The sequence below is a fragment of the Pipra filicauda genome, unplaced genomic scaffold (genome assembly GCF_003945595.2).
Source record: "Pipra filicauda isolate LSUMZ 115617 unplaced genomic scaffold, ASM394559v2 scaffold115_size4368891_pilon, whole genome shotgun sequence".
Classification (NCBI taxonomy): Eukaryota; Metazoa; Chordata; class Aves; order Passeriformes; family Pipridae; genus Pipra; species Pipra filicauda.
Window position 1 is genome coordinate 2,531,902 of NW_024103607.1, and position 244,895 is coordinate 2,776,796.

Consider the following 244,895-nt stretch of genomic DNA (forward strand, 5'->3'; position numbering starts at 1 on the left):
AAGGCTTTGCTCGGACAGGACTCTACGAGCAATCAGTATTTTTCTGTTAAGACCTGACATGGGCTCCCCAGGGCCCCTCTGTTGCCATTAGCCTGGAGACGTGATGTCACCACAGCCCATGCTCTACCCCCTTCCCCTCAAACTCCACCTGACCCCATCAAGGGACAAAACCGCCTTCAAGGCAGTGTTAGAAGGGACATTGCCAACCCCAAACTAATCTCTGTGGTTCTGTTTCCATCCTGGCTTGCCACATTTGCCACCATCACAGCCCCTGAGCAGCATCTCTGGTAAGTTTTTCTGACCTGAAGCCTCTTCCCAAATCACAGACCAGCCCAGAAAAACAGAAGTGCATTTGGACTGGAGACAAGATAATCTAATTCCAACATTGTCTCCTTCTAATCCATAATAGGTGCAGATTTTCTTAAACTCTGACGCCTGAGGTGTGATACCTCTTCCAAAATTTGTCTTTCCTTCTGCCCCTTGTTTAGTCCAGGTGACAGCACCAGAATGGCCTCCACCAGTGTTGATGCCCACCCAAACTCGAGCAGGGTTGGATACCACAAGCTCAGCGCACACAGCAATGGTCAGAAAGCATTTATTACCTCAGAATCCCCAGTGGGGGTTCCCCAATAGTTTTCTGAGAGAGGTAAGCAGCAAGTGGGGAGATCTCTGGCACCACTGTGCCACCACTGGCACCATGGCCCACAACAGAGAAAAATGGACATGAGTTTATGAAGCTTTTTATGTGAGAGACCACATGAGCAGTAATTGTGATGTAGTCATCACATGAATAATGTGAAAAGCACACAGCTAATTACAGTAGAGAACATGATACATGACACATTCTGGGAAAATTCAGCCAAAGGAAGCAACATAAGTAACAATATATTACAAGGCAGAATAGTGATTTTAACAAAGCATAAAGGATTTCATTATAAGCAATATCTGAGTTATTGCTGTATTGACCTTCATCACTTATCTCCTCACCATTCTTCTGCACTTAACCATACACCTTTCCATATATATTTTGAGCAAAAGCTTCCTACCCAATAGTTGGCTAGCTATGAAGAACATGAACATGGCAATTCTTTGCCATCAGAAAGCTGTGTGGATGGCCTGCCTGAAGACCTTTGAAAGAAGCTTACCACAGGTAGGGGAACCATTTCCAAATATTTAAAGGAAAAAAATGGAAGTGCATAAAGGCTTTAGGAGCATGCCACTCCCTTCCTAGCTTTCTTCCTTGTCAGACCTTCCCCTGCAAGGTATTTACTGCAAACCACCGGAACTCTCTGCATAGCTCCCTTGTTTTATTGTTTCCTCTTGTGTGCCCCAGTACTGTCCATTTATTCATATTGCAAGCTTATAGGACAGACAGATACTTTGCATCTGCACCATCCATCAAGTGGAACCCACACCATGGTGGAAGTTCTGAAGTAGCATAAACAATGAAACATATAGTTATTGCCAATCTGCACTCCTTCTTCTTCTTTGTTTCACAATTAAAGATGTTCTGATTCTCTTCTGTCCTGACCTTGGTCCCACTTTTGCTTCTAAATCATAAACCGGTGACATCTTTATTCAAGCATTCATTTTGACAGCATTTAAATAATCTGAACTCTTTCTGAAGGCATCAAGAGGGATGATTTTAACCTCCTTTTTCTGCAAAATATTTTAAATATATGCAAAGCTGAAAAAGAAATTTTGGTAATGACGCTCATAAACAAAGGATAGATATGGAGCATGCATGTAGGTTCAGGTAACTTCCAGGTTTTAAATCTCTTTACACAGGCAATGAGATTTTTACATTTCGAGGTGGGGTTTTTTGGTTTAATAATATCTGGATCCTTTTTTGAACAAGAGAGAAAGCAATATTCTGTGAAATACATCAGCCAGCTTTGGCAGAGATCTAGTAGATTTAACAGCACAAGATTTTCTGTAAATAAAGATTAAACAGTTGACAATTTATTTGCGCTTTTGCAAGCGCTTGTCATATTCTTATGAGAAGTTACTAAGGAAACCAGGTAGGCACAAGGTAGAAGATAAATTTCTGCCGTGGATTAGCAAGTGTTGAAAGACAAAGCAGCAAAAGACAAAGCAGCTAGAATAAATTGCCAGTTTTCAATTTGACCAAAAAGTTACCAGTAGAGATATGTCCTCTATTCTGCACTGTGAATTAACTGAAAGTCTTACAAAGACAATTATACTTCTCTGCGTATTACTTAGTCTTGTAGCCTGAGCAACAGGTTTTGAAGGAGGGAGAGCAGGAGAGGAAGGAAAGAACAGGTAGAGAAAGCTGCTGCTTCTTTTGGACTTTCATTTGCCATTTTTCATTTTCAGCTGTTAATACCTTGTCTGCCTGCCCCCAGGGCAGCAATGAGATGCTTTGGCCAGATGCACAACTCTCTGTTTTCCCTGTGCCAAACCAAAGTCAGGATTTCAATGGGAGTCAACCAATTAACTATCAGTCCAGCTTGAACAGAAATTGCCTTGACAGTCTGTAATTAGCTATATAAGGGTCATACTGGATCAATTGCTGTGATGGGGTTCCTATGTTATATGTAATTATCTCTGTAGTTTTAGCCTAGGGAGGTTTACATCTCTCTATAGTAAAAATCTCACCCCAACAAAGCACGCTTCTGTGCTAAACTCAGAGATGTATTTCCATGTCTAGTTAAATGACTTCGAGGGGAGCTGGTCTTCTGCAGTTCCTGAAACCAGCTATCACAAGTTCAGTATCACCAGCTCTCTTTGCGAAAACCCATATACCAAAGATTGTGTTTGCAAACTCAGGAAAGCAGATCAACAGTACTGGCACAGGTGTCAATGGAGAGAAAAAACACAAGAGAGAACAAACTATTTCATTATCTTCCAAGCTGCAAAGTATTTTAGTAGGCCGATGCCAAGTTTCTGATCCTGAGAGGCCTGTCAATCAAGCATAAATAAATGCATACCATACAGAGTGCAGCTAAAGTGCTGACACAGAAACACAAACATGGGACTCTCAGAGCAGGTGTTCGACCAAGGGTGACAGCAGCATGATGCTCAGGGCTGCAGTGCTTGACTCCAGGGCAGTGTGATGGGTGGCCAAGCAGGCTTGGCCTCTCAAACAGGGATCAGAGTATTCGGTGTGCTGAATGCACCAATGTCCAAGCCATCCCTAAAAAGAAAAAAAGCAAAGAAAAAGGTGCTTCTAAACCTCCTTCTTTCGTGGAGGCTGCGTGCACCTGTTGCGGGATCTAAGGGAAAAAGCTTTTAGCTGGGGGAGAGATGCTCCAGAGCTCAGCTCCCTGATCTATTTCCCCTGATCACAGATCTCAAATCTCTCAAGCCTCTAGTTCACTTGCTCTACTGCCTCCTTTGCAAGTGCCTTCAAGGTCTATTCAAAAGCAGAAATACTGTCACCACGTCTATTTTAAATCAATGCAGCCTATTGACACCACACTCTGATTGAGCTCAGAGTCCAGGCTGCTGCTATCTGAGTCGTAGCAGTCAAAATTTTTGTTAATGTCTGCTTGATTTGATAAGGCAACTAAGACAATTCTGTGTTACAAGCTTTATTGCAGTCACCGGTGCTTTTGTAGGTTTTGCCCTGACTATGATCTTTAGATAGAAATATACAGAGAGTCCTCTGGCAAATCTGCAGTAGCCCAAAATGTAGCTCTGCTTCTGTCCTCCCAAGAGCATCAACTCAAGAGCTGTGCTGCCTTTGTCTTCTAAGTGCAGTTTAGGATAATGGCATTGATCCGCTACATTCTTTATACTTTCACAAACCAATAATAAGTGTCTCTGCTCTAGGCAGAGATGAATATAATACAAAAATCCTTGCCACAAAGGGCTTAGTCTAGATCACAGATGAGAGAAGATGAAGGATAGACCTGAGAAAAGAAGAAATGAAGCAGGACAATAGGCAGCAGCACAGTCACACATAGGCTCTCTTAACAGAAAGACATCTATTTTAATTGCTATTTCAAAAGTTTTATTCACACTTAACGAGGAATGAGAAAGAAATGAAAGACAAGAATTGAATGGCAAGAAACCAAAATGGACAAAATGGATGAAAATGTTTTGAATTTAAACAAACAAAAAAAAGGAGCTGAGATTTTCACATTTTTTTTAAACACATGCATACTGAATGAACAGTATTTGCCAAATTTTGCCCTATATTTTCTTAGCATAAGATGGAGTAAGTGCTTTTTTAACATTGCAGGCTGGACAGAAGCAAATCAGTGGTTCCCCTGAGGAAGGTCTTGGGGGAGGGGAGTTGGCAGTGAGCTCAACCATTTCAGGCCAGACGCAGAGAAAGCTGTGTCCTGCAAGCTGAATTATCAGATGCAGATCCCCAGCTGGTGGAAGCTGTCAATGCTCCCTTAAAGTTGATGAATCTATGACATTTTTAAACAGTGAGCTCTAAAATTTGCAAAGAGCTCTTATCACAGAGAACTGACATGACCATCCACAGAAAAGGCAAATTGGATTCTAAGATGTATCTGATGAAGAATTTTGGGCAAAGTGAAGGTAAGAAAGAGTGTTACAGAGTCCGTAGTAAAAGTTTATTTGGAATATAACGCAGAGACTTGGACACTCGTGTTCAGGAAAAATTAAATCACACTGAAACGGAGTTGTTAGAAGACTGACAGTGATCTTATGGGAGCTCAGCTTGTTTGCCCTGGTGAAACAAAGCTTGAGAAAGGGTACAGGAGGTCTGTCTATAAATACATCAGTGGGTAAATATCACAGATTGGCATGCAGCTACTTAAGCTTCAGGACAATGCTAGCACAAGAGCAAATGGATATAAACAGGTCCTGAATAAATTTATGTTGAAAAGCAGAAAAAGATATTTGATTCTTCTAGCCATAAAATTCTTCGCTGTTCGTAAGAAATAGTGGGGCAAATAATCCAACTGTTTTTAGAGGGGAGTATAATGAGTGGGTTAAAGTAATTCTATGACTTGACTGCAGTAGCAGGGACTGGACATCACCCAGGCTCCGTTCCTCAGCAGACTGTGCGTTGTGCCTACCAGAATCAAAGTGGGCCAAGCATTCATCATGATGGATAAGGTTTAGAGAGAGAAGTCAAATAAGCAGAACCACAGTCAAAGCCATTCTCTCACTCCGAGTGAATGCTAATGACACTCGTTCACTGCCGCTTGGAAAATACACTTAGTAAACTAGGTTAATTGAAGAAAATCCTCTTCTCTCAGATATAGGCTCATAGGGTTGGAAGCTGCACATAGTGACCCTTGGGTATATTTTGTAGAGTCCTCTTCTATTCAAATTTTTCCATCCTATAAAAGTTTGCTATAGATCTATGCCTCTTTTGTTTTTAAACAAAACTTCACCAGAGTGAAGTAGTGTTCTGCTAGTGGTATCAATAGGCCACTTTACTCCAAAGTGCTTGGCAGTAGACAGACAGTTTTCAAGACATTTCTGAAGCACAGGAGGATGGAAGGGCACCACAGGCAATGAGAGAAGGGAAGAGACCACAGAGATGATAGAAGCTCTTGGTCAATGCACTGAGCAGGAGCAACAAAATGTACCGCTCTCCCATCTGTGTATTTATTATAAAATTTCCACACTTTCCTCAAGTAAAGAGGAAGATGATTGAATCTGATGGGATTGGTTAGTTGGTGAGGTTTGCAAGAGGATTCTTATTCACAGTTGTATGAATGATTGACATTCTGAGTATGTTTAATAAAACTGTAAAAGTGGATTAATCACCATCTGCTGGGTCACTCTCACTATTTTTTGGATGTGGGGGTTGCACTCACTGGCATTGGCATGCTCAGGGGAGAGTTTTGGGAACCTGCTCCCCTTGGCACCCAGCCAGAGCCCCAGACTGGCACACAGCAAGGCTCAGTGTAACATCTATCGGCCCCATCAGGCTTTAAGTGCTCTCCAGACTATTTTTGCAGCAGACCACGTGAGCTAATGGAGCTTTTATTTTTAGTCCTACCGTATAATTTGTTGACTATGGCTGTTTCCTATGCAGCAGGTACTGAAGTGCCAAGGCACTGGAAGCCTTCTAATGATCCATCAATAAGTGTTACAGTCAATAAATGTTACAGTCAATAAATGTCACCATCAGCCTTACAGTTAGCATCTGCACCCTTCCAGCCCCTATTTCTATTACATTATATTCATTTAGGTTATAGACCTTTGTATCATCACAGTTCACTTCAGATTTATTTCTGACACACTCAATCAACAGTAGGACGTTCTCCTAGTGCTCTTTTTGAAAGAAACCAAATACTAAATAAACTCTTCTGGTACAAGCCTTGCTGAAGGCTTACCTAGCTTATTGGACCCTCATCTCCCTACACTATAGGGTTTGCAGGGGTGCTGTCACCAGATACCAAGATGAAGGTAGAGGGCCAGTTGTGGAAGATGCTCCCTGTCCTCTCAGACAGAACATACAGAAATGACAACAGCTAAAATCTTATGCTTCACTCCAGAATCTCTGGGCATCTCTGGCTACTTTCTTTTTTGCTGATTAAAACTACAGCTACCCAACAGAGATGGATTATGGTGATGGTTATCTGGCTCAGCCCTCAGCTTTTTCTCTTTAAGCTCCCAGTGTTTAAGGACACCAATCTTGTGGTTTTTTCCTTGGTTTTTATAGTGCTGCTGGCAGTGATTATAACTTTCAGTGCTCTTACTTTTAGCCAAATAAAACTAATAAATATGCTCTGATAAATCAGTATCACTTGACAAGGAGCTTACCAAACAAAATCTTCCAGAGGCCTTGAATCCTAAAGATCTACAACATTATAAAAGCCAAGGTGCACATACAGAGTCACACCAGAGCTGATTACAAAGGATAAATAAGCATCACTGACATGCTGGATTTCTCAGAGTTCTCAAGCTCAGATGACATCATCATTTAGCAAACAAACTCTCTGTAAGATCTGCCTTCATAGGCCATATTCTCCCATGCCATATTCTCCTAGCAATCTTTCATATTTGAATTGGAACAGGCTCCCCAGGGAAGTGATGAAGTCACCATCCCTAGAATTGTTCCAAAAAGAAGACATGGCACTTCGTGATATGGTTTAGTGGCCATGGTGGTATACAACCCAAGGTTGGACTGGATGAGCTTGAAGGTCTTTTCCAATCTTAATGATTCCATGATTCTAGGATTCTAGGTGTAATCCCACTAAAGTTATTGCCCCATGTAAAAATGCCCCTTATAAGGAGAGTGTCAGGCTTTTATTACTCCGTGGCCTTGCATTAAACTTCATGTTTCTAACAAAGTAATGGGATATTCCTACTTTTAAACACAGGAACTGGACTATAAACCATTGAAAGAACCTGAAGGTTGTCTGAAATTTTTGTCTCCCTTTTCTTTGCCCATGTTTTCTATGCTCCCAGTAGAGAGTTTCTGTGTTCATGTAAAATATATTTTGAAGACAACTCTGCAGCCATTGCTGCCACATCTTCCAGCCAGTTTCCAGAAGGCATATTCCACCTGCTTGTCAGACATAGCTACAGAAAGGAGCAACATTGCACAGGTAAGACAAAAATTTTTTTTAATTAAGCAAAATAAGCTTTTCAGTATTTACCTTGGATTTTCTAAGGCACCTTCCAAGCACTGCAGATCTCTATATTTTTAGCATGTTACATGTGATGATTGATGTGATGATATTTATAAGCCTATATGATATTAACCAGTAATCAATATAATGGATTGACTCTATACCTAGTTATCTTTTAACATGGAGAGCATTCAGTCCCATCTCTATTAAGAATCTCTATCTGATCAGTGAAACAGACCATGATAAAAGCTGTGTAAGAAAGCTTCCTTCTTTACTAATTGGACTGGACTTGGAAACCAGAGGCTTTCCGGGGAGCATTGCCTATTTTCCTCATAATTATCTGTATATTCAGTTCAACAACAAAACAAGTCTATAATTGTTCAGTTCAGAAATTAAAAGCTTCTTATCAGGTGTGCTGGTCAAAAGAAAATGTGCAATCACTGCATCAATGCCAAATAGTACTAAATCTGCATTACCTGAACTAATTTAGGATTAGGAAGTGTATTAAACAATAACTTAAGAAGCAAAGGATGTTAAGGGAAGGAAATTTGCTGGAGACATTATTTAATGTATCCTTGTTAGTACAAGGAAGAATTTTTCCACTGCTCAACATGTAAATTACATTCACTGTCTAATTGCACCAATTGAGGCAATCTTAGGCAGTTTAACATTCAGATATGTTTTGTAACCAATTTATATTTGATGTGTAACTCACAACAGTATTGAAATCATCTTAAAATTTAATAATACGGGTGGGGTCAGACCTAAATGTGAGCCGCCAGCTTTGATTTCTGACATAACTGATGTACACAGAGATGCTCAAATGCTGCTTGGCTGTGCTGCTGTGGCTTGAATGTCACAGCTTTCCACTGGGAAGAAATAGCACCACTAAAGTAACTTGATTCAGCTATTTAACCTTCTAAATATAGACTAGGAAATGAGACAAATCCTGCAAAAAAAAAAAAAAAAAAGTTGGGGTGGTGGTAAAAGAAAAAAAAAGCCTGAAATAGAGTATAGTCCTTGCGATTCAAACCCACATTATTTTCTCATCATTTGTTCCACCCAAACTCACAGGACTGTCTGGACCAGTAACGATTAGTTTGACACCACTACATTACATTATAAGCACTCGTGTATAGTGGTCAAGTCCTTCTTGAAAATAGGATTATTTAATTAATTAACACAGAAGTCAAAACACCAAAGTTCACTCACAAACAAATTTGCATAAGTAACTAGGAGTTTTACACAAGAAAGGAGTGACAAAAAAAAGCTCACTTCTGGCTTTTTTTGTACCCTAAATTCCAGTACAAAACAAAGGAAAAGTACTGTTCTAAACACGAAGTATAAAAGCTCATTTTATCATTTATTGAAAAGGCATCACTTCAGTAGATGAATTTCATCTGTAGCAATTTATGCCTGCAACTTCTGTGGATGATAATAAACTGTTCTGTCAAACTTGTAGCTGAATAACACTTAAAAAGTAAGATCCTATTTTCTTGGGTGCAGTTTCCCAAGCTGAGGAGTTGATCATGGAAATGTGTAAGGAATGAGCAGGTACATGGGAGACAAGCTTTCACCAGTAATGCTCCACCTTTGATTTCAAGCTCAGACAATTCAACCAATATGGCACAGATGAGGCTGAGCCACCAGAAAGCAGATCTTTCACAAATGGGCTCCACTGTGCCAGTTTCAACAACTTGTTCTTGCCACGAGAGCTGTTCAGAAGTTAACTTCCAAGCTTGGGTTGTTTTCTAAACCAGCAGGGAGAAAAATGCCATTGGCCACTGTCATGCCTGTGAAACTGTACTACTTTTGCTCAAGCAAACATAAAAATAGTCTTTTGAACACAACTTCCATACATACATGAAATATTTCAAAGGAAAAGGCAAACACTGCTGTTTCCTGTCATTCATAATGTTCTGAAATGGCAAATGAAAAGTTAGAGACACCATCCACTGCTGTTATTGCCTTAAAAGAGGAACTGGACTGTTTATCAGCTTCGGTAAGGAAACACCCCTCTGAATCTGCACTTAACATCTTTCCAGGAAGGATGCTTCTCTGTTGCTATAGAAGACTGATCATATATCACCATACACCATTGCACTATCCTGCGGTGTAGAGGAAGTGCACAATACTGAGAGAAGCACTGATACAGGAAACTGTATGTTTTCCAGGCTTCATAGCTCGTTATATTGAATACAAAGTTTAATTTTGGCCAAATTAAAAGGCAAGGAGAGAAGTCTGATGGGATCTTTATTTTTTATTTTACTTTATTTTCCTTCCTCACTCTCTCCTGTTGTTTTTAATGCATGAAGAAATAATTCATGACCAGGGAAAATTGTTTTGAATTTCTCTGGCTTTTGAATATTGATGTAAACAAAGGTTGATCTTTATATAGAAGTTGCAACAAATTTTTAATTTAATAAATGCAATATTGTCTTTGGACCATAGCTAAAAATTTTGCGTGTGTAAAAAATAGTGAAAATAATGAAGTGATGAATTCTGCAGTTACTTGAGATGAGGTCTTTTTCTGTGCTCTTCCAGCTACTATCAAAGTTTCTTCAAAGGAAAGGTCTTCAAAAGCCTTTGAAGACTCCAACTGGTGAGAATTATGAAGCCAGTAGTTCAACACCATATGTACTTATTTAAGCATTACACAAAAACAGACTGTAATGCATTTGACTTAAACAATAGCAGCTACAGTGACCCCACAATCTTTATTCAGTCTCCGATAAACATACTGAGATCTTTGCCTAAACAACTATAAGACAACTATAAGGGCAGATCTTTTGTATTTAAATATTCAGTGACAAGGTTGGGATAATCTTATTCACATGGAAATGGGCTTTACTTCTTGAAGCGATACAGCAGAACTGTTTGAGGAGCATCTGCTATTTCATACAAGAAGGAGATCAAAATTTGAGCCCAAGACACTTTGTACCTTTTAATGTGCAAAGCACAAGATAGATTATTTGCTTTATTTTAAAGTACATTTTAGAGGTGTATTTATTAAACAGTATAGGTTTATCTGAAATACACATATATATTATTTACAGCCAAACAACATAATGAAATGAGAAACAATGGCACGTCATGCCTGCAGGACTACAAAACTGGATATAATTTAGCTTCCTCTTCCAAAAGGAAAATAAAAACAAAGTAAACAAACTTTGAAACGTTTCCACTTTTTGTAGTCAAATATTGTTCTCTTACTAGGTTTGTAAACACTAGAATCTCACAGAAGTAAATTTAGCATCAACAAAGACATTTAATTGTTTATTGCAAATTACAGATGTGTATATTTTGATCACCACTTCAAGTCAAGACAAATCCTGTTTCAAGTTAAAGGACCTAAAAATAAGATGACTGTCAAGAAATACTCATTTTTAGACCACAAACTTTGACATTGCTCTTTAGTCATAAGTCCAAGAATAAATTAAAAACCCCGTATGTGCTACAATTATATTTCCTGTAACATATGTTCATGATCAAGTTATTTCACTAGCACAGGATGTGCTCAGATGAAGTGGAAACTGCCCCTCTGTAACAGGCAGTTAGGCTCCCAAAATACAGATGAGTTTGCTGATCATAGTGCAGTTAAACCTCAGCTTTCTACTCAGGCAGGGAGGTATAAATACACTGACAGCAGGAATGCTGCAAATAATCTGAAGAGTCAGTTAATAATATTGAAACTTATTCTAGAAGAAAATGAGATCTACAGACAACTTTTCCTTTAAAGGCTTTAGATGATGCAAGCCTGCAAATGGATCCACATCCCACATGGTCATTAGTTAGCATTATCTGTTTAAAGACACAGGAAGTGTGTGGCACTGGTAGCATGAAGAAGTGAAAAAGGCTGAAAGAGGCATTCGAAATAATAAAACTTAAATCCATACAGAAATTTTATCTCAGCTACATCAACCCCCTGGTGTCTCGAGCACTCAGAGTGTGGCCAGTCAGCCAAGAGAAGTGGTTTTTTCCTCTCTTTTTCCTCTGAGGCCATTTAAGGGGCTACATCTGAAAGGGTGCATCCTGTTCTGGGCACCCCAGTACTGGAGACTTGCCAACTATCTGGAGCCAGTCCAGAGCAGGGCCACAAAGATGGTCTGGGGGCTGAAGCACACCACCTAAAAGAAGAGGCTGAGAAAGCTGGGCTTGCTCCTCCTGGGAAACAGCTGGCTCCATGTTATCTTACGTAGAGGAGACCAGACCAAATGCTAGTAGTTACTCAAAACCCAACTAGACATAGTACTATATAAGCCTTGCTTTAAGCCAGAGGCTGAACTAGAGTTCTCCAGAGGTTCCTTCTGACTCAAGTTATTCCATGATGCTGCTTCAGGATTGTGTGAGGTGAAATGCTCCAGGTTCATCTTGAAGGGAGCACAGAGGTTTCACTGTTGGAAGCTGGGCATGGAAAGCAAGTACCATTGCACAACAAGAGCTATCTTCTAGGGGCAGACTACTCAAACTCTTTACCAGCTAGTAGCACAGTGAAGCTAATTCAAAGCTAAATCTTTCTAAGGGGCAAGATACATAGCCCTGCTTCCCAAGCTGTTTCCCTGAAAGGAACATCACCTGCACAAAATCGTCCAATCTGACATCCTGAAAACAGAGGCATATGCAAGGGATACCTATACTTCCCTGTTTTTCATTCTAGAGAGCTGAAAATGGAAATCAGTATTAAAAAAACACCAAAATAGAACATCTGAATTAGCAAAAATTCTTCTTGTACTGACTTTAGAAATCTTTTACCTTTACCAGTATGGCTAAAATAATTTAGATAAAATATAAAAGCAAGATTTGATGTTTTACTATCAAGAAATTACTTACTGTGAACATTCTAACTCTAAGTACCTGAGGCAAAAATGAAAGAACAATAAGAATAACAGTAGATATGTGTGCTAATGAAGCTACTGATAATAGCAAGGGGAAAATGAGAATGCAAGGCAGGAACAACAGCACAGTACACAAAATATATGACCTATGCAAAAAGATGGAGTGTATCTTCAAATACATAGAATGGCTATTGAAAACCATATGGAAATAATGTGGGTTTCATATCTGTGGTGCATGCAATGGAAAAGAACAGGTTTAAACTGCAGCAAGGCGAACTCAGATTGGACATGGGGAAACGTTTTTACAGCTTTTCTGGGGAGGTGCCATAACCTTAGCACTGTTAGAAACCTTTAAGAAAACACTAGGCAAGTATCTGTCAGAAGGGATATATCTACATGTGTTCCTGCCTGGCGACAGAAAGATGCACTAGATGAACTTTGATGTCCTTTCAAGCCCAATGATTTCATACAGAAGCTTCTATATATCAAACAATAAAAATAAATAGATTAATTAATAAATAAAAAACCCCCAAAGAAACCCTAAGTCTAAATTACAATCTAAAATACCATCTGAACTAGAATTACAGCTATAAATAACAGACCAGTAATTGATGAATTTTAGATAAAAATAGCCAGTCTTTCCTTGTGATAGTACTTGCTAATGGAAATTCATAGTAATCACCTTGATATAAAAAACCCCACCATATAGGAATAAGCTCAAGGCATTTTATTACTCAGTATTGAATAAGCAGATGAGACAGCAGCCACTTATCTAATGGATCCTCTGTGACTATGACTTAAGATGTGACCTGTGTTACGGAGAATGTCAGGCTAAATAATCATCATTCACACTTCCCGTCTTAAAATGCAAGCATAAAAAAGGATTTCTCTTTCATCACCAAAGACCAGAAAGACCGAAACAATTATGGCGATGGCGTATGATTTGCCAGGACAAGAAGTTGCATTCACGGGAACGGCTCTGATCTACTCTTCAAGAATATTCAGGGAAAGAAAACAAAACAAAAAAAATCCCTAACGGTTAGCATATCCTTTAATATAAAAAAAGCAAGCAACTCAAAATGAACCTCTTCATGTTAGCAAGAGGTTATGCAATTTCTTTAGCAGGATGATGTTAGGCAGCCGGCATCTTTTCTCCTTTCTCTTCCTCTCAGCTATTTCAAGAGGTGACCTCATCCAGAAACCTAATAAAATCACAAAAGCTGAAAAGCATAGTATGCTGAGCTCACTGATGTTCTTAGCTCTGTCTCTTACTAGTTACTTTTACAGTGCTTCCCCTTACCAGTAAGATGAGTTCAATGAATGGGAATTAATTTCATCATGTGTCTTTGCCAGAAGTGGCTTCTCCTTCCTGTCACGTTTTGGCAATGAAAGGCTCTCCCCAACTGCAGAGTTCAGACCGCTGAGTACATACAAATTTTGTTCAGGCAGTATGATTTTTGTCAGTTCACACAGACTGATTTTACACATGCATGCAACGTAACAGTAGCACAAAACAGTGAAGCCACTTTATAATTTTCTTAGTTCTATTGTAGTATAATTCTCCTCCTGAATTTTAGCAGTGGACAAAGGTATCTGTGCAAGCAGTTAAAAATAAGTGTATTTGAAGGCTAACCTGTAGTAATTAAATAGTGAGAAATCAAAACCTGTTTATATAAAGGCCTTAGAAAATATCCAAGTGTAACTAATAATTAAACACGTTAATTTTGTAATTGTTAAAATAAGGTTAAAAAAAAGAAGATTTTTTCTCAAGATTTATAGTCAGTGATCTATGAATAAATATTGTTTTAAAATTCCAGATAAGAAACAAACACTCCACACTGACTTTTCCCTAGCCTTTAGCTCTATCTTTAGCTGTAACTATGGCAGTGCTGTTTGCATACATAAAGGCTATAGTGCAGGCAGAAATCATTCTGTGCCTTTATTTGCATTTGCACAATCAGGAACAATTTTTGAAAATATAAAAGCCATGGAGTTGTAACAAACTCTGAAAGAATGTGTATGACTGATGTCTTTCCTAAGAATGTCCTGTCTTATATATAGCTATTAATTACTTTTATTTAAAATATCTTAGATGTCTTACCCAGCATCAGTGCTAGACACAAAAATCAGTAAACAAAGAGAAGGCTCAGGATCAAACCCCAAGAATGATCTTTCCTGCTCTGACTCCAGTCACATGGCACATTGTTTCCTACCCTCTTTCTTACTGTTCCCTCCCTCTTTATATTTACCTTACTTTTGCTTTGTGGGTCTTCTCTGCTTTTTCCTTTGTCATTACTGGTAGCTACTATTGAAACATAAGCTTTCCTGCCCAGAGGAATTTCACTACATGAACACAGAAATCAGTCGTTAATACTGCCAAAACCCTTTCTGTAACCAGAGTTTGGAAAAATTCCAAATTTTAAGGGATACAGAATGCCAAAAAGGATCAAATGCCAATGGACAGCTTGGCCACTTTTTAAAAAGAATTAAAAATTCCTTTAAAAAAGAATTTAGATATTTTGGTTGGCATAAAAACTTTGTATTTGGTCTGCTTTTGAAAACTGTCCAGTGAGATTGGTAAAACTATTTTCTGATGGGAAAGTGTGACATTGACAAAGTACAAATTTGCCTTGAAATCTTTTTTTTAACAAAAAATATTAAAAGTTTTTAAAATTTTCCTTGAGTTTCTAAATGAAAATACTTTGTCTATCTCCACTTACAAGCCAGAATCCAGGGACATTTTTGAATCAAAAATTTTACCTTTATATAGTGATCCATACCTTTCAGGAAAAAGATCTGCTCAGATGCATTGTCCATTTTACCCCTGTTCTTTTATCCTTGACTTCCACCTGTGGGGTTTCTGCCAGGGATTGGTAACTACAATCACAGCAGTTCATGACCTGAACAGACATTCAGATAATTTCCAAAATGCAAAGGCTCTCTACCAACTAAAGAAAAAAACTCCAGCCACCTGTTCCAAATGTAAATGTTAGCACACAGGTTACAGTTTGGAAATCCATGCTTCAGCATGGACATGCTGGATCAGCACATCCCTCAGTTGCCTTGGCCACATCCTTGGGTCTTGAGCACTTGCAGAGTCTTGATAACAAGAGTGTGCCAAGCGGCTCCATGCCAGGCCAACTGCTCTGCAGACAGGCTGCACATCCCTGGAACCTGTAACCAGGAGGGCTGCTCCTGGCTATGCCTGATTCTGCCCCAAATTCTTCAAATAAGCAGCATAGCCAATGTAGGACAGATGACTGGAGGGCACATTTTTTGTGTAATGAACAAACGACCAGCCAGAGAAGTGAGAACAGAGACAGCAAGTGCAGTTTAAAAAAAGAAACATCTTGTGATCACTGAATGTGGACTCCACACCCAGACAGGGATGCCTGAGTTTGATTCATCTTTGAGGCTCCAAAGTGTCAGCATAAAATAATACATGATCAACAGAATCCAAGCAGGCAACATGTATGCTTAACAAATAGTTGAAAATAATAACAAAAATTTAACAGTGTTGATAGTTGCCTATTTGGCAGCTTAGAAGCATTGTGAATGATTTCACAAGTTGCTGCTTAGATGCAGTGACTGCATTCAGCTGTCTATGTCACTCAACTGGACATTTAGCCCAGTTTGCACCATCCTTCAAGAGAGTAACATGAACTCACTACTAAACTTGATCCTAAAGTGTCAGCAGTCCAAAACATGCACTAATCCTTTTGCTACACTTCACAGAATCACAGAATCACAGAATATTCTGAGTTGGAAGGCACTCACAACGATCACTGAGTCCAACTCTTAACTAAATAGTGCATACAGGGATCAAACCCACAATCTTGGTGTTATTAGCACTATGCTGTAACCTTCAAAAGCTTCACATTTGATTGGAAATATTATGCAGATTAAAAAATATCTGCAAAACGGAGATTGATAGACACATGGTCAAACTCAAATTATTTGAAGGAACTTATGAATTGAGATTTTTGTCAATCTTGCTCTTCCTCTTCTTCATGCAAGGTTCCTAGTCATGTAACATGATGTAAAATAGCAGAGAACACATAGTCTCTATGTAGGGTAGTGACCCTTTTTAAGTGGCATAATAAATTCTATACAATCTTATTACATCCACAGACCTGTTTAGAGTTTTTTAATTTATCTATACTTGTGTCTCAGTCTTTCAAACAAATCTATGAAGTGCAGCATTTGTCCTTTTCAGGACACAATCCTTTTATAAAATCTAGCAAGATAAATTTTCCTAGTTTGCAGAACACTAGAGAAATAATATCAGCACCTTTATGAACTGGCAGAACATCATCCATCTTTGACCTAGATATAAGACTTAGCAGAACATACAAAACCCAGCTCCTTGTCAGTAGATTAAGAATAATACAAGATAGTTCTCTAGAGGAATGCCAGATGAGACTATAGTATTCAGAAACCTTGCTTCAAATCTTCAGTAGAAATGAAAAGAAAAGCTTAAAAAAATAACAAAATTGGCTTTAAAATCATGAGATTTGATATATGAATAAATTTGGGGTAATTTATCTGCCATTGAAATTTTGAGCCTCTAGAGTGTGCTCCAGTCATATTTTCAAGCATTTCCTTAGCAACTGAAATGTGTAGATACTTTATTTCCAATGAAAGCTGAGATGCATTCATGAAAATCTAAAAATTCTTAAAAATATTTTTTAAAAATCCTAATATTACATGATTAGCAATACAGTGGAATATTAGAAATATGAGGAGGAAATAATCAAACTTACAGCAGAAGGCCTGAAAAAAATGAAGAAAAATTTCTTATGGTGCCAAAGAATATAAACTCCAGAATTTATGGGGTAATTTAGCAAGCCACTTGGGGTTCCTTTATCCTCTCAATAAGCAGAATTCTATGCAGAATTCATGTAAATCTGAATCTTCACAACCAGCTGTAGCAAAGAGAGACTTTTTACAATACTGAACGCTCTACGCCTCTACAAGTTCTGAACTGATTCCTCAAACATAAAGAGGTTTGGTTTGCAAAAAGTTTCAGATTTGCTTTCCAAGAATTCATTCTCATCCCATAATTCATTCTCAGCTCCTTTTGTTTGCCCGCCAAGGCTCTTCTCACATTATTTTTAACATTTCAAGACACTACATCTAGGGCTAAAAAGCTTACTTTTATTTAAAAGAAAACAGGCTTTTAAATAATAATAGAATTACAAAACAGCCCACATTAGAAATTACCTCAAAATATTACTTGGCCCCTTTTGTGCAGACAGGAAGCCTAGATGAGATTATCAGCACCTTAGTGATCTAATCGCTTCTTGAACACCTCTAGTGACCGGGGTTCCAACACTGGGAAAGTTATTTCGGTGAATGATTGTTCTCACAGTAAAAAATTTCTTTCTTATATGGAGATGAAACCTCTCCTGGTGCAAATTTTACCCATTGCCCCTTGTCCTCTTCAGGCAGCTCCTTGTGAAGAGGGAGCCTCTGTCCTCTTTGTAGCTACCCTTTAAGTAGCAGCTGCAATACTGCAATGAGGTGCCCCCTGACTCATCTCCAGGGGGAAGAGTACTGATTCCTTCAGCCTTTCTTCACTGGGCAGATTCTCCAGCCCTTGGATCACCTTCACAGTTCTCCTTTGGACTCTCTCCAGTCTGTCTTGAATTGTGGGTACCACAACTGGACACTCCAGGGGTAGCTGGACAAGTGCTGAGTAGAGTGCAATGATCACATCTCTGTCTCTGCCAGTCACAGCCCTGCGGATGCAGCCTGGGATCCGATTTGCCGTGTCTGCCACAGTGGCACACTGCTGACTCCTGCTCAGCTTGTTGTCCACCAGCAGCCCCAGGTCCCCAGGAGCAAGGCTGCTCCCCAACCACACTTTGTAAACTTCATACTGTTCTTGCTTGCCCACTCTTCCAGCCTGGTCAGGCACCTTTGTAAGGTGGTTCTCACTTCTGATGTGCCCACCTCAACCACCCATTTTGGTGTCATCGGCAAACTTGGTGAGGATGCTTTCAATCTCATCATTCAGATCATTTACAAAGATGTTCAGTAGCACAGTGCCAGTATTGATCCCTGGGGAATCCTACTCATAACTGTTAGCCGATTTCCTGCCTATCTCTCAGAACACCCATCTAGTCCCCTGTCACTTTGTGCAGGAGAAGGCTGAAGGAAACCATACTGAATGCTTTATTGAAGCCCAACAAGAGGCTGACGTTTTAAGAAAAATGTCACATGTTGCAATAGAACCATGAACGTTAGCAACCCTGCATCTTCTAACCCAGGCATTTACTTGAGACCAAACTGACAAGAGATGGCAGTGCCTGTCGGCTCTCTCAAGTCCACCTGGAGTCCCAACTGTTTAGTTCACAAATAAGAAAGCAAAATTCTGTATTATGCATTAGACGCGGAATACGAATCAACCATGCCAATAATCTCCTCATTTTTCCAGCAGTTCTGTGATAAGTATGTAGAATTAACCATGGTAACAGGCATAAGTACATTCAATTAATATTTGTTCACTGACACAACACATTTGCTCACCGAATGTCTGCATGATAATTTGATAAGCTAGAAGCTTCTAAGTGGGGAAAACAGGCAGGCTCCTGTGACTGCTGCTCTTACATATTCAGACTTAGATGGCCAGTTTATTTCCTATGCAGAATTCATGTAAATCTGAATCTTCACATTTTAAATATGGCCATTGTTCCTACTGTCTCCAAGATGAAGGTATAGCACTTCAGATTCTCCTCAAGCTTTCCATGTCACACCCTGGCCAAGCTTCAGTGAGAGTGATGACCGCTTTTGCCTTCAACTTGTCCTATAGCCCAGTAGCTAAAGCACTTCTATGGGAAGTAGATGGACATCAGGCTTCTCAGTGTGCACCTGCATCTGCAGCTTGTGATGTGTGTGCTGTAACTACCAAAAATCAATATAGTGAGATTTCTTTTATTGATCTGCCAATAGTATGAATAGCTATTAGATTAATTTTTCTGTAACTTAAACCTATGAATTTCTCTGTTAATGATGGTAGCATTTACATTAGATCAGTAAATGAGGACAAAAAGCTCTTCCTTTCTGGCATAAATGAAAGAATAAAAATTTAACACCCCTTAAAAACTGTTTAGATTTAGATCTGGTAGCAGGTAATTGCTGAATTGCGAAATATGACTCCCCAGTCGTCTGATTTAAGTCACTCAGCCTTGACCCAGGTAACATTCATATAGATTTGTTCTGTAGATTTACTTAAGCGCTCACTCGGGTATTCATGTGTACACACTTTACCGTGCAAAGCCATGCTTTCAAGCAGGTTGGCACACAGCCAGATCTCTTCATACAGTATGGAGAGACAGATTTGTCAAGGAAGAAAAACTACTGTCCAAAGTCTGACAAAGAGTTCCAGATGCGTAAAGGAGTTTTAAAGCACACAGGTGCAGCAGACAGCCCGGGAGAGAATAATGAACAAAGGATGGTGAAAATAATTTGGCAGAGACACAGTCAGGAAACAAGCCCATGTGACAGTAGGACTTCAGGGTGCGTGGCAAAGCGCTAACAGACTCTTGTACAGAAAAAAAATGACAGGAACTGGCATTGGCTTCCATTTTCCTATTCATACCCTGTGCAGGGCTCCATCAGAATAGCAAACACAATGCCTCAGCTATAAAACAGTACACAATAGCCCCATACCAGGCCTGTTGATCGCAGAGAGGCTTTAGCTTCTGCAGTCTCTTGATTAGGTCCTTGATTGGGCCTTTTTCACAGTGCTAACACAAAGATGTACTTTTCTACTCAGAGAGTTAGGCTGTGTCCTTCTCTTTCTTACACCCGCAGTATGTGCTTTAAATATTAGAAAGGCAAAGAGCTTGAAAACATTTCTGAAGCAAGCACCATAATTCAACTCCATTGTGGATTTCATTATTTAAATAAAATGCTGTTACTAAGCACATTTCACGTTGCTCATGAGATTGTGCATTAGCTAGTATTTAGTCAAAGTAATTTTTAGCTGAGCTAAAAGAATAGAAAACAGGCTGGTAAATAGCAGAAGGCTGGTATTGAGTTCATGGGGCACTTCATACTGGTACAATGTACAAAGAATTGAAAAGAAAACCATGCTTTTATGAAACAACTAATGAGGACTGCTACTGAATGCACATTGCTAGTGAGCTCACTTGGTGATTGACCTTATAATCATCAACTATAGAAACACGTGTATGAAGTCAAATAACACATCCGTAGAGAATCAAGTTTTAAAAGAAAAAACAAGGCATGTGATTTTGGCCACTCTAAAAATGACAGGATTTAAAACATCAGGAATTACAGCAAAATGTGTAAGGGGGAACAGATGCAAAAGCAGGATGCAATTGAATCCAAAAAGTATAGGTGAGTGGCTGCAATACATTATTTCCTATCCCTTAGTCACCCAAAACAGTCTTGATAGTAAGTGAAAATAATTATTACCTGGTAGCTGTTTATTATGGCTTTTAAGTGAACCATCCCAATAGTCTCTAGCCAAGCCTCCATGGGAAGGTACACATGCTACAAAATTCTTGTTGCATTTGGTCTCAGTTCTGCATGAAATTCCTAAAGATGAACTTTCCCTTTTGCCACAACAAAGGCAATCTTTGGAATGCACCTGGATGCACTGATGGTGAGGAGTGAAGACTGACTTGCCTCTGTTTTGTACTGGTTCATGCTCCAGGGCATGCAAGCACCTGTAACATTCTTCTCAGGGCACAGCAAACAAGAAGCCAGCTCGTTCATCCTCTCATCTGTCCCCCCCTCAGTTCTTTAAGACCTGCCTCCATTTTCCTTCAAAGCTTAAGTCCATTTCCCCTTTCACTCATGCAAGAAACAAACAAATTCTGTAGCTGAGTTCCCTTGACTTGAGTAAATCTCTACCACTTTCTCAATACTATCCAGTAAATTTCTTGTTAGTATTTATCACAGTTTGCTATGCCTTCATCTAACACACCACTCAGCTGATTTAAACCTGCTTGATTTTTGGGTTCAGATGGGTAAGAGCTCTACACATACAGGTAAAGACAGATCATGTGTAAAGTACAGTCTGCATATTAGCAAGAGTTTCTAGCTGCAGAAAAATGTAGGGCAAAAGTCTTGACCTAATTATGTATATTTATACTTGGTGCAATACACTTTTCCTGGCTCAGCTACAGTAGCATAGGTCACTGCCTTTCCCCTAAAAAACTAAGACCCAGTCAGGTTCCTAAACACAACTATAAGAAGCCACACAAACTTCTCACTGATCCATCTAATAACTTCTATATTTTATGAGATGGTTTTGTGACAACAAAAGCACCCCTGATTCCCAGATTTGTTGGCAAATGTGACAAAGTCATAAGAAAAGAAGTTAGATTTTCTATTAAAACACCTATGAAATTCTGTTCTAAGGCTACAGAAGTTTATTTGAGCAACTGTACTGCAGATTTTCCCAACTTCCTGAGCTAATTCTGTAAAACTTAGCTGAACCTTAAGCACTGTGTTTTGGTGTTTTGGTCTCTTACTAAGTATTTCCTGTAGAAAGAAACTGAAAATTGAGTGACTCTTCTAACATGCTGATGACTTCATGATCTCCCTCTCCCCAGTCCTCCCATAACAACCAGCCACCCTAAACACTGATGCAGCCATATGTTGATGCAGAATGTTCCTTTATTAAAAAGCTGTCCTTCCCTCTAGATTGACTGCAGGCACAGAAGTTCAGACTAAAAAGCTCATTCAACGTTTGTGTCTAGACATACACTCTTCAACATATTCTGTGTCAATGGATGGGCTTTTGGCTCTCCACACTTCTGACCATCTGTTGGAGAGCAGGATGCCCACTGAGAAGTTGGCCAGAATCTGTGCCAGTTGCCAAAAGAAGGAGATATATAGTCTTGCAAGTGACATCTGTTTCACCAGAAGCCCTTTTCTCCCTGAACAATGTTTCTCTTTAACCTCAGGCACACTTATTAAGAACAGTGTTAGAAAGACAAACTAATGAAAACCCTGGGAAGTATTGGAAGGGAAGGGAAACATAATGATGGTCAGCATAAGGGTACGTTTCACAGACTATGAAGAATTCTTGTAGTATTAAAGTGATGGGAATATTGGAAGAAAATTGTGGGTGCTCTGGCTATATGGACAATCTCATGGCAGATGAAGACACCAAGCGATAAAATTAACCACAAAGGACTTGGTGTAACTTAGCCTAAGACAACAGCTGTGCTCTTAAAGAGAACACTGGAGGGAAAGGCTCAACTAAATCTAATAAGATAATGCCTTTTCATGTGTTTGAAAGACAGAAAAAAGAGCAAGTCATTACATACTCTTAACCAAACCTTACACATTCAGTGAGACACTTGATGTTTGTGTGGGGGAGGAGGGACACCAACGATGCAGGTTGCCTGTCTCCTGCTTATAGCCTCATAGGCACATCTAGAAGTTGAGTCCATAACACAGAGCAAATACTACTGTTAGCTACTAACATTCATATTTCTGCAAGGGAACACACTGTTTCTGACAGTTACGTCCCAAACAGACTTGAGAAGTCTTACCAACAAATGGAAAAGAAGAACAATGACAAAGGAAGAAAAGAGGGAGAGATCATTGAATTGTCATTAGTACTTACAGAAATAGAGAGATGATCATGATTCATTGACTGTTATTCCAGGAATGGTCAATGAAAGGAGAGAATATAATCCAACAAGATACAACACTGGTCTCAGAGCACATTTGCTGAATCTCTTGTGCATTAAGCACATACCTCATATGTAGAAATCTACATTGTAGACATCTAAACTTAGCTCTGAATCTGGAGCTGATTCCCACTCCAAGAGTTTTGATTCAAGATCAGCATGTCCTGAATGTGTGTTTCATCCAAATCTGTAGCTGGGTTAAGGCTGAGGCATGTACTCACACCGAAGAGCCTGGAAATGCTCCTGAGCTTTTCAGCACAGAATACAATATTACCTTTTTCCCCATTCAACACCTTGAGTCCATTGAGGCCACTGATAAAAGTCCTGTCTCCAATTTCCCTGAGATTTTTGTTCTATTGCAACTGCGTCTCAGTTGAAGAACCACTGCTGAAATACTACTGTTGGCAGAACAGTTTAAGTTAGTTTAGTTTTAAGGTAAGGCAAAAATTATTTGGGGTTACCTTAATAGGCTTGGCTGCAAATTATAGAAATTCAGCAGCTGCTATGTGAGCAGCTGAACCAACTTTGCACTGAGGGTGTAAAACTGCATGTCATGGGATGGAAAGGACAGCTGGGAGCAGGAAGTGTCACAGCCATCACTAGGTGAGCCTCACCACTTGTGAGTCAGCACCCTCATTGCTCCTATTCTTGACACACTGCTCTTACTTCTGAGCGATAGGGTTTCCTGCTTACATTTCCAGCAGTACGTCATCTGTATAGTAGTAACTGTAGAGTCTGGGTAACACTATAACACGTATATTGTGCAAGAATTACATCAGTATTGGGAAAAAAATCATAAAGCATCGTATGAACTCCTGGCAGTTATGGATTCTTTCCCATAACATAAGACACAGGGGAAAACTGAGTTACTTTCAGTTAAATTGCCTGGCAGTAAAACCATGGAAAACCTGAATAAAACTGTGCTAATACTTCTAGGAAATAGCTAAGTATGTCCCAAATCTAGACTGCTGAATTAAACTCGAATAATATAACTTATTATGCAAGATCTGTCCTGGCATGGCTTTTTAGCATTCAGTCAGAACAGTCCAAATAGGTGGTTAGAGGTGAGAAACACAAAGTTAGGCTGAAACAATCATTAGCATTTTCCTTCCTAATTCTCATTTTTCAGGAGACGTCCTATATGTTTGAGGCTCCATCACTGTGCCCATTCCCGAATTCACTTGAGAGGCTCTATTCCTAAATTAGGCCTGATTCCTGACTATCCTTACAATTCCCTGATGAATTTATGGACTCATATTCCTGTTTTAGTTAGGCTTTTTCTCCAAACTGGTAAGTTTGAATATTCTCTTTTCATCCCAAGCCCTATACATTTTGGAAAGCACGCAGATTTCCAGATAAGGTTCCAAACACACACGGTACATGGTAACTTTAACTTCTGAGGGCACACACCTCAAAACATTTAGTCTAGAATATTTAAAAGCATAAACAGTGGCATGCATCCTCTTTTTTTCCTGACCCTTTTAGTGAAAACCGAAGGTGAAACAGACATTGACAACAAGCCGTAAAGATTTTGGCCTTTGGTCAAGGCTGAGGCAGACTGGCAGGGCATGATTCTCAGTGATGTGGTCCTGCCACTGCCTTTGCCACTTCTCTTGCTATACAAGGGATGAAGTTGGTTCCTCAGTCTAGTACAAAAAACTTATACAACTGTTATACAAACTGATTCAGATGGAAAACTATAGCATCTAACCTTGGCTGTTTTTATGCCCAAATAGTTGCCTTGGCTCCTATGTAGCACAGTTTGGAATGGAGGGGGCAAGCCCAAGTCAGAGTGAGCAGTTCAAAATGGCAGATTTTTTCCTTGCCTTCCCCCAAGAGTGGATCTGGATCCAGTATACTGAATTTGGACTGCCTGAACTAGCCAGAGGTGATGCTGGGGAAAAGAGTATCACGTACATCTTATGCTATACATACCTCTCACATTGACAGGCCTTACCCTAAGCTCCACTGAGGTGAGTGCTAGCAATTAGTCACCTACATTGTTCCCTTCCTTTAATCCACAAGTTCAAGGTCATGCATTAAAAAAAAAAAATCAGAAATGTGATTTTTATAAGTGAAAAATACTCCTGCTTGATTTTGACATACAGATGAACAAGTAATTGTATAGGTTGTGATTTATGTAACTTGCATACAAACCATCCATATTATTAAGATAAGAAATCACATTAATAAATGTGTGAAATATGTAAATTTCACATGATGATACACAAATGGAAAGCAAAGAACTATTGTTTTGTCTAACTATGTATCACAACTGCCTGGAATTCTTTCAATACTAATTTGCTAATAGCACCAAATTTTGGAGTTCACTGAGCCAAATGGACACACAGGGCTTTATTTCCCTACCATTTCATTGAGGGAAAATAAAAGCCAAAGCATTTCACAAACATACAACGGTTTTATAGCTTGTACTTTTGGGGTTTTGTTTGGCTTTTTTTTTTTTTTTTCAGTGGTAATAATGCCATATTATATGAATATATTAAAACCTTAGTATCAAAGATTTTTTTCATGGTTGATCTATTAGAGAAACTTGAAAGCTTTCATTTATGTATTTCTATTTCCCTGTCCTTTGTAGTAGTTCAGCACTTCACATAAATTATACTTAGCCTCACAAACCTTGGGGAATGATGGAGTCCCACCAGTCCTCTCAGACTTTATTTTCCCAATGAATAGGACCTAGGCACAGACCCACGGAAGGTAACTGCTGTTTGAAGTGGGTTTCAGCTGCTATTGATAGGAACAAGAAGCCTTTGTGGATCTGGACCAGTATGTCTTATCTGGGACAACATAAGAAATCTCTAATAGGGCATGAATCAAACCTGTTCTACTATAATGCAGGCTGGTATCCTAACTAGTTGGATACCTCTCAGCTTCTCAAATGCTTGAGAGTCTAGGGGGATTTGAAAGTCTGGTCTTCCATTTCATTACTGTGATTAGCAGACAATTATTCCACAAGCAGGAAGAAAATTATGCGTGTTTCAAAAAAGGTAAGACATTTTAGACACGGTACTATCTGTCATTTCAAAACTTGGCATGGCTAAAGATCTTCAACATTATGCCAACCTGTGGTATCACACAGTCTCTCATGTCCTGTCTGATTCTTAAAATAACACATTTCCATTCCTTTGGGATTACACCATTACTTTATGTTGATATGAATAATGGTTGTAGTTTAAGCTTCCTTGTAAGATGCTCCATAAAACTTGCTAGGTCTAATTTCAGAAACTTCTTTAAGTTTCTGAAAATGACAACACCATGACTAAACAAAACACATCTTTTCTCCCTGAAATGCCTGTATCTGTCAGAGAGTCTGATCAATAAAAAGAATATCTGCATGTTAGGCTATTAGATTTTGATACAAGAGTGTTGCTACTACAGCTGGAGAGAAAACATCTGCTAGAAAAAAAAATACTACATGGAAAGGCTTCCAGACTAACATGCTGGTTTGCACTGTCTAAAGCTTTTGCTTTCAGGGCAGCATTTACTCTTGGTACTTTCTGCTCAGAACTGTTATTTCAGACAGTATTCTGATATGCCTAGCAGACGGAAAAATATACTGAAGTTGCACATAAGGTAAGGTCTTTCAACATAGCTGCACTTAGGCTGTAACCATTTCTTCAGTCCAAACAAAAAGTTATCACTGGTACAGATTGATATAGTAATTGTCCAATGTAATTAACAAAGTCAATATTTTAGTTTAAAGCTGTTCTGTTATTTTGGTAAGGTCAGTGAAAATTAACCTTATTCCAACCTGGATTTTGATATTGCAGAAGAGATGGCACTGGGGAAGAACAGGCTGGTGTCTGCAAGAACCAAGGGTGTTCAATAGGCTTTCAGCAGCATTTATCTGCACATGGTAAAAAATATGCTATGCTTCTCAGGATTAAATTTAAGGTCTTATAAAAAGGAACAAATATTCACTTGTTATAATACCAAAGTAAATAACAAAAGGAGACAACCCTCATCTGAAGGTGAATTCCCAGGAAATATCACTGATTAACTTCCATCAGACTCTCACACTGTATATTCAGTACCATGTATACAACATCTGAAAACTTTTCAAATCACAAATAGAGCTCATTTTCCACCATAGATGGATGAAATGTCTTTCTGTACTAAAAATATTCTATTTTTAGATTTAATATTCTATTAAATCAGAAGTTTACTATTGAAGCAAGAGGTTTTAGTCAAGTAAACTAGACTTCATTCAATATGCCAAAGTGGAAAAAGAAGCAGAGAGACAAACAGGTTTTTTTTTTGGATGAATTTCCAGATCATGGCATTACAACATTCCCTTCCAGATTCTGCCACTTAATTATTTCACAATACAGTTTAAAAAAGCTTTCCTTACTGTTTTGAATAACACAGTTTCTGATTGCAAATTCAGCATAGTCCTAGTTAATAGACAAAAATATGGACAAAGGTACCTTTAAGACTGATCTGCTACAAGCTCCCATAAACAGTGGATGGCAGTGATTTATTCCTAGGGAAAATCTTACTCTACTTCTTGTTTATTAATATGGAAGTGCTGACCTAGGTAAAAAAAGGTATCTATGACTACAAATTCAGTTAGCAACAAGAAATTTCTGGAAACTGAATCCTGGTAATTCTAATCAACTCTGTTCATTTCTGTAAAGTGAAGGTACACTGATACTTTTCAACAGCTTTTGTAGAGTTCAGACATTAGAAGGAATGTAATACTTTAAAAATATACTTTTTTCCAAGCAGTCTACTCTCACATTTGATTCTCTTTTAACTTCATTACATTCCACATTTCTTAGAATGCGTGTTTATTCTCCTCCGAATGTCACAATTGCCAGAATTCTGGACTTTTATATGTCTTTACATAAAAAAAGTTGCACAATTACATCTGTCTGGGACCTATGATTTCAGTTTCACCGAAGTAAATCCATGTCTTCGTGGAAACATATAAAAAATAAGGAGACTTTTTGCATTCTAAGAGGTACAGAAAAAAGGCTGCAGACTATTTGTGTGAAAAATAATCTTACATATATGTTGTCTTACTCCAACACTCAATCATCACTGTGATACCAGTGACACTTTCAGAGGGAAGATATTTTAATTCACTTGCTTTTAGCATATTTCCCAGGCAAGAATCCTCTCATACTTCATTCATTACAGAGACTGTGTCTCCTTTACTAATGCAAGATAGAGAATAGTAATTAAAATAGAAAGTAAAGATCAATGATTTTGCCTGAAAATTATTGTTGTTTACATCAGATCAAACATAATCTTACTGAAAGATTATGTCAAAATCTTACATGGCATGATACCTTTGATTTCCCTACTTATCTTCTCTACAACCATAGTGCTTTGTTCAATGAAGTAATTTTCTCAAATAGTGAGATGTCATCTGACTTTTTGATCTTATTTAAAGTGACATTGGCAATAGTTTTCATTTTTACGTCTTCTCTTTAATTGAGGAGAAAAAGTAAAAATATCAGTAAAACATTAAAAAAATAAAAGCAACTTAAGCATTTTATTTAAAAATTTAAAACCATTTCATTTTTAATCTAAAGTTTTGAACTATTTTAATCATTTTAAAGAAATCAGATTTTCATCAAAAATTATTGTACTTCTGGTTTTAAAGCAAAGAAAACATATTCTGAAGGAGTCCACACACATTTTCAGTCAAAAAATAAGTGGTATTCTCTGATCGAAAATTTTATCAGGTCTAATTTTAGTCCAGTGGCTCAAATACTTTTCCAAAATATATTTTTTACGTCTTCCCAGACCAGCTGTAGTAAAAACTATTACTAATCCTGTCTCTCCTTTTCTCAAAGTCTACCTCTCATTCCAGCAGGAAGAAGTATTAGTCTCACTTCAAACCTCAATTCCAGGTTTGCATTTTCTTAGAACAGCCTTTTCTTCAACTCTGGGGAATACAATAAATATCAAATGGCACATTCTAAAGTAAGATTTTGCTTATCTGTCAGTTTTCATATGTGCACGAATTTACCAGAAACTATGGATTCCACAAGTTTTTGCCCTCGAATCAATATTGCAGACAAATAGCAATCAAATCAAACTTGTAACATTTTTCTATACTTCCAGCAAATGATGGTGATCCTTGTCCTGGATGTTACATTTAATTACTAACGACTGCAGCAGGCAGACAACTACCCAAGTTGAATCACACACAACCTTACTCAATATTATTAGGGAAATTAGCTCTAAACATTATGACTGAAACTTGTGTTTATATGGTTTAACTAGGGTTATTTGGTGGGGGTATTTTTAATATACTTAATTAAATTGATACAAGCATCAGTGAGCTAATCTACATAAAATAAATTTGCTGACATCTACTCAGGATTGTGTGGATTTATGAAACTCTAAAACTGGTAAGTGCCATTGTGTATCAGCAAAGAGGTGAAGAAATTAGACTGATGTGTCATCTAAATGTTGTCTCCCCAAGACAAGTTTGAAATCCAGGAGCAAAAGATGGTGATACTATGTGCCTGGAATGCATGGAGTTCCCAGGGAACACATTTTAATGAAGATTATATTTTAAAAAATCACTTAACACCACAAGCAGTTCTATTAAGAAACATATTTCAGAGGATATGCTGTTATCATAGTTTAAAGCAAAACTTAGAGTGAGGATTAGAGCTCTGAGCAAGAGCTCAGAGGACTGGCAAATACTGGGGTGGACACAGACTTTAAACATGAAGTTTAATCCTTTATTAATAGATAGATGTGCTATTTTAATCCTGAAGATTTAGTAGAATTGGAATCTGATAGAATGAAATAATTTCTCTGAGTAAAGTCAAGTGTTGCTCAGAAGGTAACATTTCTAAACAACCAGAAGATCATCACAGAGGTATAGACACGTCTTCAGCTTTTCAAGGCAATCGTACAGCAACATTTTATTTGCAGAAGAGACAACCACAAGATGGCTCCTTTCATATGATGCTAGCTAAAATAGAAACCTGTTCTGATAACATAGGCTGTTTAGTCTTTTTCAATCCCCTTCACAAACAACTGAAACACCAGGCACCATCCTCCGACAAAAAGATGGTGCTACAATTGCTTTATTAAATCACAGTTTAAGGAGGAGCATGCTTCTTCTTGAATGAGTAAAGACTAAAACGCTCAAATACAAGTACCTAATCTGATTGAACAGTGTGTAGGTTTCAAGAACACTTGCCAGGCTCAGACACAGATATTTCACACTCTTCACCTTCCTCCAGATTTTTGTTTGCTCTCTGTGTAAGTGGACATGGCATTTTCCCCTTTATTAAATAGTTTTTCATGTGATAATCTAATTCCTAGATTATTGAACTGTAAAATTATTACACGATTCATTAACTCCACATCCATGTAGATGCAATCAAGCTACGGTCTTGGTTGTTGTTTCATTTAACATTTGAATTAATATTACATAAATGTACCACTTCAAGCATCCATCCAAGTGCAAAACAAAACAGTACACACAGTAATTATGGGTAATACGGTTCTTAACATCAGAATGTCTGTTTTGGTGTGAAAGGCTTGTTATGATCCATTACATAGATTTCATTCCAGCAGCCATGAATTCCCGGAGTCTCAATGTGCAGCGCCCCATGGTGGCGCTCCTTAGGGTGTGAGCGTGGACGTTGTCATGGTATCCTTTGCATTCCTCGCATCTCAAAACACCTCAGAGCACAACACAGACGACATGAACGTGTCACTTCCCCTGTCACTGAACAGCGGGCTACAGTGTGGCAACTCCTTACAGCATGACAGTGGAGTACGACAGCATCTCTAATGAAATATCAGGAGGAATTCAAGGAGTCACCATCTGAATTATCTAAACAGGAACTTGAGCAAAACTCCTCTGCACATCCATGTGCTTTTTCAGATAGGAGTTACTGAATGCAAGTACTCAGCAAGTCAGATTTATATTCAGCTTAAATGTCTACTTTTTTTCTTATCTCCTTTTTTTTTGTTTTTACAATCAGGACACAATTCGAAGATAATGACATTGAAGGACCTTTTCGTTACTGTGGTTCAGACTTAACGCAAATGGAAAACAGAGATGGTTTGGTATTGATTCCTTACAGAACTGTTTTTTACCACAAAGTTGGTATTTTGCCTCCCAGGAAATGTTAATTTTCAGTTAAAACTAGTAAGGAATGTGGGAAAAAGAAGGGTAGTTTGTCAAAAAGCCAACAACTATAATTAACTCCCTTATCTTTTAGGGACTAGACCTCTCAGCTGAACATGGCCCAGATGGTTCACATGTACGAAGAAGAGAATAGTTACACGGAGGCAGAATTGACAAAGCCTTATGATGAAAAAGGCCACTCTTCCCAGGCTCATAAAAGATGGCAGCTTTACAACTGTAGTGCGACAAATCTGTTTTTATTTATTACCCACGAAATCACATCGTTTCCTAAGTAGCAAAGCTTTTAAAAAGGGCTTCTTTACGCATGAGTAAATATTTTTCCTATGAACTCTTGGTTTGTCTTGCAACCCAACCCTAGTTTATTTAACAGTGAGATTGCTTTCTCCAGGGAAGGCAGTCAGAAATGGGGGATGGGAAAGGGAGAAGTTAGCTCTGTCTACAGGGCACAGCTGCTCTTTGCTGCTAGACTCCAGTGGAGTAATACATCAGTAATTATTTGAAAGTCAGACAGATTCCTTGCTTTCCTTGCCAGACAAAACTCTGAGAATTGAGGACTGGAAAGGAGGATAAAGGACTTTCAGTTTACTGTTTTTCCACTCATGGCTTTTTTTTTCCATGTTAGCAGCTACTGCTGCTATTAATTTTCTGATCTTTGCCTCCAGAGGCCTCACATACCACGCAAACTCAGTTTTAGCACTTGAACACTAATGCTTCTAAGTTTATGAAATTAATTTTTACAGAATGTTTCAGCTGTTTTCCCTAATAACTTCCATCTGAAAAAAAATGTGTTTATTTCATATTCTGTTTTAGCAGTGATTTCAACAGAACACTTTGCTGAAGAAAGGTGAAGACAGCAAAAAATCCAGATAAGAAGAACATACTTCCAGCAGCACACCACTAAGCTATAGTTTAATTTAACCAAAAATAGGAAGTAAACTTAATCTTCAAACTAGTCCCTGAAAATTATGAGTCAGCCTCTATTTACACTAGGAAAATGTTCAAAAGTTCACACCATTGCTAAAAAAAAATCATGGCACCTAAAGAAATGTTATATTTTCACAACGGTTCACTGAGAGTTTCAGAGAAAAAAAAAAGAAAAAAAGGAGAAAAAAAAAAGAAGATGAATAACATTTGAATAATTTTGTCCTTTTGGAAAATCACCCTCAAAATTAGGAACACAAGTAGCTATTATAATGACCCACAGACTCAGAACTAGATTCAGGTATAAGGTAGGAAGCAGCCAGTGACTCTGTGACAACCTCCTCCAAAGAAAAGAAGTTTCACGGGATTGAGGACCAGACAAAATGTGAGGAACTCCTTATGTGACTGGGCGCATCAATGTAAGTGACATTTATGGAGGATTCATGTGTCAGCCTAAGAATCCTTCAGACTCCCAAGATATCTGTTGGCTCTGTGCAGGCACGGCAGACAACCTGTGTAAACTGATCCCGTTCCACAGCAGCAGCTGACAACAGGGATGAATACTCTTGGGCATCTCAAATGGCACTAGAAATGTATGTATGGGCAACTAAATAAAGCCCTAAGTGTTAATCAGTGCAAGGTTGCTACAGCAAGAATGGAAGGATTTGAATGAACTGAGTATTTGATGAAATTGTACAGTACTTTTTTAAAAAAAAACAACCCACATGACTTTGTTCTGTACAAGTTATTACAAAAATGCTCCATATTCAACCTGTCTGTAAGGAAAAATGGGCAAATATAATTTATTTGTATCAGGATGGCACAGATGAGTATGTTACAGTTATGTAACCCAGCAAATCCTTTTTCACAAAACATGGGTTTAAAATAATGTATTTACTTCTTAAATTTATACTTGTTAGACTACTGAATATTCAAGAAGTCCTCATTTATAGACCATTTTCTTTCTCAGCCTTTAGCCAAAAGAGAACATAAAAGCAAACTTAGCTAAAATAAAACCAATCTCTTCTTCCACTCTGCTTTGCCTATTAGCTCTTCTGTGCCTTTCTCTATTTCTCTCTTAGAAGAAATTTAGTTCTGTTAAAATTAAACGCCCCAACAAAGAATGAAGTCTACCTTCTTGATCAGACAGAAACAGAAAGCAAGCTTCTCACTTCCCTTAAAAGACTAGGAATAGAACTGAGGATGAAATTAATGCAAATAGACCTAAAAATAACTAATTTTTTCTCAAATATACAAGAACGTGTTCTAGTAAGTTTAGTAGGTGAACTTTCTGAGTCATAAAAAAATTGAGAATGTATTTTTTGTATAAATAACACTGTAAACATACTATTTCTTGCATTCCATTAGAGTTCAGTTTATAAAACATATTAAATGCTAAAAATGTCTTTTTATAAAACAGAAAATGCGAAGAACCTGAAATGTTATGTATTACTGTGCTGCTTTTTTCATTTAAGTTTGTAAATCACAGTTTAACCTATGACTGACAATTTCTTGATTTAAGCTATGTGCAAACAGACCATAATAGCAGGTCGGGGAAACCAAATCTGTCCTCTAGAAGGAAGTTAGAATCACAAAACAGATTTGTATTTTCTGTATCTGATCTTTTGCATAGAAAGATTGTTGAAAATATCTTCAAGATTTGTATTGTTTTGTACAGAATCTAATGACAGTAATGATAGGAAAGTACAAAAGAATGAATTATAATATAATTGAAATAAAATGTTAAAAGTTAAAACCACAATTTCCATGTCCTCAGTTTCACAAGATATGACAGTAGAGATTTTATTTCTATTAAATTTAATTAACTTAAAAAGCCTATTGCCAAAATATTTTAAGGAAGTCGATGGAAATGCAGAATATCAAAACATACATATTTTCACATTTATTTGGATAATGAATCACAATTCAAAAAATAGAGAGACAAATGTGACTTCGCAAGTCATATGCCAACTACAGGCTGATTAAGGAATCAGTCTCATATAGAAAGCACTGTGCTTGTCTATTTTGGAACTTTTGCCGTAGATCATTAGTATGGAAATAAAAGAGGTTGACCTCATAACGAGGAATTTAGTCACGAAAGAAGATATACCAGAGTTCAGTTCCACATGCAGAATTCCTGCACAGCATTATTAAAGCCTCTTCCCTTCTCTGCATTCTGCTTCCCCCTTGCCAAAGGGAATGCAATGGTAGTTGCCTACCTTGTAGGGATTACTAGAAAGTAAATGCAGCCAGTGTCCATAAGAAAACTAGTCAGACCACTACCTTTATTTGGTGTAGTGGTTTCTATATCCCAGTACAAGATAAAAAACACCTGCAAATCTTCAATATTAATCTTCTCAAGTTCAGAAATCCTTAATTCTTGTTCATCTTCACTATAAGCCACGTTTTTGATATTTATTGCTTTTTATAATAGTTATAAGCAATATGTGAACAACTATGTCAATGCTTATACACAACACTGTGAGAAACAGTTCACCATTTTTCAACCTAAGAAATTGTGTTCTTTAATACCAGACATTCTGGCAATGACCATTTTTATAACATAAGTTGGAGTTTGGGGGTTTTTGTTTGTTTGGGTTGGGTTTTTTTCCTTTCTTTTTTCTTTCAAGTGTTCTGCCATATGGGATCTGTGTTATTTAATCCTCAAATCAGGCACACTGAAAATATTCCCTCCCCTGGCCAAAGCATTTAGCTTACCCGTGCTTCTGTGTCACTGTCTATACATAATTCATCCTCCTTTGCACACCATTTTGAGATCTATAACTTGGCAGCATTCTGGAAACCAAAGCAATATTTTATTTTGGTGCAGATATAAAAATATATAGGAGATACAAATATTAGCTGCAGTAACGCCTAATATTGAAATGCCTCATCTGTATATTCATATCACAGTGTTACATTTTTAGGTCAAAGCACTTTGATTGAGTTTCTTACCACCACTCAGGACATGATTTTACTATTCCCATTTCACAGATAAAAAAATAATGAAATAAGCCTCTACAGTTTCAATAAGAAGACAGCTAAGCTTAAAACAAAGGTTTCTCAAAGCAAGCTTTCCATCCTCATATTCTGTCTTAATACTGCTGTAAAAATATAATCATATTTTAAGTTAATAATTTTTATGGTTTTATAGCTAAATATCTTGATACCAGATTTGTGCTGCTTGTCCTAAGTACAGAGAGCCATATGTTATTACTTGACTGGGCAGATCAAAACAAAACTTTGAGAACACAAGTGAGGTGTTTCATTTTGCCATGTTTTTACAGTCTAAATCCACTGTTTCTGGCTTATGCCATGATTGCGATATTTTAAGGAAAACCTTAAGCCAAATCTCCAGTTTGCTGTTGCAACAGCATTCTGGAAAGCATCTTCTCTACATGAGATCAGTACAATTCAACCAAGCACCCACCCTGTATCAGTACCTTTCCGCAGTGAATGAACCCCTTAATCACTTTCTCGAAGACTAAAAAATTACCCCGTATGCTGAACGGCCAATTCTTTTTCTAACATCTTCCATATGTATAAAAAATAGTATTTGCTATGGGAAGCATATGTCAGAGGGGCGTTTCATGTTGGGCTGTAAGCCAGGGTGCAGTTCTTTCTGCTTGCAGATGTTTTCCTTTGTGTTAGAATCTTATTTCAGAGCGTTGGATATTGTGCGTACACAGCTTTATCTATGACAAAATCCAAAGAAACTAAATAAATGGGAGGAATGTCTATGGAATCACAATTTCTGAGAAGCCAGAACTCCTATATTAAGAAAAAGATATTTCACAATACCTTAAAGATCAATTCAAACCGATGTTAAGGAAAAGCTTTTTAAATGTTTGGGTATCTAGGTACTTTTAACAGAAATTACTTAGTACCTTCTTTGCCCCAGAACGTAATTCCTGGCTTGCGTTCCTTAATGGTGTATACTGAAAAAGGAATATCCCTTAATGCCCCATCCGTGGAATTGTTCAAGGCCAGGCTGGATGGAGCTCTGAGTAATCTCCTGGAAGGTGTCCCTGCCCACGGCAGGGGGGTTGGAACTAAATGGTCTTTAAGGTCCCTTCCAACACAAACCGTTCTATGATTCTGTGATTCTACGATTTTCAGGGGCAGATGAATTTTCATACAATTAAACAACTAAATTTTAGTATTAATTACCATGAATTACCATCAACTAAGTTTTACTATTGTCAGAAAAAGTGGTTCACAAAAAATTTGGGCAGAGACCAATTAGGAGCAACCAACAGAAGTTTCCTAAATTTCTGTGGGGCCATTATTCAAGGACCAATTTCTGATTGCAATTCAAAATCCGGCATTGCCATTTTTATCAGATACTGACAGCCAAGTTATCCTTTGTTTTGCAGTCCATCGTGCAGCACAAACCCAGAGCGATCTGCCAGTGCCTGGAAGCACTTCCATGGTGTGTGGGAACACCGCGACCGTCGGTGCTCCACAGCACAGTCCTCTCGCCGGCAGATTTTCCCTGCGGAAACACGGACCGTCCTCCTCACCCGCGGCGCTGGGGCAGCACAAAGCCTTCCCGTCCCGCTCAGGGGCGCTGTCCCTGCCCGCTGCGCCAGAGGGGCCGCGCTCGCCCTGCCCGGGGCGGCGGCCACACCGGCGGGAGCGGCTCTGCCGCCTCGGGAACGGGATAGCCGGGAGATGCCGGGCAGCGGGGAGAGAGGGGGGACAGGGAGAGAGGGGCGGGAGAAGGAGGGAGAGGGGGAGCGAGGGGGAAAGGGAGGGAAGGAGCGAGGGGCAGAGGGAGAAAGGAAAAGGGAGAGGGAAGGAGAGACGGGGGGCGAGGAGAAGAGAGAGAGGGAGGGAGGCCAAGAAGGGAAGAAGGGGGAACAGAGAGAGAGAGACGGAGAGAGCGGAGAGAGAAGGAGAGGGAGCGAGAGAAAAGGAGAGGGAGGGACGGAAGAGACGGAGACAGAAAGGAGACGCAACACGCACTCTCCGCCTCGCACCGCCCCCCGTTCCCGCCTGGGCGCCCCGAGGCCGCCCGGCCCCGCCCGCAGGGGGGCGGAGCGTCGAGCGCGGCCCCGCCCCGCTCCCTTTGTGCCGGGGCCGCGCGCGCGAGCCGCAGTCGCCGCCGCTTCCCGCCCGGGCAGCGCGCGCCCGCCCGCTCGCTCCTTCTCCCCTGCCCCCCCCTCCTTCCCATTCCTTCTCGCCGCTCTCCCGCTCGCCATGTCTCTGGGAGCCGGCCCCGAAGCGGGCTTCTCCAGTGAGGAGCTACTGACCCTGCGCTTCCCCCTGCACCGCGCCTGCCGCGATGGGGATCTGCCCGCCCTGTGCGCGCTGCTCCAGAGCTCGCCCCGCTCCGACCTGGCGGCCGAGGATTCCTTCTACGGCTGGACGCCCATCCACTGGGCCGCGCACTTCGGCAAGGTGGGGCCTGGCCGGGCTCGGCCGGCGGCGGGAGCGGGGGTGGGTATGGGAACGGGAAGGAGAAGGGGAAGGAGAAGGAGGGCGCGATTCCCGCTCGCGCGCAACGCGGCGCCATCTTTGCCCCTTGCGGGCGCCGCCGCCCCCCCATTCCCTCACCGCCTCCTGCCGCTACTCAGGGAATCGGGCGGGACGGCAGCGGACAGCCGCGGCGCTTGGCCCCGTTCCTGCCTCCGCGGTCAGCGAGGCGGGGGTGGGCAGGTCACGGGGCTGGCGGCACCTGCCGTCTCCGCATCTTTCATCCCTTCTCCGCTGCCGGCGGCAGCCGCCCCCCTCCCTTCCCGGGTGACAGTGGGGGCCTCGGAGCCGGGCTTCCAGACGGTCCCCGGGCACTGGCACCGGGAGCCATTGGCGCGGAGCAGGGCAGGGGGCTCCTCCCACGCTGGTCCCCTCCGGATATCCCCGGCGGGCGCCGGCCATCCGGGCGGGAGGCACCGCCGAGGCGCGACCCCTTCCACGCCCCCTCGGATAATCTCCCGTGCCCTGTTTGACCCTCCACGGTTGACCCCCCCCTTGCCGGCTCGCTTGTTGCTTTGTCTGCAGGGTCTGGTCGTGATCCGTGTCGTCTTCGGGCTCCGCACCTGGAGACTGCTTTGTTGTGGTGCCCGTGTTATGACGACCGGCTCGTTGGGAGTGTGGGGAGAAGGCGCTTGTGCCTGTGAGGCGCTCCTCCCTTGCCTTCAGGACGAAAAATAAATTGTAGTTTTCTGTGTTGGCATCCTCGCAATGCAGAAAAGGGTGAAACGCGGGAAGTAGGTCTGCTAACTTCACGTCTTAAAATGAATTAAATCTTAATTTCTTGATTCTTTCCTGTTTCTGATGCAGTGAGTGTCCCAGCCTATGCAAAATTCCAGAGCGGAGGGTTGGGGTTTGGTGCTTTTTCCTCGTTGATTTGTCTAGATTTGGAATTCGAGGGGCTTTTGTTCTTGTTCTCCCTCCCATTTCCAATATACTTCTATTTGTTTATTGGTTGTGTGCCAGAGGAAAAGATTGATATACTTAGGCAGTTGTCATGGGTTATAAAAGTACATTAAGAGATGGTTTCTATATATTGCATGATCTTATCTGCAGTGCTTCTTAGAGAAACGTTTTAGAAGCATGGCTAAGTAGTCCTTCAGTCCTAAAATAAAGTGAAACAAAAACCCTTAACCCACAAAATCCAAAATGTAAACCAGCGTTTTATGTACTCAAAAAGAAGCAAATAATCTACACTCTGGAAAAACTGGAGTGCCTTAAATTTTATTGGGAAGTACACTCATATAAAATGTGAAGATAGTAATCCATGTTAAGGTCTTCTGTTTCCTTTTTCCATCTCATAAGAATTTCTTTTTGGTACTAGCTTGTGGCAGCCTTGCTTTTGCCTTGAACAGTGTACATGTTACATTGTTTTTTTTTTTCTTTAAGCATCTTCAGCTCTCTGCCAACCATCTTAGGTTGTGTGAGTTTTTGCGTGCATTCCAGTTTCTGTTGAAGAGACACTTGCAGAAACAGCAAACAAAGGGAACAAGTCAATCTGCAATATGTCTTGCTTTTATTTGCCATACTCAGTCTTAGGTATGGGCAAAATTTGATTGATGGTGTTGTTACTTATTGGGGGAAAAATCTGACAAATGAATGAGACTTGGAAAGATGACCTAGGCTATAAATGGGTTTTATACAATTTTGCATATATGTACTTTCCTAAAAGCCTTCAGATCTAGGCAGTTTCAATTTATGGAAGTTATCTGTATTTTTTATAGTCTTGTTAGGTAGTGTTCCTTTCCCAGAGTCAAAGATTGTACAAAACATTGAAAAAGTTACAGTAGTGTAATTGGGTCCCAAATCAGGCTTTGTGTTTCTGTGGCATAGTTACACTTTTTTTACCTTTCACCAGTTAATAGACTGTTGCTAGCAGTGACACAATAGCTGCTTTTAGTGGACAGTGAGGTGCATGTTTTATGTTCTTATTTATGTTTTTTTTTTTCCAAATTCACTTTCATCAAAGCCAAATGGAGAGTTCTTCTGTTTATCAAAGTACCATAGATATCAAAATTAATTTGTGAAGTGTTCATTAATAGTTACTGAACAGGAATCTTCCTCTTCACTTCTTTGTTTCTTTAGATTTCATGGGATTTTCACTTGTTTGGTTTTTTTCTTTTTTCTGAAAGAAATTAAATGGTGACAGAACTTATTGTCTGTCTGTCTGATATAGGGCCATTTAGCAACATGGTCCACCAGACATGTATTGGTTCTAACTGCAGCTCTGTAGCATGATGAAATGACAAAACTGATGTAGTTCCTTTCTGGAAGAGTCCTTCTGGAACGACTCGTAAGCAGTGACATCTCTAAACCAGTCCATACATGTACACATGTGTACGTGAACAAACAGCAAGAGTCTGGGTTTGGTGAACTTTACGAGCATTGAGATGTTTCTGTCCCTTTACCTGTTGTACAGGTTGAACATGAAAGATGGCCCTAGCTGTATCAAAAGACAGTACAAAATAATTTTACAGTTAAGCTGTGTACAACTACATTCTTGCACAAAGGTGTAGATGTACTTTAGTAAGGAAGTAGCAGCAATAGTCAAGTTGGTTATAAATGAATATGCAAAAGAGGAAAGGTAGGGGGGAACACTCATGTAGCACTAGGACCAGTAAAAATGAAGTCTCAAGACTAGAAATGAAAACAGTATTCTTGAATGACTTACTCTGAAACATACTTTTACAGCTTGCAAGTAATAAATAAAATACCAGCAAATTCAACTGGACATGATAGATATTGCAAGTAATGTTTCTGGTGGTAATATCTGGGGTTTTAATGACAAAATGGGCCTCCTTTTAGAGTTAGTAGCAAGTCCAAATTTACTTGCTGTGTGGAGTACCTGTGGTAGAGTTTGCATTTTCAGGACATTCCCTGACTGCAGAGAACTGCTTGTCTCCTGAGATGTGAATTAATTCCCATTAGAGTTGCTGTATTCTAATTAGAGTTAATTATGTAGTGTCCTGAATTATCCTGGCATTCTGTAGGTTTCTGAGACGATGGGTCAGAATGTAGAATTGTTAACAGTCTAAAAAAGCTACTAGAGAGGTAGAAAATGAAGGGCTTGCATAAAAATCACTGTTCATTCACTTTGTTTTGGACTAACCTTAATTCAATTTTTAATCACTTGCATGTGAATTTTTATTTTCTCTGACCACATCTATTTGCTTGTGCTCTTCTGCTTTTTTTTTTTTTTTTTTTTTTTTTTTTTTTTTTTTTTTTTTTTTTTTTTTTCCATTTGACTCTTTACATTATAGGAAGCACAGTAGTGTTGCTTTTGGAACAAAAGTAGTACAGATAAAAATGACCATCTTTTCCTTGGCCAGTGTTGTGGCCTATGCAGGGACCTGTCTTTATTCTTGACCAAACCAATTTAACCTCTGCTTTAAGTTATACAGTGGAAAATATCTGCTATATTAAATTTAGGTTATTTAATGAAAGTGGACTTGTGTATCCTGATATCAAGCATAAATTATCAAGTGAGGTATTGTTTTTTGTCATATTGACTTTTCCTGTCTGTGGATGTAATTACATTTATACCTCATTCTTCCATAATGTTGGAAGAAGCATGTTTTAGTGACAGCCATGTTACAGGAGAGCCACACTTCAGCTTTTAATGAGTTGAAATGTCTTCATTGTTAAAGCACTGTCAGAGAATGTAAAAAAAAAAACAAAACAAGGCAAGCAAACCCAACATTTAAAGACGAAGTTGTACAGATAATCATGACGTGTAGCCATCTTATAGAAGAGATTTAAACAGCACAGGATAGCGCTAGTGAATGAGTTTCTGGTTTTCCCTTTTCAGTTGATGGGCTGTAATGCCTACCTAATTATGTAATTCTTTTAGACCGGTGCCTGTGCAGGAAATATTATTCTTTCCTGAATTTGTAATGCTTGTCTAAAGTGTTTTCAAATTAACTCCATTCAAAGTCTTTTTTTTTTTTTTTAAAAAAAACTGGCTGAAATTTATTTTTGTTTGCAATTGCAGTAGATGCTCTTGGGTGTAGCAGGAGGTTTTTTCCCATCACATGACAATAACTAGTGTTACAATTTAATTAATAATTACTAAGGGTTAACAGCAACATTAGGGGTACTAACATGTGAACATCAAGGAAAGTCTAAGATTGGCAAACAGAAAGTGTATTTGAGTAGTCTAGCATTAGAATTATATGTTTGCTTACACCAGTTCTTTGATGTAATTTTTTTTCCAGAAAACGTGCTTGTTTTCTTTTGGAAAGGTACTTTGTCTTTGGTAATGTTAAGGTTTATTCATTAATATGGCAGTATTCTAGTTACCCTCACCCTTACTTCATGCACTTAGTGAGTTAATGGTACATCTGTGTCCAGCCTTAACTTCATTACAGTCCAAAAAAAGTACTTTTGTATATCCTGAAGGATAAGGTTCATATGTGTTTGTTTGGACTTTATAAGGGAAGAAAACAATTAAAGTTCACAATGTATTTGCAAAACTAATATAAAATGATTAATTACAGTGGGTTGGTAGTTACCTCATATGTTTAATTCAGCAAGATCAGGAATTCACAGGTTAAAAGAGGGAGAAAGAAAGGCTCACATACAGAAATGGAAGAATGTTGTAATCCTGCTGTTGATGTTTCTATCTGAATCAAGCTGCAAGCCCACATTTGGGCGCTTTTTAATTGTTCGTTTATGGACAGACTACTCCACAGCTGTGATGTGGCTGATGTTTCCTTTAACTGTGAGAGACAGAGAGACCCATAGATTTTTGGTTTATGTGAACCAATGCCTTGAGCCAGCGTGGGATTATTATGTGTGTGTGCAGTGGTGTTTGTTTTCTAACCGCAGTTAATGGATGCCTAGACTAAACCGTTTATTTCAGCATAGTGCGTTCCTTTTCCTTTCAACAAGAAGACAATGTTACTGTGTGACAGGAAAGGAGCGTTGTTTTGACTGCTTTTGCAAGTTGAGGTCATTGTGGCTGTGGTTTGCCTAGTTTCTACAAATGAGATGTTATGAACATTTTAAAATAGTATCTGGTTATCTGACCCTTCTGGTTAGTGTGTTGGGAAAATAAAAGTCAGAATATAATGGAACAAAATACTGCAATTTTTTAAAACAAAGAATTACTTTTTTTTGTATTGCCACAAACATACAACCTGTTTTTTTTTTTTTAACGGCTCCTCATCTATAATAACAGGAAATGGTGGGAGAAATGTATTCCTTTTATTGATTTAGCATACTAGATATTATTAAGAATTAGTTTTCATTACTAATCTTCTGTCACTTCAGGAAAACATTAAAGAAATGAAAAATCTTATGTTTTTCTGATTTACCTTTCTCTAAACTCTTCTGAGAGTACATCTGTGTATCTCCTGACAACGCTCTTGTTTTGGCAAATGTCTGGTTAGTATCATTTTTTTTTCCTCCTTAACAAAAGTGAGCCAAATGGCTCTTGTAGTTCGATCTGAAGTATTTATGTCCTCTTTTCCCTTTTCCTGAAAAGAAATGTGGAATTCAGTTTTGTAGGTGACAAGTATTTTTGAGATATAGTCTATAGCCAAAGGAGGGAGGAGTCAAGGAGGAGGGGGATATCCTAAATCTCATATTCTCTCTTGTTTTGCATTCATGTAGTCTTACTAGGAAGTTTAGCTTTTCTTGGATTTATGTATTTATTTAGCACTTGCTAATTGTCATAGCACATCTGTGTAACATTTTTGGTTTTATTCCCTCATGTCTTTAAAGCTGGAGTGCCTAATGCAGTTAGTAAGAGCTGGAGCTTCTGTAAATGCCAGTACAACCCGTTTTGCTCAAACACCAGCCCACATTGCTGCTTTTGGAGGACATCCTCAGTGCCTGAATTGGTTGATCCAAGTGGGGGCCAACATAAACAAACAGGTATGGATTCATGTGTACTTCACCTATGCATATAGTTTTAGAAGAAGTGTCTTGATCCCTTTCTATGACATATCTGATCCTTACATTAACATACAGATACTTTATTTTTAACATCGGCTGAAGTCAAATGACTTAATTATTAGTTATAGACCTTTTACATTAGAGTAGAGCTAGGACTAATAAATGTCCTTTAAACTTCTAGGGGTTTGGAGGACATTTGTTTTAGGAATTGACATCTTGCTACTTCTTGAACAAAATGGTAATGCTGCTTTGGTATTGGCAGCATTAGCAAATATTCTGATATTGTAGTGCTGCTTTAGGGGCAAGAAGGAAGACTAGTAAGGAACATAATACGTACTAAATATGCTAAGAATTGGAAAATTCACCATTACCTACAGAACCATGAGACCCTTACGGTGCTTCATGATTTAGTCACACATCTAACTAGTAAGGTCTGCTGTGGTTTATTTTAAGGTGCACATGGTTTTATGTTTTCTTTTCTTTTTAGATTATTTCCAAAGCTTTTCTAGTAACTTCTTGGAAATAGATCAGAAGCATGTACTTTACTAACAAAGAATGAATGGATGACTTAAATTTTTTTTTTTTACTATAATTTTTCATTACTTTTACTGGGAGTATGTAATTTATTTGGTAGCAGAGAGTGCATAAATATAGCAAAATACCTGTAAAGAACTGTTTTACTCTGGTGAAGTAACAGAATTGGATGCTTAAAATCTATCATATTTTTGAAGAAAATGTTTGAAGTTCTGAATGAATCTATTATGTATGCTGGACATACATAACATATACCTTTTTAATGGTAATAAAAAGTATTTTTAGTAATATTCTATGAGAGTAATTGATACTACAGCATATGCTGTTATTGAAAGCTGTGGTATAGCACAGCATCTGTAAAATGTCTGGCCTATTAAAAGTTGTATCATACTTTTCTTAAAATATTTAATGGCCAGACTTTGTTTTACATGCAGTAGAGTTAAGCTAAGTCTGCTGAAGAACTTAAACACTTGCATTTCTAGAGTTTGGTTCTTTTTTTTTTTAAGCTATGCAAAAATAAGAAATGGGGAAGTTTGTGTTGAGTTTTCAGAAAAGAAGGCTGGTGCATTGAGAACAGCTGTGAGACACCAGGAGAATTGTAGAAACAATGAAGGTGACTGGATGCAGAGGCTATAGATCGCATCTTCTCCTTGATACCTGACAAAAGTAACTTATGCAATAAGTTATTGCTGCATAGTGGTAGAATCTTCAGAAGAGAAAATACAAGAACTATAAATGCATCTGGAGACCAGGTAAGAATGTAAAGAAACGGTGATTAGAGAGGAAACATGGCATGCACAGAATAAAGATGTACAAATAACTGCTAAATGAGAAGAGAAGAATGAATGAAAATGAATGAATGAGAAGAATGAAAGTTTCCAGCTATGAGGATAAAGAGAAGAACTGACCAGTGAGGTTGAAATGGAGTTGAAGAACAAGCTTGCTGTCCCGGAACATGATGGGGGGAAAAAAAAAATCACATGTAGTGAGTGAGGTTGTAGCAAAGAAGAAAGTAGCAGCTAGCCTCCAGAAGAAGAGAAGAGAGTGGAGAGATCTCTCCATGGGCTGAGGGCAACATGCAGATGACTGTAAAAAAAAGCAGAAGGCAGTATAATATGCAGTTAAAGTGGGCAGGAAACTCATTCCAGCTTAAAGAAGTCACCAAGGCAAGCCAGTGACTCGGGAGTCTATATATTAGTGGTTTGTCAGCGGAGCAAATGGTCCTCCACAGGAGGAAGAGTAGTTTAGTTCTTGAGTTCAGATAGTGATGATAGTATCTTATAGGCTTCTAAGGGCAGACTTAGGTACTGACAGGCCAAGGACACAACAGAGATGGGTACTGAGAGCTGACATTGTGAGCACCTTGTGTGTTGTTAATGGTAGGCTCAAGTTGCACTTGAATGTAGTAGCTTTTTTTTTTTTTTGCCCCCACAAAATACTAACTGAACATACGATTAGAGGCATTTCAGACTCAATTTGATGATAAAGTAAGATACCTGTGGTTAATTTTAAATAGTAGTAGAAACAAGAGTGTCTCTCAAGTTGTTTGTTAGGATGCAACTGGTCAGTCACACTGGTTTCGCATGCGCAAGCACTGAAAGCTAGGCAGTGTGCCTTCATGATACCTAAAGCAGAAAACTCATCCCACAGATAGTTGGATACGTGGCTATGTAAAGCACCGTGCATGCTTTGCTCTCCCCAGTTCCTTCAGCTGTTTATTAAATTGCAGTCAAATTCTACTACTCTTGTTTGATTTCAATTCCTTAAATGATCTTGGTTCCTTATTTAACTTGCAAGCACCTTCAGGTGATCATCTAGGGCTTCCACCCACACTTTTGAGCTGTTGGAGCACTATTTCCTGATGTGTATTTTGTTTATTCCTTCCAGCTCGCTGACTGATGCTGTACTCCAAACAGACATAGTCACTGGCTAATGCTTGTGTGAGGACAAGTGTTCCATGGACACTGGATACAAAACACATGCTGAGAAAGATCTGGGAATACTTGATATTTAAAATAGTAAACTTTCCTTCCAAACTGACTCCTGGTCATTGGCTACAGACTAACCCATCACTTCTGGAAAAAGAAAAGGATAGCTTCTGAAAAGGAATCCACTCAAGTCTCTCAGTTTTAACGTAAACCTCCGGTACTCAGTAGAATTTGCATGCATGCTTTCTCATATCTGCCCTGAGGTATTGTATTGTAGCCCATGCTGCCTGCCCTAAAGTTTAGGAAAACTTAAAAATGTCTTATCTCCTTGCTGGTGACAACTGCCTAGGACACTTCTGAGGCAGCAGCAGTGAAGGACAAGTGCTGAAAAGTGCTTGTCCCAATTGTCCTTTGCTCCCTAGATAAGTTTTCTGAGTATATCCTGTGATGCCTAGCCCTCTTATATAACTGTGTGTGCTGGCTAGAACCATCTCTATGATCAGTGGGCAGTTCTTCCCCACCCACCCTCCCCCGCTCACCATAAAAAAGATGCACAGGAGGAAAGCCGAAGTGACAAGCAGTGGCCTGACTGTTTTTACCCAGCAGTGAACTCAAAAGAATGTCCTGCTGTTTGGGTTTGGTTTTTTTTCAGTGGGCAGCGCCTGCTAATAGTTCTTAGTAATGTGACTCAGGACCTGCACTTGGCTGCCTGCCTGCTCTAGTTCACTGTAATACTGCAAAGCAATTATGTTGCTACTTTTCCTGAGGATTTTTTCTGTTTTATCCTTGTCACAACGCAGATTGATTCTGGGCTGTTGTACATATTAACACCAGATAATCATGAGTACTGTTTGATTTAGAAGACTGTTAGCTTTCATTTAAATACTTTTTTCCCCTCTAGCCGCAGCCTATTAAATATGTCTGTTGTATGTTGCCTGTGTTGATTGGCCAAAAAGTTTTGTGTGGCCTGTCCTAAAGAGAAGGGAAAAGAAATACTGCATCCTTACAGGTGATGCAACTTAATTTTCATGCAGTCAGTTATCATCACATAGCAGTGATGGCAGATTTAGGAGGGTTAGATTACCCATACTAGCAAGAACTGTAAACATGCTGATATCCTTGGTGGGGAGGAAAAAAACCACTCATTATTTTGGTTTGTTATAGTTTTGTATTTTAAACAACAATTTGGACTAAATCCAGATAGGAATATCCCATCAGTTCTCATTTGCACTCAAAATTCAGAAGGAGAAACAATCACAAATTCAAAGCATTTTTAGCGAAGAATGAGGAAAAGTACTCAGTGTTCTTTAGTTTCTGCTTCCTAGCTTCAGAAAGGGTGCTGAGTCTAAGACATCTGAATAGCTTCTGGAAATGTGATCATCTGATAGAACTTGAAATTCAGTCAGTTGAGTTAAGGGATTGGGTTAGTTTGTTTCTTATCAGGTAAAATAGTGCTTCTCTATCTTAGTGAGATATCATTGGAAGTGTTTTACAAGTGCTTGCAGAGTGTTGAGGTTTAACTTCAGTAGATGCCTAAGCACCACACAGCCACCTCCTTGTTCCCCCCCACTCAGCGAGTTGAGGGGACAATCAGAAGAGAAATGTGAGAGAAAACTCATAGGTTGAGATAAAGGCGATTTAACAGGTAAAAAAAGGAAGAAAAGAAAAACAAATCCAAGAAAAATCAAGTGATGATAAAAGCCTCACACAACAACCAGAAAAGCTTAGTTGCTCACCAATAGCTGACTGATGCCCAGCCAGTGCCCAAGCAATGACAGCCCTGGCAAACTTTTCCCCCCACCTGCCACAGCTTCTTTTGCTGAGCGTGATGTTATATGGGACAGGATAATCCTCTGGTCAGTTTGGATCAGTGGTCCCAGCTCTGCCATGTCCCAGCCCACTCCTAGCTAAGACTTTGGATTTGTGCCCAAAGCCGTGTTTTTAGTACACCAAAAAACCTTACTAGCTGCTCTGAAGAAAATTAACTCTGTGCCAGCTAAAACAGTACAAATAGTTGAAAGTTTTCAGTGTAAATGTGTATTGGAGCTTTTTATTTTAAAAACAAATATTTGCAGGTAAGTTGGTTTTGGATTTTGGGGGGGGGGGGGTTGGGTTGGGTGGGTTTTTTTTGTTTGTTTTTTTTTAATAAATGGAAGGGGACTAAAGGTACCAGTGAGCGAAATTACCTGAATCATATCCAGGGACTTGGAACTTGGAGAACAAACTGGAAAATGTCCTCTGAATTCATCAGGAAGATCCTCAAGCCAACAGAAGTTTGGGTCCCAAAAAGACAGAGGGAAAGTGGAGTGAAAAATGGCTTTGGAATGAACTGAAAAAATACCCACATCTAAAAGAGACCTGGGAATAAGCAGCAAGTTTGAGAAAAGTATTTAATCAGTAGAGGAAATGTCTTTTGAGGTTAAGCAGCATAGTGAGGAATTGCAAACTGATTAGTCAAGCTGAGATAGGTTTACTGATTAAAGCAAAAAAAGCAAAAGACTCTTCAGCCACATAAATAAAAATACAATAAGGAAGGAAACCAAATACTTATTCAGTAAAATGAAAGAAGTCAAAGGTAATCTAGACATGACCCCAAGGTAGAGAAGACTGCCCCTGTCTTTGTGAAAGGATAGCCATGCTTCTCCAGGGGAAAGGAAGAAGGTGTTCATCAGAGAGTTGCAAAAAATGTGTGTCTAATGCTTCATGACTTTTTGTCATTTCTTCAGGAGTACCGTATACAAAATACTTAGTTTCCACAGAAACAAATGTGTTATCTTGAATGCTAAATTAATGAAACTTAATTGGCATTTCTGCTTATTTATTTATAATGCGACTTCTAGATAGTGAGACAAGTGTTAGAAGAGAAGGGTAAATGGGACCTTGACAAGTTCTGCTCTTGGTATGAAAGACCAATACAAGTTATTGATGCTTCCCTTCCTGCAATATTACTACAAAAGGGATTATATCAGAGTGAAGCACATATGGGAAGTGTGAACAATTTAAAGGATTATGAGGTATTGACAAGGATAATTAGGACTTTGTAGAGCCCCTCAAAATAACTTCTTTTGCTCTGCATAGCCAAAAAAATATGAAAATGTGCCAGCAAGCTAGACCCTGAACTGTTCTCAGAAGCTTCTTGGAAAAAGCTGTTACTTTGTTTTTTATTTGGTCACATGGATTCCAGTTGTTGAATCAAAACAGAATTGTTCTGATGCTCATACAGAGCACTTTAGTTTCCTTTTTGGATGTGTTGAAAAATAAGTAAATTTAAAAGCCATTTTTTAGTGGCCTATAATTTTTTCCTTTCAGTCTAGCTCATAATCCAGAGATAATTTCTTAGCAGAGCTAGGAGAGTAGTTCAGAAACTGTTTCAGTACCCCTTAGGAGAATGTCAAAGGAAGATAATAGTAGTGATGGCTGAAATTTAGGTGCTGTAATTAAAAGGAATGCTATAAAAATCTAAATATGTGTATTCTGTCATTTTCTAAGTATTTTCTCAAATCCTTAGCTTTAGACACACATGCTTTTCTGGGCCAGTGATTGAAAGCAGTCCTTCTCAAGACATATATTCTCTTCTGTGATACTAATGTTCTTCCACTTGGCAATGGAATCTTTAGCTGCTACAAGCTTAGCTCATGCTAATACAGTGGTGAAGAGTCCTTTTGCAAAGGTCTTTGCTTATCTTTTCTGTCTTTCTCCGCAGCAAGACTTCATAATGCAGTTCTCTAGGTCTTATGCTAGTTTTATGGGGCTAGTAGAGATTTTTGTCATCTTTATCACATGCATGGCTAGTTGAGCTGACTTTCCCTAAACTGAACCTCTTTTAACTGAGGATTGGTTTTGTAAATACTAATGCTGAGCACAAGAGGCAAATTACTTCTTTTCTACACTTTTACCTCTTTAACAAAAAGGGGGGGAAGGGGCAGATTGGGGGGAGAAAACAATAACAGAATGATGAATGAAAGACCGCTTCCATGATTGGAAAATTTATTACACTAGGAAGAAAAATTTTCAAGGTAAATTAGTGTCAAATGAATTTGCATGTATGATAGTTAATGTAATTGTATCCTCTTTTAAACTTCTCTGTCTTCCTGTTACTTCAGGAAAACTTATAAATAGGAGAAATTGCATAAACTTCATTGGAAAGCAGTCTTCTATCCATCAGCTATAGACAGCCATTTTGGAAGGAGGGCTGTATGGCTCTTTTATAATCTCTGAGGAATTTTCTGTTCTTTTCTGTCTCCAAGCTTTGTCAGCCTCAGCAATTTTCCTTAGTTTATAAGAAAGTAAACTTTATTAGGTACCATTATTGTTCCTTGCTGGGTGTGCTAGGTAGTTCATTGTTTGGCTGAATATCTATCTTAAGCACTGGTAAACTGGCTTACTCAGTGAATTTGTAACTCATTATAAAAATATTTTACCATGAAATAAAATTGGCAAATTGAAAATTGAGAGTACATAACACATAATCCAAAATTCACGTTCAAGTTATATTTACATGGTCTAAAAGATGTGATTAAACTTCTCAAAAACTTGGCAAAGAATTTAAAACTTTGGTACTTTCTATCTATTAAGGTGGTAGTATGATTATATTTTGAATATAATCACGTTTCAAATAGGGCTTAAGTATAACCAGTACTGTAGAGCTAGACATGAACACTGTTGTGTGTAAAGACTGGTGAGTCAGTAAGGTGCTGTGTTAATTTAATATAGCTAGTGTTGATATTTTAATAAAAGAAACAGGGAAGCAGAACTGAGGCACATACAGTTAGAACATGTTTAATATTAGTCAAACAGACCAGTAAAGTCCATCAGAAGTTTGGAGAGGAAGAGGATGGGAAAGAAAACAAAAAAAATCTTTGCTATCCACTGGAAGTGTTAAGGATTGTGATTATTAAATCATGTTAACAAACCAATAACATTTACTTGCTACTTCAAGGCAATGTTTCATTACAGATTCTTCTCTATTGTTCTTAATACTGGTGGTTAATTGCAAGTACTGCGTTTCCTCTGCAGCCTGTAGATCACAATGCATGGAATTTACTTGCTGCTTGCTTGGATTTGTAAAATTGCTGTAGATTCTCCCTGTTATGAAGACAGTTGGTAGGGAGCAGTTGCCTGAAAAGCCTCCCAGTATGTTTACACATAATGCAAAAAGACTAAATGATTGGATGTGCTGGTTAATACTAATAGAATGTAAATGCAAAAGGAAATCAGAAAAGACAAGTATGTAGGATGTGGGTCAATAGTTATGTCTTGGGAGAGATCTGGCCTGTCCCATGAATGCTGGGCATACTTCTGTTACAGTAGAGTTCTGCATAGGTACTCCTCTCCTCCTGAGTACTGAGGGAGCAACACAGGACTGTGTAAGTGTATCAACCGTGTCTGAAAGCAGTACAGTCCCACAAGCTCAGCCTTGCTGCTTCTGAGTTCAGGATGGCTTGCTCAGTCCAACAGTATTGGGACACAAAAGTGCTAGGAGATAAAGGGGTTAGAATAACTTGTTGCAGTGCTATATGTTGGGGGGGTTTAACAAGTTTTGCTGAATATGATTGCTGATTGCCTAGTTAGGCTTATCTTGTGAGTTAAATGCCCTTTGTGTTATTTCTTGCTAAATATCTAATGTATATGGCAGCCTACTGCAAACTTTAAAGTAATGATAAAGTACCTGATGTATTTGCTAGCTTATGTGTTGCTTTTATGTATCTGCTTTCTTAATTAAAGTGAGTAATGTAACAATAAGATTTTAATTTTTAGAAAGATAATGCTTGACAAAATGTAGTTTATCTTTACAGGATTATGTTGGTGAAACTCCTATTCATAAAGCAGCTCGATCTGGTAGTATGGATTCCATAAGTGCCCTTGTGGCTCATGGTGCGCAAATAGAGTAAGTGAGGTTTGGTTTTTTTGTTGTTGTTGATTGTTGTGTGTGTAGCTAACTAACTTAGACCAGTAAACGTAGATACTAATTTCAGAAAGAAAAGTCAAAAGAGCAGACACCTGATTAAAAGACAGCTAGACATGTTCAACTGTAATGAAGCCCAGGATGTTTTGCATGTCTAGTAGTAAAGATTATTTTATTTAAATTATAGCAGTATACTAAAGTATTACAGCATTTATATCTGATACGTTATAATATTTATCACTCTTCTGTCAGATGACCCCAAATTGTACACTTTATTCAGCATGTAGTTATTTTTGCAACAAATCTACACCTTGCACTGGTGAATAAATATAGAAAACAATGCAAAAGCAAAATTATGCGCAAAACAGCAATTCACACACTCTTTGCAGTTAGTTTAATACTGTTTGTTAGTGTATTGTGTATTTGCCCTGTTAACTTTTTTCTTTAAAGGTTTATGTACTGCAAAAACATTCAGAAAGCTCACAAACTTTTGCAACTTACAGCATGGACAAAATGGATGCAGTTTTCACCTAGAAATGTTGAGTATAAGCTCTATGGCTTATAATAATGTCAATACTTAAGCAATTTGTTTTAATTAGAACTAGCTTTATTATCTGAAATGGTAACTAGTTATTGTATTTTAACCTGCAATATGAAACTGAAGTTGTGAGTGAAATAAGAACCATTTAGTTAATTTCCTGTTTTACCCTTTGGTTTCCATCTTACTGTTTTTGTAATGCTGCACTGATAAATATACCATAAAATATAACTCTTTTCAGTGGTGTCATAGCATATTCAGGAAATACACTACCTTTTAAGTGAATAGTAGTGAACAAATTGCTTTATATGAAGGGATTGCTTCACAGAAAAATTAAATAAGCCATCTCAGTTATTGACAAGATCATGAAATCAGTCTTAAATTTATAAATTCCCATTTTGCTCTCACTTTCAGATATTTTAAAGATAAACTTGGATTTACATTTTACTGTGGAATTGAGCAAACCTTAATTATCATCATCAATTAGTATATAATCTTGTGGTTTTTATAAAGTAACCAACCAAAAGAGAAGTTGTGGAACTGCATAAACCATGTGAAGTGAGTGATGTCTGCCTTTGACCAAAGCTATTTACAGCAGAAGTAGTGTAGGTTTATAGCAGTTTTAGTGAACAGGAAATAATTTGAATTCTCAGTTTTTTTAACTTTTGAATTCCATCTATGTTTCAGTAGACTAGGTTTGTCACAAGTTTTATACATTATTAAACATCAGATCCTATCCAGGAAATGGTAAAATCAGTGATGCAAATGCAATAGGCTTGTGGAGCAACCCATGTTTAGTCATTTAGAGGGTAAGGACTTGGCCTTGTCACCTGAGAGAAGTAGCTATTGGCTGATAGGAGTGAGGATTCTTTTTCCATAGAATCCAGTTTCCAGGCTCAGTATGTTAAATTAGGCCAAATCAATGTATGTGCTTTTGACACTGGTTTATTTTGGGTCATCTGAGTTTGAAAACTGACCCCATATTAATGGTTATGTTGATTTTCCGATTTTTGTAAAAACTTAAAAATGTAGATGCTCTGAAAGTTTTGACTCCTTTATTTTATGGCTCCAGTTAGAAGAAAAGGAGAGGGATTTTAGCCATAAAATTGAGTTCTAATTTGTGTATTTTAACTGAAATGATAATTAACTGTATAAGACCAAGTCAAGACTTTTATTCAATACAGACCTAAGCACTATTGCTGATCTGTAGTGATGACGAATAAGACCTTTTTATTTTTACTGGGATAATCCAGTTTTAATCCAGTTTTTTCTTTATTTCTTCATATAGTTGTGGTATCGAAATCTAGTTTTGTGAAGATGCAGAGAAATGTCCCTTATGTCTGCAAATAGTCAAATATACTATTTTTACATGATATTTATAGTATACATCCAGAATTCACCATCCCTAGTTTTTCTAGCCAGTAGAACAGGGATGCTATTACACAAACACTAGTAATGAGTAGGGTTACGTTGCAAGAAATGTATTCTTATTAATGACTGATTATTGAAATACTGCTGTTAAAATGAAGCAACTTGGACTAGTGTAATCTTGTTACCAGTTTCTATTTTATTCACTCCTTTGGTTATATTGGAAGCCAAAGAATATTGACAATAGTCCAGTTAAGGATAAAAGTAAGAATTTTAGTTTTAATGAAATGGCCTCACTTGAATTGTTCTGGTTTACTTTATGTCAGGCTTGTTAGTGTATTGCTTTTACAGAGAAAGATAGTATGTTGCAGCCTCTAAATTTCATTAAGCTGTTGCATTGTTTTCCTAATTGATGAGAGAGAATTTGGGTCTCTATTCCTGTGTAAATTTTTAATAATATTAAAAAATAATAATTGTACCCTAGTGAAAATATTTTGATTTTTTTTGTGGTATTTACCTTTTCATTTTAGCTGAAGCATATTCTGTGCACAGTATGTCCTACAGCCATAAAAATGGTTGCTCCACTAACTATGATATTCATGGACCCTTGAAGAGGGGGAAGCAGGTGGTCACAATGTCCTCATATGAGTGAAAAGGTTTGCTGTGTAACTGACTTTTTAATGTGGATAGTACCTTTTAAAGTATCCATAACTGCTGGATTTTCACTAAAAAGCATATTTATGCAATTTATGTATGGTTAATTGTGTATTATTTATTATGATGGTGACAGACAAGCGTCCACAGCTTTTTATGGAGGAAAAGCCTTCTTGGTGCCATGTTTTGTTTTGCTCTGTTACACTATTTTTTAAATGCTGTGTATTAATATAGTTATATAGATTGCATCACAGCATATATAAAAATATAAAATTCAGCTGTAAATACAGGACAGTGTTGAATCAAAAAAAGAATAAGCAGATGCAGGTGTTAATTATCCTGACTTGAACTTCCTTCATTTCACGTCCATTTGCATTCAGTGCACTTGAGCATTTTGTCCACTTATTTCTGAATAAAAATTCTTCTGCAATTCTCAGTTAAGCAGTTGTGTACTCCTTAGTGTCTTGTTTTAGAGCTACGAGGGAAGTTTCAAACACTGTATTATCCTGGGATAGAGAGGTGTAACTTGTGGAATGGCATGTGGTTTGGTATGCAGCCATCTAATTGCACACAAGTATTTGCCTGCTTTATTGATCAAGATTCTTGAATAGTGTCATAGGAAAGCTTTTTATTTGTCTGCCAGAAATCTTAAGGTTTCGGGGGAAATTGGTTTGTATACCATGATGGGATGTTACAAGACCCCAAAGAGATACTTTCTTTCCAGTTTCTTATACTCTGGTCTCCAGGTTTGAGGAGAAGAACTGACATCACTGGGATAAATATACCAGTACCTCTGTTTGTATCTTGGTGTTGATCTGGTTTAGGCAGACGCTTCAGCCATGTTCTCATTAAAGCTGTCTGGCATTCATTTGAATGTGTAAATTCACTCTTCCTATAATGCCAGAAATGTCCTATCACTGGTATTGAGTTTTTCAGCAAAAATTTTATTCTCATTCTTTGACAGTGGATTAGTTTTATTTCTGTGTTGCAAATTCATTTGTCACAAACTGCATGGTGTTGTTTAAAAAGGCATCATTAATTTCTTTTTTCTTCTTCACAACTGCTCTCCAAACTTCATAACAGAAATCTATCTATTGTGAGTTTTTTAGTGGATTAGCCCTTTGTGAAATTCTTGTTTCTGTGTAAAGTGAAGTCTGTTTCATGTTTTAGTTGTGATCACTTTTCTGATATCTCAGCTTTTGTTCTCCTCATTTGTACTTTTGAGATTTCTTAACTTTCTGAAAACCAGTCATCTCTAGTGAAGAGAGAATAGTAGTGATCTGTAGATTTCATGATGACAACACAGAAATCGGCCACTCCCTTGTGATGTAAACCCTCAATTCCTTTTCAGTCTGGAGGGGAAGCTTACATGGCCTGTTGTCTTGAAGGGTCTCAAGGTTCAGAGATCTGCATCAGTTTCCAGATTTCTACTTGATTTCTTAAAATCTTAGCAGCTACTTGCAGGTTTTTGATGTGTGCTTGTTTTTCTTGCCTGGCTAATTTAACTACTGAACTTCTAATATTGAAGTGCAGTCCCTTTCTGGTGTCAGCGTACTTGTGAAGTGCCATGACTGTGTCATCTTTGGCTTCAGAAGCTGCACTGCTACATGGGTTCAGTGTAGAAGAGCCAATGTCCTGCTTTCTTATGGTCATTAGCCTCATCTTGAGAACAGTGCTTTAGGTTCTTACTGATCATTTGTCTGAGAATAGGACTTAGGTGCTTTTTCAACAGAGAGGTTCTTATCTGTTAATTAGTATATTAATGCTTATATAATATGTTTGGTACTTTTCAAACTTGGACCACTTCATACAAAATTCTTATTGTTAAACTGATTGCCTGCTGTCCAGATAGCAGTTAAACTGCTGGATTAATTACCATTGTTGCATTATTAGTCTGTGCTGTATAGTTGAGGAAACAAATGTGGCAGTTCTTGTTTAATTGTACATAACAAGCATTTTAAGGGCCATCACTGTGGTATTCTTGTAGTGACCATTCTGCAATACAGGGTTATACACGTTAGAATTTGTTCTGCCTTTCCCACTTTATAAAAATTTTTACAGAAAGGCAAATTCAAAGTGACATGTACATTTCAGTAGTGAAACACTAACTCTGCAAAAAAATTGCAAGGAAAGCTTGATAGTTTCTTACGTTTGGTTTCTTGCTTGATTTGCTGTGATTGTAGAAGAACTTAAGGTGGCTTGTAGGAGCTTGTGACCATGAGGTAAGGTAGTAATTTGGGGTTAGTCTCAAGAAAAGATTTTGAAATACAGAAGTAGAATGTATATGCCTGGGTAACTGATAAAAAATGAGAGAGACTCAGTCTTAGAATAAAACCAGCGTGGAAACCAGTAGTCTTCACAGTTACAACTTTTTCAAATAATTGCAGGAAGCTGAGGAAAACTCTTACCACTGAATTTGTGTTCAATTTGAATGCAGATTATTCTTCGTGGGTGTGGAATAACAACAGTGGTTACTGACATCAGCTCTGAAATAGTGCAGAATTATGAGAGGCTGCGCTTCTTATGAATAAAGTCCATCATTACTTTATGACCTTTCTGGAACATACAGAGGAAGGTCACAAAATACGTGTGAGCTTGATGGGGTAGCTTATTCTTCAGTGAAAAGCCTCATAGGACTGGTTTCTTGGCTTTTCTTCAGTCAAAAGAAGCTGGATAAAGAACACTGAAGTGTTACCAAGACTTTTTTATGAGGATATCTCAGATTTCTGACAGGAATGTTTGGGGTTTTTTGTTGGCAGTGGTCTGCCTTCACTAAGATACTGTGCTGATGTTCACTTTTTCTGTAAGATAAGCTATTCTGTTGCTATTCTGGCAACAGATATCTGGGTGCAGTTAAGTCAGGGGGAGAAACCAAAGCGTTATGAAGTGGAACTTGGCCAGAGTTACAGTGAAAGAAACAAATGTGCAGTATATTCCCAAATATAATAGTCTGTATAGTTCTGATGGTTAGTCCAGATGTTGGTGGTGGTCATGTACGGGTGCTGTGCTTGATCTGTACAGGTGCTGTGCTTGATTTGCCAATACACTTTGACTAGATATGTGATGAGAGAATAGTTGATTGCAACATTTGCTTTAACCTGCTGTGTTGATTGGGTTTTGTTTGCTGATCTAGTTTGTCTTCTTAGTAAAGTTGTTCACAGATCAACTAGTACCTCTGTACTAGTTGTACAGTTAGTTGTGTAGCTAACCAGCAGTTAGTTGTGACGTGGCCCAGAACATGTTCAAGTTGGTCAGAAAAGTTTTCTAATGTGTGTCACGTGTCACCTGTTACAACCGGTAGCATGTGCTTAACAACCCTAAAGAGCTTTGGCAGCTGTAATTAAGGGAAAATGTTACTCTGCAGTTTCATTCTCTTTTCTTGAGGTGGCTTGCCCATGATAGATAAGTTTTCTTTTAAATGGAGGAAAATCTAAGTTTGAAAAACTTTCTTGTGAAGCTTGTTTCAAGTGGTTTTATGTACTTCAGCAGTTTCTTAATCCAAAAGGTCTTTTGTCTACTTGAATGAGAGCGTCAAGTTATTTTTGTCACAAAAAAAAAAATCATGTAGTTCAGTAATCTCCCTCTATTATGGGAAAATAATTAATCCATCTAATACTTATCGTCCTTTCATTCTTGATTTTTTTTTTCCCCCCCTTTTGGCACAAAAATACCTTAAAATTAATTTACCTCTTTTCTTCAGTTTTATTCACAGGCTTTCACTGTCCATGCTTTTTGTACTGAATCACTTGAACTTTATTCCAAGTTTAACACATTTGAGAGAAGCTTGCTTTCTTCATTTTTCTTATTCTAAGCTATCATTGCTTTTCAGTTGCTATGTTGAGGAGAAATAACGTCATTTTATTTGCTGCTAGAGGCATCTTGACCAAATCTGTATTGCAAGATTGTTTATCTTTTCAAGTCAGAGTTTGCAATGAACCTTTTCTTCATAGTTTTCCATAACATTTTATTCATTGTAAGCAACTTTGTCTGCAGCTCCTTCTTGGTTTCTAGAAACATCAAAGCAGCAGCAATGATAATTCTCATTGTCATAAGGTTGGCTGAGTAACTCTTATATTCTCTTTAAAGTGGCTGCAGTACTATAACGATGCTTATTTGGAATTCATTTTTGCCAGTGATCTAGGAAATATTTTCATTTTAATAGGAAAGGTCTTCTATGCTGTATTGCAATCAGACTGTTGTTTCAAGAGCTACCATAGTCTTTCATACTTTCCCTTTGTCAGTTGTATTCAGGAGTCACTTCTTACATAAATAAATAGGAATTTAAAAATATTTTTGCTTGCTGGTATCAGGCCAAGTCAGACAGGCCTATATTATTGAGGCAGAAGTTTACTTGGAAATGTGAATATTTTTTACAAAAGATACTGTAGATCAAAGTCTTCATTAAAGCATATAAATGGGAATACAGATACAGCATAAATCGCCACCTGATGGTGATGCTTGTGGTAATTCTAACGTTGCCTACCACAGTTAATGAATTCTTTCTTCTGCCAACGTTTGTTTAGTCATGAATTAAAGTATCTAGGAGCTAATTATGGCTGCAGAATTTATAGTTCACCTTGATTTTTATGTGGAAAAAGTGGCTTCACGTAGAAGAGTCCTCTCCAGTATATTCATGTTGTTACGATTTTGGAGGATGTTCATAGAAACTCTACCACTGTTATTAAAAGTCTAAAACAGTTTCAACTGCCAAATGCTTTGTTGTGAAATAAAAACTTGGCACCAACTTGTGCTTTTGTAGAAGCCCAGTGTGTAATTCTAGCATGAAGTTTTATAGCTGTCCCCAGCAGTGACACACATCTGTTTAGTTAAGAGTATTTTTCTCTTGGTATCTGGGAAGAAAAAAAAAGTTTGAAGCTATTTCATAATTTCTGTATTTGGACACCAAAGGGTTAAAACACTGAAAGTTTAGTATTTTAAAATCATTTTGCTTTAGAAATTTTAGACTAGTATACTGCTGTTTATATAGGAAACGTTTTTTTCTCATTGTGGGCGTTTTAGTATTCTGATCTTATTTTTTTCTCTTTCTTCTTTTGTTTTGTTTTAATCCTTGTATCTGCTAATTTTTGTATAGGAATAGCTACTAATTCTTTTGAGATACAGCCTACTAAATTTACGTAATTGAAGCCATGAATTGACCGGTAATTTTAATCCATTCTGTATAAATTTCAGTGAAGAACTGACAAATTGGTTTCAGGATGAAAGTAATAATGCTTTAAAAGGCATAAAAGACTTAGTATCTTGTTGTTAAGGTGGTCACATGGTAATGGCTTACATATTGAATAATGTGCTACAGCACTTTATGTATGTTAATGTACTTTTAATCTTAATGTTGCCTGCAAATATGTGATCCCTTATGATATAAGTTTCCTGTTTATGCACCATTGCCCGTTTAAATCAAACAGAAGATTCTGAAACTGTAAAAACTACACATGTCAATGTTTTACAGCTACGTAATTCGAATTGACTTGATTTTTTCAAGTAATCCTAGAAAGGGGGAGCATTCCATATAGAAACTGCTGAAACTGCCACAGGTGCTTCTCCGAAAACCTTACAGTTGTGGCATTGAATGTTCAGTATCGCTTCCTTTCTGCACACAAGGCATACTGTTGAGGTATTTGTTGCGGTGATTGGTTTTAATGCTAATCTAGGAATTCAGATATAGAATCTATAGATTTGCATGCTTTGCTTACCCTAATTTACAATTATCTACATTTTTATTTGTAAACTAACAATAGATAAGTTGAGATCAGTAATTTTTAACAGATATTACATTGATATACGAAAACTGTGGTTTATTTTCTTAGATTGTCGCATGGCATTAACAAAAACACAGTGAGCTGTAGGCACTGTAATCACTATTTCAAATTAAACATTTAGGAGATTTTTTTTTACGTATATGAATGTTTTTTCAAAAAGATTTATTGTTGACTTTTTGTAGCAAATGTTTGTTTTGTTTTTCAAGGTATGTGACATTATAAGTGGAAGATACTGTATTTCAAATGTTAAAAACACAGCTTTTTTTCCACCAATGAGTATGAAAAAGGAACAACTGAAGCAACTTAGAAGCAATTTTTTTAAAAATAAAAAGCACAAGTCTTTGTTTTCTTTGTACAGATCTTTTGAAGAGTAAATTTTGTAAGTTATCCTGAAGCAAATCTTTCTTGCATATAGATATTTAAACAATTCTAAGTTTTTAGTTGTTGGGGTTTTTTTTAATTATTCCTGACTTAACCATAGTGGAAGTGTCTTGATTATGTTTTGAGAACTTGCATCAGATTTTTTCCTTCCTTTAGTGAACTTCTGAAAACAACAAATTGTGGTTAGATTGAAATAATAGAAACATCCTGCTAAATAAATCTAAAATGGAAGTAAATTTCATGTTTCTGTTCACCAGTCCTGTTTGGTCAGATAATACATTTGTCTCTTTTGGTTTTGAGCAACAGTTGAGTTGCACTGCCACCCAACATTTTTGAAAATGCTTTTCAGAAGAAGGAAATACCTAAACATATGCTTCATCAGTGTCCTCTTTGTAGCTGCTTTAATTTGATTACCACGACTCTCAGATGAACTCAGCCTTTAGAATGGGAGTTCAGATGATGTCAACCAGAGGAAGAAAAATGGGTATTAAAAAAAAAAAAGTCTTCTTCATAACAAGATTAGTCCGTTTTGAAGACTTCCTGTGGACATCACTTGATGGAAGAAGAAAAATTTGTTATAAGAGTGTTGTTTTAAGCACTGTTAGGTGTGTGAATAAATGTATATGCAAAAGTCAGAGCTTTAATTCAATATATCAGTGCACGTGTTGAGTTTATTTATAAAACACCTGTCACTACACAACAATTCAAGTCTCATCTGTCAAGGAACTTCAAGATCACCTACTCATCCATATTCAGACTTCTGTCAACTTTTCTCATGGATTTTTTTCCATTTAGAATAACTTTATAATACGAAAATGTATCCTTCCAGTTACATTTGTCTTTCTTCTTTTGCTTTGGAGTTAGCATCTTATACTTCTGTACTTTGAAGAAAACAAAATGTCTTTATTTCCAGCTCCTGGATTTTAGCCTACAAGAAGGCTGAGGGTAAATAATATCATGCTTCATGATTCTAATTTGTTTCTATTAATAAGAATTACATGGAAACAGTGAGTAAACTGTAAAGCAAAAAAGTGCTGCCATGTGAAAGAACCTTAACAGGACTCAGTCATTTTTCAAGTACTTGAATTGCTTTGGAAAGGATGCAAGGTATGTGTTTTCTAAACATGGAGTGGATTGACTTTCTGACAACTTACCAAAACTGTGTTTAGCCCTGGGCAATGTTAAGTAAGGAATTTTTCTCCTGTTTGTCAGTTCAAGCCTTCACGTGTGTTCCTGTCTGGAGTAGGTGCCAAAAAGGGAATGATATTTTCAGAGCTTTACTCTTCTTTCTTCAGTTTTTCCACTTATTCCTGAACTGGACTGACCTTCAGTCAGAAGGTTTTTGACCTTTTTTCTTTTTTTACTAAAGGGAAAGGGAATTAAGTTTTTGGAGCGCAGCTGTCCAATTTGACAGTAACTAGGCCAGCCTAGTCAATGAATATACTGCACCAAGTCAATGAATGCTGTTTAATAAAGGCTGACTAATCGTAAAACACGTGTAACTTTTCAAGGCTTATTCTGATTTTATTATTTACGACTTTATTGCATCCTTCTGTACCCTCCATGCTGGTAGGTTCTTCCTTCATAAGATCATCTTTGAAAAACGCAGTGTGTGTAGCTTGCTATTTGTCTTGTTACAGCTAGATAGCCCCTACCTTAGAGAAAAACCTCCAAAAGCAACATAAGCTTGTCCTCAAGTTTGGCATATTTTTCAGGGGGAAAAAAGGTTAAAAAAGCCAACAACAAACCCTACATAACAAAAAACCTGCAAGAAATTTCTGCGCTCATTTTTGAATTCTGAATAACGGAGTTACAGAAATAGAGCTGTTGTATCTGCTGTATGATTAGCAGTAACAAAAGGACAGCTTACCTGAAGGTTTATGTCAAATGTGTGTTCCAAGCTTCTTTGGAGTTTCCACTATTTCAAGGTGTTTAGGGTAAAAGATGAATGCTAGTACTGAAGGGACTCTTAACTTATTAAAAAAATGGAGGATGGGTGGAAAAGAATTTTTTTCAAGAAACAACAGTTGAGATAGTTCTGTCCATGTTGTCCAGTGGTTTACATTTTTTCCCTGCTGTTTTTCTTTCACAGCCCAGGTCTTGAAGTTACTTTCAGTTATAATATCCTTTACCTATTCTTTTTCTTTATGTCAGCATCTATAAGAAATGAAGTACCTTTCAAGCAAGGGACACCTAATAACTGAAGTAGTTGAAAATTTACTTGAATATAGTGATTATCTCTTTGAGTTTTCTGCTTGTTGATTTTTAATTTATTTATTTTTTAACCACACAGACTGTGTCACGTACAGTCTACTTTAGTAGCCAAATAAATCTTCAGTTACTATTTCTCCTTTTCACTTGACAGTCAGTTTACATATAATTGTGGTTCGTAACCAAGGGCTGACATAGGAATTGCACATAAGAGTTTGAACTCCTCTTAGCTGTTTCTATTTTTGTCCTTATAATCTATACTGTACTGTGTACAGTAAGGACATTTACATTCTTAGCTCTTGGGCTAAGTTCAGGTAGCTGCTTCCTTTTCAGCCGTTGGCAACATTTGAGACAGACCATGCACTGCTGGAACAGGGTGGTGCTCCAAGTCCAGGTTGGTGCTTTTAAAGAATGGCCTAATAGATGTCTGAGCTTTTTAGTTCATTCAGGTACTCCACAGTTTCTGGGAGGATTGTATTACACTATATTTTTCTGTATCACACTCAGAATCTTTAGAGTGATGACAATATTTCTAAATTATTTTGGAAATGCATAAAGCTATTCTAATCTGGTAAAATCCTGTGATATCTTTTAAGAGTGTTTTCTCTCCTATTTTGTTCCTAGTTGAGTTAGGTTTTTCTCTTGGATTACTTGCATTTTGTTATGATATATATAACATATATAATATAGCATAGCTAGCCCTTGCTGCCTTTTGTGTTCCCACTGACAGATTTTTCCTCCTAGAGAAGACTAAAAAAGTCAGCTAAGGAAATAGGTCTTTTTTATCTTTCTAGCCTGGTTTTGAGGAAGTGACAGAAAGTTTCTTCAGAATTTGTCAGCTTTTCATCTTCTCCTTCACATTATTATTGAAATGCAAGCCAGTTTAGCTGAAATTTGAAAGTAATCAAGCTTTGATTAAAATAATTAACAGCGACAAGTGGATATATAGAGAAGATACTCAAATTAGTGTTCTAACTGTGAGGGAGCAAAGGGAATTTGACAGTTGTGTTCTCTTTCTTAGCATTTGACCTAAAGGTTTCTGGAGTCATCCAGAATCCGTAATCTCCTTTTATTTGATTGAACTTTTTTCTGTTTTTCCACTACTAACTTCTGAACACAGAACTTTCTCTTGAAATTGATAAGCTAAATTCAGGCTAGCACTTATAAGAAAGGTTTCTAAACTCTTAGAAGCAAGAATGTTATATCCAGTGGGCTTGAATCCACTAAAAACCTATGCAGTGCTTTCAAACTACTTCTGTAGAACAAGTACATCTTTGTCTCCTTGTTAAGAGTCATCTCTTCAAGATGGGACAGATCTTAAAATATCAAAGGTCATTACATTTTAAAATATGACAAAATCTTTTAAGTTCATTTATTTTGTGTCTGGGAAACGTAATTACTCTTTCCTAGAGTTTGGTCATGTAGCCTTACATACTTGGATCTTTGTACATCTCTAAATGCCTCTGGCATCTCATATTGATGTTCCTTTGAGGAATAGTTACTGAACCGTAGTCTGCCTTACAGTCAACTTTTCAAAGCAGAGTTATTTTTCAATAATATTTGCTAAGTAATAGAATTACTGACTCCTTGAAGTTTTATTAAATTAGGTGGTCATTCAATACCATATTGTTTGTGTCATTTTTATTTTCGTGTATCTTTAATTTGCTCTTGCTTAGATCTCCTTTATTATTCTTTGGAGGCTTGCAAATTTAAAACAGATTTCAGAGAACTGAGCTATTTTTTTTTTGACCAAAACAGATCTGTTGAAATTTCTGTTTCTCCAGCTGTAGTTTCATTGCATTACATCTGTATGCTGCACAAGTAAATCAGAATTACTAAAAGCATTGAATGTTAGCTGAGACCTCAACAAACCACCTGATTCAGCATCAGAAAGGATTGACTGTATTTTGCAGAATTTCTGAAATCATAGGCTGCTCTTAAAATGAGGAGAGAAAGAGACCCCTCTCAAGATCCAGCAACATTTATACTCTAGAACTTTCTCCTGATGCCTCTCTTTAATTATCCTTTGTTTGTGTTAATCCCATTCTTATACGGCCTGCACTGGATGGACAGAAGATCCTCTTTTGCAGCTGTCTTCTGGGTATTCAAAAGTAATACCTCCACCTTGAAGTTTCATTTCTTTTGCATAACTAGATTTTTCAGTCTTCCAGAGTCTTACTTTTTAGACCACTCTTGACAGCTGTTCTCTGGATTCTCATTAGTAGTCCAAGTTAGTGGTGACTTAGAATAGTGTAGTATGGAATGAAATTAACCCTGGTCTAGCCTAATAGGTTTTGTGATTTTGTAGTATTTTGATTTATCCATTTATGGAAATAGTCTTGCTACAGCAGGCAACTTCTAAAGTCTCGTTTTTATAGCAAATAAGTTACAATTATCTAGGAAGCAAATCTGGGTTTTGTTCTTTGATTTCTTCGTATGAGCTGGATTGAGTTCTTTTCTATTTCATATGAGTTTCAAGAGGATCGGGTCTGTTAATCTCCTGAATTCTTATTCTGTTGGCTGGTCTGTTTCTGGATTTTTAAGTAATGGACTTGTCTAAACTATTGAAGCCAAGAAACAACAATTCAGTTTTTCTGACTAGTTACATCTGTCTAGAAAGGCAGAAAAATATTATGAAAGATTGATTAGCATCTGTTGCTTCGCCATCTAGTTTTGTCATTTCTGGCCCTCTTATCTCCACTTTTATGTTCTTCCTTATGAAGTTAGCCTAAATTTATAAGCACAAAATGTACTGTATGTTTGTGTAAATGTATGTGACATAGAGCACTTCTTCAAATTAAACTTCTACCTCTCTACATGTCCTCCATGATTTCATTTATAATCTCCTTGTGTTAGAATATTCAAAATCAATGCCATTCTCTCATGCACAGAAAAGTCTTGATTCAAATTAACAAAGCAAGTCCCAGTACTTATGATGTCACACACTTTGAAATGAGAAACAAACCAGAAACAAAAGTATAAGCAAAGCATAACTAAGTATAGCATCTTTATCTATCTATCTCTTTCTATATATGTATATATTTTGTTGTTAGGAAGAATAGTGATGTTGTTGTTACCTTAGAAACCAGAATGCCATGGACAATTGCCAAGTCATTTTAAGTTTGTTTGAGTATTTGATCTTTTACTCACGTTAAAGCAATAGATTGCAGAATAAAATGCAGAAGATGGTAAAATTCAACACTTAATTAGTCTGAAGTTTATGTAAAGATCAGATACTTCAGACTATTTTAGAATAAAGCATTTTGAGAAGTTTAAATAGGAAGATGGTTTAAGGCACATAGTATATTGATTTTATTTAACAGTGTATTGTCTCCCAAATTTTGCTTAGAAGCCAGATATATGTGCAAAAAGTAAAGTTAGTTATAAAACTAAGATTAATAACTAATTTCTTAATGGAAATTTGCTAAGTGTATGTTTTCTCTCATCACCTGCAGATAGATAGTAAGGGCAGCAGCAGCAGCAAGCTAGCGTGATGAATGAGTGTAATTCAGTTTCTTTGTATTGTACAGCTTGAGAAATGCCAGTGGCCTGACAGCAGCAGACCTTGCACATACCCAGGGCTTCCAAGAATGTGCCCAGTTTCTCTTGAACCTCCAGAACAGTCACCTGAATCGTTTCTATAGCAATGGCACCTTAAATGGGGTTCATCAGAATGCAGGTCCCAATCCATTCAGTGGTGGGACTAGTCGAAAGAGGTCCTTTGAAGATACGGAGTCTGCTGGAGCAAAGAAGGCTAGAACAGAAGGTGAGACCCCAGAGGTAAAAGGGATGGGTTGATACTGTTGCTGAGAAAGGAAAATAAACATTTTAAAGCCTTTTGGAGTGGATGTTGAGTATTATTGACAAACTCACATATCTAAATTACATATTAATCCAAGAAGATGAATATAATTCCATGCCACAAGATCCCAGTTCTCCCTGTCATCATCTTGGCGTGTTCAGAAATTTCTATTTCCAGAGAGTGCTATAGCTGCACGATGCCAAGAATAATTATGCAGAGGAGTAAGAGCTAAAATTAGTTTCTACTCCTTCCTCAGTTTCTTCACCTTCATGAGAGCCAAATAACATTGCGTTGATTCACATAGATACCCGGACGTTCTGATGGTAATTTTCCACTTGGGGATTAATTCACAATTCAGAAACTGTGCTAGGTAAGATGAATGAAATTTAAGGCAGAAAGGTTTCTCAAATCAAGAGGGATTATGTCTGTAAGGTAACATACCTGAAGTTTCCAGGATCATGCTCCAAGGGGAACTGCTGTCTTAGCAGAGGGTGTAAGACTAAAATGAATCTTAAGGACTCTTGTTCAACCTTGTGCATTGAGGATACTGCTGCTTTCTCTGCCAGCAATGACACAATAGTACAACCTAAATATATTTTTTGGTAGCTCTATGAAGAAGTTTTTTACATCTTATACACACCTTGAGTAACATGATAGAAAATATCTTCCTTTCTTTTGCCTATTCCATTAAATTCTTACTAAAAATAAAGCAGCAATTCTGCACTCCAACTCCTTTTTTCCTGTGGTTAACATCAGGAAAGGGACTTCATGAGTTTTTGTTGAAGGGTCTTCTTTCAGTTAAAATTGATGTTATTCTAACATACTTGACTTTCAGCAAGCCAAATAGAATGGGCTTAAACAGTGCTTAATTCCAGATAATAAGAGGGAAATTGAGGCCTAAACCATGTTTCTAAATATGACATGGGCAACATAATTACATCAAGATTGACACTGTAGTATTTTCAGTACTTGCTATCTGGCCCTGACTTCTAACTATAGCAGGATCAGAGGCCTTAACTGGGTACTTCATAGCCAGTCATGAACAGGATATGTTGCTTCATGTAGCTGGTTTAAATGATAAATTTCATGCTGGAGATGAGTCCCTGTGCAATAAAATGCAAGACTTAGGGAATAATGTCCTAAGTAGATATACAGAATAAGAAAATTTGCCCAGTATTCAGGTGCCCGTAACAGTTTCAGAAAGATGTCTTCAGTGCATTGATGTTCTGCTACTGGGAGGCACTGCTTGCAGTAAAATTTATCTTTCATTTTGAAGAGCCACTCCTGAATGTTCCTAACCAGCCATCCCTTTCAGCTTCAGGATGTGGCTTCAGGCTGGTCCGTAGGCAGTGTTTCCCCAAAGTCTGTGGGGGTGGCACTGGGCTAGCTGTGTGTATTCTCTGTGTTTCCATGAAATAGCAGCATCTGCATCACCTTTCACTATAAACAGTTGGTCCAGTGCATAAGTTAGATCAAGCAAAAAAAAAGACAATGCAGTGAACAGGAGCTCCCAAGTAATTACAAAGATGTTGGAAAAGCAATTGAGTAGATAATTTTTTGAAATCGTTACCAGTTTGACTTTTTAGGACTTCTGCAAACAAATGCAAAAGCTTTACTGCATTTGCTTGAAGGTTTTTGGAGTAACTAAGAGATGCATCTCAGCTGTGAAAGCTGCGGTTTCTAATCTGAGGTGTCTGCCCTCAGAGACATCAGCATCAGTAATAGCTATGTATTGATGTAAAAAGTCTGTTGCAGTGAGAATGAGTCACTGTTCCTGAGGCATTTTTGTAAACAACAGAGCTGAGTAATGAGGAGTCATCAGTACATCTTTGTGCCTAGCTGGCCTTTTTACAAAACAAGCCCAATTTTGTGTTAATTTTGCCCTTACTAAAACCACAGTGGTCTATTGTGCTTTAAAGACTATTTACACAGGAGACTCCAGATGTTCAAAGAGTGCAAGCAACCTGTATTTGCAGGTGTTGATGGCCATGCCCCAATTCAGAATAACCACTGCTTTGAAAAAAATTACTTTTTGTGACAATATATGTCCCATACAAGAACCTCTAACAGTACAGTAGGAAGAAGATAAATGCTTAAGCTGTACTTTGCTCTGGAATAGCTAAACTGGGCATTGGATGGGGATTACTTGTAATTCTCTTTAAATGCATACACATGGATCTGCTATCAGGTGCATAGTATTGAATCTTTGACCTCCAAATTAAGTGCCACTGATACACGATATGCCATGATTCAAAGTAAAAGCTCTCTCAAAGGTAGTGCAAAAATGAGTTCTGAAGGCTGAAGCCGAACTTGAAGTAAGTTGGTGGCCGCTCTCAGAACATACACCAGGTAGTTTTTCGTTTTGACTTAAAAACATGAGCTGGATTTTATGTCTGTTTTTCTGAAATCAGTTCCAGAAATTTCACTGTTCTGCCTGGGCAGGTCAGCAGAGTATGGTGCTCAGGGTCAGAGATGATGATGATGATGGTGATGATGATGCACACCAGGCCATCTGGTCACACAACTGTTCATGGAACACTTTAGCTATTGCTTAAAGTTCTTTAAAACTGAACAGTTTATGAGAATTTTGATTGTACCCAAGATAATGAAAACTGACTTGCAGTCTACCAAAGCAGCCCTTTATAACATGAGTGTGTGCAGTGTAAATAGCAAGATGTGTTAATGCCAGTGTGAGAGCAAGGCAGGGCCTGCTGGGATAGAACTGGAGCAGCGCTCTGGGTAGTAGGTATAAGAAGTAGTAGTGAAGTTGAGCCCATCTTGCTTATTAAAGCGTTCCCCACAGCAGTCTCACCACTTGCCAGCGTGTCTCAGAACTGTGTGTTCAGCTCTCGAAGGGATCCGTGAAGCAGTCTGTTATGCAAATGGATGAATTACTGGGACCTGGCCCTTGGGAGTGAAAGAGGGAATAGTCCAGACTGACAGTAGACAATTGTGAGGTAGAGACTACTTTTTATCTGTTGGGGACACTAGCTGTAAAGCCTAAACATGAGTAACTTAAATTGCTCTCTATTCAAATGCTTAGCTCTCACCAAGCTAGTAAGCTTGATGTGTAGGTGCAGAGTCTCGTAGGTGCTCTGATAGTTCTCCATTTTGAGGAATTGAGATGAATGAGCAAGTACTTAGCAGTTACTTACTCTGCATTTTGAATCTCGAACATCAGAAGCTCTCAGATGTGTAAAATTTACATTTCTTTGTAAAGTTTTTGCTTTAATAATCGAAGTACTCATCTGTTTGTTGTCTGAGTTTTGAAATGGGCACCAGTGACTAAACGTGACTCCTTTTTTTATCAGCTTACAGCTTTGATGGCTTAATACCAGTGATGAATGGAGGAGCTGAGGACGATGCTGACAATATGCACGTTGATAGAGAGTTTGCTGTTGTATCAGGTGGGAGTGGACAGTTTCCTGTTAACTACAACAACATTCAAATGGTTGAAGACACCAAACAACAGGAGAGTACTTCTGTTGGACCAAAAGAAATTGAAATATACACTGTTTCTGCAATGCAAACTCCTTGTCGTTGCAAGAATCAATATGCATTTTATTTTTAATTTAAGTATAAAATTTAGTCCTTCATTTTTGCACATTGTTGTCTAGAGTCTTGGAAACTATTGTATTGCTGTAACACCCATTATACTGGGGGTTTAATAGGCATCAAAAATTAGCTGTTTCATACAATGTATTGTAATCGTGAAAGAGAAGATTTATTAGTTGTTTTTTAGTATTTCAGATAAACAGAAATCCACGATGACTGTTTCACTTTTAACCTGAGGCTTGTATTACGTTGTGCCTTGCTTTTTGTTGCTATACTTTCAGGTTAAAGGAAATACAGAAATAATTTAAATTATTTAATTTTGATTAAATAGATTTAATTGCTAATAACAAGTCTTGATACAGAAATATATCTTAGCTTTGAAAATAACATGTTATGACAAAGCTATAGTCAAAATTTTACAACAAATACTATAAAGAATAATCTAGACATACATCATATCTTCAGAATTTGTTCAGACACAATGGCGTAAGTGCAGGATCCTACTATGGGGTTTCTTATGTAAATAAAAGACTGGACATCACAGGTCTTAAACTACTATTTGGAACAAGTGCACCTTGGAAAACAGTTTTTGTGTTTTGTACCAATCTTCATGAGACAATCAAAATGTTACTAGTATTAGTGAATATTAATGCGCTAGGTTTTTTAAGGGCTGCTTAATTAAGATGCATTTGGAAACCCCAGGATATGTATAGAGTTTGATTAAAACTCAGCTTTTTCCTTGCTCTTTGTAGGTTAAGACATGGAGTTACTATGATAGTGCAGTATTACATTCAGAAATTAATTTCTTATTATTTATTGATTTGTTCCGCCATAAATTTGTTTGTGCTTTGTACCACAGATCAGATTCGCCAAAGGGAATGATAATTAATAGGTATTTTAATATATTAGGAATAAACATATATACATATATATAGTCAACACTTTAAAAGTAGACTATGATATTTTCCAGTGATAATTACTAAGTGTTCTTATTTAGGGAAAAATGATTGTCTTTCATAAATATACTCTATTACTATAGGTACTCATTTTTAACAAATAATAACATTCTATAATTATCACTAGAACTATTCATTACCTACTTTTTGCATATTAACTAACAGAAGTGCCAATTTTATTAGATTTGATTTGGCAAAGCCAGCCTATAATGGTTGATTTTTAAAAGTTAAAACTTCGCACTTTTCAGTTAATAAACACTATATGAAATTCCTTCTGTGCGTTTTCATCACTGAAATATTAGATCTTTGATGTCTTGATGAGTTTGTGGGGGTTTTTTCCACTTTCAACAAGAATTCGTGGTTAGTGAGTTCAGCTGATGTGGTTATTTTAACTTATGTAGGGACTAAACAGGAAACTCCAGTTAGTAAATCCAGTGAGTTACAAACTTTGAACACATTTCTTGGCATTATGTATTGTTGTCTGTGGAGTATCAGTATTGTAATACATATTTCAAGTAATAGCCATGCAAAAGACTAATAGAGAACCAAAACTTCATATTCTTCCTTGTCAAACAGTGGTACTCATTATGTGTCACTTAAATTGGAGCCCAGTGTTAATGCAAATGTGGAAAGTTACCAACAGACTTACTGGCTTGATTTGGATCCATGCAGTAAATGCAATCCTGTTCTGCACATGGGTTTATGTGTTCAATGTGGACATAAACATATGTGCATGTATCCAAGGATAACCACAAAATGTAAAATCTGTAAATGTCACCACATAGGTCTGTAGTTTCCATGCTTGCCTTGCTCATCTTCACCAATATAGATAGACATAAATTTTATTTTTGAGGCAGAATATATCATGCATTTTTTGTGCTAGTACTTTTGAGTACCACTGCAAAAACATGCATTTCAGACAGACTGATGAAATCTGTTCATGGAAACAAAACCTATTGTACTAATTTCTAACTTCAAAGGAGAAATTGCTTCAAAACAGTTGTCAGTGGTTTTTGCATGCACATTTTTAGAATTTTGTTTCCTGCTAATAACATTTTTTAGTCTTCTGTGCACTCTGCTCTTGCTGTTGTATGGCATTTTGCATGTGGTTTGTACAGATGCTATTATAAACTTATTAAATACAAACCTGCCCAGTATGTTATCTGGGAAGCTGCTAGGTAAATTGAAGTGCTTTTTGAATAAAGGAACTTGGAAACATTTTATAGTAGCACCCCAACATAGCATTTCTTTATTTGACTTATTTCAGTGCATATTGTACTGTATGAGTTACCACTAAAACGAAAAAAAAAAGAGCCATGGTTAAATTATAGCTGAAAAATGAAAAAACCCAACCTTTCACCCTCTCTCTCACAGATACTCAGTTCTTTTATGTACATAATCTTTCATCCCAACAGGGCATTACAGTTAAGGTGGAAAAGATGCCTTTTATTCCACCTTTGAAAACACTGCCCAGAATGTTGTGTGCTGCACTTATTTCATACAGTTAAATGAAAAAAAATCTGAGTTCACATTGTCTTTGCAAAGAATAATACAGGCATATTTACAAGTTGAATGTAGATAGATAGTTGCATTTTCAACATGAGAATCCATGTTACAAGCTTACTGGTCAGCTCTCATTACTTTGAACTGCCTACATTGTTATAAAGAAAGGGTAGATTTATTTTCAAAGCTGTGTATGGAAACATTTTTTAAATAAGTGAAGTACAGTGGAGACATTTTTATGTATTTCCATTTATTCTTAATTGTTGGTGACAGGTGTATTTCTTAATGCAGATATGAATAGCAGTAGCTCCATATTGAATGCACTGACAAATGGATGTGCCATCAATGGACATTTGGATTTCACCACCGCACAACAGCTCAGTGGGATGGATGCCAGGCGTGAGGAGTGCTTAGCATTAACACCTAACGGAGTAATTCCTGGAATAACTTCCCCCAGTAGGCACCGAGTTCATACCAGTAATGGCACTGAGGAACCAGAAAAAACCATGAGTAATTCCACCGATATGTGTGGATCTCTCCATCTGAATGGAAGCCCGAGTAGCTGTGTTTCTAACCGGCCCTCATGGGTTGAAGACCCTGGAGATACTTTGCACTATGGACACTACCATGGTTTTGGGGATACTGCTGAAAGCATCCCTGAACTTAGTAGTGTTGTTGAGCATTCCAACTCTGTCAAGGTCGAACAGAGATACGACAATACTGTCCTAGGCACAATGTATTTGTATCACGGTTCCTAGATGAATGATCTCTATGTCAAATGCATATTGAAATTGCTACCAAATGAAACTGAGGAGACAAAATCCTCACATAGCATTAAATTTGAAGATCGCAACTTGTTGCTATTTTTACACTTTGTTTATATGAAAAGTAAACCCTTAATTTGACAGCCTTATACAATAGTTGTAGTTTGTTGCATGTATGGGGCTTATTTAGTGATAATAGGTGCTGTCATGATGGAATGTTTATTGTTTTCATTTTTTTGTTACGGAATGTTCTGGTTTTGTATTTTTTTTCTAAGCTTGTGAACACTATCTTTCCCTTTTTAGAGGTGTTTTCCCTTTTATTAAAACAACGTTTAACTGAATTTTGTGAAGAAAATGTTACGTATGTGCATCACTTAGAGGTAAAGATTTTTCTTTTCCGTATCTTCTGCTGAAGCTATGGTAGCAATATCAATGCCATCTCTCACTATGCAAGGTTGAAAGTGGCAATCTTCTGGAGCTTCTCTGACTTTATAGTTTGTACATTTGTTTGGTATAGTTAGATGTTCATCTTTAAATTTTTTGAACAAGTTGTTTAGAAATATGGAGACAAATTTGGAAGAATTTACTGTTTCACTTTCTGTAGCGTAGAAGTGCTTTTTGTTGTTGTTGAGCTCTTTGCATTACAGAGTGGGAAAGTTCGGTCGCAGTTGGGTGTGCCTCAGGTTTGCTCTGTGGTGGGTTTCTTTGGCTTCTCTCCTTTTGTGTGTGCTTGATATTTTACCATAGCTCACAGACCGGAGGCATGTTGGCACTGTTCTGCTTTGTACACAGTTTAAAATTGCTGTTACTTGTTATAGAATTTGCCAAGTCAAAATATTTGAGTTTGACTGTCTTGGATATACATTTATTGTCTTTTTTTTAACATACGCTTTGAAAATGTAATGTTGTGTACTCTTTGGGCTATGCTCACGGAAAATACATTGTATTTAATGCTTAATACACAAATCAAAATTCATATAAGTGCACTATATGAGCACTAATAATATAAGTTGCTGCTTGTGTTATAAGTGAAGAGTGGAGAAGAATATGGTAAATGAGATAAGCCCTCTGAATTGTGTTGATTTTTTTGTTCTTGTTTTGTTTTCAAAAGGGACCTTTACAAATTGGATTAAAAAATAAACATATTACATTGTATCTGAATATTTTGTTTAGATGTTATTATTTTTGTAGCAGTTTGAGGAAGCCTTAAGTAGTTTATAACTCACAATTCTCCATAATCTTGCTCGGTGCTGCTGTGGAATGTCTTCATTTTGTCAATATATGGAAGCAAATGGGAACAGCCCAATAAGGTGTTCTTGATTAAATTACAGAAACCACATACTGGATATTCTGTTTATGATGCATGTATGTGTATCAGCCTTCAACTCCAGAAATGGGTTAAAATACTGCCTGTCTGATTTTTATAAAAACTGTAGTCTCCTTCAAACATTTTCAAGCAAAATGCTACTAACTACAGAGAAATCAGCATTTTAAATAACCTTTACACTTTTACATGGTTTACTACACACAAGGGACTCGCAGCGTATTCAGATTGAGAGTAGCACTGATAGGACAATTGACCAGTTCTTTTGCACGTAGTTGGCCAGACCAGCCAGTTCTTAGACAGTTTGATTTGCTGATGTAGAGTCCAGAGGAACATGTGCTATTGCCATCATACTGCCACAACATAGTAACTGCAATTTGCAGTAGCATTTGGTTCTGGGGATCGTCTTAGTATTTGCTGAGTTTGCTACACATGCTTGCTTGTGCTTCTTCAAATAAATCAAAGCAACTCATAATGAGCACTGCCATCCTACCTCCATGGCTGTAAACTGATCCCTCAAGGGCTTTCTTTGGGTACAAGTGAATTACTATGCGATGGTGGAATTTTAGGTACATAATTTTAGCATGGTAAGATTTATACTGTGTTCATAAGGCAAGATTTTTAAAATTTGTGTCCACTTGGTTTTCATTCACTTCCTCTCCAACATCTTGTCACTTAAAAATACCTTGGGAGATACTGTATTTCAAATTCAAAAGAGAGAACTTACAGTTTTGTTTTAAAAAGCACTTCTATGCCTGTGTGTTCAGCCACATGCTAACAGAGACACAGCTTTCAACATCTGTATCTGTTATCAGGCCTCGTCAAAACCAGTTGTCAATTATGATTAAATGTAGAAGACCAGTGAGGGCCATATGAGGTAGACACACTGTGTGGATTTGTTGGGTGTCTTTGTTTACGGTTTATGTTGCAAAAGGCAGAAGCCTGTGACAGAGTATGCCTCAGCCAAGAGCCGAGATATATAATTTTTAAAACATCAAATAAGGATAAGAATTCCAAGACTGCTTTTTTACGGGTGCTCTTTGAGACAATACTTACAGCGAAGGCCATCTAAAGTATTGATTTTAAATTATTCCATAAATGTTCAACAGAACATGAAATAAGGATTCATGGAATCCCAGCATGGTTGAAGTTGGTGGATACATACCCAAGCATATGGTGCTGTTGTGAACCCATACCACTCTCACAGGAAGAAAAGTTTTATCATGTTTAATTGGAATTTCCTGTTTTTTGGTTTGTTTTGTAATTGTAGACACGTGTAAGCAATAAAACTATAAAAGTAATGAGCTTAATAGATCCAACTGCACTTCTGGTAAATGAGTTGGTATATGAAGAACTTAACGTTGTCAAGTATGGAATGAGTTCTGCCAGGTGTAGCTGAGTCTTTCCGTATCATAGAGTCATAGAATGGGCTGGGTTGGAAGATCATCTAGTTCCAAACCCCTGTCGTGTGCAGGGACATGTAACTATTGATGATGCAGAAGCTTTGTTTTTAAATACCTTGCTGTTAAAATACAGAAGACTCTTCTGGTTTTGCTGTGCTAAACCAACAGGTAGTTGTAGAAGCCTGGCAAAGCTCACAAGCCCTCCTCAGGCCTGAGTTATCAAGTCTCGGATTCTGCTGACAGCAGTGCTGAGCCATTTGGATTATGCTGTGCTCTGCAGTTCCTGAAAAGACTGCTGGGTTTTAAACACCTGAAGTTTAAGTCTCACAAGCTTGTTGCCTGGCAAGGGCAATAGTATTGTAGGATTGTTCATACTTAGGCCTTTTGTCCAAGTGTAGAATTATCAAGACTCGTATCAAGCAAATGTTTTTTTAGGTGTTGCTATGTCTTACTATTATGTTGGTTCTGGGAATAGTTGTCCAAAACCAAAGTTTTCTGTCCATCTACCTGTATTTAACTTGATAGCACCACTGTGAATGTCATATGGAATGCACTGAACAGTCATTCTTACAATCCTCCATGTTATCTCTTTGTTTGAGACTCAATTTTGTGTGAAATTTCAGTTTATTTTTTTCTGGCTTGTGCAGATGTTTTTGCCCTAATTCCCCACAAATGTAGCTTCTTTCCTATTTTGTTTTTCAAATTTGCAGAGTTTTGTCAGAAATACAAATAAGTACAGATTCAGGCAGAATTTTAATATGGAATATTTATGACTGATTAGTTAAGTTTGGCAATGTTGGAAGAGGGAAAAGGGAACTGGTATTCCACTTCATACGTGGTTACAGTCTTTAATATATTTAACAATCCCCTGATTCCAGATAAAATACTAGTCTTCAATTGTGAAGACTTCTAACAATTGTGAAAGAAGGCTTTCATTTGAGATGTGTTTTGGATTAAGATGAGATGCTGCTTGGTGTTAAGACCCATTGCAAATGCTTTCACACCCTGTGAACTTTTCTAAAAGTTTCTCTTGCACCTGACTGTGATCAAATCCTGATCCTTGTTCAGACTTGCATTCCGTAAGCAAGCAAAAGACACTCTGTTATACAGTGTATTTCACTGCTTTAACAACCATCTTTCTGCAGCCTGCAATTGACCCCCAGCTTAGTATTTATATCCACATTATAAATCTCTAAGGAGCATCTGCTGTTCCGATTACAGACGTAACACATAACAGATCCAAAAGAGCTGTCTCGCAAAACACGTAAATAAGTCCTGAGCACAAAACATGCCTAGATGGAGAAGGATCCCTTGCCGTCCCATACACTAGAGCCAGCCTGCAGTACAAGCAGTTACCAGTAACACACACCCTCTGAACTATGGCCTTGAACGCTTCTCCACTTACTTTGCATTCCACCAGTTTCTCCCAGTCAGTGAGAAACTTCACATTCCCCCAGCAGTGCCCCAGCCTGTGTTTCCACTCAGGCACAGCCAGTGCAGTACGTCCTTGACATCCCCTGATCTGGGCACGTGGGGCAGCAGCAGCAGAAGGTGCGGTGGCTGGACCACCTTACTGGTGCCATTCCATGTGACACATGCTGCAGCATCACACTGGCACCTTCAAATCCTGGTACATTTTCTCCAGGCTGGTTACTACCCTGGTGAAATTCCTTTTTAGTTGTGCTTTCTAGGGACCTTTCTGACAAAAAAAAAAAAAACAACACCTTCTCTGACATTCTAATAAGTAATTTTGTTGTTGTTGTTGTTATTTGCCTCTATCTCTAAAGTATGGCTTTGTGTCAAGGATCAGCTAAAATTAATTTCTTGATGTTCCAAGGAGGAAGTCCTGGATGCCTTGGTTTTGGGTCAGGTGAACTGGGGATGGAGCACTGTTGTGGAAGTCCTACAGAGATAAAAAGAAAGGAAGGGCAGGGGAAGCCTCCCGTGCTGGACAGTGCTGAGAGCTGCAGCAATTGTGCTGCAGCAGAAGAGGCAGGAGTGGAGGGTGATGAAGATGAAGAGTGAAGATGGTACCCTAGGAGGATCCCATTTCCCTGCTGGTGCTGGACTAGGAACTGCAGATCCACAGGGCAGGAAATCCTTGAGACCCATCTGAATCAAGAAAAAAGAAAAAAAAGAGCCTTGTGTAAACAGGATTTACTATTCCTGGCAACTGGTAACTAAATTTCTGCTACACTGCTTAATAATTCCCAGATATTTCACACCTCTCCTTCGTTGCCCAAAGTTTCCTGTCTCAAATGGATGCCTGGTTGTTCACAGGCAATGATCAAAAGAACTCTGGTTTACTGCAGATGGTTTATTTTTAAAGCATATTGGCTGTAATATCTTTTTAAATACACTGCCATATACTTGGCTCTGTTATGAACATTTATTAATATTCAGTTTAAAAACTTTGCTACACTCAAAATCATACCCCCCAACAAAAACCATAACGTATGTTACCTGTGGTACGAGAATGAAAACTGGGCATCACCTCTCCCTCCAAAAAGCATGTTTTTAATTAATAACTTCACTTCTGTGTTACTGAGCTGCACGCACAGGACTCAATAACCATTTCCAAATCAGTAGGAATTAGCCTCAACTGACTGAAGTGCAGTCAGGGGAGACACACTTCTGACATTGAAGTGTGATTGAGCCCAGGCTCAATCACTAATCTGAGTAGTGTTCTGCAAGGGAAATGACCAAATACTTAAAGCTGAACACAACACTGAGTTGCCTAGTATTAATTACATTTCTTCTTGCCAGGCTAAAACTGTAAGTTAAAGGGGAAAACCAAGTTTATCTGAGTTTCTTTTTCTGCAAAGGCAAGATGGAATCTTACTACAGAGGAAATACCACGTATTAATAGAGCTCTTCTTTTGATGTCACTGAAAAGTCAAGTGCTGTTTGTTAGTGCCAGCTGGCAGCTCGATCTCACCAAAGACACGTGCTTTCCTGTGGCAACCACAAACTTCACAGTGCCTGCAGTTTTTGCCGGATTTTGGTTTGGGGAGAAGAAGTTGGGGTTTGTTTGCTTTTATTATCACTGTTTTTTTAAAAGGTGTTGTGAGTTGGATCAAGACTTCATATGTTATGTGTGTAGCTTGGAATCTCAGTTTATTCTATTTTATATTTGACACATTGTATAATATGAATATTTTATAAAAATCAGTACCAAAAAGACAACTTATGAAAATCAAGTAGGTACACAGTGTAAGAAGAATAAAGCAAAAAGTATATGCACGATGTAGAGAATCACTTACTTAAATTGTAGTTCCTGGGATCAAGCAATTCTTGTGACTATAAGAGGTACAACCAGAAAATTTTGTAAGTTCTAGGAAGTATAAAATCCTCAGGATTTTTTTATATACAGCACAGCTGATAAAATGCCTAGAGATTTATTTATTGGACTATGTTCATAATTAATGTTTCTTGACTTCATTTTCAGCTGTAATTCTAGTATTGATAAATCACAGACGTCTTTCATTAGCTGATGTGTTGGACATTGTTATACTAGAAACTACCACCATTCACCAGATAAATTTTTCAGTCTTCATCTTGGAACATCGTCCCTCAGGTACAGGTTGGCATTGCTGACAGTAACCAAGTACAGCATAGGTATAGAGACATGATTGTCACATGGGCAGAGGGGATCACTGTTTTTATGAATGCACAACATTTCTGTTGTGGTGTACGCAAGCAGTGCTGGGTCCATCATTGGAGGTAGTTTTCCTGTGGCCTCTGGTGGATGTCAAGTTTTACAGGAGGCAGGAATACTCCAACCACTGTATTGGAGCTCAAGAATCACCATCATCCATACTGATACCAAAAGAACTGCAGTTCCACTGCAGTGGCAGCACCTGCTTTTATATTTTCACAGGGTCTGCAAAGCCAGCTTCTCCTGGCGTGTGCAACGCCTGCCCCTCAGCAGGGCAGAGTTAGTGGGCCACATCTGCTGAGTGGTCTGCAGGGGCAAGGGGATGGAGGAGTTTGTGTGATCATTGATAAAGGGCTTATCTGTTAAGTATTTGCAGAACTTTGGGAAGTTTAGGAGCAAAACAAATCTTGTCACCCTTGCTGGAAAGCAGCCTTTGGTATGTGACCTGAGGGAAACTAATAGCGGGGATCTGTCCGAACAGTATGTCAAACGGGTATCCTTGTGATTCCCACAGCTGCAGAGCAGGACAGGTGACCTCTGTGCACATGTGGGTGCACAGCATTCTCTGATGGAGCTCCTTACCTTGCTTCAAATACTGTACACAATTCTGTATACCTGCATCTACGAAATGGCCACTACAGCACTGAGCAGGAGTAGGTCTTTTCACTTCATGGATGACACATGCTCCCTGTTTCAGCCATCAGTCCTGGTTTCCCGGCCTCTTAGCCAGGGTCTTGCTGAGACATTGTGGCTCTGGTCCAGCCTGCACACCCATGCTGCCTTCCCAGGGACAGCAAGGGCGAAGGGGAACTGATGGGCAGCTGGGCACTGCTCATGATCCACAGTCAGGACACTATCATGATACATGCTGAGCAAGGAGCTGAGAAACACTCCTGGAAGCCACTGTGCAGGATAAGCTTTGCTCTGAAAGACTAATTTCAAACAAGAGGTCACATCCTGTGCTGTTCAGTGCCATATGCAAGGAAGGGGGCAGTGGCACAATGGCCATCACCTCTGGCAGATCCCTCTCTGCACTGGGACCAGCAGCCGTCACTGGTGCCCTGGTGCTTCTGTTGCTGGGAATGACACAGGCTTGGTGGGCACATTGGCTGCAACAGCCCCATATTCCTCGAGTTGTTGATGAGCTGCCCAGAACAGCACTGCACAGCCCCAGCCAGACATGTGCCAGCGGGATGCTCTGTAACCAGGTTAGCGTGGCACCAAGCCCAAAATAACAATCATTAGGTCTTTGGTACTCTGCTTGAGGTTAAGCCTGCCGTGACCCCAGTAGTAACAGGCAGAACGGCTGAGGGAATAATCCTGCTGAATCCAAAGACAGAAGAATAAGATCATGTCTTGGACTCTATTTGCAGGGTGAAAGAACAGAGTTATACACAGGTGACCTCTTGGACCAGATAGTTGGGTAGTTTGAGACTGAAGACAGCAAACAGGAACAAGACTGCCTGTCCTGAAAGGAATTCAGAAAATGACAAATGAACTATCCACACAGTGAGGAGAAAGGGGCAGAAAGGTGGAATTCTTGGTATGGATGACCCTTTGAGACAGACATTCTCAAGGATTCACCAGAGGTTTTCCAGTATAGAAAGATAAATCCAAAAATCCAGTGATGAGACAAGATGAGTTCCAGTGATGAGAAATCCAGAGATTTCAGGATAGATGTGCTCCCAAGCTGTGTAAACTCAGATGCTGGACTCCAAATCAGTTTGTACTGAATTTGAGGAATTTATCTAGGCACTGAATAAATTCTGACTTATTATGTCATCACCCTGGTTCTGACAGGGAAACCACTGAAAGGCTGAAATATGCATAAAGTAAAATTGTTTTTAAATGAAGGGAAATACCCTAAAACTGAAAGTGCAGAGGCCCTGGCAAAGAGAAGAGAGAGAGAGAGAAACCAAAACTGATTATTCTGAATCTGTTTAAAAAAAGAATCCAAACCAAAACAAGGAAAAACAATACTTGGGAAATGAAACTGCAGCTACGGAGGTGCAGGGCTCACAGGAGAAAGGAGGATGGGAAGGAGGTCTCAGTCCCAGAGAGGGCTTCACTACTTTGTGGCAGCCTAAATTCTGCAGGAAGACTCTGGAGTGAGAAGCAGACTCCATATCCAATTTCCCACCTGAAAAGAATTATCTGGATTAAACAGGACAGAAATAGAGGATAACCAGTTAAGAGATTGAAAGAACCCTCCTAGCAGCTACTTTGGCCCTCTGTCCCTTCCCAGCGTCTGAGCTCAAAGGTGAGCAGACCCACATGGCTCTTCCTAGCAAGATGTAGCACAGCTCCTTCCCCACTGCCTGCAGCAAACAGATGTTCCCCAGCCCTACCTTGGGCTGCTGACAAGGTGCAGTTCCCCTACTCAGCAGAAGCCAGGGACTGCCAAGAGGGAGTAGGTGGTTTTTTGTGGCAGGTCAGAAGCAAGCTCTAGTCCCTCCCACAATTTCATTACTGAGATTTTCAAGGAGCTATGCTGGTAAAGTGAAAACAAAGTCCCTTCTCAAATCGTGAGGGGAGTAAATTGGGAGATGGTTGTGAGAACAAATGTGTGACACAGACAAAGAAATGGGAAAGGACAAAACCAAAGTGGGGAAGGCATTTAATGAAGCCTTAGCAAGCACTTTGTGTGCTCCCACACAATCTGTTTTCTGCTCCAAATGGCTAGAGGTGGGTTTCTGTGTAGTTAGGAATCTCTGAAGGATTTTAATCATTGCATATTGCAGAAAAGGGGAGTTCAGCATGTGTCTTGTGTAGTATTTAACACGTGGGAGGTTTTTATCTTGCAGAATACTACATGTTGAGTGTACTGGTTGAGGTGGTCTTTGCTTGCACCTGTATTTTTGATGTGCACATGAGCCCCGGTGCCCTCTTGAGATCCTTCTCCCTGAGATTATTTTGTAGTGTAAATGGGAATGGTGTCATGCCAAGGAGTGCATTTTGGCTTGCACAGGGGACTGCAAAGCACTTTTTTAAGTAATAATTTGCTATGGTTTAGTGCATATGGGCTATGGGAACATATGGGCCTCTCTGCACAATTTAGATATTAGGAAAACAAGTCTTTGAAAGGAAAGAAATGATGTTGTATAGGCAAAGAGGGGGATTGAGTATGGTGCCAGATCCTGAGACAGAGCTATTGAATTAGGGAGCTACTGAATTAACTGCAACTACAGTGAAATGGGGAGAGAAAAAAAATCAATCAAACAAATAAAAACAAAGAAACAAAGACCAAAAAAAAAAAAAAAAGAAAGAAAGAAAAGGCAGAATCTCACCAATTACTTAATAAATAAAACCAATGGGTATCAGTCAGAGTGCACATAAAAGCCAAATCCAAAGAGAAATAAACCACAATTAGCTGAGGAGACTGAAGATAGAAACGTGCTTTCTATTTTGATGTCCACAATGAGAGCAAGTGTGAACACCTGTTTCCCATGGCCATCAGGAATTGGTAGTGGCTCTCCATCACAGGCACTGAGGTCAATCTGCCCAGCACCATCCGAGAGGAGCGAGCCTTGCCCGCTCAGTGATCTGTCAGGGCCATGGCGCCTGCCAGGAAGGACAAACACTCCACAGCACCTCTGTCCCCATGTACAAGCTGTAGAGATCAGATCATACAAGCTCAGGACAGCTGACTCAGGAGAGCTCTCTCTCACTTTCATAACACTTATACAGCTCTCATGAAAGCCTGAATCATCTTTACTCACTGCCGTGATTAAATGAACAAAGGCAGCAGAAAGTTTCTTGGGGATCTATGTGGATTGCTAACTGCTCTACCCAGCCTCTGACAGGTGGCTGTAGTAAAACATCAGAGAAATATTTTTGCCTATTCAGTAAGCTACTGACTCAACGGGCTGAATGAAACATATCTCAGAGTCCAATCACGTTTCTCTGCTACTCTAAGTAAGGGCCACGCACCACCTCACTGCCTGACACCCGTATTGTTATGTGGGCAGTTTAGGTCAGTGCTAGTTGTAATGAATTGGTGTGTGTTTTTCTCCACCGTTCCCTTTTTGAATATGTAGTATTGCACATGTGGAAGGTAACCAAACTGTCACCTCAGTCCCAGAAGGGATAGCCTAAATGTACTGGCAAATTGCATTGTCCTCCAGTCTTTCATGACACACCTCTGATGGGTCCTAGAGCAATCAGAGGCTGTTCTGAGGAAGTCCTCAACTCTAAGGAAGTCCTTGAACTCCAGTTCCTTCATCCCTCCATTCATACTGCATGTGCATCTAAAGCCCTATCCTTCTGCATCTCTATTCCTCGGCGAAGAGGAGAGGGTGATAAGTATCAGCCTACAGCAGCTAATGATGAAGCCTTCTTGGGTTTCACTGTCACACCAGCTAATGTTGCAAACTAAAATTAATACATTTCTATCAAAATAAGGCTGGAACTCTGACATTCAGCACTCCTATCACTCCTGTGGCTGGATTAGGGCAGCCGCTGTAACCAAAGGAGATGACCCAAACAAAAGCCCACTTGCACAGTTTACATGTGTTATATGATCTGTGTACCTTTTCCTGAACTGTTTTAGTCAGTTCAGAGGTAATGAAGACAAAACACACGTTTTAAAGCCTCCATAGAAAGGTAGGGCCTAGGATGCATTTCTGTTACCTGGCATATACATTTGTTGGAGAGAAACTTGGATGTGAATTGAAGACTTGAAAGAAATCAAACTACTTGAGAAGGTACTGTAATTGAAAATAAGAGAAATGTGTCAAGTGAAGCATTTGGAACTGACTTGAGAGGGAAAAAAATACAGGACTCTTGCACTCTGAAGTTAATGTCTTGCTTGATTTGTAGTATCAAACTTCAGAAACATCTATATCAATTAACTTGAAAGTGTGAGTCGGGCGTTGCCATTTAGGGATAGAAAGATGCGATTCTTTAAACTTGTTCCTCAGCTCTTACACAAAATGGAACAAGGCACTGATTAAGATATAACCGATAGTGTCCAGTTCTGGGGTCCTCAGTACAAAAGAGATGTAGAGTTCTTGGAGGTCCGGCAGAGGACAATGAAGATTATTAGGGATCATCTCTCTTACAAGGAAAGGTTGAGGGAGTTGGACCTGTTCAGTGTTGAGAAGAGACAACTGAGAGGGGACCTGATCAGTGTCTATAAGTATCTGAAGGGAGGGTGTCCAGGGGATGGAGCCGGACTCTTCTCAGCAGTGCCAAGCAATAGAATGAGAGGCAAGGGGCAGAACCTGGAACACAGGAATTTCCTGTGATAGTTTTAGACCTTCCTGGAAACCAGCTTGTAGGTAGGGAAGTGGTCATATCTAGGTATTCTATCCCATTTTTCCATGTAAGCCAGGGTATAAATAAGAAAGGAAGAGAAGCCTTCGATCTCTTCTCTTCCGGTGAGGTTTGAGAACAGTAGATCCCTGCGTTGATCTTTCTTATCTGGAAGCTGAGGTAGTGACTGCTGTTGTCTGCCACATGGGAGGTGGAGAGATTTGGCCGTGTCTGGTGACCTTGCTTTCCTTGAGGGAAGTGGTGAGATTTCATTTTGCTAGTTCTTTATTTTGTTAGTTCCTGGGTTTTGATTGTGCATATCTGTTTTGGTTTTGTCCATTTTTGTCCCTTTTCCCTTTCTTTTTTTTTGGGGGGGTGTTGTACAAAGTATTCTCACTGTATATAACTGTGATATATGTAAAATGTATATATATATTATTTTTTGTATAATTTGCTTGGGTTTGGTTTCTTTCAGTTTCTACAGTTTTTCTTTCCTTTGCCCAAAAGGTGATGGGAGGGAAAAGGCGTTCGCTAAGTTTCAGAGACTTGGCGGGAAGCCAGCTCCAAACTTGGTCATTCCACCTGAACATGAGGAAGAACTTTACTGTGCAGGTGACCGAGAACTGGAACAGGCTATCCAGAGAAGCTGTGTAGTCTCCCTCACTGGAGATATTCAAGAACTGTCTGGATGCAATCCTGTGCCATGTGCTCCAGGATGACCCTGATTGAGCAGGGAAGTTGGACCAGATGTCTCTTCCATCCTTACCCATTCTGCAGTTCTAGGATTGTCTGATGGCAGAGCTAAGTCTAGATTTCAGGTGCAATGTCACCAAGGTTTTCTTCTTTGCCTGTGAAAACCTGGTTGTACCTAAAACCTACCTGAGGGTAAAACTGAATATGCATCATCCAAAAACGACTCATGAAAACAGAACTATCTCAGAGAGTCCAATTGCATGAGCAAAACAACACAGTTTGCCAGCATCTGGCTAATACTTGATGGAGGAGCTGGTTTGTCCTTCTTATGAAAGGATGGATATTGCTGAACCAGCTACAAACCCTACAAACTCAGCCTAGGAACATGTCTGAATGCACCAAGTGCATTCAGAACTGTGCAGGGCACTGAAGGCTTTCATTGACACCTCTGCAGCCACAGGGCAGGAGTGATTGATCGGCTGTGTAATAGGAATTTGGAAAAGGAATCAGCTGAGGATGCACAAGACAGAGTGGATGCCTTAAACTACTTTCTCTTCCTTGCAGTAGCTCCGTAGGGTAGACATGAATCGACTGCCGTTACAGATTCATATTGTCATAAGGCTCAGGTCACTCTCACGCTCCAGGGTTTCTTCTTATGGAATTGTTCTCTGGTATCTTCAGAACTGTGCTCCATTTTTCATCAAATTCACTTTTTTTTTTACTATCTACATTTATTTCTTTGTAAGAACACATTAAAATGAACAGATGCATTGAGTTCGACACAGGGACAATATTCGCTGATATCATATTTCTCCCTAAAGGAACTAGGATTAGAGGATCAGAGGATAGGATCACTGTGAAATTCAGGCTGGAAGGGACCTCAGGAGGTCCCTTGTGCACCTCTGCTCCAAGCAGGACCAGCTGTGAGGTTAGACCAGGTCACTCAGAGCTTTCCCCTACCAGGTCTCATAATCCCCAGGATGGAACCTGCCCAACTTCCCTGTGCAGCCTTTCTGTGTACCTGCCCCTGCCCTGCCTGTCGTCATGGGAAAGGTTTCAGTACCCACACTGAACCCCTCTCATTTCAGTTCCTGCCTGCTGTACCTTGCTGCCCTGCCATGCATGGCTGTGAAGGGCCCGGCTGCCTCCTCTCCATCCCCTCCTCACAAGCACTGGGGTGTCTGTGAGGTGCCCCTGGAGCTGTCTCTGCCCCCGGGCTGGACAAGACCCCTGCCTCAGTCTCTACTAATGGGGCCAAGCTCCAGCCCTGAGCATGGCAGGGGTGAACTCACTCCAGATTATCAGTGTTTTTCTGCATTTGAGGGCACCAAAATGGTGGTATCCAGATGTGCTCTAACAAGGAGTGCTGGGCAGAGGGGACAATCCCTGCCCCAAGCTCCTGGTGGTGCTCGTGCTGTTGCAGTCCCAGATGCTGCTGGCTGTCTCTGCTGGAGGGCTCACTGCTGGCTTCTGCCCAACTCACTGTTCCAGCCAGTGTGTATCTGCACACCAGTTTTCTGTAGCCCTTGACCTCCTTCCCTTATCACTTTATCTCATTATTTTTGAAACTGTTCATAGTTCTAACTTCTACAACATCCTTTGCCAATGAGCAGAAAAAAAAAAAAAAGTGTTATGTGAAAATTCAATTTTCATGAAAAACTGCTCCTTTTTATTCGCTTCTCTGACATTTCATTTGGTGACCCTCAGTTCTGGGAGAAGCAGAATTTTCTTATGCAGCATACAATTTTATAGAGCTACATCATATTTCTCCTCAATCATCTATTTCCCAAGCAGAAGAATCATATTCTGTTCAGTACTTTTTTGAAGTAGGTCTATACAGCAAATTCTAGTTATTCCCTCTGCCTCTTTTTCATTTCCATGATAGCATTTTGAGATGAGATGGCAGTATACAAAAAGAGGACGCATCATAAATTCATAGTATAATAATGCACCCTGCTTTGTGCTTCCTTTCCTAGAGATTACCAAGAGTCTCTTTACTATTTAACACTGAACTGATGTTCTCAAAGCACTTCCAGACCTTTCTTAAGTGGTTAGAGGAAATAGAGAGCCCACCATTAGGCATATGTATGTAGTTTAGATTGTTTTCCCTGAGTGGATTATCGTGAATGTAATAACACCAGCTTTTCATCTCTGCCTTCATTTCCAGTTAATCAGTACCATGAGATCCTTCTGCAACTGTCTGCAGCTGGCTGCAGTTCAGATATTTTGGGATAGTTTTACAGATGTGGCACTTAGGGACATAGTTTAGTGGTGGACTTGGCAGTGCTGGGTTAACCGTTGGACTCAATAATCTTAGAGGTACTTTCCAACCTAAGGAATTCTAGATTCTATGACCAACAAACCCTCTCATCTCATGATGGATGCTTTTCTTCCTACATCACTTGCAAGTATTTTGAATAATGTAGGTCGCAACATAAATTTCTCTCAGACTTCACCCATATCCTCTTTTCAGCTGCTTATTTATCTCTACATTTATATCCCTACTTCTAAAGCTACCACTAAAGCTTTGCTGTATCCTTTTTTCTTCAAAGATCTTGGATAAAGGGACCTAGAGGAATAACTGAAGGGCAGCACTGTGTCCACTGGCCTGCACTGACCTTTCAGAAGCTGGTCAGTCTGCACCATAGCATGCCCACAAACTAAAACTTCCATCAGTTATTAGGAAACTACATGGTACCAGCCTTTCTCAAATGAAGAAGGCTCTGGCTAAATATTTAGTACAAGGTTGCTTTCACTGGGATAGATGAGAAGTGGCATTACATCAGTGCAACCCTGGCAGGAGGAGAGCTGGTCATTTCCCTTTGGGCAGGACAAAGCCTCCTTTAAGAAAGCTTTACTTCATGTACTTCAGACTGTGCTGTCATGTTGTTATGCAACAGAGAAAGTGAAGGTTCCTGCTCACTGGGTCTGCAAGGAAAAAGAGCCTCATCCTCTGAGAGAGGAGCACCATTCATACTGCTTTGTGGAGACTCCAGGCTGCCCAGTTCTGTACAGGGAAGCACCACAGCAAGTCTCACCATGTGCTCTTTGCAGTCAAATAAAGTGTTATCAGCTTTGTCAGGGAAGAGAAAGGGTAGCCTCTGCTTGGAACAAACCTAGCATTTCTCTGGAAATCCCCCATCATCCCCACATCACCGTTGGCCAATCAGAACTCAAATCAGTCCAACAGTTTAATTACCTAGGCAGCCTCATCTCCTCGGATGGTAAGATTGACGGAGAGATAGACAACAGATTAGCAAAGGCATATAGTGCTTTTGGAAAACTTCACAAAAGAGTATGGCGTAATAAACACTTGAAGAAAAGCACCAAGATCGGTGTTTACAGAGCCATAGTGCTGTCTACTCTCTTGTATGGTTCTGAATCATGGGTCATCTACCGCCACCACCTGCGTCTCCTAGAGCGCTTCCATCAACGCTGTCTCTGTACAATCCTAAACATCCACTGCTCAGATTATGTGACCAACACGTCTGTTCTAGAACAAGCAGCAGTCACAAGTATTGAGGCCATGTTGATGAGAACACAGCTGCGATGGGCAGGGCACGTCTCCAGGATGAAGGACCACCGCCTCCCTAAGATCTTGCTCTATGGTGAACTTGCCACCGGCTGCCACAAGAGAGGAGCCCCGAGGAAAAGATACAAGGACTCCCTGAAACAACATCTCAGCCTTGGCCATATTGATCACCATAACTGGTCTACTCTGGCCTCCAATCGGGAGGCCTGGAGACACACCATCTATAACGCAGCTGTCTCCTTTGATAACACACGCAGGATCACTCTTGAGGAGAAAAGGCAACGCAGAAAGAATCGTGTTCTGCAGAATACACCATCTAAAGAGTCTTTCTGCTGTGCCTTTTGCAATCGGATATGTCTATCTCATATTGGCCTCATAAGTCACCAACGTGCCTGTAACAAATGTGGTTAGAGCCTTCCCAAATCTTCGTTCGCGAAGCCCAGCCATGATGATGATGATCAGCTTTGTCAGGGAAGAGGAAGGGTAGCCTCTGCTTGGAACAAACCTAGCATTTCTCCATAATGTTCTTGAAATAAAAGTGGACCCAGTGTAATGTGTCACCTGTGTGCCTTTTACCGTAACATTTGAGGAATGCTTTTACATCTGAGGAGGGATGTTGCCTTAGCAGGGAGAAGCTGCACATTTTAATAGAAAACCATCCAGAAAACTCACCCAGAAAAGCTCTGAAAGCCCAAAGCTGACAACAGCTCATTGACACTGACATTGACCAACCTTGTGGGTCGCCAGCCTGTCAGGTAATTCCTCTTCATGAGCAGAGCAGAGCAGGAGGACTGGGGAAGTCAAGAGAGAGGGAAAATTGGAAATGCAGGTGCTGAGGCCACCCCTGTTAGAGCCACAAGACCTCTACGCTGTTAGCCCAAATAACCCTAATCAGTGGTGGTCCTAACATTCTTCTGCCTAGAAACCCTCGCTCCAGCAGTGGCCCAAGAAAGGCGTGTGAGAGAGTTGAGATAGGGACCTGAGAGAAGATTCCTCAGAAATCTCTGCCACAGCTTCACAGTGTCATTAGTCCAAGGGCAGCTTGGTCTAAGATGGGATGAAATACGGAGAAGGACATTATCCACTAACTGGACTCTCCTGCAAGCCCAAGGACCTCCCTCATATGTCCCCTGGACAGTCATGAAGGACCACTTGCTTCTTCATGTAGGACATGTGCTGCTCCTCCAGCTCTTCACTCAGCACAGGGCATGGAGACGAGCTCTTCATAAGGCAGGGCCTCCAAATGTTTCCAGCCCAGACCAAATACAGCATCCCCATCCCATACACATCACACACTGTTTGCTCCTAGACCTGACTGTTGTGCAGCAGTGAGCCAGAAAATGTGTCTGTGGTCCAACCCTGGTCTCACATGCTCAGTGTCAGAGGGAACACTTGAAGTATGAGGGATTTCTTGTGCTACTCTCCACTTGGATGAAGCTACCAAGTGAATAAGGAAACTGTTTTTGTCTCTGTGTCTGTCACAGCACAGATAAAGCAACTCATCCTCTCCTTGGTTTTTTTTTGCCTAATTCTTCTCCTACAGCCTAATCAAAGGCTGCAGAGCTCCTTCAATTTTTATTACTTTAGTGGGAATGATTACTGTCTAAGAGGGACAAAAATCCCTTTAAATAAAAAATAGGGGTTTTTTTGTTCACATCCTCAGATCATGTTAGCATTGAATTTTAAAGGTCGAGGCTGGAGTAATACAGCTCACCAGTTAGGTCTTTGCTAGCTTATTATTGCATTCAGAAGGAGAAATCTGAAAAAATTGCCAAGAATGATTGAGACCAGGCTGATGACAAAAAAGTTGAAATGAAACAGTGATGCTCACTGTGATGGTGACTTTATTAGTTTTTCCACTTCCTCCTAAAGAATGTTTCTCCCACAAAACTTAAACACCAATGCTCTGCAAGAGAATACCCTGGCACTTGGTCTGCCAGGTCAGACATCTGTGATACCTCAGTCATGTGCAGCCCCTGAAAGAACACTGAGGGCACCATATGAACTGCACAAATAAAAGTGTGTCAAAAGTCAGGTATTTTACAGTGTGTAAGTTGCAAATTTTCATGCAGCTCCTGAAAAGGTTCCTATCATCTCTGAGAAGCCAAAAAAGTGCTGTCCCAGGGGGCTCCTTCTATATGAGTGGTTTGTAAAATGTTAGGAAGTCAGCTCATGGTTGCAAATTGCTTGACTCTCAAGAGAAGGGGTAAATATATGAAGAAAAACTGGGAGATCAAGGACTCTGTACTCAAACAGCTCACATTTAAAAGATAGTTCATTGGTATCAGCACAGCATGACGGTACTTACATTTGTAAAGTGACATGATTTGGCACTTCAAGAGCAACCGTAAAACATCCACGTGCAAACAGGAATTAAAAAGTTGAGAACTTGATTTCTTGCTAAAAATATTTTTTTTGAAGTTAAGCAGTGTCAAGCAGGGAGAACAGCTAGAGAGAACAGCTAAAACACAGGATGGACGGTGGGTACAGTCTTTTGTAAGCAGGATAGCATTTTACACTTGCTTAACATTTTATTTTGATCAAATAAACCTGGTTTATTTCCATTTTGGGTCTAGTAATAGAGTGATCTCATAGTAAGCCAGGAGGTGGTGATGTTCCTCACAGAAACAGCAAACTGCCTTGGGACAAACTAACAGTACGTACAATTCAGCATGTGTGTTGGAGGACATCAAGCACAGGGGTGTGTGCTGTCATAAGTCATCTGGCAAGTGTAGGAGCTAGCAACATCAAGTGATAGCCAAAGGAGAAATATTTCCTCTAACAACCTCTTTGGCAAAAATCTGCAGCTTTTCCACAGCTGAGAAGAATATGTTCAATGCTCAATGAAAAAAATAAATAAGCAAAGAACCCACAAAAAGAGAGTCCTGATGCACATGGAAAACTTCAATGCCTGAATCTGTGTCTGTGTGGTGCCTTCATCCACAAGTTCTATTCACCCTCTGCTCTGGCTTTGATTAGCAAAGAAGTCCTGACAGCCAGTCCATGGCCCTTGCTAACATCTCTGATGGAGAGTGACTTGCCAGGGAGGGGTCTGTGATTTAAGCAAATCATTTGTTACCTCCTTGACTCTAATCAGGTTGATTTATACCACTTAAGGATTTGGACCATGTACATGACTGAAAAGTATTTGCAATACCTCTGATTTCATGCTGGATAATAGCTTGACCTTGCTGATCTTGATATTCACACTATGGACTGTAATATTTTCAAAGTGCTCAAGAACTTTCCTTCTGTTTGGGGGATTTTTGGTAGTTATTTTTGAAGCCCTGATAGATGGCTGAAATATCACAGCTTTGGATTTTCCTGCCTTATGTTAGAAATTACTGTGCCATCACTTCTGAACCTCAGCTTTACAAGTCCAATATATTAAACAAAATCAGAACTGTGCAATATCTCCTGAAGGTGGGTTCATGTTACGATATTAGTGTCACGTAATTCTTTATAGGTCAACTTTGAATGGCATTTGTGCATTTGTAATGTAGGAACAGCTGCCCAAAAATGAAGTCCCGGACTCTTAAATGACTTGGCATAGCCTTCTGGGCCTGAATGTCAAGTCTAGCTAAATATGTCTTCAGGGGTCAGATTTGAGTTTTCAGTCTTCAGAAATATGTTCTAGTATCAATATCCCTTGCGTTTTTGTTTCCTGGGTAATTTGGAATGATCATGATATGCCACTGTGATATTTTGCCTCCTAAAAGTTTTTTCTAAGAAGTTATTCCATGAAAAGCAACATTGTTATTGTTCGGGGGGTTCAATTTTTTTATTTGATTACCTCTGAGCCTTACACTGTATTTGTTCACTGTGTGTGGACCACTCTGCAAAGTGCCACTTAATATTTAGTTCAAATTCTAACACTGAAACTTCATCCAATCTCTCCAGACTCAAAAATCTTATTAATTCTCATTAATTTTCAAATCCTAAATACAAATGTGTGTATTATAGCAGAGCACATATTTGCTGACATTGAGATGAATGAAATTATCTGATTTACTGTTTGGGAATTGTGAACATACTGTGTGACATCTCTGAATGCCACCATTCCTTTTGAAATGCCCTGAACTAGTGGCACTGTGAAGACTAATTACTGTGCTGTGATTTTAGGTGTGTTACATCAGTCTTAATAATTATATGCTTGATTTAAGATTAACATATTGTGAAACAGGCTTGTATTAAGATATTGTTTGTGGCAAATGAGGCATCCACCATAACAACAGTTCTCTCCACAGTGTTAAAAGAATCCTTTCTCTTTTTCCTACAGGATATATTAAATCATCCTCTTCCTCACTTCAGTGCTGAAGTTTTCTGACATTATTGGGAAGTCAGAGGGCAGCAGGGTTGCGTGAGGAAAGGCGTAGATTGAAGGGAATTGTATGAGTTAATTCAGTGAGGATGACTCTTCGTATGAGAAAGGATGTGCCAGTGCCTGTATAGGTTTAGCCTGGATCAAAAAGAAAATAGCTGGGTTGGTCTCTCTTTTTGGTGGGATCCCTGAAGAGGAAGTTATTTTGCTTACAAGAATTAAAATGGACCATACGTCAGAGTCTGAGCATGACATAAATACTTTTCAAAGCTGCACTACTCTTCTTATGTGTCTGTTTTATCTGAAGAAGCATTCTTCTTTTTGCGAGACTGAGTTTGTAATAGCAAATAGCACCCTCTTGCCAAAAGGGAGAGCTTGAAATTCCCCCTTGAATTTCTCCTGTAAGCATGGGCACCTGGCACCCAGCCACAGCACACAGCATGTGTCTGCCACCCCGAAGGCTCTTCTCTTCTGCGTGGAGAGCAGTGGCAACTGGGAAGCACTTGCAGAAAGCTGAGCTGGCAGAGCTGCCCACGGCTGAGAAAAGGGAGCTGGTCTCACTTCAGCTGCTGCTGGCCACACTATCCCACCACCTCCCTTGCATGGCTAGCACCTTCTTAGACCCGTTCCTGCACCCATTTACACACAACAATGGCAAAACTTGGCCACTGTTTTTGCTCAAAGAGGAGCCCAGTACATGGCATCTCCAGCAGAGGTGGTCGTAGGAACTTCGGCCAGGGGCTGGGGTGGGACCACCCCCTTTTGGCAGCAGAGAGCTGTTACATTGGCTCATGCTGTCTTCTGAAACCTTACCCCAAGACAGCTGCAAAAGAAGGAATATGATGAACAGGAACTTGGAAAGAAGGCAAAGCAGCTTCTTTAAGCTGACTTAGCCCTTGGAAAAGTGGCGGCCGGCTTTAAGAAGCTGATGAGGGAACAGCAATGGACACAGGTTCCCGATCAAGGTGTAGCACAAAGGCAAAAAGCAGATTGACGTCCCATGGGCCATCTCCAGTGGTGTGTCTTTCTAGAAAGAAGCCATTCAGATCCAGGAGTAAATTATAATTTTCCATATGGAGAGGGAAGTGCAAAGATGAGTCACCAAGAGCTTGTATGACTACCCAGAACAGCATCCCTGTTGGAAGGGCTGTGTGTGGATGCATGGACATCGCCTTCCCACTGCATAATCTGCAGACTTTTACTGTCCCAGTAAACAGCCCTTGGGACATCCATGACTGTAAGGGCAGTGGTGTGTGCAGGCCTGGGACCAGTTCCCAAACTGCTCCATAGCACTTAAAGGACAAAACCTCAGTCAGATTTAGAAATCCCTTAAGATGGGAGGGATACTGACAGTAGCTTTACTCCTCCTTTGCTCTCACTCTCTATCCCCCTGATATTTCTTCAGTTGATATTGATCCATTTAAGATGTATAAAGCAAATAACTGTATTTAACAGCCCTAGTTGCAAGCAATCAAAGAGCTCTTAAAAAATCTCAGAATGTGAATCTAGAATGTTTACCCTCAGGCAGGAATTCCATTAATAATTTAAGATGCCTGTGTGCAATTGAACAGTAATGGTAATTTTCAGCTACAAGGAATCAATCTAACAGCATATTCCAGATGTCTGTATGCTGTGGAAACAGCGTTTCTCTGGGTAAATGCCATCTTTATATACAGTGAGCTCTGAAAAATTACAGCCACTTTTCTCTATGGTTCATTTATAAAGCTTTCTTGAATCCCAGGAAAAGCCCTTATAACGTGACCCGCAGCTTACATGCGTATCATTCCTTGCACAGTCAGCAGAGCTGCTGCTGCCTTACCCTATAAGTCCAACACTTCTTAAGTGTCCAAAGCCTCAGAAGTGAATCGTGGAATATCCTGAGTTGGAAGGGACCCACAAGGGTCAAGTTCAAATCCTGGCCCTGCACAGAACAGCCCAAGGAATCACATCATGTGCCTGAGAGCATAAAGTGGGGGACACTGGTTTCAACATGCCTTCCAGAAGAGCAGCGCTAGATCCACCTGAAGCTGGATCATCTCTCGGGTCAAGCCAGGGCACAGTTACACGTCACACATAGAAGGCCAAAGGGTGCAGTTACATATCGGACAATGTGCTGTTTCTGCAAGAAAACATATTTCAGCAGTTTGGCTATCAGCCTGGTTTCACAGTGAGATCCAAGGTAACAAATCCATGGTGGGCCTGCCCGTGGGGTCAGCAGCTCGGTGCCAGTCTGGTATGGGCTCCTCCCTCATGTGCAGGACAGGTTGTGCAGATGTGGAAAAGGCTCTATCAAGCCCAGGGTGTAAACCTCTGCAAAAGGTATTTTCAGGACAGGCAAGAATCAAGAAATCAAGTAGGGAATATATGAGTGCAAATAAATTCCTCAAGAAAGTAATAGCTGTAAGAACACCCAGCCCGGGCAGCGATAGCTGAAGCAGGTAGAGCAGGCTGTGCCACTGCAGGGTACTGGTGGCAGCTCTCCTCATGCAGAGCAAAACAAGGCACTGCTTTGTCCAGAGGCTCCTGAAACCTCTGGTGACATGTCTTCCCACAGGTGGGCAGTCCAACCCTTGAGATATTGTAAATAAAATGCCACAACACCCCCTCCGGAAGGAGTGCACTATAAACTTAGCTTTGGTCTGATGTCTCTGCTGGCTGCCTCCAGCTGGAGGGTGGCATCCATCCCTGCCTCCATCCTCCTTCACACACTGCCAAACGTTTTCCATGTTGGCTGTCCCTACTGATGGCCTTTGAGCTGTGGAAATTTTACTAGCTGTGGTTGGGGCTGTAATAACAAAAACCAGCCTGACAGACAAGGCTAATGGTGAGGGAGGGGGGAAAATAATCAGTTTTTACTGGATTTTTCTGAATTCAACCTCCCTCAACAAGGATGATTATAACTAATTAGGCAGAGCATGGTAACAACACTCACATTTGGAAGTGTGGTGTCTCAATGGAAGAGGAAATTAAATAGGATGTGATCAGAGAGCTGCAGATAAAGAGAAAATAAGGCCAGTCCAAACCAGTAGCTTTTCATCAGGGAATAGATGAATAGGTTAGTCAAGTCGTTTTATTGTACCTAGAACACTGGTGTTATGTAGTACTGTAATTTGCATTTCAAGAAAAGCATCTGACATACCATCCTTGAGGACTTTGTTTCCCTCCTGCCTCGACCTCTCTCTTTCCTTGGAGTGCAAGGGTGCACAACTCACTTAAACCATTCCACAGGCAGAGCTTCTTCAGGTGACACCAATATGCCTAAAATATTCCTTGAAGTGAGAGAAGGGTGGGAAGGACAGCGAGGAAAGGGATGTGGGTGTCTGGTAGCTGGAGTCTCTGTGGGAACTGGAAGTCTGGCTGAGGTGCCAGACACTGTCAGGTCATCAGGGCTCAAGGTTTCATCCTTGAGGGGCTGGTGCCTGTGCATGCACACACACAAACACACACACACACACACAAACCTGCAACCCAGCCATCAGAGCTGCTCCCCCTTCAGGGAGAGACCCCCTTCACCAAGAGTCCAAAGCAAATACAAGTGTTAAGTGCCCAGGGTGGTAAGGTTGGAAGGATGCCAGGGCTCAGTAAACTGAGGAGCAAAATAAGGATCATAAAATCATTGAGACTAGAAAAGACCCTTAAAACCATCAAGTCCACTGAGGATGTGCAAGGTGGACCAGGTAACTTGGCACAGTGAAGGTACTGGCAGCTTTGGTACAACTGAGAGACACTTGGCAAAATTTTTGGAAGACTTTTGATAAAGTAAAGCAGCTTTAAATGTGAGCAGATACTTGTGCTGCTTGGTTGCTAGCAGGTGTGATCCCAGCTCTGACATGCACAGCTCTGGTCTGAACATCCTGCAAAACTACAACCCCAAGTTTGTAACTGCCTGGGGAATGTAGTTCTCCAGGCAAAGGTCTTTTTTACATCACTGTATCATATAAAAACTGACACTCATATATACCTTGAACTCAGGAACTCAAAGAGGGCCATCAATAAAACTTCTACCCTGGACTTCCAGGGGGCAGATTTCGGCCTTCTCAGAAGACTGGTTCAGAGACTACCTTGGGAAATAGCCCCTGAAAACAAAGGGGTCCAGGAGGGATGGACATAATTCAAGAAGCAAGTCTTGAATGCACAGGAGCAGACTGTCCCAGTGTGCTGAAAGGCAAGCTGGTGGAGAAGACTGGCTGAAGATTTTGAAAGAAGTTAGGGGAAAAAATAGAGCTTACTGACTATGGAAAAAAGGGCTGGCTATTCATGAAGAGTCTAAGAATATAGTTAGGTCATGTAGAAAGAAAATTAGAGAGACAAGGCATAATTTGAACTCAATCTAGCCACTTCTGCTAGGGATAACAAGAAGTGCTTCCACAAATACATCAATAGCAAAAGGAGGGGCAAGGAAAACCTCCATTCTTTGTCAGACATGGGGGGGAACATAGTCACCAAAGATGAGGAAAAGGCTGAGGTACGTAATGCCTTCTTTGCTTTAGTTTTCAACAGTAAGACAGGTTGTCCTCAGGACAACTGGACTCTGGAGCTGGTAGACAGAGACAGGAAGCTAAATAGCTGCCCTGTAATCCAGGAGGAAACAGTGAGCGACCTGCTGAGCCACTTGGATCCTCACAAGTCTATGGACCAAATGGGATCCATCCTAGGGTGATGAGGGAGCTCTCCAAGCCGCTCTCCATCATTTACCAACAGTCCTGGATCACTGGGGAGGTCCCAGATGATGGGAAGTTGGCAAATGTCACGCCAATCCACAACAAAGGCTGCAAGGAGGACCCGGGAAACTACAGGCCCATCAGCCTGACCTCAGTGCCTGGCAAGGTTATGGAGCAGATCATCCTAAGTGAAATCATACAACCACTACAGGATGGACAAGGGATCAGACCCAGCCAGCACAGGTTTAAGAAGGGCAGGCCCTGTCTGAGCAACCTGATCTCCTTTTATGATCAGGTGACCTGCCTGGTAGATGAAGGGAAGGCTGTGGATGTGGTCTATCTGGGCTTCAGCAAAGCCTTTGACACCATCTCCCACAGCATTCTCCTGAAAAAGCTGTCAGCCCATGGCTTGGAGAGGGGCACTCTCTGCTGGGTTAGGAACTGGCTGGAGGGCCGGGCCCAGAGAGTGGTGGTGAACGGAGCTGCATCCAGTTGATGGCCGGTCACTAGTGGTGTCCCCCAGGAATCAGTGTTGGGTCCAGTTCTGTTTAATGTCTTTACTGATGATCTGGATGAGGGGATTGAGTATACCATTAGCAAATTTGCAGATGACACCAAGCTGGGAGGGAGTGTTGATCTGCTGAAAGGCAGGAGGGCTCTGCAGAGGGACCTGGACAGACTGGAGAGTTGGGCTGATTCCAATGGGATGAGGTTCAACAAGTGCCAGGTCCTGCACTTTGGCCACAACAACCCACTGCATTGCTACAGGCTGGGGACAGAGTGGATGGAGAGCAGTCAGACAGAGAGGGACCTGGGAGTTTAGATTGACAGGAAGCTGAACATGAGCCAGCAGTGTGCCCAGGTGGCCAAGAGGGCCAATGACATCCTGGCCTGGATCAGGAACAGTGTGGCCAACAGGACCAGGGAAGTGATCCCTGTACTCAGCACTGGTGAGGTCACACCTGGAGTACTGTGTCCAGTTCTGGACCCCTCAGTTCAGGAAGGATATTGAGGTGCTGGAGTAGGTCCAGAGAAGAGCAACAAGGCTGGCGAAGGGACTCGAACACAAGTCCTATGAGGAGAGGCTGAGGGAGCTGGGGTTGTTCAGCCTGGAGAAGAGGAGGCTCAGGGGAGACCTCATCACTCTCTACAACTCCCTGAAAGGAGGTTGTAGCCAGGTGGGGGTTGGTCTCTTCTCCCAGGCAGCTATCAGTAAGACAAGAGCGCATGGTCTTAAGCTGTGTCAGGGGAGGTTTAGGTTGGATATTAGGAAGAAATTCTTTATGGAAAGGGTAATCAGGCATTGGAATGGGCTGCCCAGGGAAGTGGTGGATTCTCCATCCCTGGAGGTTTTTAAGATGAGACTGGATGTGGCACTTAGTGCCATGGTCTAGTAACCACAGCAATGTTGGATCAAGGGTTGGACTTGATGATCTGAGAGGTCTTTTCCAACCCAGTTGATTCTATGATTCTATGAACTGACAGTACCTTTTTCTTGTCTACTGTTGGCAGGGCCCCCAGTGTAGTCAGAGACATGAAGCAAGCTGCCAGAGAAGCAGGAGTCAGGCTCTTTTTCTTCCCTTCTAAGCATGAGTGAACAGCAAGACTGTACCTAGTAGTCACCGTTTGCAGTCCTGGTCAAACATCAAACACCTGTCCTTGTGCTGCTAATGCAGAAAGTAAGGTATTGAAAAAAATGCCACTGATTAAAAGTAATGTGGGGGAAATCCCTCAGGCTATAAATTCTGCACAGCACAAGTGGGCAAATTTCATCCAGCAATTCTTGCTTCACACTCTCCCTATACCAAAATTGCATCTCACTTTCAAGCTGGGCACCTGGCTTTGAACACCCTTTTTGGACAATGATTTTTCCTCTCCTATGAGCTGAAAGAACAAAAACATAAACAAGTACATGAGAAAATTATTGCCTCAGCAATAACCTCTCTATAACCTAGTGGGAAGGCACTGTGTACAAAAAAAGAATCTGCAGTTAGATATAACAGTTGCCAATAAAAGCTTCAGGCTGTGTCACTGAAGCTGTATATTATCCATGGAATTTGTGGAATCTATTTTAATTTATCCACTTCCCCAAGAATATGAATGAGGCAAATAAAAAGCTTCATAGGAGCAGAAACAACGGCACAGCTACGGAGGTTTCCAGGTAGAGACTGGCAGCTCAAGCTTCAGGCAAGATGACAAATAATGAAAGACTGGAGCCCAGCAGCATGTGGTTTCTCCCAGGTGCCTCATGCTGCAGCACCATTCCTTACAGGAGAGCCTGGCCAGTGCCACACAAGGAGGACAGGTGATGGCTGCCTGTACAGGGAAGGTTGGGCAGTGTTCATGGAGAAACTGTCCCCAGACTGAGGGACAGGGCATCACTCCCTGGGGGTGCCGGCCAACCCTTTCCATAAGTGTTCTGCTTGCTAAACAGTGTAAATAAAAATAAAAAATAAAATGTTTAGCCAAACCTTAAGATAAAGGGAAAAAGTAACAACTGCCCCATTTAAAAATACATATGCCTGCCAAAATGTGTCACCTTCTGCTCTTCCCTTCTCTGAATGTGCTACAAGTTCCCAGCTTGCCCATCCACAGCTTCCATTCAGTTTGTTACGCCACCCTGAACATATGGATATCTCCTGTGTCCTTCAGCTATCACTTTTACATAGGGGTGGGGTGATAAACATATTTTTGCAGACCACATAGAAATTCCCCAGTAACAAGTTGTTAATCTTTAAAAATAAGTATTGATATTTTTCAACTCTTCTAAAAATAGTGGATTTCATTTGTTGTAACACTGCTGCTCCTTCCTAAATTTTATTTCCCTAGCACTTTGCAGAGGAAGAGCTAGAGATGTGTAAGAAGCTACTTGAGCAGAGCTGGACCAAGAACATCAATATCCAATATTTGACCTGGCTGTTCAAATGTCAACCTGTCCACATTCCATTAAAGCACCCCTTCTAATACTGCGTGTTTGCTGATATACTTGTTTCTAAGAGAGGCAAAACTTACATGATACCTAGTTCCGACAAAAAAAAACCTTTATGAAAAATTTAAGGGTTTACGACAGTAGCCAAAACTACACCATGGAAAGCTGACTTGCAATTAAACATCTTACCAGTCGCAATACCCAGCTGAACGAGCTGAGAACATGGACTCATCTGGATTAGTGGTTATCCTATGTTGCAGAGATCCCATGTGACACCAGCATCCCAGTGGAGCTACAGCTATTGGCCTTCCCCTCCTTATTTTGTGCCTCATGTATCATAGCTCAGGTGAAGGCCAGTAGGTCTTGTGCTTTGCCTGCAGAGTGCCTGGCATTGAGCACAGAAAAGAGGCCGGGAATCTGCTCCAGCAGGCTGTTTAAATGATTTTTTTTTCCTGCTGATGCCTCACTCCACAGCTTCTGCATCCATATGAAGACAGTGTGGACAAAACATGTGGTTCACTAGGGCAACCGAACTGCAGGGAGTGATGGTAGTGGCAGCAGGTAACAGTCTCTGGAGCTTGTGAGCCTGGAAAAGAGCCAAGTGAGCTCCCAGAAACAGTATACTCTCTAGAGCTCTACAATGCCTTTCGAAATCAGGATAGAGGCAAACTCCAAGGAAAAAAGGGAAGGATAATCCTCAGGGAAGGATAATCCTCGGGGCTGCGTGCACTGTAGTACAGCTGGAGCCTCTCACCATTCTGAGGGTGCTTCTCCGTTGCAATTAAAGAATATAAGGACTGCTCATTAGCCGATATGAAGGAGCTTCTCCTGTGCGGCAGAGATGTTTTGGATACCATGGGGTTTTGGATAAAGGCTGAAACTGAGAGGGTTTGCTCTGACAGCCCTGCTGCAGCATCCTCCTACAACTTTCCACTCGTAGAGGTCTTTTTTTTTAATCTCCCTTTCTTTCCTTTTCTTTCTCTGCCACTAGCTGCCAACTGTCTCTTATTTCATATCTTCCCTAAGGCTGAGCAAGACATAACCCTTGTAGATCTCACTCCTGCACAATGGGGAAGCAACACAGTCCTGGTGCTGCTACCCTAGCTACTAATGCCATTCCTTTTCTCTCCTGCTAAAAGGATCAGCTCATCATCTGCAAAAGAAGCACAAGGTCTGCTGGGGAACTAACAAGCAAATGTGTAATAGGACTTGTACTCACTGCACCTCATCTACGCTTACTCATCTGGCTCCTGCAAAGGAGAGTGTGGGTGGCCCCATGGGAAAGGAGTGGGGGCAGCCAAAAGCTTTTCCTTTCGTGTGTCTCCAGACTCTCTCCTAACTTTGCGTGTGAATAGAGACTTCCATGGGCCCAGTACAGACTGGAAGCAAGTCTGTTTTGAGCAGAGATCTATTCTTGAGCTGCAAAGTAGAGTAAGAACTCAGCAGAGGGTGGCTGTCGTCCCATGGACAGCACCATGGGAAAAAGAGTGAGATTGCCTGAGCACAGTGTCTGGTCTTTCATGGTGGAATTTTAGGTCTTGGATCGCAACACAGAGGTGGAGAGATGTTGATTATGATACTGGAAATTAATCTGATGTAAGGCAGGTGGACGCAAACAGATCTTTGCTTTCATGGGTAGCGGGACACAGGAGCAAAGATAAATTTTTTGATACGAATATCTCAAGGTATCTCTCTGCCTTGCCTTCGATCTTTGCTTCTGTCCTCTTGTAAATACTCACAATTTAAAAGTGTTACCTCCTGTTATACTAATATTTTCAAAAGTTTAACTAGCAATTCCAATGTAAAGACACCAATTTGTTTTCCTTGTTGGTATATTTAGCAAATTTCTTATACTTTCTCCACTGTATGATTGGCAAATCTGCACTTACCCAGGTACTGTGAGCAAGATATTTCATGATGACAGAGAGAAATATAAGGAGCAATTTAATGTGTCCAATCTCATAAAAGCCTGGCAACATTTGTATCATGCAAAAAATCAAGACCTGCTAATACAACAAAATGAACCCCCAGTTGTACTGAAGCTTATGAAAACATGAGTTACTACTTTAAATATGTTGTAAAACATTTGAAATTCCAATTTGCTTTGGTAAAAGCTTTAGTAGTTCATTTGACAGCAGAATTGGGCACAGAAGATGAGAAAGACAGCAAGGACGTGGTGATAAGACACTGTGCATATAGATAGTCAGAGATGTGAGATAGGAAATCAGTAGAAATTGTGCTTATGCACGTGAATGATAGTTTAATCCCAATTCCCAGTCTTTCATGGCAGTACCTTGGGTTCATTTATGTTCGTCTTCACTCTTGATTCTTACAGTGGGCTTCCAGAGAACTGGTTGGTCTTGCTTTGGGCTAAATAAGTTCAAAGTTGCAAAAACAATTCTCTATTAGCATGAAGCAGACAATTTGCAGCAAACTAATAAACTGTGGCTTCACAGGAACACTACCACAATCAAGAAAAACACCCATTGATGGTCTGCATGTTCTCTGGGGCTGGATGTGCCTCCATGGCCCTCTGGAGCACTCTGCCCCATGACCTTTCAGGGCACACACGGGGACAGGGACTTGCTCATTCCATCCTTGGCTCATGCCAACCCTCCACAAGGCTCACAGCTGCTATTTTTGCAACGTGATGAAAGTGTCCTTCTCCTGCTCCATGACTTTGCCAGTCGCTTGTACCTCTCCTCTGGCATCTTGAAGCAAAAGTGAGACATAATGTCCAGCAAGAGCCTGCTGCAGAGGACTACTTCCTGAAAAAGTCCCAAACTTGACTGTGTTGTTGGACTCCCTCCCCAGCTTCTCAGATACACATTGGCATACAAAAGTGGGTATACGTGGCCAGTGCTTGAGTCTTTCATGTCCAGGTCCCAGGACATGAAGTCTGTGCACTGAAGCAGATGACATCCCATAGATGACCAGGTTCAGCTCTGTTAGAAGAATTTCATTTCTCCCCAGAGCCTATAACATCACTGTAGTTTGGGTAGGTGTGGTACTGCTGCTGTGCCCAGCCACACACCTCCAGGCATCACATCAGCTGCAAACACAGCCATTCCAGTTTGGGAGTCCACACCTTGCACAGAGGACAAGGTGGCGCAATTCTGTTTTCTCTCATCCTTTTCATCAGAAATTTCACCTTCCTTTTGAGAAATATGGTATCTTCACTGCAAATCTCCTGTTTCCTGAGTTACAGGATTTATAGAAAGCAAATTTCAATAATGAAAACACCACTCCAAAACCAGAGAAGTTCCACATTGCTCCAGTTGCATGGATGGCTAAGCTCAGAAAATCCCATTGCTCCAGAAGTTTATTTAAGAAACTCAGGAGTGTTTCAACATTAAACTCCTTCCTACCACTGTGAGTTTCAAACAGCTCTGTTCATATCCAGGTGCTAAAATAGTAATAAAAAAACTGCAGCCAAAAATAGTTGTCAGGTTTTGAATTTGCCTAAAATTTATCAGAAATAAGATGTGAGGAGCTGGGAACTTACCTGAAGCACTGCAAAACCAAAACATGAATCTTGAGATAAATTATGTAATCCAGGGATTCCCTTCTCCTGCACCCCAATTAAGGAAAAGGCTTAGAAAAGGTGGTGATATATTTTCATCCATTTGTATTTGACAGAAGTCACCATGGAATACCTTTTTTCGAGAAAAAACACCAATAAAACACCTTGCAGAGCTGTAAACTTGTGTCAGGATCAGTTAAGAAGGGGCTAATAGGGTTACTCTGCTTATTAGCTTTTTCTTTATGGTGGTGATCCCTATGGATCAAACAACAAGCTTGTCTCCAACTCTTATCTCTGAAATATGAGTTAGCGGGTGTTTCCCTGTGGACTTCTGGAGAGTCGCATGAATTCAGCTCTTCTTGCTGAATTGCACAAGGTTCCTGCCAGATGCCCATGTCGGCCTGTCCAGGTCCCTCTGGATGGCAGCATTGAGCCTATGGACTGGTACTACCATCCCAGCTCCGTGTCACTGGCAACTGTGACAAGGTGAAGGGCTCTTCATCACTTCCTCCAGGTCACTGCTAATGGTGTCACACAGGACAGGTCACGGGACAGACCTGCAGTATTCCACTCGTTACCAGCTCTCAGGAAGAAGGTATATGACCCACTAACCATGATCCGTGGAGCCCGGCCATCCAAACAGCTGCTTACCCGTCTAGGTTTCCATCAAGTCAGACTTCAATTTCATGATTTAGATGCATGAATATTATGGCAGACAACACTGAAAGCCTTGCCAGAGTTTACATGAACTGCACCACATTATTAAAGCTGAAGTAAGTGAGATCCAGTGCTCTCTCTACATTGACAGTTGTGGTCATTTTATCACAGAAGACGAACAGGCTGGTCAGGTGTGATTTGCCTGTGTAAAGCTGTGCTGAGGGCTCTCATTCATCTTCATGAGCCCAGAAATGGGCTCTGTGATTTTCCCAGGGCTAAAACAAGGATGATTTGCCCATCATTCCCAAAATTTTCCTTTTGACTTTTTTAAGACAATCATATGTAACAACCTTTTCCACAGTGTTACATACAAGCAGTCATCTGCACACCTGGTATAATTTTTGTACTTTCTTTTTTGTCCTTTCTTTCTGTTCTGTGGTCATCTTTTTGATCATCCCAGTTTACCTAAAATTATTGGGGGGGGGGGATTGGAATGAGAAACTCAACCCTGTCCCCTAAAGTCTGTCCAAGTTCCAGCAGTGCTGGATAGAGAAGTGGCTCTGTTGATACTACTGTCACCTCGCCCCGCAAGCATGTACAGAATTTGCAAATCCACAGTATGCATACACTGCCACAGACTGTCCACCAGAAGCAACTGACAGTTAAGGAGATAAATAAGCTTTCAAAGGTTCTGTCAGTATATTGCAGAAAATGAAGCACATACACTCATGTCTACTACGCCCCTCTGAAGCACTCTACCCCCAAAAAAAAACTAAGAGTGAAAAGAAAAAGAGTGTGTGTGAGATCCTTGTCTACCTACCAGGAGGATGTATCCTAAGTGGTTTCCACAAAAGTACAGAGATACCAGAGACAGAAAGCTTTGTTGACCAGTGTTTTCAAGTTGTTAATAAAACAGACTCCAGAAGGTGCTTGATACAGAGTAGAGATACCTTACTTGTATTTTCACTGGAGGGAATCTCTGTTGTCCAGAAAGACACAGGTGAAGGTCCAGCATACAAAGGAGCCACTCGCACTGATGGCATATCTGAGTCTTTGGCTCTAGTTTTTACTTCAAGTAGGAAATTGATCTAAAAAGTCCATGATGGATGAGAATGAGGCAATGAACCCTCCTTAAGTTAAATGAAACTATTAAAATAAGATTTGCATCAGTTTTACAAATAAAAATACACCTGTTCTTCCTGAGCTTTGGTCCAGGCCTTTTCAACTAGTCCTCCAGAAGTTCCTTTGTTTTCACCTTCTATACACTAATAGCACTAGATAACAGATCTCTTCACTGAACGCCTGAAATATTTCCTAAAATACAAGCATCTGACATTTGCCTCAGTCACCCAGGAAAAATACTAACAATTTACTCAAGTTAATATTTGTGCTTTTTGAGAACCTTGATTAGCTATGGTTTGACAGTGAGTTGAGGTCAAATATAATTTTGGCCATTTCTGCTCTGTCAGTCACAACAAAACAACTCTTGGCCTCTGACTGGCACAGAGAAGATTCTTAGGCTTCTCTTGAATTCTCCATGGACATGAGTGCTACCTTCTGGCCAGTGGTGCCTTCCATAAAATAACAACTACAGATGACAGGACACCTTGGAAAGCACTTCTAACAATTCTTCAGTATTCTCTCGTGCAGCATGACACAATTCTTGCTTTGCAAAATGTCACTGCTGCTCCAGCACATGACAGCCTCAGGTCCTTTCGTCAAAGCTAGCAGGAGTGTCACATAACTTGTGTTTAACTTTTAGGGAAATCTCATGCTCTATTTCCCTTGAAGCTATTTAGACAGAATTCCTTTAAATCTATTATGGCCCAAGAAGGGTTACTTGTGATACCAAAATCCAGCTGTTTACCTTGATATTGTAACCTTATTTCCACTCTTTACAAGTCTCTCTCTCCCTTTTGTAAGGGTTCCTTTGTGTTGATTCTAAGGGCTCAGCATAAAGGAGCTCTCACAACACCTTCTACATTCCCAGAAAAAAAAATATTAGTGTGGATAACAAAGGTTGAGAGCACTATTGGTAATTTTAATTTAAAAATATTACTTTTGTCTTCTTGAAGCTGTCTCCGATCCAAGCAGAATAGGGTCAGCAGATAAAAAACTGAGAAAAAACATAAAATAAATAAAATCCCGATAAAGCATGGAAATGCAAAATCAGGGCATCTCAACAATCATATTTCTCTTCTGCGGTGACACTACCGAAATGATATGATCATGATCAAAGTTTTAAAGTAACTGTGACCATAGATTAGACTTGATTAAAGTTTTAGACATGTTACATTCATTTCTTTCTACTTCCAATGTCCTCCAGAGACACGTACAAACTAAAGCATTCAAACTCAGGGGACTTTCCTGAAAGAATTGCCCTTAATATTTTAGTTGTTGAATAAAATCACTGTGTGGAACACGAATCTAACAATTCATCTTTTACTGATAGGACTCTTGGTAAATTGTCTGTTCCTCAAGTTATAAGACTGGAGAAGCTATTATGAGAACAGGGCATTTTATTTCAGATGCAACCACGCAAATCTCAAGGAGAGAGGAGGTTGGCAGAAAGAAAAGTCCCCTGATGTATATCTTTTAATTAACATTATGAAACATTCCTTTCTGTATGCAGGTAAATCATTTATGCACAGTTCACTCGTATTTCTAATCCTTATCACTAAAACCCTATTTTTTCCCCAAGTTTGATTTATTTTGAAAAAAAAATTGAACTAGCAAGTTGTATTGTACGATGAGGGAGTTCAGGATGTAAAGCACTGAGGGGACAACAGCCATTTAAATTGCATTAATTTTTCCACAAACTGAGAGCATAAAGGTGACTCAATCTGTCTTACCCAAGTTTTATAATATTCACTTAATGTATCCAGGTTTATTTTAAGGTGGTTTTTTTGAGGTGGTTTTTTTGGTTTGGGGTTTTTTTGTCTTTTTGGGGGTTTGTTTGGTTGGTTTTATTTTATATTGCTGAGCTATGAGCCCAGGATATGTTAATCTTTTAGGGCCTTACTTGACTTGTCAGCAAGCCAAATACAAGACACAACTCCATTGTCTTTGCATCAGGATCCTTTACCCAAAGCAAGAAGCACAAGCAGAAGTTCAGACCCAGTTCAGCCAGTGTCTGTATGGACAACCGACGTACTACCGGCATGAACTCACCCACTGCCTACATCTTCTGCAGATCCCATGGAGCCTCTTCCAGCCCTCAGTCTCAGCTGACAGCTGTAGAGGAAGGCTGACTTATTAAGGTAAGCTATTGAAAATAAAAACAACTACTTAGACCAGATTAAAAAATTAACATTCCTGTCACTATGCATAAGACTACATTTGATAAGTAATCGGAAGAATTGTCTTGAAACTTTTTTTGAGGGGGACAGACTCTGTGCACAGGCACATAGTGCTTACAGCACAGTCACATATAAACTCAAGTTACTGTACTGCAAGGAATTCTTCCCTTTCAGACACCTTTTTTTCTCCCTGCTTCACTAGTTTCCTGAAATTTGGATAGAGGTTAGATTTGCACCCCAACAGTTGAAAGGAACTTTGACTTCTACAACTTGTCCATCCACCAAAATGGGATTAATTTCACACTCTTTGTTCCTCCAGCACCTGTAGTAGTCATCTACTATGACTAGATGCACAATATGCAAGGTCTTTAAAAATGGTTAGCTGAACTACTAAGGTATTGACGAGAACAGCAAAGAAACCAGTCCCTCTCAAGAATGTGTGGTGGGTTACCCTGGCTGGATGTCAAGTGCCCACCAAGCCACTCTATCAACCCCCTACTCAGCTGGACAGAAGAGAGAAAATAAGACGTAAAACAACTCATAGGTTAGGATAAGGCAGTTTACTAAAGCAAAATGAAAGGTTGTGTGTGCACAAGCAAAGGAAACAAACATCAAAGCCTTTATTCTCTACTTCCCATCAACAACTGATGTCTGGCCACTTCCCGGGACAGGGCTTCAGCACGAGTAGCAGTTTTTCCGGAAGGTGAATATTGTAAATAATGAATGCCCCCTGCTTCCTCCTCCTTTTCTTGTCTTTTATATCCAAGCAGACATCATATGCTATGGAATAGCCCTTTGGTCAGTTTGGGTCAGCTGTCCTAGTTGTGTCCCCTCCCAAGATCTTGCACGCCCCCAGACTGCTGATGGGGGGCAGAACGTTGGAGAGAGAGTGCCGATGCTGTGCCAGCACTGCTCAGCAGTAGCCAAGACACTGGCGTGTTATCAGTTTCTTTCTAGCTAACAATGCCATGGAGAAAATGAACTCCCTCTCAGCTAGACCAAATACAATCTCCACTGCTTATTCCATACCATTTGTGTCATACTCAGAACCCACAAAATTTAATCTTCTAACTACTCCACTGTATTTACTTCTCATTATTGAAAGCTCTTCTTACCAACACTTACACCTTTAACTACATCCTTAAACCATATTTATACCCAGCATACAGATTGATACTTTTTCATTAACTATTATCCCCAGTCCTTTCATAGATAGACATTATTTTTCCATTCCATGGGCTTCCTCCAACTCTCCAGATGTAGAGAAACAGACTTGGACTCCATCCCACCAAGACGGGTGCTCAGGGCAGGAGAAGCAGCACACTCGATTGTTGGGCACCAACAGCGGCTCAGCCTGGGTTGCCATTGCACTCGCCTTGCTCCTTGCAAAATTCACTCTTCGTCAGTTCATGTCCTTCCTGCTACTTTACTTCCTGCAACATACAACTTACACCACAGATTATTTTCCCCCCAAGGTTAAATCTCCTTGAGGCACACGCCGTGTCTCCCCATCCTTCTGCATTACCCACCAAGTATACCCAGGTCCTCGAGAAAAGACAATCCCACGGATGGGTTTGCCTTTTCCCATGTGAGGAGAAATCCACACTGACTTCCCCAGCCACTTCCCCATGCGTAATATGGGTACCTTGTCTCCTCCCGCAGTATGCAGGGATTTTGTTTGGGCAGGACTAGGGCGGTTAGCAGATTCTCTGGTGTTAACCAGCCAAATGGCTTCTGCTAAATTTCCATCCCAATGCTTCCATGACCCATTGCCTAATGCTCTTAACACAGTCCTCAGCAACCCGTTATACCCTCTCAATCTTTCCAGAGGCTTGTGAGGGATAGGGGATGTCATACACCCACTCAATGCCATGTTTCTTTGCTCAAGAGTTTTTGAAGTTACTCTGAAAATAAGTCCCATTGTCTAATTCAATTCTTTCCAGGGTACCACGTTGACACAAAATGTACATTTTCTTGACCAAGACTGTCTTTTGAGCAGTGGCACGGTTTACAGGATATGCTTCTAGACAACCAGTAGTTGCCTCCACCATGGTCAGTATGTAGCGGTTGCCTTGGCATGTTTGTGGCAGTGGTCCAATACAGTCAGTTTGCCAGGCCTCACCATAAGGAAAACCCAGCCACCGCCCTCTCTTCCAGGGAGATTTTACTCACGTGGCTCACTTGATTGCAGCACATAATGACTTGCTGTTGCTCAGGGCCCCATTCAAGATAGTTCTTTTGGGTCACTCAGTAGAGGGGACTCACAAGCTGACTGTAATCTGGAACACACATTCTCCAGAACCCCACAAGGCCTAGGGAAGCTTGTATTTCCTGCTTGTCAGATGGTGGAGACATAGCTGTTATCTTGTTTACTGCATCCATGGGCACATGATGGCATCCCTCCTGCCATTTTATTCCCAAGGAATGAATATCCTGTGCAGGTCCCTTGACCTTGCTTTTCTTTACAGCAAACCCAGCTTTCAGAAGAATCTGAATTACTCTTTTTCCCTTCTCAAACACTTCTGCCTTGTTGTTCCACACCATGATGTAGTCAATGTAGATGCTCAGGAGCATCACCCATTTCCAGTACAGTTTGGATTAGTCCATGACATATGGTAGGGCTCTGTTTCCACTACGGGGGCAGTTGATTCCAGGTTTAACCCCCTCATGTGAAAAGCACACTGTGATCTGCAATCTGCTGCCAAAGGAATTGAGAAAAATGCATTGGCGGTGTCACCTGTAGAATACCACTTGGCTGCCTTAGACTCATATTGGAGCTCTAACATGTCTGATGTGGCAACACTCAGTGGTTCAGGGTTCAGTTCACTCAGCTTCATTCAGGCCATGACAGTCTTCACCCTCCATCAGACTTTTTCACTGACCATGTGGGACTATTTAAAGGTCTTGCTGATGACTGCAGTTTATGAATCAGCTCAGGAGCCAGGGAGCCAGGAGCCAGGAAGTCTCTGTGTGGTATTGCCACCAGTGCACTGTTCTGGTAGCAATTCGCACCTGCTGTTCTTCAGTTTGCAGCAACCCCACGATGCAGGGATCTTCTGAGAGGCCAGGAGAGGAAACAACTGCTGGGTCTTCTCTGTATTCACAGTGGCTACACCAAAAATGCATTGGTACCCCTTTGGGTCCTTGAAGTACCTCTCTTGAGGTACTCAGTTCCAAGGATACAAAGGGCCTCTGGGCCAGTCATAAAAGGGTGCTTTTCCCACTCGTCCCTTGTTAAGCTCTCTTCAGCCTCCAATACAGACAATTTTTGGCATCCACTTGTCACTCCAGAGATCAAGATGGGTTCTGTGCCCCTGTACCCCAATGGCACCAGCGTACACTATGCACCAGTATCTACCAAAGCCTTATATATTTCTGTGGGTCTGATGTGCCAGGCCATAAAATCCAATATACCCAGTCATCCCTTTCCTCCTCCTGGCCAAAGGCAGGGACCCTCTATTCCTGCTCCTGGTCAGAGTATTTGCTGTCTGACCCTTGCAGTGCCAGACCAGAAGTCCCCCCACCAGGATCAGGAGAGGTAATTTCAGTTCTTCTATGTCTGGGAGATTGCTGATTGCCTTTGTGTGTCTACAGAAACTATGTTGACAGTCTTCTTGGGTGGTCCCTTCTTAACAGCTCTCTTCTCTTTCAGTTCACGTACACGGGCTTCCAGCTTAAAGGTGGGTTCACCGTCCCACTTCCTCATATCTTCCCCCTGGTCACACAGAAAGAACCAGAGTGCACCACGTGTCATCTGTCTGGGACTCTCTTTCCCTCTGATCAGGGCAGGAGAAGACTGATTTCTTGGGCTGCCCTTGACAGCTGAGGTGCTGGTCTGTAGGGATGAGGAGGTACAGAGGGTTTCTTCTAAGTTTTTGAGCCAGAAAGATGCTCTCTCTACAGTTGGTGTATCCATTTCTGGGTAATACAGTGCTGCCAAGCTGTTAGAATAAGAAGCAGGGGCACTTTGAATCACCTTCCTCCACATGGCCATTGTGCAGGGGACATCCTCTGGATCTTTAGAGACACTATCATTATTTAAATCACTATAGATGACTTCCACCACTGCTAATTCTCTCAAGTACTGGATACCTTCATCTGCAGTAGTCCACTTTCCTGGGGAGTTCACAAGATCTTCCTTAAATGGATATCTTGCCCTCACACTTGAGAGGAGCCGTCTCCAGAGACTGTGAATAGCTGCCTCTTTTCCAATTCCTCTTTCAATTCCTCGATCTCTAGCAAGGGATCCCAGCTGTTGGGCTTCTCTACCTTCCAGTAGCTGACTGTCGGCCCCATAATCCCAGCATCGAAGCAGCCAGGCAGAAATCCGCTCACCTGGCTGGCGGCTGTAATCTTCCCGCAAGTCTCGAAGTTCTGATGAGGTCGGGGACAGGTTGACTTCCATTTCCTGTTTGAATTCTCTCACTCCTTTCTCCGATTTATTTGTTGAAGGACTGGCTTCTTGATCAGATCGTTCCTTTCCCAATGATTCATCTTCTTCTTTTTCGCCTTCTTCTTCCTCTCCTTCTTCTTCTTCTTGTTCTTTTTCTTCGGCTTCTTCTTCCTCTCTCTCTAACTGACAACATGGACCTGTAGTTCTCCTTGTCCCCCTTTTCTTTTCCACCACAGGAACAGCTACAGTAGTTGTGGTTTGAGTCCCTTTCTCAACCATGGTGTCCTCAAATGCAGTTTGGGTCCCTGCCTCCACTACAGTCCTCTGAGAGTACTGAACTGTGGCTCGATAGGCACAGGCCAGGCCCCAGTATAGGGCAAAAAGCCTCTGGTTTTCATTGGGTTGGGCAAGGCACCCTTCTATCAGGTGATGCGTTAGCTTGCCAGGGTTGAATACCTGTTCAGGTGTAAAGTCCCAGGCAATGGGAGGTGATAACCGCCCTAGGAACCTGCCCAAATCCTTCCACACCCCCTGCCACCCAGGCACTGGTCTCTTCAGGGCACATTTCGACATCACCTCATTCAAAATTTGTTTTCTCTTATACCAGGATGACACCAGATTCCACAAACACCATAATATGCTTACAGTACTAATTAGTATTAAACAGATCATGTAAGGATGAACAAGGACTGCGGGAGCCTGCATAATAAGAGTATCCACATCAGTTCCGGGTAGGGAGATGTATTCCCTCATTGTCTCCACAAGATAGGTCCCCCAGCACAGCAAGGCCATCAATGCCAGGGAAAAGCACAGAGCCATTGTTTGTATTAACATGTTCCCAAGCTCAGCAAAATAAAGCGATAAGCAGTGCAGCTGACAAACTCCGTGCCCTGCACAGTAGCTTGCTACTCAATGACTACTATAGCATGCAATACATATATATAATGTCGTTGTCTCACCCCACATTAGGTACCAAAAAGGATTGTGGTGGGTTGACCCTGGCTGGATGCCAAGTGCCCACCAAGCCACTCTATCACCCCCCTTCTCAGCCAGGCAGGGGAAAGAAAAAAAAGATGGAAAGCAACTTGTAGGTTGAGATAAGGCAGTTTAGCAAAGCAAAAGCGAAAGGTTGTGCATACACAAGCAAAGAGAAGAACACCAAAGACTTTATTCTCTACTTCCCCTCAACAAGTGATGTCCGGCCACTTCCCGGGACAGGGCTTCAGCATGGGTAGCATTTGCTCTGGAAGGCAAGTGCAGTAAATAATGAATGTCCCCTCCTTCCTCCTCCTTTTCTTATCTTTTATATCCGAGCAGACGTCATATGCTGTGGAATAGCCCTTTGGTCAGTTTGGGTCAGCTGTCCTAGTTGTGTCCCCTCCCAAGATCTTGCACGCCCCCAGTCTACTGATGGGGGGCAGAACATTGGAGAGACAGTGCTGATGCTGTGCCAGCACTGCTCAGCAGTAGCCAAAACACTGGCGTGTTATCAGCTCCTTTCTAGCTAACAATGCAAAGCACAGCACTGTGAGGGCTGAACTCCATCTCGAACCAGATCCAATAGGGGACATTAAGCCACAATGTTTCCCTACACTTTTTGAGTATGAGCTGGAAATTTAAATGCTGGGATCTGTTTTTAAAAGTTTGGTATCAACCACCTTTCTTCTTCTTCCACCCTTGGCAAATATGTTTATAAAGTGAACTGAAGGATTAATTCAACCTGGGAATAAGGCTCTGCACAGAGACAACAAGAAGCCTGCAACTGAGGAACATCACCAGCCCCCCCACAGCTGCCCTGGCCACTAGCACAGCTCTCCTGCTGTGAGATGGGACAGGGATACCTCAGCTTTTTTTGACTACCAACAACAAATGCTTACTGGGAAAAGTAATCTTGGAAATGTAATCTTAAACTCAGGAGAAAACCTTAATACTGTTTACAGCATTTCCTATACATACTGCATTTGCTCCAGTGCTCTTCCTTACTTCATCATTCCTCCTGCTTGTTGTATTTGGGACTTCAGTAACACCTGGGAAGATGGGAAATTGCACAGAGCATTATTAGCTTGATCATTTTTTGACATTACACTACTCTTACTACTCTTGATACACACACTGCTTTTGCTCACACTACTTTTGCTACTCAGAAATTATTAGCTGTTTTGAACTATTCCTGCAAAAGGGTGGGTTGGGTTTTTTTATGGACATAGAGCAAATAGGCCATGAGAATGATAAATCTAACTAAAGCAACAGAATGCACTCCAAAGATATTCAAACTTCTTTTGAAGCATTTCTATTACAGAAATTTTTTTATTATATTCTGTGAAACAATTTACAATACCTTTCTCTCTCTCTTTCATTGTTATTACAATTTAAAAGATTAACTAAAAATACCCTACCAAAAAATGAAACTAGTGGAGCAGTCCAATTCAATTGTACTTATTCTGCATGCTCCAAGAAATTAGGACACAGTTTATCAGCAACTGTGCATAATTAGTAAGAAACCTATTTAAACCTAATGATACGCATGGCTAGGGTTGCTGCTTCTCAATGGAGACAGTAGTTCTGCTTAATTGGGATGCTTTCAGATGGCATAATTGTTGAAACTGATGCTCTGCTCTGCTGGTTCAGGCTTCTGGTAGGTCTCTCTCCCCATCCTGCTGGGAACATTTTGCAAGTGGAGCTCCATAGCACCCACAGGGCTCCCTCACTGATGGTTTTTACCGCCCAGCTTGTGTCTCCAGCACCAGCTCTGCACTGCCAGCTGCCCCCCTGCAGAACAAATCTGCTGCTGAGGACTCAGGGGTGAGGTCTGCTGTCAGCTCCCTTGATTTGAGTGTTGAAATGGTGCCTTTCAGTAGCTGGAAGGACTTTCAGCTCAAGGGTTCAGCAACACGACATGGACATGCCTGTGACACCTACCACACAGAACAGCAGTGATTACAGCTGCCTAAATGACTTCATTGAGAAGTTTAAGAAGTTTGTGATTCCTGCTGCTGTGACTTCCTCCTCAGCAAACACCCAATGACTTTTATACCTTGCATTAATGCTACCACACCTGATAGCCACTTACTAGCCTGTGAGAAATAGGTCAGAAGCCTTAGCTCAGCTCTAGAAGTCTCCCTCTCACTCAAGCCTTTTGTTAGTAGTCTCAGTGAGAAAGGGTCATCAAGAGAGTGAAATGTTTTCTCAAACCTGCAGATGATCTCTCCAAATCACAGCACCATCACTCTGCTGGACAATATAAGAAAGCTTGCAAAATAGCTGATCCATCATGCAGAAATAATGAAAATTGGCTCAAAGGATGACAGTTTCTTGTGACCATTAAATTCACTGCAAATAACTAAGAAAGGAGGATCTGTCAAGACAGTTTGTAAAGGCAGCATTTTAGACGATACCAAAGCCAGGACAAAGTTTGCACAGTCCACATCACTTGGCAGTATGTCAGTATAACATGAGATGGTTCCACTTCCACCAACAAAGAGCTTAGTGCTACAGCAGAGTCCCTCAAATTCAACTAAAGTAGCTAATTGTGCCCATCGACTGAAACCAGACCTGTCAAATGGTTCCATGCCAGTCCAGTGAGCCCTCAGGATCAAGGGAGCAGAACAGCACTGCAGGCTGTAACAGGGTGAGCTGTGAAGGTAACACAAGTCTGGGAAAAAATGTGGAAAGGGACATAACTCCAAGCTGCTTTGCAGACCAGGAGCTGGTCTTCCTCAAAAGGCTGAAATATGGGAGACCACAGCCAGCCTTCAGCAGCTGAAAAAATATTCATTTAGGGGCAGTATAAATATGGATCTACTGATCCATCTTCAGCTGAACTTTCTCACCCTCCTCCTTTGCACCTTTGTTGTTTCCTTCTGGCTTTTCACACTCAAAACGCCCTGCAGAATCAATGCAGACATTTTGTGAAAAAGGCTTGATTTGAAACCGTGTCTGCACTAGTTCCTACACAAACTTTCACTGGGGTTTCGCTAGTACAGTCCTGCTGCTCAGTATCGATGTTCTCAATGTAGGCTGGTGGGAGGACGACAGAACAGCTGAGGCAGAAAAGACCAGAAACGTCGGCATCAGCCACAACAGCAAGGGGAGGGAGGGAGGAGCAGGAAAGATCAGTACGCGTGTAGGGAAAATGGCTTTTCCAGAAGAGGAAAATAGAAGGGTAAGAGAGTAGAAAAATTACACACCAACCCTGAACCACCTCGGGAGCAGGAGACTGATCTGGAGTGGTCACTTGCTCCGAGCACAGACGGCTCAGCATAACAACACAGTCTGATGGCTCAGTGTAATGACACAGTCTGTAGCGACTGGAAACATGAATGCAGATGCACAAGCACTTAGTGCACCTATTTAGAAGGAAAACAAGATTTCTATTTGTCACTGTGAGCTTATCTGTTTGGCAGGCAATATCCACGCAAGGTGATGCAGTGCGTTTTGGGGCTTTTCAGTACATCATTAGAAAACACTGAGCCCCTCCAGCTGTCTTGTTTTCAACTGGATCCAAACCCCTACTTCCAACAGAAAGATCTGGTGGAATACACTGGGGGGAAAAGTGGACTCATTTCAAGGTTTCACTGTTCAAATAACAAAACAATTATAAACAGAAGGCTGTGTTCCAAAAAAATCCAACCCCAGCCTCCCGTATTCTTACACAAGACTTTTGTCTGACCCAATGGATTTCACAACCTCCGCTTCCATGGCCTTCTTACTGCTGGTCTCATTCACTTCTCACCTGGAGTGAAGGCCTGCAGGTGGACAAGGAGATGAAATCTGCTCAGCCAGAATGTCGAGCCCTCCAAGCCACAGAGGTGAAGGAAAAGACCTGGCCAAGCTTCACTATCCATCTAAGTGGCAGAGGACCTGGATACCTGGCATTGCACCTTGGTCATAGCAAGTATGTTTTTGTATGAGGTGACCATGAAGAATAAAAATGCCTGGCCTGGAATGGCTGCAACAATACTTTGAAAATGCTGAAACACAGAAGATCCTTCAGCTGATAACAAAAATGGAGTAATTTATATCCATAGTGAAAAAGCATAAGAACAACTGAACAAGACCAGCTCTATAATACTGATTTTCAGATAAATGTCTGGGTCTGGGAGTGACTGCAAGCCCAAAATGACAAGATTCAGATGGAAAGTTAAATGCTATTTTGGCTCTCCTACAACCTTGCTCTGTGAAGATTCATTATCAGAACTGTAATTTGGTTACCACTACAACAGTTTCAGGCTTTCCAGCAGCAGCTTGCTGGAGCTGCTAAGGCTAAAGACAATTTTTTTTTTCAAGCTATATGAATGATCATTAAACATAATTGCTAAAGAAGCAAACTGTCAAAGTCGTTTCATTTATTTCATAATATCACATCTGTACAATTTTCATACATACAGCGGAAAATGCACATTGGTTACACAATGGCATTTGGCTGCATTTCCAAATATAATACAGTAAGTGCAACTCCACTTAAAATGTACATTTATACAACTTAAACAAATTAAGGATTGCTACACCACTATCTGTGACAGTATAAAGCTTCATTTATGTTATGTCTCATTACTAAACCACTTCCCGGTTAAATAGAAAACATATTCAATCATTTTAAAATGGCCTTTGTGGTACCTGGCCAGCATATAAAATATTTGTTGTGTAAAATTTAACCATTAACTTTTTGTTTTAAAAAATAATCCTCTAAGCCTATTTAAACATTTGCTATTGAACTGTTATACTGACACTTTGTAGCAGGAACCAAATTTTACCCTCCTTTTGTTCGCTCTTGCACTGCTTATCACCAAAAGAAGTAACATTTGTAATGTACTGTAGTTTTATTCAGATACAACCAGGTGGTTAAACTATTTAACAATTTTGCTCAAAAGGTAAATAACATTTTTTATTAAAGAAAACAAAATTACATTTCAGAGATATTTGTCATCAAAATTTTAATGGGCAGAGTGCTACAAGCACTAAAAAAAAAAAAAGAAATACAGAAAATTATTAATTTAGCTTTTAAGAAACACCCAAATATTCTTATAACTTTACTTTTGGAATACATTGGTCCACAGACCACATTCTTGTTACAGCTTACCAAATGAAAAACAAAATTGCTTATTGCCGTCCCTGTAACAGGAATGCCTCAGTTTTAAACCTCCTTTAAAAATATACATTTTACAATCCTTTCACCTCAACAAAGGTGACACTGACAATAAATACACTGGTTTGGTGATTTTTTTCTTCACTATGAAAAGTCTACAAACTACCTATTGTATGCCCTTTCTTTTTTAGACTTTTCCAATGCCTTGTCCATAGTTTTCTCGTTTTCTCCTCTACATTTGGGGCAGTACCATTTGCCCTTTGGTTTATGATTGAGTCCCACGCACGAAAAGTGAAACCACTCAATAGGGCACTCATCATTATCACATCCTATCATTTCTCCATAGGAGACTTGGTTGCACAAGCAGTATGTTGGCTCGTTAGGGTCAATAGGAAGGTCAGGGGGAGAAGCTTCCCGCTCCGCTTTAGCCTTGGATCGTTTCTTCTTCTTGGACGTTTTTGCTTTCTTCTCCTTTGGTGTTCCTGAGGTGATGTCATCATGATCATGATTGTTTGAGGCATTTTCTCGATTCTCATTATTCCTTTGCCTCCTCGATCTCTTGTTGTTGGGCTTCTCAGCCTGTGCGATTGTCTCATTCTTTGACTTATCTTGGCTGGCCTTCCCACTGTTTCCAGTGGTGTCATTAGTCTCTTGACAAGTCTCAAACAGTTCCACGTGGCTGTCCACTTGCCTCGTTCTGTTCTCAACAAGCTCCACCATCTGACTGACAATTTGGATCTTCTCATCCCCCAGTTCCTGACTCCGAATCAAGGCTCTCTGTATGCAGTGCAACATTCTTCTCTTCTGCACAGCATCTGTCTCTCGTTTAAATTTTTCATAGTAGTCGTCCAGGTCCTTCAGAATCTCTGAAAAGAAGAAATAAAAACTATAAATATTTTTGACAGGGAGAATAGCTAAACAAAACCTTTCCATATTTTTCCTTCCATACAACAACATATTTTTGTAAGGTGCAAAGCTGATCAAAGACAGATTCCCCGAAGCTGATATCTGACAAGTGGCTCATGACTCCAGTGGATTACTTTTGTTCTAGTTGGTCCCACAGGAATAGAATGTAAATGCTGATTTAGCCAAAAAAAGGGACTAAATATATTTTTATATGTTGATAATTCTTCCCTTTAAAATTTTCAGTAATTAAAAAGAACTAACGAAACAAATACACATACCATTGAAAGTTCCAAAACTGACTGCAAAATTAGAGAGGAAATTAATGGATATTTTCTATATAACAACATTAACATTTTTAGTGAATGACAGAGTGGGAGAGAAAGAAAGCACAGATCAGTGGAGAAGCCAGATTCTGGTTTACTTGACAGCTGATGCAGAAGCACCAAATACACGGTCTGGACCCTAAGCTATGGCAAGTTTCATCCAATACTGCTGAGCTACTTCTGCTGAAAATGTGAGGCCATGTAAATCCCTCGATTACAGAATTATGATTACAATATCCAAGATGTTTAATTATTTCCTCCCTATACCTTCTGTAACATACATGTTGCTTATTTTTCAAAACACAGAAATATTACCTTCATCAAATATTTACTGCAGTGAAGGAGATAAAAAAAGCTAGGAGATAACATTAAAGACAATAAGCAACAACTGGAGCAGCTAGAGCCTCCGATTTAAAATGCTGGCACTGAAAACAGGTTAGATTCTGAATTGCACCTCAAGGATTGTTCCAACAGTCTATAAGAAACAACAGTGCACAAAAAGTGTTTAAAGTTTCAAGAATGGTTCAGGAAATCTATTTTTAGGTAGATGTTTTTGAATTTTGTTATGATACTCAAATCAACTAAAGCACACAGGACATTTGGCATTTCCATATTAAGTCCTCAAAAACACGTAGAACGTTTTTCCTGCATCTCATTCCTTTTCTGAATTTTCCCTTCCTCACAGGTCAGAACGTTCTGCCTTAGAGAAGCAAAATATACTGAGATATAAAATCTGATCTCAATTCCTCTAACAGAAACAAGGATTTCTCATACATGCAAACAGCATTATCAAAACTCTTTAAAACTTTTTATTTATTTATTTTTAATAGGAGAATGTGATACATATGCAACCGACAGTTACCCTGTGATTTAGGTTTTGCCTTGCCTGGGCAGAGTTTCTGAACACATGTGATCCTAATTTTCAGTGAAGATATGGAAATATTATATAAACTTTACTTTGGATTTTAGAGCTGCAGCCTGTGCTTCACATGTTGATCAAGCACGACCTGTCAGCTGGTACTGCAATATAGTCTATCTGACCAAACCAGTATTTTGATATATTATTAACCATCTTAAGCATTTGCTTTTTTTCCTGCTTAACTAAAAAAAAAAAGATTCCCAAACAAAACAACAAAAACCTACAAAAAAAAAAGTCAACCCCAAGATGCCACTGAAACAGTGGCTGAATACAGCAGATTAAGCATTCAGGAAGACTAAAAAAAGCAGTGGTAGTAATTTTCAGTGGCTGCAATGCACAAGTTTAATGCTTCAAGCGCTGGCACTTGACTGATGCCATCAGCTTAACCCATCTGAATTTGGTAGGTGGGTATCTTCCACGGAGAACAGTCTTTCTCGATAGCATAACGTAATTTATGCTTGGAGTTGGGCATTAGGAAAACTTCATCTCTGGTACGGCACAGACACTACAGCACCGCACCCTCTCCCGGCGCAGCGCTGTCCTGCAGGAGCGGCGGTGGGATGCGGCGATCCGGGATCCTGCGGGGCGGCCCCGGCAAGGACACGTCTGGTGTGGAGACGGGGTGCGCGAGGCCAAAGAGATGCTCAGCACCGGCGCCAGAATGCGCTGCTCGAGCAGCGCAGCACTAAAAGACACATCTGTGCAGCTGTGTGGTGCAGCTCGGGGGGCTGGGGCTGCCCGCTCACGGCAGGCTGAGTTCACGGGAATTCCAGGGAAGCGCGTTCCCGTGCCCTGCTGTAGCAGCGGGAGCAGAACGCTGCGTTCCGCGCCACTGCGAACCCACCTGCCCGACACCACAAACGCCATCAAAACGAGGAGGTAGAACCGCTGCCAGAGCTTTATTCCCAGCGCAGCTCCGCAGCCTCCCCGGGGCCGAGACACCGCGGGACGATGGCGAGCGGGACACGGGCGACGGCCCGGCCCCCGACCGCCCCTCTGCGGCGCCGCCCGGCGCCCCGGGGCCGCCCCGGAGGTGACGGAGCCGCCATTGTTCTCCGGCAGGAAACCAGTAGCGGCCCCGCGGCCGCGGCGGAACCGGGAGGGGCTGAGGGGGGGGAGGCGGGGCGGCCCCGCCCCCTTCGCCACGCGCCCCCACCCGGAGCCCAAAGAAACCAACGGGAGCAACAACAATGATTGACACGGAGAGGCGGCCAATCGCGGCGAGCGGAGCGCACTCGCGCCGGCCCCCGCCGGCCACTGAGGAGCGAGGAGAGTCGCGAGGAGCGGCCCTCCCCCGCTCTCCCGGGGACACGTCAGTCACAGCCCGGGTGGCCACGGCGGGCCCGCCCCCCGCTGCGGCCCCAGCCAATCAGAGCGCACGGGCCGGGGCGGGCCGAGATATTCAAATCAACCCCACCGAAAAGTTGCTTCTCGAAACGTCACGAGAGGGCGGGGCGAGGGGCGGGGCGGGCGGCCCGGGAGCCAACAGGCGGGGGGAGGCGGCGCGCGGCCGGCCCATGGGGAGGGCCCCGCCCTATGAGCGCCGCTGGGGGGCGGGATGAAACGCGATATGCTAACGAGGGGCGTCTATAAAAGGCGCAAGGCAGTCGCTTCCCCACCACAGCGCGGAGGTGCCCGCTGGACGTGGCGGCTGGGGATATGCCTGCCCTGCCCTTTCTTATCCTATCCTCTCCTCCCCGCCAGGCCCCTGTGGGCTCCCGAGGAAGTTTCCCTCGGACCCTTCCGCCGGGCTCCCCTGGCGGGCTGCCCGAGGAGCTGCTGGGGAACCAGCAGGCAGGGCTCGCTGCCCACCGCCCCCTAAGGCCACATGCACGGGAACGCGGGGAGGGAAAAGGGGTCCCCCCGCCCGGCACCCCGGCTGTCAGCGCTGCCGGCGGCACCGAATAAAGCCCCCCTCCCCTCCCCCCTTCCCGAGCGGACGCCAGCGAGCAAGTGACAAAGCTGCCCCGAGTCCCGCAGACCGGCCTCCCCTTCCTTTCCTCCGCCCGTGGGGACGGGGACGGCGTGCCCCGAGCAGGGGCAGGGGAGGGGGCGCTTCAGCCCAGCCGTAAACGCGACCGTACTCCCCCATACACTCACACCGCACACGCCGGGTCCTGCCCCCCCGGCCCCCCGCCCCCCGGAGCGGGGCTGTTTCACCGGGTGAAACGAAACCCACCGAGGAGGGAGCGAAGAAAGCACACCCTGCCCCCCACTCTCGCCTAACCCTCCTCTCCTCTTCTCCCTCCCTCCTTCCCTCCCTCCCTCACTAGCTGCCTCTCTCCCCTACTACAGCCATAATGAATACTGTACATTCCTAAATGTTGTGCTGTAATCTCTCCCTCTCTGTCCACCCAGCACTTTCTTCCGTACCCCGAAATCCTTCCACCTCAGCCCCATGGCCAAGGACGGCCCCCCTTTGTGCACCGCACACCCCACTTCCCTGCCCCCGCCTTCTTGGCCAGCAATTTACACAGAAAAGCAGAGTCCTTGCTTAATAAGAGAAGCCGGAGACCTTTTGTTCCGCCCCATGACAAGAGCTAACGCTGCAGATCAGCCCCTCTCTCTCCTCGGATCTTTCCTCCCGGCTTTCTCCCTCCTTTCACCTCCCAAAAATAAAACTACCATCCCTGTGGGGTGCAGAGGGGCAAAAGGAGCCGAGGCTCAGCTCTGAAGAAAAGAAAGGCAAAGACACCCTCCCCCCCCCGAGCCCCATACCACACACACGAACGCACACACACACATACATATAGAAAGCACTTACCTTGATATTTGGCGTCAATTTCCCTCATCAAGGAGACATTTCTCTGCAGATCGAAGGGCATAGACTCGATGGAGTCCAGATAATCCTCCACATAGTTCACTAGGTGAAGCTGGTCTCCGTTTGCAGGACTCAACATTTTCATCCGGCAAAGAAAAAAAAAATCCTTCCCCACACCTCTCTCTGTGTGAGAGCAAGTGCTGCTCCCTTCAAAGACGGTAATCCCGATGAAGGGCTCACTCCCTGCCCACCTCTCTCGGTAGCTCCCCCCAAAAAAACCGAGGGAAGCTACATCTGACTCCTCTTGTGTGAAACACAGGGGGAGAGATATACACACACACCCTCCGCTAGTCCCCTACAGCCAGCAGCAGCTGATTGAATGGCTGTCGTTGTGGGTAATTCACGAAGGAGGTGGTAGGAACAATCAGAGGGATTTGTGTGTGTGTGTGTGTGGGGAGGGGAGGGGGGGAGGAGGAGGAGGAGAAAGGAGGGGGGCTTAAACCAGCTCCTCCGAAACAATCTGGAAACAAAATGTGCTCTGCAAAGTGTCTGTCAGAGGCAGCGGCAGCCCCTCTGCCTGCGCCAGCGCCGCTCTGCTCCGCTTCTCCTCCGCTCCCCCCTTCCCCGCTCTCTCCTCACCGCCGCCGCCGCCGCCGCTCCCCGCCGATATCAACGCAGCCTCCTCGCTCCCATACGCCGCGCTAGATCCAACGTGGAAAATCCAAATACCAGTTTCAAACACTTGGGAAACATTCGGCCCCGCCAGGCAGGGCGCATGCGCTGCCCTCCCAGCGCTGTGTACACACACACTCACTCAGACACACACACTCACCGCGCACACCCGCTCCCTTCCCCCGCCCGGAACCTCCGCATATCCATCGGCCCGCCTCCCCTTACTCACGTTTGGGGAGGAAGGGAGGGAAGGCGGCGGGGATGCGGTCTGAGCCAGGGGGCGGGCGGCTCAGGGCCGGCGTGGGCGTGAGGAGGAGGAAGCCCCGGGGAAGGCGGAGGCTCTGGTGAAGTTGTGCGGAGGCTGCGGGGAGAGCGGCCCGCGGGGAGGCTGGGGCGGGTAGTGGGGGCAGGTGGATGCTTTTGCGGTAGGGCACCGGGACTTTGGAAGAGTCTCTCCTGCCTTCTGCCAGCTCGCCCCGGGAAGGAGCGGCTCCAAGGGCTTTCCTAGGAGAAAGGGACACTGAGACCGCTGCGACGCCCCCCCGTGCTGCGGGCAGGGCTGTGCCCGCCGCGGCGCCGGACGCGGAGGGGAGACGGGGAGCGCTCCCTCCCTCCCTGCTCAGCGGGCACCCGCAGCCTTCACCCTGACAGCCGCCACAGCCAATCACAGCGCCCCTCGCGTCCCGCCCCGCGGCCCCCTCGACCAATCGCGGGCGGGCGGGCGGGCACGCGCAGCTGTGACAGCGCTGCCCGGGATACCGCGGCCGCGGCCGAGGGGGCGGTGACGCCCGCGGTGACGGGCGGGGCCGCGCACGCGCGCTTCCGCAGTGGCGGGGAGAAAATGGAGCCGTTACGGGCTGGCGGGACCACATTTCCCAGCGGCCCCCAAGCGACTGCGCTTGTGCGAGGGAGGGTGGGCTGGAGGCCCGGAGAGCGGGAGAGCTCGTCCCGCCGCCCCTTGTCCCGCGCAGCAGCGGGCGGAGAGGGGCGGGACACGGCGGGACACGGCGGGGGGGTGTGCTGTGGACGGGCTTGGGGGCAGAGCGCCCCCGCCCCACATGGCTGCCCGGCGTAGAGGCCTGCGAGCCCCGCCGAGGAGAGGGGGGAGGAGGAGGAGAAAGGGCACCGGGTACAGACTCGTACCGCCCGCATTTTCCGCGCCAGGGCGAGCCGGTCGTGTGGAGGGACCCCGCTGTCGGTCAGCAGTGCCTTTGTGTCCTGCAGTCGCTGCCATGTCCCGGAGCCCGCAGGCACCCAGTTCCGCCGGGACTGGGGAAGGCGGGACTGGAAAGCCCTACCCCGGCTCCGGCGGAGCAAAGTAACGCGCGCTTTCTGGCTCTTGTTTTTTTTAGCAGACGTCACCGGCAATCCCCTAATTTAGGGGAGACTGACTCATCATTTCTGAGCGCCCAGACTTGCTGGTGCAGTCGCTGTTCGGTGAGGCACCGCCGTTCCTCTGCTTGTTGCAGGGAGTGAAGGGAGCGGCGGCCTGTCTGTGGGGACCCCCCCGCCTCAGCCCCATTGAAGTGTTTTTGCTGCCGTCATCAAATCGGTGCCTGAAAGCGCAAAGTTGGGTTTTCAGGGAAGAACAGGCAGCCCTTTAGTGATACCTCCCACCCTCCAGTGGGAGCCGGGCACCGGAATAATTCTGAGGAGTGGAGACGGTACCACAGACTAAGCCCGTTTTGAACCGACCCCGACCCACTTCTTCGGGCAGGTGTCAGAGGGCAGTTGCTTGTTTGCTGAAGATATTTGTAAGTTCTCCCAGTTTTTCTTCCTCTCCTTTTTTGTTACCATGGGTTGCTGTAAAAAAATGAGTTGCTGATGTAAACCTCACATACACAAGATCTTAGTTTTTTAACTTACAGTGAGCACTACAGCATCTAGGCAGCACTCCAAGCCACTGCTTGTGGACCTGTGTGTGGTGGCATAGAAAGGGAATTGTCTGATGGCAACACTGGCCCGGGAACACCTGTTCCTGGTTGTTGGCATCACCTTGGTAGTTAGAGCCTTTTTCCCCAGTGCCTTGAAGAAGCTGAGCCACTGTCAGCAAGTAAAGGTAGTTAACAGTCCCCTAGCTTGTGTGAGAACCCAAGCCAATAATTATGACTCAGTAGAGGCAAGACATCTGAAAAGAATTCAGATGACTCTTAAAAAGAGTAATTTTTGCAAAAAAAGGTAATCATCATTCTAGACACACAGTAATAATTACACATACAAATAAGAAATCAGTTCGTAAAAGTACCTGCTAATTTAGTAAACAGGAAATTCTATCCCTCCTCCTTATAGACAAAATTAGGAAGGGAAACTTTGAAGTGTGGCTGCAGCCTGCTAAGCTTCAGTAATCTCAAAGGTGCTGATAAATTGGATGCACTGAGGATACAGAGCTTGGTATCATCTGCCTCTTGAAAGTGCCATCTACTAGATCATCCTCTGTTAACTTCTCATATGTCAATAGAAGAGTGACAGAGAAAACCACCATCAGACTTTACACAAGTCCTCAGGAAAGCATGGGACTGAGCTCACCTGTAAATGCATTTGGTATCTGTTTTGAAGGTCCCCTTTTGAAGATGCTCAGTGTTTTGTACAGTTGGTATAGGAAGGTGTGGAGTTGATGCCCATTGCCCATCTCCGCTTTTCCTCCTCTTCCTCTGCTTTCTTTTTATATTGGCCTCTTGCCTCTGAACTACAGTAGGTGAGAGATGGGAGATTTTGAATGGAGTTTCAGAACTTTTTTTTTTCACGTCAGGAGCCCATTTCTTACCCTGGTGAAGAACTCACAAGTAGAAGTCATTGTCATGTGTCAAAGAAGGGACTCGTGGGCTTCATTTTCTTCCTATTTCCTATACTTCACTAGAGGATAAAAGTATCTAATTCTCCTCCTCTTGCTCCCAAGTCCCTTTGCTCTGTTTATAAAAAATCCTATTTAGGAACCTGAATCTCTAGGGTTTTCAAAAGTTTCTTGAAGCTGTTACCTTACTAGATATCTAAACTCACAGCAAGTGCAATCAAGGGAACCTATAACCAGATCAACAACTCATGCAACTACTGTGCACATACTATATATGTGTATATATAAAATATTATATACTTCATATAGCATATATTTTAGTAATTACAGTTGTTCCAGTTGTTATTCCAGCTCATCAGAGTAAAGTTCAGAATACTTCATATGAGGATCCCAAACCTCTGAACATGTTCCACAAATATGCAGATACTGCATATAACAGGATAGCTAATACAAGGAATTTTGTCTGCCTCCTTTTTCCTTCTCTGCCTTAGCTGAATATTGCTATATGAAATACTGTGTAATCATTATGGATGTGTCTCTGTTTAGTAAAAAAGATAGCGTCTTCTGATCGTTTGTCATTATACTTTATAGGTACGGATGAATCAGATGAGTTACTCTGGCTAATTAATTTCCACACCATTTAATGGCTTAATCCCTCTTCTATAGTTACATACAGTTGGAGGTTTTTTCTCTTGCTTGTTTGTCTGTTTATTCTTTGAGGCTAAATTCATGCTTACCTGGATATAATGCTTACCTTATAGAATTTTACAAGTCTATTCATTTTGCTTGTGGTTGAAGGTTTTGAAACAAACTGCAAACAGTTAACATACAAGGTGAGCAGAGCTGAGGTTTGCAAGTATGAGACCAGCAGAGAAGTCATGGTTCACACATGCAATATGCATTGGCTGTGCAGTGGATAGTTGGGTCAGAAATACCTGTTTGTGTCAGCAAATGATCTGAAATTAATGTATTCAAAAATATAGAAAACGAATCTGGTTGAGTTTCTCCTTTTTCTGCTTCCCAGTAAAGGCTCAAGAACTTTGTGAACTTCCCAAACACCTACCTAACGTAGGTCTGCCATTCTAAACTTCTTTTTTTTTAATCAGCCAAATCCCACTTAAGGATGTCGCTGGCTACAGCACATCTCCTCCTCTGCCTTCCCCAAGACAGTTGCACTCACTGCCTCTTTTCACACCTGTTTTCTGCTTACTGCCATCTCTTTCTTGCACCTGCTACACTGGTGCATCTCCAAAGCTCTAGTGAGCTTAAACAGCATTAATCTGGCATTAAAGGTGAGCAAAAAATTCTGACTGGACCTAGTAAGTGTGCGCTGCAGTAGAAGGCCAAGACAGAAGTACATCTGAGTGTTCCCAGAGTGTCAGCAGAGTCAACACAGATCAAGGGCAGCATATTCCATGGTCTCCACATTCTCTAGAGAGTTCAAGAGATCTATACCTCAACAGTTGGAAACCACTGACAAAGACACCAATCTGAACCCTGACTGAATTCATACCAGTCCTCAGGCTTGTTTCTGTCAACTGTGGTGCAGGACCCAAACACTTTCTGCGTGATGAAAAACAGGCAGTGTTTGTCAGAGCAGTTGATGAGTAGGTTGTCTGAACAGTAGTAGATGGTGCTAAAAACTATTATGCTTTTGGTAAGAACAGGAAAGTTTATTTGGTTCTTTATGTCCACTAGTGAAATTTCTTTTGCAGTCTTATTCCATTTCCCCAGAATCACCCTTTTGAAATAGGTATCTCAAAATAATTTCTCGTATATACAACATGCTCTTTACTTTGTGAATATTTGGTGGAATGGCCACTCAACATTTACAATATTTCTGAGCCAAGCTTTTGGTAATAAGCTTGAGACAATTTTTATTCCGCTTTTAAAAATCAAGATTCTGAAGCAAACCAATATGCGCCTAGATTTTGTATGACTAAAAGGACTGCAAAAGGTAAGTCAAAATGTGTGTATTATTATAGACTGCTACAGAGCCCCAAGAGAAATTCAATCCACTGCAGTAGATTTAGACCGTCTTTGCTTTTGGTTTGTATTTTGTCTTTATAATCTTTCCCTACCTTATTTTCTCAGGGTCAGCTTCCTTGCCAGGTTCCTGAACTAGAACCTGACAAGAAGGGCCACAGATAGTGGTAACATGCTCTTTGATAACACAGCAAATGCAGCCTTTTTCCTCTGTCGACAATTCTAAGCTAGTATGGTTTAATTTTTTAGAAGAAAAATACAGCATCTTTAGCAATAGAGGGAAAACTGTAAAACCTTACAAAGCACGTGTATCCTAATAATAAATGGAAAGGAAGAATAATTTTTAGCTTTATTCATGTATGATACAAAACATGCTCTGGGATTTGCCCACTGATCTTACCTCTGGGGACAAATCTTGTAGGTAGTCCTGCAACTGTGAACTGGAAAATAGAGGAGCCAGGTGAGCCAAAATCCCCCGAGATCCTCCCTGCCGGCCACAGATGTGTTGCCATGTGTGCTGCTGGTGGACAGCACACACAGCTGTGCTGCTAACAGATTTTTTCCCTTTTGATAAGGATGAAAGGGAAACATTGCCTTTTTGCACATGCAGATAAAGGGGCAGAAAACATATAGACCCATTCTAAGGTGTTCAGGAGTCACCCCTTTACCTTAGAGTTTCAGTTTTTATTTAAAAGGAAGTTTTAGCCTTAACGGCTCCTAAGAAAAACGTAAGACGACTTGACAGTATTACATACATGTGCGTCCCCTTGAAACAACAGTTTACCTGAAGCTCAGACAGACGTGCCCCAGTGGGATTGTGACTTAGAGATGTACTGCTCTGCAAATCCCATTTCCTACTGGCTGTTCAGAAAACACAGAAGTAACAGGAGTACAGCAGGCCCAGGCCTGGCATTGACTGGGTGCACCCTGGCTCCAACTGCTGGCAACCTCTAAAGGCATCTTCTACTCCAGGTGGATGCAGAGGTCTCCTGATGGAGGCATAAAATCCTTTGCTGCTATTTTGCCTCTCTGGTGACTGTTGTCTCATTGCTCATGTCCTAGGCCAGGAATAAGGGTATTGGTATAGCTGGCATAAGTGGAGGTGTGCTTACAGCCACAGACCAATTTTTTCTGAGAATGCTGGTATTTTTAAAATGAATAATTTATGGTTCCAATCTACTGGGATTAGTTTTGCTTTTATTTGAAATTACTTTCTTTTGGTACTTCAGTGCTTGAAGAATACTCTCCACTGTTCCACAGAATATATTCTACTACATTAAAACAAATCTCAAGTGTGAATGATGTTAGCTGTTTATTTCAGGCATTTAATTATTGTGGTCTTTCCCACCATCAGAAAATAATGTTTTATAGCACAACATAGTGGTTTCTGGACTAAAAGCTAAAAGCCAGTCTGGGTAGCACAGACACTAAGCCTTCTGAAAGCGCTGGGAAAGAAAAAGCTCCTGCATTCTTCTGATCTGTTGGCAGTTTCATCCATGATAGCTAAACCTGGAATTAAGGCTAAAAAATGTCCGTTGTTACTTAGCATTGACTTGGACTCTGTCAAAGTGCTTGGAACCATACAGAACAAAGAAGAGAACAGAATTAATGACAACTCTTAACTAGATGTGTGTGGAACAGCAAAGACATCAAAACCAGCTCACTATGGAAACTGAAATAATTGGCTTGTGAAGTTTCCTGAGAAATATATAAAGCAAACATTTACAAAGGTTATTGGATGGTGTCTTCAGTTTCATCCTAAATAGTCTCAAATTAGCAAGCCTATAAATTAGGTTTCCTATTTGATCAAAAAATTAAGGTTGTTAAATGACAAATTTTAAATGTTCCTATTACATATGAGAAAAATGTATCAAATCTGTCCCTGGTAGATAGAAGAGGAAACAATACAAGGACTTCTGTGAGGCAGCTCACCACAGGCAGACCTGCAGCATCCAGTCAAGAAAGGCTGTGATTGTTCAGTATTACCTTCCTCCCAAAGGTCAACAAGGTAACACAGTGGTCTGGGAGACCTGAAAAGCTCTTCTGTGAACAGCCTGCTTGGAGGCTTGTGTGGAAAACGACAGTTTGGAGTGGGATAGACAATACGTGCTGGCACTGACAGTTCACTCTCCTCATACAAGAGCAAGGGTGGCTGCAACTGGAGCTCACAGACCCTAACTTCAACACATGCCAAGTGGATGCTTCCTAAAAATGGCAGTAGACTTGCAGTACCCCTTTTCAAAGGCTGGAGTTGATGTGGGTTCACAGAGACCAGGGAAATTAATGGTACAGCAATCTATCGGGGGAGGGTACAAAAACTAAGGGGAAGGGGGGCCAAAAAACCCCTAAGGCATTCAGCTGAGAATGTCATCTGGTCAGAAGCTGGAAAAATATCCAGGAAAATATTCACAGAATCATAGAATGGTTTGGATTGGAAGGGACCTTAAAGATCATCCAGTTCCAACCTGTCTGACACGGACAGGAACACCTTCCACCAGACCAGGTTGCTCAGAGCCCCATCCAACCTGGCCTCGAATACTTCAAGGGGTGGAACATCCACAGCTTTTCTGAGCAACCTGTTCCATTACTTCCCTACCCTATGAGTAAAGAGTTTCTTCCTAACATCTAATCTAAATGTCTCTTACTTCAAAACTGTTCCTCCTGTGTCCTATCACTGTGTGCCCATATAAAAAGTCGCTCTCCCCCTTTTTTATAAGCCCTCATTAGGTACTGGAAGGCTGCTGTAAGGTCTCCCTGGAGCCTTCTCTTCTCCAGGCTGAACAGGCTCTCAGCCTATCTTTAAGGAGAGGTGCTCCATCCGTCTGATCATCTTTGTGACCATATTATATATGTTTGTAGAGTTCTGACGTGTTTCCTTAGTACCTGCTCATAGTTTCTTCTGAAAACAAGGTGTTAGTTGAAAAAAGATTTTCAGTATCCTTAAGTGTGTTCCATTACTCTGTTATTTACTCTAGTTAAGTAGCTTACAGTGTCCGAAGTGGATCAAGGTTCTGCATCCAGTTAAGCTGTTTTCTTGGTATGCTCTGAAAGAAAGAAAAAAAAAATCCACAATGAGATGAGAGAAGTATCATCAGAAAACATTCACCCTTACCTTGTTGTGACACCAGAAATGAAAGCTGACCTTGACAGTCAGCTGGCTAAAGCCCAGGGTACCTCACCAAGTACCCAGCAGTACTTCATGTAATTTTTGAAAATGTTCAGGTGAGGTAGGACTTTATACAGATACGTGGGAGTCAGGGGGGTGCAGAAGTGTTTTCTGAGACTGATTTAATAAAGTCCAGCTTGGGAGTGTCACACCATGTTTTTCTTTCAGGAGCTAACTGGCTGCCAGCCATTCCCTGACCTGAAAGGCAGCGCAAAATAGATTCACATAATCACAGAATTGTTAGGGTTGGAAGGGACCCCTGGAGATCATCTGGTCCAACCTCCCTGCCAACACAGGGTCACCTAGACCAGGTGACACAGGAACGTGTCCACGTGGGTTTGGAGTGTCTCCAGAGAGGGAGACTCCATAACCTCCCTGGGAAGCCTGTTCCAGCACTCTGCCACCCTCAATGTAAAGAAGTTCTGCCTCATGTTGAGGTGAAACTTCTTGTGTTTTAGTTTATCGCTCCTTGTCCTGTTCTCCGGGCACCACCAAAAAGAGCCTGGCAGCATCCTCCTGGCACCCACCTTTAAGTTATTTAGTAATGAGGTCCCCTCTCAGTCTTCTCTAGACTAAACAGGCCCAGCTCTCACAGTCTCTCCTCACATGAAAGATGCTCCAGACCCCTCCTCATCTTTGTGCTCTCCGCTGGAGAGTAGCTCCTTGTCTTTCTTGTACTGAGGAGCCCAGAACTGGACACAGCACTCCAGATGTAGCCTCACTAGGGCTGAGTAGAGGGGCAGGATCACCTCCCTTGATCTGCTGGCCACAGTCTTACCGATGCACGCCCGGGATACCATGGGCCCTCTTGGCCGCAAGGGCACCCTGCCGGCTCACGGTCAAATTGTCACCCACCAAGGCTCCACAGTCCTTTTCAGCAGAACCCAAGCCGCGCACCCACCACGGGCTCGCCCCAGAGCGCAGCGAGCGGCGCTGGCGCCCGGCCCGGCCCGGCCCCGCCCGCAGGCGCCGCCCCTTCCTGCGCCTTGGCGGTGCCTCCCGTGCTCTCCCGGCGGTCCCGCGCAGGAGGCGCGGTTGTGTTACGGCCCCGCGCCTGCTCCCGAACCGCGGCCGGGCGCTGTGCGGGCCATGCTGCGCGGGACGGCGGCGGCGGCGGCCCGGCGGTGCGGGCTCGGCCCCGGTCCTGGCCCCGTCCCCGGCCCGGCGCAGGCGGCGGTGCGGCGGTGCTGTGGTGCGGCGCGGCGGCGGGAGTGGGCGCCGCCGGCGGGGCACGACTGCGGGATCGTGGCTTACAACAGCCGGAGCCGGAGCAAGGAGCCGCTCGTGCTGGCCACGGAAGGAGTGGCGACCTGGTAGCGCCTGGCGGCGGGCGGGCGTGGGGGTGACGGGGTGACGGCCGCAGTTTGTGTCCGGAAATGGTTGCCGTGCCCAGTTCTGGGCTCCTCAGTACAAGAAAGACAAGGAGCTACTGAAGAGGGTCCAGCGGAGAGCACAAAGATGAGGAGGGGTCTGGAGCATCTTTCATGTGAGGAGAGACTGTGAGAGCTGGGCCTGTTTAGTCTAGAGAAGACTGAGAGGGGACCTCATTACTAAATAACTTAAAGGTGGGTGCCAGGAGGATGCTGCCAGGCTCTTTTTGGTGGTGCCCGGAGAACAGGACAAGGAGCGATAAACTAAAACACAAGAAGTTTCACCTCAACATGAGGCAGAACTTCTTTACATTGAGGGTGGCAGAGTGCTGGAACAGGCTTCCCAGGGAGGTTATGGAGTCTCCCTCTCTGGAGACACTCCAAACCCACGTGGACACGTTCCTGTGTCACCTGGTCTAGGTGACCCTGTGTTGGCTGGGAGGTTGGACCAGATGATCTCCAGGGGTCCTTTCCAACCCTAACGATTCTGTGATTGTTTGCCCCCTCTCCGCAGGTACAGCTGCGGACCGACGGTGTATGACCACGCACACCTCGGGCACGCCTGGTGAGTGCGGTGCGGGGCTCCAGGCGGGAGCCAGGCAACGGGAGTTCGGGGCATCCCCAGTCCCCGGAGTGTGTCCGGGTGACAGAGCCGGGACTGGGGCACCAGGCCCGGCCCTTCATCTCCTGCGCCTTGCAAAGGGCAAAAGTCTGTTTGCTGCGTATTTTTTCTTCTTGGGCTGGGGGAGCCCGTAAAGGGGCTGTTGTTGCCGCCTGGCCCAGGCAGAGACAAAAGTGTGTGTGTTGGGAAGAAGTGTTAGAAATGTGCAGTTTGTCTGGGTAGGGTGAGTTGTTTCAAATCATATCAGCATAATATGTCCTCTCATGCAGGGGAGTTGTGATCCTGGAGCAGAGTCTCTCAGCAATGTAAAATGATAGTTTCACCTCAGATTTGGTTTGGGCACTCCGTGGGCACTAAGGAAAAGCTGTGCAGAGCTGAGTATTAAAAAGGTACTTTTGATGTTAGCATCAATTCTTAAATCTCAGAAAGCCCGGGTAGCTTAAAGGCCTTTTTGCATAGTAGCAGTTCTGTGGCTTACTATGTTTAAAAAGAAAAAAAGATCCAGAACAACACATTTTCTCTGTAATTCATTAGGATCATTACAATAGTAAACCAGCTTCATTATAAGTAGCTGTCAAAAGGTACTTTAAATGCACCAGAGCAGGTTGCTGCTGGTTGTTTTGAAAGAACATGCCTGATGAATAGACATGCGGGGTATCTGCTGTTCCTGTGAAGCTGAGGGGAGCTGCAGCAGCTCAAGATGCTCTTGAACTTCTGTCTCCTCATTCTTAAAAACCAAGATGTGTTGGGCTCCTTGGAAGAGCTGGGGTTTCTCAGATAGTTGCCATCTGTATGAAGATCAGATATTGTGCATTCCATTAATTGAATAATTCCTTTTAATGTAGGGGATTTCACGGCTTCTGGTCCTATCTCAACTTCATTCAGAAACTCATGTTGAATTTTGCTCAGTGTTGAGCCATCGCAGTACTGCGCAACTGCTGCTTCGTTCTCTGAAAGGGAAGACTTAAAAATTCCAGTCTGTGGTGGGTTGACCCTGGCTAGATGCCAAGGTACCATCAAAGCCACTCTGTCACTCCCCTCTGCTGCTGGACAGGGGTCAAAATATAACATAGGGTTCATGAGTTAAGATAAGGACTGGGAGAGATCACTCAACAACTACCGTCACAGGCAAAACAGACTCGAAGTGGGGATACTAGTTAAATTTATTAGTAACCGAATTGGAGGATAATGAGAAGTAAAATACATCTTAAAAACACCTTCCCCTCACTCCTCCCTCTTTCCCAAGTTCTACCTCCTCTCCCCCAGTGGCTCAGGGAGACAGGGAATGGGGGTTATGCTCAGTTCATCACAGGTTGTTTCTGCTGCTGGATCTAGAGCACAGTGTTTATAGGGGTAGAGAATTTTACCCTTTGGTCTTGCAGCTCTCTGTGGCTTTTAAATGTCTGTTTTTGTCAGTGGTTCTGCCTTCAGACTCATTTGGTTAAAGGAGGGAGTACAGAGGCCTTGCTCACTCTGCCTCTTCTCTTACCCATCTTTTCTTATCTTGTGTCCAAACATCAACTTTAAGCTTTCCTTACGTGAAGATTTGCCATACATCTGTGTCACCTGGGTTTGACCTGGGTTTTCACTTGCTGATTTAAGAAAAAAGAGTTAGTGCTGAATATTGCCTTTGGTGTATCATGCAGATACACCATGTATTGTTGAAATGCATGCTGCTGATGGGGGCTCTACAGGCAGGAGGTGCCCTGGGAAATAGTGTGAAGTCAAATGCAGTGGTGACCGTTGGTGCTGTGCCACTCTTGTCAAATACTGTTGTTTTGTTGTACTCTTGCAACATGTTGTCTTCTCACTAGAATTCCCTTTTTCCCCCCTTCTTCTTAATTTGGCTTGTGGCAAGCACAACAAATGCAGTAGGTAATAATGCAGAAATGAATAATGGGAAAGAGCTTGAGATCCTTGAGAAGAATTTGAAAATAATGACGTTATTATTTCTTCACCTCCTCCTTCCCTTCCACAAAGAGTTCTTATCTTTCTAAACAATCCAACTTTTTCTAATATGTTGTACTTCCAGTCTTAAAAGCAGGTGCTCTGTATGCCTCCATATGACATCCAACACCCCATTCTATATAAAGAAAAAGTAAGACAGGAAAATAATATTATTTTTTCCCTTCAGTTCTAGGCCTGACCTTGATTGTACTGGTTTGAGCTGTAGCCTGGTTGGCATCCAGGTTCCTGGCTTGATGCTTGGAAATAAGAGTAAAATCAAGCATGAGAGGACATTTCATTCAGTCCCTTGTACCTGCTCTACCACCCCCTGATTTTGACTGTCTGTTTTTGTTCTTTTTTTTTGTCTTTTCAGTCCTGAAGTGGTAAGGACTCTGGTTTCTGAGGTGTCAGGAGATCCGCTCTGGCTCTTGCAGTATTTCTTCCATCAATTCAGTTGGAAGATCAGAGGAGCAGATCATTTGTATCTGCTCTGGGAACAGTGACTGCAGGGCTGGTAAATCTAATATCAAGCTTTTGATGCTGACATTGTTCCTCTGAACAGGATCCAAAGACCAGTTTAATATTCTTACGGAATTGTGTCACCACATTAGATGAACCTTATTCCCACTGAGCTGCTATTCATTAAAAACTATCTCCCTGGCAGCAAGGCTTTCAAAAGGTGTTTTTTCAACGTGGGCGTGGCACAAACAACAACAACAGAAAATACTTTTCTTCAATGATATATTACATCCATAAATCAGTACCTTGGTGCCACCTAGCACGTGAAGCTAAGGGAAGGGGTGCAAATCTGTTTCCAGTGTTTGGTTACACTTCTTTGCTCTGACAGCCACGACATTGGCAGTTCGTGTGGTGCTGCAGGTGAAATGGGAACCTGTGGGTCTGTGAGTTTCCTTGCTGGCTTTGGAGAAAACAGAGCCCAAAAAGGTTGAGGGTTCTCATTGCCTTGCAGGGCAGAGCCAGAGTTTCTAGGCACCTTCTAGTATCTCACCTAATAACTCAGTTTTACTCAAAGTGTGTTTTGAGAATTACAGATGGGGAGTCTGTGAGCAGAAGGAGCTGCAACAGCCCTGTAAAGCTTGTACATACATTGATCTATCAGCATTAAATACTCTGTTTTGTGACAAAGAACATGAATAATTTTGAGAATAACTTTTATTCTCAAGTGTAAGTAAAACAACCCACAGAGCTTTTAGTCTTTGCTATCAGGAAAGATCTGTGGCGGTGTGTGAATTAAATAATTTATTGGTGGCTGGTAGCTGTTGTTTTTACTCAGCCCTAAGCAAAGTTCATTTGAATCCTGCCTTATTTCTCTCTGTTCTTCTGCCACATGAGTTTTCAAAACCTGTTAAAATACACAAAGCCCGAGGGATGTATTTCAAGAATACCTGATCACTGTGTCTTAGTTCATACTATTCACTTAGAATCTCTTGGCTCATGTGTGGCTTGTGATGCTCTTCAGTGCTTGAATAAAGAGATGCAACAAAAGAAGACACTCAGAAAATTTGATGTAATGTGTCACTAATGCCAGAAGAGGGTAGGCCAGTTCAAGGGAAATTTCCTTGACACTTGTGCAGGTGGTAACTGGTTTTGGGAAAATACTTTATACGCTGAAGATCTTTTTATTGCAAATGTTGAGGTATTTAAATTGTCCCAGTGGCTGTTAGTTCTATTGGTTATTTTTGTTTAGGTTTATTCTTACTAGTGCATGTTTAAAAGGTCTTTTTTTTTTTCTTCCAGCTCCTATGTTAGGTTTGATATAATTCGAAGAATAATGACTAAGTTTTTTGGAATTGAAGTTATCATGGTGATGGGGATCACAGACATAGATGACAAGATAATAAAAAGATCCAATGAGGTAGGTGTTTGTTACAGTCTTTGACTCTAACTTTCGGTATTTTCTAAGCTATGTACATAGGAAAATTAACTTGGGTTTGGGGTTCTTTTGTTGAGTCATGTTTGTTTTAATTAATAGATAATAGATGTTGAGATTTCTGGTCCCCTAGCATGGCTGTAATAGGGCTGGGAGTTGAGAGCTGCGTGTAGGTTAATGGGGGCAGAGTTGTGTGAGGAGAGAGGCAAGGCAGGAGGGCTGCCTTACAGCACCTGTGGCTGGGATCCTCCTGCCTCCCCCTGCCTGGGAGGCTGGCGGGGAACAGAAATCCTGGGTGAATCCTCAGCACAGTGAAAGTTAAATTATCCCAAAACTTAGCACTCAGGAGGCTTCTGGCTGAGTTCTGGAGAAGCATTGTGTGCTGTCAGTCATTAAAGGAAGTATATAAAGCCACTGCCCGAGGCTGAGGGCAGTTCCTGAAAGGTGCTGAGCACCATTAGCTGCCATGTCAGCACCTTGGAGATCTTTATCAGGCTTGTCTGTGTTTGACACTTACGGGAAAGTTAACTGAGTGTTGGGGTAAGTCTTGGTAAGACTGGGGCTGTAAGTAATTCTGAGTTGGATTTTAATCTGACCTTTTTTACCGACTGAGTTTGGTGAATGATTATTCCAGTTATTTTTTTTTATTCTTTTAAAAACACTTTTTGAATCCTGAAGCGCTAAGAATGTATTCTGTATTTTATTCTGTGTTTTGAATATTTTGTTTTCTTTGTTTTTAGAATCCAAAACTCATGTTGTCAGGATCATAAGTGAATGTGTTGGATCAAATTGCACTTGCAACTTTTAGATAGTTTCTTGGTGCCAGAGAATTTGACAGCTGTCATTTTTATTTAATCTTTAACAGTTACTTTTGCAGTTAAGTGTAAGGCACTGCATTCAAATAAATACTAGCACACCACTCATATAGAAATACATGTGTGTTCTCTTAGTCTATTTATTTGCAGTTTTCTAAGGCAGTAAGCAATTTAAAAAGAAACAAACAACCCCCCCCATAATTCAGGCATTTTAAATCTGTATGTGTACATTTTAATTTTTTCCTTATTGTCAGAACATCTTGGAGATTTCATGTTTGAGGAGGGGGAAGTGACATGTTGTTCTTAAAAGAAGTTGTGTTCATTTACTGCATTCTTTGGTTCTATGAAGTAATAGTTTTGTGGCTTTTTTGGTGACTTTTTGAAATGCCTGCCCATCCATTTTGTTTGGATGGCCAAGGCCTCTACCTCACTAGCCTGCTTTTGTTGGAACCTATGTACCTTAAGCATTACATTGGTAGAATCAACATGCCTAAGCTTGTTCTTCATCCTCTAGTGGCGTTCATCTGGAGGAAACGTGAAAGTTGGGTATCTAGTCTATGATGAGCATGCTGCATGCCCTCAGTGGTCCTTTGAGAGAGAGATGACCCTCTTTGTGTGTTGAACATCTGTCTGGATGGGAGGAATTTCCCCATCTTCTTTCTGTAGGCACCTTTTTTTCTCTGTTGATCAAAGAAGCAACTGAGATGTGTAGGGAGATGAGTCCAGTCATTGGGGTCTGGAAGAGCACAAGGGTGCTGGTCTGTAAGCATATCTTTGTTTTCCAGTGCCGAGCATCTTCCTTATTACATTGCTGGATAAGCATCTGGACTGTCTTCACCAGAACTCCTGCCTTGTCCAGGAGCTTGTCCAAATGGTGAAAATCAGAACCCATAAGGATGCCCCAGTAATGAACTGGAAGTGATGAAATGGGATTTATGTTGTTAATGATCCAGTTCAGCTAGAGAGGCTGACAGTATGTTGTCTTCTTCCCAGTAGTTTATTCTCAGAGAAGATGTAAAAGCATGCATTTGAAACACTGTGATACCTGCTTGCTAGGGCAGGCTTTGCTGTTATGCATCTTTCAATACCTGGTCTTTTCTGAATATTTGAGAAAAGTACCTTATCATGTACAAGTTTCCTTTCCTTTTGGGTTGCACTTTCTCACTACCTCTGCAAAAGGATCCTATTTCTGTCCCATGAATGAGAAATGCAGAGAAGGTGCTTGAGAAATGTTGGAGTTGGCAAAGCGTGGGATTGACTTTCAGTATTGAGTTCTATGAGTACCCACGATCTGCTGAAATAGCTTGTTTTTCTTAATCACTGAAAATTAATATCTTGTCTCATTCTGCAAGTCTCTGATCTATCTTTCTGACGTATAGGTGGTATCGGTGTTTCCTGCCAGTAAGTTGAATGATTTCCATGTCATGTGTAGTGTAGTATATTTTGTCACTGGGAATGGAAGACCCTCTCAAGAGGAAAATAATGAGAGAGGGAAGGAATTTATTATTTTAGTCTTTGCTTGCTTTTCTCTTAAAAGATATATATTAATATTTTGGAAATTGAGAAGCGTAAATGAAATACTACTTTTGAGCTATTTATAACTTACATCTTTTCCTTGTGAATGTTAGATTAATAAGCCTTTCTGACTCTACCTTGGGGGCTCTCTAAGTCTTCCAATTAGCTACTGATAAAAGATTGCCATATTTTATATTATTATTCTGATTTATGACTTACTAATTCATTTCTGTCTTTTTCAGATGAATGTATCGCCCATAGCTCTTGCTCGTTTTTATGAAGAAGACTTTAAACAAGATATGGCTGCCTTAAAGGTACAAATACTCAAGAATCTAAATTGAGGAGTATTTCTAAGCAATTATTTTGGTAAGGAATCTGATGCTGAGAGTCTGACCTGAAAAATAAATTTGTTGCTTGGAAACTGAGTACTGATTTACTTTTTTATTTTTCTGGAAAGACACTGTATACCTTTTGACTAAGGAAGTGTGGGGGAGGAGCAATCCTGAGTTTTAGAATGAACAAGTTAAATTTCTTTAGGAACAATTTTTTCTCACATGCAGTAGAGCCTTGGTTCACAGATGTTACAAATTTACTATAATGCAGGAATAGCCTGATTGAAAGCATAGGAAATATTGAATCTTCTTTCATTGACTTCAGGTAACTTTGCTTCTTTTCCAAAATGCTTTCCAGAGGCAAGGAGTAAGCCACTGGGAAAAACTGTGGTTTTTTTGCCACCCGTCAAATATTTTTTTTGTTTATGTGTATTGTTTAAAATGGTGCTTATGATCTTTTTATGATACTCGCAGCTTTTTTTTTTTAAAGATAAAATTGAGGAGAATGTTCTTTGAAGTTTGTTTCTTAGAGTAAAAGGACTCATCAGCATTGTGCTTCGTACAGATTAACGAGATGTTACTCTTTCTTTAAGGTCCTCCCTCCTACAGTATATATGAGGGTGACTGACAATATTCCTCAGATAATTTCCTTTATAAAAACAATAATTGCTAATGGACAAGCTTACACAACCTCTCAAGGTAAGACTTCAAGGAAGGTAACTCCTTGTTCAGCACATGTACAGGAAGTCATTGCTTTTAGTAATGCTGTTTTGGAATCAGATGAGATAACCTGTGCCAAGCCTTCCTTCTTTGATTAACAGACAGAGGGTGAGCAACTTGTTTGTGATGACAGGAGTGGGCAGAACAACTGTTATTCAATTTCTAAGTTAAATGTAGCTCATTACTTAATAGAATTGTTTACAGTAACAAACTGTTGTCTGTGCTCCTGTGGGGAAGTCCTGGCCTGGTTTCTACAAGTGAGCTGGGGAAACCTCTTAGCTCTAAACAGGAGCTTTGTATCTCCTGCGCGTAGTGAAAGATGTGTTTGTAAAGCTCAGTGAGTAGATTTTTCTTTAGCCGAGCTGGTGGTTGGAGAAGGATTTGAGAGCACTGTAACAGGAGTAGCAGTAGCTTGTGCTGCAGCCAAGGAGGGAGTTACTAGTTGTGCACGGGCAGGGAAGAACCTGGGGAGATCTCCAGAATTCGAAGTTATTCTATGTGTAGGATGTGCATGTGCACAGAGATTACTGAAAAGCTGGGTAACATGGAAACATCTGATGCTACTTTTGCAGTATTTCTGAATTTCTAAATCAGAATTTAAAATGGGAGTTGAAGGGCGTTTTGTTTTGATTTCAGGGAAATGTTATCTCCTTCTCATCAATGTGCCCCATCTTTGCTATACAATTAAACACTTCTTTTCTATTAGGCAATGTTTATTTTGATGTTAAGTCCTGGGGAAAAAGATATGGAGTGTTAACTGCAATTAATCCTGATACCCAAGATGAAGCAGGTAAGTTCATGGCACCAATTTGTTTGTGTTACTGCATTGTTTGAACACGTGATGCATCTATGATAAACTTTCATTCAACAGGCTGCAACAGTTTTCTAACCTGTTGTGTATAGCTAACTTTCTGGTTAATTAAGACTACACTACTTCTGTAATTGTTTTTTGACGCACTCACTGTTGCCAGGGCAAGAGGAAACTTGGTCTCTTTTCATCCTTGGTTCCCTCTATACCTTTGCTCTGGTACCTTAGAACAATTAATATTCTTAATCAATTTTAATTAAATACTCGGCAGGTGTACATAGAAACTTCACAGTGAGGTGGTGTTCTCCCTGGTGCTGTAGCCAGTCCAGGCTAAACAGAGGGAAACCTCATCTACTGTGTTATTGTTGAGGCAGTTGCACTCTGATGAATGCTAACTGGATGAATTGTTCCCTTCATTACTTGCCACTGGACTACTGCTAAGCAGCCCCTTTGTGTGAGGGTGAGCAATCTCTTGATAGGCTGTGCTAGAGCAGGCCTATACCATGGGCTGTGGGGTTTTTGCTGCAGGTCCTGCTTTGCAGGATTGCTGTGCCTCCTTGTAGTTTCTGTAAGTTGGATCTCATCAGGTCTCTGCATCGGGCAATTTGATGCAGGCCTCCTGCTTCCTTTTGCACACTGAAGTTCAATATTTCATCACTGAAAAAACTCTCTTTGCAATTACTGAAAATACCTGGCAGGCTGATGCTCAGGTGAATTGCAGCCAGAACTTCTCACAGTTCTGCTCTGGAGTTGTTTCAGCATTACAGCTCACAGAGGGAATGTGTTTTGTCAACAGTTATTTAGAGGCAATTACTGACTGCAGAGGCAGCCAGCAGCCTCCTGGGCTGCACAGGGAAGAGTGCCAGCAGGTCAGTGGAGGTGATCCTTGTCTGCTCAGCACTAGTGGGCCATGCCTGGAGTGCAGGTCTGGTGCTGGGCTCCCCAGTACAAGAGTGACATGGACATATTGGAGAAAGGCCAGCAAAGGGCTATGAATATGATGAAAGTACTGGAGTATCTTTCGTAAGAGGAAGAGTGGAGAGAGCTTGGACTGCTCAAGCTGGAGAAGAGAATGCTCAGGTGAATCTTACCCATGTGTATACATACCTGATGGAGGGAGTAAAGCAGATGGAGCCAGGCTTTTCTCAGTGGTGCTTGGTGATGGGACACGAGGCAGTAGGCACAACCTGAAACACAGGAAATTCCATTTAAAGCTAAGAAAAATCCTTGTTACTCTGAGGATGGTTAACATGCTGCTCAGAGAGGCTGTGGAGTCTCCATTCTTGGTGGTAATCAAAACCCAACTGGACACCATCTTGGTCAGCCTGCTGTAGCTGATCCTGCTCTGAGCAGGGGTTTGGATTAGTCTGTCTCCAGATGTGCCTTCCAGCCTCAAATGTGACTGATTATGTGTTTTACTCCAAAGTCACAACTAAATGTACCGATATTTCTAAAGATTTTGACAGTTGTTTTGCTTGCAACTGAGAAGTTGAAGAGTGCTCTTTTGTAGCAGTGCACTCAAAAAAAGGTGAAAGAGGGATGGAGTCAACAAATAGTGGCAAACTAGTGGAAGAGCCAAGATAAAGATTCAGTTGATAAAACTAGGGTTATATTTCTGTCTCTTTAGTTCTTATGAATTTTGAATTCTGTGATTCTAAATGTGAGGTCATGTTAGAAAAAAGATGCAGAGTCCAGAACCCTATTCTTTAGCTCCTGCCAGGGAGTGGTGTGTAATCAACAGGAGCCAGCAGAGCTGAACAATCCTGCAGTACTCTGGCAAAAAGGAGCTACATCCTTTCCTTGGCTGTGTAGTGAGGGAAGCAACAAATATAGCTGGGGAGGAGGCCTTTGTAGAGAACTCACTGGTGAAAATGGTAGTGAAAAGTTACTACTGTCCAAGAATAGTTTTGATTCTCATCTCTGTGCACTTGGTTTTATAGAATCTGAAACAGAAAGCACTTGTGTCCCAGAAAAAAAAAAAAAAGGGGTTTTATTTTGTTAACTTGTGTGTTTTGGTTTGGTTTTGCTATCTTTTCTGCCTCGGTGCAGTCAGTTTGTTGTGGGGAAGCTGGCTAATAAGTAACTAAATGAATCATACAAAGCCAGGGAAGGCCAAAAGGACTGCAAGGATAGGATGTATTAAGGAATCTTGAATCCATCTTTTTAGCTTGTAAAAATCTATTTCAGTATACTGTTTTTTTCAAATGCTTGATTGGTCAACTGGGAGGAAGGGAAGTTGCAGTGAAAAGACAGAAGTTGATTGAAGGGGATTAAAATCTGAGTAGTTCACTAAACATAGATTTCCTCTTGATTTCATTTGGTCATTTTTTTTTCTTTGAGACATATCCCATTAACAAATCACTTATTCTTGGCAGTTGATTCTGATAAACAACACAGTAAAGATTTTGCCCTGTGGAAAGCTGCCAAGCCTCAAGAGCTATCTTGGGATTCTCCCTGGGGAAGAGGAAGACCTGGATGGCACATTGAGTGTTCCACAATATCAAGGTCAGATTTCTTGGATTTTAAATCAAGTGCTATTTTTGTTTTCAGTCACAGTACAATGGTAGCAGCAGTATTGAAAGGGTTTTCTGGTCAGTAGATAGCAGTGGTTTTAATGTGCCCATTTTATGCAATTTGGGATGTCACATGTGGCCCAAATACGCTGTGTTTCAACCTTATCACAGCTGTCTTGATATGTTTGGGCACTTACTCTTGAGTCAGACTTCGTACTTAAAATATGGCATGCAGGATCACACAGTTGATTAGCAAGTCTTTTAACTTGAACTGGATAACCAAAGATTTTGCGAAAGTTATGGTACTCTTTGATTTGCTCTCCTTCCCCTTCTAGCAGTCCCCATCAGACCTAGTTCAGCATGTAGTGCTGTGTCAGGAGGACAGGGCATGGGATTCCATCCTAGCTCCAGTGAGCATATGAGGTCCTGCTGGCCTTATCTTAACAGCAGTTGTGGATGTTCATGCTAATAATCTTAAGTGTTTTTCATCTTCCTTTAAAAGTCAGCCACAGTATTAAATACTCTGTGACAGTATATTCTTGTTGGCACAGTGTGAATTGTACTTAGTAGTGTTTTGCTTGTAGCTGGTTTGATGTAATTAGCTGTTAATTTAGAGTTTTATTTTTGCCACAGGAGAAAAAAAAATGTTCTCTCTTGGAAGATTGATAGTGGTACTTAGTTTTGCATTAGTCTTAGATTTTTTTTGGAAGCTAATAACAAATTGTTTAGTTCTGACCCTGTTTATTTTTAAGTTTTTGACCAAAGCTGAAAGGACATGGAACCAGCTGCTTTAGGTTTCTCTTTCATATGCTTTGCTAGTGCACCTGGGATTGTTAGTCATTACTACCTGCTTACAAAAAGCATTTATAAGGGTAACCTTCTGTCCGTAAATAGTTTCAACATAGAGAAGCAGTTCTTAAAGCAACTGAAGTGCACAAAATCATCTTGTGTTTGAAGTACAACCTGTGACAGAAGTGCATAGATAAGAAATGCCAATTGCAAAATGGGCTGTCCACTAATGCAGTGCTGTTTATAGTCTGCCTTTCTTTCTGTAAAAATGTGTTTTACTGCAGCTGTATGAGGCTCCTGCCTTGTAAGTAAAAGCTGACCCATGCAGAGCATAAGTGTAGTAATCTTGGACTGTGAAAAATAGGGAGCTTATTTTGCTAAGTCATCAAAAATATTTTGCCGTTCCAGTCAGCTGTCCAAGGCCCATTTTAAGCAATACTTACTTAGCCGTGTGTTTTGCCAGATATCTCAAAGCACTTTAACTAAGCTAGGTGAATTAATTTTGAAAAATCTGTGAAGGTGAATGAGGAGATCTCTGGGCTCTAGTGCAGCCCTGGAGGAGGGAACCCTCTGCTGTGACTCTCTCAGGACTGATCTCCTCTATGCAGTTTCTCTTGTGAGGTGGGCTGCTCCTCCTGCCTCTGAGCGTTTGGCAGATCCATCTCTCCCTCTCTCCAGCTCTTCATAGTTTTGTTGGAGGAAACAGCAAGTGCTCCTCTGTAGATGGCACAAGGGAAGGCAAGGGCCAGTTCTAGAGGGATTTGTGCTTTAGCCAGTTTTGAAGGAGGCAGGAAGCAGAAGAGGATTAACTTGGGAGATGGTGTCAGCCCGTCTTCCTGCCTGCCTTCCTGCCTGCCTGCCTTCCCCTCTTCTCCTTCTCTTTTTCTCCTGTGCCCCAACAACTTCTGCAGAGCCATCATGAGCCAGGGTGTTAGCAGAGTGTTTTGTCTCAAAAAGGGACAAACCAATGTTTAACCAGTGACCAGGAGCAACTCGTTAAGGTGAAGGCCGTGTGTGTCTGTGTGCACACACGTGCACATGGAGGGGGGCTTGCCTTTATTTTCTATTTGTGTAGGCTTTGCATCTTCCCCTGCTCAAGCTTCTCTGGTTTCTGGGCAGTTAGGGTTGACTTACATCCCTGTGAGTAGGTGAGTGTTGTCTTCATTCAACAGATGGGCAAAATAAAGTTGCTAACTTGTCCAGCATGACCTGGGAGGGACTGCCTGGAGCAGTGGACAGAGTGTAGCAGCCTTGACACTCCTGGTGTTTAACCTGCAAGTGTCTAAGGCTATCCTGTTTTAGCCACATGAACACCTTACTGCCAGCCACCAGTGTTTGCAGAGAGGCCTGTTCCATGGCAAGCCCATAGGTGCCCCACACAGATCCAGCAGCACTGTTGGGATGTGAGAAATGGCCCTGGGAGATGAGGGGCACTGACACTTTGTTTTGACATTAGAACAATATAGGGCTAAGCATTTTCATTGTGACTGCACATAGTACTGTCTGAATTCTAACAGAAAAGGTACAAGATAAGGAATAGTAATACCAAATTTACAGAAATGTTTACTGCTTCAAAGCTCTTAGGTTTGCACATGAAGGCAGCTGTCTGATACTGAACCTGTAGCTGAACAAGGCAGGGAGACATCCTGCTTGCCATCCTTTAAACTAAGGTAGAATAATAATTGCTTCCGCTGAGGAGGAGTAATTGCAGACAGATATGGGTCCTGTCCATACAAGTTTGGCTGCAGTTTTGGTATCCGAGATACGTGTAAAGTCTTGTTTTAAAACTGAAGCTATTAAATTGTACACTTAAAATTTATTTATGTTGTTTCATCTTATTCTTTTCTGCGTTTCTTTTTACAAAAAGATTTTGTAGTGTTCTACTTACCGATCAGGAAAATATTGTTACAGTGCAGTGTTTGGAAAGCAGCTGGACATCCATACTGGTGGAATAGATCTTGCATTTCCTCATCACGAAAATGAAATTGCACAGTGTGAGGTGTACCATCAGTGTGAGCAATGGGGGAATTACTTTTTGCATTCTGGTAAGTAAAATATTAATCACCTGAAAGGCCTGTACGAATATAATGGTTTGGTTTTTTAGGTTTGGCATCTTATGGTATGAAAACAGATGCTCTACTGCCGTGACCTCAGTAAGTAAAGAAACATAAATGACAGTAAATCTTGAAACTTAATAAAAGAGTTACAGTGAAATATACCTAATTTTCATCTGGTGAAGTCTCTATAAAGTAACACAGTGTATGTGTTACCCATGTACAGTGTTTACTCCTAATTAAAAGAGTTTTACCTCTAGAGTTTCATTCCCTTTCATTTGAGTTTCCTCAAAATTTGAGAGCATCCTTTGATAGGCTTTCTTTTTTAATTGTATTTTGGCTTTAACAGTCCTGCAGAACTGTTTTGTAACAGTTCTGCAGGAAGAGGGTGAAAATAGTTTATATTTTCTATATGTGTTTATGTAGTCCTGCTAAACTCAGAAATTCCTGCTGTCTTAGAACCAGAACCTGCAGTATCTGAAGGCAGGGAGTGGAGGTGGCAAGTGAGCAGGTAATGTAGCAGGAATGTAACATTTTAAAAGCATTGAGAATAGAATAAACTAGTCTTGTTCTCACAACGTCTCTCAGTTGATTGTGGGCTTAAAAGTAAGTTTTCAGTAGCATGCAGAATAAAATAGCTTGAGTTTGTAAATATGGTGAAAGGCTTTTAATGATGATAAGAGAAAATATCTGTACTACTGGAAAGCAAGAATGGGGAGAATGCTAAGATACATCAACTGATGAAGCAACAAAGCTCACGAAGTTGTGATCCTGCAGAGAAGTGTCTGAGCTGGGCTGTTTTGTATTGTCTGAAATGTGGGTGAAGCCTTACAGGCAGATGTTCTGCTGAAACAACCAACCGCTGTTCTGGGTGTGCAATTCATGTACCTGTAACTATTTACATTCTCCTGGGAAGCTTTATTTTATCCACCAGTAGCATTACACCTAGTGATGGGTATTAGAAACAAGATTCATGCTGAAGACCAAGTGAGTCAGATGCTTTGATCTGTGCTGGTCAGGAATGGCCAGTGAGGCTGCTGATGGGTGGAGACAAGGAGGTCTGCATAAGGACCAAACTGCTCACTCCTGGGCTCTATAGAAAAGTGGAGACACGGAGCCTCATCACTGTATCATCACTCTGTAGTGCCCTGACCAGCTGCAGCATCTCTCTGCTTTCCTGTGGAGTGTGGGTGACTTGGTACTGGTGTAGCCCTCAGATGTCACTGACCTTGTCTTTTCCCCCAAGGTGACCTTGCTGGCTATGCCTGACTAAACTGTACAAAACTGTCTTTTGGTGTTCAGCATGTTTTACTGCCTGGCATTGTGTAGAATTGCTCCTTGCTGCCTTTGCACAACAGTGCTTCATTCAGTGAAGTTTGTGCTGTACAGTGCTTTGAACTACATTGTAATCTGATGGTACTAGTGCTGTCCCCATTGATGGAAACCTGGAAATTTGTTCTTTCGATTGCAGTCACGGTGGTTCTGGATGGACAGCTGAAGTCAGTAGAAGGTCAGGTTCAAGTCTGCAGTCTCTCTTTTTACTGAACAGTACTTTGGGCAGGATGTTTCTGTGAACTCTTGGAGTTGCTTCTCTGAGTAGAAGAGCTGCAGAGTTAAGCCTGTGGCACACTGTGGGAATTACATGAGCTTTCATTTTTATAAATTTGTACTGTATGGGATGAACATTGAATTCTAGTTTCAGTTCCCGGTGTAGAGCCTGTTGTAAATCAATAGCAATTGTCCAGAAGCTGGTGCATCCTCCAGGGTGTGCTTTGTTCCTGAGGCACTGTGGAATCCTCTGCACTTCCACTGAGATGCATTGGTTGCTTCCAAGGGGAGCCTTCTGTTGAAAAACAGTGAATCTGACTTTTCAAGCTTGGAATTGAAACCATAGGGGAAATATTCTTTACTACTAGCTAAATAAAGAGGAGTCAATTAAAAAAAAAAAAGGGAGAACTTAATTCCAAGGGCAATTTGTACACTGAGGTTCTCTAGGAGCTGACAGATTACATTCATTAAATCAAAAAATTTTGCTGGAGGATGACAGCGTAAATTATTTAGGGCAAATGAATCAGCCTCAGGAACAATTTATTCTACTAACAGACCTCAGAATTTTGAAGGCTCAGAATTGGAGGAGCAATCCCCATTAGAGGAAGAAAATCCCTGCACTGTGGATAAATCTTCTTATAAGGAGTTTATTTTTAGACTACTTGTACTCTGGGAAGACTGCCAAAGTGAAGTTATGAAAATCTCTGTATTTTGTGATTCCTGAATGAAGTCATTCTAGATACTGAAACTCTTGGAAGAGGAATATTAATTCAAAATCAGATGTTACCTGTACCTTTTTAGGAAAGCATAGTCAAACTATTTTAAGCTTGGTTGCCCGAAGTTAAGTAAGTCAATATTTAGGCACCTGTGCAAAAGGAAAAAAGTAATCATACCCAGGCTCTTCCCTTTCTCCCAGGAGAATTTTGGCTGTGGGTTTTACTTGAATTGCAAGAACTGCAGATGTCTAGCATCTCTGACAGCCTGAATGTTCTTATTGAACGTCCCAAGTTTAACAATGCAATGGTGAAAGTGGTCTCACCAGGTAGCAGACAGGACAAATACAGAGAAAGGAAGATTTTGGGTTGGATTCATGGAAATTGGATTCATGGATCCATGGAAATCATGAATTTCTGCTGTAGCTGGTTCCACACTCATAGGTCTTTTGATTCTTTTCTGCTTTCCATAGTGTGTTGTGCAAGCTTAAAATTCAAGGTAGTTGGGGTAGGACTGGAGGTAGGCGTTTCATGGTGAGCCCCTGCTGCTTTGAATCATTTTTAGAAATGTCTAAGAAGTGAAACCAGGTGCTTTCACATCCATTTACCAGGCCTGAGTGTGTTGCTTTCATATCCAGATGAGTGTAATGAGGTTTTTATCCACTCATGGAAGTGAGGGCGTTCCAGACAAGGCTGCTAAAGCATCTCTGTGTGGCGAGTAGCACAAAATTCAGACAGCTGCATGAGCTGCTGAGCAGGAAATGCCACTTCTGCCACCACGTGTAAAAGCAGGAACATGATCATGCATTGTCCTTGCAGAGTACTCAGGCATTGGTAACACTGGGCTGCCAAATCCAAAAGAATGCAGAGTGCTGGTGTGGGGTATGAAGAGAGCAAGAAAAGTTCATGCTTAAAAGTCTGCCTCTATGTATGACTAAGTGCTGGATTCTGCAGATCATGGATGTGCCTAAAAACTGCGTGCTAGTTGTGGGTTCTTACAGAATTACTGTTTTATTAGGAGAGACTAATTAAGGCTTTTAACAACATTTCTGAGTAGTCTTTCAATGGCAGCATGTTCAGCATCTCTCCAGTGCTGCGAGTAATTCGTGCTTTCCATCAGTGGTGGTGCCGTGCACGGATGAGACCTCTAAACGGGCAACCTCAGGCTATACTTCCTTCTTCTGTCTTGCTTTGATAGAACCTTCAGTCTGAATGCCAAGCTCTGCATACTCTCTTAAATGCAATGTTACTACCTTTTTCCTGTACTACAGCCACTACAAAGCCATAGTCCAGTGTGACTGTTTAAAGTTCTAGGATGCTCAGAGATCGCATTTTAAAATAAACTCAATTAGGCATTCAAAATCAAATTAGGCATTGTAGCTGCACCCCTCCCTCCCTCCCACTGCTTTTTCTCAGTCTCCCAGGACTGGAGAAGTAGAGAATGTGCAGAAAATTCATTTTGCATGTAAGATATTTTGAACCAGCACTATAAAACTTAGGATTAAAAAAATTAATGTTAACAGCCACCAGCAAGTAATAAATACAGAAAATTGTTTGAGTTTCAGGGATTTTTTTAATATGAAATCACTGGAAAATCTTTAAAGGTCTTAAAATATTTCTGAGAAGTCAAGAGTAACAGGTAAGGTACTTGTTCTGTGAAGATTGAAAGTATTTGTTTGCTTGTTTTTATCAGTTTGCTATCAATTCTGAGCAGGGAGACTCATGGCAGTGGTGGGTTTTTTTAATGTTTTAAATTTCTGTTTTAAAATTGACCCAGTGGAAGTTGAGGATGGAGAGGTGGGCCGGACTGTAGACAAAGCTGTTGAAAAATGTGACACATTGCATTGAAATGGTTGGAGCGTTTCCATCACAGCATATGCTGCCTCCAGCGTTTCCAGGGTCTCAGTACAGTCTTTCTCATTCGCTCCCCATTCAGAAGCGCTGCTTACTTATCCTGATTAATTCCTTTTTTTTTTTGTTCTAGGGCATTTGCATGTTAAAGGAAGTCAAGAAAAAATGTCCAAGTCATTAAAAAACTACATAACAATTAAGGTAATCTCTTCCTATTAATTGAAGCAAAGTATATTTGTAATATGTAAATATTCATCACAGCCCTCTTTTGAGAAAACTTTGGACTGTGTGCTTAGGCTGCAGCAAAAGACCTGAAGAGTTTCTCCAGCACTGATCTATCTGTTATTGTGGATCTGGATGTATGATACCTCCTGGCACTCGGGGTTTGCTTGGGAGGATGGATCTCGCTGAACTGAGAGCATTTGTGCCCAATACCAGAGTCCTGCATTATAGGTTTGTGGTTGGATTTGATGGTTACAAGGGTCTTTTCCTACCTGAACGATTCTGTTCTGTAGTGATGGGTTCTCACCTCTCTGCTCTTATTAGTGCTTGTGCTTTTGGGACTTAGAAAAGAGCAGACATTTTTCCTTGTCCTGCTTTAGGTGAAATGAGACATAATGTCAGTGTTTTGTCAGGAAGCTGTTAGGCCACACTATGCCAGCAGTCTCTTGTATTAGCATTTATTTTTATATCCCAAACTTTGCCTTTTGATGCCACAAGCCACTGTTTTACTGTGTCCCATAGTCTGGTGTAGGGAGTCTGGAGCAGGGATTCTTTGCCGGGTGTGTATGATACAGCTGTGCCTGGCACTGCGGTGGCTCCTGTGATGGCTGATGCCTATTGGTAGAACAGGGTAATTTCCTTCCTTTAGACAAAGCTTGGGAAGCTGCTTCAGCACATATGTTCCCCTTTGCCCCCTCGGAAGACTTTATTAAAATCCCTTTAAAAAGAAGTTCAATATGAGCTGCTTTATTTTTAAGTCTTCTGACGCTGTCTGGGTACAGTTAAGCCCTGTTTCCCTGTAGCTCACAATTTTCATAGAAGTCTCATGAGTCTCAGCAGATGTTGTAGGCAGAGTGGAGAAATAACCACAAATGCAGTGCATGAAGTTAAAATCGACATACAAACATGTTCCCTTCCATGTCCTCCAATGGTCAGACTTGTGTTGAGAAAACTAAGACTTCAGGCCTTTTTCCTTGTGGGTCTCTGCTTTTCATATCTGCCCTTACACATGACTGACAAGTATTAATCTTTCCCAGTAAGTGATTTTCAGTCCAGTGAAACATTTTTTCCTTTATAGCTGTCTTGCACTTGGAAAGTTAAGCCCTTCAGGAAGTTTTTATGCCTGTTCCAAAAGAGAGGAAGTCTGTCCAGGGGAAACCTTTGGCCCACCTGCATTTCAGGCTGTCACCTGGGATTCTTTAGATCCAGCTACCCTGTTTTCCCTCCCCTCCTTGTACCCTACTCCAATTTTTTCTTACCCTTTTTTTAATAACTATTAATTCTGACCCCCAAAATCAAACAGATTGTGATAACACAGGGCCAAGCAACCTGCTTTCAAAGAGCTGTGATACTTTCTCTGTTTTTAATGAAATCCAGAATTGTTTTTTCCAGTTTGGATGGTCCTTTCCCAAATTTGAATTTATTTCCATACTTTACTCACACTCTACCTCTGTATATTAGTGTAAAGCTTCTGGGCACATTGGATACAGTCATTTATATAGTGTTTATTTTTAAAAAACAGCAAACAAACACCCACCAAAACCATCAGAATCACTGTATATTTCTTGATTTTCACTGCCTCAATTATTTCTGTTTGCATTTGAGAGGCATCACATTGCTGATGCTGTGCTACCTTTAGTGTTCAGGCTGGTTTAGTGTGGTAGCAGAAGCCGTATTTCAAAATATGAAATGTAAGCAAATGACACTTTCCATATTTTCTCACTTGTACTGACTTCTTATGATTTTTGATTTTCATGGCACTTCAGTGATCACAACCAGTTCACAAATTTAAAAAAAAAAAAAAAAAAAAAAAAGAAGTGGGAATGCAGTATTCACAGTCAATCTGCCACAGTGTCCAGCCTTGCTGAGAGCAGGGTTGGAAGTGATTGAATATTTTGTCAGTGTACTTTCCAAACATTTAAATAGTTTTTTATACTATGTGTAAATTAATTATGCTAGTAGTAATAGTAATAATTTCCTATTTACTAGAGTAAATTATTTGTGAAGCTAGATAAATATTAGAGTGAAATTATTTAGGCTTCATAATTAATACAGATTTTTTTTTTTTATATTGCTAAGATTTATATTTGCTCATTCCCTGTTTTCCTTCATATTCTAGTCCTGCAGAAAAAGCACACTTATTTTCTTTTTCAAGAAATCTTCTTTTTTCATAAATTTTGCAAAACTCAGGAGCTTTCCTTTCCTGTAAGATTGTATTCCAATTTTAGTCTGATAGTTTCACTTTGGGTTTTTTTGCAAAGGTCTTTATACAGTTGTATGTTTGATCGTAATTGCAAACTAGTTTTCATTGTCTTACATTGGACATTGTGTGTATATTTATAGCGTGTATATATGTATGCATATGTGTCTTAAATGGATTAGATTTTATTTAGTTTAGGCTTTAAACCAGTGTTAGAATTTAAAGATTTTTGCCTATCTTAAACTGCAAAGTTATGTTACTGTTCATGTTAGTTTGTCTGAAATATGCTGTGAAACTAATGTAAGAGGGTGGAATGGCTCCTGAAGAAATTGAATAATGCTAAAGCTGTCTTTTTGTGCACGGAGTTTAGGATTTCCTGAAGAAATTTTCATCAGATCAATTCAGGATGTTTTGTTTGCGTGGCAGATACAGCTCAGGTAAGGACAAAGCCCCTTATTTGTTGAGGTGGTGGTGTTCCTGGCTTTCCACACAGGCTTTCCAAGCTGGTGATGTGGAGGTGGAGTGAGCTCTCCCTGTGGGGCCTTGCAGTTCCCTTTCAGTGGGTGGAAAGGTTTTGGTGGTGCTCTGTGGGGCTGCTCTTTGGCTCACATTTAGAAAAGCATCTTTCCTGAGCACAGTACGTAACCATTCATCTAAATACCTTCCTGAGCTGCACTTAATTGTGACTCTCAGTTAATTGCACTTTCAGTTAATGAATTACCTCAGTCTCTGATTTGCATCTGCTGCAGTTACTTGTATTTCAGTCATGATCAGCTGGTTTTGGAGACATATCTAGGTGGAGCTTTGCCTTACATTCCCGTAGGGTATGATGAGGGCTTGCTAATAACTTTTTATCTCCCTGCTGTGTTCTCATTTTTTGTCCTGTGGAGTTACTGAGCGTTTAGGCAGTTCTCTGGTGCAATGCAGCTCGCTTACACTAGCACTTGGTAACCTAATGATCAGCTTAACCTGGCAGACCCTGCTGGTGGGGAGAAGTGTGGGAGATTTTGTCAACTTCCTTGTTTACCCCATGGTGTTTCCAGCAGGTAGATGATACTTTGAACTGGAAGAGGTTTTCGCATGAGTAGTGGTTTTACCAGTTTATTGGGGCCTGCCAAAAGCAGATGGTAGTGCCCTCACCCCCGGCATGGCAAGGGAATGGTGGAGCACGGGTGTGGATAAGGCTCTGGGGCTTTGCTAGTGTCCATCAGTGTGGTGCAAGCCTTTACAGATGTGGAGTCATTGGACTGAGAAGTCTTTTTGCTTGTTAATAACTCTAGCTGCTTGCAGGAGGCATCCATCTGATATTCCTGGTGGAGCCTCCCTCTCCTAGGACATGAGGAGTGCCATGTGTCCCTGAAATATATCAAAGCATGGGATAGTAAAGAGAGAGGTGGTCATTAACTTCCGACTTCCACTGTGGTAGGAAGGGAGGAGTGCATCCAGCTGAGAGGTCTGCTGCAAAACAACATCCCCTTTGGGGCAGGCAGTGGGTTGGTGGTGTGCCTGGCTGTTCTGGGATGATGCTGCAGGGCAGTGGCAACCCCTGGCTGTTTCCTCTGGGTCTCTGTCAGGAGATGAAATATGCCACGGACACATAAAAATAGCTCCCTGGCTGTAGCTGGGGGCACTTGGGAGTCCTGAACAAATGTGTGTTTAAAACAAAAGAAGGAGAAAGGCTAACATCTACTACACCACCAGATATATGTATGTCATGTAAACAAGGGAGAGTTAAATGACTGTTAATTCCTAAGCTTGTCTCAGGGCAAGGAATGTCACTGGAGCCCTGCAGGGAGGGCTGCCTGCAGGCCTTCTTCACTGCATGTCAGCTGGCTGCATTTGAACCTCTTCCGGAAGGACGTGACCCTTTTTTTGCATTAACTCTAGGTTAAACACCTTTCTGTGATGATAAAGGAGGGCTACCTGTGCAGAAATAGGTGGTTTTGATGAAAGGATATGGTGGTGTTTTATCAGAGTGTAGTGCCAGTAAGTCTGTTGGCAGATGAGGGTTACTTGGAAGTCTGATGCGCTTGCACCTCCACCTTACAAGGCTGTGTGTGTTATTACTGCCCAGTAAAGAGCCAGAGTCAGTCCCTGCTGAGCCGGTATTTACTGTCCTGCCTGTCAGTTTGTGTCCCTGCTACCAGTTCACTTTGCTCTAAAGATAAGTTTACTGCTCTCCTTCTCATCTTGCTGTCTGCTCCTAAGTGTTTTTATTAGAGATCCCAAGCACCTTCTGTTTGTTTCTTAAAAGGTTTTTATACCGTCAGCGATGGTTCCTGCCACCCCTGCCTGTTAAGGAAAGTGTTTTGTAAAATGCAGGTTTGGCGGATCAGGTGATGTTGCCACACTCGTTGGATTGAGCATGTAAAAGATTTTTGTAGGCTTGTGGGGAAGAGGAGAAAAGTCAAAGAGAAGAGGCTTTGATGCAGGACATCATTCTTCCATAGTGTGTTTCTGCAGGGGGTCCCCCATGCTCCTTCAACCTTTTTCAGGCTGGTGGGGCAGAGCTGCTTGGCATGAAGCTGAGTTCGGGGGGCACTGATGATTATCTGGGCCTTTTGCTTTGGCTGATGCCCCTGGCTATTCCCTTCTAGGCCTGAATCACCACCCTTTGGCACACCTGAGACTGTTGGGAAAAGGTCGCTCCTAGGTACCATAGGCAGCAGCAAAGTGACCCTCCACCAGTGTGCCTGCCAGGTGCTTCTGGGTGCAGCTTTAAAGGGAAGGTGCCATCTCTGAAGCCCTATGGGACCCCATTGTGAGGCAGTGCTTTTCCTCTTGCATCTCATCAGCAGCAGCTTCGCTATATGCAGTGATGTGGAGGGGCTCTGAGCCTGCTGCAGGCAGTGGGGTTCTAGCTCCAGAATGCTCTCCTGATCACCAGAAATCTCTGGTGATTTTGTGAACCTGAGTGAACTGCAATGTTTTGACCCCTCTGGTCCGTAGTAACTTGCTGATGCTAATAAACATAGGTTCTGTACTTCAGTGATGCAGCGATGATGCCCTCGGTAGCAAAGGAGGGAAGGAGTAGGGACTATGGTGAAGGTTTATAGAGCTGGGCCTGCCCCTGCTGTGCTGTGGGTTTGCAGTACCTGCAGGCGGTGGTTTAGGAGAATGCCCTGAATTGGGGATGAAGAATGGCTTTAATGAAAGCAGGCTTCATGAGGATAAACTTTCATCGGGTATTCCTTGCAGAGTTCCTGTAACCAGGGTAATCGCTTAAGTAATCCTAATGTATATAGATGATCTCTCTCAGTATCTCACTGTTTTGTAGAAGCCTGTACATTGGTCATTTTAAAAACTGAGTAAAGCTTCATTTTAAAATCAGTGTTAATGAGGTAGTAATGCAGATTTTTAATTACACACAAGTGAAAAATCTGACAAATTCAGGTCCAGGCTTATGCCTTAGTTATACTGGGGTAAATCTGAGGGAGAGTTGTTTTAACAGTTGAGCTTCCTTGGAATTTGGGCTAACTGAACTGAGATCAGGTCTCACATCCAGCTACTTCTGTCCTCTTAGATCTGTCCCCTTGCTAAGACTGTCTGCCCTAAAGAATCTGGGCAGCGTTGGGTGATTGCACAAAGCAGTTGGCTGTAAGGTGGGCAGAGGTGAGATTGCTGTGGGTGATGCTCAGTACTTATGAGATTAGGAATATGCTGCAAGCAGTAGTTTGGATATACCTTATTGCAGAGGTCCGCTATAAAATGTTGAAGCATTACAGCACTGGCAATGTATGGCTCTGGTGTGATACTGTGGAAAGGAGTTAATTTTAATTTAGGCTTGTCCTAGGTGGACACAGCTTCCACCAAAGTCATGTGAGCTCTCTTGTGTGTTGTCCAAGACCTCTTCTATAGAAAATTGCACATTACTGTACAAATTAAAAGAAAAGCCTCCTGCTAATAGCAACTCACAGTAGAAATGAGAGGGAGCCAGTCTAGCACCTGCACTTCTGAGGGTGCAGGCAGGTGAGAGGAGCCTGCTGAACTCTTAGCCAGCAGGAGTGGATGCTGGTTATTCCCAAAGTGGAATTGCCTGCTGAAGCTAGAGTCCTGCTGAATGCAGTGTAGGGGTTGTCTGTGTGCGTGGATGCCTGGTTAGTGGTGTGGCTAATGTTGTTTTTCCAGTTGGAGGAAGAGAAGCACTGTAAGGTTAGGGTGCAGCAGATCATAAAGCAGAGCTTTGCTTTGGATGCAATGAATCATTTACTTTATGGTTTTATCTTTCCTTCCAGTGACTTTAAGAGGCTTCAATGTGTGTAAGTTGGGTGTGATGAATCCCATCCCAGATATGCCCTTATGAGTTTCAGCAATTTGTATTTTCTCTAGTAATTGCTTCTGCAAACTGGTATGATCAGTTTAGCTTTGATGTTCTGAGGGAATTGTATATCTAGTGAAGAAGCTAGGCCACAAAATTTAAGATTCATCTAGATTTTAGATATTGGTGAAGCAGCCCTTTAACTCTTAAAGGTTAAGCCTGGATTCCTCACAGAGTCAGTAGTGAGGGTTAGGCCTCTTTGGAGGTCTCCAAATACAGATTATGTCTACCTAAATTAGAACAGGAACAAAATTAGAGGTATGTATTTCCAGCTTAAATCTAGGGAAATGCTTAAAATATATTAAATCCTAAAGCTTTGGATTAGTAACTTTGCAGAGAGATTCGATAATGGGAAAAAAAAATTAAAGTCAAATAGTAGTTGCTTCAGTCAACTTCCAGATTAATTTTTTTGAGTCAGTCTGATACCTTTCCCATAGGTAATACTTTGTCATATGTAGTGATTGTTTTTATATTGATTGAATCCACCTAGTGTCCATGAAGAATGTGCAATTAATGGTAAGAAAAGTTTGCTGTACAAATAATAACAAACTTTTCCTTCATCTCAAAATACTGTTCCTATGTATGATAGACAACATACTCTTCATCATAATGCCTTAATTTCTTTTTTTCTTAGCAGTAGAATTCAGTGACAAGAGCATGGATGATGCAAAGAACCTTCTTCAGGCAACCTCCTCATTTATTACAGATGCAAATGCATATATAAAAGGACAGCTGCTGTGTGACCCTGTTAGAGAAGACATACTGTGGGAAAGGTAAGCGCACCTCCTGTTTCTTAGACTGTGATTGTTTGAGCAGTACTTTACTGACAGGCTCAGAAGGCTGACCAGTGTTGTGATTTCTGTTTAAGAAGCAGGACAAGAAGGACTATCCAGCAGTCTTCCTTCCCAGCCCTCACCAAGGGCAGCTTTTTTTCTTCTCTTTCTAACCAGCTGCTTTTCATTATAGTCTACCACACTTAGTTCATTGTGTTTTTAAAACCTGTGTTATTTATCTAGTGTTCCTGTCCTAATACAGGCATCTTTGCCCCTCTTGAGTGATGTAGAAGGCAAAGCTATGGCAGTTGTGAGGGTACCTGGTTCATAAGGAGAGCTTAGCGCATTAGCGACTGGAGAAGAAAGAGAACGACGGAAGAGTAACACACCTTGGGCACGTGAACTCAAAATCAAGCTGGCTGGCACTATGGTGTGCAGCAGAGGAGAGAAGGGGTTACTAACCAAGTGTCCGGGGGCAGGGATGTCACAGGGAAGGAAGAAACTGTGATTCTGATGGGTGAGAAGAATCTTCTTTGGAGTCCCTTATGAAAACCAGATCGTCTTCCAGGATTGAGATGTGCAAAGCTGAGAGGAGGAGCACAGTGCTCTGGAGTCTGGGTGGGAGAGGCGCTGAGCGCCCTGAAACAAGTTAAGTGCAGGCAGCTCTGGGACATAGGATCAGAGGGGAAATGGTCTGTGCTGTAGAGGTGAGAGGCAGCTTCCGTGTGCATTGAGCACCTCAGTGTTGGGGAAACTTGTGGCTGCACTGACTAGGGCTTGCAAAGGGCATAGGAGCATGTTACAGGGAAGTGGAGTTGAATTAACTAGCTGTGGTATTTGACAAAAGCAAATCCTTCAGCAGGAGGCTGCAGGAGATCTGTTGGTGAGAGATAAGGCTGAGAGACCTGAAGAAGTTGAAATGGATTGTCAGTAGGGGATGTGTGGGAGGGCACAACTTGTATATTTGTAGGTGTAAAAACAACCAATATGTAACGGAGCTCTTAATTAGACAAGTGTTAGATACTCAGTGGAGAGGAGGAAGCTTGCAGGAAAGAGTGTTGGGAGGAATGAATTAGGACAGTAACCATCTGATATCTGAGGGGAAGCAGGCATTCTGTGCAAAACCAATTCAGAAACAGCAAAATAAGGCTCAGGAGAGCCCTTGAGAGACACTAGGATAGCTTGAGGTTCTCCAGGTAACCTTGCTCCTTGAGCTTTATTGGGAAACAGCATCGTTGGGTCAGTGCTGTTGAGCTCTGGTTCGCCTGACTCTGTATGAGAACAAGCTGCCAGCAGCTGTTTGCAGCTCCCCGTTTATTCCTGCTGCTCTCCTCACCCTCCTGCTGAGAGTGGCTGCAGCTGGTGGCACTGGTTCTGCAGTGATGAGTGCTGGTTGCCTGCTGGTTTTTGGGGCTGTGTACACAAATGGTCCCACCAGATCTTTCCATCTGGCCTAAGGCAGGCGGAGTCCCAGGGCTGGGATTGGGCTCACCTGGGAAACAAGGAAGCAGCGCCTGATTCTGAGATGGATCCTGACAACAGGATTCCTAGCCAACCCCAAGACAGCTCTCTTGCCAGGCACTGGAGTGATGCCTGTGATGTGGCTTTGGAAGAGAAGCATGCTGTTAGCATGATAAATGGGCTGCTGGAAAAAAACCCAGAACTTAGCAAGATTTTTGATGTGCTTAATATCAACCTCATTTTCCATCTGTTTTGAAATTATTACAGCAAACTTGCTCTGTTGTTTTTGGTTCCTGTGATTAACCATGTATATTTATTGAATGGATGTAACACTTTGGATTTTGACATGCATCGAGTTTTTCTCCTCTCAACTGAAAGATGTATTCTCCCTGATCAGTGTAGCATTGCCCATCACAGGACAGCTAGGAAGGAGGTGACAGTGTCCTTTCAATGACTCCCTCTAGCTGAATAGCTGATGAATTCAGAGTTCTGCTGGCATCTTGTTTGTCTTATCTTAAATGTTACCTTTTCTTCTTGAAGGCTAGCCAACACAAAAGTAACCGTGAAGGCTGCGTTTGCAGATGACTTTGACACCTCCAGGGCTGTTGCAGCAATTATGGACCTCATTCACCATGGCAACAGACAGCTTAAGGCTGTTACTAAGGTAACCCATTAGGATACAGAGATCAGAAAATGACAGCTGTCCACTGTCCTACTGTTTAATGCAGACAGATTAGTTTATTGTTCACATAAGAAACCAGCAGAAACAAAGCTCCATAAATTGTTGACCGTAATGGAGCCTATTTGTCCTGACCTTATCACAGGAATTGTGCACGGGTATTGTTTTGTGCTTCGTTGTGTCCAGAGGATGTTTCTTTCCTGCTGCCCTATATTATTTATACCTAAGGTTTTTGAAAGGCCTGAAGCCATTGTGGCATGCTGCTAATTTTAGTGTTCTTACCCTGCTTCTTTGCTTAATATCCATGCACAGAAATTAACCTGTGCATGGATATTAACCTGGGAAATGGGGGTGGGGGCTTGCTGCAGGGGCTTTGGCAGGCAGCCCCAGGTGCACGGGGCAGTCCTGGGGGTGAGCTCAGCATTGGGGACTGAGTGGCTTATGCTGTTGGCACATGGTAACTGTGGCATCAGCATTCCTGCATGAGTCTGTCTTCAGATGACTTTTGGCAAATTGAGACCCTGTTAAGATCTCTTGATGCTGACACAAACAAGGCAGCTGGAAAGGACAAGACCTGAGCGATAAACACAATCTGAAGCACTTATGGGTCTCCATTTACCAACAACTCCCTTTGTCACTCAAGGCAAGCACCTCAGCCTTGTTGCTGTGTTCCTTGATTGCTGGTGTCATCTGTTCACCCTGTTTGTGCTCTAAAAGAAACGTTGAGTACATGGTAATAACTGATTTTAAGAGAGAATTAGCCTGGTTGTTTACAAATCCTGCCTCCTGCTGGTCCTCTTTCGGCATTGGCTTTAAATTCTGCCCTTAGCCTTACCTTTACAAAATAACTGAGCAAATTCACTCCTAAATACAAGTAACCTCATTTTGTCAGTCATTTCTCGTTCTCCCCCGAATTCCTCCTGCCAATTCTTTTGTTAAGAATGGGATGGGGTATTTGCGGGGCAGCTGCCTCGGATTTCTGGTCAGGGTGGTGGAGCTTTCCTGGGTACAGTGCAGATGTCGGAGTGTCCCTGTTACTGGCTCTGTCTGTAGTTTTTCTCCTTAAGAGCTGTGAGTAAATCCACATAACTACTTATTCCTCTCTTTAACCTTCTTGCCATTCTTACCTTAGTGAGCATGTTCCTGTTTCTTTGTCTCATTGGTCTGCTCCAGCTCATCCCTGTTCAGATCTTCTACACATTTTAGGCTATGGTTTATGTGAGACCCTAATGAAGATGTCAGATAAAATCCAGTACCAGCTGTTAATTTGCTTGTGTGTGTCATCACTCTTATTTTTTAGGCAAGGCTTAGTCCCTTAAATTACTCTTCAGTCTATCATTTAATCTTGATTTTATTGCTGCTGCTGCTGGTTTCTGGTGCTACCAGGGCATGACAAAATGCCATACACTATCTCTAAGAGGTCTCCACATTGATCAAATCAGTAAGACACTCAAAGAATGATTATTTTTTTTTAATCCTTTATACTATAGGTGCCCATGAATCTGGGATTTTTTCTTTTTATTTTGTTGCCATACACACAGCCCTTTCATGCCCAGAAGTGCTATTTTTATGTCTAATTCACTGCACACATGTAATGCACGGCAGCTTCACAAGCATCTCTTGTCCTCACTGCGCAGGCTGGTGATAAGCTCTTCCCTTCCCTCATTTATTTAAATCTTTTCCCTTTGTGCTGTGAGCTGCTTTTATATCTCTGTAAGATTACCCGTCTGGGCAGGTGTTCCTAGTGGAGGTAGATCTATATAATTAGTAATAGTTTTCCCCTGTGGACTAGGCAACAGAGAGATGCTGGGTTCTGTAATATGTATTGACTGGGCAATCTCTTTTGAGTGTTTTTTAAACAGGATGCTGGATCTCCTAGAAGCTCTGTTGTGTATGGAAGCATTATTTCCTATGTAGAAGGTTTTTTCAATGCCCTTGGGATGTCCTTTGGAGAAAGACAGGTATGAAACATCTCTTCTATGTGTTCTAGTGTATGGTAGCAACTCCAAGGTTATGTTTTATAGAATGCTTTCCAAAAGCATCAGATGTGACAAAGTAATTGATGGTTTTACTAAACCTTTCTGCTTCCAGTTTCTTCTGTGATGTCTTAGGAGAGTGTGTGAGGAGGTGGAACAAAGTGTGGGCTTTTTTCTTCTCAGAGGTACTCTTGTGCGGCTTCTGCACCAAGGGTGCTGTTGAAATTAGAGTCTGAGGAATGAAATGAGAAAAAGTTGGCATTAGAGGCCTTTAGTTTGGTCCTGTTATGTGTCTGGCTTTCCCCCAGCTTTTCCTTTTCTTTCTGATGGTGGCACCCAGGCTGGCTTCGCTAGCTGTGTGAGTATTTGCAGTTGTGACCCCCTTGCACAGAGCAGAAGCTGAGGTCCCACTCCTCTGCAGAAAGCAGGGGTGGGGGAAAGGGGCTGCTCTGCCTTGAGCCATGGTGGGGTGTGGGGAGGTGAGTGCACTGAGGTGCGAGGGGGGGCCCCCTTTCATGTCTAATTCATGGAAAGACAGGAGTGGGGAGAGAAAAAAAGGAAGAAAAAGTTCAAAGCAAAGTACTGAACAGGAAAGAGAGTTATAAATATGGAGGTGATATCCTGATGTACGGAAGGGGAGCATTTAAAATGACACAAGATGTTGGAGAATAGCAGGCTGTTCTGTGCTCCACTCCTGCTCAAATATGGAGTTGAATACCAAGAAGTGGACAAGTTTCTTTAGAGAAACTGTTCTGCAAAAATTTATTTTGGGGAGGGGGAGAAGAGGATAAGAAAATGTAAATAACATTATTCATCCTTTGAAAGTCAGGCACTATAGCGATAAATGTGTTTATTTACTCCAGTTCTTTATGGATTTTCTCACAAAATTTCTTTCAGAACAGTAGCTGGATGTGATTTGGCCATGTGTTATTCCTCATAGCCTGTAGCTTGCATCTTAATTTTTAGTGGCATAAGAAACACTTAAATTTTTCTCTAAGTTGGGTGGTAAAGTCATTCCTTCAGATTCTGGGCTGCCTGTATGCAGGTGTCTGCTACACCTACACATTTTTCCTGAAACAAGTATCTGAATGCTTTTCTTTGTTGTAAACTGTGCTAGTTTCTCTGTGGCAACAGGATCAGCAGAAGATGCTGGTCTGAGGAAAGGAGGGAGGAAAGGAGGAAGGAAGGAAGGAAGCAAGCACATCAGACTCTCTTCCATCCCTCTGTTCTTTCAGATTCCAGTAAATTAATCCATCAAAATCTTCATCAGAAAGGTCCCCAGGCTGCCACATGTTAGTAAATAAAATGGTGCAGGCATTGTTCTCTGACCTTGAGACCAGCCACAACAGCTCAGCATCCCACCTTTCTTGCCCCTTAGCCAGGTAGCCCCAGGCATGCAGCTGTGAGTCCCAGCATGTGGGCTGTCTGGGAGAGGGCTGGCTGGCCTGGCCACTGCTGTGCCAACAGCTTAGTGTAGAAGATACAGGGAGCAGTGTTTGGGCCCTCTTCATTTGGATGTTTGCATATAGCCTGTGGGTCTGTCTTGCTCTTGGGCTGGCACTCAGCTAATCAGCTGTACGGTCTAATGTAACTGCTTGTGCTTCTGAAGTTGTCAGGGGGGATGCTAAGGAGTAGTTCATCTTAATCTGGTGGTTGTATAAAATAAGACTGCCTGTCTCTCTCTCTCTCCGCATTGGCAAGAGAAGGATCTTAGCCCACAGGGAGGTAAGATGAATCCATCAAGAGATGATGAGTGGAAACTGGCATGCCTGTTTTAGAGCTGGGAAGCACGGGTGAGGGCTTTTGCTCTGCCAAAGCGTGCTGAGTGTATTGCAGGTGCAGCTGGGGCAAACTGGTGATCATCTGTGGGGAAAGCAAGGGCCAAATTTCCATTTAAAACTTATTACAAGCTCTTTGGATTGGTTAGTACTGCAGGAGAAGAAACTGGAGATCAGTCCTGAGAGGCTACACAGTGTTTTATGTGGAAATTGGATCAGTTCATCTAAAGCTGCCCCTCCTTTTCCAGGATCTCACTCCAGTAGGTGCCTGGTTTGAACTCCGTCAGTGGTGTTTGTAGAGGCATGTTTGCTACTCCCATCATCATTTGTCTTTCCTCTCCCTTCTGTATTTAAGCATTTATCCTGCTCTTTTACCTGCCCCAGGTTACTATGGAGCATTTCTGGCACTTAGATTTATTACCTTCTTCAATCTCATAAACCTTTTCTTTAGTATGGTTACATTTTTTGAAAGCTTGGGGAATTTGCTGCATCTCATGCTTTTATCTTCAATAGCTTCTCCCTCACCTTCTCCTCCTTCTCTTTGTTTGTCAGTGACCTCTGAAACTGTTCCCTCTCCTTTCCATCCTGCTGTTCAGTGACTACAGTCCCCTCTGGCTTTAATTACTCAGCTGCTCTTCTGCTCCCAGATGAGCGTTGCTGGCGGCAGCTTCACCCCCCGCCTTGGTGTGTTTTATGTTTCACTGGTCTGTTGGCTGCTCCCCCTCTCGTGTCTTAGTGATAAAATACTGCAGTGGCCTTCTCTTGTTTATTGGAGGTTCATCCTTTTCCTGCCCCTTAGGAGTTTGCCTCTAATGAGAAACAGGGATGGTCTCTCTGTCAAGAGTGAGACCAGGAGCCTGGCTGTGCCAGTGCTGAGGAGTGGCCTTTCTCTTCAGCTAACTCCCAAGCTCCCGTCCTGGCAGCTGTTGGACCAGGACTCTCTAGGAGGAGCAAGTCTGTTCTCTTCTTGAGGCATTGACCAGCAAGACTTCTACCAAGCCAGTGGGGGCTGAGGAAGCTCGGAGCTGGCTGAGGGAAGGAGGGGGCTTGCCTACAGCCAGAAAACGCCCACTCACCATGTGCAATGGCTTCTGCTCTGTTGGGTTGAGTGGCTGTAACTTTGGGCAAGGTGGATCAGGTGAAAGTTCTGTAGATTTGGGGAGATTTTTCTGTTGATGCAAGGAGAAAGGATAGACTAGAGACTTAAAGTGAAAATACTTACTTTTCCTGGTTTGTATTTCCTGAAGAAGGCCTGGAGCTCAAAGGCAGAGTAAAAGGCTGATGCATTTGCAAGGTCTTCGGACTATTACAGCCAAGGAGCTGTCTGAGCTAGTGGCTGGACTTCCTTGCTGTATTGGATTCCTGTTGCCAGGTCTTTCTTCCATTAATTTGTCTAACCCTGTTTTAACTTATGCACACTTTTGGCATCTTGGAGGTTTTCTGTGGTGATGAGTTCCACACTCAGGTTATGCAGTGTGTTATGTTCAGGTCAGAGCACTCTGCTGACCTCCAACATAGATGCTTTCCTGTGTAGGAATACACTGAACTACTTCCAAATGTGACTCCACTGGAACTTTTTGTCCAGCATTAGTCCATATATTCCATATTAGTCCATATATTCCAATATATGGAAGATGTACAATCAAGAGAAGAGGTGATGAGGCCTCAATGTGTGCTGCTGAGTTGGAGTTGATTTTTTTAAATACCATTCTCAGATGTTTGTAAAGCTCGCTGTTTGATTTCTAGGTGGCTGTGGGAGGAGACAACTCTGCAGTGCTCTCTAATGTCCTTGACGAGCTTGTGAGGTTCCGCACAAGGGTCCGTCACTATGCGCTGGCTCTGCCGGAAGCAGCAGATGCTGTGCCAGTGGAGGGGGCTCCAAGAGTTAATGAATCCAAACAAGAGCAGAAGGAAAAGAGAAAGCAGTTAATGCTGGAGAGAAAACCCCTCCTGGAGGCTTGTGACAGTCTTCGTGAAGATCTTGCTGCCTTTGGAATCCAGCTAAAGGTAGAAGACAGTAACCCTCTTTGAGAGACTGTTAATCACTTTTTAAGAGAACACTTATTTTTGCCCTTTGTTCCCCTTCATCAGCTTTCAGTGTTGTTTCCTGCTCCCTGAGTGACTGCAGTAGCAGGAGGTGGAAGTCAAGCCCTTGTCTGGCTGTATTGCTGCCTTCTCTTCTGCTCCCCCTCAGCCTCATGTCTCCATGAAAGCTGTACCTACTTCTGCAGTTACTAAGGGCATGCTGTTTAGCCATTGAAAATCTAATATTCAGAAATCTCTAAATTGCCCAAGTTCAATCCAGAAGGAAAGGTATGAATAATGTGTGCAATCTTAAAAAAGATTGCAAAGGAACTGGGAAGTGAACTGAGATGACTTATAAAAATAACTCCTTCCTTCTACCCTCTCCAAATTCCCCACCAAAAATAAGTCCTCATGAGAAAGCCTCTTCCATCTTCATCAGCTCCATTCCCAACTGTTCCTGAGCCACAAGTACTTTACTGATTCCTGTACCACTCCTCTCTCCATCCTGCTTTCTACTTTTAGCCTACACCTAATGCCACTGTTCTTTTCCGTTACCTCAGTGGCACCTCCTGCTCAAGAGAAGCCCATCCATCGTGTTACTGCCTTCTCCTGGTTTCAGGGAGCTGTGTTACTTCTGTAATGGCCCTGCTTCTTCCAGTTCCTCTTGTTCACTGCCCTTCTCACCTCTGCTCCACCCATTGGTGGGTCAGTGTTGCTCCTTACATGCAGACAAATCCTTGTATTCTCTCCAGTGTCTTTTTCCCTCCCTCCGGTTTATGCTGCTTATTTTTCCCTCGCTTGGGAAACTGAACCTGCCTAGTCTGCTTCCATCCTTTTGCTGGTAGGGATATAAAGCACAATGACATCAGGGAGGGACAGTATACATCTGCTTTGGTTGCCCAATGTGAGAGCTGTCGCTTGTCAGCACACCTGTTAAAAACAGCTGTGGAGTGTGGTCACTGTCTGAGGGTCTCGGATGAAAGCGAGCGTGCCATACAAACTGGGTGAGCGCCGGAGCACTGTGGTGGTGAGCTACAGCTGTGAAAGCAAAGGAATACTCTGAGAAGCTGGAATATCTGCCTCCTTTAACTTGTTTGTAAATCCTCGCTCCACTCATCTGTCAAGCAAGTTTGAAAATCCAAACAACTGTGCTGAGACAAAGTCTTGGAGAAGAAGCTTGCCTTTTGATCTATTGGCAAAACAGCCACAGCCCCATTTCCATCCTTGTGCAGATTTGTTTTGCTTTGTTTTTAAAGGGATTTACATGTGAAAACTTCACAGAAGTTGGTCAGAACCGGGATTCAGACCATTCCATTTATTTAAAAAATGTTTTTAATAACCTGAAGGTCAGCATAATCTGTCTCCTGCTCCTCCTAGAAGAGATTGCGCCAGAAGACAAAGCACACACGCACAGATGAGCACACACAGCACACCTCCAAAGCTGAAGTCCTGCTTTTTTTTGCTGATACCATGGAAGTATCCAAAGGTGTGCTGTGAAGGTTGCTCACATCTTGCTTTTGCAAATCCTAAAGAGTCCTGTGAACATGCAGCTCTGCAGTTCCTGACACAGGCTCACCAGAGCACACATGCAACAGGACATGGCCTTACCCACCTTCCTACTCAGCACGAGTCTGCTCGTCTGGGGTCGGCTGTTAGAAAGTTGCCCTGGTAACACAGAGCCCACCAGGGGGGTGCTGCTTGCCTAGTAAGTGCTACCCAGCCTCTCATTGCCACAGAACTTCTGAGCCTGATGATATGCATGCAGCAATGCCTCTGCTAACAGGTTCCACTCTGTCACATGAAGCTCAAGTAAGCCAGCAACTTCTCAAGTCCATGTGCAGGAGGAAAAGCAGCAGAACAGATGAAGCAGACAAGCCTCATCTACATGCAGAGTAGACTAGGAACACCCCTGGTTTGAGGGAGGGCAAGGAGGGGGTGGCTTGAGAACCAACTCAATCTCCTTAAAAATCAGCTTTGTAAAAAGGGTAATTTCTCCTTCAGATTCTAAGTTTGTAGTTTCTTCTCTCAGGCTGCTTGATGTAGATGATGTTGGCTGAAGTTACCTAACTTGTATCAAACTGATTAAAAAAATACCCATTTGTCTCTTCATGTCATTATAGCATGCTTGAAACACAAGCTCAGCTGTGCTGCTAAGTGAAATGTATGCATCAAAAATAGTTTTCACTTTAATATAAAAAAAATTCAGCACTGTATCCCAGCATCTCTCATGAGTCAGAGCTCATATTCAGATTAACTTTGCAACCATTACAAACAGCTGGATCTAAATAGTCAGAAATATTCCGTTTGACTGTACTATTGTCTTTCAAAAATATGACCGTATTACTCTATCCCCAAGTTCAGAAGGCAATCAATACGTATTCTCATGTATTGACCATAAGTGTTTTCCATGTACATGAGCCATTCAAACATGAAAATGCAATTGCAGGAGTTGAGCAGAAGCTACTCGTGTGAAAGTCTACACCCCACTGCAGCATCCCACACTGAAGAGGTGACATTTCTAATGTGTGTTTCTTCCTTCTTAGCTGGGAAGGATTATCTGGGTTTGTTTTACAGCTCTGAGCATTATTAGTAGCAGTGGCATTCCTCTGAGATGGTATCACCACCTCCTTTGCCTAACTAACTGGATTAGTAGCTTTGCTGTATGAATCTTGTTTTAAAACCTGTGCCTCCACATGCTGGGACTAATCCGGATACTTTTTCTTACAGGACAGAGCTGCTGTTTCAACCTGGGAAATTGTGGAAGGAGGGCAGACAGAGCAGCAGACTGAGAAACAAAGCTGATCCCTCATCTTTGGACTTGTTTTTTATTTCAGCTGCTTTGGCAACTGTTGTAAATATTAATTCTTTCCAAATAGTCTGTGGAATAGAATGGCTAACAACAATAATCTGAGCAAAACTGTTGGCACTGCCATTGGGTAAATAAATACAGGCCTTGAAGCACACATGGCAGAAGCATCAAGAGTGCAGGGCAGCAGGGAAGCAGCTTGACTTACACCAACACTGGCATATTCTGCTGCAGAAATGTTCCAGCTCAAAGTGCTCTGTGATCTGCCTTTGCACCCTCTTCTGCTGAGCTGACACTGAGAATTAAACATAGCGAAGGAAGAGGCAAGAACTTAGGCCTGTCTTTGAGGGTGAAAACACTTAGTTTTATGCCTGTTGGTTCAACAATTCTGTTCCTCTCAGACAGAGAAGTGGGGGACACTTTTAGCCTTGAAGTTATTGCAGTGGTGCTGGTTTGGTCCTGTGAGACCTTTACCTGTAATATGGAGGTATACAGTTTGCTTTTGCACAGAATACACTGAGATTTCTCTAGCACTGGGAATGCAGCACACTCAGGATCTCTCCATCATAATTGGGAAGATAAAATTAGGATGCTTAGCTATTACCTGTTCAGTTACCTTTGCTTTTGCCATTGTTTGCATTAAAAACAGTCCCTGGCTGCTGTGGCTGTAGGCAGAGGTTGCAGAGGCCTCTCTTACCTGTGAGGTGACCTGTGTTCTAGGGCCTGAGTTGATATGGGGCTGGTACTTACCTATGGGCACACTTTCTTTAAATCAATTTATGAAAAGATAAAAACCAAGCAGAACATGGCTTCATCTACAGGGCACTTCTGTGCATTGTACTTTCAAATTGTCTGTTCCAAAGGATAAAGGCTTTCTTTTCTACTGTTGGGAATAAAACATGTAGCTATTTTTCTGTTCCCTTTCTCCATTATTGGTACTTAGAGAAAAGATGGAGGTGTCCCTTCACCAGCACTGGGGCAGGTGCTTATTTGACACAGCTGGTACTGCACTCTGCTAGTGGCAGTGTTGTAGCAAACTAGAGTGAAATGCGAGCAGGCAGCTCAGCTGTGGGAAATGTCATCAGCACACACCAAACAAAGTCCACACAGTCAATTTGCTATTATTTTTATTTCCTACCAAAAGAAACTGCTACATTTCCAGAATGTTTAAAAAATGTACCAATTTGTATACATTAGTGAGTAACAGAGTTACAACTTCTGTGTAGATTTAAAACCAACACGGCAGGTTGAAATCTGTACTGAGCTCTGTTAATTGATTGACTTCTCCTACAAATGCCATTTAGATTATGGTACCACTGATGTTCTAAATACAAAAAAAAAAAAAAAAAAAGCCAGTAGCTGTTTTAAAATCAGTTTTAACTTGCTGATTTAATTTAAAAGTAGGCTTCTCAAATAGATTTAGGGGGAAAAATAACAGTAGCTTAAGTTTCCCCAAAGATGCAGACAGTTTACAAAACTGCTTAAATTAAACACTAAAACCTCATCTCTTAAGAGTAGTCTGTGAACCCTCATAGACCAACATGAGCAAACATTTAAAAACCTATCTTAAAAATAGGTAACTGGTTTAGAAAGAAGAACAAAAATGCATCAGGGTGAGGTAGTAGTCACAGTGCATCCAGAAATATCAACTCTAAGGGCTGAAGGGAAATACTTGGAGCAGCTTTTCTGATTCCAGGTGCTTTCTGCAGGCAGCTATTGAAGGTATGAGAACACAGTCTGACTGGTCTGTGGGACACCACATGCCAACCTAGAGCTGGAGCCCTGCACAGGAGTGGTTGTGGTGAACAGGTAACATCTATTGCAATAACCAGACACATTATGTGCTTGTTCTGTGCTTTAATGAGCATAAACACTTGGAGCTGGATTGGAGGCTCAAGGGCAGTACCCACTTAAATGTTCTTGGCATGAACTTGTCCCCCTCTCCAGACTGGTTTAGTCCCTACGAGCTTTGACTGAATCTCCAAAAATTTAACAAATTGTAGTGTGCAAAAATCCCACACAAGTTCCTCTTTATACCTAACGCTTACCTGCCCTGCCAGTGTGCCAGATCAGTGTGGCCCTAACAGCATCCTGTCTCGCAAAGATCAGACAAAAAGCCTCTGCGCTCTAAAAAAGTAAAAGTACCAAGTACTAAGTACTGCACTTGAAGCTCAGACACCAACCACCATTTTCTGTTCCTGCCTTTAACCTGCAGCATACAGCTGCCTGCACACTGCTACGACAGTACAGGTACATGCTGTGGGCTGCCTTCAACTCGTATTCCTTGCTGGCTAATTACTATCCACCTATGGATCTGTGTGCTGGTCTTCTCTGAGCTCTAACCCAGCAGGCAACGGGAGTTTTAAAAGCACTTTACTCTTCCATGATCACTGAGAGTCTGACAGTTCTGTTGGGTATCACTGAGTTTCTTGCCCCGCCTAGTACCTCTCCAAATGATAATTTCACAAATTTATCACACTGAGTTCCAGATGAGTCAAGACTAGATAAAGAAACAGAATTTTAATTTTTTTTTCAGGTAAGCCTAATTACTGTTTAATGAATTTTGCTGCTGAGATACGTACAGTATATCCTATTCTGCCACGGGGGGACCTTTTAAAAAACAACAAAATAAGACATTGCAGGAAGGGGTGCCTTGTCCAAATGAATGCTGCCTCTGGGACCGGGAATGGGAAAAGGCAACTAATTACATTCAAAATCTACAGCAACTCTCATGCACTCCCTTTCCAAAGAGGCTTATTTTTTGCTTCTTAATATACTAGCATGGCAAAAAACTGAAGTGCAATAGCTAATTCTAGACAGAGGTTCTAAGAATGACAACATGATAACCTTGGTGCAATCCAAGAAATTCAGCTGAGCTGGTGGAAGAATTTTATCTAAATATCAAGTGCATTTTTTTGCTGTTCACACTTTAGTTATTGCTCAATAACTATCAAAAAGAACAGAGGAATACTTTCAGTTTAGTTTTATTATATTATAACAGATCTGCAACTACAGCTTATTTCAGCCAAAACATTTTTGTATTCCAAACTCTTAAAAAATATCTACATTAATCATATTTTTCTATTCTTAAAAATAAAAAAGATCTACCTAACATACCAATGTTGCTACAGCACTTGAAAGGGTGCATTACTTATGTAAATTCTACGGTACATGTAATTACTCTTGCAGTCATTGTTCTTCCTTTTCTTCTTCTCTGCTGCTTTGGCTTCAGGTTTCGTAAAGTTTGCTGAAAGCTGTTCCAACTTCTGAAACCATGTCAGAGGCTGTCATTGAACGTCCGAATTTTTGAAAGGCTTGGTGGTTAGACTGCCTCGTAAGAGAGCAAGCTCCAAATGCAGCCACTAGAAAGGGATTTTGACTAAAAGGAAAAAAACAAAAAAACAACAACATTATCAAGAGAATCCAAACACTCTTGTGCAATCCATAAGGTGGTGGACATCATCTTTGTACCCCTAAATGCCAGGAAAGCCTCTTAAGCAAACATCTGTTTCTCAGACTCACTGCAGAACATCTTTGTCTGAATTTTTTTTAACAAATACTTCCCTATCCGTGGCATAGCATGTGACTGACTCAGAAACCAGGGCCAAAGGACGCAAGAGGAAAATAGGCTTAAAAAGTGGGGAAGAAGGTGATCCATGTCTAGTTTTACTGATTTGATGCTTCATCCTTTCGTACAGAAGAAGATCAAATATCACCTGGCAGCGTTTTAACTCCCTTTCCTCTCCATTTGCTGGGTAACTCTGTTTAGTTTTGTCTTGCAGGGGGTGAGGAAAGATGTGGGGATGCAGGCAAGAGATGATTTTTAACAGGGCCATAGTGACTGCTCCAGAGCCCTCATGATACCAGCTTAAAAGCGGTACAGTGACCGCCATAGCCCACGACGGAAATTAGGCACACTGCCTTAACGTCTCCTATGTGCTTACAAACGGCCCAAGAGAGCGTACCCAGCCCCAGACCTCAAACACTGAACAACCCTTGGAGAAGCCAGCACAGTCTTGCCACCTCCAGAGCACCTTTTCACAGGCTGGGCCATGGGAGTCACTTTTGCTGCCTTACAACAGAAAGCAACTGCAGAATAGTTCAGCAGCCAGTGCTGCACTCCAGGTTCTGGCTGATTAAAATTCTCACAAAGCTCAGCCACAGCTGAGGCATCACTGCCTGTGAGTCACTAGGGACCTACTGACTCCTCTGCCAAGTGAGAGTTTTGTGAAGGATCCTGATGTAAAACACAGGCAAAGCAGGACATGAGTTTACAATTAGGTGTTACTTAAGGGGCAACTCCATATAACTCATCAAGGTGCAGGAGTATTTAAGCCACTCTGAGAGTCAATCCTGGATGCCCAAATACTGCTCTGAAACAAGAGCTGTGCACAGGCTCCTGGGCTCAAGGCAGTTAAAACACTTGTTTCAAAATTCCACTCTGCACAGACCTGTTTTGAAATGACAGAACCAGGCACAAGCGTGGCAAGACTGGCTGGACTGCCTGCAGTGCAGTCTGCAAGCAGATGCCCTGACTCACTGAACCCAAGAAGCTCCTCCTCTCCTGAAACACACAAGGTAGATAGGATTGGTACAGCAGGTGTTTGTGAAGGGTCACCTTAACACCACCACAGGAAACACAATATATTGCTGATGCCAATTATACTTTTCCTTCATCTATAAAATAAGGAGTTTCTTAGCAAGCTGTTTGGAAAAGCCACAGGAGTTCAAGTCAGGAGAGCCTGGAGAACGTGTGCTGCCTTTGCTAATCTCTCCAACAATTTAATACTACTCTGTTGTACCCCAAGCAAAAATGAAGTCACCCTTTTAGCGAATAAAAACAAAATTCCTCCATTAGTGACAGCTGCAACTCTTCCATTTTTGGATTGCTATGTTAGATTTCAGAATTTTAAAGTCTGGTTCAGTTGGTCCCTCATTCCTCCTGGGGCACCTACTGCAGTGCCCTTGTGGTAAAGCAGACTAGTTAACTCCCATGAACATCTAATTGTGTGCATCTGCATGCAGCATCCAAAAAGACTACAAAAGATCTCCACTCCTCAAACTTTCATAGCTCATTACTTATAGAGAAGAGGGACTGTAACTCCCTGACTGCTTTTATCAGGGTTCCTTTCAACTTCATTTAAAGCAGCTGCTTTCACAGAAAGAGTACATGACTATATGGACCAACTAGTCAGACAGGAATTGATGTAATTTAACAAAAAGCCAACAGTCAGCTACATGGCTGCTTTATGCACGAATAAAGTGAACTGCCGTTCGGCCTTTAAAAGAGTTACACTCTTTGAAACAGTATTTTATTTGCAAGTTTCAACTTACCTGCCCCACTGGATTACTTAGGCACAATGCAGAAGGATTCACCAAATTACAAAAACAAAGCCAAATGACATGTTTTTTGAATTACAGAGATGCTACTACCAGTGCCTACCACTTACTTATTCTTCGTACTTTCAGCCTACATTCAATTGTTTTGAAAACTTGTATCTCATACATAACTGTCCTTGGGAATAGATCCAAATTCATGCTCTTTTTCTGCCTCAGACTTGGGGATGTTAGATTACTGAAGGGTTTGTCTTATTAAATTATTACTATGTAGACTGCTCTAGAACATACATTTTTTAAAAGTACGTGGATATCTTTGTACCAATGACTCTGATTTCATTTGGAAATTTATACAGAGGGTCTACAACAGTTGCCACAGCAGAACACAAACTCATAACAATTAAGTTAATTATTAGTATTCATACCCATTTGTTTTTTCAGCTCCAGCAATAAATGCCCAGTGTGCTAAGACTCCAAGAGAACCAGAAAGAAGGTCCCCCTGTCCACCACATCTCCGGCTGCTTCCTTCATGACTGCACACGAGTACTACAAACAGACAAACATAAAACAAAGTCAGGTGCTTTTTTCCTTCCATTTACAATGACACCACTGCAGCTGCAAGGGTTATTAACCTCTGAGGCACACAGCAATGAACAGGCGAGAGACTAATGAGAGACAGCAGCACAGACTGAAGTACACTATTCTTAAAAAAGAAAAATTATTGCATCAACATTTTTAAAAATACTTTTCTGATTACCTTTTAATACTTTACAAATAACATCACACAATATACACACTTTTTCCACTTCACTCAGCCTGCACAGATGAGTTTAGTGATTCATGTGCCATGATGAGCCATTACCCAAACTGGACCAGGTCCCTCCACAAAGCCATTGCGTAAATGCAATCCTTCAGTCTCTGACCTTCAGAGTTTGTGAATGTAAACCAAGGCATTTCACAAAGAGCAAATGCAAAACAGAACTAAAATCTCAAATCTTCTACCATGCCCATCACAAAGGTATTTTACTGAAAACAGCCTTTTCGTCAGGCTTTGTAAAAACCATATGCAAGACAGATTTGTTTTTTCTGCCAATCAAGTGCCCTCAGCATCCATGTATGTTTCTGTCAGCAGTGTCACTGTGGATAGGCTCTGTCAGGTTATCAGATGTTACATTTCTATTTTAAGTATACAAAGGACCTTGGTCAAACTGATCTCTTTGTGGAGCTTTAACTATGAAGAAGATGCAAGTGGTTTCACTACATTTAACTCCTTTGTTCTCCACTCTTAACAAGCCCAGGCAGGAAGCCTAAAGGATACCTAAGGCATACAAGAAGAAAACAGCATCGATTCTGCTACCCTTCTCCAAACTCTCTTGTGTACCTACCCTTAGCTTTTCTTCTTGCTTGGCTCTGAAGAAAAAACCCAGGAGAAATTTATTTTCCTCTCCTAGGAGAATAGAAGAGCTGGCAGAATCATCAGTGGCCAAGTAGTGATCCTTAGCATCTCCAGCCAGCTACTGCAGAGCTACTCAGGTTCAGGACTGTGCACACAACTGTTGTGTGCTCCTGAGCACACCAAGTACACAAGCAAAGTATAAAGCAAGACATTGCTTGGAGAACAGCTCTTACCCCAAGTCACCTGGGTTGGGTTTCTCCAAGGTGTATAAACAGAGCAGCCCAGATGGTTTAGAGGGAGTAGTACCCATATTTTTCAAATGCAATTTTTCTCTTACAAACTCATGGGAAAAATCTGAACAAAACTGAAGGACTTGCAGATAAATCTTCTTAAATAGCAACCAGTAAAAAACTACATAATGCCAATAAACCCCTTCCAGTCCATTAGCATAGTTCATTTCTGGAACAGCAAAGAATTGTACTTCACTTCCATTTCCTACCAATTCTTCCAGCAATAATTGCTGGGCTTGTGAGGCCAGGCAGTTGTGTGTGTTTGCTGCCACTGAGAGGACAAAGATTCATTAGTCACCACGAACACAACAGACACCACTGCAGCGTTGCCAGCAGTTCATTTTCCCAATCACTCTTCTCCCCTTCCCCCTCCCCCTCTCAAATTAAGATTCTGGATGTGTTTCTCAGTGAGCAGTAGCTAATGTCAAATTTCACAAGTTAAATGCCCTTCTGAGTTAGCTATCTGAAGAAGGTATGCCCTTTTAGGTGCGTGGTTTATTCTTATTTTTATTTTAAATACAGTGCTTTGGAGAAATTACATCTAATTCTGCTACTTTGAAGATGCTATCTCACAGGATTTTCACTTTGAGGGCTTGAACTCCTGGCAGGAGGCAGGATGGAAATCCTCCGTTCAAAAGCTTTGGGGCCTTCTGACTGACAGCTGAGCACAAGCCCCTGCTTATTAGCTGTATGTCACCATCTGCCACTATTCTGTAGCCCCACAACCTTCCAGTCATTTTTGAGCTGTACAGGAAAGCAAGCTCTCCTCAAACTAGGCCAATTATAATACTCTGTTAAAAAAAAAAAAAGTGGTCTTTTGTTTGTGGTTTTAAGAAAGTAAGTCTCAAATATGTGCAGACTACCTCACAGGCAACAACAAAAGCAGACCTTTGTACTCTGCACAGAGATGGTGGAAAACAAATCCATGGAATACCTTCAAAGAAGCAGAACTACAGGAAATTCACTTGAATGAGGAGGGAAAAGTATAACGCTTCGGCAATTCTTTGTGCAGAAGCTCAGCTGATCACAGAATATCTCAAAATAAAAGGATGATGAACATTACAACAGGCAATAGGAAAAGGATTTAAAAATTCCTCTGAATTACAGTCACTATTAAAAGCTTTTAAAACAAAAGAAGGAATCCCAACTACCATCAAGACAAACTGGCATACTGCAAAATCAGCATAGGACAAGGTCTTCTGGATGGTTTTTCCCAGCCTTCTCTTAGAAAAATAAAATAAACTGCTGTCTTCCCACTCCCCCAGTGCAACATCCCCCACTAAATGTCTGTGCCCTGCTGTGAAGTCATCTCCAGCAGTTCTTTAAGGACCAGGGGATTGATGTCCTTATGTTGCACTGAGCAGTGACAACCAGTGGCAAAGTTATAAGACCTCGATTAGACGGACGTGACTGAACAGACAGAGATGATGCCAAGAAGGTGGGCAGTTCTATTCCCTGGAGATATGCGGAATTATGTATTTACAGGAGGATGAAGCAAATTTTGGTCCATTGCTCAGTGAGGCTGCAGCACATTCAACTAGGGATGGACATGCACATCAGAAAACCTAGAAAACATGGTTCTTGGAATAGCTGAGGAGACCAAGATGACTGGACATAGGACAAAAAGGAAACTACAAAGACTAAAATCACCACAATCATCACATGTCGATTTTGAAAGGCAACAACCAAGGCCACTTCAGGTCAAGTAGTCAGACACCAGTCCGATCCAAATAACGGAGAGTTTCAGCTATAATTCAACTGACAGACCATAAGAGAGAGAAACATAAAATTAATGTTGGTCAAGGTGGCTTGGGTGTTGTGACAGGGTGTCTTGTTTTGGTTTCTAATAGGTCTGGGCAACCAAATCTGATGTCATTATTTCACAGGGTGATGAATCAAAAAAACCCACCTCAGTATAAGTAACAGTCAGTTTTTTAATGAAAACTTTTTTATGCTAAGTAACTTTGCAGAAAAGAAAATACCCAGCTCCCCAGCATTTATCCATGCAACACACACATACTATCATAAGAAAAGGCTAGATGAAATAAAAATGTCATGAGTGAAGAAACGCCTCCATGAAGTATGGCAAGGAGATCTGCTAGAGTCAGAACAACCACAGTTCTATTCAATAGTTTCAATGCAGTCCCAGTGAGTTAATAGCACATAAATACTGCCAGAGCTTTAGGCAGCAAATACAACACATCCCTCACATATAGTCACATGGATTTCTTGTGTACTTAATTCCATGGAAATAATTTGTAATGAAATATGAATGCAATAGAAACAAAAAATGGCAGGCTGTCATACTGATAGAATATTGGAAAGTAGAAATTCAAGAGTTTTAGGCTCCAAACGATTCAAAACTCTGCCCCAGACCTGGGCAACTATGGCCAAGTCATTTAGTAGCTCTATGTTTAATGTATTTCAGGCCGTAAAATAAGATACCATCACTCCCTTTTCAGCACTCCTTGAAGATATGATACGCGTTAGAATTTGGGAAAGCATTCAGACCACACTGTCACACTTAACTGTACCACTGCCAAATTTTAAGCTGAAAGAACTCCCAGCCCAAAATCTGCTGGCAGATCAAAGTCCAGAAGAATGACCTATTTATGGGTATTTTATGCTTAACTTAAAAAAAACCAAAACAAAACAAAAACCAACAGTCTGTTATGTAACTGAAAATAGTTGTCCTCTCTTTGAAGGAAAAAAATCAGAATGTAGCAGTTTTGCTGAGCTCAAACACTGCAAGTTAACTGGGAAGCACAAATTTTGTGCTGTACACAGGCAGCACCATTTACAATGCCAGCTCCTAGATACATCACACTCAGAAAACAGAAGTAGTATAAAAAGTCACGTATGTCTGCTTGTTCCTGATTCACCATGTTCACACAGTAGTGAAAAAACCATCCCAGAGATTCATTTCTTTTACGTTTGTATTTAGAACACAACATGTGAAATATGAGATAGCTAGTTAAGGCTAAACACGTAGTACTGACGATGGTAAAGAAGGCTAAAGAACCTGTGAAACATCACATTTACTGGGACTGCAGACTGAAAGACAGCCCAGAGATTAAAATTTAACTCCTGAATCTCAGACATCCTGAACAAATCTTTGCACTTGCTTTCCTCTTACAGAGAAGGAGTTTCACGCTCACCCTAATGTGCTCAGGAATCCATGTATGAAACATGCAGCCATTCTGACTTCTGCTACGACCCAACTGGATTAATCAGCTAACATGAGCTACCCTACACAACAAACACATTCTAGTTTAATTAAAAGGCTTAAGATTTCAATTTTCTATGCAAAATAATGTAGCTATCAAGGATCATTTTGCTCCATCAAATGCAAGATTCTGATTTAAACCATTTATGAGATTTTGAGTAAAATCCCAATATACATCTCTGACCTGACATATACTTACACTAGTAGAAATTTATCTTTTTCCTTTTGCAAGTTACTTCACAAAAGCACATAGCTGGAGATTGTGGAGTCCCAGAAACATGTCCCAGAGTGCATATAGACAGGGAAACCAAGTTTAATGACTTTGGCTGGAAAAATAACTCAACTGATGTGGAAAATGTAAGTTGGCTTTTATATAAAGGGTGCTTATACTTTTATATTCCCTAATCACATTTTTAAAACTTAGGTAAGTCCTTGAATGCGAGATACCAGGCAATTTAAGTTAAAAGAAAATGACCCAAATTTTATATTAGTTTTCTTGGACAGGCACAGGAGCCAGGGGATAATCATGATGACAGGTGAGCAGTGCCAGGGAGACGGTAGGCTGGGCTGCATGGGCAGTAGAGTGCACAGTGGCACAATGGACAGGAACCATGACCTCCCCGTTTTGCTCACTCTGCAGAAGCAGGACTGGAGATAAAGGTGCTGCCTCTCAGTTAAAAATTCAGGCAAGATTTGCTCAGCGGCTGTGAGTGAGTCCCAGAGTGACAAGCACTGAATAGCTTCCTTTACAGCTGTATAGGGAGATGAATGTCAGAAATTAGAAGTTACTGCTTGAGGAGTTAGGGCAAGAGTTGAATTTTTACCCCACAGTCAGTAATCAGTATAACCTCTTGCATGCTTCTTTGCTTCTCTTGACCATAGTCACAGCTGGGCAACTGGAGAGAAACTGTATTTGGCTATTGACTTCAGGTAAAAATAGTCACAGGCAGTAGCAGGATGGTTACCCATAAAACCTGCCTCTTGGAAGGAAAGAGGGCTAAACAAAAGTGCTGGGGAAAATACAGAGGAACTCATTATAATGTTTAAAAATCAAAATCCAAATCCTCTACTTCAAGGACCTAACCAAATTTTAAACATGTTAGGAACTAAGACTGGTATAACCACACTTTATTATTGACCAGTTCTCCAAAGAATAATAAAATAATAACCTTAGAGAGCTGTGCCATAGTGAATAAAAGCTGACTTACCTTTTACCCACAGGCTGAGTACTCATTCCTACCCTGGTCAGTGATGGCACTGATATCACCTACCAAGAGCATGGTGAAGCTCATCTTTGTAGAGCAGGGAATCAACAACTGTAGACCAAGCTATAATGTGAAATTGCAAAAGGAAAGAGAAAAAGAGTATATAAAACTTAATTTAAAATCTTTGTTGATTATGTTTACAGGGCAGTTGGCAGCTCATGACTGAAATGAAGACAAATTATAGAAAAACCTCCTTTATAGTGGAGGACTACTACTACTTTCACAGAGGCCATGTATGTGATTCGGTACTGACTTTGAGGTTGTAAGGAACCACCTGTACCAGCTAATCTGATCTGCAAAAACAAACCTCAAAGGTGTCCAGACACTTCACAGTATGGCAATCTGCCAAAGTCCCTGGCATGTTACTGTAGTAGCTAATTTCTATGTCTACTAATAAAATCTGCCTTATTTTGAATTTATTAAGCCTCAGCTCCCAAACAGAATTTATTGAGCCTCTCTGCTTAGATTTCGAAGCTATTTGCTGATAGTAATCCTTCACCAACACCTGTACTTCCAGCTTATACCAAATCACCTGGTAACCCTTTTTGTCTTCAGCTAACAGAAGTAAGTTGTCTACTGAATTTCCTACAGACTCATGAACAAAAGTACTGTGAAAATAACCACCACAATCACTCCATCCTACAAGGTATTCACCAAGCCAATCTTCCCTACTGCAAAATCTGGCACCCTCAAAAAGCCTTCCTTCCACAATAGCCAAGCACAAAACACTAAAGCTACATAGTAAAGTTTGCAATTTCTCAAATTCTGTTTTTCCTGGAGAGCATTGAGACTTACTTTTTCCCCCTTACTCCCTTTTTTTTTAACCCAGAAAGCATGCATGTAATGTATTCCTAAAGGAGAAAGTTTAAAAGTGATATATGAAAACTAAAGTGTCAGTATGCTAAGCACAGGAGCTCAAGCAGAAAATGCCTGAAAATAGACAGGCCTTAAGCACTACAAAGGGATGATGACATGATAAATAAAGAGGAGTACACAGATCTTTTCATAATGTTTGTGCTCAGAGGACATTGGCCTGATCCAATGATCTGGATTTCCCTCACACAGGAATCAAGATGCATGTTGTCTTAGCTGAAAAAAATGACATCAAATCATAAGAAGAGACAGATGAAAAAAGTTAAGACCAAAAAACCTGGGAGAGAGTTGAAGGTCAGTGACAACATATTCCATGTTGTGGCACAGAGCACACAGTAGAATCTCCTTTCTTAATGTAATTTTGCATTTGAGAAGCTTTAAAAAAAATGACTGGCAGACCAGACCCAAAGAACATTCTTGTTAAAAGGAAGCTGAAGTCTATAATTCCTGAAGAATTCTCAGGAACCTTCTTGCAAGTCATACAAACTCTAAAAACAGTTTTTGTAGCAGACATTCTAACTTGCATTAAACCTGACAATTGCTTTCTTAAAGCTCAGCAATGCTGCCTGTAATGTCTATAATTCAGGAGACAAAGTGATGGAAACAAGGTAAGAACAAGAAAGTAGCCTATAGCTGGACATCAATCAACAGCTATAAAGGCACAGAACCGGTTTTATTTCAAATCAAAAGCCACTTCACTAATAGAAAAAAATATCAGAACACAACAGAGACAAAAATCAAGGTGGGGTAAAAAAATAAAGCCAATGAAAAACCCCCAAACCACACAAGACATACATCAAACTTGTGCCAGTTGTTTCCTGTTTCTTTGAATCCTGCATGACAAGAGACATTAGAGACAGTGACCTTTCTCTCCAGAAATGGGGAGGGGGGGGCAGGTGGAGTACACTTATTTCAAGAATAACAGCTCAAAAGGGGAGCAGACATATACTAGGCAATGTGTTCAATCTAAAGCGCTCACCGGTTTTCTCAACATTCATAAGAAAGCAACATCCCTGTATAAAAAGAACATTGTTGACATAAAAGCAGAAAAAGAAGACAACTACAGCACTCTAAAGCTCTCTAGCTGGCATAAACTGGAGTCAAGACATTTATCCTCTGGCAGTGTTCATCCTCCCTTAAGCCTGGCCAGACTGTCCAAGGCTACAAATCAAGGTTGCCATGGGTGCAAATATGACAGCAGACTTCCTGTGGGGCAACTTGGAAGGACCTAAGTCCTTTACCACGTGGGTGTAACTACATTGCTTCCAGGTACCAGTTGTTTCACAGTCTGCTACAGTATCTGCACTAATGGGGTACGTGGAAGGTGGCTCTGCACAAACCAGTTGTCATATTACATCTGTTTTTCTGTTACAAAATACTCCCATGGCTCCCAATAATGAAAAATTGACTGTATATACAAAACAGTTCTGAAGCAGCATAAACATTTATCAGAGATTAGCATTTAAGTAATTAGAAGCAGAGCTGCTGCTTGTTATGTATTTGAAATAAGACCATGCAGTCAAAATGTGATGAAGGCACTCGTGAATTAATTTTATACTGATAACAGTAAATGATCAGCATAAAAAGCATCAGACAGGCAGCTAATTTTATTAAGTATACTTTAACCATATTAGGAAGTGACAAATTTCTCAATACCTGTGTAATGTAAAACATAAGTTACAACCATTTAAATGAGGAATAAAATCAGCAACTTTTTTCAGTAAATGAGTTAAGTTGCACTCTTAAAATATCAATTTACACAAATCATCTAAAGGTGATCTGCAAAGGCAGCCATCCCTCCATTTCAATCTTCAGAGGAATACAACCAGTTGCTATATAGTCCAACCACTGGACTGCGACTGAAAGCGAACAAAATGAAACAATCACATTACTCAAAGCAAAAGGTTTCACTTACCTTTCTCTCCATCTGAAATAAGATCTCTTTCTCCCTTTTGAACAACTGTCAGGTTCCCCATGGCTTGGCTGAGTCTTAATACACATCCATGATGATCACTACTGTCTACGGGGTCTCTAAGCTACAACACAAGAATTCCATACACAGTACATATTTTGCTACTAGAACAATACATTCTAACACACTCTACTTCAGCATATGCATGGGGGGAAAAAGAAAGGCAGCATCATCAGTCTTTCCAGGTATTTTTTCTTATACCCATTGCAATGCTAAAAGTTGCATGAGAACGGGTCTTCTTTAAAAAAAGAGCTCTGTTTAAGAATATGCATTGTTGTGGCAATTATCCCATGGCATAAAACCCCAGAGAGTGCTTCCCCCACATATAAGAAACAGCACATAATATTTAAGCCAGCAGTAAGTTATTTATTTTTAAGGACTAAAAGATTAAACTTAAATATCAAAAAGGAAAACAGCTCACCATGGCTTCATACAGCCTACTGAACTCCATATAGTTTGGAGTAAGAATAGCTCGCTGGTAGCCTTGAATAAGAGAAGGCTGCTGGGAAATGAGCCACAATCCATCCTGCAAAGCACAGTAAGAAGAACATTTACTGAACAGATTCTTAAATGTCACACCACTGACTGAAATCAGGAAAATACTTACTGCATCAATAATGATAGGAATTCCTTTCACTTTCGATTTCTCTATAATACCCTGCAAAAAAATGCAGATAACTTTAAGATGCTTGCTAATTTAAATCTCATAAGATCCAAACCAAATTCATACAATAAATCTGACCATATAAGTTGTTCTTACAAACTGACAGAAAAAAATCTGTTATATTCTGCAAACTAATGTAAGACATTTTCGTATCAGCTAGTAATTTTACAGTCACAGTGTTCTCTCCCTGGTTCAAGTATAAGCGTCCACAGAGTTGATTTGTATTGGGTTTGAGGGGCAAGGTTTTGGGGGCCACAGGGGTGGCTTCTCTTGAGAAGTTGCCAGAAGATTCCCTCATGTCTGACAGAGCCAATGCCAGCTGGCTCCAAGACAGACCTGCCGCTGGCCAAGGCAGAGCCTGTCAGTGACAGGGGATAACATATTTAATACGAGGAAAAAGTTACTGTGCTGAAGCAATTGCAGCCACAGAAGAGAGAGTGAGAGTATGTGAGAGCTACAGCCCTCTAGATCCCCAGGTCAGTGAAGAAGGAGTGGAAGGAGGTGCTCCAGGCTCTGAAGCAGAGCCTGCAGCCTGTGGTGTAGACTGTGGTGAGGCAGCTGTGCCCCTGCAGCTCATGGAAGTCCATGGTGGAGCAGAGATCCACCTGCAGCCCATGGAGGACCCCACACCTGGGCAGGTGGGTGCCCAAAGGAAGCTGTCACCTCATGGGAAGCCCACACTGGAGTAGGCTCCTGGCAGGACCTGTGGCCCCATGCAGAGAGTAGCCCACACTGGAGTAGTGTGTTCCTGAAGGACTGCACTCCATGGGAAGGACCCATGCTGGAGCAGTTTGTGAAGAACTGCAGTTCATGGAAGTCTGCTGGATAAGTTCATGGAGGACTGTCTCCCGTGGGAGGGACCACATGCTGGAGCAGGGGAAGAGTGTGGAATCCTCCCCCTGAGCAGGAAGGAGCAGCAGAGACAACACGTGATGAACTGACCGCAGTCTCCATTCCCCACCCTCCTGTACCACTGAGAGGGGGGAGGAAGAGAATTTTTGAGTTAAGCTAAGTTTGGGGAAAAGGGAGGGGTGGAGGTAAGGTGTTTTTACCATTTGGTTTTATTTCTTGTTATCCTACTCTGACTTAATTTGTAATAAAATTCAATTAACTTCCCCAAGCTGAGTCTGGTTTGCCCTTGATGGTGATCTCTTCTGTCCTTATCTCGACCCACCAGCCTTCTGTTATATATTCTTCTGCCTGTCCAGCTGAGGAGGGGAGTGATACAGAAGCTTTGGTGGGCACCTGGCATTCAGACAGGGTTAACTCACCACAATATGCAAACAAGCAAGCAATCTCACTCACCCTCCCTGCTGTAGGAGGCATGTAATGCCAATGTAAGTCACACATAGTAAACAAACACCTCCAATTAAAAAAAAAAAAAAAAAGAAAAATCCCAGTGAGTACTGCCATGACAGAAATCTACCAGTAACTGTAATAGTAACTTCAGTTGCTTTTGGGATGACAGCTCCATTGCAGTATTTGAGTTAATGTACAAACAAATATCCAAGAAAAGCAGGGCGTATTATGCCATTTCACACCTGGTCCTGGAGGTTTTATGCTTTGAAAGCAAAACCAAGGTGGCCAAGACAACCGTTTGTAAAAGTGTTTTCTTCAGCAAGCAGTATCTCCTAGTAGACTGTCTGCCCTTCTATCTTCTAATCCAGCAGCAGCAACAACTGATCCACAAGCTTTTTAATGAGCAATGGCCAACAGTCAAGTTTTTTCAGTGTTGGCCATTACCAACTCATCTTTGAAGCTGGAGGGTTTATCTTTTTCCTGTATAAGATAATAGAGGATGGTCTCCATCCAGAAGTTTAATTATTTTTGAATATTATTAAGCTCTTCAGATTAGCTATCATATGGCACTGAGCTTCACAGGTTAGCAAGACACGATGTAAGGAATAAGGAAGCAGTCTTTAATTAATGTTCAGGGTATTAAACATTAATTAAATGTCTGTTCTTGTATTGTGGTAAAAATAAACACTGCCTACCTTGCTTCCTGTAAATAATTAATTATTAAATATGACATATACATATCCTCACAAACTTATTACTACCTCATTCTGATTTTTCCAATACCAGTAGAAATACGTCCCCCCTGAAATAAGGTTGTGGATCCAACAACCAGGTTTATGTTTTGCTGTTTGTATTTTCCTTGTATAAATGAATGCTATACATCCAACAGCCCAATTATTTTTGAACCATACTAAGCTCTTCTGATTAGATATCATATGGCACTGAGACCCAGAGCTCAACAAGATTATCCTCCCACAGTTTTTGAAGATACAAATACCATTTACTGCAACCTTGTTTTCTAACTGGTTATAATCAGAATATTTTTGTACATTAGCAGCTTTACCGAACTCCTTCAGTACACTTAAAATGATTACTGCTCCACTGCCCACTAATACAAATCACCAGTTTATTTTAGTATGTCAGTGTTAGTAAGCCAGTCTTCCACAATGCTTCATCTTCTAAAACTAAAAAAGATTTCCCCAACCGATTTTGTAAGGAAGTATGAAGGAATATACCCAATCTTAGAAGTCCTTATCCTTCCAAACTACTCTCTTAAAAGCATTATGAGCAATCTATGGAATTAATTTTGCCAAAGTTCTGTTCCCAAAGCAGTTACGGTTTGGGAGTTGCTGTTATTTTTTGACCCCTTTTCACGTTTCCTCATAACTGTCATCTTGACTACTGCTTAGAATTTCTCTCTCCCTGTCTTTCTTTCTCTCTCACATACAACAGACTAAATAAAGAATCCTGAAGATCCATTGTCTACCAAAAGAGTGTATGTATAAGATGTAAAAAAAAGTGGTAGTTAGAAAGCATGACAATATATGTACAGGTAAATAGCATCTGGAAGGCAGATCACTGGTACACTCCAAAGAAATAACACATTTTTTCCTAATAATGTTTTGAGTTCCTACCTCTCTAGCACATCCTCCACAATCCTGAAAGATTTGACCTCTACTCTGAAATTTCACCTTGCTAAGTAAAATCTACTGGGCAAGCAACTTTTATTTTGTAGCAAGTCTCTGAGGTATCAGTTTCTAATCTAACATACTGAATGAACTTTGCTTTTTCTTTCTCTCCTTTATCTATCAGGAGACACAGAGTCCTTTGTCTTATTTAGAAAGCTCATTTTTGATCAAAAAATCCCCAAACAATAAAAAAACCTACCAAAACCAAAACCCTACCTCAATCATTTTCCTTTCCTCTTCATTCCTTAAACCTAGACAGAAACTGCTTGGAGACAGACGAGGAACCTCCTAGAGGAAGTTCTATGGATGGAAGGGGTAGTTTGGAAACCATAATAAAACAGTAACAAAGATAAGGGAACCCCCATAAGACGGTCACACGTTTGAAGGACACAAAATTCATGGGACAATCTCTGTTTCCTATTGATTGTGGACATGACCCATCTCAACTGCTGCTATTTAAAAAGGTCAAATGGCTCACCACTGGAGAGCAGCTCATCCCATGGAGCTTAGACTGAGTGGGATGAATGGCCAACACACATACATGTCTCTCCTCACCTATCACAGAAGGTACAGAAACACTTTATTTTTTTATTTTTAGACACCAAGAATTAAGAGAGATGAGGCCTACTTTTAAACATTCTATTACTGCAGATACTGTATTAAAAAAAATGCTTGCATTAAGAGGAGTTTTCAGCAATAATGGTAACATCTCCTATGCAGAATATTTTTGTTCCTGGAAGTAAAAATCCATTTTGAGCTGTATTTGTACTATGATATTTGGCATGGAGTGTTCTGGTTAATGCTTGTGTTAACAGCACAGTTAATACAGCTCAGACTAACTCTACTTTTACATCACAGCCTATTTAACAGTTTTTGATAGAATTCTACATATGAGCAGAAACCACCTGTTCAGTTTTGCCCAATGTGACAATTATTTATATGGGAAAGGATTTAGAAGAGAACATTATCCATTAAAAATACTAAGAAATGTTACTAAGACAAAAGCTGAAATCCAAACACCAATGACAAGTGAACAGTAAAACATACAGATATCAATGATAAACCCAAGACCACCCCTTCCCTTCAAACAGCATTTTGAATACTAAGATTTTGAAGATTCTAGCTCCAAGATATCCCAGTGGACAACCTTTCTATGGACAGAATGTATTCTACTACAACAGTGGTGGTTCAGCTTGGTGTAGACCAAAGCAGGTTTAGTTGATTCCTAATTGCTCAAGTACATCCAAAAATGAAGGACTGGACTCAAAGGGCAACCTTGGCATTAGTCACAAAGCAGAGACAACAATGAGGAGGAGGAAAAGGATGATACATGGTTGTCATCCAATCTTATGACCTACAGCCACACTGGTTAGCTAAGATATCAAACACTGAAATGTGAATCCTTCCACTGCAATTCACAGCCAGGCCCAAAATTCAGTCTCCTACCTTTCATACAGAGTCCTAATAATGGGGGTTTGGGCAACCTCATGCTAGATATATTCTGCTTTGTATGAGTTGCCTAAATACTTGGCAGCTCTCTGAAACAGTGATTCTACATCTGCATGAGAAAAGGGAAAGAGGCATCGCTCCACTCTTACTAAAATCAGTGATGACAAACTGCATTAGAAGGCTGCACGACTCATGCTAGAACAAATCTGTAAGAGGAGCTTCCCCTCCTAATAACTGAAGGCCAAATTTGAAGCTTCTATCCTCGTTAAACCCAAGAGGAAGTTACCTGGGATTCACATATTTCATCTCACGAAGATGCTGTATGGGACAACCTCTCACACAGTTATCATTGTTACCAGCACCAAATACTCGACATTTAGGAATGCCCAAAATAGTATTTCAGTGATGGCAGTTTTTGGTGGAGGCAGTTGAGGAGAGGAAAGCCAGAAAAAGTAAAATTAACTTGAATCTACTCCCACTTTACTGTTGACATATACAATTTCCTGAAAAATTTTGTTCTTTGACTGGTTATCCAGGAGTTGTATGCAAGCAACCTACTCAGTAAGAACTCAGAAAAAGAAGTTTGTTACAGTAAAAGCCACTGGTCTATCCCCCCAAAAACATGACACACAAAAACCCCCAAAACACTGACACCTGAATGATACACAAAGGTGAAATTATTCAGGCTGGAAAGGACTGCAGGAGACAGAAGCTGGAAGGCACAAATGGACAGGCTACTGCTGAAAGAGAGCACGGTAATGCAGAAAAGCATGATATGATTTAAGCATTTGATAGCCTGCAGCTGTGCTATGAAACACAAGATTCACCTACACTGTACTAACATGGACATCCAGGACTCCTGCACAGTTCCACAATTATTATGGAAAAATGGGGCTGAGATGAGCCAATGTGAGACACCGGTTGCAAAAAACAGCTAGAGGAGGAATGGAGAAGAACATGTGAGGGAGGAATAAATTCCTGTGGGGCTCTTAAGTACAACCAAAGGATATCTTATCAGTCATAGAGGTATTCATAGAGCAGCCATCCCGAAGAACCAGGAGCAGAGAGCAGGTGGTGCACTCACAGCAAGTACCCGCAGCCTCTTGGAAAGAAACTCTGCAGTCAGTCTGGACTTCTCTACCCAAGTCCACGAGCCAGCAATAACACACATCATATTTACTCTGCCCACATGTAACAGCATACAACCTGGTTCTTCACAGCTCCATGGAAAAGACAATTCCATAGTTTTGCCCACACCTGACTTGGATATACTTTTCAGCCTTTTTAATTAGATGTGGATTAGCAGCAGAATGCCTGCAATGACTTTTAATATATTAGTAGTTTTATCACTACTTGAATTTTTCCTGATGAACTGATTCAGCTACACAAAACTTTGGCATTTGGTGTTTGAAAAGGGAAGAATCAGGAAATTAGACCCACTCATTTTAATAAAAGATTGAATTTTAATTAAAGTAACAGAAAACTGCAATAGTAGCTTATATAAAGCAACACCTATACCACAACAGTAATTAATTTTCCCATTGTCATCCTTCTACCTTGCAAAGGAAAGATCACTTTACTGATGTCAGCAATGAACACTGCATTTCCTCAGTCCCTTCAAGAGTCCTGTCTTGGCCTACCCTTGGCAAAATTCTTACTCATGTTCTCAAAAAGAAGTTTAAGCTTTAACATGCCATAATAATGGAGAGCATTAGCCATGATGACATCCAAACCCTTTAGGAAGTAGTATAACCTTGCCATCAGCCCACTGAAAGTGCGCTCCACTGCAACTTGCAAATGCCAAGTATGTAATTACACTCTCTGGTTTGGTAGAGACATGCAAATGTGCATAACCTGTCACTGGCTACGTCTCATACAACCTTAAAAAAATCAAAAAGGAGTGGCAGCCCCTTTTACAAAGAACTCTCTATTGAAAGCTAGGATCAGAAACTGCTGTTGAAATGCCACCTATAATTGCTTATATTTTCTGCATGGATGCCGCTCTCATCCAGCAATCCCGGATCCATGGTTTTGTCTGGAACAGAGAGATAAAAGACACAGACAACATTTCCTGTAAATGCTGCAGCTGGAAGCATTTCTGCACATCCTCTTCCCCCAGGTGACCGGGAGGAACAAATAAGTTCCACCCCAACACACTGCAAATCAATTCCTACAAAATTCCTAGGGCACTGAAAGCCCTAGGAAGCACTTCTGCCTTGCTTGCCTCAAGTCTGGATAAATGCAGAGTTAGCAGGGACTCAGCTGCAGTAGAGGTCAGGATGCAGCTCTGTGGCAGAGATGCTTGGAAAATGGGCTTGGCAAGCAGAAGTTTGTAATCTTGCACAGCAAGAGGTAGGCAACTATTCCAAGCTCAGGCTGTGCTCAAGGCTTCAGTGAGGGTTGGCAGGAGGGGAGAAGCTTCCCTAAATATATTCTGTTTGGAGCAAGACGTTTAAAAAACATTCAGAATGGAGTTCTACTGTTTGAGATTCTTCAAATTAGAGACATATTTTCAGTAACTGGCTTTGGGTTTTTTATTTACTTGCTGTTTTTACAAAAAAACCCATGCAGTTAACTCTTAAACTTGCTTTCATTAGTTCCTATAAACTGACCCAAGAATTCATCCTCCTAAAATTCAGTAAAGACAAACAAAACTTCTCTGTGGACAAGATATATAAAAATCACCCTTAACTAGCCTAATTGCCTGAGTTTTTCTTTATATATTTTTTATGCATAACTATCTCACTCATCTCATGGCTAGGCTTCGCGAACGAAGATTTGGGAAGGCTCTATCCACATTTGCTGCAGGCACGCTGGTGGCTTATGAGGCCAATACGTGACAGACAAATCCGATTGCAAAAGGCACAGCAGAAAGACGCCTTAGATGGTGTATTCTGCAATACACGGTTCTTTCTGCGTTGCCTTTTTTCCTCGAGGGTGATCCTGCGTGTGTTCTCAAAGGAGACAGCTGCGTTATAGATGGTGTTTCTCCAGGCCTCCCGATTTGAGGCCAGAGTAGACCAGTTATGGTGATCAATATGGCTGAGGCTGAGATGTTGTTTCAGGGAGTCCTTGTATCTTTTCTTCGGGGCTCCTCTCATGCGGCAGCCAGTGGCAAGTTCACCGTAAAGCAAGATCTTGGGAAGGCGGTGGTCCTTCATCCTGGAGACGTGCCCTGCCCAACGCAGCTGTGTTCTCATCAACATAGCCTCGATACTTGTGATAGCTGCTTGCTCTAGAACAGATGTGTTGGTCACATAGTCTGACCAGTGGATGTTAAGGATTGTACGGAGGCAGCGTCTCCTCAGATGGTAAGATTGACGGAGAGATAGACAACAGATTAGCAAAGGCATATAGTGCTTTTGGAAAACTCCATAAAAGAGTATGGCGTAATAAACACTTGAAGAAAAGCACCAAGATCAGTGTTTACAGAGCCATTGTGTTGTCTACTCTCTTATATGGATCTGAATCATGGGTCATCTACCGCCACCACCTGCGTCTCTTAGAACGCTTCCATCAACGCATAACTATCACTAGTTCATTAATCACTCCACTAAGCTCTCAAACCTCACACAAGGAATGACCACCACTCTTGAATGAAGAGGCTCATAAAAGAGATTAATATCCTTTCTCTAAAACAAATAGCTTCTTTATCTCATGGTTTATGCTCCATTCAATTTAAGTTGGTCTTTTTCTTTTAACTGTAGTACCTCATGCTAGGCCCTGTTCTCTAAAACAGATTTTCAGGTGCACAGCAAAATATTTAAGCCAGGCAGAGGGTAATAAGGAGTCTAAAGAGTACCCTGCTACCTGATCAGGCTCATTAAGTTCTTTAGGAAACGTTGAAAGCTGCTCTTACAACTAACAAAGCTGAAGACACTGTAGCTGGCAGCTAATCAGAAGTGTTCTATTCTACATTTAAAAAAAAAAAAAGATATGAAAATTATTCACTTGTAAATTCCCTCTGAATTCAAATTAGATCACTTGTCCTCAAAGGTGGAGGAAAACTGCAGCTAACGGTTTCTTAATATCAGCTTCAATCATATGCTAAATTCTTAAAGAAGTGACACAATCCAAGGAATGCCTGAACAAAAGGAACACAAGCAAACAAAGTAAAATCCTCTGAAATACTATCCTAGTTCTGCAAAACCCCAGCGCACTCCTTTTTGGCTTTGCTTCTCAAAATTATGGTCAACCAGACACCACTTAAGAAACTACATTTATACACTTTCAGCCCTAAACACATCCAAATCCACTTTAAGCATTAATCAGAATAAATAACAGCAGCCATGTTTCTCATGTTTTGATCCACTGAATGTTTGCACTCACAATGCAAACTCTACAAGGCATCCAATTTATACCTGATTATGTTAATGTTAGATTTGGCTTAAGATATTCATGGTCAGCTGTTGGCATTTTGTCTAAAAAAATAAACATAAACTTAAAATGAACTCTGTCATTTATAACTGCAGATTTCTTTGTAGAGTTTGTAGCTGAATGATGCTCAGAAAGAGTTGAAAAGGTATACCATTTAGTGTTTTTCTTACAAATGCTTAAGTAACAAAATCACGTTAAAGAACAATATGAGCCTACACACAGAAAGCAAATAAACATCCCACTTCACTATGAATGACTGTCATCAAGATCCATTACATATATTAGAAAATAAACTCTGTTTGCAAGCTACATAAACCTGTATTTAAGGTCCTGTTAGCATATATTCAAACACTGTTTTTTCTAATCAAGACATTTGTGAGGAAGCCAAAGAATACTAATAATTCTTAGAACAAGCAGCAATAGTTCTTGGCATAACCAAGAGAATCTCTCTGCTTTGATAGGTGTTCTCAAGCTTTATCTGCACCAGTAACACTACCACAGAGAAAGAACTGCATCCTATCCCAGCAAGTGCCTCATCTTAGGTGAAGACACGCACAAATTCTGACTCTCATCAGGCCTTTCGAGAGCAGTGAAGCTTGGCTAGTAAGAGATTAGTTTTTCCCTAGATACTACTTGTGGTACATGCATCAATATCAGGGGTTGGGTGAAGGCTCAGAGGAATGCATTTTGCACACACATTCTCACAGCAAGTGCACATACATGCCCTCTGGGGTTTGCCTCTGCAGTACTGTCAGAGATTGAAATGGTTAATGGCTTAAACATTGTTAAGATCACCAAAAGACTGCTCACCTAGCAAAGCTCACCCCTCCCTGAGAAGCCTACTTCGAAAGGACCTTCAGATAAGATAAGTGGGTGCCATTGTCCAACTATTGCAGGTGCAGAAGGGTGTGCATACCTGAAGCTACAAACTGGATTGCCAGATAAGGGAAGAGGCAAATCCTGTGAGATGGGATAATCCTTTTTAGCATGCCAAGGTCCTCCCTTACATGATGACTCTGCTGTGAAGACCCCTCTGGGGAGCACTGAAGATTCCTGACACGTCCTGTGGGACATCATCCACTGTAAAACTCCCTACCCCCAGGGAAGGTACAAGGTGTTCCCACCTGAGCTCAAAGTGTATAATAACCCGTGAAATCTTTGAGTTGTGGGGGGCTTCCCCTAGCCCCAATGGTCAAGACCATTGCTTTAATCTACAGACATGAAAACTGCAACTGCCAAGTTTCATTGCTGGATCCAGCGGGTGGTGACTATATATATCTTTCCATTTTTATCCTTCTTTCTCTTCCTTTTCTTATATATTTCCTTAAGTGTTATTTTTATGCTTTAATATTGCTGTATTACTATAGATGATAACAACCAAAACAACTACACCTGTTTTCCTTTGAAACAAAACTGTTCTAAAATAAACCACACACACACACATATATATATATATTTACAAACACCGATGATTTAGTGTTGTTTCACTCTAATCCACCCCAAGGGATTTACTAACAAGAACCTGGGTTACCCTCCCCTTCTGGGGTGGGTCATAACAAGTACCACAGGCAAAAGACCCAATCTACCTCACCTCCTCCTAGCTGAGTGCTGAGAATAGGAAGTGCTACCTTCAGTTCCCTAGGAACTGCTGAATTCCCACACTGAGAACCTCCAGAGGGTATAAACAGGGAAAGAAGCAAATGCATATGACACACACTGAAGAACAAAGTTTGGAAAATAATAATTCTGCTAATTTGAGTAGCTACGAGCAGTGATTCTAAAGAGTAATAAATCCTGTTCATATTTGGGCATGGTGGTGGGTACCACAGACAGTATGACTAATCTGTCAGCTGCAGCATTAGCCTGGGATGCTTCTCAGGTGTCTTGGTACAAATGGAGCGGAAAATGTTTTTCAAGGTCCATAGTGGCAGATCTAGTTTTAACAGACAGCTATGACAACAGGTGGCCCTGTATTCTATAGTCCTCTTGATCTTGTAAAAAACTCGTGCAGATAGCATAGGGAAGCACCTGGTCCCATTCTCACAATTTACTAAGGCTATGAAGTATTGCCTAAATCCTGAAAGCATGAGACTTGAAAGGGGGAAACTAATCCAACTAACCAAACACAGAAAGGCTGATGCCTCCATCAAGGTGGAACTGAGAATCCATCTATCTGACAATTTCAAATGGGTTCTCTCTGGCCACACTCGATGGAGGTGATCCCGTGACAACGGCCCAAAACTCTCTCCCCATGTTAACTACAGCCCAGACAACCTTTCAACACAACCTTACAATGATGCCACTAGGGTCGGAAAATGAGATTTCTGAAATTTATATCCCAAGAGATAGGAGAGATCTTTAAGGGCAAATGACTGGCTGAGGGTAGTGTTGCAAGGCAAGGGGGGTGAGAGAAGAGAAACAGCAACAGCAATAGGCACAAATGGCAGCTAGGCAGGGCCTCAGCCATAAGAAAAACCCAGGCTGGTATTCCTGACGTGTTCTTGGAGCTAAAACAAAGACTGAAAATTGAGTGAGAGGAACAAGCACATGGTTTGAGCAACCGGTCAATTTTATCGTGTAATCTGAATTACACAGAGCCATTCTTACTATTAATCATTACCTCTCTCACAGGAGGGAAGCAAGCATGCACTGCTGAAAACAGCAAGCTACCTTTACTGCTGCAAAGCAAAACATAGGAAGTCTGAAGTGCCAGAGTCCAGCATTCAGTGCTAGCACTTCCAACATCAAAGACTTCTGTTAAGGAACAGAGCTCTTCATAAGGATGAGTTCTTCTCTCTACCTGATCCTGACAGTAACTGCTGTTCCACCAACAATCCTGTATCAGTCCATTTGACCATAAAGCCAGAAGGAACAGGGGAAAGGAGACGTCAAAAGGATGGAAACTGATAAAGAACACAGCTCAGCCTGTAACTGCCTAACTGCTAGGTGGCAGCAGAATGCAGAACATCCTTGAGCATTAGGCAGCATCTCTCCCATGAGGCTATGCAAGGAATATCGAAGTTTTCCAAAGTGCTTTCGGAAGCTGCACTCATCATCCTCCAGGAGAGGAATCTAGTTCTCTCACACACCTGAGGAACAGCTCTAGATGGTACAGGCAGAAATTTCCCTACTTCCAAGCCTCAGCTACAAGGAAAATCAGATCAGAGTAAGACAGAAGTGCAAACATCCCCAGTACAGCTGAATGAAGAACACTATGATGGGTAGGTATGAGAGGGACATAATATTGGTGCTATTTGAAAAAAGGAGAGTATCCAATACCTTTGGAAATATGTTGCAGATTCAAAACAGAGGATAGTCATAGGGACCCTGGCCTTGCTTCCTATATGGCAGCTAAACTCTTTCTCAACAGTCTAAACCACTAGCAGCAGCATTCCAACTGAGGTGGACTCAGGGAGGTAACGTACTGTCATCTCTGGCCAGAATCAATCATGGACACTGAAAGGGAGAAATGGGTGGCCTCATGTTTCCTACAAGGAAGATGACATGGCGGCCAAGTTCCACACCAAATATGGTAACAGCATTTCAGAAGTTTGAAGTAGTACGGGGAGCAGAGATGCTTCAGTGTGCACACTCCAAAGCTGAGAAGTGGAGCAGAAATGTGTTTTCATTCCTTTCTCTTGAAGAGAAACAGCCTGGACTGCTTACTTGCTCCAGAGTTGGAAGGTCTAATCAGGCCAAGACTACAACTGCCACATCTGCAAGGAATCCAGCTGCACAGCTATTAGGACACAACAAATGCTTTCTTTAGGATAATTTCCTGAAGCTGCCGCTCCTGGTCATTCAAACCCATGGCTAGGAAGCTTGGACAGAGCATCAGCCCTCACCCAAGCAACTGAGTAACAGCAGGGTTACTGGCACAGACCCACACAAGCGGCACATGAAAGCAGGATATAACTTGCAGAGTGGTTTCTTGTAATAGGACTTGTAAATGGAATTACAGTCAAACCCAGAAAATCAGAGGAAGCCAGTAAGTATGTATTTAAAGAATATCACTATGCACTCAAGGGAAAAAAAAAAAGTCAAAGGAAAGTGATCACAAGGTGGGGTTTTTTTTAATCAGACTGTTGAAAGGAGCTCAAGTGCCACATGCTGCTGCAGGCATTAAGAATGAGGGAGGCAGGTGACATACTAAAGATGCTGAGGAAGCAAAGCATTCTTTGATCTAGAGATGATAAACCACCTGGTCAACAAGCACCAGAAACTGCAGGTTACTGCACTAGGTAATTTCTTAATTTCTCAATGTTCATAGGAAAGAAGGAGCCCAAACACGCGACTGTTTAGAGAATCACATTCATTGGCAATGCGTTGGCACAATACTGACAAGAACAGACACAAAAACAGCTTCGGAGGGGTGACAGACCACTATGCCTCAGCATTTAATGGGACAGAAGGAGGAAGAGGGGAAGCTCTCTCCCACTGAAACTACCACTCTGATACAAAACCCTGATCAGAAAGCAGACACTCACCTACTTCTCAGCCCTGTGTTCCTAAGACACATGCCATGGTCAGCTTAAAGGGAAACCAGAAAATTATATACCAGTCCAACCTCCTATAAGAGTTTTAAATAGCAATGATATCATCTCTTGCTTTTTTATTGAAGCTTAATATTTGCTGTTGAAGCAAGAGGGAGACTCAGCCTTCCCTCAGCACAGAGAAGCACCGGTCTTCCTTAAGCAGGCAAACAGGGGTCACTTGTCCCCAGTGACATGTTAAAACCCACAACACTGGGTAACTAATGAACACTTACATAACTAGAGTGAAGACAAAGAACTTGAGCTTTAATGTGAATTGAAATTAATAAGGCCAGATCCTTGGCTCACATGAATGTATCCTGAGATTTTAGCATGAAGTAACTTCCAAATGCCTCGACTTTATCGGCTGGGTTTGTTTCTTTAAGCTAGCTTACACAGGACAGCCAGGCTGAAGTAAAAGCATGCTTGTAATTCACTAAGAAAGCAAAATTATTTTTAGCAATGATGAAAAAAACACAATCAAGAAATCTCCCAGATACTTCTTTAGTACAGATAAGCACATAAACCCCAGATGGAATTCTGATATAAAAGAAGTTTATCTGACATATCTTAGATATTATAAATGAATCTTATTTTCTTTTATTTAAAGTTTTCTTCTTTTAGGAACAGAAGACAAACTTAATTTTTTTTTAAACCAAGGAAATAGAAAAATCATTGACCAAAATTTTTTTCTGTAGAAGCAATTCTGAAAAATTGTTTTAAAAAATAATAAAATATGTTTAAATAGTTCATTTAGAATAAAATATGATTTCTTCATCAGGTGTAATAATTTTTTTTTTATTTTCTAATCTTTATTAGTTTTGCATCTCTGTATCATAATACACACATTTTCCTTCTGAAAAGGAAGTAGGAGAACTAAAGAAGTGAAAAGCTCCAATAGCAACTTTCTCTAACAAAATCCTAGCAAAACCACCCTCCCTAGTTTTCAAGGTATTCTAAACCACTTGGACAGTGTGGTCTCCAGTCTCTTGCCTCCCCTGTTTTGCAATTTCACTGTGTTACTGTCAACATTTCTGTAAATTATATATATTCCACTTGTTAGCACCACTGATTAATTCAGTAATACTGCTCAGGAAAAAAAAAAAAAGAAATTGTACAAAATTAGATTGACAGTAGACTGAAAGATACACTTCAAACATACCAAAATGTGTTGACGGTAATACAAAACATCATCTGGAAGACAGTCTAAGTATGTGTTATTTAAAGTACAAAACTAAGCTCCTGTTTTCATCTCTCCACTGAGGCTTGACAGAAAATAGGATTACCTCTTTATCCAGAGTAGAAATCCGCAACATTTTATAATTAAGAGTATTATTTCTTATTGCAAGGGGACACGGTCCCTGTTCTTTGATACATCTGAGAAAAGATGTCAAATATGGTTCCGAAAATAAGGAAATGAAATCCATATCTGTGCACTTACAGTACAGGTGCTTTGCACCTAAGAAAACACAGAGCCCTTTATCTAGATATGCCAACATCTATTTCTTCATTAGTGACTTTCACAAGCAAAACAAAAGCAAATCAAAACAACCATACTGATGCCTAAAATTCCAAGTGAAGATTAAGTGTAATAGTGAAGACCATGAACAGTAACTGCAATTTTCAGTCAACAATATTTTATTAAATTTGTTATTTAGCAACCCTATCAAGAACATTTGTGTAGTGATGTAAAATACAGGAAACTAGTTAATAAAATTCAACATAAAGACAAAGGATAAAATATCAGTATGCATATTACCTTAGCGTTCTCAAGTAGAACTTCATCTCTACCTAAGCCAGGTCCTATGACAACTGAGTGCAGTCGTGGTAACCACTTTTCCACCTCATGGACAGCATTGGGACTATCACTAAAATGGAAGTGTGAAAAAAAAGACAAGTTTAAAAAGGCTTCCTTTTAGTAGTCTCAGAAACTGAGTTCAAGATGCAAGATAGAAAGAGATATTTCCTATCTTGAGTGTCAGGCAATTTTATCTTCCAAACTACCAAAAATCTATGACTCAGGAAATATGGAATGGTTGCCCAAACATTTCTCTCAATTCATTCCTTAGAGCATATCACATAAAAATGAGGAGGTAATTGCAAGTACCCACTACAGTTGTTTACAAAATAAAAAAATAAAACCCAAGCAGGAAACCAACAATTTCTGGTCTGTCACAATTCCTATCTAATGCTTCTTTGCAGAGATCATACCTTGGAGAGAGATCCACCATCTCACAGGTATATACCATGGCTTGCTGGAAATGACAAAATTATTTATTTCCCTACATGGCAAAATGATAAATCTACTCATATGCTTTTTTGTCATTGCTTCATAAGCATTTGTTCCAACTGAATTACAGCCAAATTGTCCTGTTTCCCCAAAAGGCAACTGGAGAAACAAGCTATTCAGTAGGGGTATTATCTGCTTGTACTGCTTAAGATTTCTGCAGCATTCAGGTTTTTGTCTACACTGGAAAAATGATGAGAAAATCCGCTGCCAAATATAGCTGACACAATACAGCATTCAGCCACTGACCAGAACTGTTTATTTTGTTCTGATCAGTTTTATTGTGTAAATAGGCCAGAATATTTTGAAACTACTGCCCACCAGTTGTAGTTAATCCTTACTGACAGTATGGAGGGAAAATTTAGCCTCCCTCCCTCCCCACCTCTGACATTAGTGACAACAATAAACGAGCATTTTAACTGAAGCACAGCTCCCTGTAGGCTGAGCAAGGAGGTCCTGCTTCAGAGTATTGCTCAGAATATTTTAAGCTTGCAATACTTCAACAAAGCTGTATTATTACGGATGAAAGCCACTGCATGTTTTTCATAACCAACAGCTGTACTGATGGGACACACCACTTGGGAACAAGTGTTTAGCTTGCATCTGGCAGAATCAGCAAATTCCACAATGATTTCTGCAAGTGCCAGACAGGAGCCCAGAGCCTTTGCAGCTGCAGGGTGCGAGGCAGAGCACTCAAGGCTGCAGGGATGCAGTGCCTCCTGCCTGGCCGCAGCCCAGCAGCCCCTCCACAGACAAAGCAGCTCCAGAAATCCCGGCTGTGCCAGCCAGGGCTCCCCAAAGGCACCCTGTGCTGACACCACAGAACAGCTCTGTCAAAACAAGGCTGCTGCGTAGAAGCAATGACCCGCTGCAAGGTCAAGGGAGACAACGAACCACGTGAGGACATCGGGTGTCCCTGAAGCAGTCCCCTGGTTTAGCAGCTCAATTTCCATTTGAACGATGCAGCTCCCTCATTTCTCTAACTCGCAAGGAAACAGTAGCAGCTTCAGAATTGCCAAACAGCTCATTTTTTACTTTTTATTTGTCTCTGTACAATCACCTGTAAGTTTATGATGTAAGTACAGGCTGGAAATAAAAATGCTTCAAGAAATATTTAAAGCACTATTAAAAAAAAAAAAAAAAAGAAGACATGTGAGAGGTTGAACATGTGAAAAATTGCCTGTAATCAAAACCCTAATAAAACATCACCATTTCTGAATGCCGGTCACTTTTTTAAATTCACATGCTGAACTTATTTTATCTTTGAAGAGCAATATATATCTCAAATACATATATTTCTCAAATAAATGTATCTATGTATCATACAGTTATAAATATACGTATATATATATATATATATAAGGATGTGTGAATGGATTGGATTCAAAATACCTTTGGACCGTAGAAGCCAAATACATTTTAAAAAATGCTTCAGTAAACACAAGCTAAGAACAGAGCCATAGGCAGTACCATAAATGCTCTGCTCTTCTACAAATATCTCATGCAAATAATATAAAGGTAGAAAGTTTGCCAATTTATATATATTCAGGATTGAAATAAAATAATTTTGTCAACAATCCAATTGATAATGTGCACTTTTCAAAACAAAGCCATCTCTTGGGAAATGAACAGTCCAACATTAAGCCACTCCTGCTCACTTTGCCTCTGGTAATAATAAAAACCTACTGTGGAGCTTTTCATCTTCAAAGCATTTTGCAAACATTACATTCAACTCCTTTGCAACTTCACATCAAGAAGCAACCCAAGCCGTGAAGGGTCAACAGATTAAAAATGGTGATAATGACTACTACATTGCAAAATCAGCTATAAAAACATGCTGTAAAGTAACTGATGGATTTTGATTCTTCATAAAGAAAGCAGAACAAATACTGCCTTGCAGAAGCAACATACCAACTTCACTTCAAGACACTGGATGTTCACAACAGCTGTGGCTATGCAGCTACACATGCCTTACAAATATCCCATATCTACAGCTGCTCTGAAAGTGGAAGGGCTGTTGTGTAATCTTACAGACATCAAACTAGTAGCATTTTAAAGCTGACAGGGTACAAATGATCAACAGGTAACTTTCTTCAGGAAGGGGCATCACCTTGAATGTTCCTGACCACAGGATTCAGCATAAATACAGAAACTCTTCCAGCTCTTAACAGCTACAGTCTATACACATGACTTAGTATGCCCAGAAGAGCTCTCTGACACTGAGGGCAGCTGGCCTGTACACCCTGAGGTTTCAGAGCAGGCAAAGCTCAACCTGCCTGTTGGACACAGTTGCTGGACCACGGTAATCCCTCATCAGTGGAAAAAGTGGTTGGGAAAGGCTAGATGGCATAGTCCAAAATTCTTGCTAAGGATTGTTTGAGTAATTTGCCTGTGCAGATAATCATGCTTTTAGGTACTGAGGAATAAATATTCCTTGGCAGTGTTTAGTTGATTACTACAGAAAAAAACCTTGCTTTTTCTTGTTTGCCTGTGTATAAAAACCAGACAAAAACCTCTAAAGACTTTGGAGGCACCAGCACAAAACATTATCAGATCCTCAGCTGTTCACTGTGTACTACACTCACACAAAGAACACTGTTAATGTCCTTTGTAATTTCATGCCAATTTCTCTGCCTGGTTATTAACCTGATCTCAAACCTCTTCATTTAATTAGCACCTCCACTGCCCAAGACTTTGAAACAACAATTGAAATTAGCACTGTATTTTAAAAAAACAAACTCCTATCTAGAAAGGTATGAGCTATGAAGAACACGACCCCTTGTTCAAAAGAGATGTAATCTTCAGGCTTTGACAGAACCCAATTTCATGGCTAGGCTTCAGGAACAAAGATTTGGGAAGGGCTTTACCCACATTTGCTACAAGTGTGCTGGTGGCTAAAAAGGTCAATAGGAGATAGACAGGGCAGGTTGCAAAAGGCACAACAAAAGGACTCCTCAGGTGGTATTGGCAAGACCCGATTCTTTCTGCATTGTCTTTTCTCCTCAAGGGTGATCCTGCGTGCGTTCTCAAAGGAAACAGCAGTGTTATAGATGGTGTGTCTCCAGATCTCCCGACTGGAGGCCAGAGTAGACCAGTTATGTTGGATCAGTATGGCCAAGGCTGAGATGTTGTTTTGGGGAGTCCTTGTATCTTCTCTTTGGGGCTCCTCTCTTGCGGCAGCCAGTGGCAAGTTCACCACAGAGCACAGTCTTGGGGAGGCCACAGATGGGGTCTGATCAGCTTTCCCTGGCTATTAGTGAGAGGTAAGGGGAGAGAGAGACAAAGCTTCGCTCACAGAGGCTGAGAAGCCTGTGATCTCTTGGGAAGACAGACACAACAGCTTTATCATTTGCCACCCCTGATGCCACTGTGAGGACAGGACCAAGGCATGGTGTTCAGTATCTCGCACGCTTTTCTTTTTGCTCTTTTCTCTGCTTCCTGAATGTATCAAGAAAAGTACTTTCCATGACAAAACAAAGCACTGAGTCTCTAAAATGGTGAGAATAAATTCTCTGCAAATTATTACTAGCTTTATATAACTTTTGCCACATCAACCTCATGAAGTTCAATACGTGCATTGTGCTGCACCTGTGTCAAAGCAATCCTAGATATCAGTACAGACTGGGAGAAGTCATTGAGAGCAGCCCTGAGGTGATGACCTTATACAGAAGGAAAAACTTCAGGTTAAGCTTTTTGCTCTTCAGGACTCTTCACTATCACACAATAAAAATTGTCATAAAACACAGTTCTGTAGATCATCATCTTAGGGAAAGCTCGATGTAATAACTTTTCCAAAAACAACACCACCGCCACCACCAAAAAAAACCCCCAACCTGAAAAGAAAGATGGTGGTTACTGCCCTAGTATCACCCGCAGTTTCTAAACATCTTCTAGAGCAGCTTGTAATAGTTATCTACCAGGTGCCATCTGCTTGAATCTCTGCTCTAGGCTGGTCACTGCCCAGAGTGGGAGGACACTCGACAGCTAAGGCCTGAAACACCACTCTCATCCCCATCCCTCCAAAAAAACCCAAAAATTTTGTTCTATGCTGCTTTTTATTCAAAGACTGGCTTTTACCAAATGATCAAAAGCGACTAAGCAATAGCTTTAAATTATTACAGTAAGCTCTAAACACAGCAGCTTTCCTCATTCAGGATGAATGACAGTTACTGGCATTGCTTCCTGGAGGAGGAAAAGGAACAAGTGATAATGTGCAGCCTTGTCAAATTTTACATGGAAACAAGAAAATGTGAAGCAAAGTCAGCAAGGGTGGAACCAGGAGCTACGGAAATAATAGATAAGCATGAATGACAGCACAAACAGGAGTCAGCGGGACTGCAGCTCTTCACATGTGTTTTAGGCAGAGCTGGAAACACCTTAGTAGTCAGGGATGTGGTATGGACACCACAAAATGCCAATCAAGTGGGACCTCCTGCTAGAGAAGAACATGGGACAAAAGCAAGATTGCCGTCACCCAATCAACTATATGGCTTCTCACTGGAGAGTATATTATTCAAATTCTGCTCATTATCTGTGCACACTTGGTGTGACTGAGGCAACTTCAAATGCATTAAAATGTACCACTGCAGAATTCTGTTTATGCAAACCTGGACAAAGTCACTTTAAGTGGGCAGTTTCAAAAGGCAAACTAGAGACTTATCTTCAAAGATGGGAAAAAGTCTCTGATCTGAGGATGAAAGAGTTTCAGTTTTGTTTGTCCAAACACTGCAGGTAATTATAATTAATGTGAATCAAATGTTAGACCTGCTGACATTTGGAACTTGTCATGTTATACAACACATCAAAAGAGCAGAAGACTGGACATAATGTGTAGCTCTGGAACTCATGTAGTCATCTAAGAAAGCTAATTGTTAACTACTGTGGTAAATCTTGGGTGAGGTCTTTATTGGAAACTGGATAAATAAGAGGAGCGAGATTATCCTGGAGAGTTTAGGTCAAATGAGTTATTTCAAACCCAAACAATGCAAAAAAATGTTGAGCACAAAATTAAATGCTCTATTCCAAGACTAGCTCTATTTGTCAATGTTTAAATCATCATTCTTGTAAATTAATGCCAAATCTCCAGAAGCCCAAGGGCTTCAGGCAGCCTCTTTCAGTCCCATGAACAGAATTGGAAATAATAACTTATTCTAGAGAAGTTCATTGAGTCTATTATCAACTCATGTGTCTATCACCAAGCACCTCAATCAGGTAGAGCAAATCTCAATGACAACACAGTGGCATGAAGCTGGCTAGATGCAAACTACAGACCAAAAAGAGATACTTTTATTAAATTTAAGTTAGCACATTAAAATGCCCCCCCCCCGAAGTTTAGAAGACAAAATGGTTATTTTCACCTAGCAGGCTGTTTAAGTATCTTTGAATAGTGTACAATCTGTAAACACTGGATAAAAATACATATTTTCCAGCTACAATTTGATTAAATGACAGGGAAGAAAATGAAAGAAAAACAAAGACCTTAATAAGAAGTATTGAATTCTATTCAAATAACTCTTCCTTTCCAGCCACTGAGTAAGTTAATTTAGACACCAGAAGCAAACCTGGTGGGCTTCTTCTAAATATTAAAAACACAGCAGTAGGAACAGCAAGCTATTATCCAGGAGAAGCATGGGTATCATGAGGTCATAGGAAGAGAGTGCTCTTAATATGCAGGTACCAGAGTCTCTACTTACTCCACTACATATTCTTCCTTCAATGACCTACTGAGGTACACATTTAGCAAAAATGCCGTATTTGCTATATCATTGTTTTGGGATTTTTTCACAATGATGACAACAAAACTGAAAATGTTTTCCACAGCTCCTCTTTGGACACCAGATTCTCACTTAGGTATCAGATGTTCTGTTTCACTAGGAATTGGGTGGTCACACACTACAAGCATCAGAGTTAACAACAGCCTCTTCAACAACAAACCCAAAAGCAATATGCACATGGGATCACCTCTCATGCAGAGCAGAGCCTCTTGCATCCCATGAGAGAAGGAGAAGAAGCTATTTCTGACTCTGTTTCCTGAGACTTCTCATACAGACATGACAACAGCACTGAAGGTCAACCTTATCTAGCCTTGTAAAGATACTACAGCTCCATAACACAATCATTTTATGACCTGCATTTAGATATACCCAAATACTTAAAGCAGTTGTAGTCTGTTTTGATTTCAACCACATTACCAATGTGTATTATGACAATCATCCCCAAAAGCATAGCGATAACCAAATGTCTTGACCTCCTATTTTCAGAGTTCATGCAAGTGGTCTTGACCCATTAATACTTCTTGTGAACTGACTTGGTAAGCAGAATCTGTCAAATATTCTTCAAATGGACTGCAATCAACCAGACCTGTGACTTTAAAAGTAACAGAATGAAGATGATAATGTAATTTCCCTCAGAAAGAAACACACTTAAAACATCCCTAGAAAAACTAATGCACTTTTTTTTTAATGTTAAAACCAGCAAATAAAGTGACAAGCTTTTTCACACTGGTAGCCCTCTCATTCAACTCATAAGGCACAGATGATAGTTGAACTAATACCCAGAAGGCTAGAGTACTTCCAATTGGCTGTGGACATATGAGAAGACAGAACAAGTCTCAGTCTAAATACCTGCTTTGCTAATTGTCATCTGGTTAAAAAAAAAAAAAGAGAGACCCTAAAACCTTCAAACAATAATAAAAAAAATCATGCAAAATCAAACCCCAGGCACGCCTGCCTTCATTAAAACTCAAGAAAGTTTGAACACTCAAGAAAGTCTGAACACCAAAGAAATTTAATCCTGGTTTCAAATCACAGCAGTATGGCAAGCATTCAGAATTTGGCCAGGATCTAATCGGAGTACATCTCCTTCTGACACATCAGGAAGCAGCAAGACCAGTAGCACTCCCTGCAGCAATGCTAAAAACCTTTGGCTACTTCTCACATTTTGAGGAGGTGACAAAATCTGTGTTAGTATCACATGGGACTTCTGCAACAACAGGGAGGAAAGGGACTATAGTATGGGCTGAATACACCTCTCAGCTTTTATTCACTCTGCAACACAGAGTAAAGAAGCAGCAGCTTTTTGCCAAGAAAGCTGGACACAAGAAACAGGTCCATAAGCAAGTTTTGGCCACAGCACTGCACAACAGGACTGGACACAGTTTAAATATATAAAATCTCTGACTCGGCACACACAAACTGACCTTTATCTCTCCCTGACAACCTAAGAAAAAAATACAAAAACTTTTTAATGTGATTTCTAGCTAAACTGCTGTCTAAATGGGGCTTGGGAGAAACATCACAAAGTTTATGCCTTCCTTCATCTTCTCCGCAGGTATAATGAGGATCCAGCAGCCAAGTCACTTGGGAGACATCTTTTTGGTAACTGAAGCAATCTCTGCTTTCTCCTTGACTTTCCCCTTGACTTTCCTTGGTGACATGAACTCCTGCACTTTTTCCAGCAGCTGATCCAAAAGAGGCATAAGTCCCACCGTTACATAGAAGTATTGGTTAATAGCTAGCCTTAGCTAACACAACTGAAAGGTCTGAGCTTCCTCTCCACATAATGAATAAAGGGCTAATAATCTTAAGATTTTTCCTAGGCTTTCTTTAAGAGACTTGCCAGTGGTTAAAAGTATTCAAATAACTTATCAGGAGCTCACTATTCATGATTCATGACTTTATCAAACTGTCAAAACGTAGACAAAATTCAGTAAAATTAGGTAAAATATGTTCCAGAAACCCCATCAAGTTTCTTCATTAGTGGTGACTGGCCTCAACATATAGTCCAGCCTCATGAGAATTTTCTCCCCAGTTATTTTTAACTCAAAAGAATAATCTTTCAAAATCCAAGCCAAAACTCGAACTCTGCAATTAACTATAAGACTTCCAGTAATTCTGGCAATCTTTCCTAGTCCATACAGGCCCATGTATACAACCAGCTGTGAGGAAGGTATTAGTTCTAAATCCATACCTAGTTCAAGGGTGACTTTTTTTGTGAATAATGGAAAAATTACCTAACTTCTTTGGCCCCTGACATCTCATTCTACTTCTCTGATAAACTGCTGGAGATCAAGGAGTATAGACTGCTGATTTTACTAAGTGTCTGATAACCAGGTTACAAGAGGCCTACTCAGTAGAATGTGGATGTCTCCTGGCCTACAGAGGAGAAAATTTCTGGACAATTAATTGCAAAATGTCCTTGCAAGAGGGGAATCTAGCACAATAGGTTTATTCAATCTTCTTTTAAAATATAACCAGCTGGGTTCATATAGCTCATTTAGTTCTGTGATCACTTGCCTATCAAGACAGGATAAGCCAATCCAACGCAAGAATCCAAGAAGTCTATTGAACCTGACCTGATCCAGGGAATTAACTAGGGAAATAAAAAAAGCTGCTGAAAAACTCTTCTCTACAAAGTTCCCAACATTAATGCATGAAGAAAGTACACACACATCTACAGCAAAAATCCACACAGGAGACACCTGCAGTAAAACTTAATAAAATGCCAAAGCTAAGTTTTATCTTGTCTGTAATTGTGCAGGATTTACAGTAGGAACATGTTAGCTGAGAAAACAGAAAAATGCAGCACAAACTGGGAGTAGCAGTGACAAGACTCAGGAAGGCAGCTGTCACCAAGACTCCATTTATTCCACTATTCAAAAGGCCCTAACTTCTACAATACACACTTTTCACTTTTCATTACAATACACACTTCTCTACACGAAAGCAAAAAGTCAGACAGCAAAAATATTGAACTGGTTAGCTGGTCAGTTTTTGAATACTACCAGGTCATTGTGGAAGGGGCCATAACGCATGTGACAGAATCTCTGAATAAAAAGGAAAAGTTACTACTGATAATATTGACTATTCGTGGCTCCTAAACACCCAGTTATCATTATTCCACTCAGGTGGTGAGGACACATAGAGCCAGGTGCTGAAACTTCATCTTTCCAGATCCCAAGCTGCCATGTGTAGTCCCAGCTCTCCCACGTTGACTCAAAAAGAATGAACTCAAGGACAAAAACCTCAGAGAAAGTTGCGTTATGGGTATCCCCAGTACAGGCTGTTATACCAAAAGAAATCCCAGGATGGTCTACAGCTGGGGTCACAAGGAATTCCCCTGTCAATGCTGTAAGATGGATGTTCGTTTTCATACCCCTCCTCTGTAATCCTACTCAGTCACTCTCACACACCATTCCTTGAACATCCTTGAAGTGATACACGTTTGCCAAGGACCTGAAACACTCTAGTCCAACTTCTAGCTCTCAGATACCTTCACTAGTCATGCTGGCCAAGATCCACCACAGCACCCCTAATAAGCCAGAAATGCCCTTGCATTTAGACAAGGGCAAAAAAAGAGCATGTTCTTTCCTTGAGACGATTCCCTGTGAGGTGAAGGCAGTAGAGAAACATAGTGGCAGCTCAGTCACAGAGATGATAAAATGTCAGGCTCCTGGCAGCACAAAATGGCAGCTGAACCCTGGCAAAATGCCAAACTGTTCAAACAGTGAGTTGAGTACACAGGACCATAATTATAATTAGCATAATAAGAGAGTGGTACAACAGCTACCTAGTTATTCTGAAGGGTCATGGAGAAATCATAACAAAGCAAAGTTTTAAGGAGAGACACAAAAGAAAACAATGACATAGCTGCTTGGTGGGTTTTTCCCGGAGGTTCTTCCATGCATGAAGTGCAGCCCGGGAGAAAGTACAAAGACTGTTTAAGAGATCAGGCTCTGAATCAAGAGCAGCCGGCCGTGCCTGCAGAACCTGAACGGCTCCACAACATATAAAAGATCATATGAAAAGTGTGACACGGAAGACAAAAGGACCTTACAAGAAAAATAGGCCGTTAGTGTAAATTTAAATAAAATCTGGGCTCAATAGAGTCAGTCAAGATTTTTTTCTTTCTAACCATTTTCTCTTTCCCTCAAGTGAAGCAGAAGAGATAAAAATATGAGGAAAATTGAACAAATAAAATCTAAACACTCATATTTTGCATTTTTTCATTTTGAATGTCATGTAAACAATATTTACAGATCGACTGCATCATGCAATTAGCCCAGCTGTCTGTGTGAAATTAATCAGTTTTAATAAAAGTATTAAATATTGAGTTGTAGACTTAAAGATACATGCATATGGAAATGTCTAGATTCACTGTACTTTGTGCATCTGGAGGAATTTATAGACAGAGCTGAAGTTTAAAATCAAAAGTTCTCTTTGTGAATAGAAAGATCAGAGTTTTCATTGAGATCTGAATTCCACAGAAGACACTGAGAATCTGTGTATAAAAACACTCCACTCTTACCTAGAAGGCACAATCTGGTCCTCCAAGAACAGAAAGTTTACTGTTTACACTTTTGGTACCTGCATTTTTCTCTATGCTGCTTCTGTTTCTCCTATTTACCTTCACCATTACCAGACATCGAGAACCCCTGCGTACACAAAAAATGCTTTTCCCAAGGCAAAGTCAACTCGCTATCATACAAGACAACCATATGCTGAATCCTGAGTGTCATACATCAAGACAACACAAGTTAAATGCTAATACTGCCATTAGGATTCTCCATTGCATTTGTTATCATATGGTATCAGACAGAACATCGACTGAAGATGTGCCTTTAGGATTTTAGAGGCAAACACAGTCATACTGGTAAAAAACCCCTATCCGTGTATTTTTCCCTTGCTTTCAAACATCATTTTTATCTTGTCTAAAATCCATGAAGTTATGGGTTTCTCCTATCTTTGGAGGGGGGGGGAGGGGGGGGGGAAAAGCAACCAACAAAAGACAACCCTGTTTAACTGTCTTCTTTCTAAGCACCACTCTCTACAGTGACAGGAACAAAATGCGCCTTTAGAATGTAATAAACTTATGGCTTCCTACCACAGGCATCCCCATAAGGAAGATCATATTCTTTTTCTCAGACACCAAATTATTTCTATACTGTCATAAATCCTTTCTGACAGCAGTATCTGACAAACATGATTTTAAATTATGCTTTTTCTACCTTAATCACAGCTTTGCTATGTACACCAACAGACTTTAACATGCACTGGTGCAAACTAAGCTCAGGGGCATATACCTAAGGCAGACATCTTAATTCTCATTTGCAGTGCTCATTGTAAACCATCATAACACCTAATTGAAACAAATTTATCCTGTGAAAGTTTGTCAGTCAGTAACATATTTCAGAACACAAATTTAGAAACACACACTGATTTTCCAAATTAAGAAGACAGTTGCTTATTAAACTTTTCATCTTCTTGTTAATAAAACCTGAATTTTATATCACTTTGGAACATTCATTTATTCCCAAGAACGGGTATGTATCTAAAGCAACATACTCATGGAGAAAAAAAGAGAATCAGCATCTCTCTTGCCCAGTCATTTTGCATAGGTGTCTATATGCACAGTAGCAAGAGGGGAAAAAGGACACACTACTGTTAAATACAAGTAGGACAGAAGAAGCAAGAGAACACACTCCACTTGCCTTTCAAATGCAAATTTCAAAATGCTGACTTCCAGTGTTTCTTAGTTCTGGATTTTGCAACTGTTTACAGTTAAATGCATTACAATCACAGAACGTATGTCAGAGCAAGCAGCAGAAAGCAAGATCTTTGCTTTTTAGAAATTACACTTTGATAGTCATGAAAAAAAATTCACAATTGATTGTTCTGTATTAAATATCTAACTGTAATGAAGGGACAAATCCCGAAGTTTCTGTAATCCATAGCTCACCCATTCAGTAACTCAGAAAAAGAAATAACATAAATTAATCAATTATCAGATTGAAATGTTCAAACTAGTAAGCCTGATTAGCTCATTTAAACAAAACATAAGTCACTTACAGAACTGGATGAACAATCAGCTCTGGACTATATGATTTGATTACTGTTGCTGCATCTTTGGTACAAAACACATGGGATAAATCTGCACCCTAAAAAAGAAGATTTGCAAACAGTATTATCAAATTTATACTTAATAATAACTTTACCATTCCAAAGTTTACTCAACAAATAATTCATCTGAGTTCTTACTTCTCAATAGTTAAAGCAAACTTTATTATTTTTTCTATTTTGGCTTAGACTATCATGAAATATTCTGGAGAATTTTTTTTTTTTATCTAACTTCCAATATAACTTTTTTCTGTTTCTCACTGATAGGATGACTGGAGACATAAATCTTGAAATGTTTCTCATTTGCAGATGAACAACAACTAAAATGTCACATGTACATTAAGAAGAAAGGCAAAAGAATACAAATGAACATGAGACAAGCTACATTAGAGAGCCATAATACTACTGTAACATACTTGCAAAATATAGCTATGCAATATGGGCATATTTCCAGTCCTACCATTTTCATTCAATGGGCCAAATCCATACAAGATAAAAGGCGGGTACAATTTCAACAACACTCCCTTAAGTTAAATAAACATTAAAGCTTAATTAAGAATTGAGTCTCAAGCTTCTGTTATTAACTCGAAAAATCAGAAATACACATAAAAATTATGTAAACGGTGACCAGAAAACCCGATCTCATACGTTGTGCATACTGAAATTTTCCAAGGCTAAGGAAGTGTCTCCTCTGCTTTACTACTACATATTTAACATTCAAGGTACTAAGCAATGCTGAGATTTGATCCTATCACTCTTTCTGTGCAGATGTAATGATCTGAGACCAAGTGACTTCAGTAAGGAACCTCCTTGTATGACACTGTATTTGTACATAGTGAACAGAAAGCTGAGTGGCTTTGGTATCTTCTAATAACATGACTAAATAGTATAATTTAATTTTAAATCTTTGAGGGACTGCATCCTGAGGGGAAGGTGGTTGGAAATATCTAGGTTGGTTACCCACTTATTGAAAGAAATCTTCAAAAAGAAAAACATACACAATGAACTGGAAGTACTGACACACTATATATAAAGTACTGAAAATCAGATGTATTATGTAAGCGTGACTTGTTTACATTTGAACAATCACTACTGTATTTATGTAATCTGCATAAATACGTTAATATTTTAGCCAGTTAGTATGTCAATAAAGTAAGGAGCTTCACCCTTCTAGGAAAAAGAAGCTTAGAAAATACTTCTGCTGAAGATTAGAATGCAAATAAAATGTGCTATTAAAAATTACATTAAATTCAACCAATAATCTTTAGATTTACAGCAATAAGAATCCTTCTAGACTAACGTTTTAAGTTTTGAAAGAAAGTTATTTCATTCAACACACTTATCAAGTCCAGAAGAAATTACTGAGGAAATCACTGCAGCACCAAATCATAACTTTAAACAATAACCTAAAGTTATTTTATTGTTCACTTTTGGAGAAAATATCTCATCAAATTTTGAAATTTCTTATCCAAGTCTCTGATATTTTTATTTTTTTGACATATTTCTAACTTCACCTTACACAGAGGAAGAAAACACAGTGAATGCCATATTTACAAAGTATTTATACAAATTTAGGATGCAGGATTTTCTTTGTTCAAGAAAAGACCTTTTAGAACTCAAAAGTTCATGTGCAGCAGAGAACGAATGCTTTTAAAAATGGCACCTGGCCAACAGAAATGATGAAAAGTTCATTTTGGACTGGTATAGAAGAACACATACCACTTTGAGAGCTGTAATTGCAGCAAAATACGGTGCTCCAGTGTACCTAGAATGAAATAAAATTTAGGTTAGGAAACACGGTCATGAGATTCAATGATTTGGAAATCAGTCTGCCATAATAAAATCCCAAATTCAAGAGCAAGTTTTTAAAATTGATTTCCCTTCTGCTTGCTGTAAAAGACAGAAAAAAATCCTGCAATACTGAAGCCAATCTCAAATCTTGCTCTGATTTCAAAGGCACAAAATTTCACCCTAGCCACCTGATTTTTCATAGAAGTATTTACAAAGGTCATGCCATAAAACAGCAGAATTTTTTCAGGTAACCAAGGTAAAAGTTTAGAGACAAACAAAACAAGCACCAAGCACTGTTTGCAAGCTAAATCTGGGGTCTGTGACCTGGATTAATCCCATCTGGTTTTAGATGCTTAACTAAAGTGCCTAAACTGTGATTCCAGTTGCCCTAAATTCTCTTCATAAAGACTGAATAGTGAGATATGAACAGTACCAGCCTCCAGAAGTGCTTACTTCAGCCAAGAAGTAAGAACTTACTAGCCCATTAGGTTCTAACTCCTGGCTATTCAACCCAGCTATAAAACAGCACTTTTTTTCTCTTTATAGGATGCTTATTAATGGCAGATGTCCAACAGCAGATCTCTCTTACAGGAGAAAGATGTTGTCCCTATTTCAAAAGGGGAAAATGAAGAACAGGAAGGTGTAGTGGCTCATTCAAAGTATTGTGGCAAAGAATATAAAGCCTGTTTTATTTCTAGGTCAGTACAGCACTTAACTGATTTATGCTGTATCTCTTTTTTTCCCCGAAACATGCTATTTTTATTACTCTGGTACATAAAACAAGTTATTGACAGAATCTAGTAAACACCACAATTTATCAAAATAAAAAGGGCACAGTAAGAAAATATTCTATTCCTGATTTAAGAGACCCAGTTCCCAAGGTACAAAAATACGTATTAAAAAAAAATCAGATGTGCCACTGTCATAATCTAGTCTACTTATTCTATAACGTCATCATGTAACGGAAAAAAACTAATACTGAAAGCAGACAGTTTAGTGGTCAAAAAAGACACAGAAGGTAGACACAGACACAGACAGCATTTTAAGTTCCACTCACATTCAGCACCAAGATTTTGCAACACATCTGCAAGAAAACATGTTCTTTCCTAAGCATGCGTGGTCATGATGATGGACTAGTAAAGCTCCCTGGAAAATACTCATGTTTTAAATGTGAGTTTGAATGGGTTCTACAAGTACTTATGACATCCTCAAACTCTCTGAGGAGCAAAAATCAAATTTCTATTTAACTTACTCTCGACATCCTCCAACAATGCCTATACGACCATCTTGACCTTTATGCTTTTTCCCTGTTAGAGGAGGGATAACGTTGCGCACCAGTTGAAAAATATTCTCCATATCCTTTAGAGAGTGTGTTCTGTGCAGTGAAAAAGATCTCTCTATAACTGAAAAGAAGAAAATAAGTGTTAAAGTATGTTCTTTCTTAAACTACCATCAAGCATTTCTTTTAAGCACTCATGAACACTAATAAAATCACACAAAGATATACAAAGTGACATACGTCTGAAAACCAAATGCTTTATCACTTAAAGGCCTTTAAAACAGTGAGTAACTAGGGAAGAGGATGATGTTAAAAATTAATTTAGGGTCTGATGCAGAGAATATTCTCACTGACTGTTCACAGCCCTAATTTAGGGCTCACATAGAGAAGGAAACCACAACCCAGAACAGTTATATGAACATTTTGTAACTAGAAATATCATCTTAGTTCAGCCTGAAATCACTTCCATAATTAAGCTCAACTGAAATAGGTACACTTGGCAAGGACCGAACACATCCAGACACAGAGCAAGCACAAAGCAACTAAAACCAAAATTTAAACGTACACCCTACCTTATATTTCGTTTCCCCTTAAAGACTTCCACCTCTTAGCAGAATCAGGGCCTATCTCACTGCCTTTTTATTTTGGTAGGCGGTTACAAAGCATAATGGAAGTCTTTCTGCAAAACTATAATCCAACACACTAGATGCAAACATCACAAATATCACACAAAGATCATTTTTAGCTATAATACAACTCCAGATCTCTGATGCAAAACTATATGTCAAACCACATACTAAAACAACTGCACACTCACAAGGCTACATATCAAATTACTGTTTCAAAAGGCTACAAAAATTCAGAAGTAAAAGTATTTCAACAATTACAACTAGAGAGAATTAAAACATTTACCTAACATGAGACAAATGTGAAGATCAGTACTTCTTTCAACCATGCATTTAACTATAAATTGCAGCAAATACACTAAAAGAATAAGTTCTTATATTTAAACTAAGCTCCTCATTAACTGTACAATTCTGTTCAGAAGAGTGGTTTATTTGGATGTTAATAATAGTGTCCTAGACCATAGTCATGCCCACTTTCTTTTTTACAGATCTCCTAAAAAGCTTTCAAGGAAATGCTATACAGTATAACATAATTACGCAGAAAATAACTCCCATGATATTCCTTATTTTCAGCTGTATAAAACTCAGCAGACCCCACCTCCCAACTCCAAAATATAGAGGAGGAAAAAAAGAAGCGGAAAAAAAGAGGAAAAAAGAAGAAAAACTGTTCTAGAAATTCTGGGCATCATAATGGAGAAAAAAATGTAATAAACAAGAAAACTCCACATCTGTGTGCTATCAGGAAAAAGCATCTTTTTCTCTGTCTTCCACAGAATCTAAACCTAAACCAGACAGGCTAATCTTCAGTAATAAAATTTCTTTGGTGTTCAATAATGATAAATACTTCTGGCTGATCTTTTGCTTTTAAAAAGCTTGTATAATACAGACATCCCACTCCTACTGAGACTAAATTAAAAAGGGGGAAAAAAAGGAAAGAAATTAAAAGAAAAAGAAAAAAAAAAAACAAAAACACAACCTGTTTTGGATTGCAGCCAAAATAGCATTGCAGTGAGCGAGAGGAGAACAAAATGCTTATCTCCTCTGGAAATAGGGCAGATTATTTTCTTTAAATCACACTTCATACATCTGCTGGTTTTCAACCACACAATATAATATAGCTTGTAACCCCTAAAGTGCAATGTTGTTAAGAAGGCCCTCTGTTTCTTTGTTTCTTTTTTTTGTTTATATGTAAACAGAAAGCGAATGCATAATAAATGGTGAGAAAACAGAGAATTATGCAAAAAGCAATTCTTAAAAGAGCCCTACTCTACCTACAGAATCACTAAGGCATATTCAGCTATAAACAGAAATCTTAATTCCTTAAAAGATGTTTTGCCTGAAGCATTATGTTCACGTTTTAGTATAAATGCTTTGTTACACCTTTGTCAATCACAAGATTAGAATCCTGAGTTGCTCTTGCTACAGTTAAATAAATATAATGCATTTCTGCACAGTGCAACATGACTGTATACTGACATGATCCAGCAAGAAAAACTGAACTTTAGTTTCAAGCCATTACAGATAATTCAGCTTTCAGGAAAAACCTTTCAGAAGTAATGGTAAGGCCTTGTAGGTACCATCACCCCAGTCTAGAACCTTAAATGATTTCCAAAGGGATTTTCTAAAGCACTCCAGTTGTCCTTTTAATTTAAAAGTCAAAACATTTAAAACACTGAATCTATCTGTATGCCGTAAATAATCTATGAAAGTCTGCTGCCACCAAGAAATGCTACAGACCAACTATTCACTAAGAAACACAACCAGATCTGCCAGCCTAAACCGTCAAAGACCAAATCACCCAGTCTCCCATGCATTTTACCAGAAAACACAGTATGTCATGTAGAACTGAAATGGCTCCAAGATCCTCTCAGGACTCAGAGAATGCCCATTAGGATCTGGCATGCCAGATTTTTATTCAACACTGAGGTTGGGTGATTTGTATTTTTTTCTCTTTCTTTTCAAACTACACTTTTTTCCTTCCAAGCAGTGTGAAATTCAGAATTAGAACAGAATAAGACTTGTTTCATTTCCACGTGGCAGGCTACAAACCACCAAGCCCCAACCTGACTAGTTCCAGCACTTAGAGAACATCCCTGATTTCCTCCTCCCCAAGCAGTCTACCTCCGTGTGGAAAGAGACTATGATAAAGATAAATGTCAAAGACCCACAGATCTCAAGAAATCAGTCTGTTAATGACCAGCTTTTGGCCCACACATAAGGTAAGGAAGGAAAAGTCTGTGCATAAATACCAATTCTTGAGCTACTGCTTTGCCTTTTTCTTTAAACTAAATTCAGATGCCCAAAGAATTTATAAAGGAGCTGGTGCTGAAGAAAAACAAGCAAATATTTTCATCTTCTATAACACCTACTACAATAATACATTTAATTAATTGGTAAGATTCAGAATTTTGTTGTAAAGAAACTTATTTTAAAGAAGCTAGATTGTAACATCTGACTTACTTCAGTGTAGGCAAAACTCCATTTTTTTCCCAGCCCTGAAAAAACATACGCACAGCCTTAACTTCATACACTGGGTTATGCTCGATAACTTCAAGCAGAACAGCAGCAAAATTTCTGCTACAAAGTACCTAATGTTTCTAGTAGCTTTCACAACTCTGCTACTTGCCTTTTACATATAAAGCTTCTCCTAACTCCACAGAGATGTGAACATGGAAAGAAGTTCCCAATGTTTACAGTGTTTGAAAGGTACGATTTTGCTCATTAAAATTTGTTGTAACTAATGTACCTGTATTAAATAATCAGTACAACAGTACGAATGACAATTTAATTTCATTTTTATCAGACAGACACCTTCACCACAATAATTAATTATTCCAATTAGTTTTTATTTTCAAAAGCTGCTTACTACCAGTGCTTTCACACAGAAGTATTAAAAAAACCCCTAGCTTTTATTTATGCTGTAGAAGGAAGTACCTATCGGTGGAGAAAGTGCTGCTGTCATAGCATTATAATTAAAGTTATCCGCATATGAACGATGGTTCGCTCTCCGAGGTGGACTTGTTGGTATAGATTGTGACCTTTGTGATACTGTAGAAGAAATTCCTGCCAACATCTGTCCCAGCATCTGTAACATCTGGAGTTCTCGAGCATGCTCAGCTTCCCGACGCTTGTCCTCAATTTTGAGCCTCTGCTCTTCAAATCTGTAAAATTTCTCATCTGTATCCATGCTCTGCTGCAAGAATTTTTCCATCATTTTATCCAATGTTAAATTTGTATGGCGCTTTTTTGATCTTTTGGGCTGACTGAGAGGTGGGGTAATAGTTGGAGCATTGACTTCTTTAAAGCCTAAAGCAAGGAAAGAAACAATTATTTTTCTGATGAAAAATAATTTTCTAAGAGGAAAGCAGCAAAAAATCTCCCTACGAGATATGCACCTAATGCGCCGCAAAGTTGTTCCACTTTTTCAATGTGAACTTATTTCAGATATTTCTATTTCAGAGTACTAAAGCAAAAAGACAAGATTCCAAAAAGTTGCAAAGGTAACACAAAAATCACAGAGGCATCTTTTAATTGTTGTAGTACTAAAGTTCAACAATAGGAGTCTTTTTGATCATCTAAAAATGTTTAAGTGAAGGCTATTAAATAGTATAGCCTCATTTGTGTATTGCAAGTAATTACATTAATCTAAATTGAGTTTCAGTCCGTTGGCATTCTAGATTTGCATTTCAAAAGAACATTAGTGTAAACAACTCTTTGATGGGGTTTATGTGTAAAAAGAACGTTGGTTAAACGTCAACCAATTGGCTGATTCCTCAGTGATGTCAACTTCTGAAGACAGGTTCATGTTTGTATTAAAACCCCCGCACTAATCTAGATTCAAAACAAACAAGTAACACTTTCCCCGCACCTCCACAATACAAATGCGGAACGGAGGGTAAAGATCGAGCAGGGAAAGGACGGCTTTATCGCAGTGCTGCTTCGGTCCGCAAGGCCACTAAAGTTAAAAGCAGTGTTTCTGAAACAACGCATGCAATTATTACGTAAAAGCTCTCCGCTAGCTTTCTGACCCATCTGCAACAATAAGCAGATTTTTCAGGTATTATCGTCATCATCGTTTTAATACCGATTAGCAAAACTGCACAGTCTGCAGTGAACGGGAAAATCCTCCAGCGAGAAGGATGCTTATTTTCTTGTACAGTGCTACCTGCCACTTTGTCTCGATAACCTCTGTGCTAGTTTTCCATCGGTTTCCCAGTGATAAATCCGATAAAAACTCCCTAGGGCCCCTGTCCGCAGCATCTCCCTCTACCCGCTGCGCAGCATTTACAGCACCAGCAGCCGCCCGCTCCCCTTCCGGGCTACCCGGATCACGGGGACGCGCAAGGTGCAAGGGCCGGGGGAGGCACGGGCGGATTTCGGAGCGCAGAGGACGGGCCGGGAAGGAGGAGGGTAAGGCAGAAGCCAACCGAAGCGCGCTGGCTGGGGAGAAGCGCCGGCAGCCGCGCTGGGAGAGCCCGCGAGATGAGGGGAGGACACCGGCGCCGGGAGCCCGCCGGCTACTCACCATCGCCCGGCGGCACGGGGATGGCGAAGGACGGGCACTCCACCTTGATGGGGTGGTCGGCGTAGGAAGAGCACTCTCCGGAGTCCTCGGTGAAGTTGTCGCGGGGGGACTCCGGCCCGGCTTCCTCGTCCAGCTCGGCGTCCAGCTCGCGGCTGTTGTGCGGCGTGCCCGGCGTGGGCGGCGCGGGGAGCGGCCCCGCGGGCGGCGGGACAACCTCGGGCGGCGCGGCCAGCGCGGCCAGCGGCTCGGGGGCGCCCTCGGGTCCCCCCCGGCAGCTCAGGATCCGGTCCATCTCGTCGTAGTACTTGCATATCTTGCGGGCGTGCCCGTTCTTCTTCAGCCCGTCCCGGGCCTGGTAGTACTGCCGCTTGAGGCCCTTGATGCGGATGCGGCACTGCTCGGGGGTGCGCTCGAAGCCCAGCTCGGCCAGGCGGCACGCCACGTCCCGGTACACATGGCTGTTCCGAAAGTTGCCGTCCAGCGCCGACTGCACGTCCGCCTCGCCCCAGATCTCCAGCAGCGCCCGCGTCTCCAGGTCCGACCACAGGAAGCCCCGCGTGTTCGTAATCATCCTTGGCCGGCCGGGGTCACTGCAATGGCCGCGCACCGGGGAGAGGGAAGGAGGGAGGGAGGGAGGGAGGGGGAGAGGGAGGGACGGAGGGGGCGGAGGAGGGCGGCGGGGAGGAGGGAGGGGGTTTAATGCCCGCACTCGGCTTTCCCAGGGGGCGCCTACGCCAGCCCTGGCAGCCGCCGTGCGGCGGGAAGCGGCGGAGAACCGGGCCCCGGGCTCCGCATCCCGGGCCGCCGCCGCTCGCAGCCCGCACGCACGCAAACAAAACTTTCCAGGAGCCGCTTTGCGCTGCGGGCACCTGCAAGAGGAGGGGTGGTGAGGTGGAGAGAGAAAAAAAAAAAAAAAAAAAAGCTCTTTCCCGACTCGACCCCTCCGAAACCGATGAGGATAAATAAAAAATAACAGCCGGGCTCCCGGCGGGGAGCCGCGGCCCCCTTCCTCCCCCTCGCTCAGGCAAGCATCCGGGAGCGGCCGCTCCCCCGCCCCTGGCTCTGCCGGGAGCGGCAGGACGACGGCGCTGGCTGGACTTGGAGGCCCTGCTCTTCACAGTGCGCCTGCCTCCCTCCCTTCCTCCTCCCTCTCCGCCGCAGTGGAGCGCGATCCCTGCACACACACACACATACACACACAGGGCGCTGCAGCTCGGCGCCTACCTCACCCCCGCACACCGGCGCGCCGGGCCGCGCCGCGCCAGCGCGGGCAGCGACATCGCTGCGCCCTGCCCGCCGTGTCACCCAGCCGGGGCGGGCCGGCTCCCTCCCGCACCCGCACCGGCGCACGCACAGTGCGGCAGCGCTGCCCCTGCAGGCCGCCACAGCACCGCGCTGCAGCCGGCGCCACCCGCAGGCCCGCGGGGACCCGGCAGCCGCTGTCCGCGGCAGCCCCTGCGGCGGTGCTGGGGGTCGGGTCTGTGAGCGCTTCCCCCGCCCCCGGCCGTCCCTCCGCCCGGCAGGTGAGCGGCCCGGCCGGCCCCCGCGGCAGGCGGGGGTGGGCCGCATCGCGCCGGGAGCCGCTGCCGCCCCTTCGCTTTGGTTTCGCTCTCCGCATGTTTGTACCTTCGTCACGCCGCAGCCAGAGAGCCACGGCCAGCGCGGCCAGGGCGGCGACAGCGCCCCGTCCCCACATCCTCCCGGGGGGCAAGGCAGGGCCAGCTCCGCGCTCTGCTCTTACCTCGGCACAGCGCGGGGCTCCACACGCCCGCCGCCCAGCGCGCACAGCTCATCGGCGCGGCTGCGGCTTCCGCCTCCGCTCGGCGCCGGGCAGGGCCGGGCCGGGCAGGGCTCCGCGGGCGGGCGCGGCCTCCCGGCACTGCTCTGCGCCCTCCCCGCACCGCTCCGCGCCTCCCCGCGGGCTCCCCCGCGCCCGGCGGAGCCACTGCCGGGCGGGGCTGGCTTGGCGGGGAGGGGGAGGTTGGAGCTTGGAGCGCCCAGCCAGTTTTGGGGCTGCCTTCCTGGCCCTTTAATTGGCAGCTGCTAAAAACGCCTAGGAATTTACCATTTATTGCTCCCGGCATTTAAAACTTTACACGTCCTTCGCCTCTCCAGGCGTTTCTGAGCAAACTCTTTATTTGTGAGTGTGATTCGCTTCTAAGCTGCTATTTCTAGTTCAGATATATCATTTGCCCCTGTACTCTGCACTGGTGAGGCCATACCTCGAGTATTGTGTCCAGTTCTGGGTGTCTCAGTTCAGGAAGGACACTGCTGGAGCGGGTCTGGAGAAGAGCAGTGAAGCTGGTGAAGGTTCTGGAGCACAAGTCCAACGAGGAGTAGTAGCTGAGGGAGCTGGGGTTGTTTAAGCTGGAGAATAGGAGGCTCAGGGCTGACCTTATTGCTCTCTACAGCTACCTGAAAGGTGACTGTAGCCAGGTGGGGGTCGGCCTCTTCTCCTGGGCAACTAGTGACAGAATGAGAGAACATAGTCTTAAGCTGCACCAGGGCAGGTTTAGGTTGGTCATTAGGAAGAAATTCTTCACAGAAGGAGTGATTAGGTATTGGAAGGGGTGACCCAGGGAGGGGTTGGAGTCACCCTGATTGGAGGTGTTTAAGGAAAGACTGGATGTGGCACTTACTGCTATGGTCTAGTTGACATTGTGGTGTTCAGTCACAGGTTGGACTTGGTGATCCCAGAGGTCCTTTCCAACCTAATTGATTCTGTGATTCTGTGATTTTATAGCGCTACTCTTGTAATATCTTCTTTTACTCTAAAACGTGCCAGAGCTGGTGGAAATACTATCTGATGTTCACCTCTGGTCCTCTGGCACCTGCTTAATCTACACAATTTATCAAAATGCAGCATCACCCAGGAAAAACCAAGATTATATGCATGAAAAATTTGAATCATTTTTTTAAAGCTCAAAACAGCTGTAATTTCTGCTCTAAACTCCTGGGTATTTCAAGAAAGAGTGTAGTTATTAACTCATAAAAGCTGCTAACCTAACTACAGCAATAAAACATCAATGTTTCAATCAATATTTTGGAGCGATGAAGACAGACAACATTCTCCTTTACTATCCTGTGTTACATATAAGCTGTGGTCAAACAGACCTGCTGGTTTTACCTGGACCCAACCCAAGCAGGACATATTTGTGTCCTTCAGCTTCAGAAGCATCGCCTAAAACAGCCGTGCTGTCTGCAAACTACAAGATAGACAACGTGAGCTTTTAGTAACCCAAGTTGAACAGTAACCCAGGTTCCAGAGCAGAAACTTGGATGCCTAGCAAGTTTGCTGTCAGGTATTAACTTGTTTATTGAAAAGTTACTCTTCTATAAGTCCTGGTATCTGGTATGATTTTAAAGCCAATACCAGGTCAGTAAAATTTGCCCTGCGTTCAGTCAGCATAAGTAATGCTTTTTAGCCTTTGATTATCTGAGTGGCAGCCTAAAAGATAGATTAAACAGCCAATGACATTTAGTTTTTACATGAATTTTAACCCTGAAAAAAAGATTACCATGTTGTTTAACACCACATTTTGTACACTCATGTTTTGATTCCAGCCGGAAGGATAAAGAGCATGTAGATTCTTGTAACTCCAGCGCTGATTCACTGACTGGAAGAGAGGAGGGAAAGAGTGATGTGGATGTTTTTTCTACCCCATCAGGTATCCTTGGCTCCACTAAAAGTGTGTCTTGTGCCCAACAAAAGAGAGGAAAAAAATATAATGATAATGGGGTTTTTTTGCTGGGTTCTCTGATTGCCTTTGTAGCAGAGATAGAAGGAAGTTCTGATGCTGCAGAATCCTCAGAAGTTGTTTGTGGAGGACCCAATTCTCAATTCATGTGTAGAATAAAACCTAAGGGTATTTATGGGCTTCCCTGATGCCACAGTTGTTCAGGTTGTTATGCATAGCTTTGACATCCACTAAAACAGCCAACATGAGTGTAATAACTTTGAGCAGAACACACTGCTGCTCCTCAAACATTCTCCTGCTCTACATCTAAGTCAAGGTACCTTCTACTGCCGTAGTACTGTCTGCCATCTCCATACCATGTACTAGTGACATCTCTGAGCCTAGCAACAGTGATATTACTTAACCAGGGCATGAGGCAGGGAAAAAGGGCCTTTAACAGAACTACAGAAGGTAAGAGGTGTATGAGGCAAAGTTCACACACCCGTCATACAGTTAGAGAATGGGCTGGTTTAAAGGTAAACCGGCAGGGGAAATGAACCCAACTCAAAAGAGAGATTATAAGTCAGAATAACAATTTAATAAAATAATACAACAAGTACGATTATACACACAAAAAATTGGTTTTAACCCACAAAACCCAAATGTATAACCCAGCACCCTGGGGCATGAACAGAGTGGTGTTTGTTGGGCCCCCTGAGTCCAAAGTAAAAGGAGAGGGGAAAACCTGTTGGTGGGAGTGCTGTTGCAGTCTGGTTAAGAGTGGTGATTGCAGTCCGGTCGAGAGTGGTGATTGCAGTCTGGTTGAGAAGTGGTGGTTGCAGTCTGGTTGAGAGTGGTGGTCTGCAGTCTGGTTGAGAGTAGTGGTCTGCAGTCTGGTTGAGAGTGGTGGTCTGCAGTCTTCCTCTGGATCTCACAAGTGGTTAAAAAAGTCCCAAGACCCCAAGATTATATATCCTCCAGTTCAGGCAGGAATGCCCATTACCTCCCTCAGGGCGGGGAGTTCCACAATGGGTGTGAGGACAAGGAGCACCCTCCTATCTCACAGGCCTCTTAACATCCAGTTTATAGCCCGAGGAGTCAGGCTGCTCTGGGCAGAGGGTGTAAATGGTCTATTGATAACAGTTTCTGGGAAATGGCATGGAAGGCTATAGAATACACAGTTTTGGGTTACACCCATACAGTGATGAACTGGTCCCAGCTGTTCTAACTAGGACAGAGAAAAAGCAGCTGCAAGAGGCACTTACTTTTTCAGGTATATGCTGTGCTTGTGCTTTTTTTTTTTTAATTAGAGCTTCCTGTTCTGACAGTCCTGTCACTTTGTCCATTTGTGCATCTTACACAGAAGGAGGAATGACCCTGCAGAGTTCCATTTCATGCTTTGTCAAAATCCTCCTAGCTTCATCACTTGTTGCTCCATTACTGGCCTCTACTCCTTTCTCAGTCTTGCCCCTCCTTCCTTAGTTCTTGACCTCAACCTCCAATTCCAGCATTTTAACCCTTCTCTAGCTGCACTGCCATGGCAATATATCCTCCTTATTAGTGGAATAATTACTGCAACCTGTCCCTTCCCTGCTACACAAAAAAAGGCATCAATGGCCTGCCTGGGAATGCCCTACTGCTGTTGAGGCAGGAAGAGCTTTGAGGTTTGACTTTGTAGTAGGTGGCAACAGTCACTGACAGCTGATGTTTGCTGGGAACAGAACGTATATAAGTAAATAGGGTGAGGGATGGGCTGTAAGCTAGATGTCCCTAGGTGGAAACCCCAAAACATTGACCATTCAGGACCATCCTTTCTTCTGCAGTTTCCTGATGAATCTTTGCTCACAGTATTTTGGCTCTTTGCTTCTGATCATTTTGCACCCACTCAGCACTTTAGTCCTTGCCATCCATTTGGTAACTGTTGTGCAACCCTGCCCACCCAAGCCACTCCAAGATGAACATGGACAGCAGGTGGCAATAGCAGAGCTTGCAGCATCCTCTGATCAAGTTCTCTTGACTCAAATAATTGCCAGCCTGTACTGGAATCACCATTCAATATCATAATTATTATGAACATATCCATGTTAACATATGCATGTTAACTGCAACAGGAGGTTTAAGTATTCATGTGGAGAAAGGGATTGGAAGAACTCAGAAGTAATAAGTAGCTTTAATTGAAACTGCCCATAAAATATGACCAAAGATTTCTTTGTTGTTGAAATGGGAATCTGGAAGCACTTTTCATTGTGAAGAAGATGAAAAACAGAAAGTCTTAATTTCATTTGAATGTTTACCTAGGTAACTTACAGGAGTAAGAATTGATAGTGGTAATATAGAAGGCAGTAATAGTATATGTGTTCAGATAAAAAGGGAGCCAATCCTGCAGGTGTTATTAGCAATGCTATTTACTGTCATTACGGTGAGTGGAATGAGCATGTTTTACACCAATAACATGTTTTTCTTAGTACAGGACAAAATGGGATTATATGGTGTCAATTTTAGTTTGTTAGTTTGATGTCTCTTTAGTCTGCAAAGAAACTAAGAAAACCTGAAGCTACAATAATTATTCTTGTCACTACACTACTGTACTATAGGAGTAGTGCTTTTTGGAATAATTTGTAACAGGAAAGTAAGAAACTTCCTTTTTGCTAGGAAGGCTTTCTGCCTAAAAAATAACTCTTTCTCAAAGGGAGTTTCAATGCTTTCTCCTCCCCTGCATAGCAAGAGAAGTTCTCAGCCTCTCTCTCTGATATGTGAGAGGAGAGAGATAATGTACAGGAATGCTACAGGGCCCTTGCAGCCTCGGGAGAGCTGGGGGGGGGGGCAGCAATGATAAAACCAGGGAGCAAACAGGAGGTTTGCCTTTTGCTTTCCAAGGCCTGGTACTGCCTTGAGTGCTGAGAAGTTTTTCAGTTGTAATGTCTTTGCCTCTGAAATAAACTCTTTTTGAACCCTTTCCACTGCCTTGGCATTCTTGGGGAAGATACCTGCATATGTTTTACTTACATGTACATTTTTATATTCAAGAGAAAGGTTAGCAGCAATAATCAACAGCAACCCGTTACAAAAGCACATCAACGTGCTTTGGTTTCCCTGTAAAGTTTGCTGAACAGTAATCACATGGATTCCTGAAAAAGGAAACTGTGTATGAGAAGAAATATGGCCACATCTGATTAAATACTGTGTAATAAGTTTATCCCCACAGCTTCTGTAATTCTTCATATTCTTGCCAGTACATGTACTATCGCTCCTAGATATTCAGTCTAATAATATTTGTCAAGCCCTGTGCTTCACTAGGTAATTTTTGTTTTACCCAAAGTGAACACTCTTTTTGCTGAGTGTTAATGGTAAAAAACCTAAACATCAAGGAAACAAAAGAAAGAACACTTCTATTTTGTGCTCTTCTTAGAGCGGGCAGTAAGAATGATTTATGTAGTGCAATAGAAGAGAAGGGTTTTTTTGGGCTCTCTCAGCTTCTTCAAACAAGTTCTTGATATCTAATGTAAACAAACATGTATAACCTCTTAAGCAACAACCAAAAAGTTAAAACAAATTACCTCCTTTCTAATAGGGAATAATGAGACTCTCAGAAAGCAAAGAGTTAGTCAGTTTTCTATAAAACTTTTTTATTCTGTCCTTTGGTGGCAGAAGGTAACATTTCCTAAATCCATTAACTTACGCAATTTAAAACACTGCTATTATTATGAAATATACTACTCATTTATATAACTTTTTTACTGTCCAGTAATGTTATTTAAACATGGTATTTTATTTAATTGTGTTGTAGCTGAGCCTGATGGCTTTTCCTGGGTATCGTCTTATCCATTGTACATACACAGATGTGAACCCGTTGCTCGAAACTCAGTTTTATGTGCATTTAAGAGAGACGTGGCTACTCGGAATGACGGACAGATTTGTAAAGAATAAATTGGTTTTATCTTAAGTGACACAGTTTGGTCTTGGAAACACATAGTGTATACTGAACATGACTGCTGGAACAAGGCTACCTGCTATACCTCCCTGTGAGAGCTGTTCCCATTACATATTTCTGAGCTCTCACATATGGAAAATATAGTTTAGTTCTTAATATGCCTGCACTTCAGTTTACAGGTGTTAAAATTTACAACACATACCCTGTGTTTGATTACAACATCCTCTGCTTGAAAGTCAACATATATACATGTATATTATTTCTTCCTGTCATTGCCACAGCTGTACAAGTGTATGGGCAGCAACAATTAATTTTCTTCATGCCAAGGCCAGCTCTGCAAGTTCTACTGGTATAATTAATCCCATTGGGGGAGGAGGTCATGTAAAAATAAAAGCTAAAATAGGGTGAGAGGGTGGATATAACTTTGTCGTTATAAAGATGACATATCCAAATGATGATTTTCCTTGCTGTATGGGAACAGCTATCTCAGTATAGAGCACCTTTATACAAATATAGCTGTAGACATGACATGTCAGACATTGAGATAGCAGGGAAACTGCATTGCTTTAGTTCTATTATGATAATTAAAATGGGACCTATTTCTGACGGACAAGCCCCAAATAACGTATGGCAATTTAAAATTACTTCCTTTGGCAAACAGTTTTCCACAAAGAAGCTTGTTCTTTCATGTGAAGTAAACTTTTCAACCCCCCATTTCCATTTTCTATCTTTAATTGCTGTTAACACCTTTCCAGAAAGGCACACCACATCAATGAATCCTGTCCTCCTCTTAACATATTTTCATGAAGTGTAGTTAATGGAAAAGCAGTAAAGATCAGTAGCAGTGGGAATTTTGTGTGAGGGTGTGGAAAGGAGAGCTTTGACACATGGTTCACCAGGACAAGGGCTGCCAAATGTCACGTGTCAAGAAAGAGGATGTGTGGCAAGGGAGGAAGGGAGGCAGGTAGTCCTTCTGCCCCTGAGCTCCTGCTGCCACCTCTAGGTTCACACTAAGTACTCCGACAGCCCATGTCAGGGTCACCATTCTGTACCCTCCCGCACTCTCCCACCGTCTTCCAGTGTCTTCCATCAAAAGTGAGTCTCACTCACTCGTTAAATTAAGATTAAACTCTCAGTAACTGAAGGGGAGAGGTCTCTGCATGCCCTTGCAGTTAAGGGAAAGTCTCACTGCCCTGAGGACATTCCACTGGTGCTCCCCAGCTCTGGGACCTTTCCTCTCCCTCTGTGCCTGTCCATTTTCAACCCCTTCCCTCACTGGCTGTGCTGTGGCTCTGCACCTGGTATCAGCTGGCCCCATCCTCCCTGTGCCATGCACTGAGGTTGTTCACAGTGACCTTCTGCTCTCACTCTCCCTGTGCAAGAAGTGGCTCCTGCCACTGGCAGTCAGGCAGACAAAGTTTGCACTTTCCCCAAATACACCCAGGCAGGATCCTGATGGAGGAAAGAAGAGTGGCCCTGAGATTAGCTCAGTTGGTTAGAGCACGTTGCAAATAATGCCAGGGTTGTGGGTTTGATCTCTATAGGGGCCAACTTATGAGCTGGACTTGATGATCCCTGTGGGTGCCTTCCAACTCAGAATATTCTGTGATTCTGTGAAGGCATATGTGGTGAAAACCAGACACCTTAGCAAGGACTAATCATACCAATCCCTGATACTGTGGTGGGGGGAATGGATGGCAGAGTGGTAACTGGAGTGTCTTTGGGGGCCAAACCTCAGCAAGGGGTGCAGGGTTTTAGTGAGGGTGCAATACCATTGTGCATCATCTTCAGCCTGCAGTGCTGCCTTGGTCTCCTATCATGCTAACCCATCTCTTCAACACTATGCAAGGAGAGGAGGGCTAAAAGCCCTCTTTAGGTACCCCTGCTCTGCAAATAAGAATTCCAGGGCATTTCTCTTACCTTCCCCATTCTTTAGTTATGCATCTCACTCACTCAGGCCCTAACATAGCATCTGCACTCTCCCCCTTCTTTTCTCTTGAATACCTCCTTGTCCCACTGCAGAGCATACTTTGGTCCTGGCTCTCTGTTTTCTTTTGCAAAGTGGGTCCCAGCACTATGTTGAATGTGAGGGAACACCTTGCAATGGAACAGGCACCACAGCCAGGCACTGAGCATCCAACACTTTGACCAGATTGCTGTGCATTTCCATACAATATACTGCATGTGTCACAGGACAGCAGTTTCTGCAGGTGACAACAGAGGACCAAAGCAGTAGTCTGTAAGCTACCTTCAGCCCAGTTGTCAGCTGGTAAGTTACCTGCTTAAAAAAGTCTTTTAAGCACTGCCTTCTGAGTGGCCACAAAGGCTTTCTCCTGTTACATAGAAACCAGATTTTTGCTGAACTTATTTGATCCATTCCTAGGGAGTAATAAAATATACATTTTGCTCAGTAAAACTCCATCTGGTCTCTGAGATATATTGGCATGGCAAGCATCCACCTTCCATTGATGTCACTTGCAGTCCCCATCCAGCCACTTATCAATTCATTTGTCAGAAGAAGTAGAAAGATCTCCCTCGCATAAACAAAAAGTCACCTCCCTGAGGCCTCTAGTAACTGGTCCTCCCTCTATTCTGGCAACAGCAGTGGCACATTTTAAGGCTGTAACAGCCTAAAAAGGATTTAACAGACTGCCCCTTCTGCTCAGGCATTCAGAAATGTCTCTGTACAAAGAAACTGTGTAACAGGGAGGGAAAGCATTGGGAATTAAAAATTAATCAATCTTGGTTTTTTTTCTGGAAGAGCTCTTTTCTAATGCTTCAGAGCAGACAGGTGTCAGCTGGGTAGGAAAATCAGCAAACTGAATGCCTTCTTTTGAGATAAGATGTGATTCACTTGCAGCTGTGCACACACAGTCTTAATTCATCCCGTGTTTTTCAAGTTCAAAACCAATTTTATCAAACTCACCAAAGGAAATGAAGTGCCACAGGTTTGGGCTTAACTGTCTTTCCGATACCTATAGGTCATGCCTGAGACCTCAGGTCATTCCTTTCGTAGAGAGTGACCCACTTTCCCTCCTCTTGGGCTGAGTTTATTAAAACTTCTGACCTGTTGCAATTTATTGTGATTACACAAGTGACTCAGTTACCTTTCAAAAGCATTGCAATATTTCAAGACAAAAATATTACTGAGTAATATCATACTGGTAAATATTTAGTGGAAAGAATACTGTTTGTCAGGTTTAACTGGTGCTTGGGGTTGTTAGTTCTTCTGTCAAGTGTGTGTTTCTGCATGTGTTTCCTTGTTCAGAGGTGTCCTGTCTCTATGCCCTTCTCCCTCCCTGGTTTTTGTCCTGTTGAGCCAGAATCCATTAGGAAGCTGCTTCAGTGCACAAAGCTTCCCAGTCTTGTTTGCAAGTTGAAGATTAATCTTAACTACTCTTTTGTGATTCTAGGATCTCAAAGATGCAAAGGACACCTACTGATACATTAATGTATGAACATTTAATGTGTGCAGGGTTTGGAGGTGAAGCCTCCCAACGGCGGCTGAGGTCACTTTTTCTGTTCAGCCTGGAGAAAAAGAGACTGAGGGGAGACTTCATCGCAGTCTACAACTTCCTTGTGAGGGGAACGGGAGAGGTAGGCACCGATCTCTTCTATGTGGTGACTGGTGACAAGACCCAAGGGAATGGCCTGAAGTTGTGTCAGGGGAGCTTTGTGTTGGCTATTAGAAAGATGTTCTTCACCCAGAGGGTGGTTGGGCACTGGAACAGGCTCCCCGGGGAAGTGGTCACAGCACCAAGCCTGACAGAGTTCAAGAAGCATTTGGATGATACTCTCAGGCACATGGTGTGACTCTTGGGGGTGGTCCTGTGCAGGGCTGAGAATTGGACTCAATGATCCTTCTGGGTCCCTTTCAACTCCACATGTTCTGTGATTCTGTGAGATACAATTTTTGCTTTTTCTGGGCTTTCAAAGTCTCATGTGTGTTACAAAAAAAGACAGGCTGTTCAGTTTGAGTAAGAAGGTTCAGAATTGGAGGTCAAAGTGACAGACAACAAAGATGACCTAATTGTGTAGGTGTGTGAGGGCTGTTTCAGAGTGGTGGGAAAAAATGGAAATAAAGGAGGTCAAAGAGTTTCAGAAGATGCTTCTGGCTGAGTATTTTTGCCAGGTCACGAGCTGTAATGGGAAATATGGAGTGTAATTCAGCTCCAGATACTAGACATCTAAATTTAGATATTAAATGTGGGTGACTGCCTGTGAGCCACATACCTCAAATTCCATTTCAAGCAATGGAGATCAAGTCCTTAGAGTTACTGGGGCCTGGAGAGCTACTGAGCTCATCCTAAATTAGACACCTACCAGGCCAGTCAGTCAAAGACCCACTCGTACTGCTGCTAAGGTACTTCTTAAACTTTGACAAGTCTATTTGGCACATACCCAGATGCCTAGGGTTCCCCGAAGCCAGAAGAATCACACACATCTCTCTGGTAATTGTGTTGGCAGAGGGAAACTATGAACCTGTTTGCCCAGACAGAAACACACCAGACAGTTGAAACAACTGAGTGTAATGCATCCTTTAATGCATTAAATGTCTCAAAAGCTGCTCATATACATGCTTGTTTCACATGGTAGACACATGAAGAACATAAACGTGGTAGCAGCTCTTCCTGGGAAGCCCAAGAGTGCCTGTTCAGAGTCTCTCTGCCAGGCTTACTATCATGGGCATAGTCTCATCTGTGGGACTGGGGGCAAGAGCATGTATCCCTACAGACAGGGCTCTTTGGTAAGAGTGGTTAGATATCTCTACAGTAACCACTATTAATTGCAAAGATGTGGCAGGACAACCCTGGCACTTTATACATATGAAGTATTTATGGAACGTATAAGAAGGCCTAAAACAATTTTATAGCTCAAGCACTAATATATATAGCTCTCTTGTTTACAAAAGGAAGGGCACTTGGGCACTTTGATCATGTATTTCTCTTTTAACTTACCCTCTGCACAACCTAAAAGGTGAAAAAAACCAAACCAAAACCACCCAAACAGACCCATGACATTATCATTATCAGAGCTTATTTTTACCTCTTTCTTTGTAGAGTTCACTAAGAAGGCTACAAATCTTTTGATGTATTGCACAAGGACTACGAGAATTGAACTATTAAGGGATTTTCACAGTGGAACATCAGATGAGTACATCACATTTCTGGAAATGCAGTATGTTCATATGGTTCAACATAAGATCTGTGAATACACAAATATTTAAGAGTGGTTATTAAGAGTAGATACCATCACCTAATACAGGAGGATATATGCATAGGTAATTGACTTGCACTTCATGGAAAGGTTCTTGGTCCCTTCCTGCTTGTTGTACATTCCCTTCACATTGTGTTTGTGGTACACATCTGCCTTAAAAGCATTGTCAGCTTTGTCTGTGCCACTGTTTTTACACAGTCTTGCCCTTTCTTACTGTTGTTAGGCTTCTGTTTGCAATTAAAGGCTGTTACTTCCATCTGCTGTGGGCAAAAATCTGTCTCTGAAAGACTCTCACTGTCCCTTGGCAGTGTGCCAAAGAAATATTTCTCCACCAAAACAGTAGCTGTCAGTCCTGGATTTTAGGGACTGCAAGATCATCTTGAATACTTAACAGTGCACCTTTACATTAGTTATTATTAGGTCCTGCAGAATTTTCTGGGCCTGGACTTCTGAGCCTCCTACATTCCCCAGATGAGGACACTGACTGATGTACAGCCCATTGTTCGTGCAAACACAAAGCAGCCTGATGAGCTGCAGTGCTCCTTTTTTACTGCTTTCTTTTCTTACTTTTAAGCAACAGATCTTGAAAGAGAACTGATTTATCTCTTGTAACCCATATATATCGCTGTGCTACCCAACAAAATATTTCCTCTCTCCTATGCTCTTTGTAATCACTATTGACAACATAATTTTTCTGATTGTCAATCGGATTTATAACCTGAAACAAAACTTGAGCGGATACTGAGACAAAACTTGAGTGTATACAAAGAAGCAGACAGGAATACAGAGAATCAAGAAGTCATTATTGGCCAACATGGGGTGGGCAGTACTCCCAGCACACCTGCAGTATAAGAGTTTCAAGATTTTTGCTGGAAAGCTTTGAAAAGCACAATGCATTCACTTCACAAATGCTTATGGCATTCTTCTCATACATGATGGCTGCAAGGGAGGAAGTGCCAAGGTGATTCATTGAGAACATGGCCAATTGTTGGCTGGAATCAGCATCTTTATAGAGAATGAGGGATTACAAACACACACAAAGGGAAGTTCTTGAAAAAGAAGACAATGATATAATTGATGAATGAGAAAAAAGAGCAGAGAATAAATGTGTGGAGTTCAAAGACAAGCTGATATGAGAGGAACTGAAAGAAACAAACGGAGGGCAGAAGCTGTGGCATAAGGTGGTAAGGGTGCAAGCCCCTATGCTGCTGGATATGGAAGAAAGAAAGGAACCCTCTAAATTTCTAGTTTAATGCTCGTACTGTGAGCATCTTTGGGACTCCACACATGATTTCAAGGAGTGCGAGATAACTAAGTGTAAAGGAGAAGTCTTGTAGGTAGGGTTAGGCATTTGTACTGTCAAATATTTTGGAAACTTTGCACTAAAAGGTACATTATTTTCTCTAAATACACCTAATGACCAACAGTAGAGCATGAGCTCAGATGCCATGTTTTTGTTACCTGAACAAATGGGAGAATAAAGAACACATATAGGATGTAGGACTTAACACCAGAAACTTCCCTGTATTACAGCTGCAATTTTCTCAGCCTTATTTAGCTGTCTAGAGAAAAACTGTGATGTCTGACTAAGACACTTGTACCCAAATAAACCCAATTCTTGCACAGTTCATGTGAGATTATATGCAAGATGCAAAAGTGTCTCTTAAATTTGCTGAGCTTTCCCTCCAACTACTCAGCATCTTTTGTGCTGCAACCTGTTACCCCTGGAGCATCTCTGCCTTCAGACTCGCTCACCTCTTCTCAGTCTTTCCCTCCCCTTAATATAAAAGAAATTTTGAACCAAAAATTTGAACAATGAAGTTCTTTTCACTTAACTCTTGTAATTTAAAATTTAACCTAATAATCTAAAAGTCAATCTATCCAGATTTAGTTCTGGATAAATAAACTGAGAGAGCAGTTCATTTAATTCCTTAAAATAAGTATGTACTTATTTTTACAAATATATTGTAAGTCCTCTAAGGTTGGGCTTCAATTTTTTCTTGACCTTGATATCAAAAATGTGGTTTAGGTGCACTAGAAGGAAAATCCTGTATTGATAGTCACTGATTGCCCACATCGGGGACCTGGATCACCACTCAGTTCTTTCTCATGTATCTGGGTCTTCCTCCGGTGGAAAAGAGCCTCAGGGAAGGAGAATGAGCACAAACACCTGGCTTTCCCCCAGGTGTGCAGTCAGCATGGAGTCAGAGTGGGTATCTGAAGCCTGATGTTCTTTGACATATGATGTGTTGTACCAAGTAATCTTTCTCTCTCTATTTTTTACGTAAGAGTGATTTTTGAGCTGTCAGACATAGTCCACAAGTCTGTAACTTCTTCACAAAGCAGGTCACAAAACCCAGGACCGGGAAGAGGTTAATAGGACTGTATCCAAAGATCTTTAGCAGCCACTTCTGTCTCTTTCCTGTATTTTTATACTAATCTCTTGAAATTTTATGATGCTGTTTTCAAATATGTTTCCTATATTAATTGCTTGAGAATATTTATATATTATTATTGAGCTGTTTAAGTGTCCATGGCTGTTCTCTTATGATTCTTATAATTTTCAAAATGATAGTTAATACCTTTTCTTGAGGGAAAAAGAAAAAAGCAGCACACACAATAATTTGTAGACATAGTAAACTTCATAAAAGCTGTTTATGTTTCTGAGCTCTCAGATTTAATTCTGCCTGTGCCTTCAATGTCAGCCAAACACTTAATACTGATGAGAAGACAGCTCGCTGCTCAGATATGGATGTACAACATCTCTTGGTTGCTGTAAAAGCATGAGATTTGGAACAATTTCCACTCCCTGTGCACCTGACTTTTTTGAAAATGGTCCAGGTTTTGTGTTTGTGAACTGATTTGATGCCTTTATTCTTCATAGAGCATCTCCTCAGCCCTTCTTTATCCATCCTTGAATGTGTGCCATACCATCTGAAAATGAAAGATTGAATTGGAAGGATGGCACTTCTTTTTTTAGCTTTTTCACAGTTCTTCCAACATTTCCTTTATTTAAAACAAAAATAAATGATTTTTGGAGTGCCTGCAGGTCTGTGTGGCTCCTTGTCTTCCTTCCCACAGGTGGCAGAAGTAAGAAAATGAAACACAAGCTTAGAGCAAGGGACTACTAAAGAATCCATGAAGAGTCTCTGGTTCTGCAGCACCTGAACTATGACGTCTCGTTTCTTTAATGAGGAAAGAGGTGAAGCTTGTGACTAGAAAGAATGCCTGAGAGATTAATTAAAACAGCATTGTTAGAATACACTTGCAATAAAGAAATTTAAAGAGCTTCTGGGTGAGCAACCAACAAGGAGAAATCTTTCTGGGGTGGTAACCTGCACTCAGAATGCTTCCCATGCTGCTGGGAGCTTTCAGCAGAATACCATAACATGGATTGCAAATACTGAATAGGTACATATGCAGATGATGGGCTTTTAATTCTGAAAACGCTTTCTTTCCAACACACAACACACGCATGTCATTCCATGCCAGTGTGAATATGTTCATACAGTTTGCTAAAACCCTCCTTTACTTTAAAGGAACAAATGGGGAGATGGAAACTTTATTTACCATCAAGACAAAAGTAAGAGGGGATGCATTTCATTGCCTCTTTACACTTCACCTGAGGTGGTGTCTCAGGGCGGGACCTGCACAGCCATACACACCTGTACAATCTCGACTGTGAGAACTGATTTCCAGGGTGGGGTTTTCAGTGAAGTGTTAATATACTCAGACTTGAGCACAGGGCTAAGAACTTGCAGACCCAAAGTTGGGAACATAAGTTCTCCTGGGACATGCATTCCCAGGCAGCTGGGTGTATATATCATCAACAGCATGCCCTCATCCAAAATTCCTGTAACTGTGTTTGCTGCCACATCACTTGAGTCTCTTGATCATTCTTACTGGCTACAGATGGTGTTTCATGAGTGCACCTGCACATGTTCTGGATTGAAGATAGCTACCTTGAGTGAGGGTGAGGGGAGCTTCCTGGGATAGGTACTAGGTGTTATCCAGTGTCCAGCACAGCCAGGGCTTTGGGTCTTGCCCAGAACCTGTAGGTCTTATTGCAATAGGAATATGTTTTACTTACTTTGTCAAGTTATGGGAGGATTTAGGCTATAAGCATTTCAACAGCTGCCTCCTCCTTCCCTTTGCCAGGAAGAACAGAATTTCTTCTTTTTGCTGGTCTACTGCAGTCCATAGATCAGGACAGAAAACACATTTAATCTGCATTTTAGCTAAAATACGCTCTGAACTGGAACACCTAAAGTATGTGCTTAATAACACTGGTACTCTTCTGGGTGTGTGTGAATGGACTAGTAATGTTTTTCGGCAACTGTAGTGACTTAGTCAGGTCCCTTCTACACAAATGTGTTGTGAGGAAATACAGGCACACCAATTTCCTTTTTTTTTTTTTTGTAGACAGAATCAGATTTGAGCTTACACCATTGGTTGTGACAAGGCATATAGTGCCTTCAGAAAACTCCATAAAAGAGTATGGCATAATAAACACTTGAAGAAAAGTACGAAGATCAGTGCTTACAGAGCCATAGTGTTGTCTACTCTCTTATATGGTTCCAAATCATGGGTCATCTACTGCCACCACCTGCGACTCCTAGAACACTTCCATCAACGCTGCCTCCGTACAATCCTAAACATCCACTGGTCAGATTATGTGACCAATACATCTGTTCTAGAGCAAGCAGCAGTCACAAGCATTGAGGCCATGTTGATGAGAACACAGCTGCGATGGGCAGGGCACGTCTCCAGGATGAAGGACCACCACCTCCCTAAGATCCTGCTTTATGGTGAACATGCCACTGGCTGCTGCAAGAGAGGAGCCCCGAAGAAGAGATACAAGGACTCCCTGAAACAACATCTCAGCCTTGGCCATATTGATCAACATAACTGGTCTACTCTGGCCTCCAATCGGGAGGTCTGGAGACACACCATCTATAACGCAGCTGATGCTTTTGAGAACGCACACAGGATCACTCTTGAGGAGAAAAGACAACGCAGAAAGAATCGTGTCCTGCTGAATATGCCACCTAAGGAGTCTTTCTGCTGTGTCTTTTGCAACCTGCCCTGTCTATCTCATATTGGCCTTTTTAGCCACCAGCATGCTTGTAACAAATGTGGATAGAGCCTTTCCCAAATCTTCGTTCGCGAAGCCTAGCCATGAATGAATGAATGTCCAAAATCTCTTGGCATGTACATTCCCTATGAAGGTTGAAAGGCAAGGGTAGAGCTCATTTGTTTTAATTTAGGTGTTTGAAGGTAAAATATTTAGCCTTAGATTGACATTGTAGGCTCTTTTTATAAGCAATGAACAGGGAAATGTACCATCCAAGTTGATACATGTCATGCTAAAATTAATGCCTGTGAAAAGTTAGGCAAGTAAGGGACACAATTCCTCTGTTTCTTCCATTGTACTTAAAGAGAACATAAGGTACTAGCTCTGACTGCTGTGGATGATTGTGGATTGGTGGCAATATTTCAATGTTTATGGAATCTGGCCATCCCTCTTCACAGGTGAGAAAAGTAGAGCATAACTATGAAGGCATAAGAATAAGGGACAGAAGGACCCGAGATGACAGACATTTACAGTGACTATCAAGACTAGATGGCTCTCCTCCAGGAGCAATAAAGAGTGGAACAGCTGACTTGTTAATGAATATCTACAAGTGTTCATCTCACATTTATTTTGCCACATTGGGATGAAACCCTAACCCTGACTCTAACTCTAGCCCAGGAATACCAGTTAAGTTATAGATATTTTATTTTTCCATTATCCTGAAGAACAGAAATATTGCTAACACTGAACTCATGCTAGAGAAATTACAAAGAAATACCAACCAAGTACCAACCAGAGTAGTAACAGCAAACACATTGAGAATGACAAAATACTGAGTTGCATACAATTCAAGAGCGCATTACCAGCTTTTGTGAAGATAAATTCTGACTAATTTTGTCTTTTTTTTTTCTTTTTTTTTTTTTTTTAATTTTAATAAAGGAAGGGAGAAAGAAAACCAGACAAATAATTTACTGGCTGAACTTTCACACAACAGGCAGTAAAAGAAATTTGAAAGCCACAGGGTTGCAAGAGTTGTTCCATCATTAATCAAAACCTATAAGAGAAAGGAAGCAAAGGATAATAATATCAGTCTGAAATGAGGTTAAATTTGAATTGTTCAAGTGACCACTACACATAAAATTTTCTTGTGTACTATCATTAGACAGAGTTAAAAACAGAATTAGCCAATTACTATAAAATGTGTGTATAATTAATTAGCAAAATGTTACAGATCTAAAAAATTATTTAAAGTTAGAGATTAGCACTCACTTTCATCAAACTTCATTTCACTCAGCTATGCTGCAAAAGTATCACTTTATTCAAGTATCTCATAGAATGAAGAAGGATTTGTTTTCTTCATCCAAATCCCTGGAATACATTCATTTGCTACATTTCAGGTTTTGCATTTTTTGGTGTTCGTGGAGTAGGATGGGAGTGCAGCTGGTCACAGTTGCTCATGCTTTATACCTCTTGACATATTAGAGCCTGGAAAAAAGCCATGAGCGTGCCATCACGAGTATGTTGTCTTGAACATTTGGCCATTGGCATACAAAATAGAAACCCTAATGCCCGAACAGTTGCACTCACCAGGTGGTCCTCTGAGGTTGGCTGGGGACACAGACGCTTCTTTTTACACTTTCTAGGAAGCATCCGGATGCAACTGAGTGAGCTAAGAAAAGAATATGTTCTTCATTCCTTGGAAAGCTGAGGTAGTATGGAAGAAATGCTTTGGGTTTTCCAGAACACGCTCCTAAAATGGTTTGGCGAAGAAGCACGTTTGACCAGAGAAACAAGGGCAACACTATCACATTTTTGAAGGGGTGAGGCGAGTGGAAGAACCCCTGCAGTGTGGAAATAACCTAAGGTTGTTTTTTTGCTACCTTCTACACTTTGTAGCACCATGAAGGTGTCACACAATAGGAGCCACAGCATCTGTCACGGGTAATGTTACCACATCCTTCGGAACCAGTTTCATTTCCCTGCCCTCTGCCTCACAAGTGGCTACTGATATTGAGCGGAGAAGGTCTCAGTGGGGGCCAGCTTCTGATAGAAGCATTTTCTTGCTTACAACGAGGAAAGCAAACGTCTAAGTCAGTCTGATACTTTCTTAACCTCATCTGAGCCCTGTCGAAGACAAGATCTTGATCTTACCCATTCTTTTCGCACACTCATGTCCTTCAGCCCTTGGAAACACAGTGGCTTTCTGGACAAGAATTGTTTTTGTAGCTGAGGGAGCGGTGGCTAACTAAGTAATCTGCTCCAGAACCACAGTCAGCATCACAAACATGTCCATTAAAGACTGTGAAGTGCATACAAGTAAAATTTATGGAATATGATGGTCATTTGCCTGTATCCAGTGCCTCTAGATTGTCAAATAAACTGTTGAAGATCAGAGCTTTGTTAGTCTCTTTATTGCAGGAATAAACTGAGATGGAACAGCGAAGAAATATGAATAAAGTCATTCCTAAAGTTTTGGCCAGGATGGCATTTTCCCCAATGAGCTAATGAAAACTTTGCAATATCCCTTTTTTGGGTTTTTTTTAGGTTTATTTTTTAATACCATCACATTAAAATGCCAACCGAATGAATCCAACTTAAGAGTGTTTAGCAGAGCAGGAAAGACTGCAGAAGACTGTTCCTGTGAAATTTAGTAGAGACATTCTGGAACCCTGGCTCAGTTGCATGAATGAATCTGTAATCTCAACTATCAAAAGTCTGTTATGTGTGTGACTTAGGGGGATTTAACAAGCCATTTCAAAGGCTGGAGATTATAAGAGAAATGAAAAAGAAATTAAATATGTTCATTACAGTATCATTACTTCATTTTGCCTTCAGAAATTGGCATGTATGATTTGGCTGAACAGGCGTGGAACAACTTATTTTGATCGGTATGAAATAAAAAGCATTTTGAACTGCTGCTGTTACTCTTCCCATGGCTCAGATTGCACAGGGTTTGCTTAATGTATGTGCCTTACACAGGGTAATTTTTTCCTTTATATCCCCCCTTATAGTTATATAAAAAGGCAGTATCTACCCCTGGATAAAAACGCCCTTGTAAGTGAAAACACACACACATGCACTTTTTTTTCCCCTGAATTTTTGCTCTATGGTTTTAAAGGAAATACCTTTGAAGCTCATTGTTTTTGCTCTTTAATGAACACAGTGTTAGTCTAGACAGAGAGCAAACCTAGAAATGAACAGTCAGCCAGAGTCTCTTACAGAGTACCACCCTGATAGCTACAGGCTTGGTCTTATGGGATGCACTTTAATATAGTCTCCACAACTACTGATTGAAGAAAACAACTATCTCATTGGCCCTACGAAGATCATTTGATGTATTGATTGAGTTTTAGGTTTACAAGTAAAACCAGTTACTCCCAATGTTCTATATTTTTGGGACTGGTAAATGAAATTAAAACCAATGGAATATTTTTGTGCTGCTTTATACCACTGCTAAAAGACTCAACCTGCCTCCAGACTGAAAAAGTTCAATCAACCCTTTTCAGTATGGACAAAAGTAGACTTTTTTTTTTTTACTTTTTTAAAAAAAAGCTCGTGCAAAATTTAATTTCACCCAGACTTCAGTGTTGCTTTTGTTCTCATACAGCTATAACTCTTCTGGTTCAAAATGCTCCATATGAAGTTATTTAACTTTCAGAAGACTTGACTAATAATTTCCATTCGTGTAAAGGAGTTGTTAATTGAAACTATTTGGGTAGTATCAACATTTACAATAATGTAGGTTTTGTCAGACACTGGCTCCTTGGAAGTATGGCAACTTTTTGGCTAGTCATTTTGCTGCTTTATTTGTAATGGATTACCAACACTACATTGCGTTGTAAGATTCTTAGTGCCTGACTAAGAATCTTCTTTCTCTTTCATGTTTTGGTTTTGACTGTCATCTGTATTTCAAGGCAGCAGAATTATAAGAAGCTTTTCTTTTTAACCATCCCACCAACATAAGGGCATTGCTGATAAATTGAAGACAAGGTGGCTCGACTCTTGCAAAAGTGTTTCTAACTAGCTGCAGGTACCAGAGTAATGCTGGCTGTGTCAGTGCTGCTCCTGTGCTCAGGGCTGGCAGAAGCTGCTCCACAGAGCTCCATAGCAGCCATGGAGAGCTTTTCACTCACCATGAGCAACCACTGAAATACCATCAAGAATCCACATATTAACATTAGGCTTAATTAAAAATGGGTGAGAAACCTTCAAATCACCTCGAACTCTCAGCACTGCAGTTTGCATCAAAGGAAATCCTCAGCTTGTTTCTTTACTGCAGCCTTTACTATTCAAGGCATAGACCCAAATCTGGGTTAAGACACTAGGATATTTAGACCACAGCTAACTCAGAGTTTTTTGTATACTTTCTTACCACAAATGGCTGTATTTTTTCATGCTAACAGAGTGCTTAGTCCAGTCAGAAGAGAATTTCTGAGATATACGACGAAACAATGAATAGACATTTTGTTGCTATAGATATACTGACGCTATGTATAAATATAGATTCTGAAGTAGGGAATGTAGAGGTGAAAAATGTTGTTTGATGGCTGACAAAGTGTTTGGAAGCTGACTTGACAACCTTCACCCCCAACAGCCTAGTCCAGTACACCCACTCATTCCTGCAGGCTGTGCATGGTAAGGAGGGGTGAATTCTTCCTCTCAAAGCCATAGAAGTGTTTCTACTCCCTCAAGGTGAAGGCCTCTCTGATTCTTGTGGCCAAGGCGGTATTCATCCACCAGGACACTGCTCTGCAGCCTTCAGGGTTTTTTCTCTTCTACTCTGGCCACTGTGCACAGCTCAGGCACCAGCAAAGAGCAGCAGCACACACGGGAGATGGCCAACAGAGAACTCTCTCCACGCAAAGGAGATTTTTGCTAGCATTAGGTGTGTAAAGCCAGCAGAGCTGTGCTCTGCATCAGCCGTGCTGCCCTCCTGAGGTTTACCAGGGGAAAAGGCAGACTGGAGAAGAAGGACAAAGGTCTGTGTCCCTTTTCCAAACAGTCCCAGGATGGGCAGCTCTGTCAGCCTGCAGATAGAGCCCCTGCACCAAGACAATCACCTGCTGTTGATGAGGAGTAGCAGAGTTTATATTTTCCTCCCGTGTGTAAGCACAGGAGGAAAAAATATGCACAGCAGCATCCACAGCACAGTCAGGTGGTAACACACAACCTGAAAATTATCCAGCAGGAAACAATGGAACACCTGACACAGGTTTTGTTCCAAAGTGGCTTCAGCAAGGTACATACACGCATGGGAGGAAGCAGAGGGATATGCTGTGCCAGGATGACTGTAAAAGTGGAAGCAGGGAATACAGCCTGCACTTTAAAGGAAGTTATTTGTTTTCATGTTTTAATGAATGCTGTCAAGTCTATGCTCATCAGAAACAGATTGCAAAAAAGTTTTTCTGGAAAGTTATTGTGCTCAAACAGCATTTGACTGCACATGTAAGCATTTCTGGAATACAATTTCTATTGCTTTTTTATATAAAACATCCTTAGGAAGAGTACTCCATGAATTTACTGTAAAAGCAGGACAGAAAAAAAGTCACTGAAAAAGGAAAACCTTCTCATTTCAGTGCTTTAAACATGGAGTTGGCTGTTTGCATCCATCTTGAAATCCAAGAGCTCTTGTACTCAGCAGTCTTCCCATGGTATCCATTTCCAGCTGGCATGAACAGGGGTCTCACACTGGTTGGTGAATCTCCAGGGAGCAGTAGCCTCTGTCATGACAACCACAGGGCTATGGCCACAGGCTCTGGACGCTTGCACACACTGCATGGCTGTTGGGTTTGTGACTAATACTTTACCATCAGCTGACTGTTGCCCTCTGCCAAAGCTTCTTCCAGTTCAAAAAACAAGGGAAGTAATTTCCACCAG

The 244,895-nt window shown here is 41.3% G+C and overlaps 5 protein-coding genes and 1 long non-coding RNA gene across 22 annotated transcripts; 2 read left to right on the forward strand and 4 right to left on the reverse strand.

Moving 5' to 3' along the window:
- The first annotated feature begins 37,219 nt into the window (after window positions 1-37,219).
- ANKRD10 (ankyrin repeat domain 10) lies at window positions 37,220-74,707 on the forward strand. Of its 5 annotated transcripts, none has more exons than XM_027743514.2 (6): window positions 37,220-37,522; window positions 43,319-43,471; window positions 51,750-51,841; window positions 66,319-66,554; window positions 69,902-69,997; window positions 72,896-74,707. In XM_027743514.2, the coding sequence occupies exons 1-6, from the start codon at window positions 37,322-37,324 to the stop codon at window positions 73,360-73,362; spliced, it is 1,245 nt and encodes a 414-aa protein (XP_027599315.2). In that variant the 5' UTR covers window positions 37,220-37,321; the 3' UTR covers window positions 73,363-74,707. The 5 variants fall into 5 exon arrangements, 3 of the variants coding, with proteins under 3 accessions (XP_027599315.2, XP_027599314.2, XP_039240621.1); XM_027743513.2 differs by having other exon boundaries at window positions 37,240-37,522; window positions 72,878-74,707; XM_039384687.1 differs by lacking the exon at window positions 37,220-37,522 and adding an exon at window positions 39,112-39,133 and having other exon boundaries at window positions 72,878-74,707.
- A 34,476-nt stretch (window positions 74,708-109,183) lies between these two features.
- LOC120323903 lies at window positions 109,184-115,083 on the reverse strand. Its single transcript, XM_039384692.1, has 2 exons — window positions 114,971-115,083; window positions 109,184-114,257 (listed from the first exon to the last, which is right to left on the reverse strand). The coding sequence occupies exon 2, from the start codon at window positions 113,846-113,848 to the stop codon at window positions 112,175-112,177; it is 1,674 nt and encodes a 557-aa protein (XP_039240626.1). The 5' UTR covers window positions 113,849-114,257; window positions 114,971-115,083; the 3' UTR covers window positions 109,184-112,174.
- A 3,254-nt stretch (window positions 115,084-118,337) lies between these two features.
- Window positions 118,338-125,292, reverse strand: ING1 (inhibitor of growth family member 1). 2 transcript variants are annotated; one of them, XM_027743451.2, is made up of 3 exons: window positions 124,910-125,292; window positions 124,012-124,709; window positions 118,338-119,965 (listed from the first exon to the last, which is right to left on the reverse strand). In XM_027743451.2, exons 2-3 carry the CDS (start codon window positions 124,151-124,153, stop codon window positions 119,262-119,264), a joined length of 846 nt encoding a protein of 281 aa, XP_027599252.1. In that variant the 5' UTR covers window positions 124,154-124,709; window positions 124,910-125,292; the 3' UTR covers window positions 118,338-119,261. The 2 variants fall into 2 exon arrangements, with proteins under 2 accessions (XP_027599252.1, XP_027599253.1); XM_027743452.2 differs by lacking the exons at window positions 124,012-124,709; window positions 124,910-125,292 and adding an exon at window positions 122,092-122,304.
- Window positions 125,293-125,901: 609 nt separating this feature from the next.
- Window positions 125,902-171,257, forward strand: CARS2 (cysteinyl-tRNA synthetase 2, mitochondrial). 6 transcript variants are annotated; one of them, XM_039384699.1, is made up of 15 exons: window positions 125,903-126,434; window positions 134,508-134,558; window positions 138,321-138,438; window positions 141,026-141,097; window positions 141,709-141,814; window positions 142,542-142,625; window positions 145,019-145,148; window positions 147,857-147,990; window positions 152,245-152,312; window positions 154,904-154,970; window positions 159,486-159,624; window positions 161,626-161,749; window positions 163,627-163,725; window positions 167,265-167,525; window positions 170,271-171,257. In XM_039384699.1, exons 3-15 carry the CDS (start codon window positions 138,355-138,357, stop codon window positions 170,343-170,345), a joined length of 1,443 nt encoding a protein of 480 aa, XP_039240633.1. In that variant the 5' UTR covers window positions 125,903-126,434; window positions 134,508-134,558; window positions 138,321-138,354; the 3' UTR covers window positions 170,346-171,257. The 6 variants fall into 6 exon arrangements, with proteins under 6 accessions (XP_039240638.1, XP_039240633.1, XP_027599251.1 ...); XM_027743450.2 differs by lacking the exon at window positions 125,903-126,434 and adding an exon at window positions 133,798-133,936; XM_039384711.1 differs by lacking the exon at window positions 125,903-126,434 and adding an exon at window positions 133,952-134,188 and having other exon boundaries at window positions 159,489-159,624.
- On the reverse strand, window positions 132,403-133,661 carry LOC120323907. The gene is made up of 2 exons (XR_005564829.1): window positions 133,525-133,661; window positions 132,403-132,501 (listed from the first exon to the last, which is right to left on the reverse strand). It is a non-coding gene; the product is annotated as an uncharacterized LOC120323907 (long non-coding RNA).
- A 2,060-nt stretch (window positions 171,258-173,317) lies between the features above and the next one.
- NAXD (NAD(P)HX dehydratase) lies at window positions 173,318-222,967 on the reverse strand. 7 transcript variants are annotated; one of them, XM_027743435.2, is made up of 12 exons: window positions 222,861-222,917; window positions 221,120-221,709; window positions 219,529-219,900; window positions 215,942-216,092; window positions 214,618-214,663; window positions 212,851-212,939; window positions 200,477-200,585; window positions 185,316-185,366; window positions 185,130-185,234; window positions 184,652-184,772; window positions 176,112-176,232; window positions 173,318-173,728 (listed from the first exon to the last, which is right to left on the reverse strand). In XM_027743435.2, the coding sequence occupies exons 2-12, from the start codon at window positions 221,688-221,690 to the stop codon at window positions 173,578-173,580; spliced, it is 1,887 nt and encodes a 628-aa protein (XP_027599236.1). In that variant the 5' UTR covers window positions 221,691-221,709; window positions 222,861-222,917; the 3' UTR covers window positions 173,318-173,577. The 7 variants fall into 7 exon arrangements, 6 of the variants coding, with proteins under 6 accessions (XP_027599236.1, XP_027599235.1, XP_027599238.1 ...); XM_027743434.2 differs by lacking the exon at window positions 222,861-222,917 and adding an exon at window positions 222,344-222,552; XR_003544976.2 differs by lacking the exons at window positions 173,318-173,728; window positions 222,861-222,917 and adding exons at window positions 181,807-181,926; window positions 222,344-222,699 and having other exon boundaries at window positions 176,147-176,232.
- Window positions 222,968-244,895: the final 21,928 nt, after the last annotated feature.

Bases quoted from the DNA above. Each gene is read 5' to 3' on its own strand.
- LOC120323903 (XM_039384692.1), bottom strand. From the start codon at position 113,848: ATGTTAATACAAACAATGGCTCTGTGCTTTTCCCTGGCATTGATGGCC.
- NAXD (XM_027743434.2), bottom strand. From the start codon at position 222,399: ATGTCGCTGCCCGCGCTGGCGCGGCGCGGCCCGGCGCGCCGGTGTGCG. The intron at 200,586-212,850 runs GTAAGTGACTTA...CTTCCATTTTAG, and splicing joins CTGATTGTTCATCCAGTTCT to TGATAGTCCCAATGCTGTCC. The intron at 176,233-184,651 runs GTAAGTGAAACC...GTCTGTTTGTAG, and splicing joins TATTTCAGATGGAGAGAAAG to TACTCGTGTGCAGTCATGAA.
- CARS2 (XM_039384704.1), top strand. From the start codon at position 138,355: ATGACTAAGTTTTTTGGAATTGAAGTTATCATGGTGATGGGGATCACA. The intron at 147,991-152,244 runs GTAAGTAAAATA...TTTTTGTTCTAG, and splicing joins GAATTACTTTTTGCATTCTG to GGCATTTGCATGTTAAAGGA. The intron at 167,526-170,270 runs GTAGAAGACAGT...TTTTTCTTACAG, and splicing joins CCTTTGGAATCCAGCTAAAG to GACAGAGCTGCTGTTTCAAC.
- ANKRD10 (XM_027743513.2), top strand. From the start codon at position 37,322: ATGTCTCTGGGAGCCGGCCCCGAAGCGGGCTTCTCCAGTGAGGAGCTA. The intron at 66,555-69,901 runs GTGAGACCCCAG...TTTTTTTATCAG, and splicing joins AAAGAAGGCTAGAACAGAAG to CTTACAGCTTTGATGGCTTA. The intron at 69,998-72,877 runs GTGGGAGTGGAC...TGTTGGTGACAG, and splicing joins AGAGTTTGCTGTTGTATCAG to GTGTATTTCTTAATGCAGAT.
- ING1 (XM_027743451.2), bottom strand. From the start codon at position 124,153: ATGAAAATGTTGAGTCCTGCAAACGGAGACCAGCTTCACCTAGTGAAC. The intron at 119,966-124,011 runs GTAAGTGCTTTC...TCTTCTTTTCAG, and splicing joins AATTGACGCCAAATATCAAG to AGATTCTGAAGGACCTGGAC.